We start from the raw sequence: 271,555 nt of genomic DNA, 5'->3' as shown, positions 1-271,555 counted from the left end.
CCGGGGGAACAGCTGTAATTCCAGCCTCAGTAATTCAGGAAGGGTCTGTCAGCTCGTGAGTCACCGCGGGGAGAGCAGGGGGTTTGGCTGCTGTGACACCACAGGGGACACGTGCGACCCATGGGCTCGGGAAGAGGCCTCTGGGTGAATCTAACAGCCCAATCTGCCTTTTGGGTCATGGGTGGCAAGGCTGGGATTTCCTCCTGATGATGCTAAATGGGCTGCTCTGAAAGTGCTGGACCTTTAGCCGTGATAAAAATAGGCCATGAAGTCAAAGCTGGAGGGATGTGCTAAGGGAGGATCTTGTGTGGGCTTTGTGGCATCCCCAGCTCCAGCCAGCTCCCACCCAGGGCTGCTTTGCTTCACATGTTTGTCCTTTATTCTCCTCTGGAGTCACTTTTCAGGGGTCTGGGAAGGGGTGGGAAATGGAGATAGAGCTGTTTATTTACAGCCCTGTGTGGGATACGAGATCTGTGCTGGAAGTTCCTTTAAAATCCTCACTAAAGCAGGAGAATTGAGGACTGTGGGAGAGGAATGGTTTTTTTTCCCTGCAGTAGGTGGTGGAGTCACCATCTATGGAGGTGTTAAGGACTGGACACATCACTCAGGGCCATGGTCTGGTTCAACCACAGGCTGGAATCAACCCCAGAGCTCCTTTCCAGCCTCACTGATTCTGTGACTCTGCCATACATGCAAATGGGCCCCAGTGGTACAATCTCTGCACCTTGGCACCAATAAATCCATTCTTTCCAGATCCTGGTGACAGAGAAAGTGTCTGAGGCAGAACAGAAGTAAAGGAAATGCAATGGTGGGCCTGAACCCACAGATTAAGACAGCTAAACACAAATACCTTCTAGCAAATTGAGGGTCTCCTGCTCAGGCCTTCTGGTTCATCATTCCCCTCTGGATGAAGTCTAGAGGCACAGCAGGAACAACCTGCCTGGCCTGGAGCTGATGCTCCAGAGTGGCTGAGCTCTCCAGCAGCTCTTGTGTCCTGCTTGCCTACCCATGGATGTCCAGGAAGTCCCCTGGGCCCCCAAACGGCCAGTGCAGGTCCAGCTATTCCCACAGAGCTCACAAAGAAGCAAATTAGTTTTGACAGACATGGGCGAGCAGAGTAGCTATAATTATTTATACCCGTAGTAAAACTTGCACATGAATCTGTTTTATCTCTTGCTGTGGACCCTCTGGGCTGTCTGACACTCAGTGATGGCACAGATTTAATTAACGATTTAATTAAGTCTATGAAAAAATATTAGCCATTATTCTTGGTGTATTTAAAGCCACACAACCCCTTACCCTGGCAGGGAAGTGCTTATAAAAATTGCCATGATGGTTATCTCTAGAAGAGGGAGGGAGCTAGACCAGTACGAAGCCCTTCTGTACTGGTGTGGTTCCAGCAGCATCTGGGAGGTACCAATACAGCAGGGAAATAATCACAAGCTGTTTTCAGAGCTCACATCATGAGCTCTGCTGTGCTGCTCATCTGGGATGGGATCAAGCTCCGAGTGCTGCTCTTTGAACAGGGTCAAAATTCAGGAATCTTTGCTCCCTGACATCTGGGGATCACACCCCCACCCTCCCCTCTCTGCCCCCTCTGCATCAGCTCTGTGCCATCCCAAGTTTAATCCTGTGCTGTTGTGCCACCAGCTGGGATTTCCCCCCCTCCCTCTGCCTTTAATCTCCCTTGAGCCCTGCCTCATTTTCCTTTTTGTTGTGCTGCCATCTGAGTTTTGCTTCCTTATCCCCCACCCCACGGGGTGCCACTGCTAAAATTCAGCTAGAGCCCTTCCAGAGCAGCTCTGGCACCTGGTGGGTCTCTGGCATCTCCCAGGCTGGTGGCTCACCCAGGGAAAGGGCACTGTGCTGGTCCCAAACCTGCCCTGGGCACTCCAAGGGCTTCAGTGGCTTTGCCCAGCAGCTGGAGCTGCTCCAAGGCTTGGGGAATCAGCCCTGGCTTTCCAAAAGCCTGGGTGCACTGTCCCCCAGACCTGACAGGGCCACAGCCAGGGATTTCCAATGAGCAGAGGACTCCAAGTCATTAAATGTGTCCCCAAGTGGGCAACAGCCCCCCGGGACATGGGAGTGGGTGGAGGTCCTGGATTCATCTGGGAGAAGTAATTTTCCTCCTACAGGGCTGTGTTTTGCCTGGTTAGGATGAGGATAATGCTGATAACTCACTGGTATTTTGGCTCCTGCTGTCATTCCTCACCCTGAGTCAAGGATTTTCCACCTCTCCCAAAAGCTGGGAAGCAGTGTGGCCAGGAGAGCTGACCCGAGCTGGCCAGAGGGATATTCCGTATCACAGAACATCATTTCCAGGGTACAAACTGTGGAAATTACCCAGAAGGGAGCCAATTTGGTGTTTGGGGACAGGCTGGGGCATCAGCCAGTGGGTGATGAGCAATTGTGTTGTGCAGCACTTGTTCCTCTTGGGTTCTGTTGCTTTTTCTCCTCTCCTTGTCATTATTATTATCATCATTATGTTTTGTTTCAAACGTTAAACTGTTCTTATCTCAACAGATTTACCTGTTTGCCTTTTCTTTCTGATTCTCCTCCTTATGCAATTGTGTTGTGCAGCACTTGTTCCTCTTGGGTTCTGTTGCTTTTTCTCCTCTCCTTGTCATTATTATTATCATCATTATGTTTTGTTTCAAACGTTAAACTGTTTTACCTGTTTACCTTTTCTTTCTGAGTCTCCTCCTTATAGGGTGAGGAGGAGGGAGTGAGTGAGTGAGAAACTGTGTGGGATTAAACCACAACAGTGAGGATACACAGACACATCCTGAAGGGATGCGGTGCTGCAGGATCACTCCCACCCATACAAAATGCTGGAACAAAAGGGATGCATGAAGGAATTTCAGCCATTCAGGCTGCACAAGAAAGTGTCCAGTGTAAAGCTATTAAGTGGGATCTGTAATTACAATAAAAATTGCTTTTCTTGGCTTCTTGGTAGTTTTATGAAGGTGAAGGAAATAACCAGAGGGGATGAGATGAGAAATGGATAAATCCCATCCTAGAGAAGCATTCAGTGAGGCTGAGGGTGTCCTGTGCAAGGCTGAGCTGACTGAGACAGCACTCCTGGTCCACCAGACCTCCTGGGCTTGTCAGGGCAGCAAAAGCTGAAGGGATAACTCCTGGAAAAGGAGTGCAAAGCCCAAATTCTCCCTTGAACTGCCTCTAAGAGATCACTGGCTGGGTCGGTGTCTAAGATTAGCTCCTTCTGGCAGCTTCAGCAGATGCAGCTGCTGGGTAAATATAGACTCTTAGTGAATGGGCTACTTTCTCTCCTGAAGCACCCAAGTCAGGAGGGCAGTGCAGAGTCACTGGGCTTTGCCATGTGAGTCACCCACTTCAACACTGGGAGGTGACTCTGTCCCCCCAGGCAGCCCCAGGCCCGAGCTGAGCCACCACAGTGACACAGCCCTTGGTGCCAGCAGCTCAGGGAGGTGCCACCCATGCAAGGACACCCCTAAGGAGGGCAAGAGATTAATCCAACCCTGCAGGAAGCTGGTTTGATGGAAAAAGTAAATCTGAAATAATGGAGATGCCAAGAAACACCTACGAAAATCCAGCAGACAGATGTGTCAAAAAGGGATGTGACAAGATGCCACCAAGGCACAAAACTTGCTCCTTACTCCCAGCATTGTTGGTCAGGCTCCCAAAAGTAAAACCAACCTGGTTTCTAACCCAAAACCCACATGGGTGTCAGTTTGCTGGCCACAGGCTACAGATACATATTAAATCAAAGTCAAATTAAAGGTGAATATGAATCCAGCTGCAGCCCAAACTCCAGTTTGGTGATGATAAATGAGTTTCTGCTGAAATTACAAATGTCTTGTGTCATTCTTGGGGGGCAGGTGAGGACCTGCAAACAGGTCCTTGTCCTCTCAGCTCTGGTGCCTGGGTGTTTCCAGGGCTGTCACCAGCAGCACTGACAGGGATGAGCAGCAGGTGCCAGAGTTATCCAACATTTATTGGCTACATATATAAGAGACATTTACCAGGGACTTCACAGATTACTTTGGCAGAGCTGAAAGCTGGCTAGGAACCCATCCTGCTTCCCCCACAGGGATGCACCGAGGTCTCAACCCCCTTTGCAGAGGGGTGTGGATCCTGCCCCCAAACAGACATAACTCACACATAAGGCCACTGAGAGTTACTCTAAAGTGCAAGAGAGCCAGAGCTATTTTTGTGTCACAAACCCACCTTTTCCCCCCAAGGCACTGTGTTTCACACACTCCCAATGTCTGATCCTCCAAGGAGCCTCCCGTGGGCTTTCCCTCCAGCACCCAGCCCAGTCCCTGACCTTCCCCTGGGGTTTTTCTCCTTTGGTTGTGTTCAGCTGTGTGCTGGCTCAGCCCTGCAGCCGGGCTGTGCACACCACAGGCAGCTGAGGAAAGGGATGGGTGGCTGGAGGTGAGCGAGGGGTGGCTGCAGCACGTTCTGCCCCTCAGCCACGGGCAGGAATGTGAGCTTAGACCTTTGTCCATGTAAAAAAAGTGAGGTGGGGTTTGGCTTGAGTCCCAGGTCACAGCAGGGTGGTCATGGTGGCCACAGCAGTCTCAGATCCAGCAGTGCAGGGCCCTAAAACCTCCAGCCACGGGGTCTGGAGAGTCTCCTCTGAGACATGGGCTGAGGTGGAGCCCAGTGCTGGTGCACCAAGCGTTGGGGTGAAGCCTCTGGGCCTGCACGCTGTCAGAGGGGCAGGAAAATAATGGGGAAGGCTCTGGCATGGAAGAAACGTCCTGGGAGCATCCTGCCACGTCTGGGGAGACTGTGAAACACCCGCTGTGCCTGATGGAAAATCTTCCCTGCAGCAAAGGGGGTGACCTGTGCCCTGCAGGTGACTTCTACGTGGATGAGCTACAGCAGTCCGGTTGTCGGGAGGCCTCAGAGAGCCCTGGCCTGGCAGCAGCGGCTGGAAGGGAGAGGAGGCTTCAGGAGAAGCCTGTGGTGCCTCCTGCCCTACTCCACCTTTGCCTTGTCAGCCTGCTGCTCCTCCTGGAGGGCCAGGACGCGCTCGCGCTCCTTGATCAGCTGCACGCCGCAGTACGTGATGAACCAGATGGACAAGGTGCTCTCAGGGAAACCTGCAGCAGGGAGAAGACGGATTGAGTTTCTTTTTCTTGGGCCAGGCCTCATAAGCCCTCAAAAAGAAACATAAAACACCCAAGGATAGCTTAGCTATACTTTGGGGGAATAAAATAAGCAGGATGACTTCTGCTGCAGTGTTAGAAACAAAAAAGGTTTAATAAAAGGCAAAATAACAAACAGAAAAACTCGAGCCAGGTGCAGAGGTCTGCCCCTGGTATAAACACCTCACAAAAGCACTTTGGTTCTTTTGTTCTTTTCTACCTGATGGGCCAGGCGGGACTTTTTGGCTTCTATCCAATTAGATGACCTCGAGTTTTTGGTGAAATCCCTGAGGTCCTATGAGGTGGCTTTTCGCCTAATCATTGAGAGAAACTTCTGGGCTTCTTTCCTTTTTTGGGGGACAAAGACTAGCTTTGCCACTCTTATCATTAGGGAGCACACTCCTACAGAGACGTGGTCATCCAGCTGTGCCAATTCTCCACCTGCACAGCTGCCTCTCAGGTGGGCTTGGGAGGTCCCACAAGCTCACGGTGGCCAGTGACATTTTTCGTCATCCATCCAGCCCTGCAGCTTCACTGAGAGAAGAGGGAAATCCTCAGGATTGGATTTTAGGTGGAGCTGTGCCTGAGCCCACCTAGGCACAGTGGACTGCAGCTAAGTGGGGACACGCTGGAGGGGTTCTGAGCTCCTCTTATCCCCAGAAATCCTTCTGCTCCCCAAGTTCAGAAATCATGATTGACTTTCTGCCCACTGAACCTGCCCATGTCCATTGTTGCTCAACACTGTGACCTTCTGGAAGCTTTGGGCCCCACTGATGCTGAGGATCAACCCCAGCCTTGTCCTGCACTTAGTGGGGACACAGTGTCCACCCAGGAAAAGACATATTTTTGTCACCTACGTCAGTGACAGGGCCCGGAGCTCTCCCTCCTCTTCAGAAGGGTCTGAGGGTGTTGGCAATCACAAATCTGGTATCCACAGCAGAGGGGTGGAAGCAGGGTTTGTTCCTGCTAAAACAGGAGCTGTGCAATGAATAATGGAACCAGCAAAAGGCAGCCAGCTCAGCAGGCAGGCACTCCTGGCACACCGAGTGTGACATTATCCATCCCCATCCCGGAGAGGGCTGCAGGATGGCTATTTATACCCTGGGCAGCTCAAGAAAACTTCAAAACAGTGCCACAATCCACTGATTAGAAATCTACAGGCTGCAGGATGAGTATTTGTGCCTGTCACCTTTGGATGATGCAGGATGTCTGCTGGAGCAGAGGAAATGAGGAATCAATCCCTTCCTCCAGCAAGGGGACCACTGCACAGGCAGGGACTCACCTTGGTGAGGTGAACGTGACCTCTGCAGTGCTCCAGGGAGGCTAAGCCAGGCTCAGGCTGGGCCAGGAGCTGTACAAGCACACCTGGCAGGCAGCTGGTACCCCAGAACACTCACTGAGGAGCAGGGGGTGGGCTAAGAAACCCCTGCCTGCACTTTTTGCATGAGAATTAAGGACATTTGGAGCAGCCACATCACAAGCCAGTGGCACTTGGGACCCAAAAGGATTCAAGATCCCTGTCCTCAGCTCCCACAGCAGTTCAGACAGGGCTGTCTCAGTGGGGAAGGCTGGCAGCACCTTACCCGTCACGAGGAGTCTCTTGGTCACCAGCAGTGCAAACTCCAGGCTGTTGAGGGCCAGGATGTTGTAGAGGACAATGGCCCAGAAGTTCACTGCCCCAAAAGCTGCCCTGATCCGCCGAGACATGGCCCCTGACAGCTTGGCCTGTGGAGGAGAGAGGAGCAGAGGGGAAAGGGTCTGTAAGGAAAAAGAGGTGACTGGGGCAACCCCAGCTGGGATCCCAGAGAGGAGGCGAAAATCAGAGCAGCTTTTAGTGCCCCTGGAATGGAGAAATAAAAGGACAAAACTGCTCTGCTGCCTTAGGGACTCTGGGCTGGGTCCCATGGGCAGGGGCAAGATGTTAGACACAGTTATTGTAGAATCACAGACACGTGGAAGGGTTTGGGTTGGAAGGGATCTTAAGGATCATCCATTCCACCCCCTGCCTTGGGCAGGGACAACTTCCCCCATCCCAGGGTGATCCAAGCTCCATCCAGCCTGGCCTTGGACACTTCCAGGGATCCAGGAGCAGCCACAGCTTCTCTGGGCACCTATGCCAGGGCTTCACACCCTCACAGGGAAGAATTCCTTCCCAATATCCCATCTCACCCTGCCCTCTGTCAGTTTAAATCCATTACTCCTTGTCCTGTCCCTCCACATCCTTGTCACAAGTCCTTCTCCAGCTCTCTCAGAGCCTCTTTAAAATGAAATGGTTGGGCCCTGTTTCCTCCACCTCCTGCCACTTCTCAAGGCAGAAGAATCTGTTATATCCCAGGATTATTATTAGCCCTACATGCAAATCACTCCTGGCTCCTGGCAAAAATAGTTTCTTAGGAATTAAAAAAAAAAAAAAGAGCTCAAAACCCAATGACAGCAGCAGAGTGGAGCTGTCAGTGGCACAATCTCCAGGATCAGCTGCTGTGAGTGAGCAGGAAGGAGGTACAGCAGCCTAAAGAGCACGGTGAGCCCCAGGGCTGGGAGTTGTGGTGCCCGGGGAAGGAGATTTCACTGCTGGAGAGCCTTAATCTGATCAGGAGTTCAGCCAGGAGAGCAAACGGCAGGATTGCTCTCCACGGTTTTTATTCAAAATACATCTTCAACTAATTGAGGACCCCCAGGGTTTAAATTGGGAAAAAGAAATAAGGAACTTGTGATAATATATTTGTGGGGAATTTTGGAAGGAATTTGAGATGGGATTTTTGAATTGTTTTTGATGATGCGGTTTATTTTTTTACATGTGGTTTATATATTTTATATTTATATTATACATTTATTTTTATTTTATTTTGATGATTAGTTTATATATATTTTGTATATATTTATATATTGGTTTATATTTATTTATATATTTATATTAATTTATATTAATTCATTAATATATTCATATTTTATACATTTATATTCGTAGTTATTTAAATTTAGTTTTTGTTTTAAATTATAAATTTATATTTTTGGTTTTAATATTTAAGTTTGGAAGGTTTTTTTAAACGTTTTAGATTAAACCTAATTTTATACATTTATATTCGTAGTTATAATTATAGTTATAGTCATAGTTATAGTTACAGTTATTTTTATTTTTATTTTTATTTATTTTGACAATGTGGTTTCTTAAAATATATTTTTAATTAATTCATTAATATATTCATATTTTATACATTTATATTCGTAGTTATAATTATAGTTATAGTCATAGTTATAGTTATTTTTAGTTTTATTTATTTTGACAATGTGGTTTATTAAAAAATTTTTTTATTTTTTATATTTATGTGGTTTTTATATTTTATCTCAATATTTAATTTTTTATAGGTTGGAAGGGTGAATTTGGCTTATATTCTTATAATATGGTTTAAAAGGTTATAAGATTTTTAGTTATAAGATTTAAGGAGGTATTGATTAATAAAATATTGTTAATAAGGATATTTATGTTTTCATTTAATTTTTAAATATTTTGTTGTATGGATTTGTGTTATAGTATAAGTTTTTAAATTTATATATATTGATATATAAGTTATAAATTATATCGATTATATAATATATATGTATGCATTATATTATATAAAATTATATATAAATTATAAATGTTCTATAATTTTATATATGATACATAAATTTATAGTATTGTATTTTAATTTTTGTTTATTTTTGTAGCTATTTTACATGTTTATATTTTAAATTTAAAGCCATTAAATTTTTTAAATTTAGTTTTTGTTTTAAATTATAAATTTATATTTTTGGTTTTAATATTTAAGTTTGGAAGGTTTTTTTAAACGTTTTAGATTAAACCTTGTGTTTAATTCTAAGCTTTGGTTTACAGATTTAAAGTTCTGAGAGTTTCTTGCATTTCAGATTCCAGCAGGAAGATAATTGTTTTCAGGATGGGAGTTTTTTCCAGTATGTCCCTGAGACACTTTGGTCCCAGACAAAGACAGGGCACAAATTATTAAAATTATTATTAAAATTATGATTAAATTATTATTATTTAAAAATAATTTGTTCTAGCATCCAAACAGTTGCTTTTAAAAGAAATCAGATCAAAACCAATGAGAATGCCAAGATGCTCTGTGGAACAAGAAGAACAAATTAATCCCATAAGGAAATATAAGAACATTTCCCCATAGGATCTGAATATTCCCCATGGAATATTCCCCATATGCATAGACACATTCCCAAGGACACATATTGACTGATATCTCATATTTTCTGTCCATCAGTGGCACTTTGATGCCTCATTGGAGATGCATTCCTGCTTCTCTTGCACCTCTGTTTTCCCTCTGGAATTTCCACCCCAATCTGAATTCCCCTGAAGCAGCACAGGGCTGGGAGTTTGTTTGCTCTGGGTGGGTGACAAAGTGCATGGAATGAAGGGACACCGAGCACCAGGACTGTGCTTCCCTTGCACAGCTCAGCAGCTGATCCCAAGGATTGTCCAGGGATGCCACCATCCCTGGAAAAGTTTAAAAAATATGTGGATGCAGCACTTAAGGATGTGGTTTAGTGGTGGACATGGTGGTGGATATGCTGGGACCCTGGGATGGGTCCCATGGGCAGGATCAAGACATTGGACACAGTTTCATGGTAATTGTAGAATCACAGACACATGGGAGGGTTTGGGTTGGAAGGGATCTTAAGGATCATCCATCCCACCCCCTGCCTTGGGGTCCCAGAGTGATCCCAGAGAGGAGGCAAAAGGGCAAAAGAGAGCTGGTCTTTTCCAGCCTTAATGATTCCATGATTTTGAAGGCCACAGGAAAGATCCCCCAGGTCTCCAGGCAGGAGGCCAGGCTGTAGAGCCCCATGGCATCCTCAGGGATTCTGCTCCTCTTCCTCAGCCAAAAACCTGACCCCTACAACCCAGTGTGAGCTCCCTCCAGGCACAGATATCCCCCAGCACCAGAGCTTGTCCCCAGCCCCCTGGAGCTGTTCCCCATTCCCTTCTGTTCCCTTGCACAGCTCAGTAGCTGATCCCAAGGATTGTCCAGGGATGCCACCATCCCTGGAAAAGTTTAAAAAATATGTGGATGCAGCACTTAAGGATGTGGTTTAGTGGTGGACATGGTGGTGGATATGCTGGGACCCTGGGATGGGTCCCATGGGCAGGAGCAAGATGTTAGACACAGTTTCATGGTAATTGTAGAATCACAGACACATGGAAGAGTTTGGGTTGGAAGGGATCTTGAGGATCATTCATTCCACCCCCTGCCTTGGGGTCCCAGAGTGATCCCAGAGCGATCCCAGAGAGGAGGCAAAAGGGCAAAAGAGAGCTGGGCTTTTCCAGCCTTAATGATTCCATGATTTTGAAGGCCACAGGAAAGACCTCCAGGTCTCCAGCCAGGAGTCCCATGGCATCCTCAGGGATTCTGCTCCTCTTCCTCAGCCAAAAACCTGACCCCTACAACCCAGTGTGAGCTCCCTCCAGGCACAGACATCCCCCAGCACCAGAGCTTGTCCCCAGCCCCCTGGAGCTGTCCCCATCCCCTCTGCAGCCCAGCTCTCACCTCCAGCTTGGCAAAGGGCCCCAGCTGGAAGAACTTCTGCACCCAGAGCTCGAAGTTGAGGCCGAAGCAGTTGACGAGGGACCAGATGTAAACGACCTCGCAGGGCCCCAGCCAGAGCGTGGTGATGGCAAAGGTGGTGGTGCTGGCCACCAGCTCCTTCAGGATGTTGTCGTGGTTCTCTCCAATGTGGTCGTACACGTACCTGAAAGCCAGGGAAGGTGGTTGGTGCTCCCTGTGTCACTGATATTTTCTGAAAAATCCTCTTTGCCTGTCGCCCTGATTTTTTTAAGTTCTTCTAAGTTTACATTCTTGTAATGCACTTTCTCACACACTTTCTGTAAATAACTTATTGTTTTGCATTCCTTTATGGAGGAGGAGAAATTTCATGGACTGTTAATTTGTCCAGTGTCCTTGGTGGGGTGGCACTGGCACCCTCCAATCCACTGCCACTTTTGGAAATCTATAAATGTTGGAGTCAGAAAATAATCTCCCTTTTTTACCTTGAGAGCATCAGCATGTCCACGTTGTGTTATTTTGTGTCTTATAGTGACATTTGCCCAGGATTTTTTTCCTGAGAAGCTTCAGAGTGTGTTTTGCTGCTTTAGAATACAATATAGAGATTGGTCATTAAGAAAAAACAATTCACACGCTGGGTAAACAATCACAGCCAGCTGTGTCGGACTCTCTGAGGAGTCACGACTTTTTATTATTCATTCTTGTTAAACCTTCTAATGTATCCTTTCTCTGTACTTTAGTATAGTTCTAGTATATAATTTCTTCAAATATAATAACATATCATATCATAATATAATAGATCAGCCTTCCAAGAATATAGAGTCAGATTCATCTCTTCCCTCGTCCTAGGACCCTCACAAACACCACACTCCCTGTAGTCCAGGAGACCCCTCTGGACTTTCTTTTCCCAAACTCCTCACAGACAGGTCAGCCCAGAGCATCCCAGTAAAAACAGGAAGGATGTGCTGGCAATAAACTGATTTTTGCTGTGCCCCAACTGCTTGGGACTTGTGTTCCTACAAACCTATAAATACTCAAGGAAAAAATATCCACCTTCCCTGCTCTGGCAGGTAAAACTTGGGGTCTCTCAGACTTGCTGGTGCTCAGGATTTTATCACAAAGCAGCCACCACCCCCCTCAGTAGAGGTTTGCTGGTGTGAACTCATGGATGGAGGGAGGTGAAGGGCTGAGGAAGATGCAGATGGAGCTACAGTGCTCAGTTTCCCTTTCCTCCTGGAGAAATGTAAAGCTGGCTCTTCCTCCTCTGGGGGAACGCTAAACCCACCGGATCTAAAGGGATTTTGGGATAGCACTCGTTCATTCCCAGCTTTGGAGGAGGGGGCTGTTCTTTGTGCAATTAATTCAATGGGTTTGGGGCTAAACAGAGCAAATAGCGGGATTTATCCAGAAGAGAGGACACCCCAGCTTTGGGATGAACAGCATGAGATGCTTCATTGCTCTGGGATGGAAGGGAAGACCCTGAACCAGACCAGAGGTGGTCAACTGGACACTTACTTGCACAGCCAGTCATTAATCCCTCTGTCAAAATGCCTAAAAATAAAATTATAAGAACATGTTAAAACACACAATGACAATAAAAACCTGTGGAAACAGAGAAAACAGCCAATTCCCTGGCAAGGCACATCTTGGACCTTGCTCACAGAAATCCTCCAGGCTCCTTCCTTGCACAGATGCCACCGGAGACGTGGTTTAATTTTCTCCTTATCTATTTCTCCCCACCTAAGAATATTTCCCTGGGTTCTGCCCAGGTCTAGGCTGTGGTTTCAGGTGGTCTCCAACTCACAGAGCAGCTGCCCAGGACAGCCCAGGTGTCCTCCCCTCCACGCAGGTCCTGTCCAGCTCAAACACTCTTCATTCAGGGTACTCACGTTTCAGCAAAGATGTAGAGCATGGTGATGCATTTTGGGGGCTGGGGTGGGTCCAGGTGGTCCAGTCTGGCGATGGTGTTGATGACCCCAAACATGACAGCAGCCTTCACCCAGTCGTACACCAAATTGGAGTAGGCCAGGCCAGCTGGAGCAAAAATGGGAGTCAAATGGGGAAAAAGGAACACGGAATGCATCAGGATTTCTGCATGGCAAATAATTTAAAACTAAGGTTTTTAAGAGGCTTGAACCAAAGGACAATTTATTCTTGGGGTATAAGGGAGGAAATTGCTAATTGGTCTTAGTAGTCCAAGAAATTCAGTTTATGCAGTAATTTATTCCATCATTGTGCCTTCTCTCTGAGGCTTGTTAAGCAGGTCTCAGGTCTGCCCTCTGAGCTTTTATTGGCACCTCCATCAAAATTCCCCCTACCCCAGCTCCTTCTGGCCATGGAAGTCCATGCTACAGAACCTCTGGCTTAAAGAGGTGTCTGACACTGGGAAGCAAACCCTGCAGGGACAACTACTAAAAATTTCAAATGTCTCTGCAAAGAGCTGCTAAAATGCCCCTGTGTTGGTGGGATCCAGCTCCCAGATTAAGGGATGCTCCCACCATGGTCAGTACAGTCAGAAGAGCTCAGCTCCCTCTGGAGTAACACAGGATCTGTCAATCCAGGGCTCTTGGGACACCCTAAATCCTTGTTAGTGCCACTGCAGCTCCATCAGGATTTTATCCTGGCCTTGAGCTGCCACTCTGGAGAGACAGGAGGCTCCTGCAGCCCCTGCTTGGCCTCTGCTGTGTGGTGGTGTCTGAAATGCTGTCATCAGACATGGATTTGGTCACCTGGAACCCTCCATGCAGCTGCCAGCTGAAGGCCAGTGCTGCTCCCATCTCTTACCCTGGGAATTTGCCTTCTGGAGGTCTCCAGCCCAGCCATGCTTGGAGAACACCCTTTAGGTAGAGATTACATTGCCCTGGACATTGTCCATGTCAGCGTTGAATAGACCCTTTTGGGACAATCCATAACCTCTCTGTGTTGGGAGCTTTGTAACAAGCTAGCTCCGAGCTAAAGGTCACAGTGAGATTAATTTGACCGAGATAGAGAATGAGGGGAGTTGCCATTCCAATTAAACTGTGTCCTTGGCCCACGGATGAAGAAATGCACAGACACAGGTGGAGGAGTGGGACAGCCTGGGAAAGTAGTGAGTAGTTATAACAAAACAGCACGTAGATAGCTGATAGCTAGTTAGCCAATGGTGAGCTGGGATTTTGCACTATGCATGAGCTAATTAAAAGGTGTATAATAGTCGGTGATTCGGGAATAAAGACGAGACTTGTCGATCATCATATGGTGAGCAAGTCTTCCTTCTCCATCATCTCTGGGCACCTCTCCCAGTGTTTGACCACTCTATGGACAACTTTCCTTACATGCAATCAGGTTTTGTGTTGCTGGGTGTGGTTTGCTGTGTCCTGCTGATTTTTTAGAGGTGCTAAGCTCCCTCCCAGTCCAAAGATAACAAAAATATCTTGGTGCTCAGCTCCCTAAACCCCAAAATAAACAATTTACCCTGTGAAAAGGCCAGACCAGCACCACGTGCCTTCCAGTGCTGCCCAACCCAGCTCTGTGCAGAGCAAGGATGAGGGGTTTTTACTCAAACCTGTCCAACACAAGCATTCCCAAAGCCTCTCAAGGGGGGTGGGTGGAGATCTGGATCACTCACCACTGCCTGGGAGCTGAGAGCAGGGGTAAATGTGCCCGAGCATGGCCACTCACCCAGGGACCAGTCCGAGAGGCAGTTCACGAACTTCAGGTCAGAAGGAAGGGTGAGGATGTAGAAGAAGTGGAAGAAGATGTCCACGGCCACGATGGCCCCCACGTGGAGCAGGGCATTGACACGGATGCTCTTCATCTCGTCGTCCTTGCGCCTCAGCTCTCGGGTGCTGACCTGCAGGGAGGGACAGGCAGGGCTGGGCTGAGCCCAGGGACAGGGTGGGCACTGTTCCTTCATCCAGAAGGATGGCCAAGGTGCAAACAGGGATTGATTCATCATTCTCCTTTACAGGTCACGCCATGGACTGTGTGGCCCAAATTTCCACTGATTAAGGAAGACCCAAGGGCTCTCAGGTGAACACATGCACAAGGAACAGGACATGTCCCACCCACAGCAGGGCTGAGGACAGCAAGAATGTCCCTACTCTTCATCCTGCTGTTCCCAGGGGTTTCCCAGCAAAGGAGGTGTGGAAACCCAGGGCACTGGGAATATTTCTGTGTCTGCTCTGGGGTGCCCTGACCCCCAGGGGAGCACTGACTCTGACCCTCATTCATGGAGAAAGTGTCCTAGACTTCAAAAGAGACCAGAATCCACAAAAGTGTGAAATAGATTATAGAGAGCAGTGTGGGTGTGTCACTTGGGGAGAAATTTAGGTTTTGGGATTTTTAGTATGTTGTGGATGGAAGCAGGATGGAGGGCACAGGGTGCTGTCCTGGGTTTCTTCTCCATGCTGCTTCTTCCTTCTTCTTCTTGGGTTTGGGTGGCATTTTGTAACTGGGCAGAAAAGTCCACACTGGGGCTCTTTGGGATCAGTTATTGGGTTAAAAGGGAAAATAATCAGTGTCAGTTCTTAACTGGATATTTAAAAGACCTTGGAACAAGAGATTTTGTGCCTTCTAATGAAAAGCTGAGCTCACAGTAGTGAGACTGTTTTACTGATAAGAAATAATAAACAGCTGAGTTCAAACATGAAACTACCATCTCAAGCAACTTCATTCCAGACCCAGAGAAACCAACAACTGGAACCCCCACAAGGAGGCATGTGGTCAAAGGCCTGGCTGTCCTCAGGGACTCCAGGTGGGGAGAAATCCACTCTGACCAGGGAGCTCTCAGGGTTTCATGTTCTTTCTGCAGCAATGTGCTCAGGAAATGTTTCATAAGGACAGCCCTTTCCAAAAGACACTAAGAGGGAGCAAATGCTGTCACCCATCACATCTCCAGGATGGATTCCAGGGCTGGAATCCCGACCTTACAGCTCTGCCAGTGCCTGGTGTATTTTTGTCCAGGGTCATCTGGGAGGAGGAAGAGGAGAACTGATGATGTCTGAGGCTTCTGCTGCAGATCCTGCTGTAAACGAGAGGGAGACTTGCTCAAGGGGCTGTCCCGAATTGGTGGGACCTGATTGATGGGGATCTCATCTCTGCTGTGTCTTGCACAAACAGGGTCTGGGGTTTGCCTCCAGGAGCTGTCACATCTCTGCTGGTTGTCACATAAACATCACCAGAGCGTGCTCTCAGGATTACACGGGGCAGAGCGCTGTCCTTGCTTCCCCGCGCCGCCGTAAAATCGCTGCTGTGCTCAAAATCCTCTTATGTTTATTACTTCCCCTTTATTCCCTGTGAGAGGTGGGAGCTCTCCCTGCATAATCCACAGGCTGCTGCACCAGCCCTGTTGTCAAATCCAGATGATTCCTGAGAATTAAAGCCTTTGCCAGATTTTTTTTCTGTGCCTGTTAAGTACCAGGTGCTTTGAGGATACAAAGAGGTCGCTGGACCCTGAGCTGAGGGAGGACAGGGTCTGGCGTGGAGACACGTGGGTGGGCACAGAACCCTCCTTCCATGGAATCACAGAATGGCTTAGGCTGGAAAAATCCATTAAGATCATTGAGTCCAACCATTAACCCAGCACTAAACCCTGTCCCTCAGTGCCACATCTACTAACCTTTGAAACACCACCAGGGATGGTGACTCTACCACTGCCCTGGAGAGCCTGTTCCAATGCTTAACAACCATTTCCTTGAAGAAATTATCCCCATTATCCTGTCTAAACCTCCCCTGGTGAAACTCAAGGTTGTTTCCTCTCACCCTCACATTTGTGTGTGGTGCCAGCACTTGGCCACCACCACCTTGGGATCAGGGCTGTGTCATTCCCAACCCTAGAGAAGGGGATTTTCTCCCTTGATCTCAGTAAGAAAGATGCTTCTCCACCCAAATTTGGCTGGCCAAGCCCTGGGACAGAGGAGTTCCCATCTCACACAGGGGTGCCAGAGCTCCACCAGGATGTAGAACCAGTAGGATCCAAAGGGACAGATCCATCTCTAATGGGGCCATACATCCCACCCTGGGGAAGGGCTCCATCTGCCTCGTGCCCTAATTGCTCTTGGGCAATTAAGAATTCACCTCTGCAGCCAGCCACAGCTCCAGCAGTGCCGGGGGGATGTAGCCAGGAGATGGCAGTGGTGGCCAGGCCAAGCCAGGACCCCTGGCCGGGGCAGGGGAAAGGGTTTGGGGACTTAATCCTTGTGCCTTTGGGGTTAGAAGCAGCAGAGAGGGGAATTGCTCATTAAGTGGCTTCAGACAGCTTGGTTTTGGGTTGTGTAAAGGAGCAGGAAATAAAACTCCCCCTGGATGCAGCTCTGCAGGAGCAGTGGGAGTTCAGGTGTTGGAGGCATGAGGAGTTCCATGTCCCCATCTGTAGGGACCTGCCTGCATCCCTGAGAGGGACACCAGAGCTGACCTTATGATCTTTAGGGTCCAATGCTCCAAAAATCATTTTTAATATGTCCAGTAAGACCAAGGGCTCTTGTTCCTTTTAAGAAGCACCATTAAGTTGTTAATTCCACAAGTGAAGAGAAGGCAAGGAGCAGGACTGGGATCATGGCTCATCCTGGAGGAAACACCCCAGTCCAAACCCTTTCTTAGGCAGCCAAAACCAGCTCCACGTGTGAGAGAAGGTGCTGGGCTGGTGAGTCTTCAGTCTTCTCCTCACCACGAGCCTCTGGCTGCTCTCCCCTGCCCTGGGCTGGCTTTTCTTCTGAATTCACAAATATTTCCCCAAAACATTCTTGTATCCAGGCATTATTTTGGGTCCAAAAACGCAGTGTAGCTGTTCTTCTGCAAAAGGAACCAGAGCTGGTGGTGGGAATCCTCCACAGCACCACTGCTGACCAAACACCTCCCTTTGCCAGCACCACCAGTTTGCTTTGGTGGCCAGGGCTGATCCTGGGTGCAGAGGGAGGCTGAGGTGGGAAGAGTGAGGGGGGACACAACACTGCTGGTTTCCTTGATCCTGGAGTGTGGAACAGCTCCAGAGGTCCCAGCCCAGGCTTCTGCTGGTGTTTTCCAGCTCTGCTTGGAGTCTGCTCATCCAAAAGCTCCCTTGGTTGTGTGGACCAGGCAAAGACTTGGGGCATCAGGGAATTTCATGGAGCCCCTGATTGCTGGAGCTCAGCCTTCCACACAATCTCATTTATTTCCTGAGAAATAACTTGCTCTAAAGACACACAAGCCATACCTGGAAATTCCTGCTGCCTGGGTGAAGCAGCTGGATAGAAATGGGAGACAAATGTCCTTGCTGTCACAGCATGCAGAACTCCCATGGGTGGCCCTCACCATGAAGGTGCTGGGGTGACAGCACAAGGAAACTGAGGCACGGAGCAGTGCAGATGCCCAGGGAGCAAGGACAGCACAGCAAGATCTTCCATTGTGAATCAGCCAGTGAAAATGGCAAAAAATACCAAAAAAGAAGCTTAAAAATCCATCAGTTGATGCCCTCCCCCACAAAAATGCACAGCGACAGACTAGAGGTGACCACAACAAGTTCTACAACCATTTGCATCTTCTCTGTGGAAAAAGTTGGGGTTCTTGTAGACATTGACCCCAAACAAATAAATTTTGTGAAGAAATCCTGCTCCAGGCTGGCCTTAGGATCACTCACCTGGGCGTGGAACTGGTCAAAGGTCATGACGGGCCCGAAGAAGAAGAACGGGAGGTAGAAGTTGTACTTGAGGAGGTCGAAGATGGAGTAGATGCCCTCTGCCTTCTGGGAGCTCTCGAGGGCGAAGCTCATGCAGCGCATGATGGTGAAGGTGCAGCCCCCGTAGAAAAGGACATCTTGGAGGTCAAAGGCTCCCGTCACAAACCCGCTCTGGGCAAGAAACAGAGAGTCACCACCAGGAACACGGTGTCCCTTCTGTGCTGCCTTGCCTTGTGGGGACACCACTCCCGGGGCTGTTACACACATATTTCATGAAAAATCCTTTTGCCAGGGTCTTTTCTCCTGAGAAGCTGGGAAGTTTGAGCTTCTCCATGTTTTGCTGCTTTGGAACGTGATTTGGAGAATTGCTTACCCAGCATGTGAAATTGTTTTTAGTTGATGACAAATGGCAGCCACCTGTGTCAAGGCTGTGAGCAAAGATTTTGTTACCATTCTTTTCCTTTCTAGATTTCTGATAGATCCTTTCTCTCTATTCTTTCTAGTATAGTTTTAGTATAATAATATAATATAAAATATAGTATAATATAATATATTATATATTATATAATAGATAATATAATATAATATAACATAAAATATATAATATAAAATATAATATGATGTAATATATAGTATAATATAATATATTATATTATATATTATATAATATAATAGATAATATAATATAACATAAAATATAATATATAATATAAAATATGATGTAATATATAATATATAATGAAATATGATGTAATATATAATATATAATGAAATGTAATATATTATATATAATGAAATGTAATATATCATATATAATGAAATGTCATATATCATATATCATATATCATATATCCTTCTGAAACATGGAGTCAAAATTCCCATCTCTTCCCTCATCCTGAGACCCTCAAACACAACCATAAGGGACAGCAGAGGATTGTGTGGGTTAAGGGGACATTAAAGCCCATCCAGAGCCACCCCTGCCATGGCAGGGACACCTTCCACTATCCCAGGGGGCTCCAAGCCCTGTCCAACCTGGCCTTGGGCACTTCCAGGGATCCAGGGGCAGCCACAGCTGCTCTGGACACCCTGTGCCAGGGCCCCTTTTCCACCCTCACAGTGAGGAATTTTTTTCCTGACATCTCCTCTAACCCTGACCTCTGCCAGTTTGGTTTTCAGTTCAAGGAAAACCTCTAATTACGCTCTGACACCAATTGTCTCTGAAGTTAATGAGCTGGAAAGAGAAAACTGGGGCTGGATTTCCCAGCTGGCTCCTGCAGCTCAGAGCAGTCAGGAAGTGGCAGATCCTCTTGGCCATGTCACCAAGCAGCTGTTGGTCACACAGGCTTTGGTTTGGGTGGCAATGCCACCCTGTCACAGGTGTCCCCACAGAGTAAAGCAGAGCCAGCATGGGGCTGATGGAGAGGGAGGGAGCACATCTTTGGGGGCAGAGAAAAACAGCAATGTCCTGCTGAGGGACTGAATATTTTGATAAAATCCTTCTTGGGCTTCTCTCTGCCCACCAGTGAGATAAAATCTTACCTAGGCTAAGAGATGGACATCACTGGATCCATCTCAGCTCTGTTGTAGCTGGGGAAACTGAGGCACAAGGGCAGCAAGAAGGACTCAGGTGTCCTTTGTTCTGGAGCAGCATGAAGCCACCAAAACATGACATAAGCACTGTGGGATTATGCCCAAGCTCACACCTCAACAGTCCCTTCACTCTAAAATGCTCTGAGAGCTCTGATGCATCCAGGAGAAATGGCCAGGGCTTGGGGCTGTCCCCAGGAGCCCTCTTTGGGGATGATCCCAAGGAGAAGGACACCAGTGGGCTGGAAATGAGGCAGACACATGGCCAGGACAGCACCCACCTGCCACGAGCCAAAGGGCTCCACCTTGAAGGAGGCGAGGCAGCAGAGCCCGGCCACGTAGCAGAGCCACTTCTGCTTGGCCAGGGCCACCGAGTAGAGGAGCAGGCAGTGGGAGAGGATGATCATCAGGTAGACCAGCCCCATGCTGGCCAGCACAGCCAGCACCCCGTAGATCATGTACATCACAGCCCGGTGCTGGGGAGAGAGGCTGTGGTCAGTGTGGTGAAAGCCCTGAGCCCAGAACACCCCCCAAAATCCCTTCCCCAGATCCCAGGCCTGCCCTGGTGCTCTTAAATCCATGCCAGCACAGCCCTGCTCACCTGGGGCACGGTCATGGAGCAGATCTTGCCGAAGAGGACGTGTCCTGAGAGGGCGAAGACGATGATGTTCCTGAACGAGGTGAACCACATCACCCACTCGAAATCAGCCACGTCCTGCAGGAGCAGCACCAGGCACTTCACTGCCCCCAGCTCCACAACTTTTAGAGCTTTTTCTTCCCATTTTCCACCCAAGGGCTCCTGAGCACTTTAGCTCAGACTTAAAACCCCAGGAGGGACGGGCAGATGTTGCTCTGCTGCACTCAAAGTGGAGCATCCACAGCCCTGCAGTGATGCCTCAGGTTTAGCTTTTATATTTTCAGGTTCTGTGCTGCTTTAGTGTGTGGGTCTGGGCTTCACATCAGGGCATGGTGAGCTCTCTGCACAGAGCAGGGACACAAAACAATTCCTGCTCCAGCTGGGCACCAAGGACAAATGATCCAAATCTCAGCCCAGGAGCACAAACCCCGTGGGCTGGAGAGAGAAAAACAAGCAGGATGGGACTGCAGGGGCTGCAGCTGGGATTGGACACTGAACTGCAATGTGCACATGGAGCAGAGCTGAGCCCAGGGAGAGACCCCGGCAGCGCTCGTGCATTTTGGGACCATTTGGGTTCATCTTGGGTGCAGCCCTGGCTGGGCTCTGGTGCTGCCCAAGGTGGATCCATGGAGGAGATCCTTTGAATAAATCCCTGCTTTATTCTTTAGCTCATTCTGGTCTCTGTTCTAGCTCAGCCTGCACAAGGTGTCAGCAGAGCTGGTATTTTCCCCACTGCTTTAGGGAGAAAAATACAGGTCAGGTGGACCTCACAGAAGTGTATCAGGAGCAGAAAAACCAGCTCTGTTTCTGCACTCACCAGGCTGTCTGTGGCTAGAAAAGCCCAAGCCCTTCCTCACTCACCATCTTCCTGCCAAAGTAGTGCCAGCCTGGCTTTATGCCATCCCGAAAGGCTTTTCTGTTCATGCTGTCTGCAAAAGAACCAGTTACAGGGAGAGAAACAGCTCTGAGAAACAGGATTCAGGTTCAAGCCAGGCCCAGAACCTTCATCACTGAGATAATGAGCCACCAGGGCTCAAACACCCCATCCCAAAAGTGCCTGATTGCAGCAAACAACCAAAAGAGTGGGTGACAGCAGGTTTCTGCAGGAATTTTCAGCAAAGCCTTCTTATTACACATTCCCTGGCCAATTCCATAAAGTTTTGGGGTTTGTGAAAAACAAACCAACAACAACAACAAAAACCAACCCAAGCCAAACAAAACCCCCCGAAAAACAAACAAAAAAGGGAATCAGCCCGGTGTGGGCAGGGTGGTGCTGCTTGCCTGGTGTGGCACTACCCGGAGCCCTGTGACATCCCACAGCCTCTTACCCTGAGCAGTGCAAACAGGGACAAAGACACAACCAGGCAAAAAAAACCCTTTAGAAAGGATTTCCAAGGTGTTTTCTGCAACACTTAAAGCCGGGGATGTGCTGGTGGCACCAAGAGCTGTAAAACCCAGGGTCCCTCCCAGGGGATGCGGTGGCAGCGTTACCTCGGGATGCCTCGAAGATGCCGCTGCCGCTGTAGAGCACGGCACAGGTCACCACCAGGGCATAAAACCCCAGCTCGTAGCTGGGCAGCATCGCCTTAACCCCCATGGTGGGAGGTGGCAGCCCCGGCCGGCACCAGGGAGGGATCCACACCTGCGGAAGGGAGAGGGAGGAGAAATGGGGATGAGAGCTCACCTGCCCTCCCAGCCCTCAAACACCCTAAAATCCTGCTGCTCCCCCGCCTTAGGTCTGGTTTTGGGCTTCCCTGAAGGCTGAGGGGAAGGAGAAGAGGGTCACACCTGGGGCACAGCTCAGGTGCAAAGAGGTTCCTGCAAACCCCACCCTGGAGCTGGGATTTGGGGCCAGGTGCCCCTGATGAGGAGTTCTTCCCATGATGTTCAGAGATTATCAGATGTTCCCGATGCTCCAGGGTGGGCTTCCTCCCGCGTGTCTCTGGTGTCCCCACCTCCAGTTGGATCCTGCTTGGATTTCCCGATGCTCCAGGGTGGGCTTCCTCCCGCGTGTCTCTGGTGTCCCCACCTCCAGTTCCTGCTTGGAGCCGTGGATGGGATCCAGGACAGAGCACGGATGGGTTTCTCCACCTCCCCTCTCACCCTACCCAACCTCTGGCTCTTGGGGGGCTCCCAAAGCCCCGTGATCCCAAATTTCCCCTGCCAGGAGCCTTTAGGACCCTGCAGACACGGCCGAGCCCCCCCGGCAGCATCAGCAGCGCCGGGGGGATGGCGACACCCAGCCCCGCAATTACCCCAGGGCTAATTACTCCTCCGAGGTTAATTAACCGAGCCTTGCAGCTCCGCAGCCTCCCCGACTGAGGGGCCGGCAGCTGCCAAAACAGGAGCAGGAGGGATGAGAGGGACAGGGACCAGGGACAAGGGACAGGGGACACCCCCGCCCGCCACCATCCCCGCAAAAAGCGCCCGGTCACCCTCTGCTCTGGCAGCCGCGTTGCTTCTGAGGTTATTAAATGTGTAAAAATTAAAATAATGTTAAAATTATCGCTTTCGTTTGAAGCGTTTGTTTTTTGTTTGGTCGCCGGGGTTTTTAAGCGGGGGGTGGGGGAGGTCCTTGGCAGCGATGCGGGGTGACCCCATCTCCCCCCGGCGCATTTCCCGGGGGAAATTTTGGGTTATTCCGGGGGGAATTTCGGGTTCATCCCAGGGGGAATTTCGGGTTCATCCCGGTGCAATCCCGGGTTCCTGCGGGGGGAATTTCGGGGGTCGCCCCGCGGTCATTCCCGCTGCGGGCGCTGCCCCCGCTCTGCGGTGCCCCTGCGGCGGGAGGGCGCGCACGGAGGTGCCCGTAAAAAGCTTTTTTCCCTCCTTTCCACGCTTTCCAAAGCTTTTTATTTATTTTATTTTATTTCCCCTTCTCTGGGCGAGGCCACCCCGCCAAGGAGCGGCGGCAGGCGGTGACCCACCCTGCGGGGGGCTCGGGGCTGGCGGGGACCCCTCGGACCATTTTAACTCCTGATCCCTCCCGGGCTGCCCAGGGAGGCTCGGAGGGTCCCAGCAGAGCCCCCCGTGGCAGCAGGACACCATCATCCTCATCACCCTCCTCATCCTCACCCCCCTGCTCCCTCCCTGCCCCCGGCCGGGCGCTGGGGACACGCAGAGGTGACAGAGAGCCCCGAGGCGCTGTCACCACGGGCAGCGTGCCCCCCCAGCCCCGCATCGCTCCCCGCTACTGACCTTGAGCCCCGGGGCCGCGGGGGGAGGCGGGCGAGGGTCGGGGATCCAGCGTCCGGCAGCGCGGTGGGGACAGGACGGGGACAAGGCAGAGGCGACAACTCCCGAGGGTCTGGGGGTGACTGATTTGCCCTACAGCATCTCTCAGAGGTGGGGCAGGGGTGTTTTGGTTTTTTTTTTGTTTTTTTTTTTTTTGTGCTGCCGTCCCCCCCACCTTGCCCCTGGAGGAAGTTTGGCTGGGAGTGGAGCGGAGCAGGCGGGAGGTATTTTTATTTTAGAGCAGCGCTGCAGAGGGGGGTGGCTCGGGAGCTGTCTGTCACGGCAGCTGCTGAGAGAGGACCCGTGCTGGCTGCCAAAGCTCGCCCCGAGCCAGGGGAGCCGGCCCTGGCAGCCCCGGGGCACGGGAGCCCCAGCTCCCTGCCAGGGGGATGCTTTGGGTCCCCTCTTTCAGCCCTGCTAGGCAGGGGTTGTCCCCATCACCTTGTTCCAAAGGGGGATATCACCGCGTGGGGATGGGGAAACTGAGGCACGGAGCCAAAAGGAAGCGTCGTTCCTGCTCGGCTTGGGCAGTGTTTGAATCTGAGTGAGGCTCGGGGGCTGCAGCATCTCCTGCTGCCAGGTGAGAAGTGTCAGCACAAGGGGGAACGGCCCCAAGGTGTGCCAGAGGAGGTTTAAGTTGGATATTGTTGAAAATCTCCTCACTGGAAGTGTTGTCAGGCACTGGAACAGGCTGTGCAGGGAAGAGGTGGAATCACCATCCTTGAAGTGTTCCAAAAACCCCGTGGATGTGGCACTGTGGGGACATGGTTTAGTGCTGGGTTAGCACTTGGATTCCATGATCTCAGAGCTCTTTAACAATCCTGGGATCTCTCAAAACACCTTTGGGGTCTCCCAGCAGGGGACAGGAAGGGGCAGGGTTGTGTTGTGGCCTCTGTTATCTCAGGGTGGGCAAACACAGCTCAGCCAAGAGGAGAAGCCAGCACAGCCCCAGGGCCAAGCCTGTGCCACAGCTGTCCCCAAGCCCCTGTGACATCTGGGCACAGCTCCCTGAGCATCCCTGGGCTGCCTCAGGGGTCAGCTCTGAGGAACAAGGCAGAGATTTTATAAAAATGTTATATTTTAACAATTTTATATTGCATGCATTTGGATTTTATAAACTTTTGGTTTGTTTTGGGGTGAGGTGCTGCGCTCTGGGAGGGAGGATCTGCAGCCCTGGGATCAGCCCAGCTCTGCTGTTGCACTGGCTGAGAACAAAAAGGCTTTTTTAGCATGGTTTTGTTTTCCACCTGCTGCACACAGAGAGGCTCTCCCCAGCCAGGGCAGTGTGGTGGCACCTCCAGCACCTAGCAAGGTGCTTTGTGAAAAACAAGGTGCACTCTCCTGTAAAAATTTAAAAGTTTAATAAAGGACAAGAGGAGAAAAAGACAATAAAGCAAAGATTTATGGCTGGGTGCTTGGCATTCAGCCAAGAGCACACCTGCTATTTTGGGAACACCCTTTATAAACCACTTCTATTGCATAGAACCTCTTACATATTCACAATTATGCACATTAAAACTTTCCCCCAAACTAGTTTATATGTTCTCAGAATTGTTTAGCATGGCTCCTCCCCGGGTCTGCCTTTTTAGAGCATTTGGTGGATTCCTTGGCTGTGGTTTTAGTCCGTTCCTGTTATCACCTTTGGTTTGGGCTTTGGTCTGTGCTTTCTGCTGATGGCAAGTTTGATAGTTGGTATATCAGTAGTGGGGGTCCTCTTCATGTGTTCATTGAATGTTATCTCAGCCAAGCAGGAATTTTAACACAAATATACTTACATCAGTTATCTCACTGCTGTGTCTAACAGAAACAAAAACTATATTTTTATAACAAAGTTACTTTAACATTATCCATGTAGCATCCATTTTAATATTTGTGAAAGGCCAATATTCTGACATGTGTTTATAACAATCTGGATGCAGCCCCTCGGATACCCCAGCCCTTGCAGCTCCATCCCTGCCCGGGGACTCCCAGACCTCGCCGTAATTGACTGGCTAATTAAGAGATCGGTGCAGATAAGCACGGCACACAATTCCTCACAATTCCTCCACATTCCTCCATCTCCCGGTGCCTGTGGCAGGCAGGGGAGCCTCAGCAGGAGGGAAAAGAACTCTGTGGACACAGATGGACATGGGGTCGGTGTGGTGGTGGGGAGGTGCAGGGAGGCAATGAGGAAAAATTTTTTTCCCCCATTTTTTCTTATTTTTTCTTATTTTTTTCTTTTTTTTCCCCCTGGGCTCGGTGTGGTGGTGGGGAGGTGCAGGGAGGCAATGAGGAAAAATTTTTTTTTTCCCCATTTTTTCTTATTTTTCCTTATTTTTTTCTTTTTTCCCCCCCTTTTTTTTTTTTGGTCACAGCCCCATCGTGCTGCTCCCCCTGGGCACTGGCATCATCCAGAGAGCTTCAGGCAGATAATAGATTTTCACCTTTATTATTATTATTATTATTATTATTATTATTATTATTAATCTTGAGAAATCTTGTAATCCTGCTGAAATTCAAAGTGCAACACAGGTGAAGGGCCAAACCGTTTTTCATGAGGCTCTGGGAGCTCTGGTGATAAAAATAATTCATCTTTAATTTATAGATATTTTTAAAAAATTAAACCCCCTCGCTCCTGATTTCTAATAAAATAAGATTTATTTTTAATGTGACCAGGGTGTCTTGCTCAGCACTGGGGACATTTCTGTGTTTTATGGCCCCAGTATTTATGGCTTTAAGCTTCTTCAAGTGATATTTTTTCAAATATTTGGGGGGTTGCTGGAAGTTGTGGCACAGGATTTGAGGCCAGGCCCCTCTGCAGTGCCTGAGAAAGGTGGTGGAGTTCCAGGAAAGCTGCTTGGCTCTGTCTCAGGGAGGCTTGGGACAAACTGGGGACATTAATGGGGACACCAAACAAAGTTCCTGGCCGCTGGGCCCCTGCTGCTGGAGCAGAAATCTGAATGGGAAGCACAGAAGGTTTTAATCACAGACTCCTAGAATGGTTTGGGTTGGGAGGGACATTAAAATTCCTCTAATCCCATCCCCTGCCATGGTCAGGGACACCTCCCACCATCCCAGGTTGCTCCAAGCCCCATCCAGCCTGGCCTTGGGCACTGCCAGGGATCCAGGGGCAGCCACAGCTGCTCTGGGAATCTGTGCCAGGGCCTGCCCCCCCTCACAGCCAGGAATTCCTTCTAAACCTGCTTCCTTCTGTCAGTTTAAAGCCATTCCCCTTTTCCTACAATCCACGTCCTTGTCCAGAGTCCCTCTCCTTTCTCACAGGCCTCACATGGATTGTTTTTACTGCCTGAGGTTGTCCCATTGGGTTCCTGATGCAAACATCACTGGGAACATGCCAATCCCACCTGGATGGCTCAGGAGAGAGGGATGTGACATCCATCCATCCCTCCATGTATCCATCCATCCCTTCCATGGATCCATCCATCATCCATCCATGGATCCATCCATCCATGCATCCATGGATCCATCCATCCATCACTTCATCAATCCATCCATCATCTGACATCCATCCATCATCCACCCTCCAGGACCCCTCCCAGCACCCCCAGAGTGGCTCTGCCCACCCCCCCTGGCACCCCCTGACCCCACCACAGCTCCCAGCCCTGCAGCCACCCCGGGGGAAGGCTCTGAGGGAGGCTCCCACCTCCTCCCCTCACCCAGAGCAGCTCAAACCCCCCTGCCTCCAGCTCCTCCCCTCACAATCCCCTCCCATTCCCCAAAAATGTCCCAAACAGGTGAGTGACAGGCTGGAATAACCCCTCAGTTCCTTGCTGCATCCCCCAGATCCCTCTTCTCCCTGACCAACAAGCTGCTCCGAGCCCAGGATCCCTGCCTGGGATGGATTTGGAGCTGTAAGTGGAGATCCCAGGATTTAGGTGGCATTTGTTGAGTGAGGCCAGCCTGTCCCATGGGAGCAGGGCCTGGAGGGGAGAGGATGAAGGGAGAGATGAGAAACCCAATACCCCTCTTGGCTCTGTCGTGGCTTAATTTAGAGCACAGGGGCTCTGCCAGAGTGTTTTTCCATTTCAAGCTGAGCCTCTTGCCTTTTGTCCTGCACTGTGCCTTGCAGGGCAGTGGCAGCTGATGGCTTGGGGGGGGTCAGCAGAGCAGTTTCCAACTCAGTTCCCCTGTGCCACCAGCTTCTTCCCCATTTTTCCCACATAAAGGACTGAAATCCATCTCCTCCTACCATCCCTGTCCTGCTTTGGAGCCCCAGGGAGGGCAGGAGGCACCCACAGCCCCATTCCACAGCTCTGAATTCCCCAGGAAGGGCTTTGACCCCCCCAGCTGATCATGTGCCCCCTGTCCAAGCAGATCCCAGGGCAGGCAGAGCTCTCCTGTGTCAATTCTGCCTATGTTTAACCACCCTAATGCAACTTAATTCATCTTACAGCCACTTTGGAAAGCTCTTTGCAGGTAAACTCCTGGCAACAGGCCCAAAGGAAAGGACAATTCATCAAAGATCATTTCTTCCCAGCAGTTCAGCTGTAGTGTAAAATGGGATACATCCATCAGGCTGCTCCACAGAAGAGCTCTGCCCAGCTCCAGGGCAGGAGACAGATTTTGGCTCAGCCCAAGTGTTTGGAGAATTCATATTTGGAGGTAAGAACTGCCCAAATCCTAACAAGGAGTGCCCATAACTAAATACTGGCAGTAAAATTAACCTTAACTGTACCCAGCAGCCCGTGCCAGAGATGTCACCTTTAGCCTGTCACCACCATCAGCTGCAGTGAGAGGCTGAAAAAACTCAGAGCTTATCAAAAAGCTGCCTGGGAAATGACTTCTCACTGCAGGAGGGCTGTCCCAGGGAGGAAATGCTGGGCACTCACAGTGCCTTTATCTGAGAGAGGCAAAACCATGGCTGGCTGCAAACTGGAGCCAGAGAAATTCAAATTAGAATTGAAACACAGTATTTTAGCAGGCTGGTGTTTATCCATGAGAGGAAAAAAAAAACCCAAAAAAAGCCAATAAAAACCACTGAAAGTTCCAAGGGAAGGAGGGGGTTGTGGTGATTTCATATCAGCTGCATCCTGAAAGAAATGCACAAGTGTGCTGGAGAGATCCTGGGGCTCGGGATCTCCAATGTGAGGATTTTCAGGCAGAGAGAAAAATATTGTCATTGATTTTGTTCTCTGAGTGATGGGCAGGGGGCTGCTGCTCCCAAGGTCTGCCAGGGTTTCTTATCTTTAGCAAAATGCTGCAAGAAAATTGGTGTCATCCTTTGAAAAGTGGGAGCCAGCAAGAGCCAGCACGGGGAGAATTCAAGCCAGGTCACTCTGGGGAAGTGCATTTCAAAATACTGAGAAGCCCTGGACATTCTGCCCTCCCACTCTGTGACAGGAGACAGATTGCACATTTCCATGAGCAGCAGCTGCTTACAGGTACAGGCTGCCTAAATAAACTGCTTTATAGTGCTTGGAGTCTTTCTTTGATAAGCATCTGGTGGTGCAAAAAAAGGGAGAAAATGCTTCTGTGCAGCACTGAGCAGGCACAAGGTTAAAGAAATGAGTGTTGCAGCACTCCAAAAAAAGGTTTCCGGGAGAGCCATGTGTGTTTGTGAGATCCCAGTTTCCTCCCTGTGCTTCAGGGCTGATTCAGAGCCCTTTTCCTGGAGAGAGGTTTGATCTTCACAGCTCCCCTGGGACAGGGCACAAGGAAGGGCAGCAGATGCCTCTGCTCTGCTCCTGGGAAAATATTATTGATTCACACTCCTGTGTAAGTGAAATCAGAACCTGCAGCTCCAAGTTACAGCCTGAATTTAGCAGCCACTGCACAGCACAGCTCCCACAGCCCCGCTCCTGCTCAGGCAGCTTTTCCAAGGATCTGCAGGATCTGCTCACTCCTGCAGGTCCTTAAAATCCCTACCAGAGGATCCCTCTCCTCTACAGAGGCATCAGGATGGAGCTGAAACCAAAGCTGTGGCTCCTCTCAACCCAGGATTTATTCCTCAAGTTGTCCAGAGATGATTGAGGGTTACAAGATGCTTTTATCCTCTGAAAAAGGAAAAATACTGCAATGGATGATCCTGATTTTTGTGAGAGAGGCCCCTGAGAGCTGGGCTGAGCTCTAGGGCAGTGGAGCAGCCTCATGAGCACAGGGAGGGTTAATTCCCTGCTAACTCCCAGGAGCTGAGCTTATCCCCAGCTCCCTGACTTCCTCCATCAGGGACTCCAGGAACAGTTTGAAAAGAGCCATTTCTTGAAGAGAGACGTTTCTGAACCTAAGCAGGAAAAAAAAGACAGGGACAACACATCTGGAGTGACTCCTGCTCTGCTTTTTTCCACTCTGCACAGGGGAGTCAGGATGAAATCCCCATGCTGGGGAAGGGAGCAGTGGTTTTCATGCCAAAAAATCCACTTTGCACTGATGGTGCTGGCTGGGGTTAAAGCCTGACAAACTTCAGGCTCATAAAAAGAGGCTGACAAAGCAAAGGACTAAAAAAAAGCTTTCAAGTGAGAAACAAAGGAGCACTGTACAAAAATGCCTGGCTCTCCATTTGCCTGGAATCCCCAAGGCTGCTCTGCACTGGCAGGCTGCATGGCAATGCCTGATTAGCTTGCACTCTGTGTCCTCACTGTGCTGCAGGAGAGAAGGACAGGGCTGGCAGGGTTTGCAGCAGCTCCAAAAAGTCCCAGCACTGCTGCAGTGAAGACCTGCCTGCATTTTGTAGCATTTCTTCCCAGGGAGAACAAGATCTGCCTGATGGATGACTGCAGAGACCCAGAAACAGGGAATTCATAATGTGGATGGCAAGTTTTTTATGGAATGAGCTGAATTTAAGGTAGGTTGACTCATTGCAGGGGTAATCTGCACAGCTTTTCAGTGGAAACTCACTGGAGTTTCAGAAAAGTGCTGCCAGTATGTTCAAGCAAAGAAAGAGGTTGGAATGATGAGAGGAGCCCACCCAAAGCTGATTTGCAGATAGTCCCAGGTCAGGCAAATCCTGTGCCTCAGCACTGAAGTGCCACAGAGAGCCTGAGACAGGCAGGTAGCAGTGTGGGATAAAAACAGAGCTTGTTTTGTTCTAAGGAAGGGGGCTGGCCTAACTTTTGTACAGCAAATTCCTTCCTGAGCTGATAAAGGCAGCAGCAGACTGAATATCGAGCTCTTCCAGGGAACACTGTGCTGAAACCTGGAAGGTTTAGTCCAAAACCCCCCTGCAGAACTGCAGCTTCCCAAACTACACCCACCAGCCCTGCTTGCCAAGCCTCAGAGACAGAAACTGCTGACACATAAAACCTTCACTTTTTGTATTTCATCTCTGCTTCTCATCCTCTCCTGCAAATGCTGAAGGAATGACACGATCTGAGGCTGCAAAATCACACTGGTGCCTGGGCTCTCTCCCTGCTCTGCAGCCCAAAGGACTGGGAAGATCTGGATTAACTCTCCTCTGGTGTATGGTGCTGAACAGCCTCTGCAAAACCAGCCCTCACTTTGTCCATTATGATTTGGATGCAGTTTCAAATCATCCTCTTTGGCTCTCACAGTCTCCATCAGAGCAGCCTTCAGATTTTTGTTTGCATCCATCTGGGAGCCAAGCCTGCAAGGAAACAAAAGGAAAAACTTCCCTGTGAACTGGGGAGCTTCAAAGAAATTGAGAACAGCCACCTCTGTTCTGGGGAAAAAACACTGAAACCCAGAGCCCTGAGAAAGAGCAGAGCACTTGTTCCCCTCTCCCTGAGGCAGGACAGGGTAATCCCAGCTTGGAGAAAGGGAGAACTTACCTCCTGCTCAGCTACTCCACCTGAGATTCCAGGAGCAGCTCGGACAGGGATGCAGAGAGCTCCTCTCTGTCACTCACATGCAAAGGGGGGCTGGGCTGGGCTGTAGATTCAATCACAGAATGGAGTTTTAGTGAAACAGCAAATCAGTTTTGGCAGCATGCTGAGTCAGTATCAAAAAAACCTGAATTTATTCTCTCAAATAAGGTACTTAATCTCTTAAATAAATATTTAATCTCTTAAATTCTATGTTACGTCCATAACATATCATAAATATATGACAGAATTATTTTAATTTTCCAGCAAAATGAAAACATGATGAATTTGCATTTCAGGGCTAAATACGTGCCTACATATATAGGGAGGAAAACAGTAAATCCAAAATATTGAAGTGACCAAAACAAGAGGTTACAAACAGCTGAAAAGGATTAATTTGATCTTAATCTTGTAGTTGTGTTTCAGATTATGACAGCTGTGACTTCCTGAATGTCTGGGACAAAGTTTGCATGTGGCACCCATTGAAACAACTTTTGTAAAGTACTTTGATCCTCAGCATAAATAAAATGTAGGTTAAATGTACTTCAAACCAAGGTTCTCACTCAGAAATGCTTTCCTAAATACAGGTCTACCCCAAACATGCAGCTTTGGTCATCCCAAAAAAGTTCAGAACCTTTTTTCAGGGCTATAGAGAAACTTATAATTCAAGTTTACAGCTGGAGAAGCAAAACCTGTGACCAGTGAATGCCTGCAGTGGAAGGAGGAGCAGAGAAGTGTTCAGGGAGCTCAGAAAGGAGTGCAGGAAGGGAGCACAGCTATTGCAGAGGATGCTGAACTCATCCCAGCCCTGAGGGACTGCAGGGTGATCTCTGCTGTAGACAGAAGGCTGAATCATTTCAGTAAATGGAAATAAATGGATTTCTCTTAAATAATCAATAGCCAGCACTACCTACCTGGAGCCAGGTAACATGAGGGAAGGATTTGTGTGGTTCAGCCCCAAATAAATTATAGAAATCAAGAAAGCAGCTAAATGAAGAGAACAACAGGCTGGAGCTGGCTGCAGTCCTTTTCACTGGGAATAGAGCACCAGGACAGGGAACAGCCAGGCTGGAATCTGTGCTGTGCTCCTACTGAACACTGCAACTGCTGGTTTGTGCTTGTGTTGGCCTGTTGGCACATTTCTGTATCCCTTTTTCCAATTCATATCCCTCCTAATATCAAATATCTTCAAATTTGGAATTAAAACACTAAATCCTCCTCATGTGGAATTATCTGAAAGAACCTGGTTGGAGAGTACTGAACTCTGACAAAAACAAATGAGAAGAAAAGGCTGCATTGTACAGCTAAAAAATGCTTTTGATCTTGAGGCTGTGCTTTACAGGGCTGAGGAAAACCTGCTGTTACTTACCTATCCCTCCTCTGGGATTATTCTTTGCTAATTTGGATAAAACAGGAAAAAAAAGCACAGAAAATGAAAAGCCTGAATAATTTTAAACCACAACTGGGTTGTTTGCAGCTCCTTAGCATCATTATCCACTTCCCTTGAATTGAAGGGACCAGAAACATCAGACTAGCAATTAGATCAGCTCTCTACAATTTCGTACTTTCAGAAAGAAAGGAAAATATTATTTTAATTAGCAGGTTCTCTAGTCTCTATTTTGTATTCAAGCTTTTCATTTTTTCTTATTTCCTCAACCACTGGCATGAAAGCATTGAGATAACCTCCATGTTCTGCTGAAGAGGTGTACTACAGACTTGGTTCCTGTACAAACTCCACTTTTGGCACATCACAAAGCTCTCATCAAAGCAGGGGAGTGAAATAGATTGTTACCTACTCATCTCGTGGATTTAGAGAGGATTTCTCCTTATTAGCCTTACTGCCAATCCTTTTCTACTTTTGCTTTTAGTCCTTAAGCAGAGGAGATTAATGAACTAAATATTTAGTGAGAAGGGATCTGTCACTGGTGGAAACAGCTTCTTCCTCTGGCTATGAAGTGCCAGCTACCAGAATTTACTTTACTACAAAACTTTACTACAGCACAACAAAACTTGACAAAAAAGCCTCAGGACCTGGAGAGTTTGTCTCTCTTGGAGCTTACAAGGGGAAGATTTGATAACAGAACACATCAACACTTCACCAGGTTGTGTAAAATCTGAGCACTCCAGAAACTCAGTTAAATTCTGCACAAATCAGCATCAAAATGCTCCCACACTTCTGAGATCGAAATTTTTCTGCACTCAGCTAATACAGGTGAGACAACTCTAAGAATCAGTGCTCATAAAAAACCACATGAGAATGAGTCAGTGTGGGCTGGAGCCCCTTCCAAGGACACAGCAATAATCCTGCTGTAAAGAACAAATCCATGTTTTACAGAGAGAAGCAGGTTTGAAGCATCCATTCAGTATAAAGGTTCCTCTGAAGGGCTCATCCAAGGTCTCTGATGAGCCCTGTGGTCCCTCTGGTCACCTTAACTCAGCCTGACACCACCCCAACATTTGGCAAATTGAAATTCCCCTCCCTGCTGTTCATCTTCTGGCATTTGAAGTCCTTTTACTTTATGAAAATACACATAAAAAGGGAAACCACTGGAAAATTTTCCTTAAGAATATGTGCCATTTTATTGGTTTAGACACTTTACAGAATCAGAATCCTCAAGCAATAAAAGGATCTGATCAGGGAAATAAAAATTTAACATCCTCCATGAATTCTTCTTTTTTAACTACGCCAGGGAGGCTTTCATATTTATAGCAGGAGATTATCACGTTCATGGGATAATAAATTACACCAGATCTAATTACTTCATCACCAGCAATAGTTTTTCATAGGCACTGACAGGCCTTAAATTGGGATATGTCCTTTAATTCTGCTCTTAACCTTCAGCTGAATCCCTCAGGCACGAGTGCAAAGGGAGCTCTGGGCTGGGGGCAGCACAGAGCAGGGGAAAGCTTTTTCTCCTGCAATTATCCCATGGAAACACCCTGCAAAAATCCTGGTCCCCCTCAGAGCTGTGGGAAAACCCTCTTGAAGGTGGAAACACCCTGCAAAAATCCTGGTCCCCCTCAGAGCTGTGGGAAAACCCTCTTCAGTGAAGAAGGGCCAGGATTTTGCCTCCTGCCTTGCTGCTGGCTCTGAGCAGCTCCCATCACCACGTGCAAGGTCAAGCACTGGGCTGGCTTTGGCAGGTGGAGCCCCAATGTTGTCACTGTCTATAAAGCCCAGAGGTGACACAGGGGATGTGGCTGTGGCTGAGGGCTCCCCTTCACCTTTTCTGCTCCTCAGGGCAGGCTCCTGGGCAGTTGTGCTGCTCCCTGGATCCACCTGCAGGTTTTCAAGATGCTGTTCCAAGCTGTCACTCTGCCACTGCTCTTCATGGAGCTTCTTCTCAGCTTCCGTGACTTTGTCGCTGCTTTCCTCCGCCCTGACAGGCAAAAAAAAATGAATAAAAAAAAAGAAGTTCAGCTCATTTGTGTCATGTCTGTGTCAAATCTGTCTTGGTGCTGAATCCTGCTTCCTCCTGCAGAGCTCCCAACAGAAGAGAAAGAACTTTCCATGCATCCAAAGGCAGAAATCCCAGTGAAATTGTAGCAGGTGACATGTTCTAAATATGCAGAAGAGAATTAACTGATGAGTACAGCTGGAAGCAATGGGTTAGTTTGCTCAGATCCCTTAACTCTGGCTCTCTGTGTGAATTCACCCCTCAGATGGGCAGGAAAGCTGCAGATTGCTGAGGAGAGATCTTTCATTACAGGAATAACAAACTGCATTTTTTAGCCACTCTGGGAAAGCTTGGAAGGCAAATAGTTTATAAAAACTAACATTTGCGTCAGTTATCTGAGAGGAAGAAAAGAAACTTCTGCTTTTAATAAATCTGGCAATTAGACATGACCATGGATGGGAGAGGGTGGAAAAGAAACTGGTGGTTACATCACAAAAAAGCAAATTGCCTCTCTCCATCCTGAATGACACCTCAGAAAATTAACTGCAAAAATGTGATGTGCACCCACTGATGCTGCCAGTGGGGCAGTGACTGACACCAAGTGATTCCAAGGAGTTTAAAGCTAAAAAGAAACAGAGATTGACTCACTGGATTGGACTGAATAAGAGCATTTCCCTCCTGACCCCATGGGTGCAAGTTGGTTACTCTCTGAATCAAGAGACTTGATTAGTTTATTTCCCTCCTAGCTGGCATGAATAAAAAAAATAAATTACAACTCTAATAAAATTATATCACTGGTTTAAAAATGTAGCTACAGGCAAGACTCGACCTGCTGTGGCAGTGAATTCCCAGGCTGGTGATGTGCTCTGAGACATTTTATTCCTCTCAGTGGTTCTGCATTCACTAAGCTTTCATTTGACCCTGGTGTTCCCCTGGCATCCACTTTACTCAAAAACTGGAGGAAAAATGGCAAGATCTGTGGGATTTTTAATGGAATCATCCACAAAGAGGAATAATTTAAACTAAAATGCTGTAGAAAAATCTCACTTGTAACAATTCCCAGGGCTCTTCTCTTGATTTAAGCATTATCTGTGTTACCTGAACTTTGTCACACCCCAGCAGTGGAGGGAAGAGGAGGAAAACCTGATTTTTAAAAATATATTCACGTTGAAATCTGACTGGTGCTATATTACCCTGAGGTCTTCCAAGAGTTATTGCACACAGTCTCAGAAAATTTATGTTACCTGCTTGATAAATGTGTGATAACTGTGGAGCTGCTGAATCATCAGTTTATGGCACATTTTACAAGCAAGTGTGCATTTCATTGACTCTGTTTTTCATTATCCCATATTGGTGGTGGCCACACTTCAGTTACCACTCACAGCCCCATCCTCCTCTGACTGCACAGCTCTATTAAAGTCACTGGGCTTACAAACATGAAAAAGATTTTCCCCAGCATGTATTTTCAGAATTTAGCTTTAAAAGCACCTTTTCCACCACTCTAAAAGAAAAAAAAAATCTATTTTTTTCTGACTGTGATTAATCATGCAGGACAAAAGTTATACAAGTGAGAGTGAGACTGTGGCAAATTAAAGCAAGTAAGCAAACAGTGCTTATTATATTGACAAGCACACAGGAATATACTTCCAATATTGGGAATCAAATAACACATACTGGGAAAAAACAGTAGCTGAAAGGTGTCCAAAAAATTACTTTTCTGTCCCTTCTCTTCTAAAACGTGGTTGGCTTTTAACATCATCTTACATTGAACTGAATCAGAGAAAATAAAATCTAATAAAAAATCACTGCTATGCCTCTGTTAAACCAGAATAAATTAATTTAGAAAAGGACACAATGGAACTTAAAAAGAATGTGAAAAGCTTTGTAAGAGAATATTATAACAATAATTACAGTATTTACTACTGATGAATAATATTGCTGCCTCAATAAGGCCATGCATATATAAATACAGCAATTCTGGTTTTATCTAAGTGCAGCAAGCTGGAAGATGGCTCCATTTTTTTTTCTCTGCCCTTTGTTCTAAAAGAATAATAAAAAGAATGAATCATCAGCCAGGCAGAGAAATTGAGCAGAAAAAAAATTGAAAACCCCCTATTTAAGGCAAGGAAGGCAGCGTGTGATGTACTGTGGTGCCTGTCCCAGACTCTCCCTGCTCCCAGCAGCCCACAAAGGATGCTGCTGGCATGAGGCTGTGCCATTTCTGCAGCTCCAGGAGCTTTTCCCTCTCCTGGCACAGAGCCCTCTGTGTTATGATCTCTCCCAGCAGCACTTCCCAGCTCAAGCTGCCCGTGCCAGCAGACCTGAGGGAAGCACAAGCACAGAGAGCCTGGGTCCCACTTCTGAAATGGAAGTGCTCAAATGCTGCCTTTGTTTCATTCCTATCTCCAATACACTTGTCTGAAGGTGAAGGCAGAATGCAGAGCCAGGCTCACTACCTCCCCCCAGCACCCATCTCTAGACTGCAATAAAGAGAACAGAAATATTTGGATATAAAGTCACAAGGAGTGCCATTAGAAAGCTGTTTGTGGATGCTCTCCCCTCCCCATCACCCCTGAAAACAAACTTCCACCTCTGATCAATTCATTATCCCTGACTCTCCTTCCACTGCTACTGCCAGAGTAAAAGGAGATTGTATCTCCCAAGTGCCGCACTAAACTATTAAATGCCCTGCTATTGATTTTCTCCCTCTGAAAGGCTTCAGGCAGCACTTGCACAATGGCTGTTCTTGTGTCCAAAATGTGCTGAAAGGAAGGGCAGTTTTCCCATGCATCCCATTATTATGTAGTTCATTACTTCTCTGACCTCTCTGCTTTCAGGAAGACCTTCTTTAGAACAAAAAAAACCAAAAAAAACCCCAAGAGAAATCTTGATGGTTGGGAGTAAAAATGGAGAAGAATGGTGTCAAACAAGCAGTCAATTATAGAATTAAGAGAGAAATCAGATGTTAGAGCTCTTGGACAGCTTCAGGTAGGAGGGATGGTGCAAGAAGCTTTCACTACAGAAACAAGGCAGGCAAGACAAGGATTTCCAGCAGCTTGCAGAGCATGGCAGAGCACCTCCCTTGCTGTAATGAAGTTTACATACCCACCTTCCAGGTGGGTTGAGGAAGAAAGGCTCTGTGGCTGCTGACTCCACGAGCACGTGGCCCATCGCGGACACTGTGCTGGGGGGAGGAAAGCTGTGTTAGGAGCTTCACATAGGGCAGAATTCCCAGAATTCCAGTCCTTCTCCAATGTCTGTGTTTTGTAAGGAAAAGCTCCCTCACCTCACACCTTCACCCAGCACCAGGAGAGGCAATCCCAGCTCTGTGCAGTTTGATAGTGTTTGCATGTCACAGATTTTCCTAACAAAGCGACCCCTGCTCTGCAACGCAGGGCACAACTTGGATTTCCCAATGCCCTTTAGAAATATACTTCACACAGCTTTATGTATTTTATACAGCTTTATGAAATCTGCTTTGTGAAAACCCTCAGGAAGATCTGTCAGGCTCACTGTTGTAAGAGGAGGAACCAGCTGATAACACCAGAGTATCACTGCCAGCCTGGTTGAGTTTTATGTATAATGACGTGTGCCTGGGACATCTCATTTCAGTGTGTATTTGTTTGGGACATCCCACTTAGGTGTGTCTTTGTTTGGGACCTCCCATTTAGGTGTGTCTTTGTTTGGGACACCCTATTTAAGGAGCTATTTGCTTGGGACACCACATTTCAGGGGGTGTTCGTTTCCTCAACACAAATTCAGCTGCCCAAAGCCAAGTCCCTGCAGACTTACCCCACATTTCCTTACTTCAGCTGTAGCTAACAAGAGGATAAAGCCTTAATATTGTGGAAGTGACAGATGTGCCTCCTGGGCTAGGAGTGGTTAATCCTAAAATCAAGTTAAGGTTCATACTGACAGCTTCGGCCCAGTCTAAAAATGCAGATTTTTACTCTGCCATCTCCAATGGGTTCAGCATCTATTTATAGAGTTTTTCATTTTACCTTTTCCGATAGGAAAAGATGATTCACTACAGCCAAACAGAATTGAGAGTTCATCAGCATATTAAAGTTAATGGAAGGAATGAGCCTTGCTGACCAAGTTATTAACAGCTCTCAGAGTTTTTCAGGATCATTCATTGCCCACCTGACACGTCAGCTCTTTGCACGACAGAGCCCTTGGCCCTGTACACAAGCAATAATTTATGCATTGCACTTAGTGGTTTCCACAAAGCCATTACCCAGCTTTGGTTCCTGCTTAGCATCAGCAGACATGCGAGGTAAAAAAAAAAGGGGATAAAATATAGATTTGCTCCAGGAGAGCACAACAACTTCTGCAGAGTTGGAAGGGGGAGAATTAAAACAGTCAGAAGGGCGTGGAAACTTTCAAATTAAGGATACTTCAAGTCCAACTCAAAACTACAGAATTCTTCTTAAATTTTACAGTAATGCTCTACTTAGGAATACTCAACTGATTTTAAAGCCAAATTGGGTGTCTAAAGTAATGAGTTAGGAAATTACACAGAAGAGATCAGTTGTAACTTTATCTTGATGAAAAATTTCCCCCATCCTCATCAGACCAGTCTCAAATCCTCACTATCAATTAGACCATGAACTCTTTAGCAACAAACTCAGCAGCAATTTAACAGGAAAGGATATAACTTGCTGTGGTACCTTGGTCCCTTTACACAGCCAGAGTGACCCAGAGTCACATCAGTGTAAACACAAATCAGATTTATTGCTGCACTAAGATTAGTGTAATTTACACAGTCCTCAGTGAGGCTTTAAAGAGGGTGTTTGGTAAGAACAAATGATGTGGTGTGTTTTCAACATTTCTGCATGTAAATCCTACTCAAAGAGCATTTATTGATTTAAATAATGCACCGGTGATTTAGTGCTTACCTAAAATGGCACTTTGCCTTCACTCCCCACCCTGCTCACAGAAATCTGCTCCTTAGAAGCCCTGTGTCTCATAAGGGAAAAGACTCCCAGGCACTTAAGCTGACCACATAAACATTATCTGAGCTGCAGGAGGAGAAATAGCTGCACTACCACCATGCCAAATCTAGTCATGTCTGCAAGTCTGTACATCCTTCTCAGTTCCAGGACAAAAGTCCAAGAGATAATGTGATTAGAGATTCCCATATATTGCAAACAGGCTGCCACAGCTGTTGGCACAAAGCACTTGTGGTCTGATGAAACTCCCTGGGAAAACCAAGCTCCTGGATTACTCAAACAACTTGCAATATTGACTTTCTGATCTTCTTACCAGGAATCTTCTTACCATTCTGTCCTCCCAGCCTTGCTGCTGCCTGACCCCTCAGGTGATCCTGAGTGCTCATAGCGTGGTGGAGGAGCAGCTCCTGACTTGTTCTGTGGATGGGCAGATTTCTTCTGTTAATGGTGGAGCATGTTATAAAAGCAATTACATAGCTCAGAGGAAAACAGCTGCACCAATGCCAAAGCAGCAGCTTTTGATTATTGCTACAAGCAAGCCAGAAAACTTTTGATTTACAGGACCTCTCAGAAGCTTTGCTTTAATTCCCATTCATTGCAGGATGAAAACAAAACAGAAATCAGTAAAAAGGGTAGTTTAATATGAAATCAGAGTGCATTAATAAACCAACTGTGCTGGCAGTGATGCTGCTGCACTGTGGGTTGTGTCCCTAACCCAGGTTTGATCCTGGGTTCAATGCCCCAACCCCCATTCTTGAGGTATTTGGGAGATTCACAACCTCACCAGAGCCCCAGGAGGGTTTTGGATCTATGAGAATGGCATGCCTAAACACTCTTCACAAATCCTGACTGTGAGACAGCAGCAGCTGCTGATGTTGGTGTGACACATTTGTTTGCTTCCTCCTTCCAGCAGCCAAGGGTGCTGAGCACTGAGGAGCCCCTAGTGCAGCCCCAAGTCCTGCTGTCAGTCTGACAGTCCTGACTTGGCCCATGTGTGGATGTGATTGGTATTTCTGTGTTTGCTGCTGCTGAAACTGCCTCAAGTTATGCACAAAGGAACTGAGGAGTTACAAAAGAGAATTCCTGCTTTATCATTCCATCAGGAAAGACTGTCAGCAGGACAGGGATCACTGTCTGGAGGCAGCAACCATCTCAGATAACAAGGGACAAGGAAGTGGAAGAGCAGATCTGAAGTGATTACCAAGTGCGCTCCTCTAATTAATTTGTTTGCCTACCTTATTTGTGAGCTGTCCAATCTCCTTCTCCAGAATTTTAACCTTTTCTTCTCTGTCAGCCACCAACCCCCTGAGCTCATCTATCAGGGTGTTTTGTTTCTGAATCTCATGGCTCAAGTGGTGCCCCATCGTCTCCTGAGACTCCTTGTTCTCATTCTCCTTCTGGCTCAGGCCCTTTAAGATCTCCTGCATTTGCTTCTGCTGGCTCTGGTAAAAGAGAAACAGGGGAGAGCTTCATTTTGTACACAATGATTATTTTAAACCCCCCCAAGACAAATATCCATTTAGGAATGGCAGGGCAAGTCCCTGGTGGGGAGCACACTGGTGTCACTGGTGCCACTTTGGCAATTTGATTTGTTATGTTGACCTGAGCAACGGTCAGATTCAATTTGCTGCCAGCTCTGCTGCTCAGCGTAGCAAAAAACAGAGCAAAAAAGGCTGGCCTTTCATAAAGAAATTACTTTTCCCATAAACTGAATGAAATTCAAGATTTCAATGTGCTTTTTGTGGAATTAGAACATGACCAGATCATGTGATAGTGATATTAAAAGCTGAGGGTACTGTGGGGTGACAGATATGAGGCCAGGCTGCTTCACCAGTAGTTTTGGAGGTTTTTTTTTCCACACTGACAAACCTAATACCTGTCAGGCAGTTTGTTCTGTCAGGCCAACAACCTGCAAGTAAAGTGCTTTTGTGATAGAAGGGATTAAAGAGATTAACCATCCCTTCCCAAAGAAACTTGCATCTTTCTGTACTAATTTTAGTGGGAACACTCAGAAAAAGTGACAAGTGTTCTTTGGCTCCCCTAATCTGCTGGTCAGCACCCACAGTGCTGGTGGGAGAAGGGTGAATGCCAGCTGAGCTAAAACCTACCCACAGCAGCAGGGAAATCTGAGTGGTTTGAAACTAGTGAGGAGCTGGATCAGGAAACACAGAATTAACCCTGCTAGGAGGTGGCATATTCTCTACTATATTTGCCATTTTAATTGAGGAAGGCTGTTTAAAACCATGGCAGGACCATGACAGCAGCTATTTATTTCTTTCTTAGCATCTTTGAGCCTTTGCTAAAACTCTTGGTTTAGAAGAGGCCAAATCCTCTCCTGCATGTGAGGGTGCACATGGTTTAGTGCTCATGGTTCAGCTTGTGGGCTGAACCATTTATTACAAAATAAATGGAAGTTACAAACGAAAAAATTCCTGCAGGACTGCAGGCATTCTAAGGAAAAAAAAAAAATCTACCAGTGGAGGTGAAAGCAGAATAAAGAACACAGGCCTTGGGTCAGGACTGAAGGCCTTCCTCTACCTACTTCAATCCTTCTGCAAAATGTTTCTGCCAGTCCCTGCAGCTCAGGGCCACTTGGCTGTATCTGTCACACCTGGTGCTGTCTCACAGCCCTTACATGACCTGATCCAAAATGCAGAAGGACTTCAGCTGACAGGGAAACCTCTGGCTGTCACAGTTGGATCCATCAGGCTCCTGTATACCCTAAGGCTGTGTGTGCCATGTTTTATCCCCTACAGGAACAGGGCTGGGACCAACACAGACTGTACCAGCAAGGCCTGTATGAGCTCATCATCATGTTTCCCTTTCTCCAGCAAGGTTCCAATCTGTCCCTTCAGCATCTTCACTTCTCCACACAGCATTTGGTTCCTGGCTCTTGAAGCATCAAATTTTTTTTTCAATTCCTCATGGTTTTTTTGGAGAGTGTTGTGTTGCTCAGAGAGTTTCTGTAGCGATGTAAAAGGAAAAGAAAGTTATAACTTATCACCAAGCCCCAGGTGCTGTGGTGAGTAAAAGAATCACACATTACCTGGTAGAATCTAAAAAAATGGGACTGGAATACTGTATTAGTCCTAGGGAAGTAGAAATTATAAATGCTACTGGCTGCCTGCTTGCCAACATCCAAAAAAGGGTCTGTCTGCTCAGGAATCCAGGTGCTCTGGGTAGATTCTCCATTATTCTGGATTCTCATTCTCCATTATTCTGGAGAATATCTGGGTAGATTCTCCATTATTCTGTTCAAATGGAGAAGCCCAGAGCCCTACAGTTGCAGGAGGTGTGAGGGGATGTCTGCATTTGGGATGAAGAATGCACACTTGGCCAAGAGGGGTGCTAAGGAGTTTGGGTGCAGCTCTAGCAGGGCTTGGCTGTGAAATGGGGCAGAGCTTCCTCCAGCAGATGAGGTAGGTCTGTGAAATGGTTTTAGGTAGGGTGTAACACACCCTGAAGGCAGGACAAGTTATTACACACTGCTCCACACCCAAACAGGACTCTGTCAGCTCACAGGATTCTACCTCCAAAGATTCCTTCTTTTCTTTCTCCAAGCTGCGAATCTTCAGCAAGTTCTTCTCTTGGACTGACAACTTCCTTGGATCAGGAAATGTCAGCAATCCCTCATCCATCTCAAGCAGTGAAGCTCTGATCTTCTGGTGATTCAGTTTATGCTCCAGCTCATGAACCTGTGGCACAACAATGACAACTCATCCTCAGCTTTAGCAGGGGCACAGGGCAAAGAGGACACAGCCAAAGGCAGCTCAGATTATTTCTTGATATTTTAATGGTTGATTAACACTAGCAGTGTCTGGTCTTTCAGATTGAAATTTAGCTGCTAATAAACATGCAGATTTTAGGGCATCTGTGCAGGATGGAGATCTGGGACACATGGGAGATCTGTGCCTTTGTGGAGCCACATTTGGAGGCCAGACAGGCACTCCAGAGCACTGGAATTGCTGCTGTGTGAATCCAAGGGAACCCAGCTTGTCAACTGAGGCTGCTTGCATAGTCAGGGGAAGGAACTGAGCACTTCCTCTGCTTTGGAGGAACCTGCTGGAGGAACCTGTCTCACTTTTGATCCAGTCACTGGATTTACAAGATCCCCACTGACTGCAGAAGGGGCCTGAGGAGTCTGGATCAGAAAGAAATCTGCACATTAAAGCAGAGAACAGTAGGAACAGTGGCCAGATGAACCCCAGGCAGGGATAAAACAGGGGGAAATGGAATTTGCTCAAGGGAAAGCAGAGGTTAAAAATCTCAGTCAGAATGCAAAAAATCACAGTTTGATGGCATATAATTGAACAGCAGGAAAATAGGAAAATGATATATCAAATTGCCTGAGAGAAGTTTTATTTGGATGCAGACAAAACTGCCTCCCTGCCTCCTGCTGACATTTCAGCTAAACTCTGCCCTTCAGAAGACTCAAGAGTTAAAGATTTTACTGAAGCTCCTGAGGGAACAACTTGAAAACCTGATCTGGCCTCAATTCTTCCCATCTGACTCCAAGCACTGAACAAAGGTGTCTAAGTCAGAGCACAGACACTGACAGGGCTCCTTCTGTTCTCAGTGGAGAGAGGCACCTTCAAAACACCCTGGGACTTGAACTAGGCTGCCACAGCTCTCCAAGGTCACTGAACTCCTTCCTTTGACACAGATGTGAAAGATTCCCAGCTGAAATACCAAAGCTTACAGGGCTGCAGAGTCATTAACATGGTGTGCACACATCAACCCAGAGATGTTAAGAATTAATGAAGAACTAACAGCACTTTTACCTTAATTTGAGGTGATAGCTCTACTTAGAAAGAGAATTCCAGCTGAAATGGCACCGTGCAGGGCTGAAACTCACCTTGGTTTGGAGAAGGAGAATCTGCTGAGCTCGTCCACGCCAGTTGCCAGAATTGGTCAAGAGACTTTGGATATTCACATCTTCCCCAACTTCTTTGGCTAAAATCTGGGAAAAGGGATTAACATCAACAATAAGGCTGAAAATGATGGGTTGGGGAGAGGGAAGGAAAAGCAGCTCTCTCTAACAGGGAGCACAAGCAGTTTTCAATAGACACAATTATTTTTGATATGATAATTAACCCATAATTAACCAGGAGCAGAGATATTGTCTTCATACACACCAGGAATTGAATCAATCTCCCTTGCAAAATTCTGACACAGCTAAACTTAGTATGAAGAGCATTTAAATTATTTATAAAAAGGTCAGCAGAGTTCTATTTTTAGGACCATATTCTCTACTCTGATCTGCATTGCAGGTCTCCTACACAAAGTAGGGAAACCAAAGAGAATCAGAGCACATAATAACACTTAAATCCATCATGGATCAGAGGAAAAGGTTATTCTGGATGTCATTCCAACAAACTCTTTAAACACATGCTTTAGTTCAAGCATGACCTCTAATGCCATTGATTCCCAAGGCACTGGAGCCTACAATAAAAGTAAATACATAATTAAATGTATGGGAAAGGAGGAATGATATATGGATATATGTCACAAACAGTTCTGCTGATCTGAGACTTTAAAACTCAGAAGGATTTGTGGACAGTGGGAGGCAAGACATGAGATTCCTGTGTCCAGGAGCACAATTTCAATTCCAACCCCTACCCCTGTGTCTTCCCCAGCTCCCTGCTCCATTGGAACAGCTCATGGGGGCCAACCAAAGGCCAAAAACCTCCCAAATTCCCAAGACTGAACCTCCTGCAGGAGTCCCAGCCCCAGACTGCTCCCTGCAGTGGTACCTTTTGGGTCAGCTTCAGTTCCTGTTTCAAATTCTGGAGCTGGTTCCGATATTCTGTCACTTTTAAGTTGGCTGTGTTCAATTTTTCTTGCAGTGCTTTCACCTCTGGATTTTCAGCCTTGGAGGAAAGGAAGGAAAGGGAAAAACTGAAGTGATTAACATCCATGGATCCATCAGGATCACTGAATTATTTTTTCCAGACCTAATTTTTGGAGCACAGAGGAGGTACAGGGGAATTTGGTCCCAAAACTGGTGACAGGGATACATCCTTGTTCTACAAAAGAGCTGAGTATGTGCTGCCAATTTCCTCATTTCAATTACAATTCCTACCAAGTCTCCTTCCAGCTTTTTCAGAGCTGATTCCTTGATTCCTGCAGCATCACCACCAAGGGAATGGATTTTTTCTGCAGCTGCCTGTAGCTGGAAAAGAACCCCATTGTTAGTGTAGAATGGATGCAGAGAACAGCATCACTCCATGGAGTATTAATTAGCAAAAAAGTATAACTTAGATGTTTATGTACTCTAAAAAAATCCCCAAAACCCCCTTAATTTTCCCTTTTCTAACACAATCATTAGGAAAGGTTTTTTCTTTCTTTTTTTTTTTTTTTTTCTGAAATGCTTCCCAAAGGATCATGTTGCATTTTACTGTGGAATAACTTCAGAACTTGCTGAGATGGGATCAAATTTCAAATATGGAGACTCCTGAGACATTTTATCACCAAAAGTACCTCGAGTTAATGTTTATATACAGAAATCCAAATCCTGTCCAGCCCAGAATATTTCATAAAATGCAAATAGTTCTACTCAATGGAGGAATACAAAAGGAGAAATCTACCTGACACCCTATAACTGAAATTTAATGGTGTTACGGCTCTTTTTCTTTAGCTGGGAACTCTAAAGTAGCATTTTTTAACTTCTTTAAATAACTTAATTTATTAATTAAGAGTAAAAAGGAAAACAGACATACAACCCCTCCTGCTTTGAATCATGTAACTCTAAAGTAGCATTTTTTAACTTCTTTAAATAACTTAATTTATTAATTAAGAGTAAAGACTGTCTCCTCTTGCTTGCCACAGCAAAGGAAAACAGACATACAACCCTTTCTGCTCTGAATCATGCCCTATGTTGCTGTTGCAAAGATTTCTAAATGGATGAGAGTGCAGGAATTTGGGGCTGGAAAGGCCAGGAAGTGTTGCTTTAAAAGTTTGGGACTTCATTTTTTGAGGTGGGTGGAAAATCTTGATTATTTGCCTGAATTAAGGAAGAGTCTAAGGAAGAACTCCTTCATTAAAGGGACATCTGGGGAAAAATTCACTTAGGATCAGCTCTAATTTCATCTTTTTTGATGGGTTAGGGCCACTCTTTCTATCCAGTTCATAAAGTTTTGTAGTCAATGAACTGATAATGAGGAATTTCAGCTGGAGCTGGCAGCTGCTGGCTCCAGTTCTGAGGAAATTTTCTGCAAACATCCCTTTGCTCACATGGCCCACCCTTTGCCAAGTGATTGTTCAGTGGCCACACCTTCCATTCTGTTTAGGGGAAAATAATCATGGTAAAATACTTATGATTTACAGATTTTTCAGTTTTCAGACAAGGAAAAGAGCTATAAATAGGTAAAATAACAGTGTTTTCTAGCTATCACTCTATATTTTTCATAGATACCTCCCAGTGACTAACACTGCTTTCATTTTACACATCATTTACATATTCATATTCCTGAAATGTTTGTGCTCCTTTCTTTTTGGGCCAAAATCTGACAATATTTAATGGTTTTTGTTTTGAATAATGGTCATTCCACTTCTGCAGTAAGGGAGAGGAACTAAGCTGATTTTTCCTTAAATTATTCATGAATTGCTCCACTACTTGTGTGATTTTGTAGGTCCCAAACTACACCTGATACTTGTTTGCCAACCTGCCAACTGTTTGACAAGATCCCTGTGACCAGAGCACTGTGGATTTATGCAGGAGTTCTCCAAAATTTAATTTAATCTATGACTTCTTGATCTTTCAGGTAGCTGGGGTGCAATTCAGGTAGATGCATGACTCATGATAATAAGTGATGGTGAAAGGCTGAGTCAAAATGCATCTGTCAGCATTATGGATTCATTTAACTGATGTCTTCTAAGAAAGCAAAGTTCAGGAAAAAAAAATGAAAAAAATCACCCATACTGTGTAAGGAAGAGGAGCAGTAGCCAAAGGACAAAGCAAATATTGACATCAGGGCATCTCATTTTCAATTCAGCAGCCACCTGAGTAAAATTACTTCTATGAGAGGTTGGCAAAAAAGTCACAGTAAAGTAGAAAATTTAATCTGTCTGAGTGAAGGTTTGCTGTCTTATATGATATAGTTTGGTGTTGTTTCAGTTCTGTAAGTACTTATTCCAGAAAACAGCTTTCATTACAGGGATAACAAAAGCTTAGAATAACAAAAAACTAATTAGTGACTGGTCTTAACGAGGTGGGAATGTAAGACATAAAGGTGTGAAATGGCATTCTCCTCACAAAAAAAAAAAAAAACCAAACCGAAATAATAAGAGAAATATTATTGCCAAACTGGTAGAAAAGTCTCTGAGCTTCTACAAGTGAACATTCCTAAATGCTGTTTAATAAATCCTTGGCTCATTATAATTTGGGGATATCCTTTCCTAGCTCCTCCTGTCTGCAGAGGTGAAACAGCTGAGGGAACACATCATGGACAGAAATGACCACAACCCAAAGCAAACACAGATTTAAAAGCAAATTCAACATGGGAACATGAACCAAACCCATTTTCTACCCCAGAGGCTGGATTTCCATGTTTTACTATGCAACAAGAACAAGAAAAATGCCTCACTTCTCTCTCCAGCTCCTTGACTCTGTGATTCAGCTGCTTCACTTTGGCTCTCTCACTCTCAAACTCAGCTGTCACCTCCCGGTTTTTCTTGGCCAACTCAACTATTTTAGTGGCAGCCACGTCTCCAGCAAAACCAGACACCTCTGAAAGAGCACATCAAAGCAGAGGGCACATCTTACAGGCAGGATTGAGAACAGACCATGCTTTTGTTCCCTGTCACAATGAACTTCCATTGTCCCATCCCTTCCTCTGCGAGCTGTGCCAGGCACTTCAATGAACAAGACAGGCAAGAGATGTCAGAGGTGCCAGCTGGAGGGGTTGGTCCTTTGATCCTGCAGCACTCCATGGCCACATTTCACACTGTGGCAACAGCCACAAGGCCACATCAGTGGTCATAGCCACATTTTTACCTGGAGAGGGCAGTGGTGTTTCCTGCTCACTGCTGGGAAGGAGAGCTGGGAACAGGATTTTTTGGCATTTTCACAAAAAAAGGCAACACTCTGCTTTGTCTGGTTGTTTACTACAGGAGGAGTTGCTGGAACAGAGGTGTGAATGTTTTTAGACATCAGTCCTCAAAGGTCAGGCACAATATTACAGTTGGGTGCTGGACAAGGTCCAGGAAATTTCATTGTGCCTATTTATAACTCCCTTGGGATTACACAGGGAGTTTTACTGGATGACTCTTTTAATTGCTCTTTTAATTAGCCACGTCACTAGCTCCCTCATCAGGGAGGGTTTGATTAGTGCCACAAACAAAGCAAACCTGTTGTGTCACCTGGCTCTGGTTAAAAGCACACAGGTGAAGCAAAGCTCCTGTACAAGTGCAAAATCAATGCCATGGCAAACAATGTCCACAGAAACTTCCAGCTCAGCAAGGAACATGAGCCTGCAACAACAAACCCTTGATGGGGGTGTGAAGACTGAACTTGGCTGCTGTCATTCCTCTTAACTCTTTCATCCTGCTTCAGGGCTCTGCAGTAATCACTTTTCTGTGATATTCATGAATTGGGGTGGGATGAGAGGTGAGAGAGATCACTCCCAAGTGAATGCTGAGGCCCATACAGCCCCAGAGACACTAATGGGGCCACACAGAATACAGCTGGGAACAGAATTTGTTTCTATGCCATTGTTTAAAAAAACTTGTAAACCAAAATTTATTGTTTTAAAGGAATTTATTTTAAAAGCATTTAAAATACTTTTTTAAAAGCACTTTAAAGCAATTCATTATTTGCAAAAGCACTGCTCTCACTCCTTTGTGTGATTTGTGTCACCCCTCCCACCTGGGAGCTACTTTTACCTCAGTTTTCAGGATAAATAATGGATGCTGAGAATCACAGTGAATACTAAATTAACCAAATCCAGGCTGCTGCTTCCATGGTAAATTGCTGGTCTTCAAATGCATCGGACACACTCACCCAAGGCTTTTCACTCCCAAGCAATGGGGGGATTGCCACAATGCAGACAGGGAAAACAGAGGCAAGGGATTGGAATCAGCCAAAGAAGCTGCAACAGCACATCTGGCTCCTGGTCCTGACCAGGAAGAGATTATCACCTCTCCTACACAAAAACTACAGCTGCTTTTCAAGGATTAAGGTGGAATTTAATGTTATTTAGTTCTCTTTGTTGCTGGTTTCCCCCTTCTCCTCAAGCCTGGTCATCAGTGCTGTCCTGACCAACAGTGGCACCCAGTGGAGGAGGTGCAGCCTGCACAGTTCAGTTGTCAAAAAACACCAAAATCACTTTAGAAGTTGAATTTTGCATTCATCCAGCATGCTGCCTGTGCCCTGTTCAGGCAGAAAAAAACAAGGAGCCTGAATAAGAAATTTAACCCTACAGAGCAGAGAAAGCTGCAGCACAGCTCTTTGAGACTAACAGGAAGTTTCCCAAAATAATATTTATATGGAACACCATTATTGCCAATAATAGCAAGTTTACAGTTCTATGAGGAACAGAAATCACTGTGGACCCTAAAAGGACACTATTCTTTTCAGAGACATTTTTTTGTCATCAGCATCAAGCAAACCAACATGGGGAGAACTCAAAAGTTGCTGTGTTTACCTGACAGAGCCAACTTCTCCAGCCGTACTCTTTTCTGGAGCTCCTTTATTTCAAACTCTTGCTCTGCTGTCAGTCTGTAGAGCCTGCAGTTCTCATCCCGGATCTCTCGGAGCTGATCCTGCAGCTGCTTATTCTCAGCCTCAAGAAAACTGGGAAAAAATTAACCATAATGGCAAATAATGCACAAATAGGTGCTCCTGGAAATAAAATAATGAAACAACTGCATGATGGATGGGTTGAGCTTATCAAGAGTGAGCTTATTGAATTAGGCAGAATGTCCTAAAGCTCAGATAAGAACACAAGCTGGTTATCTGATCTATTCAGATAACATCTTCTTAAAAAATAAAAATTGCACTTTCTTGAGCTGTCTGGGGCAAAACATCACAGAACAGGTGTACTGAGGTTACCAAATAGTGTCATCTCAGTGTTACTTACCTGCTTCTTCAGAGAAAATCAGGCAGCAGTCAGCATGTGGGACATTCAGGCTTTCTTTTCTATACTTGACAAAGCCAAGAGAAGCCAACAGAGCATCGACTACAAAGCTGCCCCTGGGGTCCTTTAAAAATCAATGTTTTAGAGCAATTCATAAAAGACCAATTTCCCGTGTCCTCAGCTGATTCTCCTGGAACCCTGTGAGCACCAGTTTGTATTGTGCCTTTTGGAATTCATTTAGAAACAGAGAATACCAAAAAAAGCCCTCTGAATGGAAAGAAACAGCTCTGCTTCTCCTATTCTTCAGGACATTTAGCAACATTTAAAGGTTTCATCTCTCTAAGACATCCAGAGAATTAATAACTTTAATCTCTTTATGGCCCTGATGTGATAGGTCCTTCAAATATAAAAACCTGTGGAGCCTCAGGGGCTCCATTCAGTTGTGGGAGTTCAGAATTACCCGAGCTCCCTAACACGGGATCCTTGAGAAAATCTGGGATTTAATACAATTACCCCCACACAGGTGACATTTGGGCTGCCCACCTGACCCCAGCTGCTGCTGGTGGAAGATGCAGGTCTCCAGTGCCCTGTGATTCCCATGTGGGAATTCCTATCTCAGTTATCCAGACACCTAAATCAGCTGGATGAATTGACTCCTAGACTCTCATTTAACCCTAAACGTTCACTTTGGAGATGTGGTTTGAACAAAGCCCAGTTGTTACAGTTTGTACCTGTAAACACAACCAAGTCAGATGTCTCAATAACCACCTCATTTTTTTATTCCAAAATTTTAGCAAGCTCTTAGCACCCATTGGACCTGAGAGCTTTTAAATGCACCCTCCATGTGCCCACAGCAGAATAAATAACCTCTCAAGGCACTGCCATAAACAGCACAACCAGTTTGGGAGAGGATTCACAATGTATAATTAAAAAATGCACTTGTGTTTCAAAGCTGCAAATCAAAGGGAGATCAAAGGCAGCTGTTCACAAAGGAGAAGAAAGCAAAGAGCAATGTGAGCAGAGGAGAGGCAGAACTGAATTATTCCCACATGAACCACTCAGAGGAGTGAGCAACAAAACTCAGATCCAATTAGAGACACCTGAACCAAAAGATTTTGAACAGTTGGGGGATTAACATGGAAAAAAGGTTCTAAGCTCTTAACACACCTGAGCAGTGAAGTCTTCTGAGAGCTGGAGTCCAAGTCTGGAGGAAAAGCACTTAGAGGAGGATGGACAGAACTGCACAGAGCTGGAGTCTTCTCTGAGGAACTTCCCACCCCATCCCAGAGTGACTCTCCCTGTTACAGAGGCTATAAATGAGCCAAAAGAAATGGGCTGCCAAAGGTGCCCCTTTTCACTCTCCTTCAAGGAATCAAAGCCAGGTGGAGCTTATGAGCAGGGCTCTGCCTGGAATTCAGGTGGTTTCCCAAATTGCATGCCCTGTTCAGGCCAAAAGAAAGTACAAAAACAGTAAGGAATTTAACTTTTGTCAAATTGTGTCTTTCCCAACTCTTGTTAGAGACTCTCCACGTGATGGAGAGAGTCACTTAGATACATTCAAGTACAGCAAACAGAGAAGGGAGGATAAAGTTACAGAGAGAACATAACAGAGAAGCAGAAATATCAGCTAAACACTTGTCTAAACAAGACTGGGGAGTAGGATGGGAGGAAGGAAAAAAGAATTCCCAAGGCTCAGAGGAAGGGAGACTTCTGAGAGGAAAATGTTTTCTGATTGCTGCTATAAACAACAGTGACAAGCTCAAATCACTGTCACTGCAGGCCATGTGGAGTCCTGTGATCCTGGAACAGCCCTCTGATGTGTTGTCATGGGAATATTGCAGAGAACATGCTGGTGAATCCCTTCCAAAAACAAATCCTGCCTGGATTTGATCACTCACAAGCACTCCTCTGCTGAATGTACACAAGCAAAGGACAATCCAGATCTATCTGCCACACCTGCCATGTCAAATGGGGACTTTTGACAGTCAGTGACACAGCAACAGAGGTAAATAAAAAATCTGGGATTACTCAGGCCTGAAGTACTGAACTCTAAATAGCAGAGAGCTACTGGGTTTTCCTGTACTCTGCACACTGCCCAGGCTGTGCCATGGGAGCACCTAAATCCCCTTCCTCTGCCAAACAGCTGAACTATGGGAGTCAGCCTCACAGGAATTTGTTAAAAATCAGATTTCCATCATAATCTTTTACAGATTATCAGAAAACAAAGTTGAAGGGAAGAGGACAGATGTTAGAGGTCAGATTGGGGGCTTAACTTGGCAAATCAGACAGCTCTGGTGAGGCACCAGTGCATGAAGGAATTTCTCCACCTGGCTTCACCACTGCCACAGAACAAAGCCCTGAACAGGCAACGTTGCAATAAGGCAGAAAAATCATAAAGAAAGGCTTCATAAAATCAAGACTGCTCTGTTAAAATCAATGGCTGGCCTTGTCAAAACTAATACTTTGCCATTTCCCATGTGATAGCAATCCTGGTGCGAGCAGTCATTAATAACAATCTATTCCTGGGTGAAAAATAACTAGAACCTGTATAAACTGTTTTTACACCGTTAGAAAAATGAAAACTATCTCTCACAAACAACTTTTCCTGCACATACACCCTGGGGGTTTGAGTGACCAATCAATACAGAGTAACAATTTGTTACTAACCCATAAAGGTAACTGGCAAGAAAGCTACTGACCAATTGGAGTCACACCTGAGGTCTGAAAAACTGTATAAAAAGGAGTTATGTGAATAAAGAATGGGCTTTTTTCACTGTGAAGAAAATGGAGTCTGTGTGATTTATTCCCATAGCCAGCAGTGCAGATACCTTTGGGTGTGTCCAGCCCCAGTCCTGCTCTAGTCAGAAGTATTAATTGGGTCAGAGGGAAAGGCTGCCTATATCCTGGAAGCAAGAGAAATGATCTGAGCTTTAAATCTCTGCTCCAGTACTCAGCTCAAAAGGAAACACAAGATTAAGGGAGATCCATACCAAAATGCCCAATGTCCTGGTAATCTCGTGATCCACCAAATCAGGATATACTGCAAAGAAATCCCAGGGAACACTCTTCTGCACTGCAGGCCTGTGGCTTGCTCCCATTAGCTGCTTTGCCTCTGTCCATCTTTGGAAATTATTTATGTAGAGAACCTATTAGTTTAAAGCTAGGCAGGAACTAAGCAGCAGTTCAGAGGGTGCCAGTGACCCCAAAAGGCTGGATTTTGTCAGGTAGTACCTGGCTGCCCCTTTATTTGTAAAATACTGACATTAAAGAGCACAGCACAATGCCCTGAGGATAATTATGGACAAGGAGAATCTCCTCAGGATAATGAAAGCCCAGTGTGTGTAGACATAAAGTGTCCTGCCAGCTTAATAATACTGAGATTCATGAGATCATAAGCAAAATACTCTCCAGTGACTTCCTGAAGGAACGGTGCTGCCAGACCTTTACCTTTTGCTGGCATCTTCCTTTACAGGAGGTCCTTTTGTAAAGAGGTTTAGATCACTCAGGGCTCTTACAGTCTCCTTTGTGCTGCCAGTGCTCTTCTGCCTGTCCTGCTTCTCCTTCTTGGTCTCCAGCAAGTTTCGCAGCCGCCTTTGCTGTTGCTCCTGATAAGCCTTGAACTGGCTTTTGAAATCTTCATTCACTTTTACCTCTGGCTCCATTGTTTACTAAAAGCATAATGAGAGGAAAATAAAAAGTGACAGAGAGAAGAGATCAGCACTGCTTTGAAAAACATCTTCTGGCAGCTGCTGTGCAGCTTTTCCTGCCGACCTCTGCCCGGTCTCCCACCACCTCCTCCTCTCCAGCACTCTGCAAGTGCCTTTTTCCATAAATGGCTTTTAAACAGCCCTTAAAAATAAATTTAAAAAAAAGCTGTTGGGTCTTTTTCACTCCAGAATTCAAAAAGCAAAAGTTTCCAAATGTTCCTAAACAGACCTGTTTAAATAAACATTTTAACAGAGGAGCAGGCTGGAGCCAAAGCCAAGCCAACGTGGCAGCCAGGTCACACTGGAGATTTTGGGACAATCCAGCCTCCCTGCCCCTGTCCAGAAAAAGTGCAAATCCCCCCATTTTTGGGTTCATGAGAGAGAAAGAAAACTATTTTTTTCCTTATGCTCCCCTTGGGCAAGACAAAAGTGTGGCTTACACCTTTTCTGCAATCACTGAGTAATAACATATTCATTATTAGGTATATTTAATTACAACAATATATTATTAACAGATATTTTAAAATAATAATATTGTTACCCAAACATTTCTTAGGATAACTAAAGACAGTTTTCTGATAAATTGCAGCCCCTTTCTCCTTCTGTTTGACATTTATTGTGGGCAAAAAAACCCTATTGCACCTTTGGTCTAGGAAAACTAATACATACATACCTCCAAAGGCACACCCTGCACTGAGTAATTAACACAGGGCCTTTCCCACACAGAGGGAAATCCAATTATGCTGATTAATGCACCAAAAGGCAGTGTCCCTTTGTGTGTTTTATGGGCAGAGAGTCACCTGGACAAGGTGCAAAGAGCAGAATCTGGTGCCTCTGCACAGCCCACGGGGCTCTGGGCATCAGGGATCAAAGAGTTACTGAGTCAGTGAGGCTGGAAAATTAATTTTAATTGATTAAAGCTGATTCTGAGATTTAGAAAAAGCCTACAGAGATAAGGAGTCCATTTACTTAAGCAAACGGGATGTAAAATTTAGCTTTTCTGGTTTCAGTAACCTTTGGGTTGATAATTAAAGTTATAATTAGATTGGATCTCTTGATAGGTTTAGCTACTGACCTTAAAGATAGCAAAGATAAGCAAGAACATCTTCAAACAGTAGTTGTCTCTGCTCTGAAAATATCCTAGAATTCTTAGCAGAGTAACTATTTAAAGCTTCATGACTTTTCTCAGAATTTTCTTTACTTAAGCTGCATTGCTGATTAATTTATTATTTCATAACTTCTGGAGTTCTTTACTTCTCTGTAGGGCAGAAATGTGCAGGGCACTCAAGGTGCAGCTCCATCAAACAACGCTGCGATGGAAAATCCTGCTCAGATCCCCTGTCCAACCATTAACCCAGCACTGTCCCCAAGTGCCACATCCACGCGGGATTCGAACGCTTCCAGGCATGAAGGGCTCCACACTGAAATGTTCAACACTTCCAGTGGTGAAATATTCCCGAATATCTCCTCTGAACCATCCCCGGCTGCAGCCAGGGCTCACCTGGAGCAGGTGGCACAGGTGGCACCCAGGTGGCTTTGGGATGTCTTCCCTGCCCAGACCTTTCTAGAGCTCAGAGGAAAGAATTTTTCACCCATTTTGAGGCAGAATTTATATATTTTAATTGCAAGCGCGTAGCTGTAATTATCACCCTCCCGCTCGCCCTGTGACCTGCCGGGTCCCGGCAGCGCCGCCGCGCTGTTCCCCCATGGCGGGCACTGCTGCCCGCGCTTGCCGCACCTCCCCCGGCCTACCCGAGCGGCGTTCCCGAGGGCACCGGCAGGGTGTCCCGGGCTGTCCCCGTTCCCTGCGGGGCAGCGGCGGCAGCGGAGAGGCGGCCCCGGCTCCGGCTGCGGGCCCGCTGCGGTGCCCATGGCAACGGGAGCGCGCGCGCGCCCGTCCCCTCAGCGCCGCCGCCATGATGGCTCCCCCCTCACACCGCTCCCTGATCGCCATTCCCGCGATTCCCGCACCGATCCCGGCCCCTCGGCTCCTTCTCCCACCTTCACGGTGGTAGGCACAGGAAAAAGTGCCGGCGCCCTTTCCCATGTGTGCGGGAGCAGGCAAAGGTGATAGCAGCTGGGAGTCAAGAACACCGGCTGGGAATTCCCTTTTCACTAGCGCTACACTCTCCTCAGGGCATTTTTATTCTATTCACGCCATCCCAATGCTACACCATGGGAGCTTCCCCCAACAAATCCATAAGCGAACAGTTATTACCTCCACTGCTGACTTTTATTATGTTTAACCTCCCCCTGCTCTGTACAACAGGTCACAGAGAGGGAGGTGCAGTTTGTACCTTGTATGGGTAACCCTGAGGCTGTCACCATGGAATGTCAGCTGACAGGAAAATATGTGCTTTTTTAGAAATTGGCTTTTATTTTATGACTGCTGTTGGAAGTACAAGGAGTTTGAGAGTAAAATAACTTAAAGACAAGGATTTTAATACCTCAAAGGTGATGGGCGGCTTTTCACATTTAAATGTTTTAAAATTCTCTGTGGGGAACAGTACTGCAGAAATCAGCCAGATCATACACTTTAAAAGCATTAAACCACCAAATTAAAGTTTAGTTTTCACAATCTGTATTTTAAATGTTACATTTAGATGTTACTCAGAAGAACACTGTAAATAAAGCTACAAAATATCATAATCCAAGGGTCTGATACTGCAAAAATAAGGAGCCTGTGTCTTCATTAACAATGAATAAATATAACATTTAAATAGCTGTGACATACTTATCTCTATGCTTTAAATAAAAAAATATACATGTTTATATAGCTCTCAGTATTTTAGAAGTCATTTAGTGCTACTGGAAGCTTCTAAATTACAAAGTTGGAGGCAGAGGATAGAAAATGGCAGCAAGGTGTTCCTGACATTCCCTGACAGAAGCCAGTTCAGACATCATGGTTTTGGGCAACAACAGCAGAAAAGTCCCCAGTTTTAGGACTGAGTTTAAGGGGAAGATAGAGGGATTGCACTCCACGATATCCCTTAAAAACTGGGATGTGGTGGTGTCAATCAGAGAGACCCAGACCCCAATAGGTGCTCCCCCAGGTCACATTCTGAGGCTGCCAGGTTCAGCACAGTGTACCATACACAAAATAGAACAATTCTCTAATGCCATGTATTATTTGTTTTCCTCTAGAAACCCTCAGTAGGTTTGGAGCTGCAGTACACAGGCCACCACCAGGACAGGGATTTCAGACTGCTTCCCACTATTCCTTGGGCTTCACCACATACTCCTGGAACATGGAATACAGCACCCCTGCAAGACAGAAAAAAAAAAAAGCACAATTAAAGAACTGTGTTAAATTAGAAATAGTTGGTTTCAAAATCTCAACAGTTCTCAGCAAGACAGAATTTCCCTTCCTCCTCAGCTACATTTTTTTAATAAACGCTACAAAATTTTTCATGTACAGAGAAGCCAGGTGTGAAAAGATAGAATTTATGAAAATGCAGATCCTGAGCTAATTCTAGTTGATTTTGTGGCCAAAGTCAAGCTTTTCTGATGTTCCTGCTGGGAATGCAGTATGGACAAACAGTGTTTCATGGGATGTACATTTACACACAGAGGAGACCTGAGATGTACAGATCAGGGGCACAGTGTCCCTGTATATTCAGAGACACATTCAATCCTGAAAATATATATATACATATAAATATATATATAAAAATATGTAATACCATGGTCTGCACATGCTGTAGATATTCCAGTGCATTAAATTCAGAAACAGCAACATATTTAATGTCAGATGAATGTTTTCTTTTTTTGGCCTGTAAGAGGCAGAGATGCAGAACCTCACATTCCACATCCAGACATAATCAAAACTACTCTGAAATTAAACACTTCAGTACATAAAATCAGATTACTCCAGAAAGGCTGACTGAGCACCAGTAAGGAGCACAAACATCCTGAAATAAATGTCCTGGATGCTTCCAGGAGGCTCTCCATGGTTTGCCACTGCCAGCTCCCATTCCATACGTACCACACGTCAGGGCTCCCACGGCGAAGCCCTGCGCTGCCACACGCATGTGGATCAGGTGAAGGGACAGTTTCATGTCACCTCTGTGCTTCAGCTTGTAGAGCCCGTAGGCAACGACGGCGGTGAAGCCAGCCATCCCTGCAAGGCAACGAGAGCATCCCTCTGAGTGGAGATCCGGGGCAGCAGGAGGACTCAAGGGACCCACCTAAACAAAACAGCCTGTGAACCTCTGAGCTGCTCAGGTTGGAAAAGACCCTTAAGATCACCGAGTCCAACCAACTGCCAAGGCCACTGCTAAACCGTGTCCCCAAGTGTCACTTCTGTACAGTTTTTCAGTCCCTATGTGGATGGTGATTCAGCCCTTTCCTTGAAATTTTTCCTGATATCCAGTCTAAACCTCCCCTGGCACAACTTAAGCCTGTTTTGGTCTCTCTCATCACTCCGGTTTTGTGGAGTGGTAAATCCTAGCCCTGGTTTCACTCCAGTGCCACCTCATTCACTGCACACACCAGTGCAGGGAAGAGAAAGATTTCCACCAGCATTAAAACGCCAAAGGATTTTGGCATTACAGCTCAAGGTGTGAGAATTCCCTGGATGTTTTTCAGACAGAACCAGGGCTACTCACACGTCCTTTCCTGCACAGGCACTCACAGCCAAGACCCCCACCCAGCTGATGCTGACTCGCACAGTGTGTGGATGCTCCCTGATGTATCACTGGCCTGCTGCAGTTGTTATTTTGGGTGTTGTCACATTTGAACAGGTGCCACCAGGACAGGACAAGTCACATGTTACTGTCCCCAAGCTGTGAGGAGGGAGGCTCCACCAGGTCTCTTTCCCAGGGCCAGAATTCACTGATAGACCTTCAGCAGGGCAAACAGCCTCAGCTTTGCCAGTTTCAACACTGATGCTTTCACAGAATGCACAGAGAAATGCACAACCTTTCCCAATTCCATCTATTTCATTCCATTTTTAGGATTATTTGCACAGTTCATAGGTGCATGCCAAGTTTTAAGTGCTGTGTATATTTTACTGAGCAGAGCACGGGCAGTTTGTCTTCCTTGAGCCAGAGCATTACCAGTGCCACCAGAAAACCATAAACACTTAATTCACTCTCATTAAACACCAATTAACAGTTTTAGGGCCTTCAGTCCAGCTCTGACACAGGTCAAAGGTGAGTTCTGCCAATCTGCTTCGGGGAACTGGAACTCCTGGAGTTCATGGTACAGCAAGGTGGAGACAAAGTGCAGCGAGCACGGAAGCAGTGACGGAAATCTGCTGGCAAACGCTGGGAACAGCTCACCCCGAGCGACCCCGCTGCTCTCCATTTAAGGTGGCTGGAAATCAAAACGAGTCTTGTGGCACACAAAAGCTGATCCCTGCTCTCCTCACAAGCTTTTTGGGAGTCTCAACAGAGAGGCTGAGAACTTTAACAACTTCCTCAAGCTGGGTGTAACATAAAAGTTACTAAAAAAATGCATTTAAACTAAATGATGGCAGCAGAGGCCTGAAATGTTTACCAGACAGGCTGTCATTTAAATCCTTCTAGTTTGTATTTTGATAGCTTTTTAAGTCACTTTGTAGTGGTCACATAATTCCCAGGAACTGTGCTCCAGAACAGCTGCACAACTCACTCCTTAACCACTTGACAGCATCACCTTCCCATGTTTTCTAGCCTCACCTAAAAAGCCTTGGTTTTGTTTTGTCAGGGTTTGTTGGTTTGGAGATTTTTCTTATCCTTGTAGGTTCTGAGTTTTTTATTTAAGGCAATAGACCTCATTAATTTCCCTCTTTCTTTTAAACTGTTATGGGGAGGTAATTTCTATTTCCTGTTTACAGAAAAAAGGTGAACAGTGATGGTGTTTCCCACATCGATTGTGCAAACACATTTCTCCATTTTTGAACTCACCAATGGGCACAAACGGCGTCTCCTTAAATTTTTTTATCAGCTTCGAGGTCTGGCTGGTCTCTGTCTCATAGTCAGGGTAAACTGATTCCTGGCTGGGTGACATTGTGGCTGTGAAGACAAAGAACCTCCCTTCAGGTTTTGGAAACCCCAAATAAAGAGAATCTTTAGGGAAAGAAAGTCAGCAAATCCCTTGTGTATTCCATCAGTCACAAATATCCAGGCAGTGAGATACAAGAACAGGCACCATGGACAGATGGTTTAGTTCAAGTGAAGCCTTGGGAAGCACAACTGTGCTTACCAGGAGAGGCAAGAATGAAACAAAACAAAAAAAAAATAGGAGAGCAACAAATTTGTGCTATCCAGAGATGGCAGTGACCCCCTCATAGTCACAGGCAGCCACAGAAAGCTTTGGTCACTGCCTGCCTTTCCTTTTAGGAATTCCATGCCTCACCACTCCGCTTGGCTTTCGCAGGCTGGTCCTTTATAGCAGCTCTGACCTCAGCAAAGTTCACCTCTCCCCCCTCATTCCCTGCCAGGAGCAGCAGCCACAGCAGCTGGGTGGGGAAGCATGAGCTGCTGCACAAGGTCAGCCCTGCCTGGCAGCTCCTCAGTCACCACAGCCTATCCCACATCTCCAAAACTCCAAATTCCTGATGGAGAACACAGGGATGGCAAACAGCCACCGCCAAGGAGCTGCTGAGCAAGTCCTCAAGTTGTGCAGACTCGTGTGGGGTCACATCAGGAGGAGAAGTCATCCACAGGTGATTCCTCACCTTCCCCCAAGGAAAATAAAAAGCAGCAACAGCTTGAGAAGGGCTCCACTCACAGAACCATCATCATCACAGTGAGACCATCTGCCAGAACTTCCCAGCTTTTTGTGCTGGGAATTGCATCAGCAACAGCTTGAGAAGGGCTCCACTCACAGAACCATCATCATCACAGAGAGACCTCTCCAGAACTTCCCAGCTTTTTGTACTGGGAATTGCACGGATTACACCAAGACCTGTTCCCTCCTCAGTGCTTGGCATAAACACCACTCAATTAATGACAATTTCTGCCACTGACACCACAGAGGGCCCTGCTAGAAAAACCTCTACTGCTATTGTTCAGCTTTGCCACCGACAGCAAAACACAGCTCAGGGGCACTCAGAAAGGCTCCAAGCTCTCAGGATAAACCAAGAGGAATTTCATTAAGCAGGCGCCAGTAACCTTAGGCAGAAGGGACATTTCAAAGGTGGCCATGCTCCGTGGTTACACAGCATTTTGAGCGCACCCATGTGAGCAGACTGGCTGGTTCTCAAACCATTTCCTCTGCAAGGCAAAAGGATTTGGTCTCTCCACGCCTCCTACAACCACTCTCATTTGCTGAATGTAAATTATAATTTTAGCCTGACTCATTCAGAGAGGGTAACAAGAGCTCTCCATCACTCAGCATAGGAGGAGACAGCCAGAGGTGAGATTTACACAAGAAAATTATATTAAAAGTGAAACAATTCATCCACCACGGGAAGTTTCTGTGACCTTCAGCCAAAATGGGCACAGGGCAGAAGAAACTGGCTAAGACACAGGGCCCGGCTGCCCTGACCTTGCCCACAGCGAACAGGGAGGTCAGGGCACCTGTGTGACCGGTGTCACCCGCGGGGGAGGGACACTGAGGGCGGACCATGGGTGGGAAGGTGACAGGCCCCAGCATCCCTCCCTCCCGGCAAGGGGGAGGCCCTGGGTCCCCCCAGGCTGCCTTCCGCCTGCCCAGCTCCACGTGGGGATCCTTTCCCCCCTCCATGCCCAGGCCCCCGCACCCCACATGGGGACTCTTCCCCACTGCGGCCCCCGGCACCTTCACCGCACTCCGGCCTTCTGCCGCACGCCCCCACACGAGGCCTCTGCTCCACTCCCGCCCCAGTCACCTTCCCCCCACACGGGAGCCCTTCCTCGCCGCAGCCCCAGGCACCCGCCCCCCCTGCAGAGCCCGGGCTGTGTCCCCGGCGGTGCCCGGGTCCCGCCCGCCCCACACCCGGCTCTCACCGCGCTGCCCCGGTACCGGCCGGCGTCTGCCGCGCCCGGCCCCGCCCCTGCCTCTTATTGGCGCCTTCCGCCCCGCCCCTCCGCCGGGACCACAACTCCCGGCGTGCCCCGCGCCCGCGCCCTCGCCCACAGCCAATCCGAAGCGTGGCCGCGACCATCGCTTCCTTATACGGGCGAGGGGGCGGGGCGGGCGGTGACGTCAGCGCGAGGCGCTCCGCATTGCGGCGGGAAGGCGGTGGCGCGGGGCGGCCGGCAGGGAGCGCTGTGGGGCCCAGCCCGGCCTCAGTCCCCCCTTCAGCCCAGGCCTCAGTCATTCCCGGCCTCAGTCATTCCCGGCCTCAGTCATTCCCGGCCTCAGCCCCGGCCTCAGTCAGCCCCGGCCTCAGTCATTCCCGGCCTCAGCCCCGGGCTCATTCCCGGCCTCAGCCCCGGTGTCATTCCCGGCCTCAGCCCCGGCCTCAGTCATTCCCGGCCTCAGCCCCGGGCTCAGTCAGTCCCGGCCTCAGTCCCGGCCTCATTCCCGGCCTCATTCCCTGGCTCATTCCCGACCTCAGTCCCGGGCTCTTTCCCGGCCTCAGTCCCGGGCTGTGCTTCGCGGTACCGGGAGCCGGGCGCCCCGGCCTCAGTCATTCCCGGCCTCAGTCCCGGCCTCATTCCCTGGCTCATTCCCAACCTCAGTCCCGGGCTGTGCTTCGCAGTACCGGGAGCCGGGTGGGGGCTCGGACTCTGGTTTAGCCCCAAAACCAGCAAAACAGCGGGTCTGCACGGTGCAAAAATGACTACTGGTGGTTCTGTGGCTTGTCTGCTTTTCGCGTCATAAAGTTCCCGTGTTGTCACGCTGTGATGTGGAGGGAGACGGAGAGAGACTGTTGGCAACAGCGTGGAGTGACAGGACAAGGGCGAGAGTTTTAAAGGAAAAGGGAAGCGCTTTAGTTTAGATATTGGAAAGAAATTGTTCCCTGGGAGGTGGTGCGGCCCTGGCACAGGGTGCCCAGAGCAGCTGTGGCTGCCCCTGGATCCCTGGAAGTGCCCAAGGCCAGGCTGGACATTGGGGCTTGGAGCAGCCTGGCATGGCGGAGGTGTCCCTGCCACCCGAGGCCAGGCTGGACGGGGCTTGGAGCAGCCTGGCATGGTAGAGGTGTCCCTGCCATGGCAGCGGATGGGATTGTACGGCAAATCCCTCTGGGAAAAGCCAGAGTCCATAAAGGAGCCAGAGGACCCTGCAGCTTGACTCAGGTGAAGGCAGAGAGCCCTGGGCACATCCCCGCGGGGTTTTCTCTCTCTCGAGGTTCCGGAGGGCGCAGCCTCCTTTTATCCCAAACTCCGGCCCTCGGTGCCTCTCCCTTCCCCCGCTGGCCGAAGGTGCAGCCTTCCCGAACCGCCTGCCACAGATCCCCCCTGAGCAGGTCATTTACCCCAAAGTTTAGAAACTCAGGGTTGTGCGGCCCCATTTGGCTGTTTCAGCAGCCAAGCTGCCCGGGCTCTGTACAAACTCTCTGCTTGAAAAGTTGGTAGAGACATTAAACACCATTTGAAAGCCTTTAACAGCCATCCCCTCACCTGTGGAATTGTTTGTAAAGACATCATCACACATCTTCCCTTTTAGATGAGATGGTTTTTAAGGTCCTTTCCAACCTAGACACTGTGGGAATCCTTAAAATCAGAGGGTTTTGGGAAAGCTGCAAAAGGCAAGCCTCAGAGGCAGTAGAACTGTGATTAGAGCCAAGCAGCAGCCATAAGATTTGTCAGCAGAAAAATTATATGAGAAGTAGAAAATAAGGACAAATAGAACAATAGTCTGTGTATTAACACTTACCTAAAATAACTCCTAAAGCTACAAAAAAGTATATCTACTGATATTATAGTATATCTAGAGATACATAGTATCTACTACAATAGTATATCTAGAGATATGAAGAAGTTCTAAGCTTAATAATGGAGCTCTGTACATTGTATCTCAAAGCTTACAAGCAGGTATTGTATCCAAAATAAGCAAGCATTGTTTAACCAAAGGTACGTGTGCTTACAGTAGATAGATAGAACTACTGTCAGTATGCTTTTACTTTGTGTAATTAGTCAAAAAACTTTTAAAGTGAGTTATAACATTAAGTTCTTTGTCTGTTGCCAGGGATGTGAGCTGCTGGCATCTTCCCATTGCCATGACTTTGTAATGAGACTGATGCTGGAAAATTCCTCAGCATCCCGTTTGTGATTTGTACATAAACCCTCAACCAGCAACAAACACTTCTGAGATTCTGTGAAATTTGGGCTCTTGCTTAGTCCTTTGCTGAAGAGCTTCCACCTGATGGCAGAGTCATGGAATGGTTTGGGTTGGAAAGGACCTTAAAGTTCATCCTGTTCCACCTCCTGCCATGGGCAGGGACACCTTCCACCAGGTCAGGTTGCTCCAAGCCCCATCCAGCTTGGAACACTTCCAGGAGTGGCACAGCCACAGCTTCTCTGGCTTTCCCTCAGCCTGATTGTCCTGCTGCTGAGTTATGACATTGACTATGTTTTCTTATATTTCAGCTTTCAAGCAGATCTCGTTTTACCCCCACTCTGTGCCAGGATTTTGATGCCCAAAGACAGCCTAGAAATTGCTCCTGACTTAGACCGTATTCTGGAAGAGAAAGAAGAATCCACTGGGATCCCAAAGATGCCTAAAATCTTCTCCTAAACCTGAGAACATCTTGTCAGAGAAAACCACAAAGATAAATTCATTTGTCCCCAAGCCCAGTGCTCCTGTGTGGTGTTTGTTTCCCCCATCTCTGAGCTGGGGGAAGGCAGAGCTGCTGCTCCTGCAGGGTCACTCTGTGGCACTCATGTGGCATTTTGGGCAGCACAGAATAAAGTGGCTCAGACAAGCCTGCATCTGTCTAAATGTGCTGCCCATTACCCCTAATCTGGTTACTTTAATTGCCAAAGCCATTAGGGCCCTGCAGGCTGAAAGGAAACAAAAAATCGATGCAATTACCAGCCCTGAAATTGAGTTAAAATCTTGTAATAAATTACAGTGAAGGCCACTTTCTCCAGTGACTCTCAGAGGCACATTTAATTCTCTGCTTCAGGGCAGAAACTCAATTAAAAACAAAAACTTATTTCATTTTAATTGCTGGCCTAATGAAACCTCTGTCACCTGCAGCTTCCTTGTGTGTGTCCAGTGTCTCAGCTCTATGAGTGGCTTCTTGCTCTCTGCTAATGTGTGTTGCACACATATTATAATAATATATATTTATTACAGGGTGTATTTTAAGTGCAGCAGCAGCTGATGGTGGCAAACATGGAAATGGGCAAAAATGAATAATTTCTCTCTGTGAATCTCTGTGGATGTGGAGCTGTGGCCATCTGCTGTTCTGCTCTCCTGTTTTTACCAGGGTGGTTTGGGGTGAATAAATGCCCTGGGATTGGCACAGGGGAAGCCTTGGCACATCCAGGGTGTTCCCATGGCCCCGTTTGTTGGTGAGATGAGGAAACAAGCAGGAGAGTGACCACTCACCCATGCTGATGCCCAAAAACTGCTCCAATAAACCACTTCATCAGAAGCAGTTTTGGCAGAGGCCATTTCTGGTCTGGCAGGGGATGAGGATCCTGCAGCATCAGATTTCCTGAAAAACACAAGGATTTTTTACAGCAGGGGCTCAGCTGTGGGAGGTGTTGTAGATGTTGTGTTCAAATACAGGGTGGAGATCATTCTTCCAGAGCTGCCAGGGAATGATGAAAAGCAGGAAAACAAGACAAAACCAGGGAGGTTATGCTGAGTTCACATTTCCTGACTGTCCTCTTACACAAACGAAAGAAGTTCCTAAAAGCCTGGTTCAAACCTCTGGCGGGATGGAAAGAGAAGAAGCTCCTGTAAGTGCCTTTTCTGCTTCTTACTTGTAGACAAAGCCTCACAAGAAACCAGGCAAGGCTCTCTTTTGTTTTTGAAAGGTAGCCAGCGTGGGGCTGGGATTAATTCCTGAGCTCAGCCCTCCCTTCCACTCTGAGGTATGGGATGGGGATGTGGACACCAGAGCCAGGCTGATGTGGAGGGAGAAGGATGTGGCAGAGGGAGAAAAGGCATCTCAGTGGGCTGGAAGAGACCCAAATGCAAATTTTGGGAATAGTTTGTCCTGGTGTGGGCAGAGGGGGTGTGAAGGGGAAGGTGTTTATGAGTCTCGGATGTTGCTGTGATCAGCAGGGTGTGCAGCTTTGGTTTCCTCTCAAAGGCCTGCAGGGTGAATTTCCTCCAAAATATGATACAGAAAAGAAATTTTAAAAAGCTCATTCCCAGACAAGTCTTTTTGTGGCACTTTTCCATGGCAGATCCCTGCTCTCCCACTGCTCTGTCTGTAGTGCTCTGCAGCACATGCCAAAGAACTGTGAGACAGCACGAAAACATTTCAGTCCAGCTCAAACCCATTTTTCTTTTCAGCTGCCTGGAACTGCCTGGAATGGGTATTTGAGCAATTTCAGTGCTGGGACCACAGCAGGTACGTCCAGAGCTTCACTCTTTACAGCTGCACACCCACTCTGAGCCTGTGGGGTGGAGGGGCACCCCTTTCCCTGGGTGTTTGTGGGGAGGGGGCCATCCCTAAAACCTGCAGATCCACCATGGGATATACCCTCACTGGGATGCACAGCACAGCCAGGGACCAACAGCTTCATTTCTGAGTGGCTGCAGAACTCTGCAGGGACAAACAGATCCTTGAGGAGAGACTGGATCTACACAGCCAGGCCTGTTTGGGATTGCTGGAAAATAAACCTCAGGGAAAAGATGAGTAGCTTTGGCCATGGCTGAAAAAATGTCTGCTTTAGGGGTGGGGGGTGTTTACATAATTTTTTTCCAAAACTGTTTTTTGTTTTGCTGCCAAAAGATTAACCTTGATTTATAAACTCCTCATTAACCTTCAAAGTCCTAACAGCACCAGGCAAATTCCATCTCCTACTGTTTGAAATGGGCTCCTCAGTGGCAGCTTTTTTCCTTGAAAATCAGATCCCAAAAGTAGGAGACTCCCAATCACTCACCATTTCCTGAAATCTGGGCTGCAGCCATCTAAACAGTGACGCCCACAGTTCCAGGGAGTGACCACTGCAGGGGTTGTCACATGCCTTGTCTCATGCAGAAGTGATTCCAGCAATGTTCTTCCAGCTGAATCTCTCCCTCTCACCATAATTCAGGACTGGATTCTGGTGCCTCCATGTCCTTACCTTGGATGAGTCTTTGAGCAGCCTGGGATAATGGAAGGTGTCCCTGCCCAGGGCAGGAGGGTTGGAACAAGATGTTCTTCAAGGTTCCTTTCAACCCAAACCACTCTGGGATCCTATGAATTCCATATTTTCCACTTAATAATGCCTTTTACCAGAATCCATGTCTTTTTGTCCTAGAGTAGGCATGGAGAAGGGTCTGTGTCCTTCCAGGAGCAGGGAGATGTTCAGCATTTCCCTCTGGGAACAGCTCCACTGACATAAAGGTGCTGTTGGCAGGTTCTTCTTTAGCAAGAATTGAGATGTTGCTTTCTCAGTAGTGACCCCGGTGAATATAAGCAGCTCACAGTGAGCTGTGGTGGTGGATTTCCTGTAATTTGGAGCAGAAACTTCACTAAAACCTTGTGGTGGTGCCAGGAGGAAGTAGTGACTTTTGTAAGAGGAAACCATGCTCATTCATTTTTAAGTTTGATGTGTCTGAGTAAGGAAAGCAGAATTAATTTTGGGTTTTTGTTTCGTTTTTGTTTTTTGGTTTTTTGTGTTTTTTTTGGTTTTTTTTATATGTACAAGTAGACAGCTATCCCCGTGCTTAGGCAAAGGCCAAGTTATTCAGGACACAAAATACTCACCAGACAGTGGCAGAAATTTAAACCCATGAAATTCCAGTACCTGAAGGGAGCCTAAAAGAAAGACAAAGAGGAGCTTTTTACAGGAGCATGGAGTGACAGGACAAGGGGGAATGGCTTCCAACTGAAAGAGGGTGGGTTTGGGCCAGATATTAGGAGGAAGTTCTTTGCTGTGAGACCCTGGCACGGGCTGTCCAGAGAAGCTGCAGCTGTCCCTGGATCCCTGGAAGTGCCCAAGGCCAGGTTGCACAGGGCTTGGAGCAACCTGGGATAGTGGAAGATGTCTCTGCCCATGGCAGGGGTTGGAATGAGATGATCTTGAAGGTCTCTTCCAGCCCAAACCATTCTGTGATTCTATCAACTAAACATCTCTGTGTTTCAGAGATGTGTTTCACATTCACTCTGTGATGTGCTGTTTGCTTCCTGTGTGAATTGGAACAACACTTTGATCCCTTTTCCTTGCTCCTAGGCAGCCCCTGGTCAAATACAACCTTAGGAGTGACAGCAACAACCACAGACACGTGGCTGGATGCTGCAAATTTGAGTGAGTACCCATACGAGTACCTGGATGAGGAGGATTATGGGGTCTATGGCCTCTGCACCAAAGAGGAAGTGCTGTCCTTCAGCAGGGTGTTCTTGCCATCATTTTACACCGTGATCTTCCTCGTTGGAATGGCTGGGAATGCCCTCCTGTTTACTGTCCTCCTCATGTACATCAAGAAGAAAAAGAAGATGACTGAGCTGTATCTGCTGAACCTGGTGGTTTCAGACTTCTTCCTGCTACTGACCCTTCCTTTCTGGGCTCTGTACATTTCTCAGTGGGTCACCTGGGACATCTTGTGCTCATTCTTAAATGCCATGTACACTCTGAACTTCTACAGTGGCATCTTCTTTGTGAGCTGCATGAGCCTGGACATGTATCTGCAGATAGTTCATGCTTGGTCTCCTCATAGCTCCACAGTGTGGAGGAATTCCATCCTCATCTTGTTGGTTATGTGGATGCTTTCCATAGCTCTCTCCATTCCTGATGGCCTTTTCACCAGCACAAGGCAAATTCACAACAAAACCATCATGTGCACCCAGGATTATGGCCAGGAACACTTATTTTGGAAAGTTGTCTTTCGGGTGATCCAAAACATCCTGGGATTCCTTTTCCCCTTCCTCTTCATGACCTTCTGCTACTCCCGCATCGCGTGTGTGCTCAACACCTCCCAGATACCTGGCTCCAGGAGAGCTCTCTGCTTAGTCTTTACTCTGGTGGGGGTCTTCTTTGTGCTGTGGTGTCCTTACAACGTTGTGCTCATCCTCCACTCCCTGCAAGATGTCGGTGTGATCAGGAGCTGTGAAAGCAGTAGGAAACTGGACTATGCCCTGCAGATCACGGAGAGCTTGTCCTTTGTCCACTGCTGCCTCAACCCCTTGCTCTATGCTTTTGTGAAGAAACGGTTCAGGGCATATTTGTGCAAGATCCCTCAGGTCATTTTCAGGAGAGGAGCTTTCTTTTCCATCCAGGACTCCCAGACGAGCCCGTCTTGCAGCAGATATGCAGCTGAGATAGAAATGTTGAGCCTCACAAATGCATCATAAATATTTATAATATTTACAATATTTACAATATTTACAATAATTAAAATATTTACATTATTTACATTATGCGTGAGCCCTCTGTCCTGCCCATGATGGAGTTGGTGTGTGAGCCCACAGCACTGTGTAACCAGGTAGTTCATCCTAGCAACAACCTTGAGATGAGGACTTTCCATACTGGGATTGGAAAAGTACATGTGTGTCGCCCTGATTTTTAAAGTTTTTCTAAGCCTTCTGATGTTTACATTCTTGTAACGAACTTTCTCACACACTTTATCTAAATAACTTACTGTTTTGCATTCTTTTATAGAAGAAGAGAAATTTAATAGACTGTTGGTTTGTCCAGTGTCATTGGAGAGGTGGCACTGTCACCCTCCAATCCACTGTCATTTTTGGAAATCTATAAATGTTAGAGTCAGAAATTAAAAATGCCTTTTCTTACATTGGAAAAGCTGCGTGTCTGCGTTGTGTTATTTCGTGTCCTATAGTGACACATGTGGGATCTGTTTCTGTTGCAAGTGGAATTATTGTGAAAGAATTGTCCTGGATTTACACCAGTGGAAGAAACCCAGTTTCCATCTGGAGTATGTGAGACAGTAGCAAACAGAGGATCAGATTTCTCAATGTTGTGCCTTAAAAAATGCAAACTAAAACTTGAGGAGAGATTCTCCTCCTCCCTGGCACGGGCTTTCCATGGATGGAGTTCCAAGCTCATTCATCAGTCCAGAAAGACTGCCAGGGGATGTGTTCTATTTTCTGAGTCTCCTGATGAAGGCGAGGAAATGAAGGAATCTGACTCCATGTTCTTAGAAGGCTAAGTTATTATTTTATGATTTTATATTATATTAAGGATTGCAATACTAAAACTATACTAAACTGTACTAAAGAATACAGAAAGGATACAGACAGAAGGCTAAAAGATACTAATGAAAAGTTTGTGACTTTCTCCAGAGCCCTGACACAGCTGGATGGTGATTGATTATAAGTAAAAACAATTCACATTAAACTAATAAAACATGCACCTGTTGGTTAAAGAGTGTCCAAACTACATTTCAAAGCCGCAAAACACAGGAGAAGCAAATCAGATAATTATTGTTTTCATTTTTCTCTGAGGCTTCTCAGCTTCCCAGGAGATGAATCCTAGGCAAGGAGATTTATCCAGCAAATATGACAGTGACAGGGATGGCCTTGCTTCTCCTGGCTCTTACCATCTGCCAGATGATTTAAACGGGATAATCTTGTTTTCTACCAGGAGATACAACAGGAAGGACCGGACATCTTTAAGCTGAGTTGTTCTCTGTCATGATGAGCTGTGCCACACGGACCTGCTGAGCAGGGAACTGTGGCTCTTCAAGGGGCGGAGCCTTGGTTAGAGATCAGTTTGATCATCAGCTGATTTGAGAGAGTTTGAGCAGAACAAAGTCCAGACCAGTAACAATCAGTGAGAAATGTGCCACACGGACCTGCTGAGCAGGGAACTGTGGCTCTTCAAGGGGCGGAGCCTTGGTTAGAGATCAGTTTGATCATCAGCTGATTTGAGACAGTTTGAGCAAAGTCCAGACCAGTAACAATCAGTAAGAAGGAGATAAAAAGGGGGCTCAGCAGAACAGTGATGAAGGTATTTGCCTTCCAAGATCCAGTTTTACAAGATAAAAAAGATCCATGGGTACCACCTGTAACATAAATATTGACTTTGAAACACAACAGAGTGAGAGCATGTCCTGAACAGAAGAGCACAGAGAGCTGATGGTCAATCCTTACTACCCAGTGCAGCTTTGAAGTTCAAGGTTCTGAGTTTGCTGACTTTTATTTAAAGGCATTATTCACCCCAAATGCTCCTGAACCTTAAATGGTCCCTTTCCATCCTGAAAACCTATTAAGTCTGGAAGTTGCCTGGAGTTGTACAAATAAAATTATTAATTTAAGAGAAATCACTCATCACATTTATTTTATTACTACATAAGGTTACATGAATGAGAAGGGCTTTGATTTGATCACTGCTGTTATTTTTCTTCCCAATATTGCTACAGTGTTTTTCCAAAATTTTAAGGTTGGGAGCTTTCCTTAAAAAAACAAAGCCAGAATAAATATTTAGCTGATGCTATGGTGTGGCCTTCACTCCTCGGGTCAGGTCACTGCGGAATGTGGAAAGGGAGAGCAGCTGGGAAGCTAAAAAGATGAAAATTGTGATCCCAGACAGAGGAAGGCTCTTGGGACTGTGGAAAACATTATGGGATGCTCTAGGGAAGAGCAAAGGTGAGGAATAGAGGGGAGTTAATGTCACTCTCCATCCTGCACGAGTGGCTGGAGCAGGCTGTGGTGGCAGTCTGGGTAGATCAGGGTGGCAGCACCCAGAGGAGCAGTGCCAGGTGGGACAAGGGGTCCTGACATTGTCCCCAAACCCCATCTGGGACAGGTAACAGGGGAGTTTGAGAAGCAGAAGGAAAAGTGGGTAAAGCAGAAGAGCTGTGGTCCCTGTGGGCACTGCTCCCCAGCCAGGGGCTGGATGGAGCATCTGGAAACTCTGGATCCTCTGGTGCCAAGCAAATGCAGTGGCTCAAGCTCTCCTCACTCGTGGGGCAGCTCAGCTGCTTTGCTTTGCACTCAGAGCAGTAGCACTTGCACTGTTCAGTGGCAAAGCATTGTCCCAGCACTGCTGGGACACCATGTGCTGTGGAGAACACCAAAATATCAGAGACTTTTCCTTCTCTTTGCTTTTGAGACCAAATCAGCTCAGCTGTGACCCCCTTCCCTCAGTCCTGTGCTCATTTCCAGTAGCATTTCCAAAATATACTCTTGGGGGAGTTTGAGAAGCAGAAGGAAAAGTGGGTAAAGTAGAAGAGCTCTGGTCCCTGTGGGCACTGCTCCCCAGCCAGGGGCTGGATGGAGCATCTGGAAACTCTGGATCCTCTGGTGCCAAGCAAATGCAGTGGCTCAAGCTCTCCTCACTCGTGGGGCAGCTCAGCTGCTTTGCTTTGCACTCAGAGCAGTAGCACTTGCACTGTTCAGTGGCAAAGCATTGTCCCAGCACTGCTGGGACACCATGTGCTGTGGAGAACACCAAAATATCAGAGACTTTTCCTTCTCTTTGCTTTTGAGACCAAATCAGCTCAGCTGTGACCCCCTCCCTCCATCCCGTGCTCATTTCCAGTAGCATTTCCAACATCCATTCTTGTTTCATTTTTTCAGTGGGTGTCCATAGCCTGGTCTTAAAGGCAGAAATCACAGAGTGGGATTCTCTGAACATTTTCCTTACAAAATCCAGGCTCCATACAACCTAGAGAAGGGAATTTGCCTCATGCCAAAACCCGTCCCCCTAACGCAGCATGGATACTCCAACAGGATTCCAACATGCCTTCCACCTTAAAAATCTCTGTTCATCCAGGGACAAGTTCACCCCGGAGCAGAGCACTCTGCAGGGGCAAGGCAAACACTCACAGCCAATGAGGACAGAGGCTGTCAGCTCTGCATCTGCCTGCCAGCTGCTGGGTGGGGATAAAATCCACATTCCCAGCCCAACCTGCCTCTAATCCCAGCTCCTGGACGGGCACAGAGCTCTCATGGTGCTCTGGGTGGTTCTCCTCTGTACCGTGGTGTCATCACTGCTTGGTGGGCTCTATGTCCTGGGTGTGTTCCGGAGACAGAGACCCAACGAGCCGCCCCTGGACAAAGGTACCGTTCCCTGGCTGGGCTATCTGCTGGAATTCAGAAAGAACAGCTCAGAGTTTCTCAAAAGGATGCAGAGCAAACATGGGGATGTTTTCACGGTGCTGATCGGTGGTTATTACTTCACCTTTGTGATGGATCCGTTCTCCTTTGGCACCATTGTGAAGGAATCGCGATCCAAACTGGACTTCAGGACTAGTGCGACTCAGCTGGTGGTGCAGGTTTTTGGCTACAAGCCCATCGAAGCCACTCATAACATAGTTCATACATCAAGCACAAAGCACCTGATGGGAGATGGCCTCACTGTCCTCACACAAGCCACCATGGAGAGCTTTCGGAAGCTGCTGCTTTTCAACCTGAGCTCAGGAGAGAAGAGAGTGTGGCAGGAGGAAAACCTCTTCCACTACTGCTACAACATTGTCTTCAGAGCTGGGTATCTGGCTCTGTATGGCACCGAGCCACCCCGAGGGGCAGGGAACAAGGAAAAAGCGGAAGAGCAGGATCGCCTCCACTCCAACCAGCTCTTCCAGGAGTTTCGTAAGTACGACCGCCTCTTCCCTCGCCTGGCCTTTGCTCTGCTGCCTCCCAAGGACAAAAGAGAGGCTGAGCGGCTGAAGAGACACTTCTGGAACATGCTGTCTGTGAAGAAGGTCTGGCAGAAGGACAATATCAGTGGCTGGATAAGTGATCAAGAGAAACTTCTGGCAGAAAACGGTGTCCCCGAGTACATGCGGGAGCGTTTCATGTTCATGCTCCTCTGGGCATCCCAAGGCAACACGGGCCCCACTGCCTTCTGGCTCCTCTTGTATCTGCTGAAGCACCCAGAGGCTCTGAAGGCTGTGAGAGATGAGGTGGATAAAGTCTTGAGGGAGAGTGGGCAGGAAGTAAAGGCAGGGAGCCCCCCAGTTACTGTCACTAGGGACATGCTGAACCAGACTCCTCTGCTGGACAGTGCTCTGGAGGAGACCCTGAGGCTGGTGGCAGCCCCAATGCTGGTCAGAGCTGTCCTCGAGGACACCTCCCTGAGGACAAGCAGTGGGACAGAGTTCACCCTCCGCAGGGGGGACAGGGTGGCTCTGTTCCCACACATCTCTGTGCAGATGAACCCAGAAATCCACGAGGAGCCTGACAAATTTAAGTACGACCGTTTTGTAAACCCAGACGGCACCAGGAAAGATTTCTACAGAAACGGGAAGAAGCTGAAATTTGTCAGCATGCCTTGGGGAGCAGGAGTTTCCACCTGCCCTGGGCGCTTCTTTGCTACTGCAGAAATGAAATTGTTTGTGTTCTTGATGCTGAGTCACTTTGAGCTGGAGCTGGTCCATGAGGAGGAGGAGATCCCAGCCATAGACATCAGCCGCTGGGGATTCGGGACAATGCAGCCCGTCCGCGACGTTCGCTTCAGATACCGGCCGTGCTTCTAACCTGGGGAGCCCTGTGGTGTTGTTTGTTCTGGTGTCAGCTGTGGGACAAATTGTCTGATCCCGTGGTTATCAGATCTGTGCAGTGTCAGCACTGATATGATCTTGTTTGCCTAATGTTTGTCGTGGCTTTTGTTGTTGCCTCCTCCTCGTGTGCTGCTGCTGCGTTGGTTATGGGATAGAGGTTAATCTGCACAGAGAGACAAAATGTGCCCTGCCAGGCTACTCCCAGCACCATCCCAGGGGACATCAGCCCACTGAAAGCCAGGAGGAGTGCAGGGTTGGATGGGCAGGTGGGAACTCAAATTCAGGGCTTCCAAGGAACAGGATTTTGTCCAGATTCCTCCCAGGGCTGCCCCAGCAGAACATCAGCCCCATGGACCCAGCATGACTCTCATGGAGATATGTCATCAGGAACAGCTCTCTGGATCACTGCCTGGGATAAGGGGGATTGTGTCAAGGGGAGGTGCCTATGCTATGTAGGAGGAGAGCATTTTGGGATTGCGCAGGACTTGAAATAATAATGTGTTTGGGGGAGGAACCAAGAGGGGATAAAGGAGAGATTTGAGTGATTTAGGGAGGAAAATTGAGATGTAAGGAGATGAAATGGGCTGGTTGGGTGCAAATAGCTAACTGATTGGTCCATAAACTTGTCTGGTCACAACCTGCACCTGATAATTTATTTTCCACATGAAGTATCATTAGCAGGATGGCATTAGCTTGTGGTGAACCCCTGAAAGGTCAGAGAGCAGCAAATATCTTCTCCAAAGATGTAAGAATTTCCTTGGGGAAATTTTGCCTTGTTTGTTATTCCCTTCCTCTATCTGATGAGGCCTCCAAAGAGAGCAACCTCAATCCCTTATGGGCTACAGCCACTATGATCTTATAGCCCTCAAACATATTTTTTATCTGCTGGATCAGTGCAGGATAAAACTTTGCTCTACAAGCTCTGCTTTGCTTTATTTACCTTCGACAATTAGGACTCTCACCACTTCCTTTCAGAAGTTAAACCCAAGCCTCTCCTGCATGGATTGATTTTAATGCTGACACTAACCTTGAACTCTGGAGATTACTTGTGGTCAAGGAATGAAACTCAAACATTTTCACGTGTCCAAACGTCAGATCCAGATTCTGCTTTGTCCTGCAAAGGCCAGGGTGATGTAACTGCATGTTAAGAGCAAACTATCCCAGCCTGCCACATTGGTCATTAGCCCTGACCTCATGGTGGTGGTGGAAGTTCAGGCAGAAACTATCAAGCAGTGGCAGAATGAAGGAAATCAGAAACTACCTGTAAGGCTTGACTGAGACAGCTGATATTTCCATTAGCAATTCCAGCACCTTTTCACTCCTTCCATGCTCCAGCTACAGCTCTCACCTATTTTTTGTCATCCATGAGTTCACTCCTCTGAAGCCCTTCTCACATTCTGGTCAGTGTAAGCTCCAAATCATGCCCAGGAATGCTTTGGGGTAGCTGGGCAGCTTAGAGCCATCATCACATCCTGGCCAGCTGATGTCCTCCTTCCAAAGCTCTAGGAAAAGGATTTTTCACATGGATGTCTTGCATGGAAGTGGTTCCCAGCTAATAGGCAGTGTATACAGGTTATCACAAAGAGCCCAGGTCAGAGCTGAGGGATGAGGGACATGTGCTGCACAAATGTGGATTGGGATTGGGGAAGGGATGTAAAAGTAATGACAATGATTCAGCAGAAAAATCTGGCTTGATTTGCTCATCAGAATGGTTTATTTTACCAGTGTTGAGTCTATAAAAGAGCTCAGACATGCTCAAATGCATGCAATTGTGAGAAGCAAAAGAGAAAATAATTCATATATGCAAGAGCATGAAAGCTCCAAATGAGTTAATCTATAATTATGTTTTTTATGTTTAGATAGGTTTTTCCCTGGCACTGACCTTTCCATCCCAAAGTGCACCAGCAAGATCAAAGAACCAGCCTGTGCCAACAAAAACCTGACTGGATTTGTGAGAGAAGTTAAATTGGATGGGATCCAGAGTCCTGAAAGGTTTCCTGGGGGGGCAGCCCTCATTGCAGTGTCTGTCTCATGTAACTCTGCTCTCCTCCCAGAGAACTGAGCATGGAGTCTGGCCCTAAGCCCTTGGGTTTCTCTCCTCTAGCACACAGTGCAGACAGTATCACTTCAGCATTCCAAATTTTACAATCTATTGAGTTGGTGCCTGCTCTCCACAGCACAGGGAAAGCTCCTCTGCTCTCAGTCACAATTTCTGCTCTGCGTGCTCAGCAGGAAAAGGAGTCATGATGCTCCATCTTTCAGGTTTGGAACAATATGGGTTAAACCTGTTGGGAAAGAGCATCCCTGGATAAACAGCCTCACTTTTAGTATTGAACTGTAATGTATCAGGAACTGTTTTCTTGTTCACCTTCATCTAAACACAGCCAGACACAGCTCTGAGGAAGCCTCTTACTGCTGCTCATACGGGAAATTGAGGGATACATCAATCACTGCAGAGAAACTCAAAGGAACACTGAAGTTATGAGTACAAAGCAATGACACAGCCAACACCATCCTTTGCAGAGGAAAGCAGGGTTTGAAGGTCAAAGAGAAACGTGACATTTCAGGGTTTTTAAAAAGAAATAAAACACTCAGCCTTTGCCAGGGACACTGCTGCCACATCTCCAGTGGATGTGTCCCTGCTCCCCAGGGAAGAGCAGCTCAGCTTCAAAGTGGCAAAGTCTCTTAGTGGTACAAAATCTGCACGTTACAAGGTCAGTGTTGGGTTTGCTGCCTTCACTGTCCAGTGTCCCCACAAGTCACACATACACAGAAACAGCCCGTGGCAGGCAGGACACACGGACAAAACACAGTGGGGTCGGGCAGAGAGCAGCGTGGCAGGAGGGTTTGGTACCAAACACTCGGTGCAGGAGGTGATTCCCATCTGTCACCACATCCACGTCACTGTGCAATCATGAGGCCATACTTGGAGCACAGCAGGCCCCTCTTCTTCTCCCGTTCCATGAGGAAATTCCTCAGTTTGTTGGTGGGGAAGGTGACCAGTGCCTGCTGCCTGTTGTCCAGACCTGTCTCCTGGAGCCACGGGCTCTGCAGGCACTCGGAGGCTGAGGGCCTTCCCCTAGGACAGACAAAGGTGAGGGGTCAGTCGGGGATCCCTGCTGCCTGGGGAGGCAAATCTCTTGCAGAAGGAGAGAAGGGGAAACACCCAGGCTGTGCCCCAGCTGTGCTGCTGGGGGGACAGCCAGCCTCTTACCAGGGGTTTGCACACAGGGTGCTCTGGAGGAAGGACACTGCTCCCCCGGAGAGACCCGCGTAGCATCGCGTCAGCTTCAGCTTCCCCTTCCTGGCTGTCCTCAGGAATTCACAGGGCACATCCGAGCTGATGGGGTAGTTGGCACTCAGCCTGCCCCAGGAGAAGAGAATTGAAAACATGAAACTGCCTCCAGCTCTGGAGCTCCCAGCATGAGGAGAGTGTGGAGCTGTTGGAGCGAGTCCAGGGGAGGCCACCGAGGTTAGCAGAGGGATGGGGCACCCCTCTCCTTTGGGAAAAAACTGAGAGAATTGGGATTGTTCATCCTGGACAAGGCTTCAGGGAGACCTTAGAGCCCGTTCCAGTGCCTAAAGGGGCTCCAAGAGAGCCTCCAAGATGGACTTTGGATAAGGGCTTGTAGTGGCAGGACAAGGATGAACAGTTTTAAATTAAAGAGAAGAACTTTAGATTAGATATTGGGAAGAAGTTCTTCCCTATGAGGGCATTGAGGCCCTGGCACAGGTTGCCCATCCATCCCCCAGCTTTCCATGCCATTGCCAAAGGAGGGGGACAGCTGAGATTAACTCTCTGAAACTGTGATTTTAAAGCCAGTAACAGCCCAGGCAGCAATCAACTGACCCACATGATAAAGGCTGTAATTTAAAATCTGAAACTGTGATTTTAAAGCCAGTAACAGCCCAGGCAGCAATCAACTGACCCACATGATAAAGGCTGTAATTTAAAATCTGAAACTGTGATTTTAAAGCCAGTAACAGCACTGGGAGCAATCAATGGACTCACATGATGAAGGCTGTGATTCCAACGGACCAAATATCAGTCTGGGGAAGGGCTCCTTGCTCTGTCAGCAGTTCAGGAGCTGGAAAAGTAAACTTGTGTGAGGCAAGTTCCTCTCCAACACACTAAGAGCAGCACAAAGGCAGTGGGTACTTTTATGCTTTGCTGCCTTCCCAAGAGGGAAGAAGAGGCAGCTCCCAGGACAGGGAGCTGGTTGAGAAGCTTCCACATGATTGCTGATTGCAGTGAAACCATGAGAGCCTCTGGCAGATGGCAGCAATGCTTTGTCCCTGGATAAATGGACACATGGGTGCCAGCCAGAGTGGCACTGCTGTGAGCTCTGTCCCCTGTGGTCTGCAGTGGGACAGCTGTCACCACTCACGGCTCCCACAAACTCACACTGGCACTGCAGAGCAGCACCTGGAAGGCTTTTCCTGCTGGGACCACCTTCTGCCTTGACCAATGTTTGTGTCTTTCTGTTTATCAGAGATTGCAGATAAGCCCCAAGTCGCTGTGACTGAGCTCTACTCACCCATGGTCTCCACATAGTCCGAGCATTTGTCCATGGTAATAAATTTGTCTGGTGTGTAGAACTGTGCGTTGCCAAAATCCAGGAGTTTCAGCAGGTTGGGCTCGGTGATGATCATGTTCTCAGACCTGAGGTCCAGGTGCAGGATGTTGTGTGCATGGAGGTACTCAGTGGCACTGAGGATCTGCCACAGGTAGTCTCGGACCTCCACCTCTGAGTACGATGTCCTGGTGAGAGAAGGGGGATAGAAAACACAGCTGTCTTCTCTGCATGCCCAAAAATGCCTTTCTACACCCACTATCACTCTCCCCTGGGTGTCTGATCCCATCAGACCCTTGAGAGTCAAGAAGAAACAACTTTAGTAAATCAGCTCTGTGTGGAGAGGCTGGTCCATCCTGTGAGTCAGGTTTACAGATGCAACAACAGGATATTGTAGAGCTGAAAGAGAGAAAGCAGATTTGATGCTCACAATTTCCTCTTTTTTAATCACAGGATTTCAGCAGATCAATTTTGTGCCACTGTGAGAAACAATGAATCTTCCTGACCCTCCATGTCATGGTGTTGGGGTTAACAGATGTTGGTGTAAGGAAACCATTCATGTATCACATGATGGGAGAGAGTGATGCCTCAGGTGCTGCCCAAGGTGGATCCATGGAGGAGATCCTTTGAATAAATCCCTGCTTTATTCTTTAGCTCTGTCCAGCCTCTGTTCTAGGTCAGCCTTCACAAGGCATCAATAGAGTTTCATATCAACCACTGTGTCCAACATCTCAGCTGGGTGGCCCTGAGTTGTCCTGCTGTAGAAAACTCAAGTAATTTTTTATCTCACAAGAAGATGCAGAACAAACACTTTACAAATCCTGTGTGCAATGACAGCACACTGGAAGAGATGGAGAGGGATGATCCAGTTTGTCAGGAGAAAGCAACAGGTGTCTTCGTCTGTCACATTCTTTCTTTTTGAAAAAATCTCTTTGCCCAGGATTTTTCTCCTAAGAAGCTGAGAAGCCTCAGAGAAAAGGAAAACAATTTTATCTTTATCTCATTTGCTTCTCTTGTGTTTTGCTCCTTTGGAATGTGTTTGGAGATTGTTTACCAACAGGTGGTTGTTTCATTACTTTCTTCTGTGAGTGTTTTCACTCATTGGCCAACAAGTGCCAAGCTGTGTCGGGACTCTGGAGAGAGTCACGAGTTTTCATTATTATCTTTTTAGCCTTCTGTCTGTATCATTTCTGTATTCTTCAGTACAGTATAGTGTAGTATTCTTTAATATAATATAGTATCATAAAATGATAAATTAGCCTTGTGAGAACATGGAGTCAGACTCGTCATTCCTTCCTCACACGGGGCACCCCACAAACACAATCTCCTCCCAGCAGCAGCCCTGACTGGAAAGCTTTTCCCTCGTGTTCTTACCGCAAGGCCAAGGAGTGGAGCAGCTCTGGCCCCACACACATCTCCTGGATCAGCACCAGGTGCCGGGGGCTGACGTAGGCACCCTTCAGCTGGGCTATGTTGGTGTGGTGGAGCTTCCTCAGCACCTGGTACTCCAGCAGCACAGCCTGCTTGTCCTCCTGCCAGTAAGGGATGATTTTAGCAGCCAAAGTCTTGCCGCTCACCTTCTCCCGGCACTGCCGGACGATGCTGAATCTTCCCCTGGTGCAAAGGAACACAAAGGCACGTTAAGCTTCTCTCCTGTTCTTTAAAACCACCAGGATCCCATGCTGTGTTTTTCATCTGTGCCTGGTGGGGAGTTATTGCACCTACTGTCACAGTTTGCACGTCCTCCTGTGTCTTTAAACTGTAAAGTCACTTTAAATTACAGGAGTGAGAGCTTAACTCCTCTGGAGAGAGAGAAAGTAAGAGAACTACGCCTGTTGGCAACAGAAATCACTGTCTCTCTTCCAGGCAAGAGCTCCCTCCTGGTGAGGAGTTATTGCATCTACTGCCACAGTTTGCACATCCTCCTGTGTCTTGAAACTGTACAGTTTAAAGACAGAGAAAGAAAGTTAAACCCCAGCACCCTGACTGCAGTGCTGTCTGCAAAGGTTGGTACATCAAGGACAAGAAACTTTGTTAGCCCTGGGCTCATTTAATGATTAATCCAGTGGCTGCCCCCCTGCCCAGCACATTTGTTGTGGCAGGACAAGGAGGGATGGTATTAAAATAAAAAAAGCTTGCTTTACACCAGATATGAGGAAGAAGTTATTTTGTACAGTAAGGGTGGTAAAAAAAGTTGAACCCCAGCACCCTGACTGCAGTGCTGTCTGTAAAGGTTGGTACATCAAGGACAAGAAACTTTGTTAGCCCTGGGCTCATTTAATGATTAATCCAGTGGCTGCCCCCCTGCCCAGCACATTTGTTGTGACAGGACACGAGGGGATGGCATTAAAATAAAAAAGGGTTGCTTTAGGCCAGATATGAGGAAGATTTTTTACAGTAAGGGTGGTAAAACAAGCTGGCCTTGAGCACTTCCAGGGATCCAGGGGCAGCCACAGCTTCCCTGGACAGCCTGTGCCAGAGCCTCCCCACCTCACACAGACAAGTTTTTTCCTAATATCCAATATAAACTTACTCTCTTTCACTTTGAAGCCATCCCCTTGTCCTGTCCCTAAATCCCCTTATAGAAAGTCCCTCTCCATCTTTCCTGTAGGCTCCCTTCAGGTACTGGAAGGTGCAGTGAGGTCACCCTGAAGTTTCTCTTCTCCAGGCTGAAGAACCCCAATTTTCTCAGCCTTTCTTTGTAGGAGAGCTGCTCCATCACACGTGGGATTTCCCCCTGGGTCGTTAAGAGCTCAGCTGGGTTCTCTACCTTTTGATCTCGGTTTGGAAGGCGTAGGTCTGGTAGGTTGGGAAGGGCTCAGGAGGTGAGATCACTTCACTCTCTTCCTCAGGGGCAGCTGATGGGAACTCCTGCGTGGCAGCACGAGGCTCTGCAGGGAGAAAGGGACAGGCTTGACATGGGAACACAGCTCTGTGTGCAAACTGGAGCCTCTCAGAGTCTCCCCTGCTATCTGTGAACAATGACAAGCAGAGCTTTCCCCAGGTGTTCCAGCTGTGGCCCCCACTGCTATTGAATGCAGCAGATTCTGCTCTGCCCACCCCAAAATTCCCTGATATGGCCACTGCAGACAGAATGGGATGGATTCTATGTCGTGTGCTATGGTATAAAACATCTTAGCCACTGTTTTTTATATTCTCACACAGCAAATCCTCAGGATATGGTAAAAACTGACAAGAAATTAGAAACTGTAATTAGAAATTAGAAACAATTAGAAAAATTGTGGTTGGACAATTCAGAGCAGCAGCTGGAACTTGTTGCTCTGGTTCTGTTGTTTGGTTGTGTCCAAGCACCCTGTGAAATACTAAAGCATCCCTTTAAAGCATCTGCTTGGGAAAGCTGAGATATGATAAGAAATCCTGAGAAAAAGGAAAGCAGAGGACTTAGGGTGAGTTAAAAATATCTCTGTGAACCGATTTTTACAGAGCAACCTTCTCCATTGGGAGGAAATTCCAGCTAGACCAACCTTCTGTTTCTTTGCAGAATACTCCAGCAGCACAGCCTGCTTGTCCTCCTGCCAGTAAGGGATGATTTTAGCAGCCAAAGTCTTGCCGCTCACCTTCTCCCGGCACTGCCGGACGATGCTGAATCTTCCCCTGGTGCAAAGGAACACAAAGGCACGTTAAGCTTCTCTCCTGTTCTTTAAAACCACCAGGATCCCATGCTGTGTTTTTCATCTGTGCCTGGTGGGGAGTTATTGCACCTACTGTCACAGTTTGCACGTCCTCCTGTGTCTTTAAACTGTAAAGTCACTTTAAATTACAGGAGTGAGAGCTTAACTCCTCTGGAGAGAGAGAAAGTAAGAGAACTACGCCTGTTGGCAACAGAAATCACTGTCTCTCTTCCAGGCAAGAGCTCCCTCCTGGTGAGGAGTTATTGCATCTACTGCCACAGTTTGCACATCCTCCTGTGTCTTGAAACTGTACAGTTTAAAGACAGAGAAAGAAAGTTAAACCCCAGCACCCTGACTGCAGTGCTGTCTGCAAAGGTTGGTACATCAAGGACAAGAAACTTTGTTAGCCCTGGGCTCATTTAATGATTAATCCAGTGGCTGCCCCCCTGCCCAGCACATTTGTTGTGACAGGACACGAGGGGATGGCATTAAAATAAAAAAGGGTTGCTTTAGGCCAGATATGAGGAAGATTTTTTACAGTAAGGGTGGTAAAACAAGCTGGCCTTGAGCACTTCCAGGGATCCAGGGGCAGCCACAGCTTCCCTGGACAGCCTGTGCCAGAGCCTCCCCACCTCACACAGACAAGTTTTTTCCTAATATCCAATATAAACTTACTCTCTTTCACTTTGAAGCCATCCCCTTGTCCTGTCCCTAAATCCCCTTATAGAAAGTCCCTCTCCATCTTTCCTGTAGGCTCCCTTCAGGTACTGGAAGGTGCAGTGAGGTCACCCTGAAGTTTCTCTTCTCCAGGCTGAAGAACCCCAATTTTCTCAGCCTTTCTTTGTAGGAGAGCTGCTCCATCACACGTGGGATTTCCCCCTGGGTCGTTAAGAGCTCAGCTGGGTTCTCTACCTTTTGATCTCGGTTTGGAAGGCGTAGGTCTGGTAGGTTGGGAAGGGCTCAGGAGGTGAGATCACTTCACTCTCTTCCTCAGGGGCAGCTGATGGGAACTCCTGCGTGGCAGCACGAGGCTCTGCAGGGAGAAAGGGACAGGCTTGACATGGGAACACAGCTCTGTGTGCAAACTGGAGCCTCTCAGAGTCTCCCCTGCTATCTGTGAACAACGACAAGCAGAGCTTTCCCCAGGTGTTCCAGCTGTGGCCCCCACTGCTATTGGAATGCAGCAGATTCTGCTCTGCCCACCCCAAAATTCCCTGATATGGCCACTGCAGACAGAATGGGATGGATTCTATGTCGTGTGCTGTGGTATCAAACATCTTAGCCACTGTTTTTTATTTTTCTCACACAGCAAATCCTCAGGATATGGTAAAAACTGACAAGAAATTAGAAACTGTAATTAGAAATTAGAAACAATTAGAAAAATTGTGGTTGGACAATTCAGAGCAGCAGCTGGAACTTGCTGCTCTGCTTCTGGTGTTTGGTTGTGTCCAAGCACCCTGTGAAATACTAAAGCATCCCTTTAAAGCATCTGCTTGGGAAAGCTGAGATATGATAAGAAATCCTGAGAAAAAGGAAAGCAGAGGACTTGGGGTGAGTTAAAAATATCTCTGTGAACCGATTTTCACAGAGCAATCCTCTCCATTGGGAGGAAATTCCAGCTAGACCATCCTTCTGTTTCTTTGCAGAAAGGACATTTCCTTTGCTATGAGGATGTGTTTGCTGTGGGACCATGAATCTCTTAATTTTAAAAACATGTGTGCAGTCCAAAATAGCCAAACAGGTGACAGAAAGAGTAAATCAAGATCTCTATACTTCAGAGACAAAATACAGCTGGAAAATTCACCACAGAAGGACAATAATTCCCAATGGAAGACTCCAGAATAGACAAGTTAACTACTGAATTTAGGATTTAGTCTGCAATATAAGCAAGTACAGAGTTTTCACCAGTGCAAGATCTGTATCAGTAGATAAATGCCTACAGTAAAACATTTATTGTACAAGACTTGTTTCCTCATAATCTCAAATCAAAACTGTGTCTTCAACAGGTAATCTACAGCTCCCAGGTTTTTATTTTATTATTAAATATAACATATATTATTTCAAGAAATACTATATTATTTTTATAATAAATTTTATAATATTAAACTTTAGTTAATATTAAAGTTTATTTTAATATAGTTACACATTGTTTATATTTACATGATGTTGCTATCTTATTGGGATATTTAATATGTTTATACCTATTCTTCTGTGTCCAGAACCAGAAAATAATTAGAAAATAATTTAATTTTAGATGCAAAAGCCCCCAACAACCCTGAGCCAAGTGGAATTGGCCTTGATTCACTTGCTCTTGACTTCTGGGCCCACAACTAAAACGATGCAGCGGGTTTGATGCAGGAAAATCCCAAAGATTTCTTGGAGTTTGGTCTTACCCATCTGATCCTTGGCAGTGATTGTCACTTTGGCAGAGGGGTGGCTGTAGGGGCCCATCCCTGCCCTGCTGCTGCAGGCTGTCCTGAAGCTGTAGATGAAGCCCTGGGGGAGATTTCTGGCATAGTAGCAGCAGTCAGTGATGTCAGAAGCAAGAGTTGTCCACTCCCCATCTGAACCAAGGGCACAGAGAAAAGAGATCAGGACTCATTTTAAGGTGGTCACAATGGCTTGGAGGTTTTTTGAGATTTGGGGTTTTGTTGTGGGGGGTTTTGCTGGTTTTTTTTCCTGATTGTTGTTTTTTTTTTCCCCACCAGCTTTATTTATGTGCTGGGAATGTGGAGAAACCAACTGACCATGGCCAGCTTTGGGGCTGTACCTGTGTCCTTCTTCTCTAAAATCAGCTGGTTCATATCTGATAATTCCAAGTTGTGCCAATATTGTTCCAGAGGAGTGGTGACATTTTCCTGTATTTTTTCTCTTTATCTAACTCATGCCACCAAACTCTACTGGAAATATACATCAAGAACTCCAAACCAAAGACAAATCATTATTTTTTTTCCTGTTGGTCCTGTTTTGAATCCAGTTGAGACCATGAGGTGCAGGATTCCTGGACAGAACCATCCACTAACACCATCCCAGTGTCTGTTTTTAGTTCAAACCCAGTGTTTGAAACATGGGAGTTTTACTCAGCTTTCATGAAACTCAGATGATTTCTCATGGAACTGGAATTCTAAGTGCATTCTGGACTCATTATTCATGGGACTAAGTTAGGAAGGAGAAAATTCCCAGCAAACATTTTATCAGCCTTCCTCCCACATGATGTTGTGCCCCCTGTTTTGCTGCTGTGCTCAAGGCTGAACCCTACTCCCTGCAACTGCCTGAGATGAAACCCATCCTTCCATTCAGATAAAATCTGGCAAAGAGCCTCAAACCATTGGATAAGCAGAAATTCCCCGCCCAAACCCAAAGTATCAATGATTTTACAGGGTAATGGTTGAACTGGGGGCTGTTTGTACAAGAAGGAGCAGATACAGCTTAGAAATAGAGAAAAATATGTACAGAAGTAGCATAAAAAAGCCTGTTTTCAAGTAATGGATAAAACAAGGAATTTATTCCTGATTATCTTAATCTTCCTGTGTTCAGGAGATCAGGATTTTGCAAGCTCCTTCCAAATACACAGAGCACAGTGGAAAATTGTAGATGCTGTTCCCCAATTTCCTTCCTAATTGGAAGAACTTGTGTTTGTACCCTCCCCAAAATCTCTCCTGCAGTTGTGTCAAAATGAATAACGATAAAGCAAGTGGTGTTGGAGGGCAAGTGACTCACACCAGATCCAGAGGGAAAGGGCAGAAAGCTGCTGCCCATGCTAATCCAGAAGGGAGGGTTTGTGTGTTTGTTTGGAGAATTAAATGAAAGAACATGGAGCAGCAGAATCCAGGCTGTGTTTGTGTGGCTGCAGCAGGAATTGCTATCAGACACCACACTCATAATAACAACAGCAAATCCATCCCCAGAGAGACAGAACAGCCTTGGGGATTTGATACAAAGCTTTTTGTAACTAAGCAGGAAAACATCCACTTTTGACAAGGGCAGATAGTGACAGGATGAGTGGGAAGGGCTTTAAATTGTGAGAGACTTAGATGAGATGTCAGGAAGAATTTATTATTCAGAGGGTATTGAGGCCCTGGCACAGGTGCCCAGAGAAGCTGTGGCTGTCCCTGGATCCCTGCAAGTGCCCAAGGCCAGGTTGGAAATTGGGGCTTGGAGCAGCCTGGGACAGTGGAAGTGTCCCAGCCCATGGCAGGAGGGCTGGAATTAGGTGGTTTTTAAGCCTTCCAACCCAAACCATTCCATGATTAATGATCCACTGAATTTCACCAGCCTCTGGACCAAGCCTCAAAAGAAAATATCAAAGGGGGGATGCAGTTTTGTCAAACTTTGGTTATCTTGTCCTGGCTCTTTGCCCTAAGCTTCCTCCACAGTCAATGGAAAAGAAAAAAAGCACAGCAGTTGAGCAGTGGATAAATTCCCTGTTTGATAAATCATCTTTCTCCAAGACTGTACAGAAAACCTGAGCCTGGGATGATGTTGTTTCATTGGTGTCTAATTTTGTCAGATTATTCAGAGCTGCATGTCAGACCAGGCATTTTCTCCTGTAGCTGCTCACTTTTTGGTTGTAGCTTCCACACAGCCTAGTCTGATTCACCTTAGCAAAGCCTTAGTATGAATATGCAAATTCCAGATTGATTTAACCAGCACATCTCCTAACTTTTAACTGGTTAAATGATAGCTGTATGAATCCCATTCCTAACTCTAAACTGGGGAGTTAAATCAGGCTGTTTCTGAATAACAATAAAATATCCAGCTGGTGAAGAAATCATACAAACCAAGATGTTCCTTGCAAAGCATAAGGACAGCACTTTACCTTCAGTCTTGCACTGGACAGTGTAGTGGACAGGGGTGTTGGTTTCCACAGGTTTCCAAACCACCTGCACTCCATCCTTGTAGACCTCCACGATGTCAGGGGGTGGAGGGCTGGGGGGAACCTCTGTGGAGAGGAGGCACAAACCCCATGAGTGTTAACAGCAGCACTGCTGTGATACAAAACTCTACACCCAGCATGTCTCAGCTGCAGATATTATTTATATAAATATATAAAACATGTATACATATATATAGACACAGCTAGTAGAATAGCAATTTTACCATTGTGGATGCAACAGCCTGGTCAGAAAGTGAGAAAATGGGCTTTGTTTTCTCACAGTGGACTTGTGAGACTTTTTAGGGAGTTGTAGAGAAACGATGATAACTTGTTGGTATCAACAACCTGCAGGTGGTGTTTTCCTACTCTGTTTTTCTGTTCTTCTCAAGGACTGTTTGTGAGAAAGATGTTTTTGTTAATTAGCCAATCAAGTAGAATGTGTCAAATCTGTCTATAAAAGAGAGGATTTTCCTATTAAACTTCCCTTCTGCAAACCAGCCTTCAAGTGAATTTGTGTCATTTCTGGCTCAATGGTGACATACCATCCCTAATTTAAACTCAGTACCAAGATTTTGTCTTGGAGTGGCTCTTAATCCAGGAGAAAAAATAAAGAGTGAGGAGAAAAGGGAATGAACCCTGCACAGGCTGTGGACCACAGCAAGGGAGAAATCTTCCTCTGCACCTATGTGGAGAAATCTCACCTCAGAGGTAATGATAGGTTACATTTTTGGGGACAAAATTACGCTAAATACCTATTTCTGTAGCTACTCCTTCTCTCACCTGCTTTTCTTATGACACAAGAGGTGGATGCTGAGCCCAGAGAGTTTGTGGCCACACAGGTGTAAATACCAAAATCCTCCTCATTAACAGAGAGGATCGTTAAGAGCTGGAAGTGTTTGAGCGTGGACGAGATGAGGATCCGGCTGCTGCTCTGCACAGCTATCCCATCTGGAAAGCAGGAGACGGGAGAGATAAGTACCCTGCAAACTGATACCAAGGTGTTTAAAGGTGCTGCAGGGGGTCAGGCACTCTCTGGGGGGTGGCAGTGTCACCTCTGAACCAGCTGACGTGCAGGGAGGAGTGAGCTGCCGTGCGGCACGAGAGCGTCGCGCACTGTCCGGCGGCCGCAGCCTGGTCCGCGAGCTCCTCGACGAACGACGGGGCTGCAGAGAGGAGGGAAAGTGGGCATTCAGGGTGGCCTGGAGAGATTTGTGGGAAATAAACCCCTGCAGGACATCAGAAAGTATTTTTAATGGGGTCAAGGAGCTTTCTGGTTCATGGTGTGCCGTTCCTTTGAGCGCCATTTGGAGAATCCCCTGAGCACAGAGCTCACAGGTGAAGGAACCCTGTTCACCCGTGGGGGTAGTGTGACAGACAAGATGGATCTTGGAAAATCCATGGGGAATATCTGTACTGCCCAGCCCTGGTACAGCTAAACCAGCAGAACAGCCCAGAGCAGAGGGAGACCCTGTCACAGCAAGGGTTTTCCTCAGGCTGAACCTAAACGTGGGAGCAAAACTGAATTATGGAATTTCAAGGATGAGGGGATGAAACAGGACAAGAGGAAATGGCCTCCAGTTGCCCCAAGGGAGGTTTAGTTTGGATATTAGGGAAAATATCTTCATGGAAAGTGTTGTCAAGGAATGGAGGAGGATGCCCAGGGAGTCACCATCCCCGGAGGGATTTAACAGATGTGTGGCACTTGGGGACATGGTTTAGTGGTGGCCTTGGCAGTCCTGGGGTAATGGTTGGACTCAGTAAACTTAGAGGTCTTTGCCAACTAAATGATTCTGTGATCAAGACAACACAAGAAGAGAGAAGGAGACATGAAAGATGGATATTGAAGAAGAAAAAACCCTATGGAGCATCAAATCTGCTCCCATCTCCATGGGAAAGGGGGAACTCAGGTTTTCTTCTGTGTTTCTCCAGGGGTTTTCTCCACAGTAGCCAGGGGCTGCCATCCTCCCACACTGCCCTTCCCAGTGTTTGGGCTCTGCTGAATGCTGGGATAGTAACATGAAAATGCTTCTGATGCAGTCAAGGGGAAACTTGCCATGCATAAAGCAATGATTTCCTGAATCACCCTCTGAGGGTAAAACAAACCAATGACTCCTGCCACAGCAATACCTTTCTCCTTTGGGATGAGGCTTGGTAGCTTGAATGAAGGGAGCGCTGATTTCCTCTTCAGAGATCCTTCAGCCCCTATTAACAGCTCCTTTTCTGCTGCCTCACTTCCCAGCTCTCCAAACTCTGCTGTGAGAAAGGATGAGAAGTCATTCAAGGCCCTCCTTCTCCCCGTGGCACCTATTTGCAGTGACAGCTCTGCCTTCAGACATAAATAGTCACAGGTTCCCTTATTAACCAGCCTTTGATTAACAGGGAAGTCTGTGACAGCTGCTGCAAACAGAACAGTGTCCTGGAAGAATATCCAAGGGTGAGGGATGGCAGAGAAGAAAGGACAGATCCCCATGTCCAGTAACCAGGGTGACTTCAGCTTCTCCCAGTCACTTCAACCTGAGAGATTTGCCATGGTCAGATGACAACTGCAGCAAGGAAAGCATCACCCAGCCCTGGTCCTGGTCTGCTTCTGTGCAACCTCAAACAGGGAATTTGAGCCCCTTCCATCAGTGGCTTAACCCAGCTGGCTCTGCACTGAAGCCATCCAGTAACAGAGACCTGATGGGGGAGGCTGCTGGATTCAGAACCTGCCACGGCCAGATTTACAATTCCAGTCTAACCACAGCTTCAAACATGTGGGGAAAAAGAAAAGGGCAGCTGTAGCAGAGCCCAGTTATGGCAGCAAATCTGTGAAGGAACAGAGGGAAATAATTACCTTCCTCTGGCTCAGGAGATGTCTTTCCTTTTAGGATTCTGGAAATGTGGGCAACAGAAGCTTTTACTTTCTTCTTCAGAGTCTGCTCCACCGACTGCTCCACTGAATGAGACCTTGAATACGGCTTAAAGAGTCCAGGCTTGGTGTGGAAGGAGCTTTTCTGCTTCCCACTGGAGTCCTTTTGGGAGCTATACATTTCTTTGTGGCTCTCTGCCCCTTTCCCCATGGCTAATAAGTTAGCTGCCTTTGAATCCTCGGATATTTCCAAACGGTTCTTCCTGTTCTTGTCTTCCTGTTCCCTGATGCACAGTCTTTTATCCTTATGGAGATGTCCTGCAGGAGGGGACCTTGCCCTTTCACCAAGGAACATAAACCGTCTAGGAACTGGTTTGGGTGAAGGCTTCTTATAGCTCAGAAACTCAAATGGGAAATAGACAATGTCGTACAAATCCGAGAAATTCAAATAGGCAGGCTCCACTTCCGAGATGTCAAATTTTTGGGGGCCGCTGCCAAGACTGGGTGTTTCATCTGACAGGTCTTTGATTTTCACCAAAGAAACTTCTGGGTGTTTGCCAGTGTCCTTGATCACTGGCACGTGGATGGGTCTTCTTGCAGTGTCCAAGCTCTCTGTGGAGGAAACGCTCTCTGGGCTGGAAGGGGAGGTCTCAAATGCCAAGTCCTCCAGGTGCTCACATTCATGAGGAACTGTCTGTGCTCCCTGCTCTTCCAGGTCTTCTGGCTCCTCACTCACAGCAAGGTAGGGTTCTGCAAGGTCATCCTGCTCAGCGACTTCTCCTCTTCCACCCTGTTGGACAGAAGGGAAGGAGGTGTCCACGTGTGCTTGGCTGTCTTTGTAGAACATCTCTCTGTGAGGAGAAATGTGCCTCTTGCTTCCCTTCTCTCCAGAAACTGACTCTGCCCAAACATTCATCTCCTCAGAGAGGGAAACCATCTCATCCACCAAGCCCTCCAGCACAGCAGACTCCTCGTCACTGTAAAAAGAAGATCTGTGGTGTGAGAGCTCCTGACCATGATGATCCCTGCGGAGCAGCGGTGGGGCAGCTTTTCCAGCATCACATCTTCCACTTTCCAAGGCAATGCCTCCACCCTCACCATAACCCTCTGGATATTCCTCATATGCCAGTTCATAGGCTGCAGCTGGAGCAACTTCTGGTTGTGAAGCAGTTAATGCACCTGAACTGGCCCTCTCCAGACCATCTGAAATCCCAGCCCTGTGCTGCTCGAGCACCCCATGTCCAGCCTTGGGGAGAGGAGCAGCCCCAGCTTGTCCAGCTGCTCGGCTTGCACTTGCTGTCACAACAGATCTCATCTCCCTGTGAGCTGACACCTCTGGATGTTGTTGATTTTCACCCTCCCAGACCTGAGGGAGGACAGTGCTTGGGGAGGACGCAGCCCTGGCTGGGTGTCTGCTCTCCAGAGCAGCAGGCTGTGAGCCATGGCCTTCAGGAGCCTTCTGGGGTTCAGCTCCTTCATGGGCCAAACTGGAAACAACCCCTGTGACAGCTGAGCTTTTACTCAGAGCAGCAAGTTTCTGCTTGCTGAGAGCCTGCTGTGCTCCATCAGAGACCAGAGCTGGCACTGATCCTGGCGCTGGGATTTTGGGAACAGCGAGCTGCTCTCCCTTCAGGACAGCTGATGCTGTGTCTAGGTGAACAGGAGCCTTCTTGTGTGCTTGGCTTTCATCACTGTGGGCTGATGGTGGAGTGATTCCTACAACAGCTGCTTCTGCATCTTCCAGGACAGCAGATCTCACATCTTTATGGGTCTTCAGTTTCTGAGGAGCACCTTCACCAGCTGTGAGGGTACCTGGCTGTTTGCCCAGCATGACAGTAGCTGCTGGAACACTTTTCCCAGGAATTTCCTCACTTTTGTCTTTACATACTGGAAGTGATTCAGTTTCTGTTTGTTCTGTTGGAGCAGCAGAGCTTTCATGCTCCATGAGCTCAGATTCAGCAGTGCCATGAGCAGAAGTCTTTTCATCTGAATGTTTCTGCCTTTTGTCTTTCCAAGGTGGGACTGGGGCTGTCCTTTTGACAAGCAAGCTTCCACCTGTCAGGTCTGGGTGGGTGTCGGTGGGAGCAGGCTCCTGGGGCAGACACACCCCTCCCTTACTTGGGGGAGATGATTTTGGGGTGGTCTCTGACTGTGTGAGGGTTGAAATGGACTCTTTGCCCTCCTGCAAAGCAGAGTCAGAGGCACAGCCAGGGGCAGATTTACCCTCTGTGCTCTCATGTTTTGGAGCTGATGGTGCTGCTACATCTGAGCACTGGGCAGCTGCAATGGGGCTTTTGCCTTCCAAACATTCAACGTCCTCCTCAATCTCGGTGGCTTTTGACTTCTTCAGCAAACGCTTCCTATTCTCACTCCTGTGAGGTGACACTGGAAGTCCCTCTACGTGTTGTATAACAGCAGGTGGGCACCCATTCCCCTCACAGTGTGTGGAGGGAGAGGGTTTCTCTCCTGAGCAATCCTTGCTGGCTCTCCTGACATCCCCCTGCTCTGCTGTGCCCGCAGAACATCCCTTGCCAGGCCCTGCGGAAACGTCGCAGTGATCGCTGCCTTCAGGGCAGCTTTCCTGGGACAACACATCACAGTCCTCCTCCAAGATATCTTGTTCCCTGAGGGATCTGGAGGCTCTCAGCCTGTAGTCATCCAGGGAGCGGCTGCGGCTGGCACCAGCAATGGCAGGGTGTGGGGGCTTCCTGGCAGTGTCAAACGACGCGGACTTGGTCAAGGAACCCAGCAGACTTTCTCTGCGATCATCTCCTTCTTCTTCTTCTTCTTCCAGTTCAAACTGCTCAAGGAGGGGTTCACGGAGGCCACTGAGGGGCACCTTTGAATACCCAGCCTTCCGGAAAGTCCTCCTGGCTCTGTCCAGGTGCCTTCTGAACTCCCTGCCTGGTGACGACGGCGGCCGCGCAGGCAGCTCCGTCGCTTGGCTGTAGAAGGTGCTTTTGATGACACTCTGCCTGGGAACACAGGCAGATGGCTTCTCTGCCCCTTCCCCTGCCTCTTCACCTCTGTCCTTTTCAGATAGAGGTGTGTCTGGCTTTTCTTTCTGATGCACAAGAGATGTGCTTTCTGTGGAAGCCCTCAGGGATGAAGGCTCAGCAGCGCCACTTTTTTGGGATGGCTCTCCCCGAAGGCTGGGAAGGAGCCTCTCCTCTTTCTCCTGTAAGACACTTGTCATGAACTCTTTGCTTTCTGTGGGTGATTTTTGCCCCACCTCACCCTTCATGGAAGCATATTTCCTCCTCATGGGTTTTACTGGAGGAATGGAGCTTTTGGAGTGCTCCTGTTCACTCGCACGTTTCAGAGGCTCGGGATAGCTCGGGGCATCAAACACGGGCAAGTGCAGTTCTGGGGTGGAGCCAAAGTGCCTCTTTTGGGGGAAGTTCGAGTTCTCATTGTCTGAAGAGGAGCCACTGGTGCTGGAGGAAGTGCTTTCCTCAATGAGGTGTCGGGAGATGGCCAGGGAGCTGTTGTCGTGGGTCCTTTCCAGGATTTCTGGGATGGACCTCATCACCAGGATGGATTTGTAGCACATCAGGGAGCGCTGAGAGGAAAAGAAGACACAGCACAAAGAGATGGGAACATGGTCAGAGTACGGAAAGTAAACACACCAAAAAGAACTCCTGCACCCCTAAATACCACACCCATAATTAGACACTGCCACCCTCTGCACATGTCACCAATTCAGGCCCCATTTTCTCTCCAAATCTTCCTCCTCATGACATGACTTCAGGGAACACACTTGCTTTGGTGACTGGAGAGGAAACAGGACTCTGTTTGAGATTTCCAAAGTCAATCTGGCCACTCAAAACAGATGGAAAGGAGTTTTTGATGGAAAACATCAGACTCACTGGAGTAAATGGCTTTAAATCCTTTGACTGCAATACAACCTACAGTGACTGAGGCCAGCAGAAGACCTACCAAGTGTAGGAGATGGGATTGCTCTGCTCTAAATTCTGACATGTAGGCATCTCAGGTGAAGCTGGGCCTCTCCTTCCAGCCAGCAGAGAGAAACTGGCATGTTCAGAAGGCAATCAATCTAATTATCGGAGAGAACTTCAGGAAAAGAGGCATTTTCTTGGCACCTGTCTGTAATTCAGCTCCAATTGCAAAGGCAGCTGAGGGCACCTAATTTAGGCACAGCCTTGTGTCTTACAGGCTCTTGCATGGGTTTCCAGGCAGTAAAAGCCCAGATAATTAATTCCTGACACATTCAAGTCTCCTGGGCTTTTTCCCAGCTCCCAGCCATGCTCAGATCTCTGCTGAGCTCGCTGTCCTAGCCCAAAAGATTTTCAAAGATTCAGATATTAAATTATCAGTTATAATATTAAATTATTCAGCAATTAAAAATAGATATAACTAAACAGAATCAACACAGATTAGGGGCAACTCACCTGCCACTTGCTCCGAGCCACAATGAATTTGAGCTGTTTGGTGTTAATGAAATGAGCTGCCTCAAGAGGGACGTTATGCTGCCAGGTGGAAAGAGAAGAAAACTATTTGTTAAAAAATCCTGATTTCATTTCTTGAGGCATTTCTGTGTTTGAGGATTTTTTTTTTTTAATTTTCTCTTTACACAATTGTTTAATTTAGGAAAGTTGCAATAGACCAAATGCTGCAGTCCTTTCATAGTTAAATTGCAGACAAAATCAGCTTTTCAGTGATTAAATCAAACCCTGTTTGATACCTGTCATTAAATCTTTTTTGCTGTTGTTAATTTTTAACTGTTTTCTTTAGTGATTTAAGGCTTTGGAATATAAACTTTGGTCTGCAAGGCCAGGTTTCCTTTCTGTACTGACGTGATAGAACAAAAGGGAATGGCCCCAGGTTGCACCAGGGAGGTTTAAACTGGATATTAAAGAAAATTGACAAATAAAGGACCAGGACAAACTTACCATGAACCATTTGTGGGAAAGACAGTCCAAAGCACTCGGCCTGGATCTGGTAAGAGAACAGATAGACATTTGAGTAGGAAAACCCCTCCAACAGCAATCACTGATCTTCCTGCAGGTGCTGCTGCATGCAGACACCCACGTACACTCAGGGCTGTGTCCTTGGGATGCTGATTTGGAGCAGAGAAGCCAAAAAGACACACAGCAGCTTCCAGCTCAAGGTTTCCTTCCCCTGAGAGGAAAACATCCTTTCTTTTCAGTCTGACACACCCCAGAGATGCTCGGGAAGAGCTCATGGCTCTTTGCAGAGCTCAAGGGTGTCCAGAGCAGCTCTGAGAGTGACTTTACTTCTTTAAGTGGCCAGAGTGAAAACAGAGCTTGGGCAGCAGGCAGAAAGAGTAGGAATGAAATTAAAATCAAATGCCTGTAAATATGCCTTCAAGCCAACTTCTGTAGTTGAAGTTGCTTAATGAATGTGGTCAATGCTATTTAATTCCTTCTGTACCAATCTGTGCTCTTCCCACTCATCTGTGTCATTCCAGAAATTCCTCAGCCTGGAGGAGGCAGGGAGCAAAGACATCACCAGACCACAGAGGCCAATTTGGCAAATATCTGAGCTGTGGGTTGGGTAATGGGGAATAATGAGTAAGAATTAGGGAAAAATGCAGCACATCTCACTCAGCTTTCTACTTTTCAAGCCAGATGATGAGCTGGGATGTGCCTGCTGAGACACCAACAGCTCTGCACAGAGGGAGGCACAGGAGGGCACTCACTTGGGGTGCTGCTGCAGGATCCCTTTCATGAAGTCCTTTGCATCTTCACTCAAGTGAACAACATCAGGAATGGTCCATGAAATTTCCCCATTCTGGATATTTAGGAGAGTTTTCCTGTCGTTCTCTCCAGCAAATGGAGACTTGCACGTGAGGCTTATTTATTGAACACCACAAAATGAAAGGAGACAGGTTTTAGGTTTCTGTTTTCTGTTCAAATGATAGAAGCACAAATGTTTACATGGGGTTTTTAAATACTTAAGGGGCTCTGTGTGCCTGGGACTTGCAATGTTTGTGAGGAGCAACCAGGAAATGAGGAAACCACAAAATAAATTGTCCTTATCATGGAAGGACTGAATGCTCCACTCAAATCCCTCCCTTGAAAGTGCTGGAGGGCTCTGATGGACAAAGGGTTATTGGGGGAGTGTTTCCAAGATTTATTTACCTTAAATATGTGATGACTCCAACAGCCCTGAGGAGAGAGGGAACACAAATGTCATTCTTGTCACTATTTTTCCATCCTTCTCAAGCCCCTCTTCCTGCCACTAGACACCCTGAAACAGCAAGGCCAGCTTCTCACCTTTCAAGAATAACAAATCCCAAAAACTATTTTTCCATTCATTTTCCCCCTTCAATATTTTTTAAATTGTTCTCAATCCTTCATTTTTAAAGCACAGATAGAGGAATACTCAAATAGGAGTACTCAAAATACTTTTACTTTTTTTTCCTTTTCTAGAAAGCCCTTTAGGATCATTCCCTCTAGTTACTGCCTGGAATAGAGATCATCTCCTCCAAGATGCTCCTTTACATTAATTAGCAGTCAGAGTTCAATTATGGCTGAAAAAAAATTAGACAGAAGGAGCTTTAAAGAGCCTTGATGGCTTTTGGATTGTCAGCATTCACTTTCGGTTTCCTGTGTTATTATCACTGCTCCATTTACTAATTAACAGCTAATGGAAATTCAGGCCATTGAGGGCCTGGAAAAGCTTTTTGGGAAAATGAGAGATTACCAGATATCAGTTGCTTTTGACACTGGTGACTGGGAAACAATTTCTGGGGCAACAAACTCTGGAGAGCCGTATTTGCTGTACTGAGGCTGCACGGGCGTGATCCTCTGGGCAAACCCAAAGTCACAGATCTTCAGGTCTTCCCTCTCAGGGTAAACCATGAGGATGTTCAGTGGCTGTTGAATGAGAAAGAAAATAAAAGGGGGAATTTTTCTTGAGAGCAGGGAGTATTTTTCAGTTGTAAGAAAGATTCAGAGAACACCCAATCACAGGCCAACACGTCATTGCTCATTACCTTGATGTCCAAGTGAAGGATGTTGTTGTCGTGAAGATATTTGATTCCTTCCAAAATTTGCTTGATGTACAGTTTGACCTGAGAATTGAGTCCATTATTAAACAATTAATAAATAAATAATTATAAAACAGAGTAAATAGGAGAGTTCCTGATTTCACCAAGATTTGATCTTTAAACATCCCTCCCAGTCCAAACCATTATATTATTTTTCCCTCTGAGAATTCCTAATAAAAATAATTGATTTTACCAATAAATATTGGATGCCTAGCTACTAGGTGGGACGTGTGAAACATTTTTAACTTTTAGCGCCAAGGATGTAAAAGAAAAAACCCTTAGAAACCATAATTTCAGCTTTTCTTTTAAAGACAGAAAGGGAGTAGATGGAATACAGTTACAGGGGGATAAAGTGGTATTAAGTGGAGATAGGAGCTCCAGATGACAGATAGCAATGAAATTATGACAAAAGAGCAAATATAATATTTTTTTTTACGCTGAATGCAATCCTGGTGGTCAACTCCCCTGCCTGTTTGTATTTATTCCCCAAAGAAACCCAACTAGCAATGAAAGTTGCCAGGAACACATTGTAAAGGATGATTCTGCTTTGACAGATTATCACTGGTTCAGAGATATTTGTTGTATTCCAAAAGGAAAATGCAGAAAGAACCAACTCTGTGCTTTCAAATGAGAAATCACCTCAGCTTCAGTGACCACGCTCTTCTTGAATAAACGGTCCAGGAGCTCTTCATTGGAGCATCTGGCAGTGGCATTAAGGGACAACAGAACCACATGGAAAAGCTTGTTTTGACTCTGGAATCTCCTCCATCCAGCAGAATTCATGAGGGGATCTCAGGCTATGGGGTCATCATGAAAGTCTCTGCTGCAGCACACTGGGCTGGTCTAAACCTGGTGTCACTTCTGCTAGAATCTGCCTGTTGATTTTGGGGTTTCTATTCTGCATCTCCCTCATGCTCACCTAGATTGGATCTCATGGAAACAGAGCTCATAACTTCCAAATGTGTCAGGAAATAATTTTGGTGCTTAATGATTCATTCACACTTGTATATACAAGTCTGATTTTTCTCACCCAGCAGGAACTGAGGATTGCAGTGGAACCTTACACAGAGCTGTGCTGTCCTGCAGTGCAGAGAAGAATTATGTGTGCTCTTTTCTCTCAGGAAAAAAAGCAAAAAAAAATTATTAATTACTTAGATATTTAATAAATGAGCTCTACCCAGGACTTCCCAGCCTCTTCAGACAACTGCACAGAAAAGGATACAACTCCAGAATCAAAATCAGTGTTTTTCGTGTTTCAAACTCATCCAGCAGCCTGGTAATTCTGTCATGGGACAGAGAGGTGAGAATATCCCTCTCTTGATGAGCTCGAGACTTGGTTTTGCTCCTCAGAGGGATGAATTTGGCAGCACAGGACACCCTGGTCCCTTTGTGCACCACCCGTTTCACGAAGCTGAAGCAGCCCCTGTGCAGGAATCAAAGGACAGATCAGACCTGGGCAGAGATTTCCCCCACCCTGGGCTTTGACAGCTCCCTGCTGCTTCAGTTCTCCAGCAGGAGAAGCTCATTTTGCTGTGTGTGAGGTGCTGTTGCCCTCTCCTGGCTGTCTCCAAAGGAAAGCAACGTGTTCCCATCAAGGGAAAAGCTGTTGCAGTAGATGCAGGCTCCTGCTGGTGCTCCTGCATCCCTTGCACAGGCCTGATGGGCTTGGGATGCTCCTGTTGCCAAGAAACCACATCCAGGCACTAATCTGTGAGCCTTAGGATGTTTTCTCTGGTTGGAGCTGCCACAGAACACCTTGGAGTGACATCCCACTTCTGCCCTTATTTCCAACTTTCCAGGACCCACCTCTGCCTCAAAATCTCAGATGGGCAATGAGATATTCCCTGGAAGTGATGCCGTAGAGTTGGAAAACTCATTTACCTTCCAATCTCCTGCTTAACCTCATAATGGGAATGGAGCTTTCTCCTGGTGGCCACTTTCTTTCCTTCTTGGTCTTTCTTAGCTTTGGAAATGAAGGAAAACAAAAGGGTAAATATTCAGACAACAATGCCTTGCTAATATTGTGCAAAGTTATTACAATTACAACAATTATAATTACAACAAAGGATAATTTAAGGCAGGAAAAATTAGAGGGGTCTTCTAAACATGTAAGGAGAATTAAGTGGAATTGCTTGATAAGAAGAATGTGTCAAAATGAATGTTGGGGTTGCCAGGGAAGTGGCTGCCCCATCCCTTGAAGTGTTCAGGTTGGATGGGGTTTGGAGGAACTTGGGATAGTAGAAGGTGTCCCTGCCCATGGCAGGGGGTTGGAATTAGAGCATCTTTAAGGTTATTTCCAACACAAACCATTTTGGGATTTTGTGATTTGATTTTATCCTGGATTCTGTCATACTGGCCATATATAAATGCTCCACAGGAACACAGAACAGATTCCATACAGGTACCAGAAGATGACAGCAACAAATGACACACTGCCATGGCAGTGGAGGCAACTCCTGCAGCTGAGAGGGTGGCATTGCCCTCACAGGTGACAGGGTGGCATTACCTTCACGTACAATGAGCTCTGCTTTGCACAAAACCTCTCCTCCTGCATTTTTGGCAACACAGGTATAAACACCACCATCTTCCAGGGCAGCATTGTCCACAACTAAGAAATACGTTGTTCCTTCCCTGCCCTGATGGACCCTGTTGCTGTCTGTCAGCAGTGAAGTGCCCTGGGGGAAAGAAATGACATTTTGGTTTCCCTGTCTGCAGGGTGACATGGTGACAACACAGGGTGGGATGCACAGGTGGTGGCTCAGTGGGAACAGCTGGTTCCATAAACTCTGCAGACACAATCCAGAGTCAGTGTGAGAGGTGTGGGAGGAAAGAGCAGACAAATTTCCCTGTGGAATTGTGCACTACAGTCCTCACTCTCAGCCAGAGAAGAGTCTGCACTCACCTTGAACCACAAAACTGTGGGCTGAGGGGTTCCTTCAATGACTGCCTGGAATTTGGCACATTCTCCAGAGTTCACCTGCACGTCCTCTATTGTCACTTGCATGTAGGGAGGACCTGGTGAGAAAATAGCATTTGCTGCATGCAAATGAAACTGAAACTTCTTTCCCAGCATGCTGACAGGGTTGGAGTTACCCAACAGGATTTATAGGGCAGGCCATTTAAGATGTGACAGTAGTTTAAAGTAAAATCAAGAGGTACAACAGCATACAATATATTTTGAGGTTCCTTATGCTGACATTACTTTTAGGCTTCTTATCTTCACAGTTACCTATTACTTTTTGTTTAATATAAAGTTACCACTCAAAAATTTGGAAAATTCCAAAAATTTGGAATATTAAAAAAAACCAAACAGTCAGGAGTTGCTACCAAAAGAGAAGACAGTGAGAATCATGGGACTGGGAAAGGGAAACAGGGTTTGGTCTTACTTGTTGGAGTCTTCTCCTCAGTCTTGTACACACGAGTTCTTTCTGTGGTCTCGATGTAAACTTCACTGTGCACGTCCCAGACCACGTCTCCTTCTCTCCTGTACCAGCCTCCTGCCCCTGCATCTGGGGATGGTCTTTCAAGAAACCCAAGAGAAAAGATCATGGCATAGCCACTTACAAGAGGTGCAGGATTACACCCTGACATTGATCTGTTTAACCAGCAGACAAAGAGTTATTTGCTTGAAATTAACACAGGAAGAATTTTGGTTTGCGGGGAGGGATTAATTTCTCTCCAATGTTTTTTTGCCCTTCTTTGACAAAGCACTGTCCTCAGGATTCTGAAAATAATGACAAACCTACAAGAAACTGTTTGGGTCCACCACAGAGGACTTGCTTTTCTTGCACCAAAGCCAGAAATCCACATGGATATCCTGGATATGTGGAGGTGGGTATTTACCTGTTGATGGGAACAGTGCGTTCCTGAGCTCTTTCCCCTCCAGCAGCCTCCTCTTCCCGGGAAGGAGCAGGGATGGGCTTTGGCACCCCTGTTTCTTCATCTGGAACCTCCCTCTGAGCTTTGGCTGGCAGCAGAAATTGGGAAAGTTAGACATGACACCCATGAGACCACAGCCAAAACCCAGAGCCAACCTCTGTAGCCATCTCTGGTGTGCCTCATGCCAGACCTGAGCCCACCTGACCTCAGCTGGGTGCAGCCACTGAAGGTTAGAGGAGAATTTGGCACTTCTGCAAAGAGCACACGAAGCAAAGGGGTTGGACAGCACCAGAGTGGTGGCACTTGGCTGACTGGGCTAAACTGACTGTTCTGTAAGGAAATACACACAGACAAAGGTGGGAAAGGCAGCTGGTAGGGACAGGGAAATACAGGTCAGCTGGAAGGATAGTGTGGGTTCACACAGCCTTTGTAGGAGGTAATTTAACCATGTTTGAGTTCTGCCTCATGGCTGTGAGGAAGTAATGGAATCACAGAATCACCCAGGTTGAAAAAGACCTTTAAAAGCAAGGCCAGCCATCAACCCAGCACTGCCAAGTCCACCCCTGAAATGCATTCCAGGGAATAACCCAGTGTTAGCTTTGTCCACAGGAATTCTTCAATTCAGCTTTGTATTAGAATAGTTCCTGACTCACTGCTGTGATCACAGAGAGCACCAGGGACATGAGTGAGCTCACATCCATGTGAGCTGGTGGTCAGAGCAGGTCCTGGCTGAGGATATTCATAGAATTCCCAGAATGACCAGGTTGGAAGAGACCTTCAAGACCATCGAATCCAACCCAGCCCCAACAGCTCAACTCAACCCTGGCACCCAGTGCCACATCCAGGCTTTGTTAAACACACCCAGGGATGGGGACTGCACCACCTCCCCGGGCAGCCATTCCAGAACTTTATCACCCTCTCTGTGAAAAACTTTTTCCTGATATCCAGCCTGTATTTCCCTGGGTGCAGCTGGAGGCTGTGTGCTCTGGTTCTGTCAGGAGAAAGAGACCAATATCAGTATGATTGATTTGGAGGTAATATGGAGTCTTACAGAGGACCTGGTGATGTTTTAGCATCAGCATTGCTGCACCTCCACTGGAAAATGTCCTTGTGCAGCTCTGAGTTATACCAGACAAGGTCTGGCACGTGGGGCTTGATGAAACCAAAAGATGGTGCAGCCCCTCCACTGGAAAATGTCCTTGTGCAGCTCTGAGTTACACCAGAACAAGGTCTGGCACGTGGGGCTTGGTGAAACCAAAAGATGGTGCAGCTTGATGGCCATTTCAGTTATTTTTCTTCTTTTATTATTAATTATTTTATCAGCTATAGATTCAAAACCTGATTTGATCTCACATACCAAAAGTACTTGATTGTCTTTTGGTATTGACCATTGGAATTACACCATAGGATAAGGTGCATCATCTCCCTTTTCATTTAAGGAGAAAAGGTTAAATCCAAAGGAGTCTTCTACCCGGCAGGGAGAAATATTTTAGGGAGCTCTCTAGGGGTGTTTGGTGCTGGCTGGTTTTGGAAAAGAGCAGCTGTTTCTAGAAATCACATAAAACACCTCAATTGTGGTGGAAAACACAGTAATTCAAGGAATTACTGGATCAGAGATCCTAGGTTGTGGGATTGTGCTTTCCTATCACCAGCACTATTGAAATATTTGCCTCCTTTTTATTCAAGGCATGTGATCATAGAGAGAGGTGTCAAGTCTCCATCTGATTAAAATAATTCCCATAGCATGTTTAGTTTTGCACAGATGAAAGACCTGCCAAACCATATCATTATTGTATTTTCTCTTTAGCTGTGACTGAGAAAATAATCTGCTAGGTGACATTTTACTTAGGATTTTTGAGTCATCCCACTCCACCAGAGGATTATTTCCAAAGATGATTTGTGACTAGAAAGGAAAAAAGGTTTTAAAGCCCTGACATTTTTTTGTGTGCTGTTATTTTGAGTCTCATTTCATGAACAGCTTTTATTCTTGCTGAGTTTTCAGTAAGAATATGTATTTTTTTAAGGAATTATCTGGAGTTTGAGAGCTGAAGGTTACTTGGCATTGTCCTTTGAGTTAACAGTGGTTGAGAACAGTTATTCTGACTTGACACAGAGACAGCTTAGACAAGTTGTTATGGCAGAAGCAGAGGAAGAGTGGAAGGGTTGTCGCTCATCCATGATTTTTTAAAAACAACAGAAAGACAAAGGAATTCTTCTCCTGGCAAGACACAGCCACATACATGATTGGTTTTAGTCACACAGAAGCTGCAAGGAGTCTGTCCAAGCTCCAAGGTCAGTGAAATGCAGGTGAACCTGAGGCACCCAACCCCCTAGAGAGTCCCTGACAGTTGGTCCAGGATATTAAAGACATTTTCAGCTTGTTTACAGCAAACAATAAAATAAAGCAGCCACCTTTACCCACCCCACCAAATCAAAACCCAAATGATTATCTGAATGTAGAGTAGGGACCTCACCCCACCTTCTCCCCCAAAAGTACTTGAAGCAAGACCAGGGGAAAATCCCAAAGGTGGAAAAAAACCACCCCATTCCTTAATTTTGGGCAGGTGATGAACCAAACTCCAGGTTTTCAAACACTTCCTACTTCCAGAAAGATCTTCCCCAAACTTAGACCCAACCTAACCCCAACCCACCCTCCATGGTCTGAATTCCCTCTCTTAATCAACTGCTCAAAACACAACAACACATAAAAATGAGGTTAAAACCACCATTACTGGCATGCTGAATATTTATCTGTCTCTCAGCTCCCGGGGGACATCTCCCACCCTCACGCCAAACCTACCATGGCCTGCAGCAGTCTGGGTTTGGGTGCTGGCTTCATGAACTAGCACAGGGGGCCCGGCCGCTGCCCCTGAGGGCAATGAAGGAGCAGGGCCAGGAGGACCAAGGCCAAGGCCAGCCCCTGCTCGTGTGCCCGGGGGAAGAGTCACCAGCAGCGACGCCGAGTCCAGCAGCTTTCTCAGGGCTGTCTTGATCTCCTGATCAGCGCGCTGCAGCGAGGCCTGCACGGAAGTCTCCGCCTCTGACTGGGGGCAAGTCATTCCTACAGACAAGAACAACAGCTTTTCTCTCTTCGGGGCCGAAAAAGGAAGCAGCAGCACCATCCAACCCATGGGAATATCTGCCACCATATCATTTCCCCCTCCAAGAGAGGAGAGTTGGAGAAATGCGTATTCCAGCAAGAGGGAGTGTAGCTGAGAGTTAAAATAAGAAGGCTGGCATGAAATGCTTTGGAAAGTTGTATCTCAGCAGGCTGGGGACACTGTGCCACCTATGTGAACACCTGTCATTTTCTGGAAAAATCCCTTCACCCAGGATTTTTCTCCTGGGAAGCGGAGAAGCCTCAGAGAAAAATGAAAACAGTAATTATCTCATTTGCTTCTCCTGTGTTTTGCTGCTTTGGAATGTGGTTGGACATTGTTTACCCACAGGTGATTGTTTCATTGGTTTCATGTGAATTGTTTTGATTCAATGGCCAATCAGGGCCAAGCTGTGTCGAGGCTCTGGAGAGAGTCAGGCATTTTCATTATCTTTTTAGCCTTCTGTCTGTATACTTTCTGTATTCTTCAGTATAGTTTAGTATAGTATTCTTTAATATAATATAGATCATAAAATAATAAATTAGCCTTCTGAGAACATGGAGTCAGATTCATCATTCCTTCTTCTAGTAACCCTGCAAATACAATACACCTGGCCTGTTCCCAGACAGTGGAACAAAGGATCCATCTCCCAGCTCAACCCAACGTTAGTTGGTCTGTCAAAAATACCTTTTTTAATCAGAGAATCACAGAATATCCTCAATGGGAAGGGATCCACAAGGATCATCCAGTCCAGCTCCAAGCCCTGCACAGTCACCCCAACAATCCCATCCTGTTTCTGGGAGTGTTACCCAAACTCTCCTGGAGCTCCTGCAGCTCTGGGGCTGTGCCCATTCCCTGGGGAGCCTGGGCAGTGCCCAGCACCCTCTGGGAGAAGAACCAACCACTGGATAAGACCAATGAAATGAACCCATTGCACTGATACCGAGCCTACATGAAGGAAGATGTTATCTCCTGGGGAAGGAAAAGGAGTGAGCAGCAATCAGCTGTCAGTGACTCTGGAGAAGGGCAGGGGAATGAAGGGAGGGATGTTCTTTTTCATCAAAGTCTGGCAGAAAAGCCACTCCTTGCTCTAGGGTGATGTGTTTTTCCTGCTTCATAAAACATCTGAATATTTCTGATGGGTTGGGATGTAGAAGGCTGGGATGGGATCACAGACTGCAGGAGCTCATCTCACCCAATTTTCTGCGTGATAAACCTCCCACAAATCCTGAAAAGGCACAACAAAAGAATGGATGTACCTAGGGAAGCCCCCACGTAATCATGAAGACAGAGAAAATGCAGGTCAGGTTAAGACAATGATCAGTTTCATGATCATTGGCGATGTCATTGCTCACCAATCAAGAGAGAGAACTCAAATCATCACATGGTTTGAGAAAAACAAAAAAGAGTATTTGGAATAAACAGCTCTGACTTGTTTAATGTCATTGACATTAATGAGCATGCCCTGTAGTGGTTTTGATTCTGCTCCTTTCCTGGCCTCAAGAAAGTTAATTCCCATTATAGACCTGAGAAAACAAAGTTGAAGGCTATGTGTGGATGAAGACCTCTCATTGATTTTTGTTTTCAATGATCATCAGGGTGACAAAATATTTATTTCCTGAATCTGTTGATGAAAAAAAGCAAGATTTTCTCAGATGATGTCACAGACTGCCTATCAGTGTTCATCAGCGCTGGGCTGGCTGGAAGACATCCAATATTTTCCTAGAGAAATGCCTGGATTCTCTGGTGTTCCTGCTGTGATTTCTGCTAACTGGTGCTGTCCTGTGAACTGGGCAGCTGCCAATGAGTGAAATGATTGGAAAGGCATGAAATGCTCAATTAGGAAATCTACTCACAGGTGTATAGACACAGAGGTTATATATAATCACTGCTCTCTCCCATGCTCCAACACCACCATTTCCCTCCCTGCCTGGGGAACATTACTCCACTTCCTTCTTTTGGACATTGATTCAAGCTGAGGAACTTTATTATCCCCCAAGACACACAGACCTAATGAACATCACAGTGATGACACCCTGTGATGGACAACCTCTTTCCCAGCTCTAAAATCTCAGCCTTGAGCCTTTTGACCCCACAATTTCACTCCATCCCCAGGAACTCAAGACTGACACATCTTTTGAAGCTCCAGTTCGGTCTCAGAGAAGGACCCAAGAGGATGTGAATCATTTAAGATTCCTGAGCTGGAAATATCCCTAGAACTGGGTTTTTTCACTTCAACACTCCTGAAACTGTCCATAAAAAGGAGCCAGAGCCCAACTGCATTAATATTCTTGGACTGCAATCCTGTTCCTGCTGAAATCAGCGGGAGAAGAGGATGAGCTGATGGAATATCAAATGCTGTAACGAAGAACACAGAAACCCAAAAAGTCCAGTGACAGCTGATGCAAGACATTTATTGATTTAAACCCAGCATCTAACAGCATATCTTGCACTTGACTTTTTTTTGTGTGTGGTTTTTTTTCTTTTTTGTATCTCAAGCAAACTGAAGTTTCCACTTTATTAATACCCATTTACCTCGAGGAATTTCAGTAAAACATTCACTGTATTAAAATCTTTCATACAGCTGTACCTTTTCATCTACAGGAAATAAATCCCCACACATCTCATTAGTTATCTACACAGTTTAATCACTTACAAGCATAATTTTTAACCTCTAGGAAAATATTTTGAAAGTATATGTAATGAACGTCTCATAAACCTTTCACCTTTTGAACAGAGTCCTGCACAGGATTTTAAAAATTCCCTTCAATTGATTCTCTTTTGCTTAAATATCAAAAGAAAATGTAAACAGATGTTAATTGCTTTGAGCTAATGAGCTAATCAAAATATAATTATTTCTTCTATGACCATCTGAAGTGCAACCTTAGAGATTCTTTAGAAAAACCTGGTTGTTAACCACACCAGGAGGAAACCTCCACGTTCCTTTACACATCTTCATTATCTTTTGTTTGAATATTACATTCTTGGAAGACAATCACAGGGCAAAATCTTTTCTCAGCAGTATCTTCATAAATCTGAATAAAATCCACTTCCTTCTGTGGAATTATTCAGGATTGATACTGGAATAACTGTGATCAGAATCAGGATCAAAGTAAAAGAAATATTTTTAGCTTTGAAAGCATTTCCCTGTTGTATGCCTGTTACTTTCCAACGTACAGTGCAATATATGAAAAAAGCACTAATATATATATCCATCGTATTGCTTCATTATAAAACAAACAGTATAAACCAAGGAGATGTTATAAAAAATGGGATAGTACCATAAAGGAAGCTTGATTTCCTTCACCACTGGAAAAGCATCCTATATCACGAAGGTAGTGCACATGACATCCAGAGTGGATGTTGAAAGTGAAAGGCTGTGAAATCAACATGTTCATTTTAGTCAGCACAAGGTGCAGCTGCAGAAGGAAAAAAAACCCCAACTTTTCTACAAGCACCTTTTGTGAATTCATTCCCTGTTGGCAGGAATATTGCCTCCAGAACAAGCTCCTCAATATCACCTGGCTGGGAAACACTGAGCCAACATCATCCATTCCTTCCCAAGGCAGAAACTCACTCCACCCTCTCTCCTCACGCTGTTTAGAAATTCAGCTGTGCCTGAGCATTTCTGGCTTCCCTAAACGACAAATGAAACCACAAATGAACACTTCTACAGAGCTCAGCTGGGACACGGTGTGGGGACTTTTCCCCCCACATCTCTGTCAGCAGAGAGGGCCAGTGCAGGGTCCTGCTGAGATCAATGAGCTCCATCTGGGACCAAGATTTGGGCCTGGGAGCTCATCTCTTTTCAGAGCAGCTCATTGGAGGTCTGGGCTACATCTATTTTTGGTGAAGCCAACAGGGATGGGCTGTGCTCAGTGCACCTCAGCACCTCATTCCTGCTGGAAAGCTCCAGAGGAACCCCACAGTCAGTCCTCTCTGAGGCATCTCAACCTTCCTGGGTACAGTAATATGATGCAATTGCAGCTGGCAGTCCAACACATTTGGAACAGATCTATGTTTCAACTGAATATTTATGGTAAAGCTCTTTTTTCTGTCTCTTTTTTTTTTTTTTAATCTGTCTTGTGCTCCTGCTACTTTGCTATAGCTCAGTGGTAAATTCCTCTTATCACACACACTTATAGGGGACATCATGGATCAATCTGTTAGCAGGAATGTTTCACCACTGGCATATTCAGGAGAACAAATACTCATCCAGTCATATTTATTGGCAAAGACTACATTTGTGGTCCTTTGAAGACCACATTTGTAGTTCTTTGTACTTGTTAATGTTTGATTGCAGATGCAGAATTTATTTTGTGCAGCGCATTAATCTTTCTGTATATGTTAATTGACTAATATTTCAAAAGATATGGCTTATAAATCCACCCCACTAGAATGCAGAATAGTGAAACCTACATTATCAGACAACTAGGAAGTGGATTTGAAAATATCAGTCATTTAGAAAAGATAGTAATTTTCACTTAAAGCAGAAAAGAACAACAAAACTCTTGCTTCCTCATGACAGTGGAACTCCCTCCACTGACTAGAGTCAAACTGGGATTTCAACCAAAAAAATGCCAGAGCAGCCCTTTGAATCTCTGGTATATGCAATATCTACTATATATCTCATTATATGGCAGAAGGTTAAAAATATCCAACCAGACTGTGCATCTTGAAAGGTTTATGAAGAAATTTTGGTAGAGCTAATTGGTGTCACAAGTGTAGAGCAGGGTCAAAGCACAGTGAAGCTTCATGACCTTTGGGCCCACACGGTGACAGGAGACACCCCTGTCCTGGGCTGCTGAAGAATGCTGAAAAGCTTTGATACTTTCACCTCCTTGCCACACCAAAAACTGGCACATGAAAAAATCATTCAGTTCATGGACAAAAAAACACACTCCTTCATCTATATTTCTGTCATAGGTAGAAGAATCAGGCTTTTCCTAAACCTCCCATCACTGCTCCACTATGGAATGATACATGTTCACCTAGATCAAAGCTTTTAAAGTTACAAACTGTTCTGACAGACTGTTCCCTTTAAGACTGGAAAAGCTTGACACATCATATTTAAATACTTGACTGGAAAAGCTTGACACATCATATTTCCCTCTAAGGTATTCCCTTGTAATCTTTGCCACCAATTCCCCTCGCCTACAACAATTCTGATATTTTATTTTATTTTACATAAAGCTGCTTTCTTTGGAGTTAAAAACCATGCTTGCGTCTGCTCAGCTCTGGGAGAGGTCTTCTGTGCTGATGTGCAAGGTGACAGGCTCGCCAACAGTCCCGTAGCTGAGGGTTCTGGTGGAAACTTCAGTTTTAAAGCTGGGCTGCCCGCTGTCCGCGGAGCGCTGGACCTCGGTGCAGAAGGAGGGCTTGACGGAGAAGGAGGGGCCGGGAGGAGCCGCGCGGGCGTCGCTCACGCGGAAGGAGATGTTGGAAGGGCCCGAGGACGGCATGCCAGCCACCCGAGAGGCTGCCACGAACACGGCCCCGGGGACGTGCTCCTCGTACTGGCTGAAGAACCTCTGCCTGGGCTCGGGCACCACGGGCCTGACCAGGCTCAGCAGCACCGGCTTGCCGATGGTCGGCTCGTTGATCTCTGTCTGCAGCACGGAGATCTCGCAGGGCTTCTCTGCCGTGGGCTTCTGATCCTCACACCTGTAGGTCTCGCCTTCTTGAGGGACGTAATCCTCCAGGTCCTCCAGAGTTAAGAGTTTGCCGTTGTGGGTTAAAATCTTGCGGTCCCGGGTGCTGATGTCGTCAGTGTGTAGCTCCTCTGGCTCGTCCACTATGACGTTGTCCTCTTCGGGAAGGATGTCCTGTATTACTTCAGGTACCTCCTCTCCAACAGGCCAAGACACATCCACTTCATCGAGCCCTTCCTTATCCTCTGGACTCAGCGGGGAGAACAGAACTTCATGTTGGTCTCCAGCAGCTGTCCCAAAACTGAAGACCAAAGGCTCACCCCCGCAGGCAAGAAGAGGGGAGGTGGCGCCTGACCTGCAGTCAGCACGTGGCTCCTGAGGGCAGCTCTTTCCTTCAGTCCCATAATCCATAAATGAATCACTTCCTAATTGTTCGGACCCACATGGGGAGTTTCTCTCTTCGCTGCTGACTTGAGGTCCTTCCTGCTCGGTCGTATACACCAGAGGCTGGATGTCACCTTCAGAGAGCCCCTCGTTCGGCAGAGACTTTGACTGTTCCACCAGTTTATTGTTGGAGTTGTTTGTGTTTGGATCATCCTCTGGGGAGCGCTTCGGCCTTGAGCTGGGAAAAGTGAATGTTAACACCCCTGAGTCATCTTTTTCCTGTTTTGCTGGGGAAGAACCTCTTTTCCTTGTGGGCTTTGGTGACTTTTTCACCTTGAATTCAATTATTTCTTCCACTTCGACCCACTTGGGCTTTTTCTCTTCCACTGTGCTCTCCACAACAACCTCTCTCGCCGCTGCCCCTTGCATGTCCTCGTGTTCTGTGACATACAGCCTGGGAACAGCAGCAGACTTGGGTGCTGCTTCCTGGTCGTGTCTATGGACAGGCTGCCTGATCTTGGAGACATAAACCGGCTCCGGAGCCGGCTCCGCCCGTGGGGAGCGGGAAGGAGAATGACCTGAAGGAGAACGTGCAGGAGAAACCCTTCCCCTTTGTCTCGGGCTCTTCACCACCGTGGTTATGGTCTCCTCTCTGGTGGCAGAAAGGGGTGGAGTTGGCAGGAAGACGAGACTTTTTGAGGAGCCACACTCCACCAGCACATGCCGCGGTCAGCCGAGGCGCCGCGTGGGGTTAGTTGGGGTGAGCATTCCAGCTTTTGGGAAGCGGTCATTTTGGGAGGGACACACACGCAGAGCACACACCCACATGCCCGTCTCCACTTCCTGATCCAGGCAAACCCCTGATCCAGTGCCCTTTTTATTCCCCAGGGAACACCCCTGATCCAATGCCCTTTTTATTCCCCAGGGAAAGCCCCAGCTCCATGAACCTCCTCAGGTGTGAGCACACAACAAGCATGTCCAGCTGAGATGCTCTGCTGGATGCTGCTGTATTTCATGTGCTTGTGTTGATCACCTACTCTGCTACTTTAAACCCCCCCGAAAATTTTAAACACTCAACGACTTTAACCTTTTCCTGAGTATCCTTGGCTAAAATCCTAATTCCTTCCACCTCAATGGTTACATGCCCTTTATTGCAGTAGTGTTGGTGTCTTCTTAATAATATTTAATTAATATAACATATCTCTCTCTTGTTTGTTTTGTTTTTTTGGTTTTTTTTTTTAATTACAGCCTCTTTTGAGACCAGAGATCTGCATTTCCACATGCAGAACAGTTACACTGAAAGGGATTAACCCTTAAAATGTGGAGATGACCAGGAAAAGAAAGTTAGAACATCTTCCGCACAAGTCATCTATGCCAAAATGAATTTTTTTACTCTTCACAACACCATTAGTGTAGACACAGCCTGATCCTACTGCCTCCAACAGACACAGGAATAGCAAGCCAAATTGGGATGCCCGATTATGATTTCTCAGCATATTTCTGCTGGCTTTACTTTAGATTTTTTGACTGAAGATGAGCTGGTGGTAGATGCCTCATCCCTGGAAACATTCAAGTCAAGCTGGACAAGGCTCTGAGCAGCCTGATCAAGGTGAAATTGTCCCTGCTCACAGCAAGGGGTTGGACTAGATTATCTTTAAAAGTCCCTTCTAGCCCAAGGCCTAAACCCAGGCTCCAATGCTCTTAATTTATATACTTGATATATGCATGCAGTTTTTCCTGCAAGTTTTTCCTGTGGTGTTTCTTACCTTTATTTCAGGTAAATATATTTCTGCCAGTGTTTTCCTGGCAAGTCAATGCTCCCCATCTGCTCCAGTGGAAATCACAGGAAAACTCATTTTGTTTCTGTCATGAGATTCTGTCCCTACCTCCAAGGAATGGAGTTAAACACAAAGAATTAACTAAAGGATCAAACAGTGGCCTGAACTGAAATTAAGAATAGAGACAACAGCTTTTTAAGTCCTCTCTTCCTCCTCACTATTCTCCAGTCACAGCCACGTGGAGCTGAAGGTCACCCCCTCTGCTCTTCAGACATTTCTGCTCTGACTTTTGCCCTTGAGAATGGAGAACCTGTTTAAATTAATCATGGAATATTAATCTTCTTGGCTTTATTGCAGCCTTTCTCATCTTCTGGACTTATTTTTGCAAACTTGTATTTCCTTCTTCTCTGGAGATCAGGTTTGTTTCCACCATCAATCTCTCCCTTTGAGGACATGGTGGAGTCCAGGACTGAGTCAGCTACAGGGAGATTTATTTCCTTGCAGGGCACCCTCTCTTCTACTGCTCATTTCCACTGATTTACTGTTTTCTCTAAGTTTTCTGCAGTTTTTATAGAGACCTTTAAGGCCTGTGCAGAGCCTTCCTACTGGCCATGGTGCCTTTCTGAATTACACAGAATTAAATCATTTAGATGGGAATGAATCCTTGGGTGCTTGCAGCAGACCATGATCTATGCTGCAAAGTTAAAATGGGTTTTTTGGAGTCTGGGATTTGCATATATGGACATGGTTCAATCCCATCTCTCAATTATCTATTATTTCATGCCAGTAGTTTTAAAGCTGCTTTGTTCATCAGCTTCCTACAGATTAAGAGTTGGAATTTGCCCTTACAGAATTACTCCCAAACTTTCCCCCATCACTATCCCAATTTCAGTTGAGGTCCACTCTTATTTAAAGTTCATGACCACAAAAGGAGGGGAATTTCTGCCTGAGATCCCACTCCTCAATTTACCAAACTCCTTTGAGGCTGCAGCTCTTGATTTAGGGATCCCTCCTAGAGCTGTCCTGAACAACAGCCTATGGAACTGAGATCTCAGAAATTTAGAAATCAGCTTAACTGATGGCATTTGGTATTAACAAATATTGTTTAATCCACCAGTATTAATGCTGCTGCTCCAGATACAGGCAGAGAGATGAGATTAAATGAGATTTACCAAGTTTTAGATGTGGACTGGCTCTGAGATTCCCTCCTGCTCACAACTTTCTCACAATATTCCCAAATGTGATATAAAAAAAAATAACTCTCTTCAGTTGCCTCAGTCTGAATTCCGGTCCTTGAGGCAGTACAGGTAAAAACACTTTATTTTCTGTTTTTTGCAGGGTGAAAAAGATCTGATGGTTGGAAATTTAACTGAGCTTATCTAAGCACCTTCTGAGAAGGGACACAATTTATAAGCCACTGCCTCCAAAAGGGCCAAGTGCATGGGTCTAAAGGAATAATCCTCACAGAAAACAATAAAAGGGATAAAAGGTAAGCAACTCTTAACTGTCCTTCAGTTGCAATTTTATGTCTAACAAAAATAAAATACATCCACTTAAGCCTCATGTCCAAGTCAAGGGCTGATTTTAGAATAGTACAGCTATTGAGGGAAGGCATTTCCCCAAAATATCCATTGCATAACTCCTTCCTGACATCAGGACATGGTTGGAGTGGCTTGGAGCTGCTCTGAAATCCTGTCCCAGGTCAGGGTCCCCCTTCCAGCACATGAAACAATTTTATTATGTATTTCTCTATGCTACTTAAGAAGATAAATTAAGATTTTAATGGCTGCTTGGCTTCTAGGCTGTGTAAGACTGAGAAAATACTGCTTTTTGCAGTAATTAATTCTTGTATTTTATAGGCATCCAGTATAAACCAGGCTCAAAGTATCTAGAAAGACCAAGTCATCAGGACAATTATTTATATTAGAAATACAGAGATAGAAGGGGATAAAAATATTCTTCTTCCTTCTGCTTCACCATACTTGGCTTTCCTGGAAAATTTAAAATAAAGCCAGAAGAAATCACTCTAAGCTCTGAGATATTTGTTAAATTGGTAGGTATTTTCAGGTAGAAAGTTTTCAGCTTGTTTTTTTTTCATTCAACGCTTGAAAGTCAGACTTTACCTTCCCAAGCTCTTGTGAAACTCTACCAGCATGAGGAGGAATTTTTTTTTTTTTGTGTAATATAATAAAATAACTGTCCCAGGCTGTGTCTCACACCAGTGCTGCTATTTCTGGAAAAGGACAAAAGGATTTTTTTGAGGTGGTCACTTGACATGTCACAGAATTCCGTGGGATCTGGTGGGCTGGGGATGAACACACTTGCACAGCCAATGAACACAAGCTTGTTACTGGATCATGCAGAGGCAGCAAGGCAAAAAACCCACAAAGGTTAAAAAAAAAAAAAAAATCAGCACTTACATGATGATGGTTTTCTTGGGCACTTTAGTCTCTTGTTCAGTGACTACAAAGAGAACAGTATGAACAGCATGGGGTTAAAGAAAGGCAAAAGCTGAAATGATTAAATTATCTTTGCTCAGTTCATCAACATAAACTGAAGTGAAAAATAACCAACTGTGCCATCCCATCCATGCTTTCTGTGGTTATTTCCAGCATCATCTTTAGTGTTTCTGACCAGGACGAATCCAGAATGCTCTCTGAACATTAAGCTTTGAAATTAAATATTTTGTGGAGAACGATTTGGCAAAACCTGTTTATTCTACATTTTTTGTTTGGTAGGCCAAAGCTAGAAAACAAGGTCCTTATTTAATTTTTCTTTATCCTATAATGAGGTAGTGATGGTGTCAGAAACCTGAAAATGCCTCAACCTGGAAAATCCTGGAGAGCTGAAATTCTTTAAACTGTGATTGCACTTCCTAGAAAAAAACACTGGATTGTGGCCAGGGTGCAAAATCCAACTGATAAATATAAAAACTAATATCATTATCATCAGTAGAGAAAATAAGCACTAAAAAAAACCAAACCCCAAGTCCTAAGAGAGCCCTGTGTCTGCTCCATCTCTTTTTTTTTTTCTGCTCTATTTTGCAATTTTTCCTGACCCTTCTCCCATACCCAACTGGAAGCTGTTGATGCATATCAAGATCAAAAGTTATGATTTCATGGTGTTGCAAATATTCCTTAAAACTGACATTTTTAAAAAGTAGAAAGATACTGTTTGAAGAACTAACTGAACTAACTTTCAGCAGATTTCCCATCCTCTCCACTGGAATAAAATTAAGGTACTCTTTGAACAACACAGCTTTGAGCACACTCTGAACTGCTGAACCGATTGGAGATATAGAAAAAAAAAACTATCAGCAAGCCCCAGTTTTCATTTAATAAACTAGCCAAATATCTAAAAAAAACCCCATAATTTAATCTCCAGCAATGGGTTTTCAATTTTCCAGCCAACCTATAATAAATAAGCTCTGGTAATTTTCAGTCAGTGCAGTTTAAGTGAACTGCTTCTTAAAAAGATCTATGAAATCACAAACAGTTCTTGCCCAGGGAATTTGGAGTGTCTGCATTATTTGTTGAATAACTGGTGATTAGTGCTGATATTGTCAATGGTGCCCCCAAACCTGCATTGACTGAAAATTAAAAATACATTTACAATATTAAATGGTATACTTTAACCTAATTTTCTTTCTACTTCACTTCCAAGGGCTCTTCCCTGCCTCAGGTAAAACCACAAATTTGACCATAATGAAAAAGAATTTTGTGCAAATATTGATGTTAATTTCTGACCTAGAGCTCATGTTTCTTTTGCAGAGCCTTGTCTTGTTTATGCCTGTAAAAATCTGGAATAATTTCCCAGAGATTCAAAGAAGTTACTGCAGAACTGGGTGAGTTTAAACAAAATCTGTTTGGAGATTTGAATTTAAACTAACTGGGTATATAAAGAACAAAATTATTTTCAAATATTTCTTCCTGGACAGAATTACAATAATCTCATTTACCTATCCTTAATTAATATTTTTTAAATAACTCAAACCTTGTTCTAAATTGTGGAATTATAATAATACAATGATGGCAGATGAACTGAGTGCTCAAACAATTTATCACACTCAGGTTAGAGATTTTCACTGAATTTTAAAATCACTATTCTGCAATTTTCAAATAGCTTTTAGAAATCTCATTAAATAATATTATGAGATCAATCCATATGCACTGAGTATATGAGTAAAAATACTGAAGTTCTGATGGAAATGTTTTCATTAATTGGATTATACACCTGATAGTAGGTGTTTTCTACAATTATTTTAGCAACAATGTATTTAGATGAGAATTAAGTAATATAAACTAAATAGTTGAATAAATTTAATGAAATCTCACAATGTCTGTGAGAAAAAGTCTCTTTAATGGTTGCTCTGTTAATGTCTGTTCTTGAAGTCCTCCCAAATGACACCAACTGTGACATTTCTATTTGTAGTGGATGTCAAAGAGATTCAATATTCAAAAGTTCATCAGGCCTGGGATGACAAAGCTGAAAATGGCATTTAATTAATTGTATATGTGCTGTCCAAGGTGTGAAGGAGGATTTGAGCAATCCTATATTGAAGGATAGAACCACATGAAAGTAGGATGAGAGAATTTGGGTTTCTTTTTTTTTCTTTTTGGTTTTTTTGTTTTTAGTTTTGTTTTATTTTTTGGGTTTTTTTGGTTTTTTCCTGTTGTTTTTCCCAGAGAGGAAAATATTCTGCATCCATATTTTAGCACCAGATTTATCATTTCAACTTTTCAAGAGCATTTTAGGCAAACAGCTTTGCAAAGCAGGAGCCCCTGATAAGCAGGTTAAAAGCTGTAAGCATTAGGGACAGCCCGTGCTTTTATAGGACCAGACATCTCTTTGGTTAATAGATTAAAACATTGGCTTACAGGTGATGGAATACTGAGGATGAGTGAGTTCTCCTTGCGATGGATGGATGGATGGATGGATGGATGGATGGATGGATGGATGGTTATTTGTGGCCTTTATTACAATTTTTAAGTCTCTTTTCTGCACTCACAAGCTTAAACCTATTTTTGCTGCTCCATGAACCAGAGGAGCACTGCTCTGTTTTCACCTCCTTCTGCTACTCTACTAATCTGCAAAACCTGACAAGAAGTGCTAAAACTAATCCTAAAATAAGCAATTCATGCAGTCCCTGAGTTTGGAAAAGACCCTTGAGATTACTGAATCCAACTGCCAAGCCAGCACTGCCAAATTAAACCCTGTCCCAAGTGTCACATCCACAGGCTCTGAAATCCCTACAGCACTGGTGGCTCAACTTATGAATATAAGAGTTTTTTAAATTATAGAAATGGGATCTCTCTCAAAAATAGCCCACCAAAATCTAAATAAACAAAAACCCCCAAGCCCAAACAACCAAAAAGCTCCACTCCTGCACTGACTGATGGGGCTGCAAAGGCAGATGGGGCTCTCCTGAATTTGCACTGAAAACCCTGTGGTCGGCCAGAAATGAGACTAACCATGGTGATAAGAGAATAAAAATAACGAGGTAAATACCCTAATCAGGGAACATCCCACAAGGGGCAAACTCCTGTGCCCTATTCCTTCAGTAACACTGAGAGAGCTGATGCTCCTCTGTTTTAAATCTCTCTTCTAAGAATTTAATTTTTGGCTGATTTTTAACAAGGTGGCTGCCACGAGGCAACTGAAAAACCTGTCCAAGGCTCTGCATGAAATCTAAGGCAAATTGTGAAGAAATTATTGTTGCTTGGCTGTAGCTGCTTTGGGAATTTTTATTTTTGGCTTTGTTGCCACTCCTGTACCTGACTCTTCTCCTTGTATTGTCTCATTTTAGGTCCTAACCTGCCTATCCATATGGAAATGCAACACCTTTCTAAGGCCCTGGGCTTTGCTTTCCTTGACAAATAATCAAGTTAGTGAGCCTGGATGGATAAATCACACCAGAACATGCCAGAGCACATCAGCCCAGGTGTGCCGTGTGCAGGTTAAGCAGCAAGGTGCAAAGCAGACACAGTCAACTGGAAGTCAAAGAGAAGGATCTTCTTTCAGCTACACTTTTTTTAAAGGGTCTCAAATTCTTCCAATATCCACAGAAAGAGGATTTTTTTAAGCAACCCTCCATTGACTTCAGTGCAGCAACCAGGTGTGGCTGAAGGCAGATCTCAGCTCACAAGGGATCCCTTAGTCCAGTGGTTTCCATCCTGTTTGGATTTGGTCCATCCAAGGGACCTGCAAACTCCCATAATGTGAATTTAAACCAAAGAATATTGGTTTTGATACCCACGATCTTGGGCTATGGACCATCACCAGCTGCAGGTCAGGGCCTCATAAACCACTGGACTAACGGTATCCAAACCATGGCTTTGGTTCAGCAGAATAAACAGTACAGAAAGGCAGGAGAACAAAAACTAAAATAGTTGCCCCTTGGGTGCCTCCTGAGACACAGACAATGGTCATTTCACAGGAACAGAGATAAATCAGGTAAAACTCAGACCCAGGGTGCAGTGAGCCAGGAAGCAGACACGGGATCTATTTCCTGTTGTGGCAGCAGGAATGTTGTCCTCTTGGTGAAGCTACAAGTCATCCCATTTTCACAAACAGGAAGGATTGTGAGGATGGAAAGAGCCTTCATGAGATCCACCTGTGCTCCAGGGCTTTGCCAGATGAACCTGATTTTTCCCCAGGCAGATCAAGGCTGGTTACTGATTGTCAAGAAAGCAACGAGTTCCCTCCTCGGTCAAGTGCATTATGCCAAATTCATCCCTGGTGCCATTCTGCACACAACAATCCTCTTGCTCCACAGATGAGCCTATTTTTCTCCACTGGCCTGAAGCAGCTCTCCCTCTGTTTCACCCTGGAGATGACTCAGGGATCTATTTTCTTCCTTATTACCGAGTTCAAGCAATTGCACATCACAGAACAAATTTATTTCATGACATTTCTGAAGCTTCCAGGCAAACTCTAATTATATTTCTGTAACCAATCTCACAGGTTTTTTTTTGTTTGTTTATGATTACAGGAATAACAGCAGATGAGAAATTTGGGGCTGAACATACACATTTGCAACCCCCAGAGCTGAAAATGCTCCTAACATTTTATACAACCCTTGTATGCTTTTATAACATCTGCCTGAAATGAACTTCATCAAGATACACCACCCTGACAGAGATTTATTTGTCTTCCTTTACATCCTGCACACAACTTTATTTTTCTTTCTTTGAGGCATGGAAAAGACAAAGAATTCAAGTACTTGAAGGTTTATATAGCTGAAAAAATTCTAGTGTTTCTACACTTACACCATCCTCCCTGTAATGCTTTTTGATGGGACTCTGGGAAAGAGCTAAAAGGAAAACATGTTTAAAATGAAGCCAAGAAAGTTCATAGATCAGGATGCTAACCTTAATAATTTATTGTGGATGAATCCTCTTAATGTAATATCACAACATTTGTGTCTACAGAGGGCTGGCCCAAAGGTCCAGCCTGACCAGGGTCCTGTCTCAAACAGGGCCAACAGCAGAGGATGTAGAAAATTATGAAAAAATATGCGTAGAGGATCATTTATCACTGAATATTTTTTCAGAGTCCAGCATTTTCTGCCCAGCAGCTTCATGAGTCAGAATGTTGCCTCTTAATGGATGTTGATAATGTCAATTATGCCCTTTCAAACACACACTGGAACTCCTGTTATTATCACAAGACAGTGTGGGAACACCAAACAGAGGAAAGAAGGTCCTAGAGCTGTTGGCAAAACTCTGGCTTTTGTTGAACATGCTCCACCAACCACATCTGGGAGAAACCTGTGAAACCAAGGTTTTCTGGCATGGAAAGGCCTGTGCCTATCCCAGTCCTGTCTCTTGCCCTCCAGATCTGTCCCTTACCTATCAAAGGTGGTCCCTTGGCTGTATCACCTCCTGAGCTGTCCAAGAGAGACAGGACTGGCTGGTTCACACTCAGCCACACAAGGACATTAATAAGATGTGCAAAGAACCAATTCCCTACACCAGGAAATGCTCCCTAGGGAGATGTGGCCATGGATTTAAACTGGGCTGTGGTGGGTTTCCAGCAAGCACTAACACACTCTGTGTGGAAATCCCTGGGATAAGCAGTAATCCCTGGAATGTTAGGCAGTAATGACTAAAAGTTGTGAAGAAAGATGCATTTTTGGATGGGTGTAAAATCAATTCTTATCGCCCTACCAATCCAGGTGAAACTGGCAGAAAAAAAAGGAACAGACTCTCTGGCTATCCCTGGACAGTCCTAAATAATGGATGAACTAATCATTGCTCAGGCCACACTGCTGTGAGTTCTGCTTTCCCAGTCATTCCCCACGTCCTTCAGTGGTATTTCAGGAACAATCCCAATACACCTCCACCTTTACTCAGTGGCCCATGTAACATTCCTGCCAGGCTGACACACATTTCCAAGTATTCCAACAATATACAACATTTCTTTTTGCACTAGTGGTGGCGTGACAAACCCTTCATTTGCTCCTCCTTTTCCATATAATGCATTCACATTATATGAAGTTGATTTGCCAGGCTTGGAAATCAACAGATGGTGATGGGCACAGAGCCGAGCTGCCCTCTGCCCATGCACATCTCCAGAAGACGTACAGATACATGGACACCAACAACCAACATGGGTAAGATGGCAAAAAAATACTGGACTCTTGTTGTTTTTAGGGCAACTGGGTGGCGTACGTACGGAGCTGGGCAAGGGTCATACCTTCAATGGTGATGGCTTGGTCTCCTCTCCTCTCCTGGGTCAGGGCTGCGGCGCTGTGGTGGTAAAGCTCTGCTCCACTCTTGGCAGACCCTAATCTGTTCATCAGCTGGAGAGAACGGTGCAGTGCCAAATGAAACACTGGATAGTTTTTTTGTCGTGTTTTTAATGTATTTTTGTTGTGTTTTTAATGTATTTTAATGTATTTTAAAAACCGTGCCTGTGCTACACTTGGAAATTCAATTCTGCCAGAAATGGGTGAAGGTGTGAGAACACTGCCAAGCTGCTGGAGTTTGAAGAGACATTTTGCTGCTCAATGGAATTTGTGGTCTTCTACCAAAAATTATTCAAACAGACAAGTTACAGCACATCTGCAAAGTTATTTGCTTAATTATTGAGTGTTTGCTCTGCAGCCTGGGGTAACTCTGTCTCTCTCAACAGGCCCAGAGTCCTACTGTACACACACTTAGGTGGCCATTAAAAAGAATTTTTTTTTTGCTTATCATCCAATAATTACAGAGTTTTACTCAATGAAAGGAATACTGGACATTAGGATCTTGGTCAATGGCAAATGCAAGGTAATTTGGTTTTGTTAAAATTCCAGAAGAATTCTTTAAAGTATATCAAACTTCCTAAATATTTCTGGTAGCTGAACCATGCTAATTTCCTAAATCAACACAAATTTCTTTTACTGCCAAGGCCTCAAAACTCCTCATGTTTTATTACAATGAATGCATAGACTATGACTAATTTTCAAAAAATATCTTACATGTTTAAAAATTTATCAGCTACTTTCACATATATTTGTTAAACAAAACAGGAATTTCAGTGCTTTATCCTTCTATTTAGACTTAATTTCTTTATTTTGGCTCTGGGGGTTTTCTTAGTCATAATTTAAAGACAATCCAGAAACAAAATCAGAATGGTCCCAGATTTTATAAGAAGACTTTCCCCTAGAGATCTGGATCTGAGTTTAAGCTCCAGAACAAGCTCCATCAATTCTTACTTGTACCAACAAACTGTCAGATCAGAATATTCTGAAGCTTTTGGACATCCACAATCCAGATCTAGTTCAGCCTGACTATCTAAATTATTCTTATGAGCAATGACTCAGCCATGGGTCTCTGCCAGTAAAATGAATTCTCCTGCCTGTACAGTTTCAGATAACAGATATTTAAATCTCTCCAAACTTACCTCACATTCATAGTGCCCCATGTCTTCATTGGAAGGGTTCTTGACCACCAGGACTGCGATGCCGCTCCGTGGTTCACTGAAAGTCTGGTATTTACTGGTGTCCTTCAGCAGCACCCCATCCTTGTACCACCTGAGTGGGAAAACATGGAGTGTAAGCCAGGAAAAATTGTGCATCAAGAGCTCCCCAGGATCACTGATCCATCCATCAAAAAACTCTGGAGCTGATCCTTAGATGAACATTTGGATCCTGGCAGGGAGGGCTGCAGGTGGGTAGATCACACCTGGGTATGAACCTGCACATGTTTATGAGGTTCTTCCCAAGAGATCTCCTCACTCAGTGCTGGAAAAGGGCTTTAAATGATGACAAGACAGGATTTGCTGAGCTTTTTGTCTGAATAAAATCAAGTCAGGTCCAAGGCAGGGAGGATAAACAATGATAAAATGCTTTCCAGGGCTTTAAATTGGACAGGGTCTATCTGCAGGTATTTCTTTACAAATTCTAGCTAGAATTAACTGCTGAGAATCTCAGGAATGTCTGGATCATGAAGAGCCAGCATTGGGATGGGGTTAAGATGGAAGACACAGTAAAGAAAGGGTAATGAACTCAAAATTACTTTTCTGACTATGCAAAATGTGAAACCAGGGTTTGTCCCCATATGAGCTGTAGGACTGACCTGATCTGAGGCCTGGGTGCTCCTTCCACAGTGCAGGTGAACTGGACATCTTCACCCTCGACAAGATAAGCATTTCTGACCTTGTTCACAAACCGTGGGGGCACTGCAAAAAGCAAAGGTCAATGTGACTGGTAGCAGGAAATATGAACAGATAGGAAGGGCATTTACCTGACCAGGTAATTCTCACTGGGTCTAAAGGATACTAAAGACCAAATTTTTTGACCTATAAACAGTTACCTGCACCTGTATATATTTTTTATTTTTAAATATTATTCACTATATGTTGCATAGAACCTCTAGAATGTCTTAATATTTGTAACATCATAGAAACATAGAATGATTTATGTTGAAAAAGGCCTCTGGGGTCATGGAGTCCAACCATTAACACTGCTGAGGCCAACAGTAAACCACGTCCCCAGGTGCCACATCTAAATGTTTTCTGAGTTCTTCCAGGGATGGTGACTCCACCAGTTCCTTGAGGACTTTGTTCTGGTGGTTGACAACACTTTTGGTGAAGAAATTTTCCCTAATCTCAACCTCCCCTGGCCCAGCCTGAGGCCATTCCCTCTGCTCCTGTCCCTGTTCCCTGGAGCAGAGCCCGACTTCCCCGGCTGTCCCCTCCTGTCAGGAGCTGTGCAGAGCCACAGGGGCCCCCCTGAGCCTCCTTTTCTCCAGGCTGAGCCCCTTTCCAGCTCCATTCTTTGTCCTCCAGCCTCTCCCCCAGCTCCTTCCCTCCCCTGGACACACTCCAGCCCCTCAATGTCCTTCTGGTCATGGCAATCTCAAAACTGACACCAAGCCAGCACAGGGGACAGTCACTGCCCAGCTCCTGCTGCTCACACCATGGCTGGTACAAGTTTATTTCACAGCAGACCCCATTAAAATACTGCATCTGTGCAGGAGTTTACCTTGAACAAGGATCTTTCCCAAGGTGCTGGCATTCCCAGCAGGACTGGAAGCAAAGCACATGTACTGTCCTGTGTCAGCCCCTGTCAGGTTGTCCAAGATCAGCGTGCAGGAGCCATCAGGATCTTCTATTATAATGTGGTGGGGATCCACCTCCACAGGCTTTCCGTCTGAAAGGGAAATTATTTCTTTTAAAATACCTTACTAAGTGTTTCCCGTTAGGAATTTCATCCAGCTTTTCATCCTGAGAGGGCTGAGAGTTGTATTATTGCAGCTGGTGTTGGTAGTTGAGGAATCAGCTCTTCATCCAGCTCTCTATGAAACATCATCCAGGGAAACTACTGTTGGAGGACCTCATACATCACCACTCCTCATTTAAAAGTGAAATTATCCCAGAGTACATTCTGTGCAGTCATAATTCTGCTTTTCCAGCCAAAGGAGCACACCCAAAGTGCCCAAAAACATGATCTCTAGGCTTGAGTATCTCTAGGGGATCAGTTGTTGGAAAATCCTGATACCTTGGGTTTTCAGTTTTTCTGTTCTGTGTTGGTGTGCAGCTTTTATCTTTATATTAAGTGTTACTGACATCTTTTCACAGGGTGGTGAAGACAAAACAATCCTATTCTAGCCGGAGACTCAAGGACAATCTCTTCAAACTTCAGGCCCAAAGCTTAAATAATATGAAAAGAGGAGGGTGGGCAAGCAAGCAAGGAGGATGAAACTTCATCATTTAAAGCCATTAATTGGAAGGTTAACTCCTATATGCAAACGGACTAAAACTTATAAAACTGTGAGACCTTGTGACCAAACCCTCTTTGGCTTCCATCCTAGAGCCACCCAGGCACTGCCAGGGTGTGGCCTTTGAAGGAACCCCAATAAATACCTATTTTATTCTCCTTAACTCTGTCTAGCCTCTGTTGCAGCTCCTTAAGGCATCAACCCACTGCCCAATTATCACAGCAATAAGGACAGGGAGCACGTTTGGAGGGTGCATTTCTTGCCCTGCTGCTCGTACCTTTGTACCAGCTGATGGATGGCTTGGGAGCTCCTGTCACCTTGCAGGCCAGCTTGACTGTCTCTCCCAGCTCAGCTGTGCAGTCTGCCAGTTCTTCCTCAAAGTCTGGAGGGACTGAAATATCAGAGGGAGCGTGTTAGTCTGGAGGAAGGGGCTCTGTCCATGGCATGGCTGCTGCTAAGTGAGATAAGAATAATTTTTGCAAACCTGTGAGGTTCAGAATGGAAAAACTGAACAGGAAATTTTAGCAGCTCAAGACTTAATAGGTGACATGCTCTCCTTGCTTGTCTGAGACTAAATTCAGTCTGTAACATGTCTGTTGTTGGCTATAAAGTTAGGCCATATGAAAAAAATGGAATTTGTTGCTGATCTGGAATTACTTTAGACCATGATTTTAATAAGTACATCCATTATTCAGACACCACGCATCTGTCACCATTAAGGCAATTCCTCAAATAAAATGCAGCCTGGAATCCAAGCTAGCATTCTGCTGGTGTCCTTACAATGAAATCTATGCTTTCATTGAGTCATAGAATTATAGAGTGGTTTGGGTTGCAAGAGACCTTAAAGATCATCCCATCCCACCCCTGCCATGGGCAGGGACACCTTCCACTCTCCCAGGTTGCTCTGAGCCCCATCCAGCCTGGCCTTGGACACTTCCAGGCATCCAGGGGCAGCCACAACTTTGGGCAACCTGTTCCTTTATTAAGTGACATTTCTTTTAACCCATTGCTCCCATATGAAACCATACGAAATTATTCTGATAGTCTTCATCACTAAAACACTTTACTAAAGGCACAAAATTAAGTGCCCAGACTTGTTTGCAGTGTATTTAGACTAAATCCAATGCTGTTCTGGCATTTTAAGATGCCAAATATATCCTTACACTATAGTGGACACCATTTGTAGCTGATGCCTGGAAAATAAAAAGGTCTTATACCCCTACTGATAGATTTTGTGGATTGAAAATTGGTGGAATCTCAAATGACACTGAGACTGATGAAACATTAATGACCAGCCAAATTCCAAAGCAAACCCAGGTGCAAAGATAGAACAGTGTAAGTCAGGAGTCAAGTAAAGAGTCTGGAACCCAGTGAAGTCACAGGGTCTTTTGTACTGGGGTGTGTAGGAGTCTGGATCAGGGCACAACACCAACTCTCCCTGCCTTTCCTCCAGGAGAGGTGTTTCAACCCTCAGATTATCTTCTAGGCTTCTTCTGGACTCACTGCAGCAGCTCCACGTCCATTTTATTTTGGAGACCCCACAGCTAGACAGAGCACTGCAGGTGGGATCCCACAAGAGCAGAGCAGAGGGGCAGAATCCCCTCCCTGGACCTGCTCCCACATTTAATGACCATAAACAGCTTCTCTCTCTCTTTCATAATTTCCTGAACCTTAAACCTAAAACCTTAAACCTGAACTTAAAACCTCAGGTTTCAGCTTTTATATTTTTATATTTTTCACATTCTGTGCCGCTTTAGTGTGTTGTTCTGAGCTTCATAACAAGGGATGGTGAGCTCTCTGCACAGAGCAGGGAGACAAAACAATTCCTGCTCCAGCTGGGCACCAAGGACAAATGATCCAAATCTCAGCCCAAGAGCACAAACCCCGTGGGCTGGAGAGAGAAAAACAAGCAGGGTGGGACTGCAGGGGCTGCAGCTGGGATTGGACACTGAACTGCAATGTGCACATGGAGCAGAGCTGATCCCAGGGAGAGACCCCGGCAGCGCTCGTGCATTTTGGGACCATTTGGGTTCATCTTGGGTGCAGCCCTGGCTGGGCTCTGGTGCTGCCCAAGGAGAATCCATTGAAGCCTTTGAATCAATCCCTGCTTTATTCTTTAGCTCTGTCCAGTCTCTAGTCTAGAACTCTGTTCTAGGTCAGCCTTCACAAGGCATCAAACCAAGGAGACCATCCAAGAAGAAAACTGGTGAGGTTTGGGTTGTCTGGTGCCACACTTACTCCAGATGGGCTCGCTGATCCTCTGCTGGATGCCCAAGATCTCCTTCACCCAGGAGTTCTTGATGTTCACGGTCCGCGCCTGCAGCAGGTACTTGCGCACCAAGTCCTCGCGCTCGTGCCAGATCTCAAAGGCCCGGTCATCCCCTTCCACCAGGTCATTCACATCTATGTTGTTCAGCTGAGTGACAGAAGGGGCAAGAAAGTCGCCAAAAATCCTCTGTTTTTAAGGAATTCCCAACAGCAAAAAGGGGTAATCTGCGCTTACTTCAAAGATTTTTCAGATTGCGTCAGCAAGGCAACATGGCTTTGGATGAAGAGCAATCAGAGCTACTTTGAGAGTTGTTTTCCCTGCTATATTTGACTTTCTGGTTACCAAACTGACATTTTCCTGGGGTTAGTTTTTCAGGAAAACAATGTCCAGCATTAAAAGTTATCCCAGGGGTGGGACACACTGGCCCTGAAGGGCTGGGCCCAGGCAACATGGAAAAAAATAGGGAATAGGCAATCTCTGGACAAAGCATAGATATGTTTCCATTTTATTTTTCTTGGAAAAGAGTATCTGCCTATGAATATTGACAAGGACTTTCAATAAGTCCTGGCTGGACTTGGTCAAGAAATCCATGGGTTTTCTGGTTGGCTGGCTGTTTTTTATTGGAGTCAAGCATCTCCTGCCTTGTGAAAATGCTTTCCTCAATTTCTGGCAGTTTAACCCTGAATGTCTGAAGATGAGTGGGTCAAATCCTCTGAAATTTTCCATTTCTGAACAGGAATTCATGTCAGAAAAGGACATAACCAGCAGAGAAAACCTGACTGAATTCAGCAAATAAGATTCCCTCTAATTTACTCCCAACATTACAAACTGCCAAAACCAGAGATTTACGAATGCAAGAAAAAACTATAGGCAGCAAAATCCATATCAATATAATATATTTATGCTATTAATTAGATGACGTAACAGAAATAAATAAATGCTTGTACTTGTAATCTCCATGCTGCATGGTAAAGTCCACCCTGATGGTTTCTGACATGTTTAAAATAGATATTTTGGGATAAATGTAGATTCTACTTGTGCTTCAAATAGTTTTTGAAGCAAAGGAATAGCTCAGAAAGATTAGAAGAATGTTCAAGCTGGATATAAAAGTGAAGGTCTAATTGACAGAGAAATGCTTTATGTGAGGATAAAGTGATCAGACCTTCATGATGTTCTTGAAGATGTAGCTGTAGGTGTCAGTCTTTGTGTCTCGCTTTGGTTTGCAGATCACAATATAATTTTTGAAGAGGAAAACATGTCTTTTGTGTCCTTTCCACGCCATTCGAGCTCCTGGAGCTCCTTCCCACACAATGAAGTGGCCCTGAGAGGAAAAAGAAGGAAGAGCACATAGTGATACGTCTGGAATAATTACCACAGTTATGTCTCACCATCATTTTTCAGTGCCCAGATGACAAATGTTTCCTGTTGCATCATCCCCTGATGTTTCTCTGGTTTATTAAAGCCCAGCAGATGGTTTCTAATGCTAAAGGTGACTCATCAGACACAGCCAGTGGTTATTATTACATTGACATTTAAATGGTATTATTTGGTGCCAGAAAAATAGACAGCTCTTTTCAGGTAGAAACAGCCTTGGAAATATTAAAGGAAGATTGTATTTTGTGTGTTGTACAGTCACTTTATATGATTTGGTCACCTTCACCAGAGCAGGACATTAATTTCACACAGTTTCAGACACAGACAGCTCAATTAGTGACATGGGTATCCCCTGGCATCTCTAGGGAGAAGTAAACACTCAAGGCGTGTGACTGGACAATTTTTGGATGCCTAAATGTGGAGAAATGAATGCCCACCACAGCATCACTGTAATTTAGCCTTACAACTCCACTCAGCAATACACTGTGATTCCCATGGAAAACACTGGATGCAGACGGAATAAATTACCTGCCTGGTAGAACACAGTAAATCTATAAAGAAACAGGAATTTGAGTGAGCATGTTGGAGGTCCTGGACTAAAGTGTCCTAATAGCTGGGGCACCTAAAAAGCCACACACCTGGTCCATGGGATAAACCTGGGGGAGCACAGGGCTCTGTTGATGCCTGTAACTTCAGGAGCTGCCCCGTGTTTTCCCAATAATGAGTAAAAACCCTTCTAGATCATGTAGGAGCCCAGAACAATTTTATTCCTGTTTGATGAGCATGTTAAAAAAGGCAAATAACTGCATTATGTGTGAATTATTCCATAAGCATCCATGCTCTGGTGTTTCAAACCTCAGTGGAGTCAGAACACCAATTTCTGGACAACAATAAGTTAAATAAGCAAATAATCTCTTTCAGATATAATTCTACAATATAATATAATGTAATAGAATGTAATGTAATGTAATATATATAATATAGATTCTATATATAAATATAACATATAACTTAATAATATATAATAATTAAATAACAATTATAATAACCAATGTATAATTATACAGTAATATCATTATAATATTAATATAGTAATAATATAGTAATATGTTAACATAATAATTAGATATAATAACATAATAATTAATTATATATTAATAATTTAATAATACATTTTTCAATGTATATATTTAAATATATAATTATTTAATAATATTTATTTTTAATTATATAGCAATTATAATCACCAATATACAATATCTATTCTATTATTGCAATATTAATATAGTAATTATATATTAATATATTAATATAGTAGTGAGGTATAATAATTAACATAGCAATTATATATAATAATTTAATAATTTAATAGATCTAATAACACTATAATACAGTATAATATCTCTAATAATAAGCTAATCCAATATAATATAATTCCTAAATAATTTTCTTCTAAGAATTCAGGCTCCTTAGAAACTGGGGAAGGCACACATGGAACCAGCAGTGACTGGGAAATTCCAGTTACCTGGCGGATGGGCTCCCCAAGGCTCTCCAAGGTCCCTGGATAATTCTCAATGAGTGAGACGTGGAGGTTGTTCTCTGCTCTCCGGGTGAGGGCAGACACAATGGCATAGGCCTGCTCCAGCAAAGTGCAGTTCTGGCTGTTTCTGGCCTTGTTTCGGATTAATTCCTGTAGGTGAGTGAAGAAAAAATTAGTGGATAATCAGAGAAAAAATAAGTAGTTCCTTCAGAGCCAAAGATTTTCTCAACACCTGCTCTGTCTCTTTCATCTCAGCAAATTTTATCCTACAAACTGCTTAGATAACAAAGTATTTTCTTTCCTATCTACTCAGCAGTATTAAAGACTAACCAGTCTGTCACAGTTGTATTTTCTGGAAAAATCCCTTCGCCCAGGATTCTTCTCCTGGGAAGCTGAGAAGCCTCAGAGAAAAATGAAAACAATAATTATCTGATTAGCTTCTCCTGTGTTTTGCTGCTTTGGAATGGGGTTGGAGATTGTTTACCCACAGGTGGTTGTTTCATTGGTTTCATGTGAATTGTTTTGACTCATTGGCCAATCAAGGTCAAGCTGTGTCGAGACTCTGGAAAGAGTCACCAGTTTTACTATTATCTTTTTAGCCTTCTGTCTGTATCCTTTCTGTATTCTTTAATATAATATAGTATTTTAAAATAATGAATTAGCCTTCTAAGAACATGGAGTCAGATTCATCATTCCTTCCTTCATCTGGGAACCTCACAAATACAATAGCAGTCTGTTTTTTCCTTATATCAGTTGATGTCAAGCAGATAAAGTTGAAAAAAAACACAAGATATGCTTTGGTGGTTGAAAACCAAACATTCCAAAGTGATCCTAAATGTATCCATTGCATTTCTCTTCTGCTTACACTCACAATAGCAGAGAACAAGGAATTCATGTGCTGAGTCAACATTAGATTAATAAAAAGAGAGGTTGGAAAAAAAGTGAAATGGCATTTTCCCTGTTCTTCCCACATTCGTTCCTGTTCCACTCTTTCAGCAATGAAGGCATGGAAAATGCCTTTGCTCCTCCAAGAGGTCCTTAAAAATGTTGCTGTTTGTGAGCAAGATTGTGTTCAAAAGTAGAAAGTTCTTCAAAAATATCCAAACTGCTCCTTTATACAACACCAGAATACATAAATATTTTGCCATGGTTATTTTCTTCCTGAGTATCCTAGTGCTATTCCCCATAAAAATACTGTCTAAAATGCTGCTCTGAAATGTTTGCACTCTAAAACAGTGGAACAGATGCAAACATGAAAGACAAAATATTTCAGGATGGTAGAATGGGGCAAAGCTTTTCAGAAAACAGGAATTTCATCTTACTATAATATCAGAATAAAACATAAGGAAAAGAAGTGGTGTGTCATTATCTTAGACCTGAAAACTGCTTATTTTGGTAACATAGATGTTGCTGAGTTTGAAGCATATTTATACCTGTCATCCAATATATTATATTATATTACATTATATTATATTACATTATATTACATTATATTACATTATATTACATTATATTACATTATATTACATTATATTACATTATATTATATTATATTACATTTTTTCATATATTTAAAGATAAAGCTCACTGAACTTGATGGGGTTGGATTCTGTGAACCTCCACCTGGATTTACATTTACAAAACTATTTGGAGAACACCACCACTGGTGATGATTAATCTCTTATTTACTCAAGCAGTTTTCAATTGTAGTTTTATCAGAAGGAAGTCAAGAAAAAAAGAAATAAAAATAAAATCTTTTTCTGCACAAGCTGCACAGAGCAGAACATAAACCTGTAAACACATCTCTTTACCTTAATTATTGTCTGGTACTGCTGGATCCTGTTTATGGGTTTTTCCAGGTAGTGCTGCAGTGGTGGGATAAGTGGCTGTGAGGGATCTTCATTAGTTAAAAATTCATCTGTGTATCTCTGAAAAAATACATGGGATAACAAGGAAAGGCTGTTATAAAGAGCAGAAGAAAAAATCCTGAGTAGCTGGAACAGAGAAACAAGATTTGCTTACCGATATTTATGATTTATGTGGTTCTCTTGGTCTTATAATATGGTGACCTTTAAAATGTCCCTTAATTACAATTACATTATGGTCTAAGACAGTGGGACAAATGCAGTCCTGAAAGACAAAATATTTCAGAATGGTAGAATGGGGCAAAGCTTTTCAGAAAATAAGAATTTCATCTTACTGTAATATCAGTATAAAACATAAGGAAAAGGAGTGGTAAGTCATTATGTTAGACCTGAAAACTGCTTATTTTTGTAACAAATGTTGCTGAGTTTGAAGCAAATTTATACCTGTCATCCAACATAATATGTATTATATTATATTATATTATATTATATTATATTATATTATATTATATTATATTACATTTTTTCATATATTTAAAGATAAAGCTCACTGAACTTGATGGGGTTGGATTCTGTGAACCTCCACCTGGATTTACATTTACAAAACTATTTGGAGAACACCACCACTGGTGATGATTAATCTCTTATTTACTCAAGCAGTTTTCAATTGTAGTTTTATCAGAAGGAAGTCAAGAAAAAAAGAAATAAAAATAAAATCTTTTTCTGCACAAGCTGCACAGAGCAGAACATAAACCTGTAAACACATCTCTTTACCTTAATTATTGTCTGGTACTGCTGGATCCTGTTTATGGGTTTTTCCAGGTAGTGCTGCAGTGGTGGGATAAGTGGCTGTGAGGGATCTTCATTAGTTAAAAATTCATCTGTGTATCTCTGAAAAAATACATGGGATAACAAGGAAAGGCTGTTATAAAGAGCAGAAGAAAAAATCCTGAGTAGCTGGAACAGAGAAACAAGATTTGCTTACCGATATTTATGATTTATGTGGTTCTCTTGGTCTTATAATATGGTGACCTTTAAAATGTCCCTTAATTACAATTACATAAACACAGCCATGTTCATGTCTGTATAAGTATATGTAAATATGTTCCATATTGGACATACTAACCATAAAAAGCTAGAAAGTTAACTAAAAATCATTAGTTCTAATAATTTTTAAAGTTTAATTATGTCCCTTAATTACAATTACATAAACACAGCCATGTTCATGTCTGTATAATTTTTGTAATATTAATAAATGCATAAGTATATGTAAATATGTTCCCATATTGGCCATACTAACCATAAAAAGCTAGAAAGTGAACTAAAAATCATTAGCTTTAATAATTTTTAAAGTTTAATTCATTTTAAATCAATAAATTTTTGCTATTATATGAACCTTTTGAGGTTCATATTTATGATTAACAATGACATTTCTTGATGGAGTGAGTTACAGGATGAACTTCCCACAGGTGCTTTGGCTCCTGCCTTACCTTGTAGAAATCCTGGACAGCTTTGCTGACGACAATTGACTCTGCCTGGACCCTTCCCACCAGGTACTGGATGTACCTGTTAAACTCTGCTTCGTGCTTGATGAAGCACATGGCCACGTCGTCGTCGGTGTCACAGCCCTGCAGGCTCCGCAGGAACACACTGTGGGCACAGGAGCACAGGGCATCTCAGGAGAAGGGGCTGGAGTGAGGCTAAACACAGCCCCAGCAGCCAGGCTGGGAATCGGGAGATGCCATGCGAGCACAGGTGAAGGGAAATTGTCCTGGGGTGTAAGATGTGGTTTGGGGGTGGTTTTATTTCCATCTGTCAGAGCTGGGGCAGTTCTTGTCTGTTCATGGGGCAGTTTTCTTTTCCTCTCCCACAGCCACTCCTCCCTCCAGGAGATCTCTGCTGTCCATGGCCACTGAGTGTCCCTGCAGGGCTGATCAAATTCCAGCATCCCATGGGGAGATGCTCCGCCCAGGGCAGGAGCCAAGCATTCCTACCTGGATCCAATCTGAGCCTGGAACAGCACAGCAGCCTTTGGCCACTGCATTCCCAGAGGAGCAGCTTTCTCCTGCCCTGCATTCCCAGAGGAAGAGCAGGCCCATCTCCAGCAGCCCTGGAGCTGCAGAGGAAAACTGCAGCCTTGTGCAGGATCCCTGCTCCAGCAGAAGCACAGCTGGCACTGCAGGAGGGCTGAGCCCCCATGGGATGGGACTGTGCCACCACCCTGACCCACAGGGCTCAGCTCCTGCTCTGACTCTGGCTGTGGTTTGTTTTCTTTTTTTGTACTATTGCATTTGTATTTTTAATTTTCCTATTAAAGAACTGTTCTTCCTATTTTCATATCTTTGCCTGAGAGCCCCTTAATTTCAAAAATTATAATAAATCAGAGGGAGGAGGTTTGCATTTTCCATTTCTAGGGAGGCTCCTGCCTTCCTTAGCAGACACCTGTCTTTTCAACCAAGGAAGAAATGATGGGGGGAAATAAGAGATGTTGCCACATTAGGATTAAACTACTCAGTGCCTCTTCACCCAGCACACTGCCATTCCTCTCAGCCGGGGCTTTGGACAATGGGCAGGAGGACAGGACAGGGGGAATGGCTTTATACTGACAGAGGGCTGGATTGGATGGGTTATTAGGAAGAAATTCTTCCTTGTGACAGTGGTGAGGCCCTGGCACAGGTTTCCCAAAGCAGCTGTGGCTGCCCCTGCCTCCCTGGAAAGTGTCCAAGGCCAGGTTGGATGGGTCTTGGAGCATCCTGGGATAGAGGAAGGTTTTGTGAAATTCATGGATGCTGACATCAGTTTTACCTGAATTAATATCTCTATGAAGACACCACTGAGGTGCCTGTAAGATCTTGCTGCTTTTTTAACATAATTCACTGTTTCTCAGTTAAATTCACTTGAAAGAGTAGGAAATGAGCTGTACACAGGAAGCCTTGTAGTTCTGAATGGGATTATGGAAGTCCTAACCCTGTGGTATGATTTAAGCCATGCCATCATTTACCCTCCTGAAAGGAACATCAATTCCCTTGCACCTCAGCAGTGCCAGTGCTCCACATCAGGAATAATAGTAAGAAAAGTAGTAATAATAATAAAAATATAAGTAATCATAACAGTATCAACAGTAAGTAGTAATAATAATAATAATAATGATAATTATAATAATGATAACAATAATAATTATACTATTTATTATAATAGTGATAACGATAATAAAATAATAGTAATGGTAGTAATAGTAGTAATAATAACAATAATAACAATAATAACAATAATAACAATAATAACAATAATAACAACAATAATGATAATGATAATGATAATAATAATAATAATAATAATAATAATAATAATAATGCCACTCTTTGGTCTTCAATGAAGGCACTTGGAAATGCCCACCTGGAATGGAAGCGACCAATGTCATCAATGTTCCTGAAGATGGTGGATTTCTGACTGGCAACAGCTCCTGGCACACTGGGACAGGTCTCAGTGTACCTAAGGTGATGAGTCTGGAGGAACTGTAAATCCTGAATGTAATCTTCCTCTGAGATCAGCAGCTCCTGAATGAGAACACTGAAGGGGAGACAGAGAGGCAGAAAGAAATCACAGAAAAATCATCACAATTGTCCTTATAAGGCTTTTAGACTGTAAAGTGGGGATTTATGATGAGAGGAAGCAACTCCTGGGGTAGAAAGATCCCCTCTGGGGATTGATGGATGCATGTGATGCCTTGAGGTTTAGCTTTCGTATTTTCCAGATTCTGTACTGCATTGGTGTACAGAACTCTGAATTTCATGTAAAGTGTTAGCAAGTTCTCCTCACAGTTCAGTCAGACAAAACAATCCTTTTCCAGCCCCAGAACCAAGGACACCATTGCAGCTTTGGGCCCAAAAAGTGTAAACAATGGAGAACTGAGGAGAGCAATCTGGGAGGATGGGACTGCATAACCTGAAGCTGTAATTGGACAATTAACCCCAATATGGAAATGGACCAAAACTTATAAAAGTGCGAAAACTTGTGACCTGGCATCCATCTTAGGTAGAGCCACAGCCTGGCTCTTGCACTGCCCAAGGTGTATCCTTTGAAGGCCTTTTTAATAAATACCTATTTTATTCATTTAAATCTATCTAGTCTCTGTTCCAGGTCAGCCTCTTAAGGCGTCATATGGATGGATGGATGGATGGATGGATGGATGGATGGATGGATGGATGGATGGATGGATGGATGGAGCCAGTGGAAGATATCCCCTTTCCACAGGACTTGTTGACATTAGATGGTGTTTAAGGTCCCTTCCAACCCAATCCATTCTAGGATTCTGTGACCTTGATTGCCTGGAATTTTCCTAAGCCTCTGTTCCAGGTCAGCCTCTTAAGGCGTCATATGGATGGATGGATGGATGGATGGATGGATGGATGGATGGATGGATGGATGGATGGATGGATGGATGGGGCCAGTGGAAGTCCTTTCCACAGGACTTGTTGACATTAGATGGTGTTTAAGGTCCCTTCCAACCCAATCCATTCTAGGATTCTGTGACCTTGGTTGCCTGGAATTTTCCTAAGCTGAAATCAATCACAAAATACAAGTGGCTCAAAAGGCAGGAAAATTCAAAGGTGCAAATACCAAATGACATGAGCTCACCTTAGCTTCCTTTTGTATTCATCTTCAGAAACAAACTCTCCAGGAAACTCTGGAATTTCTGTTGCTCCCCATTCTGGTGATAACTACAATATTAGAAAAAAAAATTAAAATAATTCTTGGAAGTGGACAGTGCTTTTATCTATACATACTGAGGAATATCTCTCATGCGTTCACAGTCCTGTTTAGTCCAACAATTACTAACCAGTGTGAAATTTCTTTTGTACTGGAGAATTTTTAGGTCTTTTCAACCCAGAAACCCCTGCACAGACCAGAAATATTGTCTAATAAAAACTTGAAAAAGTACAACCTTGTTCCAGACCCCTTCAACAACCTCCTCTGCTATCACTCCTTGCAAAAGGGACAGCTCTAAACTGCAACAGGAACAAGAAATTTTAAAGGAGAAATACCCAAACATGATCAGTCACCTTTAATTTCTTGTCCAGATAAGCTGGAGACACCCAACCCTGTCGAGAGGGACTCGATTTCGTGGGTTTAGTCCTGACCAGCCATTTCAGAGGATGAGCTGAATCCAGGACTTCCACATACTGTCCTTCCTTCAGGGTGATGGTCTCCTTGTCCGGTGCCGCGGGCACGTAGTCAGCAGTGACCATGTAGACATCAAAGATCTGCAGGCACAAAATTACAGTCACTTTGTGCTCCTATTTCCCTCGTGAAGAACTTCCCACCAAGATTCCTCTGGCCAGCTCTATCCAAGGCCACAGAGAATCAAGTTCTGACTTCCTGAAGTTCAGCTGTGAAAGCAAGAGCTGCCAAGTCATGGGTATGTCTTGATCATGTTGACTTGAACCACTTGTTCAGGATCACAGGGTGAGCATCAGAATTTGATTCTCTGAGCTGTGTATCACAGACACAACATTTAACTACTAAATACACCTACAAAACTGAATCACATCATGAAAGAGGATGGAGATCCCTACACCACAGTAGGTTGGTCATTCTAAGTTTAGTTTTCTCCTTGTGTCCAAGTTACCCATAGAGATGTCATACCTCCCCTCTGGAATCTCCATCTTCGGATTCAGAGGAGGATTCCTGAGCAATGGATGAAGGTCTGGATCGTCCATGGCGAGGAGATGCAGAGGGAGTTCTTGACTCATCATCACTTTCTGCACCTGGTACTCGAAGTTTAGCTGAAGAGCAGAGCAACAGCAAAGTATTTAATAATATCCCCAATGTAAACATCAACCAAATCTATCATAATTTTTCTTCTTTCTAGGAAGAGCATTCACAGTAATATTTAGTGTGATTTCCCATTGATATTTAGGATTAAATTAATAATTTGGATGCTTTAACACATGGTGTTGCAGGCCTACTGCATGTATTGCCACTGCACTGCAAGAATGCTTGTTGAAGAGTTAATGCCTCTATTTTTGCTCCAAGTTAAACTTTTTCTACAAGATGATCAGGGCAGACACAAACCAGAATTTTTCATCCAACTCAACAAATCACTGGATTACTGCACAGCTGTGCACAGAATTTTCAGCCTTAATTTGATTTTAAAATTCCACTGTGAGCTAAAACTTGAAGATGTGGGAAGTACAGAAACAGGATTCTTTCTGATTTCGGAATGATGAATGTCTGAGGAACTCAAAATACCTAAGATAGGCAAAGTACACTTATATTTTTACAATTTACTGTAATAGCTTTTTTCCTAGTTCAACATTCTAGACGGAAATGTGTAGGTTAGATGGATTTCTACTTAAATTTCTTACCCCTAAGCACTGAGAAATGTTCGTTTGCTTATATAGAATATCTCGAAACCTACTGTGTAAATCTCACTTATAATTAAGCAACACTTAAAAAAAGAGATGGAGTTTGGTTTTGGTTTTTTTTCTACCATAATTAAACTGTGTTTTTCAGATTCCTTACCCTGAGTTATTTTTGCAGATACCATTTCTGAGATACGTGAGGTGAGTTTCTGGAAGAACTCTTCTGAGCCAACATCAGCTAATGAAATAGGACTTTTGGGCACACCTTCTCTGCCAGCTTCAAGGTCTCCTGGAAAAAAAAAAAGAGAATTTGTTATTAAGCTGGCAGTGTCATTGAAAATTCATCTCTTTTTGAGTAATAAAAGTTTCTGTGGAAGGAAGGTTTAATTTTCTTCCCTTCTCCTGTTTTTAAAACTGTGCTTGCTTTCAAGTTCATCAAAATAATTCACCCTTGAACAGCGAGCAGTCCTGAAAGGTTCCAACTTTTCAGACAATTTCAAGAAAAGTGGACAAAAATGAATGGATACATGAAATACATTGGCAGTCTCAGCTGTAGATATGGAGGACAGGAAGAAGAGAGAGAAAACAGCTTCTCTTACCTTCAGAGGACTGAATAGTTCTGAAAAAGAGAATAAAGCAGAGTTAAAAGTTACAATAAAATGGGCAGTAAGGAGAGCTAAATGAGGAACACATCCCCCTTCTCCCACACATGCAACTTACCCCAATGTGGTCATGATGGCTTCTGACACCATCACACGCTCCTGGGTCAGGACTTCAGCCTCTTTCACTGCAAGATTGGGGTTTGTCATTAGAGGACAGAAGGCACAGAATGTCCTTTTTTAGCTATTTAGTGCAGGCACATTTTCTAGACTTGGATTACTGGGAGCACTGCAGCAGCTCCTGACCTGGGATATATATTCCCAGTCCTGGGATGGCAATGGTTTCTCCCTCCTCTCCCTGTCCGTGGAAAATATGTAATTGCCCCATTTCTCCACACTGCTCAAGTTATGCTCCTGCAGCTCTTGGTACAATAAAAATGTGGGATGCAAGGCAGGATAACAGAAAAATGGAATTCTTCACAGCTCTGCCCCAATTCCCAGTATACATTTGATTTCCCCCCATCTTATTGTGTGAAAAAAGGCCTTAGAAAACCCTACAAAAATCAAACAACTCTAATACAAAATACCTCAGCAGAGTGAAGCATTCAAAATAATTTTTCAAAAGGTGACTTTTCCCAGTTACTTTACATTGCCTTTCATTTCTTTAAATTTGTACTTAATTTGGTTGTTCCTTAGACTTGCGTTCTGTTTATACAGAAAATATGCTGCTGTTAATACAAGACAGAGTCAGAAATCCTAAATATTATAGAAGTAAAGAGTGCAACCATTTGCAAGAGAAGCAAAATCATAGCTGCTCTTGAGAAAATGCATTTTTTTTTTTGGGTGTGATTGGATAATTTGTTTAACAGTCACACTTGGTTTTTCGGAGTTTTTTTCCCCTTAGACACTGCATAAAAGGGAAATATAGGGAAATTGTTTGTGTTGGGGCAAAGATTTACCATCTGCAACTTCCAGGTTGGCAGTGCAGATGGACTGGCCAGCCTTGTTGGTGGCAATGCAGGTGTAAGCTCCACTGTACTTCTTCTTGACATCCAGCAGGATCAGGCTGTGGTGCATGTTGGAGCTGGCCAGTTTGTACCCAGGAGTGTCTGCTTTGATCCACAGGATGTCTTCCCGAGACTCTTCTTTCATCCAAGTGACTGTTGGTGGTGGATGTCCTAAAGAAAAATTCGTGCAATAAGCTTTAATCTTCCTGTTTGTGTTCCTCCCTTAAAATGATGAGCCTTGCTGTGAAAAAATGCTGGTTTGATCCATTTTCTGATACTTTCCCAACAATAACAGGCATAATATGCAATAAAGGAGGATAAACCATTTTACAGCATGCTCATAAAGACATAAAATCTTTCCATAAAAACAAAATTGTCAATCACCATACAATGCATGGTCAACATCCATCATACTGCAAAGTGTCATCATCCACATTTTTACATACAGAAAAATGGAGGTGAAAAAAAATAAGATGCTTTACTATGAAGTGTCTGTGTAAGAAATGTAAGTTGTGAGTAGAATCCCAGACTTCAGATATAGGAAATAAGGTTAAAATCACTTGGGGGCAGAGAGAGAAGAATGTGTTGTGAAATTACACATTTCAAGTGTTATTCAGAAAGATGAGGTATCTGCTCATTTACCTTCAACTTTGACAGATAATGTGATGCTTGCACCCTTTTTCACCTTCTTGTTTGTAAATCTTTCAAGGAATCTTGGCGGTATCAGCTGCTCATGGGAATCTGGAAATAATATTATTGAAGAAGCATGGTGAGTTTAGACTGAAAAATTCCTGGGGCTTCTGTTCTCACCTGCTGTGGCTTCTCTCACCTGTTTTGGATGGCTCTTCTTTCTCATAAGGATCTGAAACACAAGGAGAAAAAAACAACACGACAACTATAAATAAGTGTTAATCCAGGAGTTGCAGGAAAAAGCTCCCAAAGTGACTCCAGTGGAGAATATTACACAGAAATGTTGGTGTGATTTGTAAGAGCCCCTAAGTTTTAATGAAATTAACTTTTAAGGTTAATGAGGATGCGCAAAAATAAAACACCTGTTTATGAGACAACAGTCAGACCACAGAGAAGTGGCATCATCATCTTCTTAAACAGTAAATTTACAGGTGAATAAATTAGGAACCAAGAGTAGTGCACATCATCTTTTACCTGCAGACTTCTCCCCCCTCACCTAAGTTACCTTGAGAGGTTTCCTCAGTAAAAAATAAATATACAACATGACAAGTACCTCTGGAACAGCCCAAAACAGAGCAACACCCACCTTTGACTACCAGCCTGGCCGAGGAATATGCAGAGCCAGCAGAGTTGATGACAAAAATCAAGTATTGGCCGGCGTCTGCTTTGGTGACATCACGGATTTCCAGGGAGTGGAATTCCTGCCTGTCAGTCTTGAGGATACGATCTGAGGCCTTCAGGGGCTGCCCATTTTTGAACCAATAGAGACGAGGCTGAGGGTACCCTGTGAGGAGCAGTTACAGACACAGAGAACAAAATTCATTGGCAACGCTGATTTGGGAGCATCTCCAAACTGCCGGACCCTCTGCTGTTTCAAGGGTTTTAACAGGGCTCCTGTTTCAAGGGTTTAACCAATTAGGAATACTTAAAAAGGCATTAAATTCCATTTATCAGGCAAAATTATTTCCTGTCTCCTGAGTTTCTGGCACTCCTCATATTGTCTGCATGTGCAAACACCTTGGAGGTGGCAAAATTATTTCCTGTCTCCTGAGTTTCTGGCACTCCTCATATTGTCTGCATGTGCAAATGCCTTGGAGGTTGAAAAAATCAACACTTAGGTCTGATTTGAAAGGTTCATGAGGAGAAATGTTGAAGCCAAATGCATTCTCATAATTTTTATAGACAGCAACAGGAGAAAACAGGAAAATCCCTACCTCTCCCTACCAAAGCCAACACCAGAGGGATGTTTTTGCAGTTTTTACATTGTAGGAGCAACCCTTTAATGGAGGAAGGCAAGTCCATGACTGCTTAATTTATTGAAGAGAATAAAGGAGAGTGACTTCATTTTTATTAATATTATTACATAATTATGATTAATATAAATATGTTACACTAGATCTAGTTGTTTATGCTATATAAATATATATGTAGTATCTAATGATAGCTATTAATAATGATAACAAATAATGTCAAGCTTATTATTTCTAATGCTCCTGTGCTCAGAGAAATCCAGAATTCAGTTTTCAGAAACACATTATGCCTGGATATATGGACAAAAAATGAGGCTTAATCTGCCTGAGTCCGCTCCAACAGCTCCTGTTCAGCAGCATGAACACATTCCCCAGCTGGTTTGTGCAGAAATAGTGCAAGGTGCTCAGCCTGAGGTCACAGCTGTAGAAGAACACCTTGGAAAACCTTGTCCAGCACTTCAACCTGATATCAGACCTGGAAAACTGACAATACCATGGGATTCACTCACCTTTCACCTTCAGGTGAAATTTAGCCAGCGATGCTCCAGGTGCCACGTGAATATCATGAAGCTCATCAAAGATCTGGGGCAACTGCTCCTCCTCAGTGGTGGATTCCTCCTGTTCTCGGCTAAGCAGCAATTGGGATTAGAAAGAAGAAAATCAGGACTCCAGGTAAGAGTTTGGAATCAGAATGACCTATTTTAGGTAAATTCAGTCTCTGGGTTTTGGCATCCTGAGGACAGACTCAGCACCATCTGACATTAAAAGTAACAGAGTGATTCCTTGAGGAAATACCCCAGCTTGCCTGAAGGCTCCAGAGCAATTCTGCCCATGATAAATGTGCAGCTGTTGCAGTTATTGCATCTCAGCTGGGCTGGATGCTCCTTTATGGCATTATCCTGGCCCTGCTCAACACAGCAAACCCAACCCTGGCATAAATACACAGATTGATCTCACTGAGTCAGAGGTTAGAGCCACAGTTCCATATTTTACCTTGAAATATATTCCTTGGCACTGTAATAAGATGATGTCTCTGTTGCATCTGCTGCTGTCTCATAGTCTGTGCTCGTCACTGTTAAATGGAAGAAGATAGGTCTTGAATCATCTGAGCTTTGAAAATATTTTTCTTGCTTAAATAGTTCTTACTGATTTTAGTTCCCTTACTAATTTGAGTGACTGGCAGGTGGATTTTATATTGTACTGTGGTAGGATCCTACACGTCCCGGGATTATGAAATGCCCCTCTGTTCACCCCAAAAGCTTTGCTCTGAACCTTGCCTTGGAGTTAGCAAAACCCAGCTAAACCCAAGAAGTTTGCAAGTGAAAATTTTGTGGCCAAAACATCTTGCTTTAAAATGTAAATAGTGTGGAGATTCTCAGTTCAGTCGAAGAAAGAACAGAGATAATTTCTCCCAGGCTGAGCCTGAGAATCTTAGAGGAAAGAATTAAAACAATTACCTCTCTTTCTGTAACAAGCTAAACCCAAGAAGTTTGCAAGTGAAAATTTTGTGGCCAAAACATCTTGCTTTAAAATGTAAATAGTGTGGAGATTCTCAGTTCAGTCGAAGAAAGAACAGAGATAATTTCTCCCAGGCTGAGCCTGAGAATCTTAGAGGAAAGAATGAAAACAATTACCTCTCTTTCTGTAACGATTGTTTATAGTCATGGCTCTTCACAGTGTGCTATTCATAGTCACTAACAACGTGAGATGTTTCTACTTTGAGACCAATCAAGTATCACCTCAGCAAGTCACATTATAAAAGACTCTCTACTTTCATTAAAGTTAACCTCCTAATCCACCTGAAGGCTTTCTTTCTGTTCCTGACTCAACAGCATCAAATGGTGCTTTCCTTGAGGAAAAAAAAAATGAATCAGGTCTCAGCAGAACTCCTTTAATTGTTTTTTCTACTGTGATTTTGAGACTTACAGTCCACACGAAGCTCTGCCTTGGTTGAAGCCACCCCCATGTTGTTCTCAGCGAGGCAGCGGTAGACGCCCATGTCCGTGGGCACCACAGCGGTGATGATCAGCTGGTGACACCCTTCCTGGTCCTCATTAATCATGTAATGATCGTTTTCCTCAATAGCTTTGCCATCCTTGAACCAGCGAACCGTGGGCAGGGGTTTGCCAATGACAATGCAGTCGAAGCTCACTGGGTACCCATCCTGGACCTCTTGGTTTTGGAGCTCGGTCATGAACATGGGGGCTAAAGGTGGGGTGGTTGGAGAGAAGAAAGAAAAGTTTGATTTTAGTTAAAGATATATTTTAGGCCCCTGGTGCCCAGACTTCTGGTTTCCAGTTTTTAAATTGCAGAGTAATATATTTTCTCTAGAAAAGAGTCAAGAAACTCCCTAGCACTATGAAGATACTCCATCAGCACAGCTGATACCAATACTACAGCTGCCAACTATATATTATCCCTGCTCCTATCCTTGTCAAAATGTCTTGTCTCCCTCAGAACCATTCTAAACCCTGCATAATTAATTTAAGTACCATAATCATAGTATTTACGGTCATGTTGTAGTAGGTGACCTTTCTACCATGAAAAGGGGCTTCATAGATAAGCCAATACATTGTAACCCCCTCACCAGTTTGCCTCCTCTCCCTCAAAATGAAAAATCATTTAAAAAGTCATTATTTTTTCTAAAAGTGCAAAGCTTTCATAAAAATATCTGCAACTAATTAAAAAAAAACCCAAACTTGCTCGAGAGTGAAAAAATTATATTGTGACCTGTTCCCACTGTCTTTTCCAAGGAATAGGCAAGATTTGCTTCCCCTACCTGTGTCAGAAGTCAGCAAAGGTGGTGGAGGTCTCGCTACCGGAGGTGGAAACTTCCCAAAGGTGGGAGGTGATGCCTTCCCAATGCGCAATTCGATTTTTTTCGGGCCTTGTTCCAAGATGTCGATCTCCACTGGAATTCCCAGAGCGCCAAACATCTCTCTGAACCGCGTGGCGGCTGTTTTGGCCTCAGACACGATTTCAAACTTGATGTAGATGTACTGGTCATCCTCACGGTACGTCTGGTGGTCAACCACGTCTATGTCCCCTTCATCTGCGCTGACAAAGAGCTCTTCCTCCACATCCGAGATCTCCGTGGAGATCTTGGCCCTGAAGAGTCTGTGGAGTCTCCTTCCTGCTTTTCGGAAAGCGTCGTCCAGCTCGCTGCCGGACGAGCTCTCCGTCTCGCTGTCGGTGCTCTGCTTACTCCTCTTCTCCTTAGCAAGAACCTGAGCTTCCTGAGTGCCAACCACCACCTTAGCGCTGTGTGAGACCTTGCCAAACTTATTGGATGCCTCACAGGTGTATTTACCTGCATCCTTCCTGTCCAGACCGGCGATGATCAAGGAGCAGGTGCCGTCGCTGTAGTTGTCTATGTGGTAGTAGCGGCCATCCGAGAGCTCCTTCCCGTCTTTCAGCCAGCGCACGTTCATGTCGGTTTTGCTGTGGGCCACACACTCCAGGTGCAGGGTGCTTCCAGGCTCTCCAGAGAAGTCTTTGAAGGTCTCGGTAAACACCGGGCACTCTTGTTGCTTGATCTCTTTTCTGACTTTGTAGCCTTTGAAAGCGGCTTGGATCTTCACAGCCGCCTTGTTCATGGAGGGGTCGTCTAAATCTGGCAGCTCTGGTTCAGCTGGCTGAGCAGCTGTGGTGGCCACAGTGGTCTCCACTGTGGATGTCTCCCACTGTTTCCATAGTTTTCCTGTGGAGGTGGACTGAACCTTGCTGGTAATGCTGGTGCTCTTTTTCCCAGCTTTCTTGAGGTAGTTAACTAGGGAAGGAGTCCCAGCTCTGGACTCATCATCAGAGCTTGTGAAAGAGAAATCTGCCTCTCCTGTCCTGGCCAGCTCGTCACACGTGGAGTACTCCTCTGAGTAGTAGTGAGACGTCTCTGCTTCCTCCTTCCTCAGCTTCTGAAGCTTCTCATCCTCCTCAGGCACCTCGCTGATGGAGTCCAAGGTGGGTTCCCGGCTCATACGGCGCTTCTTGGCCAGGGCTTCCCACAGGAGGTGAAGATCTCCCTCCTGGGCAGCTTCAGGGGGCAGGCTGGGCTGGATGTGTCCATCCACCTGCTCTTCAGCCCGGCTGGCAGGGGGAGCTTCCCTGGCAATCTCCTTCAGCATCGACACTGTGGGAACTGCAGGAAATGAAACAGATGAGAAGTTAAATGTCTGTGAGTTTTGAGAAAGCACATGGAAGTGTTCTACAGGAGAGTCTCAGAGGCATTTAACTAAGCATCATACTGAGGACAACATGGGAATTTACAGAATCACAGGATAGGGAAGTTTGGAAGGGACTGTTGGATATCATTTAGTCCAACCTCCCTGCTCAAGCACAGTCTCCTAGATCACATTATTCAGTGTCCAGATGGATTTTGGATATCTCCAGAGAAGGAGACTTCACACCCTCTCTGGGAAGTTGATATAATTTAATCTGGTCCAGGTGAACTTGTCCTAGCTGACCATGCTTTCAGGAGGAGGATGGACCACACCATCTTCAGGAGGTCTGTCCGACCTCAACAATCCTGTGATTCTATGTGTGCACTTAAAACATTATCAAACAGGTTTTCAAAAAATTTATTTATTCCTTGCACATTTGGACCAAATAAATCAATCTGTGCCCTTTTTAAAGTTGCACTTGATGAACTTGTTGTTAAGACTACCAGTGGAGCCTGAAAAGCCACCCAGGCTCATCCTATCTCCCAGATATACAGGGCTTCCCTGTCTGTCCTGAACAGATCTCCAGTGGCTGTGCTGGGAGCTGGGACTCCCATCTCACATGGACACACCTGCTTGGTTGCATGTGCCTAAGTCTGAAGGTGTCTGGGACACATTCAAATGCCTCTAACATGTTGCCCAGTCCATTTTGAGATGCTCCATGTTGTCTGGGACATCCACAGAACACCCTAAAGCCCTTCAAAAGGCACCAAAAACTCACATAGAGACAATAATGCCACGCCTTAAATATCTGTCTCCTGAAACTCTAATCTGAGCAACTCAAATCTATTTGGGATGCAGGAACATACAGGGCAATGCCAAACAGGAAAATAACAATTCCTTGTGGGTTGTTATCTTAGCTTGTAAAAGAAAATGAATTCCAGTCTAGCTGTGGAGATTGCCCTGGATGTCCATACCAGACCTGATTTAACACCCCAGCAATGCACACTCCATACCTTCAAGACACAGGCTGGCAACAGATTTGACTTCTGGAGAAGCCATGCAGGTGTAGCTGTCCTGATCCTCAGGTTTAAATCCACGGATAATGAGTATCTGCTTCGTTCCATCAGAGACGATCTCGTATCTCCCTCCGGCTTTTATTTGCTCTTTTCCCTTGAACCAAGTCACTTTCTCCTCAGTTTTACTTGATAATGTGCACTCCAGGCGAGCCACCCCCCCTTCTGAGACAGATCCTCCCACCAAAGGTTGGGTGATGGTTACTGGAGGCTCTGCAATTACAGAAATAAAGTGAATTAACACAAAGAACAATCATGTGGCTTTAAGGAACTCCACTCCATACAATATCCAAGCAACCCATACATCATTTACAGATTTTTCAGCTATTGTAGACAACCAAAGGAAAAAAAAAAAATTAAAAGACTGGCAGCATCCAAAGTGTACACTTCCAAAGATAATATCAAAACAACTTTCCAAGCTCTCCCAGTGCTTAAACCAGCTCCATCTAAACACATACATGCAGAAGTGGTTGCATTTTCCACATTCCTGTGTTTGTTTGCTGGTCTTCATTTACCCATCATCAGTATAAAAGAAGTTCTACAGATTTCTAGACCTTAAATGTTTCAAAGTGAAGAAATTGTGAGACAAAAAGAAACAATAAATAGAATGAAAAGAGATTATTCAAAGAGGCATTCATCTCTGCCTTGAAATAAAAAGAAAAATATAGATATATATTTATGCAATCTGAGGAAGAGTAAAAATTATCAAAAAGCATAAATAATTTAAACCAAAAAATTCTCTGCATTTTCTTTACTTTGGAAGGAGGTCTACCAACAGAATGCTGTTTGTGGAACCATGATACCTCAAAGAAAACCATATTTAAGTCAGAGATGTTGACTAGAATGTAAAAGACAGTTCTGGGTACCCAAAAGCAGCACATCCCTCAAGGTTACTTTCCTCTCTGCATGTTTCACCAGGGTGAGGGGATTGCTGCCCAAAAAGCCTGGGGTTTGTTGTTGAGAAAGTCAGCATGTGCAGAGTCATCAGGGTCCAGCACTGGCAGCTGTTATTGTTACTAAAAAAAGATATTGTGTACCTGAACCTTAAGCAAAAGAGTATTTTTTATCATTATACTAATTTTGAGGAATTTAGATGAGTGACACCAGAGAAAGAGTTGCAAGAAAAGAAAGATTGAGAGAGACTCCTCATCCTACTGAAGCTTCCAAAGTTTCACCATCAGACAGAGAAGGAACTGTGTCCCTCAGCATTATCTTTGGGAGAATTCTTGAAAAAGATGCATAAAAAACATTAAAAAGATGGGTGAAGAAGACAACATTGCTCACTCATGGTCACAGTCTTGGTTACTCCAAACACATTCTAGCATGCCCTTTTTCACTCATTCCATCCTAACTCCACCAGAAAAGACACTCATAGTGACTGCCCAACACATGGGTGCAGTGCAAGAAACCCATGGCGATGGGTCAGCACGTGGATGATGCAGTGCAGGCTGCAAGACAGCTGGATGCAGTGGAGGAAATAAAAGAACAGTGCTAAAATCACAGCAGCTTTTGTTCACAGCAGCCCAGAACGAGCTTTTTATCCCAAGCACTTCCTCCTCTTTTGTGTTGGCAGCCAAGCACTGAAAGATATTGCACTGGGAGATGCCTGGAATGGGTGAAGCAGGCATGCCATGCAAAATGTAGGGTCTGCAGGAGCTTGCAGTCCTCCCTGGAGCTGTGTCCATCCTCACCTAACCGCACCATCTGGGGGAAGTGCACCGCCTCGCTGGCCCCCGCTTTATTTACGGCCGACACGCGGAATCTGTAGGGCTCCCCCGGGCTGAGGCCATCCACAGTGAGCTCCGTGTTTTGGATGAGGCCCTCTCTGCACGACTGCCAGCCAACTCCTGGGATTTTCCTCTCCACCTTGTAGCCCAGGATGTCCCGGCCGCCGTCGCCCAGCGGCTTGTGCCAGGACAGGGTGACAGAGTGGCTGCTCTGACTTAGAACTTCTGGCTCTTCGGGTGGCTCGGGGAGGGCTGGGGGCACAACAGAGGTCCTGTGATGTATGCTGTGAGCAGTAACACTTCATCCTAAAACACCCCAGAGCCTTCTGCGAAGTGAAGAAGTCACTTCTGTCCTCCTTCTTCTCCGTGAGGACAGAAACGCAATGGACCGAGTATTCTCCTTGTTGTAAAGTTGAGTATAAAGTCATGACCATGAGTACCTGTCCTCCACTGACTTGCCCTTATCTGCCCTGATCTATGCTGAGAAACATTCATTTTCCAACTCTCAAAAAATTAACCTCTTGTATATATAATTAACCTCTTTGTCCCACCAAGCTTAGAATAAAGATAATCCTACACAGTCCATAGTATCAAGGAGTTCAACTGAAAATTCCAAGCACATTTGAGCCTTGATTGTGTTTATTTTAGGTCTGGCCTTAATTGAAATCAAGTTATTATGGGACTAAAGAATAACTCAAATATTTTAATAACGAGTCATTCCACTTCTGTGTAATTGCAGTATGTGTCACAGCATCAGGCAAAACCAGATAAATATGTGATGGGAATGATCTGGTGTCCTGCTGTCCATGATCATAGAATGGTTTGGGTTGGGACCTTGAAGATCATCTAATCCCAATCCCTAAACTCAGAACACTGGAAAATGTTCCTTGCTTACATTACACTTTGGCCTAAAAGACAGAAATAATTTTTTCAGTCTTGAGTTCAAAACATTTACGATGTAAATGACCTGCCATGACATAGCAATCCAAAGAATTAAAGGCAAATATGGACAACAGCCAGTTCTTTAACTCTGGACACCACAAGAACAACATAAAATCTTTTCTGTGTTGTCAGCCATATTTCATACAGAAAAATCTGTCAACAGGAAGAGTATTGTATTTTTATTTTGAAGTTCATTAAATGTAAGTACCCAAAATTAGAAAAAGCTGATTTAAGTCCTTTTTTTATCATTATTATTGTGGTGGAAATGACTGGAATGTGTAACAGAGATCCCTTAAGACTCAGAAATCATTAGGCAGAGATTGCCTGTAGCCATTTAAAGTATAGATGGTCCATCAGTGACTCTTTAACATCTCAGCTACAGCTAAAATACATTTAATTATCTCATAACCATCACTGGGATGGTGCTGTGTGACCACTGCTGGGTCACCCACTTGTCCCACTGTGGGAAGGAGCTAGATCCTGGGTGCTGAAATGGACACTGACGTGGCATCATCCAACCTGCTCCACGAGGGAATTAGGGAATTATCAACTTCCCTACTTAACTCTCGTGTCTCTGGAGCAGGAGGTGTGTGCTTCATGGGTGTCCCCACTTGAGGGTTTTAACATGCTGCTCATCAATCTGGAAAACTGCCCTGCACCTAAGCTGGTTAGCAGATTTCAAAGATTCCTCTGCTGTACTGGATCATTTTTTCACATGGACTCTAGCTCAGCTCCCTCCTGTGTCCACATTTCCAAGAGTGAAGTTGAACTCTGAGAATACTGATTTTTGTTAGAGTTTATGTTACATTTTACAAAAGACTGCAGCTAAAGAAAGTTGGAGAGCATCTCTACCATCACTAGCCTGATACATTTTTCTTCTGATGAGGTGGATCTGGTCAAAGAACAAGTTGCCAGTAGAATCTTCTCAGACTAAGAACACTATTTTGGTACATGTGAGGCAAAGTGGAAAGAATCAGCACGAAGACTAGGAAATTCAGTGTTGTAGCTCAATAAAAAAGTTTGAGAATTTGAGTGGCCATGGGCTGGAACAACACACACTTACCAATCACAGAAAGCTTGGCTGATGAAATGGCCTCCCTGGAAGCAAAGGTCACCTCTCCAGAATGACGCAGTTGGGCTTTTTTCAGAATAAGTTTGTATTTGTTTCCATCTGCTTGCACCTCCCAGTCCTCACCCGGCTGGATCTCTGTGTCATTGCTGTACCAGGCCACTTCACTAACTGGCACAGCTTCACTCAGGACACAGCTAAATGTTGCTTTTTCCCCCAGAGACACTTCCACATCCGTGAGGGGCTGCAAGAACTGCAGGCGCCACCCTGTAGATTAAAATCAGTGATCAAGTCCTCAGTTCCAGAAACAACCAGGAGATTTTGTGAATATTTGTGCTGAAGCTCTGAACACCCAGGCCTTGGAGAGCAAGGAGGTCATTAAAAGGTTTATGTGTATTGCCAGAACAGAAGGTTTAGAATCACAGAATGGTTTGGTTTGGACTTTAAAGCCCATCTTGTATGCCTTCCACCAGACCAGGTTGCTCCAAACCCCATCTAATCCATAAGTGTAGACTGATCTCTGCTTTTGTCCTCTTATTTTCTTACACAGAAAGAGTTTCTGGTCCCCACTGGGGTCTCCTGTAATACCATAAAGTAAAAGGATACATAGATAATGTTGTTGCTGATAAAACCCCCCTCTCTGAAGCCCTGAAGTGCCTATAAACACAACCAAACTCATCAGAATCATGAGAGCTCTGAGACAATCATTTGCTGGTAATTCAGTGCCAACTGGTCCTGCTTATAAACCATCTCACGTCCTACAGAGCAAGAAAACAAGGAAATTGTAAAGCATCATCCATTTAGGGGTGAGGGAATTGCATTTTTCTTCAGATTTTTGTTTTTCAGGGAAAACAAAATGCTTTGGGATGACCTAATTTGTACATGAAGGGAGCCAACAAGAAAGATGGAGAGGGACTTTTTGCAAGAGCGTGGAGTGACAGGACAAGGGGGAATGGATTCAGATGGACAGAGAATAGGTTTACATGAGATATTAGGAAGAAATTCTTTGCTGTGAGTGTGGTGAGGCCCTGGTACAGGGTACTCAGAGAAGCTGTAGCTGCCCCTGGAGCCCTGGAAATGCCAAAGGCCAGGTTGGATGGGCTTGGAGCAGCCTGAAATAGTGGGAGGTGTCCCTGCCATGGCAGGGGGTGGCACTGGATGATCTTTAAGGTTCCCTCCAACCCAATCCACTCTGTGATTCTTTGAGTTCATGTTGGGTTTGATGATCTCAGAGATCTTTCCAACCTGAATGATTCTATGATTTATTGTGTGGGAAGAACATTTAGATAAGAGACAAACAACAGATGCAACATTTCCTTGCCGCTACTCATCATATTTCCCTGGTTTCTTTCCCCCTTTCCAACCAGAAATTGAAGATTTTCCCTGCCCAAGCACCCGAGTTACCTTTCACTGTGAGGAAGGCTGAGGTCACAGCATCACTGCACATGAAAGTCACCCTGCAGCTGTCCTGGGGAGTTAAATTCTTCAGCAGCAGGATATGCCTGAGTCCATTTTCAAAGTAAACCATCTCAGTGTTTTCTGTGGTTTTGGCAGGTTCATCGTCAATCAGCCAGTTGTAATTGTAGGTCTCAGGCTTGGAGAGGTAACACTCAAACAGGGCTTCCCCTCCTTCCACAGCCTCCACGTTCTCCAAGCCCTGGACAATGCTGTTCTTGGCTAGAAAAGAAGGACAATTAACAGTATTAATTGTTTGGCCCTATATCTCTGAATATTAGCAAGCCTCAGAGCACTGGATGATTCCCATTGCTGCAAAGCTGGTGGAAAAATGTGGATGTGATAAACTGTGCTTGTAGGTTTAATTGTTGATTGCAATCCGTGCTCAAAGTATAACAATAAAAAGATTTAAAGACAGTTTAAAAGTAATGATAAACCTCTAGACCCTCCAGCATTTCATCTAGAGCCTCTTGTATATCATTTAGATTTCTCCAAAAACCTGGTTTTTATAAATAAAGAAAAAACTGGACATATTTGTATGAATCAGGCCAATAGTCAATAGGAAGGCATAGCTCAGGAAGATGAAGTGCAATCAAATTCTTTTTGTCCTATGACAGTTTCCCAAAGATTTCCCAGACAGCACATTATCATCATGATGGGGGAGATGTGAATCCACTGACAGCTCGTGATAAAATCTCATTACTTTTCTTGCAAAGCAAATGTAAGAGAATGTTATGGCTGGCAAAACCATAGTGACAGTTATCCGAGATAATTCTGCCTCTAGGAAACACACAAAGTCAAAATCTCTATCAAGATTACTTTGAATGGTAAATTTCTGAATTATTGTAAAAGCTCTGTGACACTGAGGTTCATTTTCCCATGCTGTGTGGTGAGCTGTGGGGTCAGAAACATGCACAAACCTCCACACTCCAGCCATGCATCAACTGACACCTGGACAGGAACAATTAGCTCGATGCCAAATTAAATGTGGGCTGGTGCATGTGGGTATAATTCATGTTGCTACAGGGAAAAATGACATGCACAAGGGTGGGGACACACAGTTGAGTAAATACAGTTTACACAAATGCCATAAAATGGCCAGCATGATTTGTGTTATAAACCAAGACCCCGAGACATCCCTGTTTAGATCTCTACAGATCATTTGGAACCATGCCCAGCAAAAAAAAATAGTAAAAATGTTAAAAACCTCCAAACTGAGGCATTTATTTAATGGTAAAAACAAACAAACATACCCAAAAACCATAAGTGACCAGATATTTATTAACTTATTACTAATTACAAGGTGCCCAGAGATGTTGTGTGTGGACTCCCCATCCCTGGAAGTGTCCAAGGTCAGGTTGGATGGGGCTTGGAGCAACCTGGGACAGTGGAAGGTGTCCCTGCCCATGGCAGGGGGTTTGGAACTAAATGACCTTTAAGGTCTTTTCCAACCCAAACTATTCTGGGCTTCTATAATACTAAAAATATTCTGTATTTTATAAGATTCATACTTATGGAGAACAATGAGGGGGTTGCAGACTCTTCTTGGAGAATGTGTAATTTTTGTTAGAACAATTCAAATTGTTTATCTGTGTATTTTGGAAGCTTTAGGTTTCCCTAATTATGGGAAGCAGCCAATTGCTAACCCTACCTCCTCTGGGATGCCTTTAGATTATGTTCATTAAAATATTTTTTAATCCCTACAATGGAAAGTGCTTATCAATGTAGAAAACATTTTAATAAATAACACCCTGTTCTTCTGCACTGACAACCAACTGCAGTTAAGCAATAAGGCAAAATAGCCAATATTCAGAAATCAGAACCTGCTGTTGCTGATCACTCCAATTCACTTGGTAACCAAACCCACAAATTCCATACACAGTAGGAAAAAAAATTTCATGTAAAATCCTAACTTTTTGTTAATTTTTGTATATATTGTTCTTCAGGGTCTCCACAACTGTGAGTGCTGAGTGAGGAGGTAATTCCTGAGGGATCACTGAAATAGGTAAATTACCAAACTCCTTTAGTCAGCAAAATAAAATTGAATTCCATGCTATCCATTAGTTACTGGTTTTATGTAAAAAGTGCTCTTTAACAGCAAAACAGTATTTGTACTATTGCTTTGGACCAACAATACACCTGTGATTTTACAATTCAGCAGGACACATCCCACCACACTCACACTCCAGCTCACTGCAGAAGAGGTGGAGTGGCTAAGTGGTGCAATGAATGAGTGTTAATTAGAAATAAAATCACCCTGCAGTTTCATATTCAGCTCACCTTACCCTCAGCTATTTTTATCCTCATTTTCAGTACTGGAGTGAGCACCAAGAGCAAGTTTCTGATGTGTCCCTTATTGCAAAGCCTCGCCATGATTTTTTCTACCTCATTTATTTGGAACCCATGGTAGTCTTCCTCTCTGGCTGGAAGACCTCACCTTGAACATCAAGTGTAGCCATCACTTTAATGCCTTCAGCTTCACAAGAATAGATTCCAGTGTCTTCTGGGACCGTGGGGTTAATTTTTAGCATGCTCACATTCCAGTCCTGATCGATAATCACTCGCTGCCCATCTGCATGTATTTCCTGATCATTTTTCTTCCAGATGGCGTGCACTGGCCTAGAATATTGGCATATGAACTCTGCCGGGCCATCTTCATCAACAGTTATGTCCTGCATGGGACTGACCACTTCAATGGTGGGATCTGTTAACCAACACGTCAGGAAGGACATGCATTAGTGGATCCCCATGGAAACCACCCCTTGGAGGGTTTTTGCCAAGCACAGAGCCCGTGGGGAGCAAGCAGAGTGGCGCTGCAAGCAGGGGGATTAGCAGTTTAGTCTGTGCCTGTGTCAGCATCAAGCAGGATGGAAGCCAGACGGGTGCATTAGAACATGACCATGGGAAATGGGCCACCAGGAATTAGGGCTTGTGCTGGAACAGTCCTGAGTTTGGACTGCTTCTCCAATTTGGTGTTTCTCCCAGTGTTTCTGAGATCTTCCAGGCTGGGAAGCACTGGATGTGAAACACTTCTGCTTCCCACATGTGGAGCAGAACTGTGATGCAGGGAGTGGTTCCCTGCAACTCTCAACCTCACAGAGCAATAGGAAAATACCACAAACCCAGTGGAAGCTCCTTGTGTGACTAAAATATAACTACTCATCAGAAAGAAACATAGCCCTCAAATGTAGACACTCATTCCTGTCCTGGGGTGCTCTTGGCTGTCAGAAATCACGTGAGGAGCAAATATCCAGGACAACTGTGTCAAAAAAAGGGCATTCCACAGGAGGAGATTAATATTGTTTTGATTTTTTGTGTGTTTCTCTGCAGCAGACACATTATTTGGAGAAAAACAATAGAATTTCCTTTACAGTATTTCATCTAGACATCACTGAGAGATCATAAACCACTGACATCTCGGACTGAGAGCCCATAAAATGCTAAGAGCAGCTGGATATGCAGCTCCTCTAAAGTGGTGAGATCCATGAGACTGCTCATAAACACTTTGAAAACACAAGTTCTTCTTGTGAGGCAGCTGCAAGGCACAGTAGATATATCTGACCTAAAACACTGTGAGTTCCCAAAGCAGCCAAGGGTCTCTCCTGAGTTGTCAGACTGGATCATCCATCTACAATGCAATATGCAGGTCAAAAGGAAAAATCTCAATGCAGTCTGAAAATGGAAGTCTCTCTGAAACATCATTCTTAGCAGAATTATGTCAGCTTAAAGAAATAAATATATATGATAGGGCTGCAAATGGACATAAAAAGATGATAATCAGAGAAAGTTGGGGTATCAGGAGCTTGACATAATGATCCTTGAAGACCCTTCCAGCTCAGGACGTTCTGTGATTCTATCATGTCCTTATTCTTCAAATAGTTGCTCTGCTCACAAGCCAGCTGGGATAACCCAACAGGATCTCTGTCTGGAGTGCTCCTCTTGAAACTGCTGCAGCAGGCTGAGGCTTTGGGATGCCCCTGGCAGACCTTGGGGAGCAAAGAGAGCTTTGCAAACACCGTTTGTAGACTTTCTGCAGGGCTTGATCCCATTCACTAAGGTTCCCTCTGCCACTCCGAGTGTCTGCCACGTGTGGTTATGGAGAGGAGGCTCAGTGGAAGATCCTGGAGATGTTTTGGTGACTGAAGAAACAAGCAGGTGTCTGGGGAGCACAACCACATCCCCTTCCATAAGATGCAGAAATGTGTTTCTCACAGCAAATATCACCTGTGGTACTGGAGAAGGTCCTGGTCCCACTGTCCCCTCACTGTTGGCCAGGGCAAGGACTTTGGTGGCCCCGTTCACCTGTGGAGCTCTTTGGGACTGAGGAGCCAACGTGTGCCCTGGAACCTGCAATTCTCACGTGCCCAGAGGAGCTAGAAAACAGCAGCAGCTCCTTCACCCTTCTCCATCCTCCCCCCGTCATCTGTGAACCATCACTGCAGGTCATGGGATGCATGAATTGTTGGGCAATGATGTTGTAGACTCCCAGCATGGAAAGCTGAGATCTCACTTGTTACAGAATAAATCAAATTACCAACATGCTTTAAACCAGGAGAACGAGGCACAAGGAACAAGTCAGCTTGCTCCTTGATGAAGAGCAAGCCATGGATGGCTTGATAGACTGAAATATATTTCAAACAAAGATTTATACTTCAATTTGTGGACAAAATGAAGTGTACAAAATTGTCAACACAAGAATGGTTGGAATTTTAAAAGTGTTTCACTTTTCTGTGAAATCAAGTGTTACTGAGCACAGTGCAACTGGGGTTATCCCAATCCAGTTATAAAATACTGCTAGCGTGATTCAGGTTTGCAATTCAGCAATCTTGGCTTCATGGAAGTACAAAATATTCACATACACGTGTGTAGCTGCACGAGCTATGGGGTTGGACTGGATGATCTCCAGACATTTCTTCCAAAATCAATTATGCTGTGATTCCATGAAATGGAAATATCTCAGGAGCCCAATAATTCACTGAGCAGAATACCTAACAATGCATTTATTTTTAATTTATGTTCTAGGCACACTGGAAACTTTTTTGCCTGGAGAGCTCAGAACCAGGTTCTGTCTCTGAAAATGGGTGCAAACTGACACAGGACTTGTGGGGTCTGTACACTGTGCTGTCAGTACATCATTCTATAGCATGAAGAAGTAATTTCATATTTAATCTCTGCAGAGAACCAGATTTCTTGAATGTACAAGGGACACATAATGCAGAGAAGGAGATATCAACCACTGATTACAATTCCATGTTGTGTATCATTCCTGTTATGGCCCAGTTATAGCACGGGCGTAGATTTGCATAAAGATATTTTAACCCTTTATATCTCTGTATATATCCATTTTCCAAGCAGGGAATAAGCCTTAACTTTGCCTGAAAAACAACAGATTTTCCCCACAGCTATAAAAGGAGTGGGTGGGAAGGAGCTTGCTTTATCAAGTCTGGAGCTCAGTGTTATTTTCAGCTTTTGGCTACCCTTACCAAATGGGAAAAATATTTATTCAACAGACCAGAAAGATTTGCCAGTGCAGCGATGAGCTTTTAAAAACAAGGCACATTTTGTCTCTGTGTTACTGGAATGTCACACACCCATTGGTTTCCAGGAACAGCCCAAAATCCTGTCCTGGGAACATGCTGAGCTCAGCACCAGTAGACCAGCTGTGAACCAGCACAGTGGGAAATTTGGAATTACCACCCCCACAAGATTTTGTGGTATTATGAAAAAAAAAAAAAAAAAGCTGAAGTGGGGACATAAAGTCAGGTGCTACCACAGATGTTTATGTTCATCTCTTCTTTGATGTAGGTGAAAGCAGCAGGCCTGACCCTGCAACCCTCCCTCACCTATAAAATCCAAAAGAACCTGAGGGTGAGGGGAAAAAAAAAAGAAAAAATCAGTGTGGTACAATCAGTTCTTGTACCCAGAAGAATTCTGGGGTGACTTGCAGAGTGGGAGGGTTGCAGGGCACAGGAGGACCATGAAGGGATTTAGTAAGGGTAGCCTGGCAGGCAGAAGCACCAGCACATGGAGCAAGTCCAGAGGTGGCCACGTGTTTCTTGCTAACGGGGAAATACCTTTGACTAATAATTTAGCTGAGGATATAAGGGACCCAGCTCTGAAGGTGACAGTGCCCGAGTCGTGGCACGCCACGTCATTTAGGGTTAGAGTGTGGATCCTGCCGTCCTGCTCAGAGATTTCAGTCACCAGGTTGTTGTGGAGGGGGGTCCCATCCAGCCACCACTGCACGTTCTTCACGCCCGGGTGCGAGAGCTCGCAGGTGAAGGTGGCTGACTCGCCCACAAAGACGTCTGTGCTCCTTAAACCAGACACTATCACGGCTGCTTCTTCTGCCGACAGAGCAAGAGAAGGTGCCAAAGGAAAACAAAAACAAACGCGCACGACTCGCTCCCTGCAGAGCTAACCCAAGCAGAGTTAAACGTGTAGGGCTTTTCCAAGGGAAAAAAAGAACTAAAATTGTCTTTGAGAGGGTTAGAAACCACCTTCCATCCCTCCAGAAGCTTGTAGGAGCAGTGTGTGTGTCTGCAAACATAATTTGACTGGGAGGAAACTCCACTCCTTGCCCTGGTCATGCCTGACCCTCCTGTGTTTTGCAACCATCTGCAGAAATTGTGTGAGGCAGGGAGGTACTAAAAGGTTTAAGTGTTCACTTGGGTGCTTTGAAGGAATAATAAGATTATCAACAATGATAGAAGCTGCAATCAGTTGTAACAAGAATTTCAGTATTTTTATGACCACTGCTCCAAGTTTTTCAGCAGTACCACCATGTGTTCTGAGACACAGTATGGTCAGTACTTTAAACTAGCTTAACTTAAAAAGATGAGTCAAACCTCAGCCTGGAGGTGAGTGTTTATACCTTCACTGGAATCAGGAAAGAAAGGGATGGACTTTCTGCTGTTTGGCCAGTTACTGCCAAAGATTTTGGAGCAAGAATTCCAGGCAGAAAACCAGAGCATTTCCAGCATGTTCCACCACCTTACCTTGCACATACACAGACCCTGTGGTGATCTCGTATCCAGTGCTGCAGGTATAATCCCCACAGTCATCAGGTTCTACACCACGGATGATCAGCTCAGCCACGCTGCCCTTCAGCTTCACCTCGTACTTGTCACTGGGCTGAATGACCACCCCTCCTTTCCTCCACTCAACGGGAGCGTCCGGCTTGGAGATCTCACAGTGCAAAACTGCCGTTCCCCCTTCTTCAGCCTCTACGTTTTTCAGCTCTTTGTTAAATAGCACTGGCAGTACTGCGGTGGAGAAGCAACTGCATCAGTGACAGCACTCAGAGGTGGGAAACCTGCTTGCGACTTCTGCAGCTGGGCTGCTCCCCTCTTTCTGGACCACGGTTTTGCTTGCTGGCCACTCATGGAATCAGTTGATGATGCTGTAAAGGTGTCCAGTGCTGCTCTGGGCCTCTAAAGGTGTTGACGTGGCCATACTCACCATTCCCAGTGGAAGCACACACAGCACAACACCACCAGTCACAACACTGAGTCAGAACACTTTAGGTTGGAAAAGACCTTTAAGATCCAGCCATAAACCCAGCACAGCCAAATCCACCACTCAGCTACATCCACCCAAGTGTCACATCTACACATCTTTTAAATATCTCCAGGGATGGTGACTCCACTGCTTCTCAGGGCAGTCTGTGACAATGCTTGGCCACCCTTTCAGCCAAGAATTATTTCTTAATACCAAATCTAAACCCACCCTGGTGCAACTTGAGGCCATTTCCTCTCATGCTATTGCTTGTCACTTATGAAATAGACCAACCTTTACCTCACCACAACCTCCTGCTGGTTGTTGCAGAGAGTGATAACATCTCCCCCAAGCCTCCTTTTCTCTAGGTTAAAAAACCCCAGATCCCTCAGAGAACATGAGATTTTGAGTGTTTAACCTCTGAAATCACATGCTCTGAGCAGGCGTTTGTTACGGTGACTAAGCCCACAATCTGCAAGTGTGATCTTATCTAAAAGATATGGCATTCTTAGCACAAAATGAATAAAACTGTAAAACCCCAAATTCATAGAGTTCTTAGTACAAAATGAATAAAACTGTAAAATCCCAAACCACAGAGTTCTTGGTAGAAAATGAATAAAACTGTAAAATCCAAACCAGTAGAATTCTTAATACAAAATGAATAAAACTATAAAATAAAAAAACAGCAAGAAAGGCAGAGTCACAGCTCATGGGCTGCTCAGGCACTAAGACATACAATGGATCAATTTAAAATGGACTTGTCCTAGGCATGGTGAAATACTTCAGTTTGATTTCACAGTGTCAGTGACAACTCAGCAATAAAATTTCCATGTGGATGTGGCACTTGGGGACATGGTTTGGTGGTGGACTTGGCAGCGTTGTGTTAATGGTTGGACTCAGTGATCTCAGAGATCCTTTTCAAACTAAATCAGAGAATGGCTTGGGTTGGAAGTGGTCTTAAAGTTCTTGCCATGAGCAGGGAACCTTCCACTAGACCAGGTCTCTCAGAGCCCCATCCAGCTTGGTCTGGATGATCCCAGGATCCCCCCTGTGAAGGACGGACAAACAATCCTCGTCCTACCTTTGACCTGCAGCGAAGCCGTGGTCTGCTGATCCCCCGAGTCACAGGTGTACTCCCCAGCATCCTGAGCCTCAGCCTCGTAGATGAGGAGCTCAGCTCGTGTCCCCTCCTGGCGCATCTCGTACTTGTCCCCGGGCTGCAGCACCGCGTCCCCTTTGCGCCACTCCAGGCGCGCGTGCGGCCGCGTCAGCTCGCAGCGCAGCACGGCCGTGCGCCCTTCCTCCACCTCCTCGTTCCTCAGCCACTGCTGGAACAGCACGGGCAGGCCTGGCAGGGGCAAGAAGGAAATGAAAAATGGGTGAGGCAAAAATAGAAAACGGAGGGGTGTGTTACTGTTAAGGTGCGGATAGAGCTGTTAGTGAAATTCGTGGACAATTCTGGCTGGGTTTCCCCAAGGAGAGCATCCAGGGATACCAAAGTCAAACCTAGACAGAGGATGAGGAGGAAGAGGAGTTAATCAGCAAGAAAAATTTGATTTCTATGTGAGTTACATTCCTCTCCGCATATCCCAGACTTCTTTTCACAAAAAATTTGCAGTTCACTAATTACTACTGAAGGCCAGACAGCTTTCCATCCTTGAAATAAAATCACAGAACGGGATAAAATCACTCAAAAAACATACAAATATTTTTTTAAAAATTTAAAAATATATAAAAATATAAAATATACATATGTGTATATATATAATATGTATTAATATATGTTAGACTGTATAGAACACATCAGAAAATTAGACTATATTGAATATAATAGAATATAGAACATATAGAATATGTAGACTAGTATAATATAATAATATACAAAATAGAATTATATATGTAATATATGATATAAAATGTTATTACCATAGACAATAATATATGTAGGTTATATTAGAATATATATAGAATATATAAATCCTATGTTACAATCCAAGGCTTCAGATGTTGCAGCCAGAGGTCAATTACAGAATAATTAAAGTTTGAAAGGACTTTGGGAGGACCCCATGGATGGAGATTCCTCCACTCCTCTGGATCTCAGTTCCAAAGTCTGACCACTCCTTCATGTTAAAAGTTGGACTTGTTCTAATCTGAATTTCTCTCACTGCAGCTTGCACTTGTTGCCTGTCACCTCTTTACTGAGTTCTCCCAGAAAGTTCTGTGTCTCTCTCCTCTGTAGATCTCCACTAAGAAGCGGCAAAGAGTGAGGACTCCTTTCAACTTTCTCTTTCCCAGCTATCAAAATCAGCTGCCCTCACCTCTACTTATACTTAGATCCCAGAATGGTTTAAGTTAGAAGGTACTATCATCTTTTTCCAAACCCTGCCACTGTCAGGGTCACCTTCCACTATCCCAGGTTGCTCCAAACACAGTCCAACCTGGCCTTGGACACTTCCAGGGATCCAGGGGCAGCCACAGCTTCTCTGGGCCACCTGTGCCAGGGTTTCACCATCTTCATTGTAAAAAATATCTTTCTTATACCTAATCTAAATCATCCCCCTTTTGGTTTAAAACCATTACTCCTTGTCCTATCACAACAGGGTTTGTCCGTGTAATTCATGTGCTCCAGCTCCCTGACAAACTTGGTGGATTCTGCTGCACTTGCTCCACTGATCAGTGTCTCTCTTGAAATAGAGAGCTCTAAAAATCGATGTCCCCTCCTCTCACCACTGCTGGGCACGGAGGAACCCTACCTTTGACCTCCAGTCTGGCCGTGGTCTTGCCAGCAGCCGTGTGGCAGCTGTACTCCCCGGAGTCGGCGCGGTTCAGGTCGCGGATGAGCAGCGTGTGCACCTTCCCCTCCTGCTGGATGCTGCACTTGTGGCTGGGCTGGATCACAGACGTGCCCTTCTTCCACTCCACGGGGACATCAGGCCTGGACACCTCGCAGGACAGGTGGGCAGTGCCACCCTCCTGCAGCTCCAGGTTGTGCAGCGCCTTCACAAAGGTGACCGGGACAGCTGTGGGGAGAGGGGACCAGCACTGCTGCAGCATCCTCACCCAGCATCACCCCAGGGCAGAGCTGGGGGTCTGTAGTTACATTTGGAACCAGCTCAAAGAGGAACAAACACAAGGCATTGGCCATCCTTCAAAAATCGTTCTGTATATCTTAAAAGAAAGGTTTTCCAGAGCTTTCAGACTTTTTTTGTAAATATGACCTAAAAGCATCATAAGTAGGAGATTAGTCCAGAGTATATTCTTGACACTCTTCAGCATTGATTGTGACATGTGATCAGCTGCGTAGTTGGATGGTCTTCAAAGGATGTTAATGTTAATTATATTAAATAACATCAAAGGATGTTAATGGCAATTATTATATTAAATAACATCAAAGGATGTTAATCTTCATTCCATGTACAATAAAAACAATTGGATCAACTGGCTCAGATGTACCTCTCTAAATTGCTAAATTAGCAGAATCTCCCAAAATTTCCAAGGCTCCCTAATCCCAAATACACCTCTCTAGGAGTCAAAGCAGAGCCTGCCAGTACCTGCTCAACCCCTCTTCCTGGGAGGCTGCTCACCTTCCACCTTCAGCTGCGCTGCTGACGAGTGCTGCCCCACTCTGAAACTGACGGACCCACAGTCTTCCAGGGTCACCTTCCTCAAGACCAAGCTGTGGCGCGTCCCTTGCACTCTGATCTCATTCATTTCGTTGGATTGCAGGGGAACATCCCCCAGGAACCACTGGGCTTCCTGAGCTGTTTCCCGGGACAGCCTGCACTCGAACACTGCGTCTTCTCCTTCGTACGTGGCCACGTCCCTCAGCCTCTCCACGATGGTGGCTGCTGCTTCTTCATGGAAAGGGCAACAGAGTTTGAGATCTACTTTCAAGAGATGCTTCCTGGGTTAAACACGTCATTAGGCTCTTTCTTGACAGTCCTATGTTGTTGTTATTTGAGGCCCCAAATAATAAATCTGGGGGTGTTCAGCTTGGAAGAGAAGGCTTGTGAGGGCTTGTAAAAAAAGGGGAAGGAGTTTTTATAGGGGTAGATAGTGACAGGTAAAAGGGGAATGGTTTCAAACTGAAAGAAGGCAGGGTTATCTTAGAGGTTAGATAGTTCCCTGTGAGGATGGTGAGGCCCTGGCACATGCTAGCCAGAGAGGCTGTGGCTGCCCCTGGATCCCTGGCAGTGTCCAAGGCCAGGCTGGATGGGGCTTGGAGCAACGTGGGACAGCGAAAGGTGTCCCTGCCCGTGGTAGTGAGTTGGAACTAAATTACCTTGAAGATCCCTTCCAACCCAAACCATTCTGTGATTCTAAACTCATGCAAATATAGCTACACAGGAACATAGCAACTATATATAACTATATAACAACGCTACAGATGCATGATTCACGACTGCATGTGTATTAAAAGCTTGCAAGTTATACTGTGTTGCGTGCACAATAAATATTGAGTATGTGTACAATCATAACCTGTGCACTGTGAAAAAAATGCCAAAAGATTTGCATGGGTGAAAATTAATTATCATTAAACCACAGAAGCAGTGACTAAAGAGAGGTAACAGACACAGTGAAACCTCTCTCATCTCTGAGATCCCCTTGGTTCTCCTCAGGCATGGGACAAGGTTTAGCTGCCAAATTACTCAGTGCTGTGCCCCTGCTGTGGTACCCATGCCCTTCCCCATGCAAAGCCCCACCTTTCAGCTGCACTGCTGCCGTGGTTTGCTGGTCCCCTGTGTCACAGGTGTACTCCCCAGCGTCAGCTTGGCTCAGGTTGTGGATGGTCAGCTCGGCCACGGTCCCCTCCTGGCGCATCCTGTATTTGTCACTGGCTTGCAGCACCGTCCCCGCCTTCTTCCACTGCACGGTGGAGTTGGGTTTGGAGACCTCACAGCTCAGAGTGACAGTGCCTCCTTCCTCAGCTTGTTGGTTCTGGAGTGGTTGTGTGAAGGTGACTGGAGAAGCTAAGTCAAGAAAAATCAAAGGGGGAAAAATTCGTGTGTCACTGCTGACCTCGTAACTAAGTCTTATGTTTGATGAAACTCTGGTGCCGTCCTGAATTTGGTTCAAACTCAATTCCAAAGTTAGTTTGAAAGCAAAACAAGGAATGGCAGAGGGTGCTGTGTGGGCAATGGATTTGTAGAATGTTTTCAGGGCCTGACAGAAGGCTCACACAGTGTGTGCATCCATATGCAAACTGTGAGACGAGAAATGCTTAGAAATGCCATGGAATAGGACAGACATTGCTGAGAGAGAAATGGAGCCAGAAAAAACTTTCAAAAGATGGCCTTGCAAGTAAGATTAGATATTTTGGAGAAATAGAACTAGGAAAGATGCATTGTAGTAGGACCATGAGTGATAATTTTAGATTCTTGGCTTTGAGGCATTTTCAGCATGGTGTGGCTAAAGCTGATAGGCCAAGAAACACTTTATGATGTATTGTAATTAGGAAATAGTTCTGACTGAGATGGTGTGAATTACAACATCTGCACTGTCTCACCCTTCACATGAGAATGAAAATGGAATAAGTTTTTAAAACGCCTCTCAGTTGCCCCAGCTCTGGGTCAGGAAAAGGGAATTGTCCGACAGTGCTGGATTTCCAGGAGCTCTGCACTCCTGAAGAATCATGCAGTCCTCATACCAGTCCTCATACACAGAGCACCTCAAGGATTGTGCTCCTTCCTGCACAGGAATTGTCATGGATACAGAGTTTTGAGCATCTCAGTGCATGTACCTCCAAATGGGTACCAAAACCAGACCTCAAAAGCCTACTCCTGGTATCCAAGTTCTTGTGTATTTGGGAGAGAGCATGGAGAAACATCTTTCTATAATATTCCTTATTTGAAAACTGGACCAGCAGAGAAAGAAACCCTGGCAGTCTCTGTGCAAATGGGTCTTCACTGGTGGGTCAAGGTAGAGTTTTGATGGGTGGATTTATGAAGTGCCACATGTAGAAGTCTAGCTCCTCAAGTCCAGTTCCCTGGAAGAAACATGGTGGCTCCACACTTAATAGTATTGAGATATATATATATATTTATTTATTTATTTATTTTTGTTTTTTTTCTTTTTCAGCCAATTGGCTGACTTGCTATTTACAGTGTGACTGCACAGACTTCCTCAGCTTCCTGGGTTTGGAATTTTTTTCAAGGAGTGCTGGAGTGGCTGACACCACACACAGAGACACAAATTGACCATCAGAGGACCTGCTTACAGCACCAATATTCTGGTATCCTTGAGTTGTGGAGGCAGTGGGACTGCAGGCAGGTGCATGCCCTTCATGGGAGAACCCCAGGGGTATTTCAAAAGGTGGGATCTAACAATATCCTGGCTCATCTTTGTTTTTCCTGATCGTGTGTCTCAGAAAAAGTCACCTTGATATTGTACTTGTATCAGATCAGATTTAAAAGAAACCCAGATATATGTCACAATACATCTATTTTAAAGATCTTTGGTACTAGAAGCATTTAGGTGCCTTGCTCATTAGCCGGAGTTGTGTCCAAGCTTGAACCAATTCACCTGGATCACCATTTTTACAGGCAGAACTGCAGCTCAAAGGATGATTAAGCATCAAAAGTATTCCTATCTTAATTTTAGTTCCAGCCCTGGTTGTCTGAATGACCAGAGAGAGGCCACAGGGTCTCAAACTGTGGAAGTAATTCCCACACTTGGGTCCCTGCATTTTCTTTGCTTAAGACACAACAGGACTTCGAAAAGCAAAAGCACTCAGCTGCTTTTGGCAGCACAGCACATCTGAAATCAAGGACTGTAGAAAAAATCCTCTTGGCAGAGCATAACTAAGGGAGTGGAGCAAGTTTCTTATCTTAAAAAAAACCTTTAACAGGTTTTTTAAACAAGCCACCTTTAACAGTCAAAGTGGCTGTTGTTTGTTCATTTCTATTATCACAGGTGTATTTGCCAGAACTTTTGGCAGCACAGCACATCTGAAATCAAGGACTGTAGAAAAAATCCTCTTGGCAGAGCTTAACTAAGGGAGTGGAGCAAGTTTCTTATCTTAAAAAAAACCAACACAAGCCACCTTTAACAGTCAAAGCAGCTGTTGTTTGTTCATTTCTGTTATCACAGGTGTATTTGCCAGAGCCTTCTGGTTTTAAGTGATAAATATTTAAAATATAGACTGATTTATCAGTCCTCATGGATGATTTCATACTTGGAGCTTGGGAGGTCACCTGAGGGCACTTTTCCCAGTTCGCCTCAGCACTGGGCTGGGAGAGCTGGCAGCAGAGGACAGCTGTGTCCTCCTCCTGCACTTCCCTGCTCTGCAGTTTCTCCTTAAAGACTGGAGGTGGCACTGAAATTACAAACAAAGCAAAAGATTTGTTTGCTTTGCATTGTTTGCTTTGTTTTACAGGCTCCTTTGTCTTGTTTCCTGCAGTGTTAAAGCTACAGCTGAATGGTTGAGTATTAAACAAATCCTCTGACTTCTTTGTTATTTACTGAGGGGTTAAAAGAAGCTTGAGGGAGGGAAGGAAGGAAGGAAGGAAGGAAGGAAGGAAGGAAGGAAGGAAGGAATCTGAGCAACCTGATCTGGTTGAGATGTGGAGGGATTGGACCAGATGGCTTTTAAAAGTCCCTCCAAACACAAATTATTCTAGAATTCTAAAAGGGGTGATTGAAACAGTGAAAATTCCAGGTCTATCCATCCAAGTAGTGAAGCCAAGCTAGGAATTTCTCCAGGAATCAGTGAGCTTCAGGAAAATGACGAAATGTCCCCTGTTCATCCCTGGTGGTTGCAGCCACAGATGCTTTGAAGCACAAGCACCCCCAAGACACAGGGGGTGAATTTTGGCCTGGAATTTTTCTGCCAGCATAAGCAAAGCACCCCCTGTTCCACAGGGAGCCCTCACCTTTTACCGTGAGCTCTGCTGTCGACGTGTGGGGTCCCACCCGGAAGGTGACGGTGCCAATGTCCTGCTCTGTCACCTTCCTCAGGGTCAGGGTGTGGATCTTGCCCCTTTCCGCTGAGATCTCGTTCATCTCGTTGTTCTGCAGAGCCACGTCCTGCAGCTTCCACTCCACGTCCCTGGCGTTCTCATGGGAAACCTGGCACTGGAAGGTGACATCGTCCCCTTCGGCCACCACCGTGTCCTTGAGGCCGCTCACGATGGTCACATCGGGCTCTGCAAGGAGGCAAAATGGGAAATGGAAGGGAAAGCATGGATCAAATCATGGAATTATGATCTGGGAGTCACCTGCTCAAAGCAGGCCCAGGTTGCTCAGCACCTTTTCACAGAATCACAGAATAATGAGGTTGGAAGAGACCTCTAAGATCATAACATCCAGAGATGGTGATTCCACCACCTCTGGGAAGAGCATTCCAGTGCTTTATTATTACTTCGGTGAAAATTTTTTTCCTAATATCCAACCTATACCTTCCCTGTCCTTCAAGGGTGGAGGCAGCACAGCCTCTCAAACCCCATTTCAAACTCTGCTTTCAGTGTACTTGGCAGCAGGACAAATGACTTTTGTCATCTGTAGTAGCTTTATCACTTGTCCTTCCTGAGAGACACACTGCATATTGTTTTTTTTAAATTATGCTTGATTGGGTGAACAAGGCATGAATGCTGGTGCCAAAATCAGGATTTTGAAATTTGTTCCACTTACACTTAGATATATATATCCATTTACACAGGATAACATTAAAGCCTGACTCTCTCTATTGTATCTCTACAGATTTGCATTTACTCCACGCTGATGCTCCAAACTGGCTGAGGCCCTAGCTGGCTTTGTCCTCCCAGCAGGACTCGCTGGGTTAGTGTGAGCACAGGGCTTCTGCACTGCAGTTTGCCTGGATCCTGCTTCTAGGACACCTGTGCAAGGATCAGACAGACAACCCCCAGCAGGCAGAAGCTGAAAATACCCCAAACCCACTGGGGAATACCAAAGGAATCATAAAATCACTAAGGCTGGAAAAGACCTATAAAATCATTGGGTCAAACCACTCAAAAATCAGCCCAGTCTCCCTCTGAGCAAGCACAGTGGATATTCCTACAAGTGAGGTCACCATCTGCACGAGAAATGGTGCAGCTGGGTGTGATGTGCAGGGGATCTACGACGTGGAGTAGCCTGTGGAGATGCTGGGGGTGTTTGTTCCACACCAGTGGTCCAGCCTAAGCTCTGCAGTGATATTAAGGCCAGATGTAGCTGCCATGTGACTGGAAGCTGGGGCTGGACCATCTGTTCAGTCCCATGCACATGATGTCAAGCAAATATTCCAAGCCATGAGTCACAGATTACAGCTGGCTTATCCTCTCCTGTCCACCAAGTCAATTTGCTTTGGTGCATCCACTGAACATAAGATTTTTTGAATTATACCCTTCCTGTGCTCCGTGTTGATCACAATTGTGACATTCACATTCTCTGAAAAAATTCCTTCGCCCAGAATTTTTCTCCTGGGAAGCTGAGAAACCTCAGAGAAAAGGAAAACAATTCTTATCTCATTTGCTTCTCCTGCGTTTTGCTCATGTGGAATGTGTTTGGAGATTATTTACCCAAAGGTGATTGTCTGATTGGATTCTGGTGTGAGTTGTTTTGACTCTTTGGCCAATCAGAGCCAAGCTGTGTCAAGACTCTGGAAAGAGTCACAAGTTTTCATTATTATCTTTTTAGCATTCAGTAGGTATCCTTTCTTTATTGTTTAATATAGTATAGTATTATAAAGTAATAAATAAGCCTTCTGAGCACATGGAATCAGATGCATCATTCCTGCCTGTGTCAGGGCTTCACTGCAAATACAATACACAATAACTCACTTGTTGTGTGTAAATAACTCAACCACATTGTGAAATCTTAGAAATCTCCTTGTTCCAATAAACAGGTCTTGCCTTTCACGGTGAGCTTGGCAGAACTCGTCTGGTCTCCAGCCTTGCAGGAATATTCCCCAGCATCCCCAGGCTGCAGGTGGTGAACACGGAGCTCCCGGAGGGTCCCATCCTGCCACATTTCGTACTTGGAGCTGGAGTGCAGCAGGACTCCATCCTTCCTCCACTCCACTTCTGCTTTGCTGACGGAAACCTCGCAGCGCAGCCTGGCTGTTCCTCCCACTTCCACCTCCTCGTTCCTCAGCTGCTGCTTCAGCTGGGGTTTGATGGCTGTAAAATGAGAAATAAATAATACATCAGCTCTCTGCTTGAATGCCAGGTCTGCACAAGTCAGCACAAGGCACCCAGGCTCTGGTGCTGCAGTACAGTTTTGCATTTGTGGTAATATGATAATAAACCCATTTTTTTCCCTATAAACAGACCTATATTGTGTATACCCAGAGAATCAGAAAGTTCCCCAAATATTTTTATAACATATAAAGTCCAGGGCATCCACATCACACCATTTATGCATCTGCTCAGCATATTAGAAACTCCAACACACAAAAGTTATGACTAAGCAAAACCTGGCACTTTGTGTTTAAACCAGTATAAATCTTTTGACTTTCACAGAAATACTCCTCATTTTCAGCAGCTAAATAACGTAAGATTTAAAATAATTTCTGATTTCTCAGCTCCTTTTTTAAGACCCAGATCATCATCAGTGAGCTCTTCCAGATGATGCACAAATGGACATTTATTCGAGTAGATCATGGAACAGCTCAGAGAACAGCTTGCCACTGATGGAAGCAAGAAGGGGATATCCATGGGGTGTGTGTGAGCAGTTGGAAAAACAGGAATCTCAGTGCCTGTGTTCCCAGTAAAAACACCACTGTGAGACAGGTAAAGCAATCACTGGGCTCTTTCCCCTGTAGTTGACCCTGTGGCTGCTTTTTGAGTCAGAGTCAGCAAAAAATATACTGTTTGAAAGGTTATGGCTTAGATCAAAGCCACAAATTCCACCCAACTTTGAGACAAACACATTTCCTAGATGGTGCTGGGATGGCCCTGTCTGAGCAGGGAGGTTGGATCTGTGACCCCTTGTGTGATTCTGATCAATCACAGATATTATTCCTGGTTAGGTTAAACCCAGCATTCTCAGCATCTTCGAAGGTAGATTAAAAATAGCAACCTCAAAATGCTTTTTTTAAATGATGTGTGATTTTGCTATTGACTCAAGTGAACCAGCAAAATTGCAAAGTGCCAGAAGAAGTTTTGTTAGTATTTCAAAATTCCCATGAGGCAGAATTCCTTGCTTTTATCTTATCAGAGGAAGGGGTCAGTGCACTGCACTCTGTGTTTTAGAGGCTCAGACAGGAACCCTGTCCCACCAGATCCACTTCTCTGTACTCTGCTTTATGACTGGGCAGCTCTTTTCCTCGTTATCTTAACTTTTGGATTAAAGAACACCTTTCACACAGTTCCAGCAATGCCTCCTCTCCTCCAGCCCATGGGTGCAATGCTAACCATTCACTCTGAGGACTGCAGTGCTCTGCTGGTCTCCTGTGTCACAAGTGTAATCAGAGGCATCCTCTGGCTCTACATTATGGATCACAAGCTCAGCTATGCGCCCACTTAATTTAATTTGATATTTGGCACACGGGAAGAGCTCCATGGTGCCTTTCCTCCACTCCACGGCCGCGTTATCCTTTGTCAGCTCACACTGGAATTTCACTGCAGCTCCTTCTTCTGCCTCCTCATCTTTGAGCTGCTTTTGGAAAAGAACTGGCAGAGCTAAAAGAGAAAAGAAAAGGATCAACAGGACCTTTTAGTGAAGCCTGGTTAACACAGGCTGACTCTTGGAGAACAAGATACTCTGCTTTTCACTGTGATAATCCTAGGTAGGATCCATGTTTTTCTAATTTTCCTGGCACAACTAGGAGATCTTGCTCCATCAGAAGAAGCCATCTGCACCCATAACATTTATTTCCTTTGTTCCTTCACTCAAATCCTTCCCAGTGGTGAATTCATTGGAGAACGATTCTCAGATTCAACTGAGATCAATCCTCAGTTGATCTAACAATGATCTCAGGAGCAAAGAACTTTGAAAATCCATGGACAGCCTTGAGATGGTCTCCTGTGTCACAAGTGTAATCAGAGGCATCCTCTGGCTCTACATTATGGATCACAAGCTCAGCTATGCGCCCACTTAATTTAATTTGATATTTGGCACACGGGAAGAGCTCCATGGTGCCTTTCCTCCACTCCACGGCCGCGTTATCCTTTGTCAGCTCACACTGGAATTTCACTGCAGCTCCTTCTTCTGCCTCCTCATCTTTGAGCTGCTTTTGGAAAAGAACTGGCAGAGCTAAAAGAGAAAAGAAAAGGATCAACAGGATCTTTTAGTGAAGCCTGGTTAACACAGGCTGACTCTTGGAGAACAAGATACTCTGCTTTTCACTGTGATATTCCTAGGTAGGATCCGTGTTTTTCTCATTTCCCTAGCACAACTAGGAGATCTTGCTGCATCAGAAGAAGCCATCTGCACCCAAAACATTTATTTCCTTTGTTCCTTCACTCAAATCCTTTCCAGTGGTGAATTCATTGAAGGATTTTATCCCTCAGTTGATCTAAAAATGATCTCAAGACCAAAGAACTTCGAAAATCCATGGACAGCCTTGAGAGGTCAAGGATGTTGTTGATGTCTTCTTAAGAGTATTTGAAAGAAAATATTCTTTTTAAATATTCAAACAACATGTCCTGCAAAATGTCCAGATGCTATATTAAATTATTGCTTTTTCTTTAATTTCTCCTCAGGCACAAAGCTTGAAAGTATTTCCTGTTAGAGCCCAAAACTCAAACACCGCACTGGAAGAACAAAGCATCATCCCCTTCCATTTTTATTAAAAATAAAAAAATCCTAATATATTATATGAAAAGGAAAATATTTATAGAGAATAAGAATAATGCACTTAAAAATATTCGTATTGAAATGCTTGTTTTGCCTGTGGGAGGAACCTATTCCTTGAGGAGTCAGCTCACACCACGTACCTTTCACATTCAGAGCTGCCCTGGTTTCCTGATCCCCCGTGTCACAGCTGTACTCTCCTGTGTCTTCTAATCTGAGGTTGTGTATCAAGAGCTCTACCAGGCATCCCCTCTGCCTCATTTCATATTTCTGGCTGGGCTGCAGCCCCACGCCTCCTTTCCTCCATTCCACTGCAGCACTGGCTTTCGACAGCTCACAGCAGAACGTGGCTGTGCTTCCTTCCTCAAACTCCTTATTTTGTAAAGGTTGCTTAAACGTGATGGGCAGGGCTGGAAAATTGGAGAGGAAAACGTTTCAAGAGTGTTTTAGTGCAAGAAGGATCCAGTCCTACCATCAACCTTCAGGTATGGTTTATTCTAATGATTCCATAATCCTGGGGATTATGCAACTCTCTGTCTTGGCAGAACCTTTCTTGAACCACTAAAGGAACCAAGAGGTGAGGACAGGCAAAGTTAGGAAAGATCTGGTCTCAGTGGTCAACAGAATGGCCTGGATTGGGGTCTGAAGGAGTCAGGCTTTCCTATGGAAGAGTTTCCATGCCAGCTATGGATGCTTTAGGCAAAGATCACTGGGAATGGTCCCTCTTACACAGATCCCTGTCCCTTAATAGAGGTCTGTGAGTTTGCAATATTAAACAGAGAATTTCTGCCCCAAATAAGGCTTCTATCAATGTATAAAAGATCACGTTAGTATTGATTACTTCGTAAGAGATCACAGTGAAGAGATAAGTGGGAGGGGAAATTCAGATTTCTGTTAAGGATGGTACAAGGAGTGAAGGAACACAGGTGTGGATTCAAGATGTCTGCAGACAGCATTTGCACCTGAAGTTCAAAACCTCCAGTAACAGCACAGCACCTTCAGTTACATCCAATTAGGCATCCTTTACCCCATTCCCACATCCAGCCACACCTTGCACTCAGGGCAGCAGGGTTCAGTGTACTTTTACATCATGACAACCTTCAAAGCCAGGTTGGCTGGGCCTCTGAAAAACCTGGTCTAGTGGAAGGTGTCCCTGCCCATGGCAGAGGGATGGAAATGGATGATCTTTAAGGCCCCTTCCAACCCAAACTATTCAATAGCTTTAATTGCCATTAATCACTCCAGATACCTAAGAAGAACCTTTCTACTTTGCTGTGTCCCAGGCCCAAGGAGAACATTTATTCTGGCGTGGACCAGCAACAAAACAAATCAATGGCTGCAGAGAACACCAGGAAAAGCTCCTTTCACTCCACTCCTCCTGAGCCAAGGGTCACCACTGCCCCTACCATGCACGGCCAGCACAGCCGTGGTCCGCTGGTGTCCGGAGTCGCAGGTGTAAATTCCTGAATCCTCCACTTCCAGGTCATAAATGACCAATTCAGCAGCACAGCCCTGCTGCCTCATCTCGTATTTCAGACCAGGGTAGAGAGTGACATCCCCTCTCCTCCACTCCACTGGAGCCTTGGGTTTGGTGAGCTCACACCTCAGGGTCACTGTTCCACTTTCTTCTGCCTCAGCGTCCTGAAGCTCTTGTTTGAAAAGGGCTGGTAGGGCTACAAAATAGAAATGTGACTTGGACCTGCTGCAGGTGGGGCTTGGGAAAAAGGAAGTAGAGGGAAAATGAAAGCACCAAAAGGTGTTTGGTTTTTTTCCCAGACGTCTCTAAACCTCAATGTTCTGAAATCAAACTATGAAGATATTTCCCCAGAGAAGTAATAGGAATATCTGCAGAGCAATAAGAAATGGATTTCAAGTCATGCTTGCCATTAAATATATAGAATCTAATCTATGATCTAAAAATGGAACAAGAGTTTTCCTGCTGTAAAAGCAGTCAGCGTGCTGCCCTGATCACTGAAGAAGTGTTCTGAAGATCAGCAGGGAATTTTCAGAGTTCAGATTCCCTCCTAATACAGAGACTTGCAAGAGTTCATCTCCCTCTTAAGGCAGGGAATTTTAAGGGTTCAGATGCCCTCTTAAGGCAGGCACTTGAAGGAGAGATTTTGATTATTCTGACAGCAAAATACAGAAAAAAATGCACTTAGTTCTGCATTGCAATTCCCATTTTCTGCCTGGCCACTACATGAGCTGCATAGACCAGGCTATTCTGCACACCTCATGATTTACAATCTTTTCCTTAAGCAAGGCTAAACCACAGTGGCTATTTTGATTTTCAGAAAATATTACAGCCTTTTCCATTTTAGCTTTTTACCATTGACTGTCAGTGTAGCAGTTGTCTGCTGATCTCCACACACACAGGTGTAAACTCCAGCATCCTCCTCCTCCAGCTCATGGATAATCAGCTTTGCAACAGCATCGTCCTGACTAATTTCATGTTTTCTGCTCTTTTTGAGCACCTCCTGCCCTTTCTTCCACTCCACCTCAGCAGGTTTTGTCAGCTCACACTGCAGAGCAGCTGTGCCATTTTCCACGGCTTCCAGGTCCTTCAGCTCTCTCTTGAATTCTGGAGGCAGCACTGAGGAGTAAAAGAGTTACCACAGAGAGGGTGAATGCTCCTAAAAAGGCAGCTTGGTGAGGTCATGGGGTAGAGGTTCCATGGGGCAGCACCAAGCCCTGGTCCAGGTCAGTGGAACACGATGGAAAAATTCCCCAGCTTCCCTGGACAGTGGATCAGGGCATGGAAAGTGAGATGAATCAGCAGAGCTGAGGGGGACAAACACCATCAGGGAACGTTTTTCCCAATTCCACAAAAAGAGGAAGCACAGAGACTCCAAAGGAGCCAAAAGCCAACCAAACAAAGGACAGGCACAGCCCACAGAGGTTTGGGCTGGTTTGGAGGACGATCACCCCAGGGATTACATTACCATGAACTGTTAAGGCAGCTGTGCTGGTCTGGTCTCCACACACACAGGAATAGTCCCCACTGTCACTCAGGTCCAGGCCATGGACCAGCAGCTCCACAGCACGTCCCTCCTGCCTCATGCTGTACTTGGTGCCCGAGGTGAGGATGTGCTGGCCCTTCCTCCACTGCACACGGGCAGGGGCCTTGCTCAGCTCGCAGTGAAAGGAGGCTGTTCCACCTTCTACCCCTTCCTGGCTGGTCATTTCTTCTTGGAAAAATGGAGGCACAGCTGAAGGATGCAGGTAAAATGTGTTACAAACTGAGGGTGTGTCCAGGGAGGGGGGAGGAAGTGACAGGGGAAAAGTGTGAAGGTTGTGACAGAGGAAAGTTGTCAAGGATGGGCAAGCATCAGCCACAAAGAGAGGAAAGAGAAATGAAAATATCTTGGTGGGAACAGACATCCTGATCATTTCGAATTTACCCTGGCTTCCTACAGCAAAGCTGCACAGTCCTCAACAGATTTACACCTGCTTTCTACCAGCTTCCCCCTCAGAAAAAAAGCAGAATACCAGCTCTGAGCTCCTCAATTCACATGTACTGGTGTCTTCCATAGGCTTCATGGCTTTGCACTCTTTTCCTACTCCGAGCTGCCCTGCTGTGCTCTGACTTGACATGGCTCCTTACTCATCCTCACTCCTTCTTCCTTGAGATATCCTTGAGGAGGCACATCTGGGACTCAGAGATTCTTCTTGACCCCAAAGGAAATTTCCAGCTGCCAGATTCCAGCCTGGGTTCTTGTCTCAGAACACATTTTTCCCATTTAAAGTAATTCTTGTACCCATTGCAACTTGCATCCTTGAAATAAATGTGGTGACCTTCACATATATCCCTCTAGTACTATGTGGAATAATGGGATGTCCCATCTGTTTAAAAACGTTGGATCTCTCAGATCTCAAAGTTAGTGTCCAGTATTAGAAACTTAGTTAAAATATCCAGGCTAGAAAACAGGCTTAGCCCTGATTTGGCACACTTCCCATTCCAGCAGTGTCAAGCTGAAATACCAGCCTTGTTTGTCCAGCAAATTGTTCTTCCAACAAAGGAAGACCAGAAGGAGGTTACAGAAAGAATTTATCCTTTTCTTAGAAAATTCAGTCTCCTAATGGAAATCTGTCTTTGGGCATCAGGACAGAGATTGTGGGCACAAAACCCAAAATGGACATAACTTAGTGCAGAGGAAATTATAACTAATAGAGCCTTATTCTGAATACTCCTTATTCCCTGTATTAAAATGGTTGGTGTTGAGAATTTCAAAAAGGAATAGCAAAGAATAAACAGATTTGTGGTTTAGAGAACAAATGCAGGAAAAGAAAGACCAAAGAACAGTGGGGTTACATGGTAGAAAAGAAATGGCAGAAGGGAAAGAAGAAAGGAGAGCAGGCTTGTGTTTAAGGAAAGGAAAAGGCAAAAGGATGGCACAGAGAAATGCAGACAGGTATTTTCCAATTTCCACAGCCTGCAGGTGAGGAGGGGCAGGGAACATTTTCAACTGAATGGAAGCTCAGTTAATAAGGATGAAGAGACAGATGTGGAAAATTGAAGAGCTTAGAGCAGAGGACAGAGGTTTCCAGCCAGGAGAGAGGAGGTCAGGGATGGCTTTACCCTGTACTGTCAAGACAGCTGTGGTCTGGTGCTCTCCACACACACAGGTGTAGTCTCCTGCATCCTCCTCAGCTATTTCATGGATCACCAGCTCTGCCTTGAGCCCTTCCTGCCTCATTTTGTATTTCCCACTTGGTTTGAGGATCCTCTGGTCCTTCCGCCACTCCACCGGAGCAGCCTTGGAGAGCTGACAGAGCAGGGACACTTCTCCACCTTCTTCTGCTTCCTGGTCCTTCAGCTCCTCCTTAAAGAGTGGTGGCAGAGCTGGAGGATGCAACATGGACAAAGGGACAGCAGAAAACCAGAATTAAAACCTTGTTTCTATTTTGAGATTATTCCTCCTCTTGCCTTTTTTTCAGCCTATTATAGATATTCAAAGCCATAACCAAGTCCAGAAACTCTGGAAATGTGTTTCTTTGAGTGTAATGTGGTTTCAGTCGCCCTGAGGGATCAGTTTCCTGAGTTTTTGTTGTCATTTACTTTGAAAGAACAAAACAAAGACCCAGACCTCAGATTAACAGCACTCACAAATAACTGCTGGATACAGAACTATTTTTACCCACACAAATGTCTTTTTTTGGAGGCTGCTGTTGTTAGTTTCTGGTTTGTTTTTATTAAACTGTCACAGCCCCATCTACATGATGGGGATATGATATCTCCATCATGTAGATGGGGCTGTGACAGTTTAATAAAAACAGACAGACAGATATCCAAATAAAACTACTCCTAGTTTTAAATTGAAGTTTGAAGGGCCATTACATCTAATAAGATTTTTAGATTCTTGTAACTCCTCAATTTAGAAATCATAACTCAAAGACAAAGCAACCTATAGGAATTAAGCTCTGGAATGATAACACTTATCTCACTCTGCATGTCTGACTTCTTTAAAGAATCTGGAAACTTCAAAAAAAAAAATCCATGGACAGAATTTCCTCTTCTTTCTGCTGCCCCAACCCTCACTTCTCTTTTTCCAGTTCCTGGGGAAGAGGCACCTCAGAGCCCAAAGCAGGGTGCTTTGTTGGAGAAACTGTGGTGGAGTGAAGGGACCTACAGGGCTGGAGCAGGAAAATGCAAATATCCAGGAAGAGGAGACTTGCACAGAAGGAAACTTCTCACTTTCTCCTTTTAAAGGACAGATTAATAATAACCAAACAATTCACTATGAGCGACTCTTTCTTGGGAAGAAGTGAGTTATAAATAAATAGAATGAAGGAACAATAAGTGATAAAAACAAACTACTGACCCAGGGAAGAAACTACAACATTTCAGAATTATGTCTATCTCAAGAGATGTTTATCAATTATAGTATGTTCTTTTTTACCATGAACTGTTAAGGTTGCTGTTGTCTTCTGGTCACCACACACACAGGTGTAATCTCCAGCATCTTTTACTTCTAGGTCACAAATGACCAGCTCTGCAGTGGTGCCAGACTGTCTCATTTGATATTTGTCACTTGCTTTGAGCACTTTTGGCCCTGTTTTCCACTGCACAGGAGCTCCTTTGGTTAATTCACATCTCAGAGTGACTGATGCTCCTTCTTGAGCTTCTTCATCCTTCAGCTCCTCCTTGAAAAGCACTGGCAGGGCTGGAGATGGAAAGCCAGTAGAAAGTGTGTTTAAACTAAGTGTTCAGCATTGTGAATTCTCAGCTGAAGTTCAAATCTGGCCAAATCAGGGGGTTGAGGTTATCACTACAAATGTTGCCTCAGGTTTTAGCTTTGGGACCATTTGGTTTCATCTTGGGTGCAGCCCTGGCTGGGCTCTGGTGCTGCCCAAGGTGGATCCATGGAGGAGATCCTTTGAATCAATCCCTGCTTTATTCTTTATCTCTGTCCATTCTCTATTCTAGGTCAGCCTGCACAGGGCATCACAAAGATCTGGAAAACCGAATCTAGCAGTGAGAGAAGAAGTGCTGAGATGAGAGGCCAAAGTACAATATTTAGTCTTTATTCTTTAGCTCTGTCCAGTCTGTGTTCTAGGTCAGCCTGCACAAGGCCTCACAAAGACCTGGAAAATCACAGTGAGAAAAGAAGTGTGGAGATGACAGGCCAAAGTACAAGATTTCAGGTAGAATTCAAAGGATTTCTCACAGGACAGAACATCTCAGCTTGTCTAACATTTCCTGGGTGCAATTCCCTTAAATCTACAACACAGCAGTGTGTCTGCAGGGAGAGACAGTCCTGAGCTCAGCTCCCTTTTCAGCAACGCCAGACAAAAAAGAAACACCTGACCAAGACCTGGACACAAGTTAACAACAGCTGGACACTCCATGGGGGTATCAGAGGAACAGAAAATGGACAATAAACTGCATTTACCCTTCACTGTCAGAGAGGCTGTGCTCTGCTGCTCCCCACACACACAGGTGTAATCCCCTGCATCCTGCAGCTCTAGGTCACGGATTTCCAGCTCTGCCAGGGCACCCTCCTGCCTCATGATGTATTTTTCACTTGCTCTGAGTATTTTATTCCCTTTCTTCCACGCCACAGCTGCAGCCTTGCTCAGCTCACAGCGCAGAGTGGCTGTTTGGCTTTCCATGGCTTGCAGGTCCTTCAGGTCTTCTTTGAAAAGGGCTGGCAGGGCTGAAGGTCACAAAATGCACAGAGGACATTAAAAATGACATGTGACACACAGGTGACAGGAGGGGTGGGGTGGTACAGAAGCATAGAACAATTTAAGGTGGAAACAGGGTGTTTTCCTCATCATTCTGGGACATTGGACAAACCAAAAGACAGAAAGAGAAAAGCAGCCTGGATACAAGCAGATCTCACAGAGAGTTTACAGATTTAAAGAAACAATTCAGTCACAGGTGAACACACAATCAATATCAACAAGCTGAAATCCACAACAATACAGATATATTATTTTTACCATGCACTATCAAGGCCGCTGTTGTCTCCTGCTCTCCACACACACACGTGTACTCTCCAGCATCTTTCAATTCCACATCCTGGATAAGCAGCTTCCTGACCGTGCCCTCCTGCCTCATTTTGTACTTGTCACTGGCTTTGAGCAAAGTGCTGCCCTTCCTCCACTCCACGGGGGCAGCTTTGGTCAGCTCACACCTCAGAGTGGCCACTTGACCCTCGGTCACCTCCTCGTCCTTCAGGCTCTCCTGGATGCCTGCAGGCAGCACTGAGGATGCAATGGGAGCAGGGTTAAAGGCAGCAGCAAACACAGCCTGCAGGTGAGGGCATGGGTGTGATACTTCAGCTTTTAGCTTTTCTATTTTCACATTCTCTGCTGCTTCAGTGTGTGGGTCTGGGCTTCACATCAGGGCAGGGTGAGCTCTCTGCACAGAGCAGGGACACAAAACAATTCCTGCTCCAGCTGGGCACCAAGGACAAATGATCCCAATCTCAGCCCAAGAGCACAAACCCCGTGGGCTGCAGAGAGAAAAACAAGCAGGATGGGACTGCAGGGGCTGCAGCTGGGATTGGACACTGAACTGCAATGTGCACATGGAGCAGAGCTGAGCCCAGGGAGAGACCCCGGCAGCGCTCGTGCATTTTGGGACCATTTGGGTTCATCTTAGGTGCAGCCCTGGCTGGGCTCTGGTGCTGCCCAAGGTGGATCCATGGAGGAGATCCTTTGAATAAATCCCTAATTTATTCTTTAGCTCCATTTACTCTCTGTTCTAGGCCAGCCTTCCCAAGGCATCAGGTGGGGAGGTGTCTTCAGGCTTGACCTCACATCTGCTTCAGGAATTAGGTCCTAAAACCACTTTATACATGGAACTGGGGAAAAGTGTTACCCCTAAATCACATATTCATCCTCCTGGTCATGCCACGCATGGTCAGACTCAGAGGAACTGTGCACAGATGACAATGATGACGTTGATAAAAACAATTCAAACCATAATCCCAACAATGATGGCATCCAAATGGAGCTGGTCATTACCATGTACTGCCAAGGAAGCTGTGGTCTGCTGCTCCCCACACACACAGGTGTAGTCCCCAGCATCACTCTGGGTCAGACTGTGGATCACCAGCTCTGCAGTGACATCCTTCTGCCTCATTTTGTATTTCTCACTAGGTTTGAGGGCTGTGTGTCCCTTTTTCCACTCCACTGGGGCAGGTTTGGTCAGCTCACAGTGCAGAGTCACTGCTTCACCCTCCTCGGCCTCCTCATCTCTTAACTCTTCTTTGAACAGAGCAGGAAGGGCTGAGAAACAGAGCAGCAAAGGTTCTCATGACAAGCAGCTCTTGACCACCAAAGGAAACAATGTCCAGCAATATCTATCCCTGCCTTGTACTGACGTGGGGATCATCCCACAAAAGGAAAATGCTGATCTGTATCATAGACAAAAAGAGTCTCGTCATTTCTTTCAGCAAATATCAAATGAATTTGCTGATTGGTTTAGAGATGTATGGAAAATAATCATCAAAAATGGGGAAACTTCATGTACGATCAAAACTGCAACTTTCTCAGTATAACCCAGCCTAGGAGATTAATACAACAGGTTAGACTATGATCAGGAAAAAAGCTAAAGGAAAAAAATATATAACCTTTTAATTCACATTTTAAGGATGCCCTCAGACCCAGCCCAGAATTAGGATGAGACTGAAGAGAAGAATCAGAGAGCCTTAAAGTGCTTGGGTAGGAATAAAAAGGAAAGAGAAGGATGATGCAGCAGAAATCTGCCATAATTCCCTCACCCTCAGAAGTTCAGGTGCTTCCTGACCCCTCCTCCCTTTTGGAACAACAAACAGAATTATTCAGATTGTAAGACTGGATGGAAATGTGGCAATATGTGGAAGCAATAGGATGGGATGACATTCACTAAGTCTTAAGAATGGGGTGGGAATGACATTTGGATTTAAAATAGCTAAGAAAGAGCTTGAGAGGATGGTCTCCAATTCCTGACCCTGACCAGCAAGAAATAATTGATAATAAGGATGTGGAGAATAACTCTGCAAACATTAATGTAAATAGATTAAAACGAAGGAAAAAACAAGGGAGATGTTGGTCTGCCTCTCTTTCAGGAATGTAAGTGATGATGAGTGAACATGGGGAAAGCTGAAGTGTTTAATTCCTTTTTCTTCATTATTATTAAATGTTAGTTTTAATTGAGGATGTAATAGAAATTCTGGCTTGGAAAAGAAAAAAAAATTAGAGAACATATAAATAAATATATTCTCAAAGCAGCTTGGTGTGATGAAATTTGTCCTGGGATTCTTAAGGTGGAGGCACAACCAATTTCAGACACTGAAGAAAGCAAACAGTGGCTATGTTCCCCAAGTATGGAAAAAACAGAAACTAAGAGGTGAAAAATATATTTCAGCCTGAAACACACACATTTAGTTTGTGCTGTGTAAACTGAGATTCTAAAATCCCAGAGAGTAAAGAAAGAAAAATCACTTGTAAAGTCAGTGGAGCCAATAGAGCTCCAAATGTAAATGCCTGCTTTAAAATGAGCTGGAGGCCTCCCTGATTCCCATGGTCTGAGTTTGATGGATCTCCATTGACAAAAATGGGAATTTGGGAATACTCTTCAGTCTGGAAGCTGAATCCCATTCATAATGCTTGTCATAGAAAGAGAGAGAGAGCAGAGAGAGGATCCAAGGATTTATGGCCATCTCAACTTAATTCTTTGAAAAACTCAGATCTGCCAAGAGCTTTTCTCTTCATGAAGGAGTGGACCAGGGTAATTTTTTCTTGGTATACATTAAGCTTCCTTGACAGCAAGACATACTACATGTTCTATATTATTATTATTTTAGTGAAGTTCTAACTTTAATATAGGTGGAATTACAGAAGGGAAGTGGTACTAATTTGAAAGCCACAGTTACAGGATCTTCATCTGGGGTTTACACTCACAATGAAAGGATGAATGAGCAGAGTTTCTCACTAGTCTGAATTCAGGATTATTCAGCATTTTCTGTAGCAACTTGGACAATGAAATGCAAAGTTTCATTCATTTTGAAGATGATCTCGGGGTGGGAAGGGAGAAAGGGTAAAAACACTTCTTTAAACTGGATTGAGATATAGAATATTTGTATGAAGTAGTGGCGATAAAATAGGCTTCAATTCAGCAAGGGCAGATGGAAAATATTTAGGAACAGTTAATAGCACAAATACAAGAAGAAGCAGATCTACAGTGAGGGATTTGGGGTTACAAGAGTTTGTGGAGAAAATTCAAGTCAAAAAGTTCAAGCCTGATGCAAATCAATCCTCTTAATTAAGATGTGTAGCTCGGAGTGTCACATTGCTTCTTGGTTTAAATTTCATACAAATATTTCTCTGCTTCTATAAGAAGTAATTACTTAAGCCAGTTCAAGAAAGACTTTTGTTGATATGAAGAACAACTTTCTGGCAGTAATGATGGTGACTTGGGGTTCAAGCTCATTTCAATTCTATTTTTCATGGTTAAATTGGAAGTGCAAGACTGAAGTAATCCTGGTTGTGTTGGAAAATGCAAAGATGGGCAGAAAAGCAAAGAAATCAGCTCCCTAAATTCAGACTTACTGGATTTGCAGGTGAGAAAGAGGCTGAAACTACTTCTGACTGTCCTGTGTTAATAGTGAAAATAAAGTTTCCCTCTCTTCCATGGAAAGTTTGCAGATTAATTTGGCTGAGGATTATGAAATATTCTCCTACTCTAATGCTGAGTATTCTGTAGTACCTGAATAAAAATCAACATTATTCTTGGTCAGAGTTACAAAGAAAATTACACCGAAACAAATTTTCTTTTCATTATTTTAAATTACTTGCCAAATCCTGATGCAACTTGAAATAAAATTTTTCTTTTAAAGAGCTATGAATGTTCCTGCTGCTCCATCTGTCTAGGTTCAAGTCAAAAGTGAGTAAAACAGAATTTTAAAAAAGGAAATCTGTGACATCCTTCAGCCTTTACAAAGAAATACAGCCCTGCACCAACAAGACCAAGGAGAATAAACAAGGAAAAATTTAGTAAAATCAATGGAACTACAATCGTGGTTAGAATTAGACAAAAACCACAATAAAAAGAAGGAAGTCTGTTACAACCAGAATTAATGATGGCAAGATTAGAGAAAGAACTTGCAGTGTGTGAGTACTGAGGTCTGCAGAGGAGGAGGGACAACCACCACCCAAAAATGTCCCATTTCCGTGCCCTTTACCGTGCACTGTCAGTGCTGCCGTTGTCTTCTCCTCTCCACACACACAGGTGTACTCCCCAGCATCCCTGGCCTCCAGGGCATGGATCAGCAGCTGGGCCCTGCTGCCCTCCTGCCTCATGGTGTATTTTTCACTGGCTTTGAGCACTTTGTGTTTCTTTCTCCACTCCACGGGGGCAGCCCTGGACAGCTCGCACTGCAGGGTGGCTGTGGCACCTTCTGTGGCTTCTGCATCCCTCATCTCCTTCTGGAAGTGCACAGGCAGGGCTGGGGGGTTCAAAAGGAGCAGAATGTGGGACCATGGCAGCAGCTCCAGCACCCATTCTGTGTGGTCTGACAACCACAAGTGATAAGCAAAGCCTTAATCAAATAATAATCAAATCCATCAGGATTGATGGCTGCTCTGAGAACCATGAGACTGGCTTTATAAACCTGGAGAATACCTCCAGGGTTTTTTATGGTGAAGTCCATGGTGAAGGGCAGAACCACATCAGTCTCAACTTCAGACCTGCATGACTGAGACCTACTTTGGTTATTGCCTGCTAGAATGGAAAATAAAGGGTAACCAAAGCATCTAAATTCTATGGAAATGCAAATTGTTACTAAAAATGTTAATAAATGAACCTATAGCTGAGTCATCAGTTTCACTTTTCCACGAGGGACCTTTAAAAGGTTCTTTGCAACCTAAACTATTCTTTAGTTTCACCTCCTACAGTGGTCTGGCAGTGCTTAAGCACTAAAATATACTGAAACACTCATAACTCTCTCAAAAACATCTCAGAAAAAAATCTTCTCAACTTTATGATTGCAACATCTTTACAACCAACATCACAACAATGTGATTTTCCATTTCTCAGCACCTACTGCTGAACGTAAGGATCAAACAAATGAGTTAGCACCAGGATGAGTATCTGCAGTTTTTGCCAGGAACCTCCAACCTGTGCCTGACACTGACCAAAGCATCCAGGAATGTATTCCCATGTCCTACCAGATTTTGCTAAACTCATCAGAAACAGAACCGCAGTTTCAAAGCTGACACCCTACACTCTTAAAAAAACCCCAAAACTGTTTGAAAACCATCTCTAATTTATGACGTATTTCCTTTTTTTTTATATTTTTACCATTCACTTTGAGCGCAGCCGTGGTTTCCTGCTCTCCACAAGAGCACGTGTAATCTCCAGCATCTGCCAGGACTAAATCATGGATCACCAGCTCAGCCACTGTGCCCTGGCATCTCATGGTGAACTTGTCACTTGTCCCCAGGGTTTTGTCTCCTTTCCTCCACGCCACGGCAGCTCCAGCCTTGCTCAGCTCACAGCAGAAAGTGGCCGTGCCATCTTCTGTGCCTTCCACGTTCTTCAGCTCTTTCTTAAAGTGAGGAGGGAGGGCTGAAGATCACAGGTGAAAGAGAGCGCTTTAAAAATCGAGCAAACACTGTGTCTTGGCTGCTCCACTGGATTAAAACACTTCAAAATGTTTTAGAATGTAAAGAACCTGGGAGCAAAGGATGATTTCAGGGGCATCCCTGACTTGTGCTTTGAAAGACACCACATTCACAGAATTCACAGAATTCAGCATCTCACAATGACTTGGAAATCAATGTTGATTTATAACAAGTCTGAGAACCATAAAAGAGTGAGTTTGGACAGCTGGAAAACACCTTATTCATAAATCAGAGGGTGTTTTTAATTATATGAGACACATCATGACGTGGAGAACCACACCAGTCTCAACCCCTCGACTCTCACTGATTTGGAAATCAATAAAACTAAAATATCAGTACTGGGAGGAAAGTTTTAAAAGCTTTTTTAAGATATAACAACAGAAAGCTAATCCCAAGATTTCAAGGAGCTATGAACATCTCTTTCTCAAAATCAGATTAAGAATTAAAATGAACACCATGTTGTTTAAAATTAAAATTTCATCACTTTTCAACTTCATCCAAGAAAAGCAAGTGAAATCTCAGTGATATGCCCTAAAGAAATTAATGAGTGAAAATAAAATACTCCAAAGTGCTATTTCTGACTTCATCAATCTTTTCATTATCCACTTCCAGCTTCCATCAGCAGGAGACAACAGGGACTGAAAAGAATCTTTGTGCTGTTTATCAGTCCCAAAGGAAGGGCCTTCAGTGGAAGATACTCCCAGTGGTTGGAACAGCTGCCACAACATTTTAAAATAACAGAAGGGATCAAGAGCAGATTGTGATCCCACAGGAGGATCACAGATGACAATGCAGAAAATTCCTCTTAACCCAGATATTTTACCATGCACTGTCAGGGAAGCTGTGGTTGTCTTGTCTCCACACACACAGGTGTAATCTCCTGCATCTCCTTCCTCCAGACTGTGGATTGTCAGCTCAGCAGTGGTGTCCTTCAGCCTCATTTTGTATTTTTCACTGGGTCTGAGCACCTCCTGCCCCCTCCTCCACTCCACTGGGGCGGGTTTGCTCAGCTCACACTGCAGAACAGCCGTCCTGTTTTCTGTGCCTTCCACATTGACAAGATCTCTTTTGAACAGTGCAGGCAGAGCTACGGGGTGCAACATAAACAGAGAGGACATCAAAACCATTAAGAAGACCTTGGGGAACTCAGGGCTGGGACTTGTGGCCAGTCCTTCACCATTACAGGAAAAAAATCAGTCTGGAAAGCTGCCCCTAAAAGAAAACTACTGCAGGATCCCACTAGGATAATTTCCATCATGACCTGCCTCTAACATTAACTTGCTCATATTCACTACTTCACAGCTGATTCCAATACTCCTCTCAACCTATTTCTCTCTGAAATAATCTATCTTGAACATTAATGACCTGAATTCTGATTAAAAGTCACCAGCCGGGGTGACAGCACTGCTGGAGATCCCTGCCTTTCCTAACATCATAATTTGTATTTCTGGTTCAGGAAAAAAAAAACAGTAATAACGCTTCAGGTGCATCTTTAACCTAAAATTTCCAAGGATATAATGACACTAATATCAGGATTACAGGGATTTTTTAGCAACATTCAACAATTTGTCTTATAATGTGCCACTAAAATAAAATGGAAATTACTTGTACAGGGATGAAAATGATAGGTCAAAAGAGAGGAGGAACAGAAATTCCCCCAGCTGGGAGAAAGATGAAGAAAAAGTGTGCAGAAAATCTGAGAGAACATTTTTGCCTCCTCAATTTCCCCTTGTCCTTGGCAGCTTTTTATCCATAAGAGATATCTCAAATAAAAGCTCTTCTTCCATCTATAGGATCTGTACATGAGCTGCTCCTTCTGCAGGGGCAAGCAGAGCTCATCACCATTCACCATGGCAGAGCCAGGAACAAAATCCTCCCATTATTCCCTAAGTCAGGACCTGCAGAATAATGCTGAGTGGTGGGGATTTATTTAAATACCATTTTCTCAGCAGAATATAGCATGATCCTGCAGAAGAGGAGGGTGGTCACTCTTTCCTGAATGGAAAAACCTCTCACTGACTGAGCTCAGCAGATTTAAAGGACTTTCCTTCAGGTTAAGCATGGAAATCCACTGATGCCAGGGAGACAAACTGAGAAAACCCCTGAGGACAATCTTCTGCTGGAGGTCTGTTCACTCTTGCTCCCTGAGATGAGAAATTCTCACAGCTTTTCTTTACTCTGATATAAAGCCATCAGTTCCAAACTGACAGCACTGGGAGATGGGATGAAGCAGCACCAGCAAACCAGGAAAATGCTGCAGAATCAAAACACCAAAGCAAGTGGGAGGGAGAGAGAGAGAAAAGGGATGTCCTGGAGGTACTGCTATCCCAACAGAGAACGGCTTTTTTACCGTGGACTGTCAAGACAGCCGAGGTCTTCTGGTCTCCACACACACAGGTGTATTCTCCTGTGTCTTCCACCTCCAGATCTCGGATCAGCAGCTCTGCAGCTGTATCTTCCTGTCTCATCCTGTACTTTTCACTTGGTTTGAGTGCCTTGTCCCCTTTTTTCCACTCCACCGGGACGCCCACCTTGCTCAGCTCGCAGTGCAGAGTGGCTGTAGCACCGTCTGTGGCTTCCCTGTTCTTCAGCCCTTCCTTGAAAAATGCAGGCAAAGCTGAAGGACAGCAATATCAGCAGTGAGATGTAGCACTCCAAAGAGTTAAAATTATGTTTAAGTTTCCTTTTCCATCTTATCTTGAACTTGATTTATCAACACAAGAATAGAGATTCTCATGGGTCTCCATGAATCAGCGTTGGGAAAGAAATGTCATCACCAGGAGAGGATTTAATGCTTGCAGTAATCCATAGAGGTATTTTACACAAATCAATACAAATAGAGGTCAAAACACCATTTTTTTTCCCTGTGAAATTTCAATCAAAAAGAACAACAGTTTGAAATTTCTGGAAAGAAAATGGTTTTCTTTTATGACATTTTAAAACCACAATGGGAGGATGTTTGCTGTTTCCACATACTGAAGCAAACAAAGAGACATTTTACATTTTAAAAAAATGAAACACTGGAGTTTCATTTTAAATGTCAGTTTGAAATGAAATTGTTCATTTCAATACATGGTGGGAAAACAAACATTTTCACCTGAACTGACATACCCTTTCAAAGATGTCAGGTTCAGTAAAAATCAAAGTTCTCCCTGAGAATGATTGTCCTTTAGAAGTCCTGGGCTTGTTTTACACAGAACACCAACTGAATTCCATGACAACTAGGCTGTAAACATAAAAGCACTTTGTTGTCTCAGGAATGGAGTACGGGCATAAGATTCCATGGAATAACCTAACCTTTTGGAATTTTACAAAACTTAAAATCCCTAAGACATAATCCCTTTGAAGCAACCCATTTTTGTCTTGAGCACAACAGGGAGTCTAATAAAGGACCTTTCAAGGGAAAAGCAAAATGAAAACCCTTAATTAAAAGAGTGGAAGCAACCCTGGTGGCCTTACTCTGAGCTTGGACACCGATATCCCTCTCGTGCCACAAATTCCAGCTGCACGGATGCCAGTGGATGCACTTCACTGGCATTGGTGAGCTGTGGATAAAGGTTTGGCTGAAGAAGGAGATGGGAGGGTAACCAGGGTTCTGCCCAAAGGAACAGAGAAACCAGGGTAGTTACTTTCAGGATGTGCCTTGTTTTGTTTGTTTTACCATGAACTGTTAACACTGCCATGGTCTGCTGGTCTCCACACACACAGGAATAATTCCCAGCATCCGCCATCTCTAGATTTTGGATTATAAGCTCAGCCACGACACCGTCCCTCTTCATTTTGTATTTGTCACTTGGCTTGAGGGTCTTAAAGCTCTTCTTCCACTCCACGTTAGCAGCAGCCTTGTTCAGCTCACAGCTCAGGGAGACACTTTTACCCTCAGTGGCTTCTTTGTCCATGAGTCCCTTGGTGAAAAGAGCAGGCAGGACTGCAGAGCAAACACGGACATGGCGTCAACCCTGGGAAAGCCTGAATCCATTACTTAATTCCTCTCTTATCTCCCTGGAGCCACCAGACCTTCTTGATCTCCTCCAGCATTTAGTTCCTCCACAATTTTTCTCCAGCCTCTAACCCTTCAAAAGGGTTAACCCTTTAAAAGATAATTCAGTCTATTTTTTTCCTGTCCTCACACTTTAAAACTTTCCTTAAATTCAAGACTATCTGCAAATTAGTTGACAAATCAACCACTCTTTACTTTATACACCATAAAATCAAAGACATAAAATTAGAGGCTGTATTTCAATATGAGACCCAGAGCATTTTGCTTCCCTTGAGAAAAGCAGGAGTTCTACAGAAGGGCCTGATTCATGGCACTGTCTGAATTTTTATAAACAAGAGTCCCTTAAAGCAGAGCAGTTGCAAACATGCTGTCAGGTTTTTGCAGAAATAAAATATTTGCTTGGGAAATATTAAGCCAAAATTGGTAAAAAAAATAGCTGGGAATAGCAGGAGCATTAAAAGCCTATTTTTTTATTAAGACTGTCCTTGTGTAGCATCATACATTGAAGAAAACTTGTTCCTCTTAGGAGCAACAAGTGCCACAGTCTAAGTCAAGAAAAATCAATATTATTCCCACTTTTAGGTCAGTTCCTATGGGAAAACTTCTAAACAAGAAGCTGTTCTGGACTAGGGAGGTTATATTGAGTTGGAAACCTCTTCTCCACTTGTCTTTGGATTAGAGCACCATGGAAGCACATCAAGAAGGTATCAGGTGAAAGGAGAAAAAGAGAGAAGGAAGAAAAGATAGGAAGATTAATCAGCAGAAAGGAGGATTGGAAGTACACAGGGATCAGAGGAAGCAGAAGTAAGACAGGAAGAGATCTTGGAATTACACAGGCTGACTTGGAACATGCGCTGAGAATTTCTTTTTTACCATTTACTGCCAGAGCAGCCGTAGTCTGTCGGTCTCCACACACACAGCTGTAATCCCCAGCGTCTGCCAAATCCACATCCTGGATTGTCAGCTCCACAAAGGGGCCTTCCTGCTCTATTTTGTACTTTTCACTTGGCTTGAGCACCGTATTCCCCTTTTTCCACTCAACTTGGGCTGATTTGCTCAGTTTGCAGTGCAAAGTGACTGCCTCCCCCTCTGTAGCTTCCTTGTTGACCAGTTCTTCTTGGAAGAGGATAGGCAATGCTGAAGGATGCAACACCAACAGAGAAGGAATCAGCACCAGAATGAAACTAACTGGAGTTACTGAGCTGCAGTGTGTGCACTCAATCAAAAATGCTCTGTTTCTAGGTGGGTACAACTGAAAAAGGGGTTAAAACCTTCTAGAGGAGAGAGAAATAAATTAAACAATATAAAACATATAGGTGCAGTCTCAAGGCAAAAAAAAAAAAAAAAAGGCACAAGGAATATTCCCTAATAGGGCAACTCTCTGGCACTACAGAGCCAAGAATATGAAAACCCTAAGAAATCACACTCTGCTTGACCAGGAATGCTGCCAAAACTGCTACGTTTGGGGTTTAAAGAGAAACGTGGGTAGGAGGGTTACCATTCACTCTCAAAGCAGCTGTGCTCTCCTGCTCTCCACACACACAGGTGTAGCTCCCAGCATCCGTCAGGTCGAGGTCTTGGATAACCAATTCGACGAAGCGCCCTTCCCGCCGCGTCTTGTACTTCCCGTTTGGGACCAGCGCCTTCCCATCCTTCCTCCACTGCACGGAGCCACCCGGATGGCTCAGCTCGCACTGCAGCGTCGCTGTCCCGCTCTCCGTGGCCTCCTCGTTCCTCAGCTCTTGCTTGAAATGGACCGGCAGGGCTGGGAGATGCAGAATGGAAAGGGATTGCCACCCTAGACCCCGCTCAGAGGATGAGCTGTGATTTATCGCATGTCTACCTGAGCCTTACTCCAACACTTTATCCCTTAAGCACATCCTGTCTTTTTTCATGGCTGGGAAAGAAATTATCTATTGAATTGTTCTGTGGGAATCAACAAAACCATGATCTTGATTGGCTGAGATCATGCATAAAGAGAAATGTGGCAGTCATATTTTCTGGAAAAAATCCCTTCACCCAGGATTCTTCTCCTGGGAAGCTGAGAAGCTACAGAGAAAAAGGAAAACAATTCTTATCTCATTTGCTTCTCCTGTGTTTTGTTGCTTTGGAATATGGTTGGAGATTGTTTCATTGCTTTCATGTGAATTGTTTTGACTTAATGACCAATCAGGGTCAAGCAGTGTCGAGGCTCTGGAAAAAGCCATGAGTTTTCATTATTATCTTTTTGGTGTAAGTATCCTTTCTGTATTCTTTATTATAGTATAGTATAGCATTCTTTAATATAATATAGTATCATAAAATAGTAAATTAGCCTTCTGAGAACATGGAGTCAGATTCATCATTCCTTTCTATCATGTGGCACCCTGCAAATACAATATTTAAGCACATCCTGTCTTTTTTCATGGGTGGCAAAAGAAATTGTCTATTGAATTGTTCTGTGGGAATCAACAAAACCATGATCTTGATTGGCTGAGATCATGCATAAAGAGAGACAAACTCATTCGCATCATTCTACATGAGGAATCCTCTGAAACAGAAAATCCTGAGGAATCTTATGTTTCCGTGCTAATTCAGGAAAACACACATGCAGGACAACATCCTTCACTGGAGGGAAGGTGAGAAGACAGCACAACACACACACATCCAACATGGGGTACAATGAAATGGAGACTGGGGACAGGAGTGACACAAGCAAGTGGATGGAAGAAAGCAGTGGAAGCAGGACATGGAGGAAGTTGTTGTGAGGGGAATGTACAGAGAGGAGGAGGAGAGAGGTGGACAAAAACATTCCAGAGTTTCACAGGTTATTTCTGCCTTTTTACCATTCACTGACAAAGCTGCTGTGGTTTTTTGGTTCCCCACTAGACAGGAATAGTCTCCAGCATCCTTTGGCTCCAGGTCGTGGATCAGCAGCTCAGCCATGGTGCCCTCCTGCCTCATCTTGTACTTGTTACTGGCCCGGAGAAGAGTTTGCCCCTTCCTCCACTCCACGGGGGCCTCTGTGCCCAGCTGGCACCTCAGGGTGGCTGTCCCACCTTCCACAGCTTCCACGGGTTTCAGCTCTTCCTTGAAGAGCACGGACACAGCTGAGGAGTGAAGCATTCTCAGTTTACTTCAGGCGCATCGTCACCACCTGGTGACCTCACACAGGACTTAAAGCCAACACAAATTCACATTCTCTTGGCACACAAAGAAAAGAAGCTCTGACCTACCTGCACCTCCAGGAGTCTGCTGATATTTACAGTAGAAACAAGAGTTTTGAACCAAATAAAAAAAGAACATTAATTTCCTAATAATAAAAATACCAAAATAATTATCCTTCTCCTGCCCAAAGGTGGTCACAGGCATGAAAAAACTTGTTGAGGAAGTGGAGAGAAGAATGGAATATTCTTCCATAAAAGGTGTAGCTGAGACCCTTCTTACCTCTTGGCTTAGAGCTTGGACAGTCACCTCTATCCAAAGCATAAGAGACATTTCATAGGGAAGAAAATATATTATTTTATCAAGAACCTTTGATTGATATATTTTAGCATGAAGTTATCATCCCAAAAAACAAAGAACATAACGGACCCAGACAGAGCTCTATCCTTGGATAGTCACCTCTATCCAAAGCATAAGACACATTTCATAGGGAAGAAAATAAATTATTTTATCAAGTACCTTTGATTGATATATTTTTAGCATAAAGTTATCATCCCAAAAAACAAAGAACATAACGGACCCAGCCAGGGCTGCCTTTTGTTTGTTCTGATCCTTGTTCTCCTGAACACTCTCTGAAAGTGCCCAGGGTTAGCAGGACCATGGCAAGAACAACAACAAAGGGTCACAAGCAGATGTCTCATTCCTACCATGGATTTGGACTTGGGCTGTGGTCTGCTGGTCTCCAGTGTCACAGGTGTATCTTCCCGCATCTTCTGGCTCTGCATTATGAATCACCAGCTCTGCCACTGTCCCCTTCTGCTTCATTTCATATTTGGCACTTGCCTGGAGCGTGGCTTCTCCCTTCTTCCACACCACGGTGGCATCAGCTTTTGTGAGTTCACAGCACAAGGAGACGGATTTCCCTTCCTCCACAGCCGTGTTCTCCAGGGCTTGTTTGAAAAGCACAGGCACAGCTGGAACACAGAGCCATGGGTTAGGACAGGCACTCCTGGTCTGCTCTACATCAAATCCCCCCATGAGAGCTGTCACCTCTTAAATCCAGGCTTTTTCCAAGTGAGCAGAGCAGCCCTAGCCCTCCACTAGGTGTGTGGCACAAGGTGATTCTGCCTGGGAGCAGGAATAGGTCTCTCCCTCTCATGTTACCATCTCACTATGGATTCCTAGAAATGTGAGGTTTCTTTTATTTTTACAAAGGACCTTTTCAGATTCCTCTGGGCACCATCAGCTAATGATTCTCTGCTCCTGCAGGCTCTGAAATACCATTCATATCCTATATTTCTCCTATTTTCTGCTCCAGCACACATTACTAACGGCAGTGTATTTGTTTAAGGGCAGTGGAGAGTGGAAACGGCACCTAAGAGTCTTTGAAAGGATGTTTTGGGGAGTCTGGAGTCTATTAATGACTTGATCACTTTCAATTTTCCAGGGACTGGATTCCCGTTTTCACACCCTTATGCTCCAGTACTAGTGGTCTCCACCTCCAACTCCAGTTTTAATCACAGATATCCAATGCAGCTGATAGGGAAGGAACTACAGCACAGAGAAAATTAATCCTCTGCACTAAATTTGCCCTTTTTTCCCCCCAGTGGACAGTTACAAATTGAAAACCCCAGACACAGAATATGAAATCACATGAATGGAATACATCCAGGTGCCTACAAGGATGCAATATCACCTTTAAATTTAGTAAAATTCAAGATGCTGCTGCCACAAAACAAAATTAACTGTTCCGTGATTTTTGTTTAATAGATCTAATGAAGAGTTGTGTGATTTTTTGTTTAATGGATCTATTAAGCACCTGATTAAGTGTGGCAATGTCACAAATTGTACCCACCATTCACTTTGACCCGAGCAGTGGTTTTCAGCTCCCCAGCAGTGCAGGTGTAGTCCCCAGCATCTACAGACTTCACATCTCGAATTATGAGCTCTGCCACAGTCCCATGCTGCTTAAATTCATACTTCTCACTGGCATAGAGAACTGTGTCTCCCTTCATCCACTTCACTGGGGTACCAGGTTTGCTGAGCTCACAGGTCAGCCTGACCTGCTTCCCTTCTTTGGCTTCTTCGTTTTGGAGCTCTTGCTTGAAGAGAACTGGTGTTTCTGAAAAAAGGAGTAACACAAATGTTAAAAGAAACATGTGGGGATGGAAATTACTTTTCTCTTTTAGTGTCAGACTTTGTTTTTGAGACAAAAAACCACAGGAATGAAAAAGCATTAGCAAAGTGTAAACAGATGCTGACATCTCACATCTGGCTGCCACCACTTTACAGTAGAAAAAACCCCCAAAACCTGAGGCCAGCTGTTTATATTCTTTTTAACCACTACCTGCACTGATGAAGATGCTGCTGCTCTTACTGTTTTCATAATTAACAACAGTGGCAGATGCTGCACTGCAGTTGATGACACAAACTGTGCTGCAGGTGGCTGCTCAGAGCTGGACCACCAGCACAAAAAAACACAAAACTTCACTGAGGCCAGCTCACACACAACACAGAGCACACGGAGGAATGGCAAAGCACTTTCTGTCGTGACCAGCAGTATTGATTTCTCATCAAAAACCCCTACAGTGTATTTTTTTTTTTAATCCAGCATTAGCACAGATTTAAAATCAGCACAGAGCAAACACAGAGAGGGAAGCACAGCTGAACGTGGCAGAGTCCCTGTGGAGATTCCCCTGCAGGCTCTATCACAGCCTGGGGTTCAAGGCTGTAAGGTGAGCTAGTGGAGGGAAGGCACTTTTGGGGGAAAAATAAACTCAACTGAAATGTTCAGACAAGAAAATAATAAATTATTATTGAATTGTGCTGTCTTAAGAATATACAAGCCAGCTACTGACCTGTGATGCACTAAACCTGTTGGCTGTTGGAAATCTACACCCTATTATCCTGTTCCACTTTTACCTCCAGTTTGAGACACCCAGTGCCACATGACTACTGGATTTCTATTTTCTATTTCTGCATTCTGCTGTTCTGATGGGACTATGACAGATAAAGGAAAGTGTTCCAACAGTGAAATTCCTTGTAGACATCCTTATGACTTGACTCCTTGACCTGAATCCGTGTGTTTAAATCCTACACCCTTCTCTGTGAGGGGAAAAATGGGGCTGTTGTGGGAACATTACAAATGTGGTTCTTTTCTAACAGAAAATTGTTCATCCAGATCCTGCTGGAGTCAACGCACATCTTTGTTTTGTAATGGATATTGGGAAAATATCCTTGTGCTACAAAAAGACAGAAAATCGGGATTGTTAACAACCAGCTCTTCATTGCATCATCCAGGTTCTCTTTCTTGCACAGCCTCAAGCTGGTTCTTTTTGCTCTAGAAAAATCCTGTGAGCAGCTTGTCCTCCTGCTTAGTGCTCTGGGGTTCAGGCTGACCATTCCAGCAGCAAAAATGCTTTTTTTGTTCATGCTGACTTCCCTAATGCAGATGCAGCTTCTGATCAGTCCATGCCAGGTGTGCAACAGCAGCTGCACACAGGACACCCTCTGGTCTGGATAAACACAGCCTGTGCCTGTGAAATCCTCCTGGACCTGCTCAAACCTGCCAGGGGAGTGATTTAATTCACAGAGAGATTTAACTCACAGAGGCAGGAGCAGTTATAAGGTGATATTTGGTGGGCCTGGTTCTGACCTGGATGAGACCCAACCCATACCCAGCTCAGAGCTAAAAGACTCACTTAAGAAAAGAATTTTTTGGTTTTGCCTCAGCTCAGACAACAGCCCTTTATATCATAGAATCATAAAACTTTGGGTTGGAAGGGACCTTTAAAGCTCATCTATTCCATCCCCCTGCCATGCCCCTGGACATCTTCAACCAGATCAGGCAGCTTAGAACTCAAACCAACTTGAACTTGAATATTTCCAGGGATGGAGAATCTGCCACCTCTCTGGGCAAATTCCTATAGTGTTTTACCACCCTCATTGCAATAAAACTTCTTCCTTACATCTGCCTAAATTAACCCTCTTTTACTTTAAACACTCTCCCCATGTCCTACCAAGCAGGAGAGCACCTCCTGCCCGGTGATGCTCTTTGGGTGCATTGCTCTGAATAAATCTGGCTGCCTAAAGCAATTGCACAGACAAATGTGGGGCTGTGAGCTCCCTCCCTGGGGAGAGCCAGCACTGGAGACAGCTCCAGGAGGTGATCCATCCTTTCTGTGGGTTGCCTCTCAGCCTGGGGTGTTCTCCTGCTGCTCTCTTTTTGGGTTTGGAATGAGATGATCTCTAATGTACCTTCCAACCAAAACCATTCTAGAATTCCATGATTCCCAGAGGCACTAAAGCTTCCCAGAGCTGGAGCCAGGTCAGATGAAGGACTCTCCTGTTTCACATTCTGCCACCTCTCTGGCTGCTCTTCCAGATGACTTGATGAGAACACCTCAGTGCTCACCACAAGGTTCCTTTTCAGTGTCGTTTCATGTTTTTAATTCCAATTAATTACTCTGGGCTCGGTGTTAGGACCCAAATCACCCCAAAAGTTCTTACCCTTGACAGTAATAACTGCACCCCTTTTGGCTGCTCCAGCCTCACACTCACATCTGTCACTGTCTCTTTCTTCTGCCCTGTGAATGGCAAGCTTGGCTTCAAACCCTGACTGCCTGACATTACATTTGGAAGAATTCCCAAGGCTCTTCCCATCTTTGCACCACTTCTCAGGGCTGTCTGAGCTGGAGGTTTCACACTGAAGGCTCACATCCTCTCCCTCAGTGACTTCAGTGCCAACCAGCTCCTTTGTGGAGACACAGGGCTTCTCCAGATTCATATAAAAAAAAATCTGACATGGTTCAGAAGAGGTGTGGATTCTCAGACCACGAGTAATCTGTGAGATTTGGATGCAGGATTGCTTGTATGAAAGCTATAGGGCAGGGTTAGTAACAAATAATTTGGTGTTTGTGACTATAAAGCCCTCAGGAAGGCACCAGTGATGCTCTAAAGTGTTTAACTGTTAAATAATATCTGGGAGAAACTGAGAAGAAAAGATTCCTGCTGAAGAATATAAATAATTAGCCTTTTGCAAATAAAACCTTTCATTTTCCCTCAAGATAAAGAAATCCGTTTGCGTTTCTGCAGCTTAGCAAAATTTGGGCAAATTTTCAACTTTTGTAAAAAGAAAATTTCTTTCAAATAAATGTGGTTATTCTGAAAAAAAAATTAGACTATGATCTGACACAGTGGAGACTGTGTGTTTAACATCTGGGCCATGAGAAGTATTTATATTTCCAGTAAGGAAACATCTCTCCAATCCCACATTCTTGGGCTGTTTGCCATTCACTTCATTCATTTATCTTTGCTACCAAACACTGCAGTTTTACCTCAGTTTAACTCCTCCAGAGAAAATAATCCATTGTCAACAATGAATAGCAGAGAACACATGCAATGTTGCCTTTCAAACAATGAAAACTGAATTTAAAACTCACTGGTTGCCGTTTTTGGTTGGGTTTCTTTTGTTGGTTTTTTTTTTTTTCATTGAATTAATTGATTTCTCCTCAGGAATCATCACTTTATCAGCTTGAGGAAAACTGAACAAGGCATCCACTGTACCCTCACAGCATTATAACATTCCCATCTAAATCCAATAAACCCTCCAAGAGTTGTCCAGGATTACAAAGGGTTCATTCTCCAGCCATAATTTCATTATATAATTAATGTTATTCTTGAAAATGCACAGATATACAATGAGGGTGCTACATTTGCAGCACTTTTGCTCCTTTTTTTCCACCTACCCACATTAACCCCACTTATTTCTGCTCATCATTTCCTTTCCTGCAGTTGCGATGATGGATTTACCTTTAACAACCAAACTGGCAGAGGTTTTCTTATCACCAGCTTCAAATGTAATGACCCCCGAGTCCTTCAGTGAGAGCTTTTTCAGCGTTAGCAGGTGATATCCACCAGGCTGGGACTGGATCTCATTAAGTTCATTGGTATGGAGTGGGGTTTTATCCAAAAACCACTGCACTCTGCTATAGTCTACGGGAGAGATTCTGCACTTGAACATGGCAGATTCTCCTTCTAACACAGTGACATCCTCCAGGTCTTCCGTTATTAGCACTTTCTGGCCTGAAAGGAACATAAATACATCAATTACTGGAACCTTCAGTTTCTGGCGTGAAAATCGACGTGGGAAAGCTCCCAAGATTTCCCACGTGAGCATTTCAAGAAACACGTTCATGACAGAGAAGATTGAAAAGAATTCCCCTGATATTGACCACAAAACCCACTCACAGGAAGATAATATATACAGGACACACACCAAAATAGGCAAAGACAACTTTGAAGCACCAGAAAACATAAAGCAGAACAAGTAGCCAGTACAATGCAAATCCAGGGCTGTAAATTTTCTCTGAATGAAATCCCTGGAAAGGTTGGAAGGATGAGCCTCTGACAGCATTACTGGGCTCTAAACATCACAAAGAAATTATCTCTCCCTTGACAACCTGGCTGATTTTCTACAGCAAAAATAACTTCCTTTCCATGGGATAGAACCACTGATCCCACGCCTTCTTTGAGTTCAGCCAACCCCAAACACAGTGGGAAATGGAGAAAATGTCTGAGTGTGGATTTGCTTAAAAAAACCCAAAACATCTGCCCTGACAACCTCCCTGTATAGACAGATACATCCCTAACTAAAAATAAATATATAAACATAAACACACATACAAAGATAAACCTCACTATAAATACATATAAAATAAGGTCAACACTGTATACAAATATATTTCTGATGTTCCTCCTACTCATAAAACCAGCACAGGATTTTTTTACTTTGATGTTCGTGACAAAGAAGTGGTTTTTTCCATTCAGAAAAAACTGATGTTAAAAACCTCAGAGTGAATTCAGCATGAGATGATGATGGAGATTAAACACATTTCTTTGCTTCTTGAGGGTGCTGTAGCAAAACATCAGAGCAGGAGTCTGACTTTACCCCATTGTCTTTAAAAACTACAATAATTAGCAAGTGGGCACTGCTGTTGTACCTCCATCTGATTATTCTTAAATCATGCAGGGTTAGGTGGTATATTGGGAAGGAATTCTTCCCTGAAAGGGTGGGGAGGCCCTGGGAAGCTGTGGCTGCCCCTGGACCCCTGGAAGTGTCCAAGGCCAGGCTGGACAGGGCTTGGAGCAGCCTGGGACAGTGGAAGGTGTCCCTGCCATGGCAGGGGTGTGGGACTGGATGATCTTTAAGGTCCCTTCCAACCCAACCCATTCCATTATTCCGTGGACCATTCTATTCTTCCACCACCTTTTAGGAACCATTTCTAGGAAGAAGAATGAAGGGGTATGGAGAAAAGCCTGAGGGCAGGATAATTTTCCCTCATCCACCAGCAGGCACTGTGAATCACACCCATTTTATGTTGACACAGGAACACCAATCTCTCCCCTCACATGAGCCTTTAAATCACACCCAAAATGCTCCAGGTGTAATTGCTTCCAACTGTTCTGCATGTCCAGCTGTACATTCCCATATTTTTGGCCACGTGTTCCCACCATCCTGAGTAAGACAGAGCCAGAAATCTGCAGCTCTGCCACCCTGCTGAGACACAGCTCTGCCTGTGCATGTTTCCCATGGCAGAAAAGGGATGTAAATCACATTCCTCTCATCCATACCTTGCACAGTTAGCTTGGCTCTGCACTGGGCGTCCCCAATGTCACAACTGTAAGTGTCACTGTCGCTTTTCTCCAGGTTCTTTATGGTCAGCTGGAGGACTTGTCCTTTCTGTGTCATCTCGTATTTCCTGCCAGCCCTGAGCTCAGCGATGCCTTTCCTCCAGACCACAGAGGATGCAGCTCTCTCACTCTGGCACACAAAAACTGCAGTTCCACTCTCATCAACTTTCAGGTCTGAGAGTTCCTTGACAAAATAATTAGGTTTTTCTGGAAGGAAAAAGAAATAATTTTTTTAAATGACCGAGACAGATTTGTCACCCAAACTAATCCTGAGCATCCAGAATCATCTTGGATCCTCTTTGCTCCGACTCATATAATCATCAAAAAATAATCACAGAATCATTTAGGCTGGAAAAGACTTTAAGATCACCAAGTCCAACAATTAACTTAATTAAACCATATTCCAAATAACCACATCTACACATCTTTTAAATCCCCCCCTAGTGGTGACTCCATCACTTCCCTGGGCATCCTCTTCCAATGACTGATCACCCTTTCTATGAAGAAATTTCTTCTTACATCCAATCTAAAACTTGAGACCATTTCCTATCATCCCATCAGATAGAATAATTCTAAGATCACCAGGTGTCCTTCCTGTCACAGGACACAGCATGTGAAATACCAGGGAAATTTAATGCCATGGTCCATGGACTGGTGAGGTCTCCTTTTGCAAACAACTTTCATCACTCATATTCAAAGCAGAATAATTCAAATTGCCAGTTTTGATTGGCTGGTTACGGAGCCCATAAGATTGTTCAGCATCCACAAGGTGCTTTTTCATACCTAATTTTTAAGCTTTTAATCAATGATTTTTTTTTTTAAACTAAAAATTTCTTCTCCATCTCCCTCAGCAGGATAAATCTAAGGTTGTAGATATTTACACCCAACCTCTGAACCTGCCAGCTCCTCTGCACCCTCCAGCTGACCTTGCACTGTGATCCTGGCTGTTGTTTTGGAGGTCTCAGTCTCACAGGTGTATTCCCCACTGTCCTTGACCGTGGAGTCTCGGATGATGAGAGTGGCCCGTGTCCCCTCTTGCTGCAGGTCGTATTTCTGGCTTTTCCTGATTGTTTTGCCATCCTTGTACCACCTGATGTTCACATCAGCTTTGGACAGCTCACAGCTCAGGTTGATGTCCTGCCCTGCTGGTGATGTTTTATCCTCCAGCTGTTTTGTAACCTCAGTAGGTTTTTCTGCAGAGATTTGGGGGAAAAAAGGATCTTTGAATTAAAATAATTTCTGTATGGTTGGGGTTTCTTTCAATTCAAATCACAAAATCCCAGAATGCTTTGGGTTAGAAGGGATCTCAAAATCATCCCATTCCAACCCCTGCCATGGGCAAGGACACCTTCCACTGTCCCAGGCTGCTCCAAGCCCCATCCAGCCTGGCCTTGGACATTTCCAGGGATCCAGGGGCAGCCACAGCCTCTCTGGTCACCCTGTGCAAGGTTGGAACAAGATGATGGAAGGTTCCTTCCAACCCAAAACATTCTGGTATTTCCTGGCTCTGCGGAAAAGGACTAACTGCAGATTATGAACCATGTCTGAAAGTTATTAATTTCTTCTCTCCACTGACCATCTGGGAACCTTGGGTGATTATCTCTGATACACAGTCTGGACTGTAATTATCTGCACACACTACCTAGTGTAGTCAGTTCTCAAATATCAAAAGTTTCAGCATTTCACTTGTTTTTAAGGGAAAATTGCAGTTCTTCAAGGTTCACAGGGAAGGTTGCTGTTAACTCAGACCCATAACAACTGTTTGCTGGCAAACCTTATGAAAATACACCCAGGACTTTTCTGATCCTCTTACCTTTCACAACCAGGGAAGCCTTGGAGGCAAGACCACGGGCAGTGAAGATGACCTCCCCAGTGTCACCAGGAATCACATTTTTGATACTCAGTGTGTATTTCCGACCAGCATTGGAGGCTTGAAACCTCCCCCCACTTTCCACTTTTCTCCCGTTCAGTGTCCAGTTGAAGTCATCAATGCTTTCGTGGGACAAAATGCACTCAAAAGTGCAATCTTCTCCCTCCTGGATTTCAGTGTTCTTGAGCCTTTTGGTGATGCCAATGTTCAGTTCTGGAGAACAAAAATTACATTAATACAAGTTAGAAATGCTTTTATGATAGACATGAGTAGAGTAATGGCATTTTTAACTCATAAGAGGGATTCATCTGCTAGATTGGCAGGACACCATTGTATTCCTCACAGATGTGAGACATGGGAAGGATTTTTCAGGCTCAGAATCATCTTAAAGTTGTACAAAAAGAGAAATGTGAATCTCCTGGTTCTTTTCCTGCTTAGGAAGGACTGAATGAAGAACAGCTCCATGGGGAAGATTCAAGATTTAATGAATTAGAGAAGAGAAAAGCTGTCAGAAAAGAAGCCTCTAGGACAATGGGTGAAGTTCTCCTCAAGGCTGATAGAAGAAATATTTGAGATTTTTTACTTGTTTCTCCTGGTGTTCAAACCAGGCAAATTCAAATTTTTTCTCATTAACATTATAAGTTTGGAAGCCATGAACAATTCTTTGTCCTTCAGGTTGACACAAGGATTAGAGGACAGGCTGAACAGCTGGGCTCCTCAACAGATATTGTCCTGTTTTTGTGTTCCTACCATGGACTCTGAGTCAACAGCTCAAAATATGGAACAGGCTGCTTGGGGGATTTTTTGTTGTTAATTGGGATATTTTTGGATAAATGTTTGCTTTTCTGAGAGGATTTCTGCACTTTAGGGATGTTCAGGAAGAAAATATTGTCACTACATTCCTGACACCTGATTTTCACTTAGAAACCCAAGATGAACTTACACCAAAATTAACAGGGATTGTTCAGACATCACAGCATTATGTGAGATTTGTTCAGGAACAGGTGAGAGCCCAAGGGACCAAGCCCATCCATATTTTTAACGCCCCTTGAGAGGCCACTGTCTGCAACACTTACCCTGAACGCTGACCTTTGATTTGGCAACATCTGTGCCGATGTCACAGGTGTATAACCCCGCATCTGTCTTTTCAAGGTCATGGATAAGGAGGCACAGGGTCTTCCCAGACTGTATCTCCTCATACTTCTTGCTAGAAGCGATCTTCACACCATCCTTCTTCCAAACTGGTTTGACCTTCTCTTTGGAAACTTCACATTCTAGTTTGATCACTCCTCGCTCCTCACCGAAAACATCATCCAAGGATTTCATGAAGACAGCAGGTTTCTCTGAAGGTCAAGAGGCAAAACAGAGAACAACCAGGGTGTTTGGGACACTTTCAGTTGCTATCAAATATTTAGAGACATCAATAAATCCTTGGCAATATTGCTGATACCAATGCAGAACCTAAACCGGTATCGCCCTCCAGCACTCCCAGCTCCTTCATCCTGCTCTCAATCCTTCATCCTGCTCCAAATCCCTTCATCCCAAGATTGTGTTGACACAGGGGGTCCCCTGATCCAGGTGCAGCACCTTTCACTGGCCTTGTTGAACCTCAAGAGGTTCACATGGTCTCAGTTCTTGAGTGTGTCCATGTCCCTCCGGGTGTCACCTCAACCCTCAGGCATGTCACCTGCCCCTCTCAGGTAGTAGTCACCTGCACACTTGCTGAGGGTGCCCAAGAACGTGTTAAACCACAAAAACTCAGCTGTGTGACTGAGCTTTCAGACACATGAAGGACAGCAGGAAACTGTCATGTCATGGCTGATTGAATCCAGCCCCAGAACTGATGCATTAAAAACCATAGAATTACAGAATATCCTGAGCTGGAAGGGATCCACAAGGGTCATCCAGTCCAACACCTGTCCCTGCACAGACATCCCAACGACCCCACACTGTCCCTGAAAACATTGTCAAGCACTCCTGGAGCTTTGGCAGCCTTGGGACCATGATCATGCCCTGAGGAGCCTTTCCAGTGCCCACCACCCTCTGGGGGAAGAACCTTTCAAATTCAACATAAACCTCCCATGACTCAGGCCCAGCTGTTTCCTCAAGTCCTGCCACTGGCCACCAGAGTGAAAAGGTCAGTACCTGCCCTTCCACTTCCCCTCACATGAAGATGCTGAAGCCCACAGCAAGGTATCTCCAGCTGACCAAACCAAGCAACCTCAGCTGCTCCTCTCAAGGCTTTCCCTTCCAGACCCTTCACCAACCTCACAGCCCATATTTAATAGCTTAATGTTTTATATTTACTAAGCAGGATTGGATCCTGCTTACCAAATCCCCATGGATTTGATAAAAAATGGCTCATTTGCATCTCTCATTTTCATTCAGGAGCGTGATCTGGACCCACCTATCACCTTCAGCCGCACGGTCTCTGACACCTTGTCTGACTTCATTGTCACCGTGCCAGCATCCTCAGGCTTCACCTGCTTCATGGTCAGTGTGTAGCACTTGCCAACGTTCTTGATGTCGTTGAAGTTGTTGGTGTAGAGGAGGGTGCCGTTGAGGAACCACTCCACGTCCTCGTCGTCGTGGGACAGCTCGCAGGAGAACACAGCAGAGCTGTCCTCCTCAATCTCCACGTCCTGCAGGTGCTTCAGGACCTCTACATTGCGGGCTGAGGGAAACCAAGAGGTATCAGCTGTTGATTTCTCTGGGTCTGCATTGAAGGCACTTAAAGTGGTATTTCATGCTCAGACTCAGGTGTTTATTATTTCTTATCAGTAAAACAATCTCACTACTCTGAGCTCAGCAGCAAGGCACAGTGCTCTGGGTTTCCACACACCACCATCATCATAAATCATTTCCATGTCTGACAACACATTCAATGAAGAACCTCTGCAAAGCCAAACTGCTACCAAGAGCTGCTCCCTGGACTTTTGGAAATGATTCTGTAGCTCAGCTCCAACTCTTTCTAGAAGTGACACAGTGAACATCTTTTATTGCAGTGTCACCTGAGGGGAGGAACTGGCTAAAAACAGTTCCATGCTCAGATGGAGTAGAACATCACTATGAGTAATAATTGTATTCAGCTATATAATAGAAGCTATAAAATATATTTATAGCAGGTAGACAAATGTATACAGATATATCAAAATACAAATGTATAACAAAGGCAGATAGAGAAGCTGACTCAGACATCAGAAAATGAAAACCACAGCCAAGATCACCAGAACTGGAGGCCTGTAGCAGTTTAACATAAAGGATATTTTTAGGTGAAAGCCCCGGAGGTCTAATTCCTTGTTTGAAATGGACAATGATGTGCCTTAACAAATGGTAATTTGTGCCTACCCAGATGTTGCCCTCCCACACACATTACCAACTTCACCGCAAGAGATGAATTTCAGGACTGCGGAATCAGCAGCTTGCTTGTGACACTGCACTTATATAAAATTACAAGATAACTGTGGGAATCTACCTCTCCTCAGGAGGAGGAACCTCGAGTGAAACAGAGAATCATAAAGACCAGCACCAGGCCAGCCCCGCTGCTGCAAACCTCTCGTACCTTCAACGCTCAGCGTGGCTTCGGTCTCGGCGATCCCAGCCCTGCACTTGTACACGCCAGCATCCTCAGGCTTCACCTTCATGATCTTCAGCTCTGATGAGTACTGGTCCCTCTTGATTTTGTACTTCTCTGAGGGCTCAATGAGCACTTGGCCCTTGAACCACTTGACGTGCTTTGGGGAAGGCCTGAAGTCACAGGACAGGATGACCGAGTGTCGCTCCAGGACGGTCTTGTCCTCCAGCTTCCTGGTGATCTGGATGTGGTAATCTGCCAAGCAGGGGTGGGGAGGAAGAATGGATCAATCTAAAGAAGAGGAAGGCTTTAATCTGTATTTCATGCCCATTTATTTCATATATGACTTTTGTGAACTGCTCAGGTCCTGCTACAAGTGTCTCTAACAGAACTCATGTGCTTTGAAGCTACAACAGCACAATGATCTATCAGGAAATCTGATTTTTGTAAGATAATGCTGTCTATTAACCACCAAATTCATAGTCCACGTCTGGCTTGGTGCTTGCTGAATTGCTCTCTAATTGAGGTTTTCATTGAAGTAAGAGCAAATGAAAGACAACACAAGGACTTCAGAACGTGATTGAAGAGATTTACCATGGTGACAGCAGAAGATAAAAAGCCTTGAGGCTTTGTCCTACATCAAGTCAACGACAAAATGAATTAAGTAAATGAGCTATCAAACTTGTCTAGTTCATAAATGAGACAAAATAAACTCTTCTGGCAAATTTCATCTGTTTTGTCCTCCTTGGTAAAGTCAAGAGAATAAAAATAAACCAAAAACCAGTTTTAACTTGATAGATTTGAATACCAGGGACACCAAAGTCATTTAATCAGATGCCTTCCTAAGACTTTTCCGGCTCAGTTGGTGCATCCAGCATTGCTCCCAACAACTTGCAGCTCGGAACCAAACAGATTTTCCAGGTACACACTCATTTCCAAGAACCCAGCCCAGAACAGAGAATATTTATGACAAATTACTTTCCAGGTACTGTGGGAGGGAAAATCTTGGTTCTGATTCATGTGATATAAATTGAAAAATCACATTACCTCTGACAAGCAGGTTTGCTGTGGATTTGGATTTGCCAATGGAGAACTGGATGGTGCCTGTCATATCAACACTTGTTTTTATTATTGTCAGCCTGTGGATGGTGCCCTCCTGCTGCATGATGATGTTTCTGCCAGCCTGCAAGGCTGCTCCCTTCAGGAACCACTTGGCAGGTTTCACAGATGGAATGGATGTCTCACATTCAAAATTGGCTTCTTCAGGCTCAGTCACGTCCTCATCACACAATTCTTTTACAATATTAATGGCTTGCTCTGCATGGAACAAGAGAGCAGGGATTCAGTAGCCATGAAAGCTTTTCCATTATCAGCCTGAACCCTCAAGACATCTTTTCTGCACTTATGAACTCAAAAGGCCTTAAAACATTTTTTTATGCTGTATGAAAGAAAACACATGTTTCTGGCCACAGGCCAGAAAGAGAATCTATATCTCCTGATTCCTAGTCCTAATTCTAAAGTCACCTTCCTATCCTGATATCAAACATGTAGTGCTATAAAATGGAAAAGAAGGTTCATTGGAATGCAGATCTTGATAAAAGGAGCTGCAACATTGATCTGAAAAACAGACTTTATCCAATTAATTTGATAAAGGTTTCTGGAATGGGAATTCCCTCATTTTCCTTAGGAGAATATACCATATATTAATTTTTCAGTGTGATTCTGTGTGTAAAAGGCGTGAACACCAATGGACTTCAGAATAAATAACATGAAATAAATAACATGAAATAAATAACACAAAATAAATAACATGAAATAAATAACATGAAATTAAAATTCATTTTTATGCAGTATTGTGTTTCCAAAGTAAGCAGCAAGTGAGTCAGCCCATCCTTTCCAACGTAAACAACAAGTGAGTCAGCCCATCCTCTCCCAGGGCATTGTAGAGGTGAAAAAAAGAGGTTTTCTACCTTCAACAAAGAAATTAGCACTGGTTTTGTCATCGAAGGCATCGCAGGTGTATGTGTCCTCATCCTCGTAGTCGGCGTCGTTGATGACGAGTTTCCGATAGACGCCCTCGCTCACGATTTCGTATTTCTTACCAGGGTGAATTTCCACATCCTTCTTGAACCACCTGACCTTGGCATTGGCTCGGGACACCTGGCACTCCAGGACACCCCGGTGCTTCCACAGGGCGATCTTATCCCGCAAGGGCTTCACGATTTTTACGGGCAGCTCTAGGAGGGCAGAGAAAATGGAGCAATTAGTACTGTCTCCATTGCTCTCATTAACAATGTTTCCTTTATGTTCGGTAATTTGGATGGTCACAGGAATCCCCACTATGTTGAGCACTTAATTAACAAGTTTAATTAGTAATAGTTAATTAAAGGGAAACTTTTCCTCTGTATTTTACCACTGGATTGGCTGAACTGCAGAAGTAACAGGTGGTTTTTCCTCAACACCTCACAGCAGTGCAACAGCAAAACCAGGGCCTAATCTCCAGTTTCCTGAGCTCCTCAGCAGTGCATTACTTCAAACATCTTCCTTTTCTCTCCTATCACATTGTTTTAGTTAAACACACCAAAAAATGCTTGGTTTTTTTATAACACACAGCAGAAAGTGAAAATGCAAGAAAAAGTCAAGCTACAGCTTTTTGTCCCTCAAATGTCACTTAGACCTTAAATGTCTAAAGGTGCAAATCCAAACTCCTGAGAAAATCTAACTGGAATTAGGCCAAAATAAACTCCCAGCTGATATTTACCAGGCAGCAAAGTCGGCAGTTTTTCTTTCTCTGAACACTGTAGGACTTTTTTTAACCTTCACATGCAAAGTGAGGGAAGTGAACTGGTTTGTAACGTGAGAGAGCAGAAGCAGTGTTGGCATGAACAGCAGAATTACCTTTTACAGTCAGCTGAGCACGAGATTCTGCCTTTTCTGCTACGAATTTGATCTCAGCTGCATCCTCGACCTGGACACGTGTGTATGTCAGGGAATAGGTCTTTCCTGAGGACAGACAAAAACAGACACAGCTCAGCCACCCCAGAGCAAAACCTTTTTTCTAGTCTCCCATGCCAGGCCCTCCTCCAACCCACCCCCATTTGAATGAGGGTCAGAGTCAGTGCTGCCCTGGGGGTCAGGGCACCCCAGAGCAGACAGAGAAATATTCCCAGTGCCCTGGGTTTCCACACCATTCCAGACCAAAATTCCCTTTTTTTTTCCCCCTCTTACCATCCTGCCGCATTTTGATGTTGTCGGAAGTCTTCAGCTTGTTGTCATTTTTGTACCACTGGGTTTCCACCTCATCGTGTGAGATCTCACAGATGAAAGAGGCACTCTCGTATTCGTTCACTTCCACATCTTCCAGTGGTTTTACAATCTTGACATCTCGGGCTGTGAAGTCATAAAGGCAAATATTTATTTGGGGGTTTCTCCATAAGTGAGTATGGTGTGTTAACTTTCTGCATAATTACGTGGAAAAAAAGGGGATTGTGTTTATTCTAGACCAGCCTTTCTTCCTGGGTAATTTCTCTTCAACACAGTGAATACTTTTTATGGCTGAAGCTTGTTGTAAGAGGATTTTATGGATGCTGGAACTTCATGCAGATATTAATGAAAGAAAAACACATATTAATGAAAACAAATTTGCCAAGAAAAACTAAATACAAGTCTACAATCCTAGGTCATTATAAACTTGCCTCATTCATGCTTCTCTGCATGCTCTCCTCTGTTTTACATAGGAGATATCTTTTTTCAGTCCCCTGAATTGAGTATAGTCCTCTTGAACCCTGCACCTTGGCACTCCTTTTGTCAGAATTGATCTATTTATCTGTGCTACTGCAGCCCTTTCTTTTTGAAAGACAAGGCCTTGACACACCTTGGATCAGCCTCAGGAGCTGAGCTGAAATGCAAACAACAACCCATCCCAACCCCAAAACCAGGGAGAAAAGGGGGAGTCCCACAGAGCCATGGGGCAGATGTCCATGAAGATACTGCAGAACCCAAGCAGCCACATGAGGACAGCATCTAGTAAGCAATGAGAAACATGTTCTGTCTTTCACTAAGGAAGAGCTGATCTGTTTTTCAGATGCCCCTTTAGAAAATAACATTTGCCAGGCCACAGAAGAGATGTCTCTTGAGTAACTTGCCTTTATCTCAAGCTTATCTCAGGTGCTTTAGAGCCTGGTGACAAAACACACCTGGTGTTTCATCAGTTGCTCAGTGCAACACTCAGATAGAAAAACTGCCTCGAGCAGAAAAGAGAGGTACAGGCAGAAATAATCACCCTTTCCTTAGCATTTACAACCTGAAAATGAGGGCACCTCTTGAGCTCATACCCAAAGCTTGTCCAGTCCCTGTTCAGGCAAAGTCCCCCTGTGGCAATGGTGCCACCAAACCACATCAGCACCAGCCACTGAATCCCTGCTTTGGGCCAGGCTGTCCAGTATTTCCTGATCTGCCAATCCAGAAACACCATTCAGATTCCAGAGAATAGAAATAACTTATGAGAAATGGAAAACTGAGTTAGGACCTCTTCCAAAAATACTGCAAGGATAGAGCAAGCACAGGACAGCTTTGCCAGAATTTCCCCACCGGGAAGAGAAACGTAACCAAAATGAGCAATTGTGAAAAATAAACACATCACAAAGAATTTCTTGCTGTGTAGCCAAAAATGCTGCAGTAAATGTATTTTCCTACTTCAGCCAAACATACCATGAACCTTTAGAGTAGCTGATGTCTTGTCTTCAGCTGCTTCACATGTATAGGTTCCCTGGTCTTCATATTCACACTTGTGAATAATGAGGCTTCTCTTATTTCCTTGGGAGATAATCCCAATGTTTTTACTTTGCCGGATCTCCTTCCCATCCTAGAAGGGGAAAAAAAAAATCAAAGCAGATCACCCTCAACTCCTGTAGATCTGCAGTGAGCAAAACAGACATTCAGATCTGTGTTTATTCATCCTTCTGGTTGGACTGAATGGAAAACTGTGTTTAAAGGAACATGTGTTGAATATTCATCACAGGGCAAAGATTTCAGGAAGCTGGAATAGCTGAAGAACACACAGAAATTTTGGATGGTCCCTAACACCTTTTTTGAAGGCTTAGAACACCATGCAGGGTTGGCAGTGAGTCTGTTCAGACATAAATGGTTTTAAACTAAAAGAGGGTCAAATTTAGACTGGAAATAAGGAAGAAGCTTTTCACAAGGAAAAACACTGGCACAGGTAGCCCAGAGAGGTGGTGGATGCCCCATCCCTGGAAACATTCAAGAGCACATTAAACAGGGCTCTGAGCAACCTGATCTGGTTGCAGATGTCCTTGCTCATGGCAGGAGGTTGGAAATGAGATGACCCTTCCTGCCCAAATTCCACCCTGAAGAACTGCTGCTACCCCAAATCAAGGAAAGTATTATCAGCTGAGCTCCAAGGGAGGTTGATGAAATGCCAGTGCTGATCCCCAAAATGACTGTGGAGGGAAAGGGAACTGGATTGTCCCTGAGAAAGGAAATTGAGGCTTCCCTTTGTAGCCCATTTCCCAAAAAGGCTGTAAATCCTGGGTGAATACTGCTTGGTGTGGAGTGAACCACAAAGCTGCAAACCTGTAACAGCAGTGCTCACATTCTGTGCAAGAAAAGTTTAACTTTCAAACCAATATACAATTACAGTAAATAAAAAACTGAGTGTGATAAATTGGGAGAGTAAATTAACATAAGGACAAGAGAGAAATGCTAAGAGCTTTACTGCAAAGGCTCGGGGTCATAGTCACTGGAAGTAGAATTAAAGGTTCCCATTCCCTTCCAGAGAAGTCAGAAATTAAAATATCACAATCCATTAAGTGCTGTACCTTGAACCACTTCACATTGGCATTGGGTTTGGACAGCTCACACTCGAACGTGGCCTTGAGCTTCTGAGTTACACTGACATCTGCCAAAGGTTTGCTGATCCTCACAGGCAATTCTGGGAAAGAAAGACAAATGGGGAACGGGGTCAAGCACTGATGGATAGGTTTTCATGATAAATAAAATTTATATTGGTTTGGGCACTTTATCATTTTTCTGTGGACAGTGATGCCATAACGACCCTGATGGCATCAGAAGGAAACATTCCTGTGCTTTACATCCCTTGCAGTGACCAGGAAAATTTGTTGCCCTCTTTAGTTTGCTGTCCAGGTCAGGAGAAGACAACTGCATCCACCCCAAGCAGGGCTGGAGCCTTCTGTGCCCGTGTACCTTTCACAGTGAGCCTCCCTGATGAGTTGATGCCCTCTGCTTTGAAGGAGATGAGTCCTGCATCTTCCAGAGCCACTGAGGAGAGAGTCAGGGAGTGTTTCTTGCCCAGGACACCAAAGCTGACGTTGGGTGCAGGTTTCAGACGAACACCATCCTTCTGCCAGGTCCCCTCCACATCCTCATGGGACACCTCCACCTCGAAGGTGACAGTCCCTTTCTCAGCCACCTCCAGGGGCTGAAGGCCTTTCACCAGCTTGATCTGCCTCACTGGAAAACAACATGGAAAAGCTGGAGATCTCACACCTGTGAAACAGCCTGAGGACTTCCAAAATGGATTATTTCCCCATATTATATATTATTATAATATATTATTATTATTATTACATATTATTGCTCATGCACCTGCCAAATTATATATTATTATAATATATTATTATTATTATATTATTGCTCATGCACCTGCCAGTTAGCTGGTGCCAATTAAACAACCACTTCTACAAGAAATAAAACTAAAACCTGTCCATGACCACAATGCTAACATATTTTTCAAATGGATGCTTTCATGAGACAAACAGGCCAACCAAATATCACAGGAAACACCACTGGCCCCTTTTGTATTGAGGTCTATCAGTTTTTAGTAAAAGAAAGACAAATAATTCCATGGCAATACTGTGCAGTTCTTCAATTGGGATAAAACAAGGATGGGAGGAAAAAGCTATAGTAAAAGGAAAAAAAAAATCCCATTACATGGTGCAAAAAGTGCTGACACCTCACAGGTTGGTGGCCATAGCCTCCGTGGTTTGGTGGATATTACCCATTCCTGTGACAAGACATCCATGCCCTGTCATCCAGTAAAATGGATTTAGTGTTTAAACTTGTATCGCCACTAAAAGTAATTAAGTTTCCAATTAAAAAACCCCAGAAACATGATGAGGGCTCCAAGACATCTCCAGACAACCTATTCGGTCATCTGACCATTAAAAGGTTTTTTAGAATATAACCTGAATCTTTCTCACTGCACCTGAAGTCCATTATTTCCTGGCATCATCGAGATCGTTCCCTTCCACTTTGTAAGACATCAAACACCCAAAAGACTGTTTTCCTATTATTCCATCCTCACCTATTATTTAGAACCAGCCCAGCACCAGTTGGTGGCAAGGATATTATGGACAAAATTAGACAGTCCTTGAGTACTTAAATCCTGTTTTCAACTATCCTGTGACAATTATCACAAAAAAAAAGATGTAGGAAATGGGCAGAAGTACAGGGCTATGGATGAGGCACTATTTATTTACCCAAGAGTGAAACACCCTCAGAGAGAAGATTTGCTTTTGTAGTTTTTTAGACTTTGAATATCAAGAGACATTCTGAACGAGGTGGTTTGCAGAGAAAAATCAGGGCAATGGATGGCTGAAGAGGGATTTTTGGTAAAAAATCATACCAAGGACAAACACAGACCATATCAAGGAGTGAGAGAGGAAATAGAAGAATCTTTCAAGCAGCTTAAAGGTGGTGGGATGAGATGGAGGGAACAGGAACCAGTCAGACATTCTCTGTTCACAGCTTAGCTTTCACCTCCTCTTGGTCATTTGACTGGTGGCCAAACCCACAGCTTTGTCCCTGTGATAATGCAGAGACCAGAATCCACCCCCAAACCCTGCCTGGGGTATTTATAGAACTGAGGGTCACTGAACTCACTTTCCACATTGATCTTGGCTTGGGTCTTGTCGTCGGGGCTCTCGCAGCAGTAGAAGCCCCGGTCTGCAAAGGAGATGTCCTTGACCACCAAGGTGTGCTTTGTTCCCTCAGCTTTGATCTCTATTTTGTCACTGGGCTTCAGCACAAGGCTGTTCCTCATCCACTTCACCTCTGCAGGCTTGGTCAGCTCTACCTCCAAGGTCACTGTCTCCCTCTCTTCAACTGTTTTGGGCTCCAGCTTCTTCTTGAAGGAGATTGAGGCCTCTGCAAGAGAGGAAATATTAGTAGGAATGTAGAAGATCAGGCTTTGAAAGAAAATTAAGCCAGTGGCTCATATACCTCCAAATCCAAAGCATTCTGAGCACTCGTATTTAACGATGCTAAAGCAGAAATTCTCTGCTGCTAACATAATTAATTAGGTGGAAAGCCACATAAAACAACATCATCATATAATGGCTTGGGTTGGAAAGAACCTTAAAGACCTTCTAATTCCAAGCCTGTGTCGTGGCCAGGGTGACATTTCCAGCCTGTCAAAGGGCCACTGCCACCTCTAACAGGCTAGACTTAAAGAGGAAGTTTTTCACAGAAATAGTGGTCAAATACTGGAATCATCTGCCCAGGGAAGTGGTGGAGTCACCATCACTGAATGTGTTTAAAAAAAGACTGGATGTGGCACTTGGTGCCATGACCTAGTTGGGGTGTTAGAACATGGGTTGGACTCAATGATCTTAAAGATCTCTTCCAAGCTAGAAATTCTGTGATTCTCTTACCTCTGACTCTGAGGTTGGCTGTGCTTTCCACGCCCTCAGCATTGGCAGTGATTTCAGCTGCATCTTCCAGTGTCAGGTCAGTGATGGTGAGGCTGTGGTTGGTGTCCTTCTGAGAGATCACATATTTCTTGCTGGCTTCAATCTTGGCACCATTCCTGAGCCAGGTGACCACAGCATCACTGGGGGAGACAGTGCACTTGAACACAGCCTCTTTTCCTTCCTCAGACACCACGCTGTTGAGACTTGTGATGAATTTCACCACTCTGGGAGCTGATGGATAGAAGTAAAACATTCAGGAGCACGTCCTTGAGGCATGGCATGAGCACCTTCAAACAGCCAAAAGCTTCCACGACTTTGTTGGAAGCAGCAATTTGAGTACAGCATAATACTGTACTCAAATAAATACAGGAAACTTAGTAAATACAATAATAAATAGTCAGTAAATACTGTAATAAATACTCAGTAAATACACTAAGTGATCACACTAGTGGATCATCATATTTCCTGTGTCTGAGTAAATTTTGTGTGCAAAGAGAAAAAAAAAAAAAACAGGGAAAAATCCCATCTTTTATTTGAGAAAATTAATTCCACCCTCAAATGCAATATGAAGGTCAATATTAAGAGACCCGAGCCAGGTCTCACAATTAGGTCTTTCACAAATAGAGGTTCCATTGACACTGGGAGGGGAGTTCTGTATTTTGTTCTCAACACAAGAGTCACCCCAGACACATGGAAAAATTCAAATTTGCAGGGTTTTAAGAGCTGAGGACAAAACCCAGGGATCTCTCCACGCTGTCCCCATTAGAGACTTACGTTTGGGGATGATGGTGATGCTGCTCTTGTCATCCCTGGACTCGCAGGAATATTCTCCCTCGTCCTCAGCCCGGATCCCCGTTATCGTCAGGATCCGTTTGATCCCCTCCTCACGGATCTGGAAACGCTTGCTGGCCTTGATCTCCACACCATTCCTGCTCCATGTCACCTTCCCTTTGGCGTGGCTCAGCTCACAGCTCAGGGACACGCTGCCACCAATCTCAGCTTTCACGGCCTCCAGCTTCTTGGCAAACTTCACCGGGATTTCTGGGATCCAGGAGAAGGGAAAAGTGTGAGGCAGGAAAAGAGAAGAAACCTGTTCTAAGAAACTGGTCCTGCCCAACTGTGGGAATAAATAAATACATAAATATAGTAGCCCTAAGTATTTGGGGAGACAAAATCTAACCAGAAATGTGGAAATTCAGGCAGATTTCTTTGATGTGGTATTTTCAGATCCCTGGCATTCTACACAAGGATACAGAAACAGGAGGGGAGCAAAGACCAGAAGTACCCATCACAGGCTTCCATGTTCAAAATTGACCTGCAAAAGAAAATCTGGAAATTTGGAAGGTGGAGAACTTTGCCAACCCATGGTGGGACATCCAGAGAAGGTGCAACAAACCTTGAGGTTGGAACAGTTTCCAGAAGAGTTTGGATTTCACCTCCATCCCACCATGAGGGAAGTGCAGCTGCTGGGCTGGGCCGTGACCTGGGCACTGCTCACCTTTCACTTGGACTCTGAATTCCTGCTTGTCATCCTTTGTCTGGCAGGTGTAGAGGGCAGAGTCTGTGCTCTCAGCTGCGTTCACTGTCAGCGTCCTGGATGCCCCCTCACTTTTAATGACACATTTCTTGCTCGCCTTGATTTCTGTGCCGTCCTTGAACCACCTCACTGCAGCGGTTTCAGGCGTGACTGAGGTTGTCAGTGTGATGCTTTCGTGTTCTTGAACAATGAGAGGCTCTTTCTGGACAACTTTCTTTTCAAATTTAGCCTCTGGTTCTAGAAAATATAATAAAGCAGGACAATTAACAACTTCTGCTCAAATTCTTGACACAGCACTTTTATATTGCTCTCTTTTCAAGACTCACACCACCAGCTCATCCATAACCTGCAATAATCCAGGGAATACGGCTCAATATTTGTGGCTGGTATAATCTTTTCCTGAGCAGGAAGAAAGAAAATGGCCTCTCAGAAAACCCAGAGCTTTTGTTTCGAAAACAAGCAGAGAAAAGAAAATGAAAATATTTATATTTTATCTGCTGCCCATAAAAAGCTTGTTTCTTAGAAGTAAAATGACCTTTATAATTATTTTCCTTTCCCTTTTTAAGATCTTAGATAAAATTAAGAAGGGACATTAAAGGGCTGAATTTATGGCCTGTTTTCTATTTGCTCCACTAGCAGGAGGGCTGGGACTTAATCTTTAAGATTCCTTCCAACCCAAACCATTCTGTGATTCCAGTCCCTTCTTCTTGGCCTCCTTTCTACCTTGTACAAACTTTTTCCACAAAACCAGGCATTTTTGGGGCACACACAAAAGCAGCAGACCAGGTTTTCTGAGCCACTTTTCTCCACAGCTCCCCTGCTACTCTGCAAACTTCCCACGTCTACTTCCAACTCCCCACCACCGAAAGAGGTCAGGTGATATGGTGTGTGAAAGAGACAAGCAAAAAGCTATGTAGCATTTCCAGACCCCAAAAAAGTCCAAATTTCTACACTGCTAGGTTAAGAATTAATGTGTCATGTGGTTCACTGGTGTTTTTCCAGGGAAGACAGAGGCTGCTGTATCGGGAATATCCAGTTTTCCTCCCAAGCCACAGGGATTGGTTCTTCCCACCACAAAGTGAGCACTCACCAGTTGGTTCCAGCTTGAAGGTCATCTTCTGGCCTGCAGCCTCACAGATGTATTCCCCAGCATCCTTCTTCTCCAGCTGCTCCACCACCAGGCGCCGGGACTTGCCCAAGGTCTCTATTTTGAATTTCCGAGAGGAAACGAGCAGTTTTCCATCCTTGTACCACTTCACTTCAGTTGTATCCTGTGCTACCTCACACATGAGGGTGGCACTTTCTGTCAGGACAGCCTTCACCTCCTTCTGGACCTTTTCCTGGTTTATAAATGCAGGTTTGGGCTCTGAGCACAGAAAAGGAAGAAAATAATTGTTGATGGGTTAAAATTAGATTAATCTTACAGATTTTTGTGGAGAGATTTGGAAAATATTTAGGTTGCCACTTGCCAAAACCAATTGCCATCACTGTGCATTTTCTACTCTTCTGTGGGGTGGAGCTGCCACTTAGAAAATTGGGAATTAAGAGCCTAGGAATGGAAAGCACCAAGAGGAGCCTTGACATCAACCCCACAGTTGGAAGTCGGTAAAAATATATTTCATTCAAACTTTCCCTAAGAACATCTGTCCTGCATATCACTATAAACTCCCAAATTCCTTTTACTTAAGATCTCACACACAATAAAGCAATTTCTTGGAATATTTCACAGCCAAGGGTCATTTAGCTCCTGGCAGGAATAGTAAGACATCTCAAAAAATTGAGATCTCAATAACACAACAGAAAAAAAAAAAAATTGCTGTTTACAATCTGCTGCTGATACTGCAAATGACAAAACATATTCCAGCCTCTAAATCAGATAAAATGGAATTGCAAGATTAACAAGGAAGGGATTCTACAATGGCTCTTCGCTTTCAAGAAGTTCAGTGTACAAGAATCACCCTTTGGGATTGCAGGAATGGAAGAGATCATCAATTATATCTATTATATTTATAACTGCAACTGTTAGACCTGCTAAGAATGAGACAGAGCTTGCACCATGCTAAAGCCAAATATTCCATTTCCACAAATCCAGGCAACCAAGCACAGAAAATCAGGTGAACCCTGCAGGCTGCAACAAAACCCAGACTATTGCAAATGAGTCATGGCAGAGTAGTTATTTCTATTATTCCTGTATTGGCCTCTACTGAATTCTCACAAAGAACAAGGATGTCAAGATTAACAGCTGTCTGGAATATCAAGGTGAAAAGAGCTGGTTTCCTCATTTCCTGCTTCTGAGAACAGTTCTAGCATTTCCATCCATTTGACAAAGGCCATAACATAAAGGTTTCCTCTATAATAAACTATATTTTGGAAAGGAGCTTTCACAAGAGAGAGCTTGCACTCGGATTTGCTGTGCCCTTTGATTACTCCAGTAATTACAGCATTCTCAGTTTGCTATCAGTGCATCTCCCCAAGATTCCCAGGGAAATTCCCCAGTGGTCTTCACCCTGACCTGAATTTGGGGCTACAGAAATCCACTGCATATTCAGCTTCCAAAAAAACAGACAGCTCCAACAGCATGAACAGAATTTCATGAGCAAACCAACACCAGTTAAGTGCTGGCTCGGTCACTGCCTGTTGAGATGGAGCTTGACAAGCCATATAACTTTCTCCTCCTTCAGTTTTTCAGGATGTAAAACAGGGATGCAGCACATTCTCTCACCTTTGACATCAATCCTGAAGGTGAGTTTTTGGCCAGCAGCCTCACAGGTGTACTCCCCTGCATCTTTCTTCTCCACCTGACCCACCACCAGGCGACGCGATTTGCCCTCGCACTCCACCTTGAACTTCTTGCTGGAGGTGATGAGTTTCCCATCCTTGTACCACTTCACCTCCGTTTTCTCCTGGGCCACCTCGCAGCTCAGCGTGGCATTTTCTGACACTGCAGCCTTCACCTCTTTCTGCACCTTCTCCTTGTTCGTAAACACAACTTCTGGCTCTGAAATAGGGAAACATAACGGGGAAAATATATAATATGTAAATATCTTCTGTCAAGAAGTTCTTACTTGTGTGAGGTGTAGATGCTCTTTAGGATCTTGGACTTGGCAGTGCTGGTTTCACCATTGGGCATGATGATTTTACAGGTCTTTTCCAACATAAATAATTCAGTATTAAATTCTTGCAAGTAACACAGCTTTGCAGTTTTATTTATTGAATAAAACTATGTACCCTCAAAATATAGTCCATGTAATTATCATCCCTCTCTAACTTGTCCTCATGAACAGTTCAACCATCCCATTTGTAAATTTCTTACAATTAATATTAAAATGAATGAATATAAAGATAAAAATCTCTCTTGTGTCTTCATGATATTTCTACTCCCCACACTTGGAATGAGCCAAATACAGCACAATGGTGAGTTGCCACCTCCACTATCACATTATCTAGAGGATTTTACCAGGTATTTTAGATCAAAATTGGGTGTTGCTCAGAAAATACCTTGTAACCCCATCCCAAAGACATGACAAAGACACAGTTCTAATATGGAAAAGCACTTGACAAACTTATACATAAAACTAGCATATAAAATTTGAAGTGTACTTTTATTTCCTAGAAAATATGTGATTTTCCAGCAAACTGGTCTCCTGACAGGAGGGTGCAGCCATGGGGAATTCAGGCTGTGCTCCCAGAGAACAAGAGACAGGGTGAGAGGGAACAGCCTCAGGCTGGGCCAGGGGAGGCTCAGGTTGGACATCAGCAGGAATTTCTCCATGGAAAGGATGCTCAGGCCTTGGAAGGGGCTGTCCAGGAAGGTTTGGAGTCCCCATCCCTGGAGGTGTCCAAGGAATATCTGGACATGGCATTTAGTGCTCTGGGCTGGGGACAAGGTTGGGCACAGCTGGAACTCGATGGTCTGGGAGGCTTTTCCAGCCTCAGTGATTCTGTGACCTCGGGGATGCTGAGCCACTTCCATCCCCTGTGCTGCTGCCTTCCTCTCCTCAGTCACCCCCTGCAGTCTCCTGGAGCCATCCTTGGCTCCTCCTGGATGACTTTCTCCTGTCTCCATCACATCTGTGCTCTGAGCAGCAGCAGCTGCCTGGGAGGGTGAGGAGAAGGGATCAATTCAGGTCGAGTTCCTCCACTGCTGACAGTGGCACCACAAGTGGCCCTGGGCCACATCAGAGCCTTGCTAAGAGTATTGCACAGTCCACAGAAAGAGAGAACTCCTGCAGGGAGCAACACAGAGCAGAAATCTGTTGGAATGTTGGGGGACACAAGACAGATAATGGACTTTGGACCTGGTTAACGTAGGAGATTTGATAACAGGATGCCTTGGCAAAAGCAAATGGAACTTTGAAAATTAGACCTAGATTGCAAGAAGATTAAATCAAACAGGTTTACTGGAAAAAGAAAATCCCATTGAACTCTGCAAGCAAGAGATGCTGTTATATGCATAAGTTTGTGTATGTGATTTTAACCTAATCATTGTAGTACACATTACTAGTGTCCCTGAAATAGTATATAAGCATTTGTATCCCACAATAAAATTGGATTCTGATCACCGAGTCAGTCTCCCCGTCTCTCTCCATTGCCAGCAAGAATCTAGCTTAGGGGCTCTGAATTTGAGCTCCTCTGTTTATATTGGCTGCAGAAGGGGTGTGAGGAGATGCTGTTGTCATTTAGAAGGCACATGGTCTGTGCTGGGTGATGCAAAGCTCCTCAAAGGGACATGCCAGCAGCATTTTGATATCTGAAAGGGCTTGAGCAGACACAAAACTTTGCATTCAAAACTGATTGCAAAAATATTAATATTTAACTCCCATCTACAACTCTGAGTGTGAATATGCTGAGTGCATTCAATAGGTTATAAAACAAGTCTGTGTTAATGAGGGCTGTATTTAAAATGCCAGGTTAGCAGAGCAGGAATATTCCAGACCCATCTCACTTGTCCTTTACATTCCTGACCTTTCATATAAATCATTTTTATACTGATAGGAAGTGTGACTAAAACTTTTAGTCAGCTTCCAAAGTGATTTACACCAGTTGATAATTTCTTTTAGAAACTTGTTTTAAATTTAATCAACTATTCAGTGAAGATGACATTTCCAACCTTAAATGAAACTGGTCAGTGGAAATTAGGAAAAACATTTTCAGGACACAAAACGTTCACTGATTTAAAACATGATTTCCACTGCATATCCTGAATCCTGAAATTTCAGAATCACTTATTTTTCTGCATGTCTAACTCAGTCCCAAGGTCAGTGAAGATGACATTTCCAACCTTAAATGAAACTGGTCAGTGGAAATTAGGAAAAACATTTTCAGGACACAAAATGTTCACTGATTTAAAACATGATTTCCACTGCATATCCTGAATCCTGAAATTTCAGAATCACTTATTTTTCTGCATGTCCAAATCAGTCCCAAGGTGTGCAGCAGCTGATTTATTTTTTTTTAACCCAAAAACTACAGTAGCATCCCAAAACCCAACACTGAGCATCTAACCCTCAACCTGTCCTTAAACAGGGAAAGCTTTGTGCTACCAGTGGGGCACAGGAACCCTGAAAATCTTTCCAAGTGCAATGGCACCGGGATAAATGAAGACCCAGAAATCCGCTGCACCTTGGGATAAACCAGCAAGAGAAGGATTTCTGCTGCAGAAGAGCCAACCACTCCGAGTACGCATAATCCCTCCTGACTTTCACACTGGATCATTTTCCAGCCAGTGCTGGGCTCGCACCTCGTGTTACAGCTGCTCCCATGGGCAATACAGCAACGGTAGCTAAGGCAGGTGATGGCACAGGGCAGGGGTCACATTACCCCGTGCCACCACGAGGTCACCTCGCTGGAAAGAGAGCTGGAAACCTCTCTGAGGCAGACAGCCCCCTTGGAGAGAGAAGTTCATGTGCGAAACACCAAATTTTTGTTTTCTGAGTACACCTCTGCAGCAATGTATGAACCAGGTGCCAGCAGCAAAAAAATTTGGTTTATAACAATTTTGCCTGGAGAAGCTGTGGCTGCCCCTGGATCCCTGGAAGTGCTCCAGGCCAGGCTGGTTGGGGCTTGGAACAGCCTGGGATGGTGGGAGGTGTCCCTGCCCATGCCAGGGGGTGGGAACAAGATGATCTTTAAGGTCCCTTCCAACTCAAATTACTCTGTACTTTTATGATGGTCCATCAATGTCCATACTGAATTTTCTCTGGAGGACACCTCTCAAATCTATACTTAATTATCCTTCCTTCCTTACCTATCCCTACACTGAAACTGGCAGCTCCCTCAGCCAAAGAATGAGATACACAAAGAATGAAAAAGAGCCAAAATGCCCCAGCTCACAGCCTGGATACCCCACACAGAGTGGAGGCAATAGATTCCCAGCACAGTTGTGCCTCTACGCTGCTGATAAAATGCCAAACCTCCGCTTGGTGCTATAAAAAAAAAAAAAAACAGAGGTGAAAATTGCTTCTCTGTTCTGATCATATCTGCATATGAAACCAGAATTTTAATATTAAAAAAGAGGGATACAGTGGAGTGCTATAAAAATTAAAACAAACAAACCCTTTCTTAACATCAAATTCAGAAATGATCACTCAGGGTGTAGCTGCTGTCCATGTCTGCCTGGAGCCTGAGATAAAATTCACCACATGTCTTGTAAAAATATACTGAGACCAAAGAAATCACAGAATCATTTAGGCTGGAAAAAACTTGGAAGATCATTGTGTCCAACTGTTCCCCCAGCACTGCCAGGTCCCCAAGTGCCACATCCACACAGTTTTTAAATCCATCCAGGGATGGGGACTCCACCACTTCCTGGGCAGCCTGTTCCAATGCCTGACAACCTTTTAGATAAGAATTTTTTTCTAATATTGAACCTAAGTCTCTGAGGTTGAGACCATTCACCCTTCTCCTACCATTTGCAAAAAAAGAGGAAGGAAAACTGTGATTGTCATGGAAGAATACCAATAACAGGAGGAGGAAAACCAGTACTAGTGATCAAATTTGAAGAGTTTTTGGAACCAAGTGCCACATCCACACAGTTTTTAAATCCATCCAGGGATGGGGACTCCACCACTTCCCTGGGCAGCCTGTTCCAATGCCTGAGACAACATTTTTGGTTAAGAACATTTTTCTAATATCATACCTAAACCTCTGGTGGAACCTGAGACCATTCACTCTTGTCCTACCACTTGCAAAAAAAAGAGGAAGGAAAACAGTGATTTCCATGGAAGAATTCCCGCAACAGGAGGAGGAAAACCAGTACTGGTGATCAAATAGGAGGAGATTTTTAATACAGTGCCTGCTATTGAGAAATATATTTGAATATATTGAGAAATCTTGTTCACTTCCTCAGCTGAAGGAGATATACAGGGAGGTGAGGAGCTGACATCAGGATATGAACAGGTCAGCTCCAGATCTGCCCAGTCCTACACAACCTCACTGAACCAGCAGCTCAGACCAGCACCAGAAAGTACTTTAACAGATTTTCTAATATTGCATCAGAGAAAATGGGGGGAAACACCCACATGCAAAGAAAAGCCAATGAAATGCAACCCAAAATCTGTCTCCCACCTTTGACATCAATCTTGAAGGTGAGTTTTTGGTCAGCAGCCTCGCAGGTGTACTCCCCTGCATCTTTCTTCTCCACCTGACCCACCACCAGACGACGCGATTTGCCCTCGCACTCCACCTTGAACTTCTTGCTGGAGGTGATGAGTTTCCCATCCTTGTACCACTTCACCTCCGTTTTCTCCTGGGCCACCTCACAGTTCAGCGTGGCATTTTCTGACACTGCAGCCTTCACCTCTTTCTGCACCTTCTCCTTGTTTGTAAACACTTCTGTCTCTGTAAGGAAACCCCAACAGTTACATGCGGCTTTTTGCAGTCGTTGTCTCTGGTGTTTAATGAAGTTTCTCCCATTTACACTGCACTTGCCCCCACAGGTAACATCATGATGTGCAAGAAAGCACCTTCATCTCTGTCTTGCTAAGAGGTGAATAGGAATGGGAATTTGATGGGAATTCTGGGGTAATGTTAGGAACTCACAGTTTTAGGACAGATTTAAATGTAGGACTTGGAGCACCAACTTCTTTGCTGAGCCCTCCTCCCTCTTTCCAAGATTCCAATGAGAGAGAAGGGAACAGCACCTGTAACCTCATGTCCATGAACCATTGCTCTTTTTTTGCCTATTTGGGACAATTCCATTGTTCTCCATCTAATCAAGGAATCATGGAATGGTTTGTTGGAAGGGATCTTAAAGATGATCACAGTCCAACTCACCTGCCATGGGCAGGTTCCACTAGACCACATTGCTCCAAGCCCCATCCAATGTTTAAGGGATGGAATCTAATCAGAGCTCTTCAAAACACCTTCCCCTTTATCCATCCCTCTGCTATCCATCCCTCACACTATTTTCCCATGGGAGTTTTTCTGCAGACACAGCAGCTAATTGTGAGAGCAGAAGGAATTTCCATCCTTTCCTATGATTTTTTTTTTTAATTGTGGTCACAACCTCATGGATGCAGAACCATGTGTATAAAATATTGTTATGAACGTGCCAAGAAAAATCAAGTATGATGGCTGAGATCTTTCACCCTGGGGAGATTGTGAGATGATCCTCTGGACTCAAGGCACCACTGGAAATGGAATTCTCCTTTACCTTTGGAATTCCTGGCACTTCCTCACCTCTGACTTTGACTTGGAATGTTGTTCTGTCGTCCTTTGTCTCACAGGTGTAGCTGCCTTGGTCTTGCTTTGTCACCTTCTTGATGATGAGCTTGCGTTGTGTCCCCTGGCAGACGATTGTTGTCCTCTGGTCCTGCTTCACCTCAGTCTGATCCTTCCTCCACACCACGGCCCCGCCCGCAGCTGACACCTCACACAGCAGCTCCAGGCTCTCAGAAGGACTGACTGACACTTCTGGAGTCGTTTTGGGCTTGTTGACAAAAGTAACAGCTTCATCTGGAGTGGGAAAGAGAAAACGGTTTGTGCCTTGGTGCAGGTTTATCTGCACAACGTTGGGATGCAGTGGTTATTGATCATAATTCCATTATCACACACAGCTGATGCCTCTCTGACAGATGGTGCAAACCCCTCTGATCTTCAGATAATTGCTCTCAATTACAGTGAAATCCCCTTCATCTGCCCTACATCCTCCTGGATCTTTCAAATCAAACTGAGACGCCCTCAAGCTGTTCACACTTCCTTTACCACTCCTTGATTCTGAAGTCAAGCAAGCTCTGGGGGATATGTGTTGATGTCTGAGGGCAGAAACAGCTTTGAAAAGACCTGGGAAGTCTCAGAAAATCTAGTTAGAGGCGATGAGGAGCCTTTTTTTAATGTTTCTGAGCCCATTCCTGCAGCTCCTTGTTCACAGTACCAATCCTACTGGACTGATTCTCCAGGCCAGGGCACATATGGGATAATCTCACTGATAAAATATTATCCAAGTTAGGAAAAAGCTCTGAGCAACCTGGTCTAGTGGAAGACATCCCTGCCCATGGCAGGGAGTTGGAAGGAGATGGTTTTTAAGGTCTTTCCAACCTAAACCATTCCATATTTCTATGAATATAGGAGTCAATAATCTCATATCTTTTGGTTGAAACTGATCTTCTCAGCAGAGAACTCAGAACTGCTCATACACACTCAGTTGAAGTTTCTGCATGGATAGCTCAGCTATTCTATGAATATAGGAGTCAATAATCTCATATCTTTTGGTTGAAACTGATCTTCTCAGCAGAGAACTCAGAACTGCTCATACAACTCAGTAGAGGTTTCTGCATGGATAGCTCAGCTTAAACCCTGCTGGCAGCACAGATATGGGCTGTGCAAACACAGGATATTTGTCGTGTAGGCAGCAACAATACAATATTTTTATCAATTAAGACTCTTTGTAAAGTTAAAAATCAAAGACGCCTGTCTTTGAAGGCAGACAAGTGAAGACAGAGAACTTAGTGTAAAATGTGAGCAAACCTCAACACAGCCTGTCCCTAAGCCAAGGAGCAATATCTGATGGGCACATCAGGTGTTTCAGAGCCTTTGTTCCACCAGGGCAGCCCTGGGCTGAAGGGCAGGCTGAGGGCTGTCACTGGGAGCCAGCCTCAGCTCAGTATTGCATTTCCTTTAGCAGCAACTGCTGCTTTCCATCACTGAGTACCCCAAGGACAATTGCCATGCCAGGCAAGTATTTTAATTAAAATTTGGACTCATTAGGACTGATGTAGCCTTCAACAATTATCTGACCCAAGGAGGATGGTCCCTCCAGAATCCTGCTGTTCAGGGTTATTGGGGTGTCTCATGACCCTCAAGGCAGGCTGATCCCCTGCCCTGAGACCATCCCCTGAGTGTGCAGCTTCTCAGCACTCTGGAAAATGTTTATGGTGATGCCTAAAAAAAGGAGGAAACTGCCCTGCCTAAGGTGTTGTCACCTGGCTGTAACCCAGTCCTTGCTCACCAAAAATTTGTGGGGATAAAACATAGCATAACAACTTCAAACTGCCAGAGGGTAGGGTTAGATGGGGTATTAAGAATAAATTTTTCTCTGGGAGGGTGGTGAGGCCCTGGCACAGGTTTCCAGAGAAGCTGTGGCTGCCCTGGATCCCTGGAAGTGTTCAAGGCCATGTTGGACAGAGCTTGGAGCACCCTGGGATGGTGGAAGGCGTCCCTGCCATGGCAGAGATTTCTACAGCTGTCATTTATATTGCAGTAATTTTGGAGATAGTGACTTTTTTGGTACATAATATTCTTTTATCTTTGGGGTTTGCTACATGAATATTCTGAAAATATGTCTATTTTAACATGCTTCTAAAATCCCAGGAAAAACACATTTCCAGTAATATGAAGCACTTATAATGGAGACCTCAGAGGTATCATATTTTAGGTATGCACAAATGGAATTGGAAATGTTCTCTTGGCTCTACTTAATTAATTTTTCCTAGTTGACTTGTATTATGCATATATACCAACTAATTAGTTTCTCACTTTAGTCAGTTTTTATGGGGTTGGACAGGGCTTGGAGCAGCCTGGGATAGTGGAAGGTGTCCCTGCCCATGGCAGGGGGTGGCACTGGATGAGCTTCAAGCTCCCAACCCAAACCTTTCTGTGATTCTAGGATTTAGCAGACACCAGTTTTCTTTGGTGTGATAGGAGTTACAGGTGAGATGCACACAACCTACCTGTGGCCAGCACAAAGTTTATATTGAGCTCAGACAATCCTCTGTACACGATGCTCAGACAAAAGCACAACCAGAATACTTCTAAAGTACAGCTTTGACAGCTCTAATCAGACAGTATAAATCAGATTGCACAAAGTGCCTTTTGAGGGGTCAGTTTGGGCAGAGCCTGGTTTCAGACCAGTTTTTCAATGAGTAAAGTCAGGGGCTGGGAATTACACGCCAAGAGAAATTGCATGATGTTGGATTCTCAGAAGAGAACTGGAGGTGAGATGCAGAGTGAATACCTGAGCAAACACCAGCTGGAAACTGGAAGCACTCCCTCCAGCTCACTAAATCCTGCAGCAATCCCTCCAGACAAGTGCTGTCCTAAATTAATCAGCTTTGCTGAGTCTTTAGTTAGCTCATCACAGCATCACAGTAACCTGGATATTCTGTTACAGGTCACAAGCACTCAGTTGTGACTTCTCTTGAATTGCATTGTACTGCAGATATGCCAGGAGAAGCTTTCGGGAGAGTTTCAATCTTAAATTTAGGAACAGGTTAAAAATTAAGCTCCAGGCACAAGCCAGAAAATCTCATTTAGAAGAAAAGTTCCCACAAGCATGAAACTTGAATCAGTTCAATTTCACAGATATTGAATTTCACTGGTGAGTTCTTGTGTCATTTTATCCTCTGGCTCCATCCTGGGCTGGAATGCAGTGGTGACAAGCATTTCTCTTCTGGGTTTGGCCTGACCACCACGTGCTTTGTGTGATGGGCACGTGACACTGGCTGGTGGAGTCACAGCACCCAGGGAGCAATCCCTGAGATCAGAGTGTCCTTTGGGAATAGCAGGAGATGTTTAGCTCTCAAAATCAGGAATTAAACTTGTCAAAGGAGGCCACATGGCTCTCACAGCAGGGCTTTGAACCCCTGACTGAGGTGGTCCTAAGATGATGCACAGGCTGAGATGAAAGAATAGAGGCCAGATGTGGCTGCCAGCTGTTCAGCCAGCATTGTTTTTGGGTTGTGCTCCAGCCCTGGGAAAAGCTTGAGCTGACTCAGATAAATCACAGCATCATTGTATTTATTTGTCCATACTCTGGGTTTGCACCAGGATCATAACAAGGGTCAGAATCTCAGAGCAAGGGTCAGAATCTCTCAAAGTGTTATGCAACCTTGGCCCAAAAATCTGTCAGTTTGTAAGGTAGGACAAGTCTAAAGAACAAAATCCTGCGTTTCTCACACAGACTCTGACCCCATACTTGCAGTTCAAACTTACCTGAGACTTTTAAATCAAAAGTAAGGCTGTCATCCCCAATTTTGCAGGTGTAAGTTCCTTCATCTTCTTTTGTCACAGCCGAAGCCACAAGCTTGTGCAGTTTTCCTTTGTCTTCCATGGTGAATTTCTTGCTGGCTGTGATCTCCTTCCCATCTTTGTACCACTTCACCATGATGTTGGCCTCGGAGGTCTCAGACACAAACTCAGCCTGTTTCCCAGCAATGGCCTTGACAACTCCTCCAGTTTTCTCTTTGTTTACAAAGTTTGCAAGTGCTGAAACAAAACAGGGACACAGCTCTGGTAAAGAATTCTGTGCACAGCAGTAAAAATGTACATTGACATCTACATTGGGTATTCATTTATGATATGACAAAATATATTTATTTAATTATGGATCTAATCACTGGATTGCAAAGCAGAAGCAGACAAATTTCCAACTATATTCCTGATTTGTGTCCAAAAAGCACAGCATGTAGATGGCACAAGAGGGTGAGTAAAGGAGAAGAAGCCCCAGGAAACAGAGCTTTAAAATAATATTTTAAAGGGAGGTGAGAAAAGAAATAAACTGAAGGTAAAGCCAGGAAGGTTATTCAATCACTATATTGTAGCTACCTGGCAAGTAAATTGACTCTAGAAGTGGTTAAAATGTAACCTAGATAAATTAAATTACATAAAATTAATAACCTATGTGGATACCTCACAGGACCAAAATGAAAAGAAATTTATTCCTGGAAATTAACTGGAGCACAGAAAATAAACAATAAATCTGGCATCATATTAACGTGGAGTGAAATAATTGAGTCACCAATTGCCTCAAAGCAAAAGATTAAAATCCACACCAATATCCAAACTGAAACCACAGGGGAAGGGAGAGATGAGTTCATTCATCCCTTTCGCTTCCACAGAAAACCACAGTGAAAAATACAACCAGAGCAGCCCAAAGGAGATGTCTCAGATGTCCCTTGTCACCAAGGGAGGTCATGTGTCAGAGGGTGCCTGGCAGTGGAGCCCAGGGCAGTGCAGGGACTGCAGTGACAAATGGCAAGTGCATTTCTGGCTGGTTTGGGCAGGGGGCCCAGGCAGTGACACAGTGGCCACGGCTTGGCACAGTGGCCCCTCAGCAGCCACGTGATGCCCACATGCCATTTACAGCTGACCTGCTCCTCAAATGATTCCCTGTGGCTGATAAAAGGTGCAGATGCTGGAAGGTAAAATGTTGATACAGCATTTGTGAGGCTCATCCCACAAGGATGAGAGGTACCAAAGGTGATTCACCAGGAATCAAGCTGTAAGCAGCAGGCTTTAAATCACAGCTTGTCAACGCAGATTTTAAAATAATAACATTGATCACTCATTTGATAGGCACACCACATTGAAAACCACATGGAAACATCCATCAAGTAACTCAAGTAAATGTGGGCAGAACTGTCAGCATGAAAAATTATGCTAAAGAGGCAGAGCAAGAGAGGAACAAAAATCAAAATCAAGAGCAGGTGCCAGTTGTAGACAGAAATTCCTCTCTATATAGATTTAGTCACTTTTTTTTTTTCAGCTCTCTCAAGTTTGCTCCTTGAAATGACTGAAAAAGTTGTCAAATGAGAAAAAAAAAAACAAACAGTACATGCTCAGGCTTTGTGGTTTCTACAGAGATCAAGGAGGGTGAGGTGCCAGCAGAACACGATGATTAAACACCTCTGACTCACTCTGTGCAGGAGCTGTGATTATGCCTGGGAGGAAGGTGAGGGTGAGCTGTGGGACAAACATGGAACTCAAATGTCTTTACAGGGTGAACTTGCCAGTTCAAAGAAAAAATAGGTTCTGAAATCCCCCCAGTCTTGTTGGAAACAATATAAAGTTTAAATTTTTTATATAACTTCAGTCAGGGGTTTTTGTTCACCTTTACCCTGGGGGAAAGGAATTGAAATTTCTTTTCACAGGACTGTATCACCACTTGAGGCCTGATGAGTTTAACACCTCAACAGACTGGGGTTAGCACAGGAGATATAAAAAAAGCTAACAACCATTAATGAACATCAACTCCAGACAGCACCCCTGGCATGGCTGAAGACACCTGGTCTCAGAAAAGATCAATAAAAGAACAAAAAATGAGAACCTAATTAATATTGAAGGCAAGGGGATCAATAACCAATAGGAAACCAAATACTAAACACTGCAGAATTTGGGACCAATGAACATTGAACCAATTGATTTCTCTGGGTTTTGCTTGTATAAGTAAATGAAAAAATCTAGTTAACATCATGTGTGATGGCATGATTTCCTCTGCACAACCCGGGCAATGTGTGAATTAAATTATTTCTGTTGCATATCCTGGCCAGAAATAAAGTGATGCCTTGATTCTCTAACACTGAAAAATGTTGTTGAAGAGTTTTTGTTTTTCCCTCACTTTCACTGAAAGTCTGACAACAGGCTGGACTGTCTTGGAGTGAGACTTTGTGCTCTGAACCTCAGCAGATATCTGATGATCCATGTGAGGAAGAGTCTGGGGATAGACTGGGGATTTTAGGCAAAACCTAGTCCCCTTCAAGGCAGAGACAGCTTTGCTCTAGTTCATAAAATCCTGCACAGATGGGTAGGTTTGCAAGAAGGAGGCTTAATGCTGTTGGTTTCAGGGCAAAGGTAGAGACTGCCATGAAAGGAAGAACAGCCAAAAAAAATAGAGCAGCTGTGAAAGAGTGCTGGTTAAGAAACACCAAAACAAAGTTTTTCTACACATCTGAGCACCTTGTAAACAGGAAGGGGTTAATCCATCCAGCATGCCTGTAAAGGTCTTTTCTCTTATCCACCACAGTATTGACAGAAACAAACAAAAAAATTGACAAACAAATAAAAAAAATTTGAATTTTAAAAACCTAAATCCCACAATGCCAAGATGATCTTGTACAATCAGAACTGAAATCTTTCTTCAATGACTTGTCTGATGACTGTCCCACATAGCAAGTGTGGGACAGACACAGAATCCTGTGTCATGTCCTGCCTCCTGGGCTGGATTTCTTCATCTCAAGAGCACTTTTCCCTACCCACCACTCATCCTCATGAAATTACACAAAATTCCCTGGAATATGAAGATGCCAATTGGAGTGAAAGCACAGCTCTTACCTGGCCAGCTGCTGAATTCCCCAGCACTACTGAAACTCAGTCCACAAGTTCAAGGTTGTGGGAGGAAGAAGAGGGAGATGAGTTCATTCATCCCTTTCGCTTCCACAGAAAACCACAGTGAAAAATACAACCAGAGCAGCCCAAAGGAGATGTCTCAGATGTCCCTTGTCACCAAGGGAGGTCATGTGTCAGAGGGTGCCTGGCAGTGGAGCCCAGGGCAGTGCAGGGACTGCAGTGACAAATGGCAAGTGCATTTCTGGCTGGTTTGGGCAGGGGGCCCAGGCAGTGACACAGTGGCCACGGCTTGGCACAGTGGCCCCTCAGCAGCCACGTGATGCCCACATGCCATTTACAGCTGACCTGCTCCTCAAATGATTCCCTGTGGCTGATAAAAGGTGCAGATGCTGGAAGGTAAAATGTTGATACAGCATTTGTGAGGCTCATCCCACAAGGATGAGAGGTACCAAAGGTGACAAAACCTAGTCCCCTTCAAGGCAGAGACAGCTTTGCTCTAGTTCATAAAATCCTGCACAGATGGGTAGGTTTGCAAGAAGGAGGCTTAATGCTGTTGGTTTCAGGGCAAAGGTAGAGACTGCCATGAAAGGAAGAACAGCCAAAAAAAATAGAGCAGCTGTGAAAGAGTGCTGGTTAAGAAATACCAAAACAAAGTTTTTCTACACATCTGAGCACCTTGTAAACAGGAAGGGGTTAATCCATCCAGCATGCCTGTAAAGGTCTTTTCTCTTATCCACCACAGTATTGACAGAAACAAACAAAAAAATTGACAAACAAAAAAAAATTTGAATTTTAAAAACCTAAATCCCACAATGCCAAGATGATCTTGTACAATCAGAACTGAAATCTTTCTTCAATGACTTGTCTGATGACTGTCCCACATAGCAAGTGTGGGACAGACACAGAATCCTGTGCCATGTCCTGCCTCTTGGGCTGGATTTCTTCATCTCAAGAGCACTTTTCCCTACCCACCACTCATCCTCATGAAATTACACAAAATTCCCTGGAATATGAAGATGCCAATTGGAGTGAAAGCACAGCTCTTACCTGGCCAGCTGCTGAATTTGCTCCCCAGTTCTGCTGAAGGACATATAATCAAGGCTGGATGTTAATGGGCAATTACCAAACTCCCTCTGGAGTCTCCCTTTGTGTCCTTGAGGGCTCCACTGGTTTAGGGCAGGAACATCATCAGTGCAGAGCAGCCCAGGCAGTCACTCACCTTTCACTGAGAGCTGATAAACCATTTTATCCCCTTCACAGACACACTCGTAGGCTCCAGCATCCTCCTCAGCAGTGCTGCGGATTTTCAGGATGTGCCTCTTCCCCACAGTTTGGAACTCATATTTTTCACTGGCCTTGAGCTCCTTCCCATCTTTCATCCACTTCACAGTGGCCTCTGTGTCTGAAAGCTCAGCCTGGAGTTTGGCTTCCTCCCGCAGCCGAGCTGAGACTTTTTCTACGTCTTTGGTCTTGTTGGTGAATCTCACTGCAGCTCCTGCCAGGACAAGAGGCTTTGTTATTTTGAGTTATATCATGGTGACTTATCCCTGATACAGGTGTGCTGTAGACTGTCAGATCTCTGAAGGTGTTTTATCGTGTTCCTGCCCTCACACTCTGTTGGGAACCCTGGCTGCTGAGAATTCCAGACTTTCTGTGCTGCCAGGCACTGAGCCCCAAGAGAACACTGCATTGATGTGAGGCCATGGAGAATCTTCCAACATGGAATGACAGAACTGGGATTGTGGGTGTGGAGTTGGAATAGAAGTGTGTGATATCACAGGGTGGGAAACTTAGAGTTTGAGCTTTTAGAATACAGTAATATAGATAAAGCAAGATGGAGGTTTTGGGGCAATCCATCTTCCCCACATTTACATCCTCATTTCTCTTGTAGTGCCCTAAGCAGTGACCAACTCTGCCACCAGCCAAAGGCCACCCAGGACCTGCACATTTTCATTTTGGTCTTGATTTTACTGAGCTCTCAAACGCTCTCACCAGCAGAACTCACTGATCCCTGGCAGGAATGGTTTACACTCCAAAGTTACTGCTGCATTCAGCATCCACAGGTCAAAGAAAACTGTTGGAACCTTGAAACTGAGAGTTTTGGGCTTTCTGTGCTGCCAGGCACTGACCCCCAAGAGAACACTGCATTGACCTGAGGCCGTGGAGAAGCTTCCAAAATGGAATGACAGAACTGGGATTGTGGGTGTGGAGTTGGAATAGAAGTGTGTGATATCACAGGGTGGAAAACTTACAGTTTAAGCTTTTAGAATATAGTAATATACATAAAGCAAGATGGATGTTTTGGGGCAATGGGTGGTCCTTCTTCTTCACATTCTTCTCCATGGGTTTGGGTGGTTTTGTGTAATTGGATAAAAAAGTCCCCATTGTGGCCACAGGTGGTTGGTTATTGGGTTAAAAGTAAAAATAATTTAGGTGTCATTCCTTAATTGGAGAGTTTATCCTACAAAGGCCTTGTAGAGAGAGAGATGGGGCTCCATTTTTAGCTTGTTAGAGAAAAGTACTGTAGAACTCACAGTTTGTGAGCCTAACAACACTCATGTCAATACTGTGCATTCTTTCCCAATTCAGAAAACTATATCTGTTTTTGTTGCCAGAGTCACTAAGAGAAAAAAAATCAACACTTTTCCTACTGATAAATAATACTCTAAACATGCTTCTGCAGAAATCTTCTTCCAAGCCACACATCCTTCCAGAATAAATGATTCATTATGAATTCATTATGTTTTGCCTTGCAATGTGGTAGGTACAGATGTTACAGTCATTTCATAGAGGAAACCTTGATCTTAAATCAAGTTCCAGCATACTAACTTTATATCCCACACATGGCGGACTAAAAAACCTACAAGAAAAGCTTTGTTAGTAATGAATGCTCTTTTACTTTTGAAAGATTATTCAAAGAGACTGGTCAAAGCTAGAGCTGAAATTACAACTTTAAGGTGAATTAGTGGCAGATTTGGTGACAGAATCCACAGACAGATGTTTGTGAATGACAAATTTGACAGAAATTTCTAAGATGATGTGAAGCAATCTAGTTCAGATACCACCAGCTGGCCAGATCAACTCCCTCTGAGCTGCGAGGTCATTACCAGGGCACACATTAATCACATGACACAATTTCAGGTGCTTCCCACAGACCAAGAAAAGCCCCCAGCCCCAGTTTTAATCCTCAATTCCCAGCAACCACCCCCTCACTGGGAGAAGGATGGACAGCAATGACAATAGATACCTCTCACTCTCATCTTGGTGCTGGTCTCAACATCATTGGCAACAAATTTCACTTCTGCCCCGTCATCTTTCCTGGTGACATTTTTTATGAGCAGGGTGTGAGTGGTTTGGGTTCTGTTGATGATGTAGGTCTCACTTTCCTGTAAGACTTTGCCATTCAGGTACCAGGTGCCACAACATGTCTTGGTCAGATCAACAGTGAACAGGGCATCCCCTCCAGGTGCAACTTCAGCTGTTGTCAGGGGGTTCTTCACAGCCAGGACAGGTTCTAGGGAAGAACAACACACACCTCTGAGAACAGCACTGTCATGGAGGATATCTCATCTTAGGAACCAAATTGTCAGAGTAAACAAGACATGAGAATTAATTAAGGCAGCTTTATAGAATTCTCATGCACTGAAGGAAATACACGGTTGGTCTACAGGATTTGTTTCCTTCTGCTGCAGGTAACTGACCTCTGGAGTCCTGTTTTTACAGGTCTAGAAAAACGGGTGTATTTTATTGTTTGTTTGGTTTTTTTTTTATCCCTAAAATGTATAAATGCATAGGCCAGAAACACCAAGTCCCCTACAAGTGTGTTTATTAAAGAGTCAATATTATTCTTAGATTTCAAAAGGAGGGACTTCTAGATATCCCTACAAGTCAGTCCTAGATATTCTAGGACAATACAGGCATCTTCAGACAGTGAAGGACAAGGATGACACAATCACAAGACACACTGTGATCAAAGTTTCTGTGGGTCTTCAATATCTGTACAGATATTTTCTAGTTGCAGTGATTCAAAGGAAGAAGAAATCCCATTGCACCCAATGGTTCTATGGGCACACTGGCACCCTAAAAATAAACCAAAACCCCTGGATTTCTCCTAGAAACTTTTAGATTAAAGACAGACTGGATAGAACTTGGTTTTCATGATGGTATGACCACCCATAAATATTCTCAGGTGCAACAGAGTTATCTCATGTCTATATAGTGAAAATTGCCATCTTACAGCCATCTCAAGTTTTATTTTCATTGCAGGTGCAGAAGAAGCATTTATGGGTTTAAGGTCCATAGCAGGGAGCCCTGCCTCCCTCACAGCCTGATGTGGGATACTGGAACATGAACACACCCAGAGCTCCACCACAAAAACCCAACCACCCTCACTGGGGTGGGTTTGGACCTTTTCCTTCCTCCCTTTGGCAAAGGTCAGTGGTTGGCACGAAGCAGGAGAACCAGCAGGGAAGGCAAAGAGGATTTTCTGGGCTATTTCTCCATCCTCAAAGTCACGGGAAATGTTTTCAAAGCCCCCACACTCCCAACCACCCCGTTTTGTGCCGGTTTCGTGCTCACCGAGGTGCAAGCTCCCAGGGAATTCCAGGTAGGGGCTCTGCCCGTAGGCATTGACGGCAGACACTCTGAACTGGTAGTCAGCCTCTTCTGCCAGGTTGCTCACTGTGAGCTCGGGGCTGGGGACGTGGGACTCGTGGCACCTCACCCAGGTGAAGCCGGTGAGTTTCTTGCGCTCCACGATGTAGCCGTCGACTGGAACGGGCCGCTCCATCCTCGGAGGGGACCACGCCAGTGTCACTGAGGTTTCTGTTTTATTTTTCACCACAGGGTCAGCTGGGGGTTGGGTGGGAGGTTTTTTGGGAGCTGCGCAAGGGAAGGAAACAAAACAAAACAGAGCAGTAAGTTACATCAGAGGGGAAAAGCCAAAATAGTTACGCTGGGCTAAAAACTCATCTTGTTTAATAAACCTCCATAAAACATTAGTGTGAGACAGAAAAGCAAGACAATGGATGGAAGATGCTTTGAGGCTGTTTTAAACAAAAAAATCACAGAATCATTGTCGTTCCAGACCAAGTTCAAACTTTGATGTCCACTACTTGTGTTGCACAGCTAAACATATGTGATTTCTACACAATGTTAAACTGTCATCACAATCAGAGAGTCTTCAACAAACATTTTGTAGGCTTAAATCTTCAGTGCTGGATACAGACACACATTTCTGCCCTTCACAGCTCCTGGGCAAAGCAGACTACCACTCAGCTTCTTATTTTCACTCAGAAGATGGGTAAAACCATCAGCAAAGGTTGTTCAAGTCTTTTAAGAGTCATGGAGAGCCTGGTTTGTTATACAAGTTTATATCTGGGTATTTTTTTAATCTGGGTATCTGTCGTGCTCCTGAATTTTATGCGACCCCCACTCAGAAGCTGTAACTTTGTCTCCCAAGAGTGACATTGTTTGAGATCTTTATTTTAGTAGTTTATGCAGAACCAGCTTCTGGGACTGGGGAATTTACTTCAAAAGGAAATGACAAAGATGTGTCCCCACCATGAGAACCTACTATTGAAGAGATGTGGCTATTTTATAGTACCTGAGGCTATAAACGTATTCCTACATGTATTTGCATAATGAATATTTATTTTGACCCTTTTATTCCTCTTGAATCCTTTAGAGAAGGCTCAAGTCTCATCAGGATTATTCGCTATGTGCTGCCACTTATATGGTCAGGAGGAATTACCTGATGTGCTCTAGTTACACCTCTACTGGCATGGCCCAGGATTAATTTCATTTAATTTTGGCTGTCTGAAAGGTGTCTGGGTTAAGTCAGTCAACCAGACTCCAGCTGTGATCCCATGAAAAGCACACTCAGCAGCAATTAATCCAGCTTAAATAAGGTGTGGGAAGTGGGTGAAACAATCACACAGTAGACATACTCAAGAATTCCTGACTGTAGATGGAGTCTGTTGATGAGCCTAAACTAAAAACTGAGCTCTGGGTCAACTGATCTCCTTCCTGCCTCAGTTTCCCCATCTTTAAAATGGGCATGGTAACAATGCAAGATGACAAATAATACACAAACATTTCCTGTACATTATAAAAGGTATCAGAGCAGCCACCACCAATCTCACCCAGCTAATTGAAAAAGATGTGGACATAGCACACAGGATTCTCCAGGCAGTAAATCTGATATGCACAAAGTGTAAAAATAGGAAATCTCAAGGCGATACGCTTTTCCTTCCTTACAGAAATAGACACAGGAGTGGTTTGGGGTGCACAGTTACCAGCCTGTCAGTAGCTGCTGGTCACAGATAGATGTCAAAGGTCCCATTAGGGTAACATTAAGCTGAATGCTAAGCCCTGGAATGGGATCTCTTGACCTTGCCATCAGAAATGGTAATGCAATGTTTTCTTCAGCAATACCTGTGGGAAGGCAGGTCCTTATAATTTCTATTCCATGAATCAACCCTTTATTCATAATTTAAACAGCAGTGGCTGAAATCAAACTGAACTTTATTGTTCCTATTGCATATGTGCTTGTTTGGATTTTACAGCTTTACAAATACCATAGAAACTGCCAGAAAGCCAGATGTGACACTTTCCTCATTTTCTCCTCATTTTAGTTCAGTGGCTTCAGAATGCCCAAACCAGATTTAGATAGCACAGCAGTTACATATCTGTTAAATAAAAGATTCCTTTTTGTCACTGACTGATTGCAATAGTGAGAGAAAAAAAGAATTAATCTTCCTAAATTGTGACTGGAGTGGCTGATTTGTTCATATATGATCCAGAACTGCAACAGAGCCAGAAATCATATGTATTGATGTCTTAAATAAAGCAGGCTTTGCCTGGGAAATGCAGTGTCATTAAAATAATACCAAATACAATTAGGCAACTTCACCAAAATTTCATTTCAGGGCCAGTCTTGACAATGTTGCACCTGCTGCTACTGCTCTGTCAAGTAAGATAAGTTTGTGCCATGTTTTTTCCCCAACACTGCTCTTACCCAGAGAAACCATGGATGTTCCACCCCTGGAAGTGTTCAAGGCCAGGCTGGACAAGGCCCTGACAATCTTGGTCTGATGGAAAGTGTCCCTGTCCAAGGCGTGGGGTGGAACGAGGCGATCCCATCCAACCCAATCCATTCCATGACCCTACAGATATTCTCTCTGTTTGGATCCCTCCAAACACCTCACAACACTCACAGGTTGGCTTTTTGTGGCAGGCATCAAACCTTCAGCGGGTTTTGGACACCAAAATTATCATGGTGGCACTCAAAACAACAACGGTGCCAAGGGAAGACACAACACCAAAGCCAAACAAAAGAGAAGCTTACTGGTCACAGTGAACTAGGTGGAAGTCCTGCTTGGATCCCTCCAAACATTTCACAACACTCACAGGCTGGCTTTTTGTGGCAGGCATCAAACCTTCAGCTGGTTTTGGACACCAAAATTATCACGGTGGCACTCAAAACAACAACGGTGCCAGGGGAAGACACAACACCAAGGCCAAATAAAAGAGAAGCTTACTGGTCACAGTGAACTGGGTGGAAGTCCTGCTTTCATCAGCCAGGAAGGCAATCTCTCCAGCATCTTCCACCTTGCACTCCCGGATGGTCATGGTGTGCTGCTTGCCAGAGCGCGTGATGGAGATGCGGTCGCTGGGTTTCACTTCCTCTCTGTTCTTCAGCCACCTGACGTTCTGGCAGTCGTTGTCCAGCTCCACGCAGAAGGTGGCCGTGTCGTTGATGAAGACAGCAGTTTTACGTGGGAGTTTTTTAATGATGTTCCCTTCAGATAACAAAATAATCGTAGTCAGTAAGTGGCAGATATTAAATGCTTTAGACTGTCCAGACTGAAACAGGACTAGCCCACACCCAATCAAAATGTTATAGGTACCATGCAGGCACCCAAAATTAAATTTCAAGGCTCTGAGTCACACAGAGCAGATGACTTCAAGGACTCATTTTGGCCTTCAAAGAGAGAAAAGCAAATCTTTTTTGAACTGCAGTCACCGACCTTCTTGTCTACCAAGCAAAGCCAGATGCTGGGTAAACACAAAATATACACAGCTTTGCAAGAGAAGAGATTTGACAGCTTTCATTTTCCACATATGCTGGGAACTGAAATTAAAATTATGCTGAAGTAGATCAGTCTTAAGCCAGACAGGTCTCTCCTCTACCTTCAGGATTTTACCTCCATCAAAGTAAATCACATAACCAACATGGCAGACACAGAAGTTGTCTAAGTTGGTGAGAAAGACACTGAAAATTTCAGGTTTCCTCTTACTGCCAGACCAGAAATTCACACTGAATGAATTTATGTCCTTTCCAAGTGACTGTGAATATCATCACTTACTAGGACAACCTCAAAGATATAAGATGTGAATATTCACAGAAAAGATTGGCCAAACCATAAGGACACCACCCCAAAAGACCAACAGCGACTGGCTCCAGCTCCAGGGCAGTCCCTGAGAGGTGAAAGAGGCTTTGCCCAGGCAGATCACCCAGAGCTGTTCAATGAACAACAATGCTGAACTCCCTCATAAAACAACAGATCAGGCACAGGTTTTACCACAAGATTCAAGACTTGATTCTCTGCTTATCCTCCCCTTTACCTCTCTGCCCTCAGCACTGTCCTCATCCCACAGCAATTTACCTCTGTCCAAGCCCTCACATTGTCCCAATCCCACCTTGCTCCCTCCAATTCCCTCCCAGGGCAGGCACAAGGCTCCCCAGGAAAGCTCTGCCTCCTTTCCTTCCAGAAAGCTCCACCTGGCTCAGTCACTCTCTTTTGGATGGAACATACCATTATAGCACAAACAAGTGAAAAAATACCAGCTGTCCTACTGGGAGCAAACACACAGATATGGGCTGGTCCAGACCTAACAGAAGGTGCAACAAAAAGATGTCAGTCTGAACCTTTCCAAGTCTCTGGACTAAATTTTCCCTTCTGCATTCACTTCTGTGCACTCCCAGCTCTTTACTGGTGGTACAAAAAGGAATTTGAGGATGCACATCACCCAGCTGTCATGTAGCAATTTATGTATGAAGAACTCCTTCTGGCTTCACTGGGAGTATACTCAGGCTTCAAATGAGTCAGGACAAGATTAATGCTGTAGTTGTGGCAGCCTCCACTGCCTGCAGCTCTGGCGCTTGTGTCTACTCACTGAGAGACACCCTCACCATACCCAACTACACCTCCAGTCTGAACCACCAGACTCAGGACACTTGGGCATGGCCATCCACACTTTGTCCTTTCCTTGTCCCCTTCCCAAACTCCAGAGAACAGCTCCAGCTCCCAGGGATCTGGAGCTGTGTTCTCCAATCTAAACCATCCTGGTGTTGACTGCAGCCTGCACCACACATCTGGCCACAGCTGCTAAACTCCTTTTCCACTGTGGTCAGCACCAATCCTGGACAAGAATCACAATTCTGTTCACTGGGCACCAGACAAGATGGTGTGACAGTGCCAGGGGACACATGTGATGCTTGGGGTCATGTTAAAGTGATGCCTTAGGATGCAGCTTTTTTGTTTTTCAGACCCTGTACTGCTTTAGGGTATAACTCGAAAACTCCACAGCCTCTCAGCTGCTGTTCTCCTGTTTTATTCAGATAAAACAATTTCTCTCTGGGCCTGAAACTCAGGGGAACCTGACTGTCTCAGGCCCTGAGAGATGTGAACAGCAATGAATTCCCCTCAAGCTGCATCAAGGGAAGTTTAGGTTGGATATCAGGAAAAAGTTTTTACAGCAAGAGTGATAAAGTTCTGGAATGGCTGCCCGGGGAAGTGGTGCAGTCCCCATCCCTGGGTGTGTTTAACAAAGCCTGGATGTGGCACTGGGTGCCAGGGCTGAGTTGAGCTGCTGGGGCTGGGTTGGACTCTATCTTGAAGGTCTCTTCCAACCTGGTCATTCTGGCAATTCTGTGAATTTTGAGAATTGTGGGAAGAAAAATTGGAGTAAATTACTTCATTACCTGAAGCTGTAATTGGAGGATTAACCCCTGGTATGTAAATGGACCAAACTTATAGCTGCACGAAAAACTTATGTCCATCATCCATCCTGGGTGTAGCCCCTCTCTGAGGTTTCTGACTGCCCAAGGTGAACCTATTGAAGGCCTTTAATAAATATCCACTTTTCTTCTTTTAATCTTGTCTAGCCTCTGTTTTGGGTAGCCACTCCAAGGCATCAAAGAGCAGTCTACAGGGCCAGGCCACAGCTGGAGGAAGCTTCTTTCAGCATAGGTTCCCACTGGGTGACATCTTGTACAACACAGCCTGTCCCTGCTGTGTGCCCCTGTGTCCAGAGACACCCTGGCAGGAGCCCCAGGGACCCACTGACCACATTTTCACACTACAAGGGACCCTGCTTCTCTTCAGTGCCCACTTGGACATGGCAAATCCTTCTCACAAGGCCAAACCTGGAGTCTCACGTGTGAATCCCACATTTTTGGCCAATCTGAGATACCAAGAGCTGTACCAATAGCAATGTGCCCCCTGTTGACAGACTGACAAAAATGTCCTTTATCCCCTTAAAAAGGAAATAAGCCCGGAAGTTTCTCTCCTCAGTTAGGTGAGAAGACATCTCATAGGACCTAGGGGACTTCACTTCAAACTTAAGGATAGCTAATTGGAGCCAAAAAGTCCTACATCTCATAGGACCTAGGGGACTTCACTTCAAACTTAAGGATAGCCAATTGTACAGGAGCCAAAAAGTCCCACCTAGGCAATTTACTAGAAAAAGAATAGAACAAAGAAACTCATGGCATTTGTGGGGTGTTTTACCAGGGGCAAGGACCTCCTGCCCTGGCTCGATTTTTCTCTGCAAAGAGTTTTGTTATTTTACCTTTTACTAAAACCTTTTTGTTTCCAACGCTACCACAGAAGTCATCTGTAGCCATGATATTTTATAAAAATCCTTTGCTAGGATTTTTTTCCTATTCTAGCTGAGAAGCCTCAGAAAAGACATGTAAACAATTAACTGTCTGATGGCTTTGGAATGTGGAATTGTTTACTGACAGGTGCCTCTGTGATTTGTCAATGTGAGTTGTTTCTACTTAATAACCAATCAAAGATGCAGCTGTGTCAGACTCTGAGTCACGAGTTTTCTTATCAATCCTCTCCTGTCCTTTCTAGCCTTCTGATGGATCCTCTCTCTATTATTTTAGTATAGTTTTAGTGTATCATTTTAATATAATATATATCATAATATAATAAATCAGCCTTCTGAAACATGGAGTCAAGATTCTCCTCTCTTCACTCGCCCTGGCACCCTCGAACACCACCGCAGTCATCCTGCTCATTTTATTCCTTCTAAGGTAGCTGAGCTATCTTGGTTGTGATATAGCATTTTAATATAATATATATCATAATATAATAAATCAGCCTTCTGAAACATGGAGTCAAGATTCTCCTCTCTTCACTCATCCTGGCACCCTCGAACACCACCACAGTCATCCTGCTAATTTTATTCCTTCTAAGGTAGCTGAGCTATCTTGGTTGTGATATAGACCTCCAAGAACCTATGAGACCTGGCTCGAGGAGAGCCATATCTCTCTTACCTTGGACAGAGAGCTCTGCAATGGTCCTGCTCCCTTCCTTCATCTCACAGATGTAAACGGCGTCATCATCCGTGGTGACGTTCTGGACGGTGAGCCGGCGGTAGGTGCCCTCCTCCTCGATGTTGTACTTCTTGCTCTGCTGCAGCTTGGTCTCCTCCTTGAACCAAGCTGTCTCTGTCCCAGCAACGGGCACTTCGCACTGGAAGGTGGCAGATTCCTTCTCCCTCACTTCAAGATCCTTCAGTTTCGCCTTGAAGGGTATGGTGGGTTCTGAAGAGGGTAAAAACAGGAAGGAGAAATAAGAATTTATGATGAGAGTAGGTTTAGATGGTGATGAGAGTAGGTTTAGATGGGAATTTAGGAAGAATTCTTCTCTGTGAGGGTGGTGAAGCCCTAACACTCGTTGCCCAGAGGAGCTGTGACTGCCCCATCCCTGGAAGTGGTCAAGGCCAGGTTGGAGTAAAAGGCCTTAAAAGGAATCCTTCTGAAATTGGTTTAATAACAGACAAGCTGGACCTGGGACAGAGCACAGGGCAGAAATTCCAAGTGAGAGTGAGCAGGTGAGCTGGTGCAAGAACCAATGTTTTAAGGGTCTTACAGCAGAAATCAGCTCAGCAGAGCGACCTGAAAGGGCACAGAGAGCTGTGAGGTGGCTTTGCACAGTCAGATGTGCACAAAGGAGGAATTTTCTGTTCTCCCCACCAGCCCCAAAGGCTCTGTATCAGCTTTTGCCAACAACAATAAAATAGAGAATGAGCCCCAGTCTCCCAACTGCTTCAGCCCTCCTCCAGCACTGGGGCTGCAGTGCTCTGGCTGAGGGCCAAACCCAAGCACAGATCAAACCCACAAAGCAGCTGCATGACAGTGAGGGAAGTCATTTTATCAGCTGAACAATGTCAAATTCCAGCAACAGCCGCGCTGTGACATCACCCTGATACCCCAGCCCTAAAGTGGGCAAAGGGGAGCTGGACTGAAGAGGACAGACAGCAGTCAGGGCCACAGGACTGGTGCCACAGGTGTGTCACACCCTTGGATTGGCCAGTGCTGAAACATGCTCATGCTTCATGAGAGATCGTGCCTGGATATGTACCTTCACCCCCCAGTAATGGCTGTGCCAGCTCCCAGCTGTTTTTTGTGACTCCATCCCACCTCACCACCCTCACAGTAAAGAATTTCCTCCTAATATCTGATATAAAGCTCCCTTCTTTCAGTTTAAATAAGGTACCAGACTCTAAAGGCTTGACAGGACACCTGGAGGGAGCAATGCTATGGACTACCTTTGCCATCCTGAGGGTAAGACCTGACTGAGAACACACATACAGTAAGCATGTCAGCTTGGAAATTTTTTTTAATGTTATACCTAAATACACCTTTCAGTTTAAATAAGGTACCAGACTCTAAAGGCTTGACAGGACACCTGGAGGGAGCAATGCTATGGACTGCCTTTGCCATCCTGAGGGTAAAACCTGACTGAGAACCCACACAATATGTCCAGGAACAGGAAGGTGACAGCAACCATGTCAACTTGGATTTTTCTTTTTTTTTAGTAGTATGCCTAAATACAACTCATTTTAAGGCAAGTCAAAGTCTTGCCTTGAAAAGCCTTCAGCTATGGTTACACAGATAACCATGTATATGGTTATACAGATCTGCTCTGCCCACACTCCAGATGGTGATTAGCCTTTTTCTTTGTTTCCTGATTTTTTTTCAGGGTTAAATAAGATATTATGATAACATTCTTTATTCTGAGGGTGGAGATGCCCTGGCACAGGGTGGCCAGAGAAGCTGTGGCTGCCCCTGGATCCCTGGAAGTGCCCAAGGCCAGGCTGGACAGCCTGGGATAGTGGAAGTTGTCCATGGCAGGGGTTGGAAGGAGATGAGGTTTAAGGTCTCTTCCAAGCCAACCCATTCTGGGATTCTGTGAGGCCAAGCAAGCTTTGATCAGAAGGGTGCAGCCCTCTGGCAGGAGGGAGGCTGGAGCTGCCACTGGGAACACACAGAGCTGCACAAGGGCCAAAAAGAAACACAAGCTGCACCTGAGAGGCACACAAGTGTATTCCCATACTTGGAGCAGCTGGCCATATCATTAACCCCTCTCCCTTTACAGTCACTAAGCAGTACCTAAAGTGTAAAAAAAAAAATAAATTAAAAAGCTATTCCAGGAATAAGCTCTTAAAGGTTCAAGCAGAGCAGGGTTGGTTGACTCTCAGGAGCGGTTTGCAGTAACAGCACTGCTCTCCCAGCCAGGGAAAGGCAGTGCAAGGCTATCTTTGGCAGCTTGGGGTCACAGATATCCTCTGAAAACAACTCTGCTTTCGTCCTGCTGACATGTGCACACACATCTTATCTCCCTCTGAATGGAGCTTCGGAGCAACAGCAGCTGATAAACTGAACTGAAGCCTGGGATGAACCCAGCCCGGGCTTCTGGAGATGTCAGAGTGGTTCCAAAGCCCACCAGCCTCCTCATCCTCCTCCTGAGCATACCTCCATGCTCTTTACAAGGACTAGAATGTGTCTGGTCAGGCAGAGGGGGTAGATTTGGGTCAGGGGACTACAGAAGGACCAGAGGTCTCCTGAGGCATCCCAAATCATCTGGCCCATAACCAGCACCACACCCAGGGCAGAGAGGTGCAAATAAGACAGAAAATAAGAGAGCTGCCAAAACCTGCCCACTGGGAAAAATGTGAGAGCCACGGCAGAGTAAAACACTGAGGGAGCACAGAGCAAGAACAATTCAAGAAATAAGCTGGAAAATGCAAGAACTTCCATCAGAGACTCATTTTACTGCTTATCCTGAGGAGATATTTCTCCAGTCTGTCATAGGCTTTTTTGTTTAGTCCATAGGAAGCAAACTGGCAATGAGAGTGTGTTATTTTTAAAAAGCAAGTCCTGCTAACACATATTTTGCTAAGAATAGGTGCAGCCTGCAAAGAAGCCCAATGTTTTCTTAACCTTATCAAGGCACATCTGCCCTCTGAACCTCATTCTTTCACTTGCCTACAATTCATCTTTCTTATTGCTGGAATTCTCACATTTATTATTCCAGAGGCAAGTTTTCCCTCTGCCTAATGAAAAAGATCCAGGAAAGGTAAGAATATGGAAAACCCTCCCAGTAAGAGCTGGCTAAATGTGGATTGACAAACTTCCACCATCTTCAGCCTTTGATCTTCCTAGTTACTGTGCTTTCCAAATTTCCTTTCTACCTCCTCATTTCTCAAGTTGCAATTCTCTTTCAGATCTCCAACGTGACTGTCATCACAGTGACCCTCCAAAATCCCATCTGATTATAGGGAGAATAAGGTGGCCTCAGCACCAGGGTGTTTTTCCCACCTCCATCCTGTTTGGCTTGCAACCTTTAACCTTCTCATCCAGTATCTGGTTACTTTATTCAGGGACTCCAGTGAACACGGCTTGGCCCAGGGTGGAGACCTGAATTCTGTTCCCACCAACTTTACACATGGCCCAGGGAAATCTCCAAAGCCTTCAGTAAACCCAAGCTGGTTATTTATGTTCCTCCCATCCTCCCCACTCCTTGATTTGTTAAAGGTTTCTTCCTGGGCACAATTTCCCCAATTCCTTTTACAGCTCACATCTCAGATTGTGATTTTATCTTTGTACCAGACACATTTCTGAATCTAATCAAGCTTCAGTTTTCCTTATTTAGGAGAGTGAGTCTTTGCCCTGTAGCCTTTGTTTAAGTCTGATTCACTAAATCTCATTTAAGAACAGCTCAAAAATATTTTTTTTTCCTCCAGCTCAGTGATCTTTAAGGCACAGGCTCAGCAAAGTGTTCACAAATGTTGGGTTCCTGTGTCCTTAGGTCCCTAGGATGTAGATTGACAGAATATAGGAGGCTTTCTATGGATGTCCCATCCCTGGAAGTGTTCAAGGCCAGTTTGAACAGGGCCCTGAGCAACCTGACCCAGTGAGTGGCATCCCTGCCCATAGCAGGGGGTTGGAACCAGATGCCCTTTGAGGGCCCTCCCAGCACAAACCATTCTGATCCTGTGGTTCTAGGGGTGGCTGCTTGGAGAATTCAACCATTTCTACATGGCTGAGAAAAGAGAAGTTTGCATGGCAAGATGATCCCCCTCCCTAAGCCTGATAGCAGATGAACCAATGGCATCACCAGTGACACAAACAACAGAATTAAAAGCTTTCTTCATCTGCTGCATCATTCTGACCTGTCTTGGGAGGCCTGAGAAGAACTTCTGGTGACACAAAGGAGAGTCATTTATCAGGGCCTAATTATAACCAGCACACGTAGATTTTCCATGGCAGCCTTGGCCTGGCCAGGGAGCCAAACGTGGTACAGCATAAAAAATAAACAATCCATAAACATTTCCACTTCAGCCTCCTGACTCACAGGCAGCCCTGGACACCAGACACGGATCAATAACCCTTTCCCATGGTGTTTGCTCCCAGACTGGCTGCTTCCCTTGCATTCCCCCCCTCCTTTGGGACAGGTTGCAGCCATGAGAGCAATAGGAGAAGCACAGGCAGAGCAGGGGGGTTTTTGCAAGGTGTTGGGCAGGGAAATGAGCTTGACCCCTCCTCAAAGTGATCCCCCACCCAAGAGCCAGGATTGAGCTTCAGCTCTGAGTCCCAGCTCATGAGGTAATCACAGCTTTATGGAACAGGACAAATGTCCTTCCCCACGCCACTCAGCACCTCCGAGGGACAGCAAGGGGTGGGACAAGTGCCAGTGAGTTCCACAGATCAGGTGTCCCTGATGGGCACAGGGACTGAGCCACTTTCCAAAAAAGGGAAAACAGAAAACCAAATAACATTTGAGAGCCTTAAAGATGAGCACCAAGCACAGATAATTCCTACTTAATTGTATTTTTAATTTACTTTGCTGCCAGTGAAAAATCATCAGTTTTACCACTCAAGTGGAAAAGCCTTTTGTATCTGACAGCTCATTTAAAGGTGCTGCCTGGGCTGCAAACTGCCTGTTGTCCCCTTACCAAACGGGAAAGCAGATGGAAAATTTAGAGCTTCCTGGATTGTTCAAGGCCAGGTTGGATGGGGCTTGGAGCAACCTGGTTTGGTAGAAGGTGTCCCTGCCCATGGCAGGAGGTAGGAATGAGGTGATGTTTAAGATCTCCTCTAATCCAAACCATTCTGGGATTCTATAAAAACTGTGCGTCACATTTTGGTTGCCATCCTGAAGAACTACGACTGACCTTCACAAGTGTGGAGTGACCCTCTGAAGGCAAGTTCTTCACCAGCAAACAGGGCAAACAAAGGCATCCTGGACCTGGGAGGTTTTCCAGGAGCATTCAAGGAACACAGACTATCCAGCAACCCAAGCTGGGAAAAGGCTGAAGAGCCTGGCAAGAACCAGGCTGCTGGTGGGTCACTGTACAGGAAAACTGAGCTGGACTGTAATTAGAGTTGGAGTAGGTCCCCTAGGGGATCTGAGGCAGCCTGACATGCTCATCTTGTAGGGAGGGGTTTCCACTACTACTACAAATGGCACGTCTGAGTAAACCCCACGGTGAGCACAAACCCAGATGTGATTAAAGCCTGGAGGGTGAGACAGGGGATTGGCAGTCACTGACCCAGAGCATGGGAATGGATCTCTTACATCACTGTGAAACCAGGACTGCCAGGAGCCTTAGGGATCTGGTGCATCCCAGCTGCCCCTCAACCAGCTGATGCCTTGTGAAGGCTGACCTAGAACAGAGACTAGATGGAGCTAAAGAATAAAGTAGGGATTTATTAGCAGGCTTCAATAGATCCACCTTGGGCAGCACCAGAGCCCAGCCAGGGCTGCACTCCAGGTGAACTTAAAATGTTTACTAAATAGACAACCCATCACAGTGTTGTCACACACTTTTTGTTTTGCTTCATTAGCATATTGGAGCCAATTGTCCAATTCCAGCTGCAGCCCCTGCAGTCCCATCCTGCTTGTTTTTCTCTCTCCAGCCCACGGGGTTTGTGCTCTTGGGCTGAGATTGGGATCATTTGTCCTTGGTGCCCAGCTGGAGCAGGAATTGTTTTGTCTCCCTGCTCTGTGCAGAGAGTTCACCATGCCCTGATGTGAAGCCCAGACCCACACACTAAAGCAGCCCAGAACCTGAAAAATATTAAAGCTAAAACCTGAGCCATCACAGCCAGTTCTGCCTCATCCACCCCTGCCTGGCACCTCTATACTGCCCTTCCTAAGAACTGTGTCCCCAGGTCATCTATTAAAGTGCACAAGCCCTTTCCACCAGGAGAGCTTTATTCACACCTAACACACTCCCCTGCAGCAGTTTGGAGGCAGAAGTTTTTGTTCAAACCCGCACCCCAGTTCAAGGGTGTGTCCTTGCAGACACATCCACCCTGGTGACAACCACAGCCACCCACCTTTGACAGTGACCAGCACAGAGCTGTAGGTCTGCCCCGCCAGGTTGGAGGCCGTGCAGGTGTACAGCCCGTTGTCCGTCTGCTTGCAGAAGAGAATCTTCAGCACAAAGTTCTCCTGGTCATCCTCGTAGATGACGTGCCGCCGGCCTTCCGAAATGACCTCGTTGTCCTTCTTCCACACAATCACGGGCTTGGGCTCGCCCGTCACGTAGCAGCTCAGCTTGGCGTGCTTGCCCTCCGTCACGCTGCAGGTGCGCGTCAGCGCCCCGAACGTGGCGTTGCGGGCCCCTTTGGTCAGCCCCGCCGCCCGCTCGTAGTCCCGGGACAGGCTGAGCCCGATGCTGGACAGCCCCTCCACCGCGGAGTAGGGCTGGGCAGAGGCCGAGTCCAGGGTCCCGTGGGAGGTGTCCATCTTCCTGATCTCCTCCCGCCTCTTCTGCAGGTGGGACAGCAAGGAGGCCGTCTTGCCGCCGGTGCTGTCGCTGCCCGGGTTGGAGGAGCCGTGCGTTTCCACCACCAGCGCGGCCGAGGCGCTGGCGGAGCCGATGAGGTTCTCTGCCCGGCAGGTGTAGGTGCCACTGTCCCCCAGCTGGGCACACTGGATGGTGAGAGCGTTGGACTCCCCAGCGGACTCGATCTGGAAGCGTCCGGCGTCCGCTTTGTTCCTCAGGTATCTCCCGTCCTTCTCCCAGTTCACCGAGAGGGGAGGGCTGCCCTGGACTTTGCATTTGAACATGGCGTCTTCTCCCAAGGTTACTTTGATGTTGGACGGTTTCTGGATGAAGTAAGGAGCTGACTCTGTGACTGTGGTCTCCTCTCCCACTTTGATGCTGACAGCAGCAAAAGCCTCCCCGATGGTGTTCTTGGCCCGGCAGATGTACTGGCCGCTGTCCTCCAGGCTCAGGTCGTAGATGGTCAGCCGGTACAAATCCCCATCCTCTGTGGTTTTAAACCTTCCCCCAGACTGGACTGGAAGTTTATCCTTTTCCCAGCTCACCACTGGGATGGGGTTTCCAATGATCTGGCAGCTCAGGGTGGCATCCTTCCCCACAGACACCATGAAGGCCTTGGGGCGGGTCAGGAAGCGCGGGACCCCGCTGAGCGAGCTGAAATCCATCCTGGCTTCCCTCCTGCAGGGGGAAAGAGAAAAGTGTCAGCACAGAGCAGGGCAGAGCATGCAGCCAAAGAATCACTGCACTGCTGTGGTGTCAGGGTGTTTGCCACCTGGAACCCCCATGTTTTCAATGCCCTTCCCATTACGAGTGAAAAGGCCTTGGAATATTATTGGTCTTGAGGATTTCTTATATCTGAGTTTAACAAACTGCTGCATAAGGCAGCTCACTCCCCCACAGAGCCTCTGGGCAAAAGAGAACTCTTTGGGCTATTCATACGGCAGGGACATGATGATGCCTTTCATCTGTGGCACTCAAAGTGACCTGCACTAAAGCTGTGAGACAGATGGGCTGGACAAGAAATTTGTACTGGACACCACATTCTGAGAGATGGGTCTGCCCATCAGGATACTGCCTCCATCTCAAAATTTGTGTTGGAAGGGACCTGGAAGATCACCTCATTCCAACCCTCTGCCATGGGTAGGGATGTCACCTCCCAGGCCATGTTTTCCATGAAGATTTGAGTGCACCATTTCTCTTCAAGCTGTTTAACCTCTTTGGCCTCATGCTGCCAGACCCCTCTGTCCTGGCAGCTCCTATCTGACCACAGGAATGGTCCTACTCCAGGTGAGCACATCCCTGCTTTTTCACCTTCAAAGTGCTGCACACAGCAGAAGGACCAGGGCTCTGGGTGCTGTAACTCAGAAAGGAAATAAAACCCAGTCAGTGAGACAGAAATATCCTTCTTAATCCTGCAGCAGTTTGGCTTCCCTGCTGGCCACACACCCACCCACTCTCTCACCCAATGGCAGGTGCTCTCACCATCTCCAGCAGAAATCAATAGGAGCAGGCCAAAACCCTGCTTTAATTTCTCAAATCACCATTTCTCCATCCTCCTCCAGCTCCTGTTAGTGCATTTTTGTTAATGCACAAATCACTGATGGCATCAGGGACTGAGGGCTGGATCAACTTGCTGCATGACCTTGGGAAAAATCACTTCTTTTCCCAATTTCTTGTCTCACCTCCCACTTCATATCAAGACAGGGATGGGCTAGCAAATAACTGTGTGCTTGCAATGTACTTGCTGAGGTAAATGAAAAATTGTGCATGAAAATTAATAACAGATTACAAATTTAATTCAATTTATGCTGCTGGGGATTGGAAAATAGAAGTTACCATTAAATCCATATACTGGAAAAGGGATGTTGCAAAAATACAAAATGGTATTTGTTATGAGAGCCCAGGAAACTGTTGGAAAACTGCCTCAGGCACAGGGTGGAATTCTTGGGGTTGTCCTGAGCAAGGCCAGGAGCTGGATTCAATGGTCTTTGTGGGTCCCTTCCAGCTCAGGATATTCTGTGATTTTGGGATTATTATTATCATTCCAGATGGTATCACTGAGCCAAACTTCAAACTTCATCTGGGTCACACACCTAAGGCAAAACCAAATGTAATCTTTCTACATTTAACAGAAAATATGCACCATGTCCTGCCCTATCCTGTGTCTCACTCCAAAGAACACACAAAATGACAAGGAGCAATCAAAGACTTTTCCTTTTAGAGGAGATTGATCCTTTCTAAGTTAATTCAATTTTGGTTGCTTTTGTTTCCTGGTATTGAGTAAATTTCATTATTGTGCCGCAGATCTTTAGAAAATAGAGAAACAAGTTTCAAGCATTAAATCTGAGTGGGAGGAGGGGAAAAGTAACAGGGAAAATTTACTTTTAGTAAATGCTAAGAGGGTAAAGAATGATCAACTTGCAGTCATCAGTGCGAAGACCATAAGACCAACTGACTTTCTGTCAAGTGGCCACCTTCAATACACAGATCTCTTTTTCTCTTGGTCTCAAACTAGTCTAGAAATCCGTGAATTAGTTTCAACTTCTCTGGACCCTCTTACTACCTCCAGCCTCTGCCCTCAGCTGAGCTTTAAAACGTGTTTTCCATAAATGCTTGTGCAGCTGCAAGCAGAGAAGCTGCATGAATGGTTAGAAGGGGCAGATAGGAGCCTGGGGCTTGAGCCAAAGTACACTGAAGTCAGTGGAAATTTCCACTGAAGTCAATTGATTGACAATCAGAGTCTCCTGCTCATTTGGGGAAGGACCATTTCAGTGCTCAGAAGGAGATGCTGAGGCTCAGCTCAACTCTGGAGAGCCCAGCAGGACCATTCACTGCATTAACTAAGAGTTAACAATCAAAACACAGACTCGGAGCTCTTGTCCTAATATTTCCCAGCCATCAGCTTGAATTTCAGGCTGCACTGTGCCATCAGAGCACTAGGATTCACCTTCAGAAGACACTACCACGTCTCACCCTTCCTGGGTTCTTAGTGTGTCCAACAGATGCATCACTGACTTATTTCCAGCTTTGTAGTGTCAAAAAGAGCAGAAAAATAGAGTTGCTTCACTTCTGCATCAAACTGGGCTCTGCATAACATGGACAAGTGCCTGGAGCACTGAGGTGGCTACAGAGACACGAGAGGAGCTGCTTGGGAAGCAGCCAGGGGCTCCCCTCAACCCACCTGTGTGCTGCCTCCATCACCTGAGCCTCAGGACACCTTTCTGGGCCTGGAGGAGCAGGGTGAGGGCTCTCAAAGCCTGGCTCTCACAGGAGCAGGAATGCTGCCCACTTCCTCAAGTGCATCCTTCTCTCTCTGCTAAGCTGTGCCCAAACAAACACAGCCCCCAGATGCTGCCTGGTACCTCTGAGATTCAGGAACAGCCAAAAAAAGTCAAAAAACCAGCCAAGAACAGTCAAAAAAGAGTCAAAAAACACCACACACCTGTTGGTTTTGCTCCTGAACCAAACTGGTGCAGCAAATCCATCCAAGTGGCCTCAAGGTCCAGCCTCCCTCTCCCACGGCTCCCAAAAACTCATCTGGTGTTTGCAACTCCTCCCCATCCAGTACAAGAGCCACAGACCTCCTAGTGTGGGGTGAAAACCCACATCCCCTGCTCTTACCGACACCTCCAGCAGTTTTCACCATGTGCCCTCACACTTTAAGGTTTTTTACACCAATATAAATGGCCAGAATAAAACCCAGGGATCAGTGAAAACCATGTGTGCTCATCATTATTTTAGATATTTTTCTAACATGGAAAGAAAAAACAGGGTTTATTCCTTGCTCTGCTGCTGGCTTGCTTTTATAATTATGAGATAGACACTCCAGCTCTCGTATCTTTAGTCCTCATCTGAAAAAGAGGGGAGGAAAACTTGTTTTATGGGTGTGGAGAGCATGAAATGTAGTTAGAGGCATGAAATCCTAACCTGCAGCAAGGATGAGGCTGTGTATGTATCTAACACATCTAACAAGTTAGGCTGCACAAGATAAATTACATTAAATTTAAATGAAATGGGATAAATTTAAATTCAATGGGATAAATTACATTATCCCATTTCAAATGGAATAAAACACATCACACTGGATTATGATGATAAATAGATTTAGGAGTCAGGAGAGGACAGGCTTGTGAATGTACTGAAAGGACAAGATTTAATACTGCTACTGTGTAACTTGTCAATCAACTTATTCAATAATTACTCTGATTTCTATTATTTACATGTTCATTCAAACTTCAAAAAAGCCCAGTAAGTCTGAAACTTAAAAAACAAAAAAATAGTAACTCTCTGCAAGTGCCAGGACAGCTCCCTTGGAAGCAACAGGACCAGCAACAAAGCATGAATAAACCTAGTCAATGCAAATGCCCTTTCCAATAAATCTCAGACATTTGCCAGTGTCACATTTCCCCATGTAATCCCTCTGTGATTAATCATTTGCAGCAGAGATCACATTCCCATCTGGGGCATTTCTGAGCACGTCAAAGGCAAACTGGCAGCACTTATAATTTTGCTTATGTCTTTATTCATTCGGATTTTTCCTGGTTTGTGTTTGGAGAAAGAGGCAGGACTGCACAGAGCTGTCAGATAAATAAATAAATCACTGCCCTGGAGCCAAGATGGAGCTGGTCCAGGCCTCCTGCCCACTCCTGTGCCACCCCTGCCAGTGCTTCCCATGGGCAGGAGAATGAGTGCCTTGCAGTGGGAACCACCAGAGAGCTGTCCAGTTCCTGCTGGAGTGCTCAGAAGTGGAACTCATCAGGAGGTGGAGAGTCCCCATAGTGGTGCCACCAAATCCCAGAATGGTTTGGGTTGGAAGGGACCTTAAAGACCCTTGGTCCACCCTCCTCTTCCACCCCCGCCATGGCAGGGACACCTTCCACCATCCCAGGGTGCTCCAACCCAGCCTGGGACAGTTCCAGGGATCCAGGGGCAGCTCCAGCTTCTCTGGGCACCATGTGCCAGGGCCTCATCACCCTCAGAATAAAGAATTTCTTCCTAATATCCAACCCAACCCTGACCTCTGGCAGTGGGAAGCCATTCCCCCTTATCCTTTCACCCCATCCCTTGTCCCCAGTCCCTCTCCAGCTCTCCTGGAAAACCTTTAGGCCCTGGAAGAGGCTCTGAGCTCTCCCTGGACCCTTCTTTCCTCCAGACTGGACACCCTCAGCTCTCCCAGCCTGGCTCCATCCCAGCCTCCCGGGATTCACTGTTGATCTGCACCTGGAAAACCTTCCACAGCCTCTGAGAAGGCAGAGGTGCCCCCACGGTGAGCTGTCCCCCAGGCTGTCAGCAGTCTGTGGTGAAGCTCTTGGTGTGAGAGAGGACAGGGGGAACAGCCATTCCCTGTCCAAGCCTTTCCATTCAAGGATTAGAAAGAGAATCCTGTCCACCAGGACTCAGGGCAAAGAGCAAAAAGCACAATGCAATCCATCCCATAAAACATTCCCGGGACAAAGGTGGCCACGAGTAGCAAAATTGGAGACTTTGGGGACATAAACCTCAGAGATCACCAAGATCCAAACACAGATCAGAAGCACAGAAGTTCTCTCAACACCACATTAAGCCCCATCACGACCCTGTTTGTTCATTTCCTCAATCCTCTTTTACCCTTTCTTTGTCAAAAATACGTTGATTTGAGGTATTTTTCTTGTCTTTGGAGTTTCTGTTTCCTGAACTTCCTCTGCAATGCTAAATTCTAATCCTCTCACTCCTTTTCCTGCCAGGAAATGCAGGATTTACAGGGAACCTCCTGTCTCTGAATCCTGAGCTTTCAAAGAACATCACTGAAAATGAAAGCTCCAGATAAAAATCAAGGCAGCACCGGTATTACTGCAGTTTACATGGCTTATCTGCTTGTATTGTTCCATCTAAAAACATCAGGAAATGGAATCCGTGGGTGGGAAGGGAAGTCGAAGAGTTGTTAAATGGGAAGTTTGGGTTTCCTTTGATGTTTAAAACCCTGCTGAGGGAAAAGAGCACTAACCCAGCTGCCCTCCCACTCCCAGCGGCCTCCCAGGGAATGGACAACTTTGGAATAGCACAAGTGTTGGGTGTCAGCTGCAGGCTGGGTGACATCAGCCGGGCTCTGGTGGGTGCCTGAGAGCCGTCCCAGCAGACAGGGAGCTCTGGGGGTGAAATGCACACCAGCACACCCAGTGCTGCCCGTTCCACCCCTAAATCAGGGCTCAGAGCTCTAATCCGGGGAGGCGGGATTTATCCCCTTCCACCGGAGCAGGAACGGTATCTGTGCCTCAGGAGCTGGGCTCAGGGCTTAGCTTGGGCTACTCTGAATTCCACTTCAGTGAGGGAGAAGCGATTTTGGCACGTCCAAAGGTCACTGGATGAGCAGATGGGAGAGGTTTTTGTGGGGGATCCGTCGCTGGGGGTGTCGGACACCGGGAACCCGCGGCGCACGAAGCCCTTTGCAAGGAGCTTCTAACTAGACTCAGAGTAAGGCTCATCTGCATTCCCTCCCATCCACAGCCTTCACCCTAAGCCAAAATCCATGGGAGATGTTGAGGGAAAGCTCCTGGCAGGTCAGGAGCTGACATGGTGTTAAACATGGTGAGGAGCCCTCAGGGAAAAGGAGAAGCTCGAGACAATTCTGACCTTCAGGGTAGGGCTGACGTGCACCAAGTGCCTCAGAGGGACCTGCATCCCCTCGTGCTCCCCCTGTTAATCCCTTATCAATAACCTGGGTGTTCCCAATGATTGGTAGCAAACAAAGGCTCAAATGTTTAGAGAATTCCAACAAGGAGCAAGAACAAATCACACGGTTTGTGCACGTCACTGGGCAAGAGAGTCAGACACCTTCCAGCCACCTTAGCAGCACACACCTCATAAAAATCACAACAGATTCAAGCCACTTAAGTAATTTATATGGTTAAAACACTTTTTATCTTTCTTCTCTACAGAGGCAGAACTTTCTTAGAAAACTCGTCCCACTTTCAACCACCTGGCCTGAAACCATTTTCCACCAACTCCAAGAAACTCCATGCAGGGAAGGAATTTCATCCTCCTTGGGTTTTACTGCAACATGGGAACTTCACTTCGCATCCCACTCTTGATGGAGCTACAAAACCACCCCTGAAACTCCCAGAGGCCTAAAAGTGCACAGAGCAGCCCCTCAGGACTCCAAAGCAGCCACTTTTCCTTCTATTTTTCTAAGCCTCCCAAGGCTGCTCTGACAATAGCAAAAGGCCAAAGCACCAGGGAGGTCTGGGCACATTGTGATGCTCACTCCTGTTCTGTGGGGCTGAGAATAAAGGAGACAAATGCAGAGAAAACACACAAATTCTGGGTTTTCCACCCAGGAGACAGAAAAGGAGGGATGAAAATATAGAAACTTCATCAAGAATTTCACCCAACTGCATTTTGCTTTACACACAGGCCTGGAGAGAAGCACCTGTGGCAGAATCCCAGAAAAAAAAAAAACAAAAAAAACCCAGACTTGCAAAGCTAGAAACGCTCCTGGTTTAGCCCATATGATTTCCTACACGAGGGAGTTGCAGGATCACAGCTCCCATATGGACAAAGAATTCCCTTGGTGACAATCAGCCGTGGCTCCGACCTAAGCCCTTGTATTTTAACAAGTGGACGTCATTGTCATTACAGTCACTCCACCCCATTGAGCTGTAGGGCCCAAAATAGCCTCAGCTGTCGGGCTCCATCTCTGCCTATCTCCCCTCAGAACCATTTGGAGAAATGGGAGGAGGGTGGGGGGATGCAGAGTGAACCTGTATTGACACCAGAGAGGAGCTCAGAGGGGAAAAAAGTCCTGGCTGAAGAGAAAAGCTGCACTGAGATGATGCCCTGGAAATAAAGCTCCTTTCTGCCACCTCTCCACGTGTTTCCCAGGCTCTCCATGCCCAGTGGTGTCTCACATTTGGGGACAAAGTGTATCAAGTTGAGTCTACAGCTCTAAACCTGATTTTTTTGCACTTTCCTCCTCTGGAGACTCAGAAGTAATTAAGCAGAACAATCCACATTTGGCTCAGAGCAAAGGAAGGATGGATTTATCACCTGCAAATTCAGCTCCATCCCCAAATATGTTTAATTAAAAAAAAAACATCCTCAGGCATGGCACAAAAACAACCTCACCCCTCCCTCATCTACCAGTGACCTTCTCCACTTCCTGCTGGACACCAGCATCCCCAAATCCACCTCTCCTTAGCTGAAGGTTTCGGTCTTACCTGGAGTCTTGTCTGAGTCTGAGGAGGACAAATCCCTGGGCAGAGGAAGAAAAAGCCGATTCCTACTGAGATGAAAGGAGGGGGAAGAGGGAAAAGGGGAACAGAGGACATGGGGAGACCATGTTGGCTTGGGTTCCCCCCCCCTTTCCCCTCCAGGAAATAAAACAGAAACCCCAGCGAGGGCAGGGACGCGCGGCAGAAGGTCCCCCCAAGTCCCCCTGCAGTGGCTCTGCTGCCCAGGGTTAGGCTGTGCCACCCCCCTGACCCTCCCCTGGGTTGTCCTCCTCCAGTCAAATCGCTGACGTGCTTCTCCTTCCCTCCACAGCCCAGCTCCAAAATAGCTCTGGGTGTCATTTACCGGGGAGATTAAATTTCCTGCAGCACACAGGCGAAAGGGCAGCGCTGTGGGGACTCGCTGCCACAGCCCAGCAACAGCAGGGGGCAAAAACCCCACCGGGAGAGGGTGTTTGGGACAGGCCATGGGGACAAGGTGGGTCAGAGCCTTTCCTCAAGGGTCCATCCCACAGCCAAGGGCGGAATGTGACGTGGGGACTCTGGAACGGGCGGCTGCTGAATCATCAGTGCTGCACACTGGACAGGAATTCTGTCCCAAAGGAATCAAATCAATAATAGGTTTATTTATAACCTCCCAGGCAGGAGCTGTTACAATGGCAAATCAACAGCAAGTTCATAATCCTAAGTGTTTCTCTGCCCCTTCACCTTCTATATACATACATACATATAAATATATATATATATGTAGGTTATATGGGGTTATGTATATATATAGGTTATATATGGGGTTTATATTTTCCCACCTTTTTGCCTCATGAATACAAACTGTGTGCAAAAATCACCCGAGCTGCCAATCCATCACATCTCAGAGGCTCAAGACCATAATTTCTATGTTCACAAGTCAAATATCTAGTTTTTAAAAACAATTTCTTTGGCATCCACACCAATTCTTATTGGCAATCACAGTATTTTAAATTTAAAACTAATTTATGCTAATGGTCAAAGAGCTACAACAGAGCCCAGCAGGCTCCCCCACAACCACTTCAGCTCTGTGCAAATATCAGGAGTGAACGGCAAGATATGCTTATTTTTGGCAGTAAACAAAGCAGATAAGGTGCTGCTTAGCCCAAGGCTCTGAAGACATGGTGATATGTTGTGTTAAATCACTTCTCAGGGCACAAAACCACCACCAGGGCAGCACAAGAGAGTTTTAGCTGGGATTTTTGAAAGCAGGGCTTGAAGAGAATCACAGAATTCCAGAATGGTTTAGGGTGGAAGGGAGCTTAAAGATCATCTTGTTTCATTCCCCAGGAATTGTCCAAGGCCAGGCTGGACAAGGATTGGAGCAATGTGGGATAGTTGGAGGTGTCCTTAGCCATGCAGGGGGTGGAATGAGATGAGGTTTCAGGTCCCTCACAGCCCAAACTATTCTGTGATTCTGTCTGAATTAATAATAAGATTACAGGATTGAGGAGAAAAAAAGATTTAAGGTGCTGCCTGAATGCCCTGTGCATTGGCTGAGCGACATTATCCAATGGCCAGCTCTGTGAAAAACTCATCCCCTCTTAAAGACAGTGCCCACTGTGCTCGTTCTTCCCTCTCTTCTGAAGGTGGATGGAAGTTTTAGCTGCAGGACTTAGAGAGGCTTCCCAAAGACACAGGAATGTGCCCAGGGTGTGTTTGCAACAGCTCCCAGCAGGATTCTCTTTGACTCAGCAGGATTTGATTTCTGACCAGGCACTGCCACACAAACTGGACATCAGCAGATTCCAAGGTCTGCCCCAGCTGATGTTTCAGGTTTGAGCTTTTGTATTTTCAGATTCTGTGCTGCTTTAGTTTGTGGGTCTGAGCTTCACATCAGGGCATGGTGAGCTCTCTGCACAGAGCAGGGAGACAAAACAATTCCTGCTCCAGCTGGGCACCAAGGACAAATGATCCCAATCTCAGCCCAGGAGCACAAACCCCGTGGGCTGCAGAGAGAAAAACAAGCAGGATGGGACTGCAGGGGCTGCAGCTGGGATTGGACACTGAACTGCAATGTGCACATGGAGCAGAGCTGAGCCCAGGGAGAGACCCCGGCAGCGCTCGTGCATTTTGGGACCATTTGGGTTCATCTTGGGTGCAGCCCTGGCTGGGCTCTGGTGCTGCCCAAGGTGCATCCATGGAGGCCTTTTAATAAATCCCTGCTTTATTCTTTAGCTCCATTTACTCTCTGTTCTAGGGCAGCCTTCACAAGGCATCACCACTGTTAATTTGGAATAATCCAGTGTCCATTTGGAGCAAACCAAAGGAAATTTGCTGTTCCCCAGCCCACCATGTCACCACCTTCCATTTCCCTGCTCTATGCAATTGCCAGAGGCACCAGGTAGATTTTTAAGGGATTAAACAAGCAGTGCATTTCCTTTAACATCTCGGTGACTTTGAGGAAGATCTCAGACACTTTATGATGTCTACCTTGGGGTTTTTTTTGGTAAAGGACCACCTGAATGTACCAGAAGTGCAAAGTATTATAGGATTAAACAAGCAGTGCATTTCCTTTAACATCTTGGTGACTTTGAGGAAGATCTCAGACACTTTATGATGTCTACCTTGGGGTTTTTTTTTGGTAAAGGACCACCTGTATATACTAGAAGTGCAAAGTGACTCCACCAATGCCCTGGGCAGCCTGTGCCAGGGCTTAGAAACAATTACAGGGAAGAAATTTCCCCCAGTACTCAAACTAAACCTCCCCTGGCACAACTAAAAATTAAAAAGAAAAATTCTCCAGTCTCAATGAGTTATTAACTTATTCAGGAACTACAGCTTGTCATGGGTTTAAAATAAAGGAGCATCTTAAAGTGATGAGCTAATCAAAGTTCCAGCCTGTAGAGAGAGCAGTGAAAGGCTTGAACAACACCCTGAATTTGGATGAAGACAAATAAAATGTCATCAGGCACAACACTAGTCCCTTCCTCTCTGAAATAAAAACTGAAAGTTTTCTTAAATATGTTTTCTCCCCACAACAAACATCAGGAAGATGTGCTTGAAACAGAAACTCGTGCAGCTTTAAAACACAGAAAAATCTTTCCTTGCCCTTGAAAACCCTATCTTGGAGCTCCAAACCTGCCCATCTAACAGTTCAGTTGGAAATAAAAGGATGCCAAACAGAATTAACCAGAGTTTACAGGCACCAAAACAAGCTGTGTTTGGGCTTTCTCCAAGAAATCAATTTAAATTATTTGAATTATAATAAATAGCAAGGCCTGAGGCATTACATCTTATTTCAATACTCCTCTGAACAATGAGATTTTTTGCAACCAAAGGCATGTTTTGGTAAAAAAAAATATATATATATATGTATATATTATTCCTGCTTCTCTCTGTAGGAGAATTTAATTTGATTTTTCCCATTTGATACTGCACAAGAATTTAAAAGCTGACACCATTTATTTCTCCTCAGTGTGTTTACTTAGATTTTAGAACTAAAAAAACCTGATGTGTTGTCTCCCAATGTAGCATATTGTCAGAAAAAGAAAATTAAATAAAAGTCAATGCTAATAAAAACTTCACACAGAAATAAGTTACAGAAAATGACTTTTTTTTCCCCCTACCACATTTAATTCTGATGGGAAGAGCACCTAATTCTGAATTAAACCTCACAAGAAATTCCCTAAGGCACTTGTATCACGAGGGAACTCATTCCCCTAAAAAGTTTACTTATATCTGGCAATGTTAATTGAGAAAGTTATGGAGGACACAGAAAATTAATATAGAGAGGCAAATTATGTATTACATTGATTTAAAAACAAACAGAGGAACTGGGTTAATTTTTCTTCACTCCTAACTGGATTATTCTTTCCTTAAAATGCATTTTTTTTAGACTTTCAGGACAAAAAAAAAAATGAACAAACAAGGCTGAAGTGACACATCTTGCCAAGGCTTCCAAAAAAACTTATAAATGCTCCTTTTTATTTTATGCTTTCCTGAGCTTCTCTGCTCTCAACATTAAACCTTTTTCTATATTGCTAATAAAATAGCTAAATTTAAAAATTCCTGCTGTGATTTAACCCTGTATCTCTCAAACATTTTGTCAGGATGCCTGCAGATTTTGGAAGAGTGGACACATTTGTGCATCCCATTATGGAGTTTTGGCCATTTCAAAACAACTGAGGAGTTGCTGATCCCAAATCCACCTTTGCTTCCCAGTAATCCCCAAATCTTCCCAGAGCTGCACCTGAGCAGCATTTTCCTGGCATTAAGAACTAGACTGAAAAAATAAAAATTTAAAAAAAAAAACCTAAATGAAAGGTTAAAAAGCCATTTCCTGAGTTTTGTGTTGGTGGAAGTCTAAGCCTGGCTGAAGAAGCCTCAAGGGACTCTGTCAAAATCAGATTTTCAGCAAAAATATGGCTCTGATGGCAAAATCTGTGTGATTCTATTAGGCCAATCCTTCCATTTTGACATTAAACCTTCAATACCTTCAGCTACACAATAAACAAAGCTCTGCACCACAATCCAAAATTGTCTACAGGTCTCTCACAGGAGAGAATGCCAAGTTTATTTCTTACAGGATGAAAAAATGAATTTCGTGCTGGTAGAAATGTACATTTTACAACTTCTTTTGCACTGAGGGCAGTGTAATTGCCATAGAAAACACCACACTTGGTATAAAAATGGGTTTTTGCCCACATATGATGTGGATGGACTCCCCTGGAAGGGTTCAAGGCCAGGTTGGATTGGGCTCTGAGCAACCTGAGAAATAGATCTATTAAAAAACCAAATAAATAAACAATCACAGCACAAAGCAAACAAAAGCCCACAAACAAACAAAACCCACAAAAATAAACCCAAATCAAACAAAAAAACACAGAAAAAAATTTTAAAATATCCAAAAAAACCAACCAACCCACCTGAAACAAAAAATACAGAGAATCCCAGAGTGGGTTGGGTTGGAAAGAACCCACACAACCTGAGAAATAGTTCTATTAAAAAACCCCAAACAAATAAACAATCACAGTACAAAGCAAACAAAAACCCCCAAAATACAAAACAACAACAAGAAAAAAGCAAAACAAGCACTGGAAAAAAAAAATTACCCAAAAAACCTACCCAAAACCAAAAAAAAATACACCAAAAAAACCCAACCAACCCAAAACAAAAAACAACAAACACAAAACCCCAACAGAGAATCCCAGAGTGGTTTGGGTTGGAAAGGACCCTAAAAACCTCATTTTCCACCCCTTCTTTCCACCCTCCACTACCCCAGGTTGCTCCAAGCCCCATCCAGCCTTCCCCATGTTAAAAAACCACTCAGCCAAGAGCAGGACACCAGGCGCCTGTGGCTGATTTGCCTTTTGAAATGCCTTTTACTCAAGCAACTCCATCCCTTCCAGAGAGTTACCTGCACAGAATGTCCATTTTTAGGCGCTGAAGCAGAACCATGGGCTCTCCATGGTCTCACTCACCCATCCCTGCCCAGGTTCCAGCCAAGGAAGCTGTGTCAGCACGGATAAAACGGGCTCATTCCCTCATCCCAGGCACTGCCCAGAGACTCAGCTCATCCCACTCTTTCTGCCTCACCCTTCATCATCACATGTGGCACTGGGTGCCAGGGTTGAGCTGTTGGGGCTGGGTTGGACTCGATGGTCTTGAAAGTCTCTCCCAACTTGGCCATTCTGGGAATCAGCAAAGAAATCATTTCCCTTTTTGCCATTACCCACCCCACGAGCAGTGGCAGTGACTGCTTTACCCAAAAATAAAGATTTCATGACCACATTGTTATTGGGTGAGTTCTGCTTTCCAGGGAATTCCAAACTCGGTGCACATCCTGTTTGTGACTCACCTTGGAGAAGCCAAGAGAGTTGTTTGAGCTCTAAATTCTTCCAGCACCCCTGAGGGATCAATCCCAGCACAATCCAACCAATCCCAGCACAATCCAACCAGCAGCAGTGCCTCTGTGAAAAGCTGAATCTGTCAGAGATGTGACATTCTCATCAAAGGGGCTTTAAAGACTGATACACACTGACACTGATTCCTTGATACACAAAGCAAAAATTGGATAAAAGGCTGACAACCAGGTTGCTTTTATTAATAAAACTATTTTTAATACTTTACTTGCATGAAAATGACTTTGATTTTTTTTTTACATTAATAAAACTATCTTAAATATTTTAATTGCATGAAAATGACCTTGAATTAATTTTTACATTATTTGAACTTAAATTTTTTTTTTGCTTGGATTGTTCGATTTTGGTGGGGTTTTTTTGGGTTTGTGTTTTTCCATTACCATAAAACTATTTTTAATACTTTACTTGCATGAAAATGACTTTGATTTTTTTTTTACATTAATAAAACTATCTTAAATATTTTAATTGCATGAAAATGACCTTGAATTAATTTTTACATTATTTGAACTTAAATTTTTTTTTTGCTTGGATTGTTCGATTTTGGTGGGGTTTTTTTGGGTTTGTTTTTTTTCCATTACTCTCTGGAAGGCAGACAAAGATCCCTCAGGAAAGAGAGAAGGAGCAAGCACCAAGGTTTTTATTCAAGTGGGCTCTCCTCAAAGGGCCACATTCATCTAATTATGGATATTTATATAATTATTTATACAACTACTGGCTGTAGTCAGTGTCACTCACAGATCTTTAGTGTGATTACCTCCCAACAGGATGCACATCCACACTTAAAAAATACAAAGTGCTTGCACAATGGATTTATAATCCTAGAAAGGCAATTTCTTTCCACATCACAACAGAATTCAGCCCTTAAATGTCCTCAAGTGGAGCACAAATCAATCATTTACAAGATGATTAAGCACCCAGGAAAGCTTTCACTCAGACACATTTACACCCCAGAACAGCTTTGCTTCACAAGTGCTGCCAGAAGTTGTCTTTAAAATCTAACTTGGACACCCAGCCTGAATTTTGAAGTGATTCTGATTAAAGCAAAACGTAACTTGGCTTGTGATCAATGATGCTTCTGCTGAACAGAGGGAAAGGAGTTCTCTCAGCTTAGCAGTGGCTTCAGCTGAGCTGCACCCACCCTGGGACAGAAAGAGCTGCACAAACGGGTCAAGAACAGCAAAAAAAAAAAAAACAAGACAAGAACGGCAAAAAAAATGGGACAAGAACCGCAAAAAAACCGGGACAAATGTAGGAACCCAGGACATTCCTCTGGCTGCCCTGGAGGACTCGAGACCCTGGCAAGGAGCTCAGAGACCTTGGCACAGAGTCAAAACCACCAGTGCCTTTGATTTTAGCCCATGGAGAAAACTACCAGCTTTGTGTGAGGATTTACAAGCCACAAGAGTTTGAGTAGAATGATGGTGAATTTGTCACAGGGTGAAAAAGTAGAATTTTGGGGGTTTAGAATGGGGATTCAAGAGGCAAGATGGAGGAATTTGTGTGTGTCCCATCCTTCCTCTCCTTCTTGTCCTCCATCTTCTGCTGGGATGGTGACACTTTTGGATTGGTTTAGAGTAGGGACAGACTAAGATAGGTGAGAGGTATTGGAAAATTATTGTAAATAAAGCACATGTAGTTCTTAGGATAAAATGCTAACACCACCCCAAGGGCAGGCACGGATAAAATGTTAACACCACCCCAAGGGCAGGCACCGTGCCACAAACAGACCTGCAGGACAGATCTCAGCTGGTCAAGGAAAGAAAGTTACAGATAAGAGAAAATAAACAACCTTGAAATGCAGAACCGACGAATCTTGACTTCTTCTTGGGTCACAGGGCTGGGAAAAAGAGACTTTCTAACACCTCGGGGTCATCTCAACCCCAGAGACCCCATCAGACAAGAACAGCACAAACATCACTGCTGAGGGCTGAGAGGGGGACTTGGGACAAGGACCTGCTCTGGGAGAAAAAGGGGAATGGCTCCAGATTGGAAGGGAGCAGGCTGAGATGGGATTTTGGGAAGGAATTCTTTACTCAGAGGGTGCTGAGGCCCTGGCACAGGTTCTCAGAGAAGCTGTGGCTGCCCTTGGATTCCTGGAAGTGTCCAAGGCCAGGTTGGATGGGGCTTGGAGCAGCCTGGGATGGTGGAAGGTGTCCCTGCCCATGGCAGGGGGTGGGATGGGATAATTTTTAATGTCCCTTCCAACCCAAACCATTCTGGGATTCCATGATCTGCAAGAAGAGTGGAGTGACTTACTCTGTGAAGGTTTGTGAAGGCTGAACAAGCATCCAAGTGTGAATTCCAGATACTCCATGTCTGTTTCTTCCTGGTGACACCATTCATTTGAGCACCCTGATAAAAAACCTTGACATGAGCCAGACAGATTTTATTTCCCCCATTCATAGATGTGACTTCCTCTGTTCAATCCCTCTTAAAGAGCTGTTTGTTCTTCCAGACACTGAATTTTAATGGAATTCCCTGGAGCCTTTGCAGTGCCAGGGATCTACCAGGATAACAAATCCATCTTTTCCATTAAAATCTCCTTTACAGCAGGTCAGCCATCTGTTGAAAATAGATTTATGGATTCCAGAATGAAGAAAGGAACACCCCACCAATTCAACCAATCCTCTAAACCCATTCATTTCTGTTTAAACTTCTGATCCCTCATCACCTGTCTTATTTTTCAAATCTAAGTGATTCCAGTCCTTCCTGTTCCGGGGGAAATCCCTGAGCTCCCAGGGTCACACTGGCACAATTATATTGATTAAACTCCAGCAGACTCTGAGCTCTTCCCTATTTGCCTCAAGAGTGGACAAGCCACCCTGAAACCCCTGAAGAACAAAAGGAACTCTGTGATTCACCAGGTTCTGGAGCACAGCAAGAAGAGAGATCAGGAACAGCTCCTGGGAGGGGGATGCTGGGTTATTCCCTTTTCTGACCCAGAGCTGGGGCAACTGAGAGGAGTTTTAAACACTTTTATTCCATTTTCAGTCTCATGAGAAGGGTGAGACAATGCAGATGTTATCATTCACACCATCACAATCAGAAGCCAACTATTTCCTAATTACAATACATTATAAAGTGTTTCTTGGCCTATCAGCTTTAGCCACACCATGCTGAAAATGCCTCAAAGCCAATCATCTAAAATTACCCCTTGTGGGTCTTATTACAATGTATTTGTCATAGCTCTATTTCTCCCAAGTATCCAGTCTTATTTGCAAGGCCATCCTTTGAAGCTTGTTACTGGTTACATTTCTCTCTCAGCAATGTCTGTCCATTCCATGGCATTTCCAAGTCAGCATTTCTCACCTCACGGTTTGCACACAGATGCACACACTGTGGGAGCCTTCTGTCAGGCTTTGAGATTCCCTACAAACCCATTTCCCACAGGAGGAAACCGTGGATTTACAGCAGAGGAGGAGCTGAAGAACCGGGAATGCAACAGAGCCTGAGATTCAAAGCTCACCAGGGGACACTGCATCTTCTAATTATTGATGAGATTATTGATTATTTCAGGCCAGGTTGGGCGGGGCTTGGAGCAGCCTGGGACAGTGGGAGGTGTGGAACAAGCAGGGGTGGAACAAGCTGAGCTTTAAGGTCCCTCCCACCCCAAACCAGTCTGGGATTTAACCAAGGGACTTCTCACAGCTCTGAAATCCATCTACATCTCCCAAACCAACATTTGTCAGCAAAGCTAAAGATCTGTGTTGTCATAAATTCTAAGTCAGAATGCCCCCACAGCTCCTTCAGTCACGGCCTACCCAAGGCACAAAGATCTGGGAATTCTGTACCACAAGCAACAGCAGAACTTTTTTCCCCCCAATTTATTTAAACTCCCTGCTTTTGCAACCCAACACTCTTAAATTAAATATTTATCTGATTCGTCAGCTCCAAATCCAAGGTCTCCTCAGTAAGTGGAGGGAACTGGTTCTGTGGAAACCCAGATTTTATTTATTATATGGCACTATTATTCAAATCAGAACAGCACTCCTGAATTTCACAGCTCCACAAACCCCAGCCCATCACACAAACGTGGATTTAAAACACTTTTGATTAATATTATTTAAAAACCAACATAAAACACTGAATGTGATCAGACTGATTTGGGAGGAACACATTTCCCTGTGCCTGCTTTCCAAATCATCTCCAGTGGCAAGCAGCCAGCACACCCCACTAAAATAGCTGCATTTATTCCATCACAGGTGCTTTGGAACGAGTATCAAAGCAACCAAGCTGCAGTCAAATAAAAGCAGAGATGCCCCCCAGGGCAGGGATGCTTCTCTCATGATCTGCTCTGGAAATCCCCTTCTCTCTGCAAAAGGAGTGAAAAAGAGGAGGCTTCTTGGCAGGGTCTCCAAAATTCATTTATAAAGCACGTGTCCAGTCAGCAGCAACAGCAGGAACCTGCTCAGAAGGGATAATTTGGGATATTTGATGTGTACAGCTCAGCTGAAGATGGAAACACCTCAAAATTACATCTTTAGGTTATCCAAAGCACCATTTTATAACATTTTATAAGTTTTATAACTTCTCCACCAATGAAAAACAATCCTATCAAATTTTTTTTTCTGCCCGTCACCAGGAAAGAAAGAAAACATACTTTTAAAGTTTTAAACTCTAAAGCAAGGAACTTTTCCCAGTCAAGGTTTAGAACAGCACACTCAACTCCACAGGACAAACCAAATTCTGTTGTTACCTGTGCGATTCTTGTGCTTCAGATCTCTGCCAACAAAACCAGACCTGGGTCAGTTGTCAATTTATTTTGAGAAAAATGCTAAATTCATCCCAATTCCCCCATAACATCCCTTGAAGTCCTCAGTAAACCCTTCCCTTTATTCTCAACTACCTGATGCAAATCTGAATTTTTGGTGTGATCCAAGAGATCCCTCAGCCCCAAGTTCAACACCTGCCCAAACTTCCCCTTCTTCCAGAATTAAGGCAATTAATTCTTCCAGAATTAAGGCAACAAAACCAGTCACAAAAAACACAAAGGATTTTAATTTCTGTCATGAACACAGAACAGGTCTTCTCAAGGCAGAATTACCAAACTGAAATTCAGCAGCTGGGAAACAGTGTGAGTTGATCTGAACAAGCTGTCACCATTTATTAGGGACATCCACACAACACAGGTGATTATTTAAATAAAAGGAATCAAACCACACACGCAGAAAATACCAGAAAATTACACTGGCCATGACTTATTACAGAATTCTCCCATTTCTGAAGGCTCTCACACACGTGACACAAACCCCAGCAGTTCAGCACAGGTGGACATAACAAGGCATCCTGGTGTTCCACAATAAAAAAATAAAATAAAAGGAAAAGCAAATGAAATTCCCAAGTTAAGGTGCACAACACCCTGTGGCATCAGATACATCTGTGAAGGGCAATTTTAAGGATGTTACACAAGAGGTAGAAGTAAGATTTTTGCAGCGTTCAAACATCCACAGTTGTTTTACAGAAACATTTAAATAAGCCTAAATTGATTAATGATTAAAATCTTGCATAATCAACAAGGTTTTTTTAAGCTGAGTCATAATTTCACGTATTTGTGTTGGGCCCAACCAAACTGTCCTTCAGTAATATTTCACTAGCAGTGTAAAATGGAGCATTTTAAGGAAAGGAGTTTGACCAACACACAGGCAAATGATACACTTCAGACACCAAACATTAATATTAAAATATAGACACTATTCATCTTTGTATATCTGTCATAAAAATAAAAGGAAACTTATTTTTCCCATCTATATATTGGAAACAGCCTAATTCTGTGAAAAAACTATGCCCATTAAGTTACTATTGTGCATAAACAAGTTGTGTTTTATTCAGTAAAAAACAAAGCAATCTTTGTCTGGCAATGATTTTTACTCTGATTTATTCTCTCTCTAACCAGTGCTTTTTTTTTTTAAATACACTATATGCAAATATTTTCCTTTTTAAAGCTCATTTGGCAACAAGCAAAGAGGATTTATAACTCTAGTTCCTCAATTTGTTTAGAAGTTGCTCCTAATCCAATATATTTTCAGTCTCTAACAGCACAAACATGTACATTAAACACGTTATTTTGCACCTTTGATTACAGTATTGCTAATGAAGAAAAATAAGGATCTTCCATTCTACAGCACTGATAAATTTGCTTGGCAAAGTTATTCTTTGATTTTAGAAAATTACAAAGCATTTCTCTACCAAAAAAATAATTGATAAAAAAAAAATCAGACATCTCAAGTGCTACAAACCAAATTAAAAAAAAAAAAAATCCCAAAAAGTGCTGGTGAGTGCCATGGACAAACTGCACAGGGAATAATAAATCAAGGTCCCAGCATGGTTAAGGCTCTATTTCCCTTGAAGCAGAACAGGAGAAAACAAGGTGCAAAAATTCCCAGAAACCCCCCAGTTCCTGCAGCAGGTGCATTCCTCAGCTTTAAGAGAAATCCAAATTATCCAGGCTCGTTCCAAGAATCCTTATGAAGGAGGCTGGGAGCTCATCCCTCCAGAGTTTCGTGATAAAAGTTCAAGGTGAGCCACTGACCTTGTGTTTAATGAGCTCCTGAACTCAAAGCAAAGCAACAAAGCCAAATTGAGACAGAAATCCCTTAAAAGCTGTGGAAGCAGGACCACCCTCAGCTCTTCAGCACCCCAGTTGTTCAAAAATAATAATTAAAATATATATTCCACAGCCAACTGCCCTCATATTGACTGATGGGAAGTGCTCCCTGCTCCTGTTCAATCCACAAACACTAAATAATCAATAACTCAAAGTTTTTCCACTTTAACGACTCCATTAGGAAAAAATAAATGAATTAATCTGTAGCAGACTGTGGCCATAAAGAATTTAACTCAGTTTTGCAGCTAGGAGCACATACTCTGCCACAGAAATAAAGACATAAAGAACAAAATTCCCAAAGCCCACTGCTCTGGGCTGTGCCACCACGCAGCATTTGTGAAAATTGCAGCTCTCCATCAAAGAATGGGCCAAAAAGAAGAAAAATAATTCCAATACCCAGCTTCCAAAGCAGGTAAAACCAGAATTTTTTTTTAAATAAACATATAGGCTTAAGGTCTGTTTGTTGCATAATTTTTACAGTATTTCAACAAAACAAAAATCCAACTTCCTGCAGAATCAGAGACTTAGTGGTGACTCAATAAATATCCCACAGAGCCAAGGGGGATTCTG

At 44.8% G+C, this 271,555-nt stretch overlaps 6 protein-coding genes across 6 annotated transcripts; 2 read left to right on the top strand and 4 right to left on the bottom strand.

Annotated features, from left to right (window-relative positions):
- Positions 1-3,955: 3,955 nt before the first annotated feature.
- HHATL (hedgehog acyltransferase like) lies at positions 3,956-24,012 on the bottom strand. Its single transcript, XM_039726555.1, has 12 exons — positions 23,764-24,012; positions 22,057-22,207; positions 21,427-21,494; positions 20,530-20,643; positions 20,210-20,404; positions 18,303-18,512; positions 14,369-14,540; positions 12,598-12,742; positions 12,224-12,259; positions 10,694-10,895; positions 6,722-6,863; positions 3,956-5,093 (listed from the first exon to the last, which is right to left on the bottom strand). Exons 2-12 carry the CDS (start codon positions 22,160-22,162, stop codon positions 4,969-4,971), a joined length of 1,515 nt encoding a protein of 504 aa, XP_039582489.1. The 5' UTR covers positions 22,163-22,207; positions 23,764-24,012; the 3' UTR covers positions 3,956-4,968.
- Positions 24,013-27,551: 3,539 nt separating this feature from the next.
- CCDC13 (coiled-coil domain containing 13) lies at positions 27,552-56,527 on the bottom strand. The gene is made up of 15 exons (XM_039726628.1): positions 56,441-56,527; positions 54,429-54,649; positions 50,550-50,698; positions 48,492-48,634; positions 45,989-46,078; positions 45,660-45,776; positions 44,762-44,866; positions 43,437-43,601; positions 42,693-42,869; positions 41,142-41,348; positions 40,235-40,323; positions 38,064-38,138; positions 34,782-34,936; positions 31,524-31,623; positions 27,552-31,339 (listed from the first exon to the last, which is right to left on the bottom strand). The coding sequence occupies exons 2-14, from the start codon at positions 54,641-54,643 to the stop codon at positions 31,535-31,537; spliced, it is 1,776 nt and encodes a 591-aa protein (XP_039582562.1). The 5' UTR covers positions 54,644-54,649; positions 56,441-56,527; the 3' UTR covers positions 27,552-31,339; positions 31,524-31,534.
- A 515-nt stretch (positions 56,528-57,042) lies between these two features.
- HIGD1A (HIG1 hypoxia inducible domain family member 1A) lies at positions 57,043-62,650 on the bottom strand. Its single transcript, XM_039726541.1, has 4 exons — positions 62,602-62,650; positions 60,577-60,684; positions 58,674-58,808; positions 57,043-57,952 (listed from the first exon to the last, which is right to left on the bottom strand). The coding sequence occupies exons 2-4, from the start codon at positions 60,677-60,679 to the stop codon at positions 57,903-57,905; spliced, it is 288 nt and encodes a 95-aa protein (XP_039582475.1). The 5' UTR covers positions 60,680-60,684; positions 62,602-62,650; the 3' UTR covers positions 57,043-57,902.
- Positions 62,651-65,983: 3,333 nt separating this feature from the next.
- ACKR2 (atypical chemokine receptor 2) lies at positions 65,984-70,326 on the top strand. The gene is made up of 3 exons (XM_039726424.1): positions 65,984-66,453; positions 67,016-67,073; positions 68,884-70,326. The coding sequence occupies exons 1-3, from the start codon at positions 66,262-66,264 to the stop codon at positions 69,999-70,001; spliced, it is 1,368 nt and encodes a 455-aa protein (XP_039582358.1). The 5' UTR covers positions 65,984-66,261; the 3' UTR covers positions 70,002-70,326.
- A 2,530-nt stretch (positions 70,327-72,856) lies between these two features.
- LOC120510523 (7-alpha-hydroxycholest-4-en-3-one 12-alpha-hydroxylase) lies at positions 72,857-75,182 on the top strand. The gene has a single exon (XM_039726423.1). It carries the CDS (start codon positions 73,559-73,561, stop codon positions 75,086-75,088), a length of 1,530 nt encoding a protein of 509 aa, XP_039582357.1. The 5' UTR covers positions 72,857-73,558; the 3' UTR covers positions 75,089-75,182.
- Positions 75,183-76,799: 1,617 nt separating this feature from the next.
- Positions 76,800-258,766, bottom strand: OBSCN (obscurin, cytoskeletal calmodulin and titin-interacting RhoGEF). Its single transcript, XM_039726425.1, has 114 exons — positions 258,482-258,766; positions 249,838-250,967; positions 243,484-243,753; positions 239,453-239,713; positions 236,490-236,792; positions 235,159-235,425; positions 233,131-233,406; positions 228,780-229,052; positions 225,030-225,305; positions 223,917-224,189; positions 219,073-219,348; positions 217,441-217,716; positions 216,312-216,587; positions 215,588-215,854; positions 214,775-215,044; positions 214,005-214,268; positions 212,307-212,573; positions 211,922-212,034; positions 210,792-210,945; positions 209,310-209,471; positions 208,980-209,084; positions 208,052-208,318; positions 207,129-207,398; positions 206,070-206,336; positions 204,915-205,181; positions 203,584-203,850; positions 202,451-202,720; positions 201,564-201,830; positions 200,578-200,844; positions 198,757-199,029; positions 194,801-195,067; positions 193,653-193,919; positions 192,627-192,890; positions 191,300-191,566; positions 190,675-190,938; positions 189,463-189,729; positions 188,152-188,418; positions 186,625-186,888; positions 185,479-185,745; positions 184,361-184,624; positions 181,161-181,424; positions 180,132-180,395; positions 179,579-179,842; positions 178,586-178,849; positions 177,265-177,528; positions 175,628-175,894; positions 175,015-175,278; positions 174,092-174,358; positions 172,829-173,095; positions 171,305-171,571; positions 169,802-170,068; positions 167,825-168,097; positions 164,657-164,923; positions 163,538-163,807; positions 162,707-162,973; positions 161,035-161,301; positions 159,455-159,721; positions 158,531-158,803; positions 154,894-155,160; positions 152,406-152,678; positions 150,996-151,268; positions 148,955-149,242; positions 147,204-147,476; positions 144,813-146,168; positions 143,960-144,238; positions 143,027-143,105; positions 142,543-142,661; positions 141,370-141,567; positions 140,923-140,955; positions 140,736-140,834; positions 140,046-140,264; positions 139,208-139,274; positions 139,087-139,106; positions 138,648-138,776; positions 137,769-137,908; positions 137,186-137,386; positions 136,761-136,843; positions 135,519-135,692; positions 133,613-133,772; positions 132,897-133,013; positions 130,243-130,407; positions 128,506-128,664; positions 127,313-127,490; positions 125,352-125,465; positions 124,339-124,506; positions 123,431-123,533; positions 122,757-122,886; positions 121,566-121,671; positions 104,758-105,018; positions 101,922-102,045; positions 101,465-101,598; positions 100,981-101,093; positions 100,585-100,753; positions 99,960-100,041; positions 99,301-99,501; positions 98,718-98,778; positions 98,025-98,102; positions 97,733-97,905; positions 97,168-97,194; positions 96,726-96,878; positions 95,956-96,001; positions 95,455-95,532; positions 91,028-94,604; positions 90,322-90,447; positions 89,247-89,357; positions 88,975-89,142; positions 88,138-88,260; positions 85,712-85,882; positions 84,231-84,351; positions 81,061-81,300; positions 79,651-79,874; positions 79,125-79,200; positions 78,327-78,476; positions 76,800-78,191 (listed from the first exon to the last, which is right to left on the bottom strand). Exons 2-114 carry the CDS (start codon positions 250,952-250,954, stop codon positions 78,014-78,016), a joined length of 28,557 nt encoding a protein of 9,518 aa, XP_039582359.1. The 5' UTR covers positions 250,955-250,967; positions 258,482-258,766; the 3' UTR covers positions 76,800-78,013.
- Between the last annotated feature and the right edge of the window lie 12,789 nt (positions 258,767-271,555).

The sequence above is a fragment of the Passer montanus genome, unplaced genomic scaffold, assembly GCF_014805655.1.
Source record: "Passer montanus isolate IOZ18808 unplaced genomic scaffold, ASM1480565v1 scaffold59, whole genome shotgun sequence".
Lineage (NCBI taxonomy): Eukaryota > Metazoa > Chordata > Aves > Passeriformes > Passeridae > Passer > Passer montanus.
The sequence above is the reverse complement of the archived record's forward strand: the minus strand, read 5'-3'. Positions and strand labels throughout refer to the sequence as shown.

What these genes read in the sequence shown, in the direction of transcription:
- ACKR2 (XM_039726424.1), top strand. Translation starts at nt 66,262, where the DNA reads ATGTTGTGTTCAAATACAGGGTGGAGATCATTCTTCCAGAGCTGCCAG. An exon ending in TGGAAAGAGAAGAAGCTCCT is followed by an intron (nt 66,454 to 67,015) that starts GTAAGTGCCTTT and finishes TTTTCTTTTCAG; the next exon opens with CTGCCTGGAACTGCCTGGAA. An exon ending in CAGTGCTGGGACCACAGCAG is followed by an intron (nt 67,074 to 68,883) that starts GTACGTCCAGAG and finishes CCTTGCTCCTAG; the next exon opens with GCAGCCCCTGGTCAAATACA.
- HIGD1A (XM_039726541.1), bottom strand. Translation starts at nt 60,679, where the DNA reads ATGTCACCCAGCCAGGAATCAGTTTACCCTGACTATGAGACAGAGACC. An exon ending in GACGCCGTTTGTGCCCATTG is followed by an intron (nt 58,809 to 60,576) that starts GTGAGTTCAAAA and finishes GTTGCCTTGCAG; the next exon opens with GGATGGCTGGCTTCACCGCC. An exon ending in CGTGGGAGCCCTGACGTGTG is followed by an intron (nt 57,953 to 58,673) that starts GTACGTATGGAA and finishes TCTGTCTTGCAG; the next exon opens with GGGTGCTGTATTCCATGTTC.
- CCDC13 (XM_039726628.1), bottom strand. Translation starts at nt 54,643, where the DNA reads ATGGAGCCAGAGGTAAAAGTGAATGAAGATTTCAAAAGCCAGTTCAAG. An exon ending in AACTGAAGCTGACCCAAAAG is followed by an intron (nt 44,867 to 45,659) that starts GTACCACTGCAG and finishes CCCTTTTCCCAG; the next exon opens with ATTTTAGCCAAAGAAGTTGG. An exon ending in TGCCCTGAGGAGCAGAAAAG is followed by an intron (nt 31,624 to 34,781) that starts GTGAAGGGGAGC and finishes TTGAATCTACAG; the next exon opens with CCCAGCCCAGCCCCCCTTTG.
- OBSCN (XM_039726425.1), bottom strand. Translation starts at nt 250,954, where the DNA reads ATGGATTTCAGCTCGCTCAGCGGGGTCCCGCGCTTCCTGACCCGCCCC. An exon ending in CCCTGGGAGCTTGCACCTCG is followed by an intron (nt 235,426 to 236,489) that starts GTGAGCACGAAA and finishes GTTCTTCCCTAG; the next exon opens with AACCTGTCCTGGCTGTGAAG. An exon ending in CTTCAGGATTGATGTCAAAG is followed by an intron (nt 217,717 to 219,072) that starts GTGAGAGAATGT and finishes TTCTGTGCTCAG; the next exon opens with AGCCCAAACCTGCATTTATA.
- LOC120510523 (XM_039726423.1), top strand. Translation starts at nt 73,559, where the DNA reads ATGGTGCTCTGGGTGGTTCTCCTCTGTACCGTGGTGTCATCACTGCTT.
- HHATL (XM_039726555.1), bottom strand. Translation starts at nt 22,162, where the DNA reads ATGGGGGTTAAGGCGATGCTGCCCAGCTACGAGCTGGGGTTTTATGCC. An exon ending in ATTAATGACTGGCTGTGCAA is followed by an intron (nt 10,896 to 12,223) that starts GTAAGTGTCCAG and finishes CCTGGCTTTCAG; the next exon opens with GTACGTGTACGACCACATTG. An exon ending in GGCCCTTTGCCAAGCTGGAG is followed by an intron (nt 6,864 to 10,693) that starts GTGAGAGCTGGG and finishes TCTCCTCCACAG; the next exon opens with GCCAAGCTGTCAGGGGCCAT.